The sequence below is a fragment of the Marmota flaviventris genome, chromosome 9 (genome assembly GCF_047511675.1).
Source record: "Marmota flaviventris isolate mMarFla1 chromosome 9, mMarFla1.hap1, whole genome shotgun sequence".
Taxonomy (NCBI): domain Eukaryota; kingdom Metazoa; phylum Chordata; class Mammalia; order Rodentia; family Sciuridae; genus Marmota; species Marmota flaviventris.
The window spans coordinates 129,820,860-130,109,217 of NC_092506.1; the positions used below are offsets into that span (position 1 = coordinate 129,820,860).

The 288,358-nt window shown below is 38.0% G+C and overlaps 1 long non-coding RNA gene and 3 pseudogenes across 1 annotated transcript; 2 read left to right on the plus strand and 2 right to left on the minus strand.

Moving 5' to 3' along the window:
* Nucleotides 1-4,829: 4,829 nt before the first annotated feature.
* LOC139707035 (transcription factor JunD-like) lies at nt 4,830-92,560 on the plus strand (annotated as a pseudogene).
* Nucleotides 92,561-106,537: 13,977 nt separating this feature from the next.
* On the minus strand, nt 106,538-125,879 carry LOC139707036 (ruvB-like 1; annotated as a pseudogene).
* Nucleotides 125,880-145,490: 19,611 nt separating this feature from the next.
* LOC139706922 (uncharacterized) lies at nt 145,491-148,440 on the plus strand. The gene is made up of 2 exons (XR_011708638.1): nt 145,491-147,362; nt 148,217-148,440. It is a non-coding gene; the product is annotated as an uncharacterized lncRNA (long non-coding RNA).
* A 127,509-nt stretch (nt 148,441-275,949) lies between these two features.
* On the minus strand, nt 275,950-287,488 carry LOC139707037 (ruvB-like 1; annotated as a pseudogene).
* Between the last annotated feature and the right edge of the window lie 870 nt (nt 287,489-288,358).

Consider the following 288,358-nt stretch of genomic DNA (forward strand, 5'->3'; position numbering starts at 1 on the left):
GTTAAACTAGGAAAAATAGCCTGAAATACCCTTAAATTAATTATAGTCAGTTTAGTATATATAAATCTCTTTTTTAATCTTTCTAACTTTTTACATCATTTGTTTAGATAACAATATTAACAAACCCTAAGTAAAACTTAGGAAAATACTTTTATCATTGAAATATGAATATAAAGACCTTGTTTTACCCAAAGATGATTTCTTTCTTTTTAGGATCCATGTGTGCTTTTTCTTTGTTGAAGCATCCTTTTCTTTTAGAAAAAAATTTTTTTTTGTTATACTTGGAACAATTTCTGAAAACCTTAGAATCTATAAACAAATTATTGTACTTTGATAAGAAATATCAATGAAAATATAGTTAAAATCCTTAGATATTTTGTAGACATAATTATAATTATTTATCATCTTATGAGTTTGAACAGTAACTTTGAGAATTAGAAACTACTTGAAGATTGTATTTTCACTTAAAAGCAAATTTATAGTAAACACATTTATCTCAAATATCTGTAACTGAAAAGGCAGAGTATCTGATAAATGTAAATACAAAACATAAATAATGGGTTTTCTGTTGAAGAAAAACAATTAGGCAAATATATATTAACTAATCAATTAGGCATGTGCTAATTATTTTATAGATTAACAAATATAGGTTATCTAAATATCTTAAAAATATATATATTAAGAATAAGAACATAACTTATAATTGTATTAATTTTATGTAACCACGTGGTCTTAAAATATTTGGATCCATTTTAATTTATTTTTAACTAGGAGTGCACTCTTCTATGTGACGTCACTTGATGTAACTGAAATAAAATCCTTGTTGAGTATACATATTTATTTTTTATACTTAGGAATGAGAATAAGGATTTTTTGGTCATCACAGGAACATTGCCGGCTTTGTTCCTGTGGGAGCAAATGCATCCTCATAACCTCCAAAATTAAAAGTAAAATATAAAGAAGAATGTTTGATCTCTCATCAATAGAACATTATTTAGTAACACAACTATAGAGAAAAGTTAGGTTATTTAACTCAGAACTAACTTAAATTTAGGGCTGCAACATAGAAAGCTGTGGAATTAAATTTTGTCTGAAAAAGATATCTTTCATTAGCATTTACAGGTAGGCATTCTTAAAAATACAGGCTCTGAACAGCTCCGGTAGAAATCTGAAACACAGTAGTACAGATTAGTGGCTGGAAGGCGGAACTAGAAGTCCTGTCTGAGTGACTGTGGAAGAACCAATCGGAAGCCCGCGAAAGTGTGGGAGGTGGGACCAGGAAGCCTGCTCTTCTGGCCAGGCACCCCATGGTTACCATGGTGATGCAAACAACATGGAGTCCGCTGCCCATTTTCGGGGCAAAAGTTCCCCAAGTTTTCCTAGCCAATTGCATTTTGATTGATTTTGTCTGCATTTTCCCCCGCCTGGCCAAGATCTTACTGCGGTAGCAGCTTGTTCTGTCTCTGCAACCTGCAGTTGCAGCTTGTGTACCTCCTGCACTTTTTTCTGTGGCACGTGGGTGCTCCAAATGTTTTTTAGCAGCAAATGCTAGCATTACCATCAGATCTTAAGTTAGTCTGTGTTTGGCATTTAGGTCAAGTAATTCAAGGATTAAAAGCACTGTTGGCCGCAGGGGCTAGGACCCCATAGCGAGCAGCAGCGGCTAAAGTCTCTTGTCCCCAGCGGCTGAGTTATAGCCATTCTGATTCATAGGACAATCATGTAGTAAAAAGGTCCATACATACTTTCTGAGTATTGACAAAAACAGTGGAAAATTGAAACTTATTTCTCTCCAGGTAAACATCACATTTTCTCTCCCTTTTTCTCACTCTCCTAGCACAAACTTCTAGAACATAAAGGCCAAAAAATCTCTCTCTTTTTTTTTTTTTAAGCTTTTTTTTTTTTTTAATTAATTAGGTTCTAGTAAGAAAAGGTGGGAACAGGCACCTTTTCTGGGCCAAAGGATTCATAATAATCTTTTAAACAGTCTCCTACTCTAAGCCATCTTTTACCATCGATGGTCCCTTCAAGGGGAAACCATGGACACAATTCTCCTATGTATGAAAAGAATAATTTTAAGTCCTTTTTCTTAACACGTGCCCCCCGTGTCTTGAGGGCCTCCTTGAGGCCTGACAAAAACAACTCATGTGACGAAACTGCTTGTCCCATGGTGGGTCACTCACCTTGCGTCGTCCTCACTCTCCTCCTGGATCTGTCTCTCGGTCGTGTCTGCCGAGGGGATCTCGTGCTCCCGCTTGGCCAAGTCTTCCCGGAGGACGGCGTTCCTTCTCAGTCAAAGGCTCGAGCCCCACGTTGGGCGCCAAATGTCCCGTCCGGCAGGACACATCAACGTGGGCAGCGAACCTAGATGGGGAGGAATGAAGGGACAAGAGACACGAAAGGTGACAGCAAGACAAAAGTTCTGATCAAGCTGCAAACTTTTATTGTTCACACAGGGGTATTTAAATGCTGGGGATGGGGAAGCTCTCTTATTGGTAGTTGCTGGATGTCTGCACAAGGTGAGATAACTGCAGGATGTTTCAGGAAGATAGGTTTCAGGAAGATAGGTGGCCGCAGGATGTCTCAGGTGAGATAAGTAGCTGCAGGATGCCTCCCAGGCAGGATGTATCCCAGGGGGCTGTCAGGCTAATCTTTGAAGGAGAATTTCCTTCTAGTCCCTGACACACTACCACTTGAGCCACATCCCCAGCCCTGTTTGCTTTAGTATGTACTCAGTTGCTGAAGCTGTCCTTGAATGTGAAATCTCCCTGCGTAAATCTCCTGAGTCACTGAAATTACAGAAACACATCACCATACCGGTTCTTTTCAGTTCATATAAAGGCAGAATTGGGATGTCAAACAGAAAGACAGCTGTTAAAATCATCCCATCTTAAATGGTGTCCTATTTCCTAATATTTAAACATTGGACTTGTTTTGATACATAATGAGGAAATATTATTTTAATCAGGAGTCTGTTGATTCTCATTTTATCTATACAATTTGTTACAGTTCAAAACTTGATTTAATTTGAAAATATAATTCTTCCTGTAAAATTTCTGTGCTTTCTCTTAGAACATTGGTTTCAATGCCTGTGCAAAATTATGATGAATTTACAGCTAGAGAGAAGTCTACATAATGAAATATTAATAGTATTAATTTTAATCATATTTTGTTTCATATTTCTAACTTAGTTAGCAATATGAAGAATTGAACTCATAACTCCTCTATCACTGAGTTATACTCCAAGATCGTTTTCTTCTTTGTTTTATGACAGGGCTTTTCTCAGTTGTCAAGGCTAATCTCAAACTTTTGATCCTCAAGCATCAGAATCCTGTATCACTGGTATTGAAGTGCATGACCATGTACATGGCTATTTGGTAACATTCTTAAAGTTGAGTATACAAACTCACCTAATGGTGCATTCCTGTAACTCTACTCCCAAGGATGAGGTACTTTTTTTTCTTTTTTTAAACTACTCCCAAGGATGAGGTACTTTTTTCTTTCTTTTTTTAAATTCATCCATGGTGACTAAGATGCAGATAATTGCTTTGAGAGAGCATACAACACAAGCCTTAAGTCATAGAATGAAGTATCTATTTCTAGTGAATGAAAAAAAAATATCAGATATATAATACTGAGTTGCATAATCACATTTTGTTTGTTAACAGCAGCAGAATGATGAGTCTGTAACAGATTTAGTTGCATATGTATTCTAGATGATTAAAATAATATTAGTATGGCTTCAGTACATATGCTTTCTGAAGTTGCAGCTACAAAGCAACTGACCAATGATCATTTGCATGAATGATAAGCTTGTCTGGGTACCATCTGGAGGTGGCTTTTAGTAGGTCTTGGTTGTTAAAATTTATTTCTACAGTAGTCTTATAATACTCTAGATGCTGAAAAACTTCTTAACCTTTAACATTGCTTGGCTTAAATTTATGCACTGCTCTTAGGAAGGAAACCCAAAAGCCTTTTTAATGACAGATGTACTATGGAAAATTGTCCCCACAAAGTTCAGATGCTGTGTAATATCAACTCCCTGAAATCAAAGAAAGGAAATGACTTACATTCTTGGAAAGTGAAGCCACTAGTAGCTTTCTCTGAAAAACTACACCCTGTGGCAACTTGGAGTATTTCATACAAAAACTACATTTAAATAGATGCTTATGAAACCAATAAACAAATATCACTGGGTCCTTGAGGATAAGGGAAGGAATCACACATGGAAAATACAGCAAGAAATGATTTTCCTCTACATTTAGAAGTGCTAGATCCCAGACTTGAAGTCAAAATCAACCTGAGAATTATAAGTTTGTCTTCCCTGCTGTGGGTAATGCTCAGCTCCTGAGGAAAATGCTGGCAAAACTGATTCCTTGCTAAAATAAAATAAACACAAAAACTAAAAAAGTAGAAGGGAGTCAATGACCTAATATTTCTTTAGGCACAAAGTACACAAAAATATGGTCCCAAAATTTTGCAAGCTTTCATTTCAACTTTAAAATATACTAGTTTTGATCATTTTCCATCTCTTCATCTTTTAGAAAATGCCCCTCTGTTAGACTCTGCCATCCCGGGACTGGAGGTGTTGTTTTCATTCTTTTGATCTCCCACAGGTGGCCCCAGGTGGCCCTACCTGACAGTGCCTGGCAACCAGCCCAGAGAGTAAACTGGGGGACTTCTTTGCTGTCGTCTGGCTAAGGTCTGCCAACTCCTTCCAAGACCCACATTCTGCAAGCCATGCCCCAACTCAAATGTCCCCTGAGATCCCTTTTGGACCAGGAGCTCCATACTGGTGTCGGTTTCCCCAATGAGGCACTTTCAGGGTCATGGAGCAGATGCTGAACTCTGGTCCTTTCCAAAATCTGGGCAGCCTGGTCTCCAGGGCACACAGCTGGCGGCACCCACAGCCTCAGGAAAGCGGGCTCCAACGCTGGTCCCTTCACAGTGATGGAGAGCGACAAGTAAGAGCCCTAGAACAGAGTGCCAGAGACACCACCAAGCCTTGGAACCTGCAGAGCCCAGCGATCCAGGGACGAGGCCTGGTGCATGGAGCCCAGAGCACAGCCTGCAGTCAATACAGGCCTCCTGCCATCTCCACAGAGGGGACTGGGAGCTCTAGCTTCCCCTGCTGCCAGGCTCTGCTGCCCTCGGGCCTGTCCCCCGTCCCAGAATGGGCGAACTCCGACTCTGGAGGCAACTTGCTCGCCTGGTGCCCACCCTAGACCCAAGTGAACTAAAAGAAGAAGAAAGACCAAGAGGGGGACACTGCCTTCGCAGGACTGGGGACCTCGAGAAACCCTCTATAAACCCGTCCAGTTCGACTGACAGGGGACCCAGCCGCCGCCGCCGCCTGGGGCACGGTTCACAGAGAGGCGCTGGGTTCCTTTTCTTCCCTCTAGAAATTCCTGAGCACCAGGAGTCAGACCCTCCTCAGCTGTGGACTTCCTCCTGCTGGCTCCCCATGCCTGCGTCTTCCTTGAGTCTCTCTTAATGATTATGTGACTTTTTGCACCACTTGGGGAGCAAGACAGAACACTTAGCCTCTTTTTTAAAAATAATTTTTAGTTGTGGATGAACACAATACATTTACTTATTTATCTAATATGATGCTGAGGATCGAAACCAGGACCTCACACATGCTAGGGAAGTGCTCTACCACTGAGCCAGGATCCCAGCCCCACTTAGCTTGTTTTGAAACAGATCAACTCTGTTTGCATAAAAACAAGCAGGCTGGGGTGAGCAGTCATGATGCTGTTATTTATTGATTTATTCACCTTGAAAAGCACAGAGTGTTCAGCAACTATTAAGAATGAACAACTGGATAGTGGCTTTGCAGGTTTTTTAGGAAGGCAGATGAGTGCCCAACGCCTGGGATCCATGTGACTTACCTGGAAACTGGGAAAGCACCAAGGTTGATCTTTCTTTGTGCAAGGCTGCCAATCATGAGGCCACTGCAGATATTTGTGACCAGTCAACTACTGAGCTGAGTGCCCAGGTAGGTTTGACACATTTCTGAGCTGACTCAATTCTTCTGAAATGATTCCTGTTTTCTGCCTCCAGCCAGAAAGTCATCTCAAAATATTGATTAATTTCATAAGGAGGAAAATAAGGTTTTAATGCTGCCATTCAGGTCCAAGTCTTCTCCAGGGCACCTGATAGGCTTGCTATGAGCCTCCATCAAAGTGGTCAGGAATTCACTGACAAATTTCAAAGGGGCTGAAATGTCATTACTGTTTGTATAATTTTGGATTGATTAACAATAGCATAAATGACACAAACATGACAAAAGTTGGAAGGTATGAAGCAAACCTCTCATTGGCAATCTTTTCTTTATTCAGTATTCAACAGTAGAGTCAAGCAGTGGTTTACCTAGCATGGCTTATTTGGGGGACAGAAAATGGCTTAAGTAAGGATCTGGGTTACATAAGCTTCTTTCACCAAATCAATTTTCTTTCAGAAGCTTACAACATTCTTATCATGGACACTCATGCCATCCACATCTCCAAATACAATATGTCAAATCTTTCTTTTCTGAAATCTAGATTCTATTTTTTAATGTTTCATAGTCCTGCCAGTAATTATATTTCCCACCTTGGTCTCCTTTTTCCTCTATTTGCTTTCTATTTAAAAATGAAATAAAATAAACAAAGAAAAATTTAAAAAATTATTCTGCATGTCTATATATCTCACATTTCTTTTTGTTTTGAAAACATAGCACTTGGTGGTACTTTACATTCTCTCTAGATCAGCCTGTTCTCTAATGAATAAACCTTGATTAAACTTCCAACATATTCAATGACAACCTATATTTTGTATGTAAAGGGGTGTTGAGATAAATTCTAGCTGTTGTTTCTTTGTTGAGAGCCACAGCCAGTCAGAATGATGCCTGGCACTTGCCAGAGGGAATGTTTGAAAGGTGACAGGGAATGTTTGAAAGGTTATGCCAGGGAACCATTAAGATGATGATTTGAGTTAAGCTATATCGAATTGCTATGATGCTGGATTGATTGCATTGTAAATTTGACCTTTACTGTCGGGCAATGGGGTGGCTCTTGCTGCCTTGGGCGCTCGCTACTTTGAAGTTCTTGCTCTACTTTGGAGTTCTCCTGGGGATTCCCGGAGAGTGCCCATTGATTGGGGAAGTGCCGGAGGAGGGATTTCCAGTGTGGGGGGTTGCTGGAAGGGCCATGTGAGTGGTGTTGGCCAAAAAGCACGTGTGCAGTGCTGGTGAGAGTTGAAATAAAGTGTTGCTGTTTGAACCTACAAGGCTTTGTGCCCAGACAGACTGTGGCATTTCTTCTTGATGTAAACTGTGAAGTGTATGAAAAATAAGTCCAAGCACATTACTCTAAATCTTTTGTCATTTAAAATGATAGACCTCAGCCAGAGCAAAGGAACATATATAAAAATACTTGCACCAGCCTGGTTTCAGACCCCCCCACACACTAATGGAGCAGCTGACCCCAAAACAATAGGCCCAGGAAATACCCTATTCACATTCTGGTTGTATGTTAATTACTCAGCTAGGATCAGTGCAGGGAAGTAGGCAAATATCAAAGGTGCCAGTTTAGCTCAAGACATTATCAGCATATTTTCTCAACTACTATTGCTGGGAGTATTGTATTGTGGGTGTAATAATGTAGAATAAAGTAAATCACCAATTCCCTGAGTGAGACCTTCCAGAGCCCTGGCCCAACTCTGCTGACCACAGTAATACCTCCACAACTACTAATTGCTCCTAAAAAATTTTGTTTGTGCACTGTTTCAACTTTAACAAATTTTGTTCGAGTTCTGAAGTTTAAAGTTTTAGATGCAAAGGTGACTGGGCATGTGCAAATATCTGTAAACTGCAAACAAATAAATTTGCATTCTTTTTTCTAGGATTTTTATGGACTATGGTTTCCAACAGTCATTCACAAAAGAGGTTAGAAAAAAAATCCCTGTTTATTCCCAAGGAATCTTTACACAACACTTTTACACTGGCTACTTCACATAAACTTGCCTCAGGGATTTAATTCATAAATCAAATGAATTTCCTGCAGCCTGTACAGTGCTGTTGTAATGGCTATTATAATAATGTAAAATTGTCATGAGTGGTGAAACATGCCTGGAATCCTAGAAGTTCAGGAAAATGAGACAGGAGAATTGCTGGGAGCCATTAGCCAAGTAGGTATGACAATTTCCTTGCCAGCGTACCCCATGTTGCTGACATGTTGCAGCGACATTGAATGTAGGTGACCTTGCTCAAGGACCAAGGCAGATTAGGGTGTTTCCGGTTTAAGATAATCCTGTTTAGGGCGTTCCCAGTTTAGGTTCCAGGTTTAAGGTTTAAGATTATTCCTCCTGGGAATAGGGCGTATCCTGCTGCCTGAGTTCCCCTTGAGTTCTCACGGGATTCAGACAATACATTTTGGAGATAGAAGCCCAGTGGAGGTGGATTTGGGCAGAGAACGTGGATTTCCCCAGAACGTGATTGTAGACGGCTGGTGTGAGTTCGGGAATAAAGAGTTGCTGTTTGAATCTACAAGCTGTGTGGTGGCTCGTGATTGTGTGCCCAGCCAGACTGTGGCAGAGAATTGGTAGTTTGAAGACAGCCTCATTCACTTAACAAGGCTCCAAGAAACTTAGTGAGAGCCTGTCTCAAAATATAACATAAAAAAGACAGTGGATGTGTATCAGTGGAAAGCACTCCCGGGTTCAATACTCAGCACCAAACCAAAAATTTAAAAAATAATAATAAATATAAGGATTCAGGGTACAAAAACATGTAAAAAATGTTGGCAACAGCATACATTTAATAAATATATTTTTGATAAAAGTGTTAAGGATCTTTAAAAGCCCAAAATAAAAATGCTACATAATACACTAGTAATAATTTGGGGTACTACTACAAGGTTGTACATGCCTGTACTCTCTGTGGCTTAGAAGGGTGAGACAGGAGGATCTCAAGTTAGAGACCAGACTCAAAAACTTGGCAAAGTCCTAAGCATATCAGTAAACCCTGTCTCAATAATAAATAAATAAATAAAAGTGGTGGAGACTGGGTATGTAGCACATTGGTAAAATGCCCATGGGTTAATCCCTGGGTTCAATCCTCAGTACCACAAATAAGCAAATAAATAAAATAAAAGAGAGAAAGAGATAGATTGAACTTGCATGTAATTTAAATTCAAAATAAATTTTAAAAATATGGGTATATATGTAATGCAATTGAAATCCTTTTGCTGAAGTTATTGCTGCACTTCTATTTTTATTGTATCTTCATTCACAGTATCTAATAAAAGGAAACAAATTAAGTGCCTTTTAGATAAAAGGTATTATCAGAAAATGCCTTCCAGCTGCAGATTATTCAACTAATGCCTTTAGAAACTACACACTTAAAATTAAAACTGGTCCCTAGAAGGCAAGACTCAGATACTGGTGTTTTTTAAGTACTCCAAGATATTTGGTATCTGTGGGCACCTTTTTTCAGACTGTTCTAAAACTCAGAACGAGGTACATATGGGAGGTCAGGATGAAACCACAATATACAGTAAATTCTTCAATGGGTAATCTTAACTCAGACACTCTAATAGAAGAAACAGTTTTGGAGATAAAACTAGATTCTCTGTTTCACTGATTTCTGGGTTATGGATTCAATCCAAACATATATTAGAAAAGACTTAAGGCTACTGGTTAAAATCTATTTATAATAGGTATTGAAAATATACCAAAGGCTGGGTGTGTTGGTGCAGGCCTGTAATCCCAGTTGCTGGAGAGGCTGAGGCAAAACGATCAAAATTCAAAACAGCCTTAGCAAAAGTGAGGTGCTAAATGTTTCAGTGAAACCTCATCTCTAAATGAAGTAAAAAATAACCCTGAGACTGAGTCTCAGTAGTCCAGTGTTCCTAAATTCAATCTCTAGTATTCACCATAAAAAAAAAATATATATATATATATACACCAGGGGGCTGGGGCTGGAGCTCAGTGGTAGTGATAGACCCAACCTGATCTTTTCTTAAAATTGGGCATCTCGCCACAAAACCATGAAAAGATCATTTCAGCTTTACTATAAATTACTGCAAATTCTGAACCTGCTTGAAATGCCTGCCCGTGCCTTGAACTCACCCATGCCTGGCTCTCTGACCAGATAGCAGCCCTCTCTGAAACTTAGTGACACCTCATAAATATTGGCCTTCCCTGGCCAGACAATGACCTTCTCTGAGGCTTTAATGGTCCTCATAAATTCTGATGTTGGGGCCAGCAAAAAAATGTAAACTACCATTAGTGTGATGCTTGTCAGAGTTCTGTTATCTGTAACCCCCCCTTTGTGTAACTTTCTGGGCAATAAAGCTGGGCTTCAGGAAAGCTGGAGTGCTGTCTTGTTCCCGCCGTTTTGGGAGGGAGAGGCAGCCCAGCCGGTCGAAATAATAAGCTTGCTTTAATTTGATTTTAATTGGAGTCGGTGGTCTTTTCTTGTGTCCTGGTCTAACAGTAGCTAACTTGTCTGGCACTTGGCTTAATTCTCAGCACTACATATAAGTAAATAAAATAAAGGTCTATCAACAAGTAAAAATAGTTTTTTTCATAGTGTACCTATTTGTTGACAGCCTGTGACCTAATTTGCTGTGCACTTTAGTTTTTGAGATGGAAGTTGGCCATGCATGGTGGTGCATGCCTGTAATCTCAGCTGCTTCAGAGGCTGAGATAGGAGGATCCTGAATTTGAAGTCAGTCTCAGCAATGGTGAGAAGCTAAGCAACTCAGTGAAACCCTTTCTCTAAGTAAAAATAAAAAAAAAAATAATAAATAAGGGTAGGGATGTGGCTCAGTGGTAGAGCGCCCATGACTTCAATCCCTGATTTTGCCTCCCAAAACATGGGACTGGGGATATAGCTCAGCTGGTAGAGTGCTTGCCTTCTAAGCATGAGGCCCTGGGTTTAATTTCCAGTACAACAAAAAACAAAAAAAAGGAAAGAAAGAGAGAGATTGATCTTTCATGTCGTTTGAATTAAAGTTAGTCCCACTTTTATTTTCCTGCCACACCAGAGAAAGGTGCTTACTGAAATGTTTGGAATGTTTCTATGGGTCAGGGCCATTTTAATTAAAAGGTCTTACATATGAAAACAAAATGAATTGAGGACCTTTATTGGGACGCATAAACTACACTACCTCATTTAGAAGAGATTCTTTTTAATGTCACCTAATTTTATTCTGCTTTATTCATATTTAAAAAGCTTGGATTGTTGGTAAAGATGGTGCCTGGAGGGGCTGGGAGTGTGGCTCAAGTGGTAGAGCACTCACCTGGCATGCATGCGGCCCAGGTTCCACCCTCAGCACCACCTACAAACAAGATGTTGTGTCCGCTGAAAACTAAAAATAAATAAATAAATAAATAAAAATAAAAGAATTCTTTCTCTCTCTCTCTCTCTCTCTCTCTCTCTCTCTCTCTCTCTCTCTCTCTCTCTCTCTTTCTCTCTCTTAAAAAAAAGATGGTGCCTGGAGCATTTCTCTTCCAGGAGCTCAGGTCCATGACACTGAATAGTGTGAACTTTTAATGGCACAATGGCACACCTCCATATCTCCAAAGTGGCGTGAACTCTCAGCCAATAAAGAAGTAAGAGCCCACTCCCCCCTGCTCCTCCTCATCCCAGTTGAGCTCATAAATATCAGCACCCTCTCCCTCTCCCTCTCCCCATCCCCCACCCCACTTTCCCCCCTTCCCTCTCTCTTCTTCCCCCTTCCCCCTTCTCTTCTGTGACAGGCCTCTCCAGTCCTGCTTGTTGAGTTTATGGAGCTTTTCTGCCATTCCTATGTAAGGGTAAAAGAAATTGAAGTTAAAGCATAAAAGTTAAAGGGTAAAAGACCGGGTGTTGTAAAGTTTCTAAGCTGCAAGGTCTGAGTTAAAATGTAAAGGATTAGGTATTGTTAGTTTTGTATGCTACCTGCAAAACCTGAAATTTCTGTAGCTGTTGAGACAATGCTTGGAACTGCCCAGTAAATATTTCCCCTGACTATTGGTTGTTTAATAAGGGCTCTGTGTGGTCGCACGTAGGCATTGCAGGGCCTGGACCAATCAGTTTAAATGTAACCCCCTCCTTAGGAAAGACCTATCACTCCAGCCTGACCTGTTCCCGCCAATGAATGAACCAATCATGTTTAGGAGTTGTTATTTAATTTTCCCGCGCCTCATGATGATTTGTTCTGATGTATACAAGGCCCTCCGCCCTCCCCAAAAAGTGTACTTAAGCAGTGCTCAGCCCCTGCTCGGGGCTCTGGGCTGCTTTCCCTTCTTGAGTGGGCACGGAACCCCAGCATGCTGGTTCAATAAATCCCCCCTTCTGCCAATTGCATGAGTGGTCACTTGGTGGTCTCTTTCTCCGACATTTCACGGGACCCTTACACCTACACAGATGATAAATCAAATCTTTTGAAAATGCTCTCTAGTTCTTGAAGAAAAATGAAATGAAATATGGGAAAATAGTCATTGATAATGTTGAAAGTGGAGTTTTGAGATGAAACAAAATTTCTCACTTTGCCAATTGCATCTAGGTGCTTGTCTCACAACTTTGAAGAATAAAATCTATTTATTTAAGCAAGTCGAAATAGAACTCCCACCATGTGGGTTGGGGAATGATACCAGATAAACTCATTTTTGTGTGCCATCTTAAAAGTTTACAGATGTTTTTCAGCAGACATGGAAAAAAATATTTAAAATAGGTTTTAGAAAAGGCATCCTGACCACCATATGGGTTCATTTTCATCTTTTCCATGACTCATCTTTCCTCTTGCAACTTCACCATGGGACAAAGGACTTTGTTGAAGGTATTCCCAAAAGTAGGCATTAAGGTTTTTTTACATTTGAAATAGGCCTTAATGGTGCTCATTAACATATCTCCCAGTTTGCCTCCAGCTGTGTTAGAATGAGGTTCATTATCCTGATTACACTGTAATTTTACTATCCCTTCTATTTTATACTAATTCACTATGAAAAAAGAACCCTAGATTTGAATATGTGAACAGAGAGCTAGAAAACTAGAGGTTTATTCTCAGACCTAGGAAGAGTTAAGCTTAAGTTCTGGAATTTATATTGTTGTTTTGAATTTGTGATACTGCTTCCCCTACATTAAAAAAGCTCTTGAGTCATGAGGAGCATTGAGTTAAAATCCAGCATCAGCAACTTAATGAGGCCCTAAGAAACTCAAAGGGACCCTGTCTCCATATAAAAATATTTTAAAAGGGCTGGGGATGTGATTCAGTGGCTGAACACCCCTGGGTTGAATTATTCCTGGTACCAAAAACAAAACAAAACACACACACACACACACACACACACACACACACACATTAAAAAAAAAAAAAAAAAAAAAAAAAAAAAAAAAACCTCCATAACAAGCTCTAAAAGTACAATCTCTCTTGTGCATGGAAACAACAAATGAAGTTTGGGTTCTCTTCAGATAATTATTCCAGTCTTCACCACACAATGTGGGAACATGCTGGACTCATGGCACATGGATGCCCACAAAGGGCTTTAGAGACAAGCTGAAAACACCATACAATTATGGAACAAAATGTCCAGGTTTTTAACTGCGGATCTAAGCTTCACTAGACTAGTAAGGGGGGGGGGGGGGGCGTGGAGGTTGATCTGCCACAGAGACCCACTGAGGAGTCCTGTGAAGATGGCCTCAGGCCTGAGCCTACACAACTCTATTTTAAAAATTCTAGTTTCAAACCTGCAGTCTCACCAGGCACACACACACAGAGCACTCCAGTATGGCCTCAAACAAGTTATTTCCCCTCAACCTGATAAATAGTGTGAAGCCCCTGGCAGGCTCTCCTAGCCTGATAAGAGAGAAAGGCATAAATATCAGGGTGGAGACCACCAGACAAGATGTTTCTGACCCCAGGGTAAATGATAATGATAAACCTGGTGTTAGCTGAAGAAGATTGCAAGGGGGGTCAAAAAGCCCAAAATTTTATGTAAATAATAGAGCTAATGAACAGGGATTCAGCCAGCCAAAACAAGGATGCACTTTAGCTGGAAACCCTGATGAGGACCTGACATCCCATTAGTTGTCTTCATTTTCTGATCCTCTGCATAATACTCACCACTCTCCAACTCTATGCCCTTGTCTGGACCCTGGTGAGAGTTGCAACTTCTCCCTATCATCCTCTCCTCAACCAGTCATCTGCTCCACACCAGGAAAGACTTGCCTTGGTTTTTGTCCTGATCACCCTGGTCTGAGTGACTGTGCATATGCTGGACATAAAGCCTAAGGCTTGAGACTTTTGAACTTAGCATGCAGAGGGAATGTCAGTAATTAGCCTGTCATTATTATGTGTGCTTTGCAGTGCTTAGAATTAATTTAAAATTGTTAGCTCTGAATGGATTATATCTATTGCAGTACCTAGCATTAAGAATTGTTGTTTTCTTGATTAAGAACCTATAGAGTGAAATTATGTTGAGTAATTGAATGAATAAAGCATTGAAATTATTTTTTAAGTCCATCAGTTCTGCTTAACAGGTAAAATGGGGTAAACTTGGATACCTGGGCTGGCCATGCCAGTTGTTCACTGGAGCCATTGGCTGCTGTTGTTTCATTTTATGCATCATCCGTTGACTGGACTTGAAGGCCTTTATCCTTCTTCTTCTCCCCAGACTCAATCATCACAATGGAAAAGGTTGATGGGTATTTTCAAAATACAGAGATCTTACTCTACTGGATATACTTTGGATTCCTATACTTCTTGATTATCTTGCAATTTCTCATTCTGGTAGTCTCTCCTACACTTGCATCAGTTTTTGCTCTCAGATCTATAGAAACCATTCATCCCATGACCACAGCAGCTGCACATGACTCATTTGACTACTTCTCCAAATCATCTATGCCATTGCTGCCACTTTTTTCTTTGGCCAGGGGCTGGAGCCTGGGCTTCTGCAATTCATTGATAGTTCAACTTCCAAGGTTCATGTTTGCACACAGTGCAGTCAGAATCCTTATTTCTGTTTACAAGGAACTAATCCCATTATGTCACAGCTTTCCACAGGAGTTCACTGTAATTGGACTGAGGCAACAAAGTGTTGTATGCTTCTTCGTGTCCATAGGTGCCACTACTCCCCTAAAAATCTCCATTAATCTATCAGGACTGAGATATCTCTCACCTGCAAATATCCTAAAGACTATGCGAGTTGCTGTGTGGGTGTTGAGACCCAGGATGTAAAATTTTGGTCTCTAGCAATTGAGAGATATGAGGAAGAGTTGGCAGTGTAGTCATGCTTATGCAGAGGTAACAATAGCTCCCAGGTAGCCCAGAGCATTCAGCCCTCAGAATCCTGCATCATTCCATAGGTCTTTTCATATATAGGCCAGAAAATGAAGGTGTGTGATCAATATTTTACATAGTGAACACATGCTCAGAAGAAAATGTTTATGACAATGAATGTATACACTTAATCAAGGTATTCATTACTTAAATAAATGATAATAATATTATTAATAATAATCATCATAATAATAACAGTAACCTGTTGGAAGCATCAACAACAGAGTAGCTCTAGCCATGTTTGGCCTTTCCAATGATCCACCCTTATAGGTTTCATCATCAAAAAATCTACACACCTGAAGTCTTCTGCAAAGATCTATTAGCAAGGAGGTAAGAGCTCTGCATCCACAGGCCTCAAAAAAATATGCTGTATTGTGATATGACTAGAACACAATCCCCCTGTCTAGGATTACTAAAAGCCATCTCCAGATGGTATCTAAACAAGCTCATCATTCTTGCAACTTCTCATTGATCAACTGCTGTGTGGCTGCATCTAAAGATATCATATGTATTGAAGTCATACTGGTATTATTATATGGCAGAAACCCATTCCTGTGCTGCTGATAACAAACCAAATGCTATGTGATTTTGCAACACAACTTTTTGTATTTGATATTTTTCTTTATTAACTAGAGTTATAGCCTACTTTAAAAGATTTAAGGTTTGGTTGTGTACTCTGTATCTTATTCACCAAGGTTACATAAAAATAAAGAAAATAACTCATCCTCATGAGTTTAAAATTTTATTTATCATACAGTCTTCTCTTTAGCTATAAGCACACCATAATTTTCCATAGGCTGTATGGTTTGAACCTAGTATCCTAATAATGCCAGAAGAAAAACCAGAAGTTCAAACATATTGAGTAACATTTTCAAATTAAATCAAGTTTAGGCAGTAAATAATTGTCTGGATAAGATGGAGATCAACAGACTGTTGACTATAATAGATAATGTTACCTTCAGTATACATTGAAATATGGGTTTCAATATTTAAACCTTAGGAATTAAGCCAGAATTAATAAAGGGGTGATTATAACAGCTGCTTCTCTTCTTATCATTTCAATTTTGCCTATTCATAAACCAGTAAACAAGAGCCAATATTGTAACGCATGTCTGTAATTTCAGTGACTCAAGAGGCTGAGGAAGAAGGATTTTAAGTTCAAGGCTAGACTCAGCAACTCAGTGGGGACTTAAGCATCTTAGTGAGAACTTGGCTTATCTTTAAAAACAGATGGGTTGGAGATGTGATTTGTGATAAAGTGTTCTGAGTCCAGTCCTTGGTACAAAAAAAAAAAAAAAAAAAAAAATCTGCTTTTTTGTGCCACTATCTAACTTCTAAGACAATAATGAAAGATTGATAATTCATGTAGTCTAGAGGATGTGAGTTGTGGCTTTGGGGTCACAGAGAATTGATCCTGAATTCCAGTAAAGTTGCTTAATATTCAGGAGACCTTTCAAATATTCTTTCACACTGAACAGCTATGTAAACCTCATCCATTACAAAAAGCAGAATGATACCGAGTGTCAACATATTAGCAATTCTTTAGCCCTATCTGTACACATAAAGTTGGCTATGTGTTTTTACTCCTCTTGTAGCCAAAGTGCAGAGTATATTTCCCAAATTTTGGATCTGAGCTCTTATTTTTTGTGTGTGACTTATGTAAATCTGTGACTATGAAAGTTTATTAGTCAGGAAACATTTTGAATACTTTGTTTTTATTTTCATAACACTGTCACCTCCATCAGAATGAGCCCACCTTAATTTATTTGATTCTGAGAAGAAGGGTGCTTTTTTTGGCAACCATATCTCCCTCTGAAGTTCAGTAACCTTACCAACTATCACCTAATGCAGTAAAAAGATCCCATATGAACCCAGCCTTAATTGATGATAAGCCCACACTTGAGACAATAATTTTTATATGGTTTCTTCTTATTCAGTGATAGGTATCTAATTCACTAAACATGGGCCGAATGCCAGGATTCAATCACATGTGGAACAGAAGTTATGTGAAAAACATTGTGCCTTATAGGTACTGGTTAAATTTTTATTAATTTAAATTTAAACTTGACAGTCTTTATTGAATTATATGAAAATATGTGTATACTTCTATGCCTTTAATGTTTGATGATATTCTCAGAGTACCCCATACTAAAGAAGAAAATTGAAATAACAACCCTGCATTAGGCTAAAGACAAAACTGCAAAATAATTTTTTTAAATGGTTAGACTCTAGTTTCTGGGTTACTGATGATCTGATTACCTAGAGTCTTCTCTCCAGTGATATCAACCTCTTTTGGTTAAAGTATGATATCTAAAATGAAAATGGATCTGTGCCCAGAATCCTGTGAGAAACAGTTTCCACTTTTGTACACTTCTAAATTGTAGATGGCTTCTCTCTCAAAGTGCAGAGTCTCTCCTGTTCTTTGGCCCTGAGAGAATGTTGTTTGATATGTTTATTCCATAACCTATGACACAGAACTGAGTTGTCCATTTTTTTTTCACCTTGCTGAGGTCAGGGCATTTATAGATCTCAAACATGCAATATAGCTGTGGTGACCATAGATATCCCTGAGAGGTCAAGAGTGAATTTTAGGATGAAGCTTTAAAAATACATGTAATTATTTGTCAATTTATATTTTCAAAAATAATAATATTTTGGATATAGTGGTTTAAGTTATTAAATTGATTTAAGCTGTCCTTAATTTTTATTATGAATACTAGAAATTTTTAAATTATACTAATGCATTATATTGTTTTTCCCTCTGGGAAAATATTAATGCCTTAGGACATTGCTTAGAAGTTTAAAATAAAATTTGCTTTCTCATAAGACCAGACAGCACAAAAGTTAAATGAAATTTTAAAGTAATTTTGATAAAATTTTTATTCATGAAAGTATATATTTTGGGTGTGTGGGAGATATTGCCTCTTGGTTTTATTTTCCCCATTGGGTTTGTCCCCACTGAAATTAAGTTTTCATCACATGAGAAGAACATCACATAATCTTTTACTGTTCCCCCTCTCACTAAGGTGTGGCTGTAGAGTTTAAGAGTGGTGAGGATAATACAAATGATGAGAAGTGATGAGATGTCATTCCAAGTCCTCATCAGCCTCCCCAGCTCAAGTGCATTTTTTATTGAGCTGGCTGAACATCTGTTCATTTGCTCTACTTTTTATACTAAATTTTGCAGCTTTTTTACCCTTTTTTTCAATCCTTGTTAGTTACCACCAGATTTTTCCATGACATCATTTACTCTGGGGCCAGAAACATCTGGTCTGGTGGTCTGCACCTTGGTCTTCTCACCCTTCCCTCTTATTAGGTGAGGACAACCTGCCAGAGGCCTCACTCTGTTTATCAAGGTGAAGGGAAGTGATTTGTTTATGTCTGAGGGCAATACTGCAGGGCTTCTTTAGGCATGCCTGGTGAGACTGCATGTTTCAAACTGAAGTTTTTAATATGGAGTTCTTTTAGGCCAGGCCTAAAGCCTTCCTCACAATAGTGTAGTTAATTTGTCCAAAATTAAGGTGGTTTTTTTTTTTTTTTTGTTGTTGTTGTTGTTTGTTTGTTTCTTTAATGTATTTGTCCCCAATTGAATTTTTTTCTTCTTTCTTCACATTTTTTGGACCAGGTATTTAACTCAGGGACACTGAGATACATCCCCAGTCCCTTTTTTTGTATTTATTTAGAGAGAGGGTCTCACTTAGTTGCTTAGTGCCTTGCTCTTTCTGATGGTAGCTTTGAACTCATGATACCCATGTATAATTCTTCTGTGCCACAGGGGTTATGGCCTGTGCCACCAAGTTTGCTTTCAACTGAGTTTTTAAATATGTAAAACAACTTTATTAAAGTGACATTTAGAAGCATTCCTAATATTCAAGCAAACTCCTTTGTCCTGGTGTGGCAGGAAATAAAAGTGGAACTGGACTTTAATTTAAATAACAAGAAAGTTCAATTGCAAGGGCTTAATTAGAACACAGATAATTAGAAGGTTACAGGCCATAGCACTGTTGTACTTTTTTAAAATAGTTTTTTCTTAGTTGTGGATGAACAAAATATTATTATTATTATTATTATTATTATTATTATTATTATTATTATTATTATTATTATGGGTCCAGTATCAAGCAGACTGCCTCATGCATACTAGCCAAGAATTCTACTACTGAGCAACAACCTTAAATCCTTACCTGGTATTTTTTTTAAATATTTATTTATATTTAATTTATTTATATGGGGCGCTGGGAATTAAGCTCAGGGCCTCATATATCCTAGGCAAGCACTGTACCACTGAGCCACACCTTCAGCTCTTTCCTGGTGCTTTTTAAATACCTGTTTTACAGAAATTTTAATTAGTAGCTTTAACCCTTTTCCAATATTTGTTTGGATTAAATCAATAACCTATAAATCGGTGAAGTAAAGTCTAGTTTTATCTCAAACTCGGATTTTACTTCCTGTTTTTTCTCCAGACCAGACACCTTATCACAGTGTCTGAATTAAGATTCCACCTTGAGGAATTTACTGTATGTCCACATTTCAAACTCCAAAATTTACCTATTCCTTAGTTTTGGAAAAGTCTTACAGAATTTGTCCAGAGGTAGCAAAATTTCTTGAATTTTTTTCAATTTTTTTCAGAAGAATCCATATCTGAGTCTTGCCTTTTAGGGAGCAGTTTGAATTATAAGTATGCAGACTTTAAGGCAAGTAGATGGATGATCTGCAGCTTGAAGAAACCTTTTCATCAATACCTTGCATCTAAAAGGCACTTCATTTGATTCCTTTTATTAGATACTGTGAATAAACCTACAATAAAAATGGAAGTGAAGTAATATCTTTAACAAAAGTGTTCCAATTTCTTTAGATATTTATCCAGAATTATAATTACTGGGTTATAGGGCATTTTTTAAACCAAGAATTGTTATTGTTATTTATTTGTACTTATTTAGGGACTTTACCACTGTGTTACATCCCTATTTTTTTAATAAGACAGGCTATCACTGAGTCACTTAAGCCATTGCCAAGTTTCTGAGGCTGTTTTTAAGTTCCCCCTGTTTCATCCTCTCAAGCCACTGAGAGTACAGACATTCACAATGATTCCCTGCTTCAAAAAATTATTATTAGTGGATTATATGGCATTTTTATTTTGAGCTCTTAAGAACCATGATAGGGGCTGGGAATGTGGCTCAAGCCGTAGTGCACTTGCCTGGTATTCGTGTGGCACTGGGTTTTATCCTCAGCACCACGTACAAATAAAGATGTTGTGTCTGCCAAAAACTAAACTCACTCTCTCTCTCTCTCTCTCTCTCTCTCTCTCTCTCTCTCTCTCTCTCTCTCTCTCTCTCTCCCCCCCTCACTTTCTTTTTAAGAAAAAAGAACCATGAAATTTTTTTCAAAAGTATCTTTATTAACTTTATATTGTAACCAAAATTTTTATCTATGCATATACACCTATACTCTGGAGTCCCTACTATCTTTCAGATATTTGTTTAGTTTGGTGTGGTTTGGTGCTAGGAATTGAACTCCGTGGGTGCTTACCACTGAGTTATGTTTCCAGTCCTTTTTTTTTTTTTTTTGAGACAGGTGATATATCACTAATCTCTCAATAAGTTGCTTATAGCCTTTCTATGTTGTTAAGGCTGTCTTTCATATCACAATCCTCCTGACTTGCCTCTCCAGCCTCTAGTATATTGGCCACCACACCTAGCTCTTTCAGATTATTATAATAACCTTTTCAACAACACTGCCCAGGCTACAGAAAATCTCTTTGACTGATGCATTTTATCCCTGAGGAAAGTTTATATGAAGTAGCCAATGTAGGACTATTCTGTAAAGATTTGTTGGAATAAACAGGGATCATTGTTTTTTAAGCTCCTTTCTGAACAGCTGTTTGGTATCATAGTTCATAAAAGTGCTGGGAAAAGAATGTAAATTCATTTGTTTGAAATCTACAGAGATTTACATAAGCTCAATCACCTTTTGTTCTAGAGTTTGGGACTTCAGGACATAGTAAGGTAAATAAAATATGTTAAAGTTGAGATATTCAGTACACACATCGACACACACATCCACACATACACACACAAAAAAAAAACTTTCTAGGAGCAATTGGTACTTCTTGCATTATTACTAGTGTATCAGGGACATAGTAACATAAACAAAATATGTTAAATGTGAAACATTCAATACACACATACACACACCCACAAAAAAAAACAAAAAAAAATTTTTCTAGGAGGAATTGGTAGTTCTGGCCTTATTACTAGTGTATCAGGGTTGGGGCAGGATTCAGGAAGTGCTAAAATCTCACTCAAGATAAGAGTAGTTTACTGGATTCCTCCCTATTTCACCTATAATACAAGCTAAAATGAACTTCATCTGTCAGCAACAGCAATTGGGAAAATATGCTGGCAGATGTTGTTTTGAGATAAATTGACAGCTTTGATATTTGGGTATTTTTGTGTCTTGGTCACAGCTGATGAAGCACTTGTGAAAAATTTTATGGCACCTACATATCACCATTTTTTTGTATCATTTCTTTCATATTTCCTTTTTTTTTTTTTTTTTTGTGGTGCTAGAGATTGAACCCAGGGCCTTGTGCATACAAAGCAAGCACTCTAAAAACTGAGCTACATCCTCAGCCCCTCTCTCACATTTCTGTTCACTAGAGGTGATGATGGTAATTGGGAATTTTGTCCCAAATATTGTACATTTCTTAAGACCGGACTAATATCCAGTGTATCTAAATCTCTCTACTCATTCATGATTTTACCAAAGAGATACTCACCATAGTTTTTTACGTAAATTTATCTATTGATGGAGGGAGAGTGTCTCATTTAATATTCTGCTTTATTTTCAACATCATTCGCTGTTAATATTTGCTTTTTATAGTGTTGCTAAGTTTGGAACTGACTATCTTGCACATTCTGCACACACACTCTAACAGTGAACTTTGCCTCTATGTCCCAATTCTAACTTTAGGTTGGATAGATTCATTCATTCACTTCTAATGTTATTTTTCATATGGTTGGTTTTACATATGCCTTTCTATTTCTTTTAACAATACTATTGATCTACATATGATTTCAGATTTGATTTATATTATAATATATTGGTCTGTATTATTGCAATATAGTTTCATAATATACATTAAATGTGTCTCATAACAATAACTATATTATTTGTTTTTTTATTAAAGGTTTTGGGGTATTTTACATACATTTTATTTCTAAGACAATTTTTTTGGTCCCTTCTTTTCTTTTATTTGGTACTTTGATATTAAACTCAGGGGAATTGAGCCACATCCCCAAACATATTTTGTATGACATTTAGACACGGTATCTCACTGAGTTACTTAGGGCCTCACTTTTTCTGATGCTGGCTTTGAGCTCACAATACACCTCTCAAGGTACTGGGATTACAATTGTGCACCAACAGGTCCAGCTCTCTTCTTGTATTTAAAGAAAAACATGCTAAAATTTTGATAGGAATATATTATATATTAAATTGAGTTAAAATAGTTGTCTTTATAATGATTAGTTTTATTTACACACCTGCTATTTTATGTGCTTTTGTAAATTTTTATTTAGTTTGTGATAAGTTCCACATATTTTCCTTGAAATCCATTATACATGTGATGTATTTAATAGATGTAACTTCAGTATAATACTTATGTGGTATTTTGTACTCTAAATAAACCAAAAATCTTTCTGGGCTCCAGAAACCATTTTTTTCTCAAACTTTATTATTTTTATTTTTCTTAATCACCTCATCTTTCCTCCTAGGCCTCAGATTTCTACTGTATTGACAAGTATAGCTCTAGTCTTATGCTATCACATACTTGTACGCTGTCATCGTACACACATACAATAATTTCTACAGGTCTAAGCTGCTTGGTGAGGAGTATTTCATATATATATATATATATATATATATATATATATATATATATATATATACAGTTTTCATGATGAAATAACAGCAATTTCTACTCCATCAATTGTCAATTTTATGTATTATGTTCTTTTCTTTATTCTGTTTTTATAGAATTACTTTTTCCAAATTATTGAGATTAATGAATTTTAAACAATTGAGTATAACAGTGCAGTCTGTAAATTTTCTTTTTTAACCTAAGACAAAATACATCCCAATTTTAATAGGCTTATTGTTATGTAAATGACATTTAAAACCTGCATATATAACACCCTTACCTGACCTTACTCTGGACTATTGATATCTGGGTGGAGGGGATCTCAAAGTAATCCATGAAAAAGCAGAACAGGGATGGATCAGGATGTGACATTGGTGGACAGAATATGTAGTAGTGAGTATTCATGAATAAGTATTGGTGGAATAGGTACAGGTAGAGAAAAAAGTGCTGTGAAGAAAAGAGGGAAAGAATGACCAGCTCAAGAGTTCAGATTTAAAAAGTCTAATGGTGGATCAATGGTAGTATGAGGGTAAAGGGTAGTTTCTTTGGAGGCAGAAATAAGGTAGAAGTGAAAGAAGAAGATAACTTTGGCACAGTCCCAAAGAGAAAGAGTTAAATGAACACTACCCTCTCTCTCTCTCTCTCTCTCTCTCTCTCTCTCTCTCTCTCTCACACACACACACACACACACACACTCTCTCTCTCTCTCTCTCTCTCTCTCTATATATATATATATATATATATATATATATATATATATATAATGCATACTTCTATAACATTAGATTAAAGTCAGCCAGCCTCAGCAACTTAGTGAGGCTCTAAGAAAATCAGGGAATCCCTTTTTCTTTGTAGAATATTTTATTAAAGGCTGAGAGTGTTTCTTAGTAAAAAAGCATATCTAATTTCAATGAGAGAGAGAGAGAGTGAGAGAGAGTGTGAGAGAGATCTTGCAAAAATTAAAAAAAGTAATCAGTGACACTGTTAGTGTCAAGGATGTAAATGATTTAAAAGTAATAGTGAGCTAGTTGGAAAACTCATCTAGATTATTAACTACTTCTTGGGAAGTTAGTCTACTCTCCAAAATATAAAAGTGAGAGAGAAATCCTTTATTAAAGTGTATATAAGAAAAAAGAGGAGTTTTGACACAGCTTTTAGTTGACCCAGACTGGGTCAACTTTAGCAGGTGATTAGGATTCGGCAAAGATGATAAATCCTTGAGTTTTTTGGAATATTGTGATTTTATCTAGTCTTCATAAATGAAGATTGAGGTCTAATATAAATCAGGCTTGGCAAAGGAAAAACATTTCAATGAATAGTAAATGTATGAGTAAACACATAAAACAATATTTAACCAAAAGTCAACATTCAGAATATTTATGCAATTATGTAATCACCAGTCATTGAAAAACAATGACAACTAAAGAAAAAGTGAATTAATAAAAAACAAACAAATAATGTAATTAATGAATTAATTAATGAATGCCTAATAAGTGCAAAGATGTGATGTGACTCGAATTGTCAAAGTCAGCTTGTAGCCATGAAAAAGTGTAAAGGTACATAGAAATGGTGTTTTACTACTTACTGAGACATACCCTATGAACTATAAATTCCACTCCTAGGTTGGAAGAGTTGAACACAGAACCCATTCACCTGGCTCTCTCACTTGGGAACTGTGCAAAAAATTACCTTTTTCTTTCCCTCAAATTTTATTGCTGCTTCCAAGAACACTACCCTCTATATTCACGCTATCACTGTAGAATTGTAGTATGTGAACCCCTCTACTGTTCAAGTTTTTCTTCTTTTTTTTCATTGCTCTTTTTCTCCCTACCCCCATATCATCCACCAATACTTATTTTGTATAGCAAAATCTACATACTCAGCAATCTCCAATCTTATCTTTCTATATCCATTTCCTACCTTGTGCATGGCCACTTTGAGATCCCCTCCATGAAAACATCAATAGTCCAAAGTGATCAGAATGGGGGTAAATATTGCAGAATATTAAAGGTCAGTTAAACAACAAGAAAGCTATAAAAGTGTGCTTCATTTAAAGGTGAAAATAAAAAGAAAATCTTTAGACTTCACTAGTTAAAATAAAAGATCAAAAATTTATGAGTCTCAATAATTTGAATTATACTTGTGAGTCATTTTTTGGGGGGAAGGGATATAAGAACATTGCTAAAGAATTTAAAGTTCAAACTGTTTTTTTTATGAGACAAAGAATAGAAAAATTAAAAATATATATATATTAAAGTAATTGTGATATCATTTTCATAAAAATATATATACATATTTATTCACAAATTGCTTTAACCTTATAAACAGTTATAAGTGTCAATACATTTCTCTCTGGGCTAGGTCCTATTATTAGAAGAAAACTTTGCCTTAAAAGAACCCCATACAGAGGCGTTTAATGTAATTAACAGGCTAATAATAATAATCATAATAATAATAATAATAAGAAGAAGAAGAAGAAGAAGAAGAAGAAGAAGAAGAAGAAGAAGAAGAAGAAGAAGTGAGGTGAAGAGCATTTCAGGTTGTGAAGCATACCTGTAATATAAGTTACTTGAAAAGACATCACAGGAGAAATTTATATTGTCTGAAGACATATATGTATATATTATTTATAAAAAGTGTTTATGAGTTCTGTAGTGAGGGTACACAAGTCCAATACACAGTCTTTTTTTTCTTGAATACTTTTTGTTGTAGATGGACACAGTATCATTAGTAGTTTGTTTCTTGGCTTTTTTTTTAATATTTATTTTTAGTTTTTGGCGGACACAACTTCTTTGTTTGTATGTGGTGCTGAGGATCGAACCTGGGCCGCCCGCATGCCAGGCGAGTGTGCTACCGCTTGAGCCACATCCCCCTCTTGGGTGGCTTTTTAATGCGGTGCTTCATATTCAACCCAGTACCTTATGCATGCTAGGGAAGTTCTCTACCACTGATCCATAACCCTAGTCCCCAAAGTCCTTTACTTAATCTTTTTTTTTTTTGCGGGGGGAGAGGGGAGTGTGTGCGTGTAGTGCAGGGATTGAATCCATGGCCTTATATCAGCAAAACAAGCACTCTACTGACTAAGCTAAATTCTCAGCCCTGATCTTTAGTTGGTTAACAATGACAATGGAGCAGCCTGTCATTTAGACTTTGATTCTGTGCCCACTTGGCTCAGGTTGGAGACAGTGCCTGAAGCCTTGACCAATCAGTCACGTAGGTGAGAACTGTCCAATCCGCTAGCAGCTAGTGATGAGGGGGAGGGCTTCCAAAATCTTCTGTTCCCTTGGTGTCTGGAACCGGCCATTTTTTCAATCTTTTTGTAGGCTTCTGTCCTGGATCCGGAGCCCAGGTGTCTGTTCTATGCAGAATCTGAAAACAAACCACAGGGAGAACACTGAGAACCTTGAGAGCCAGGAAATGGTAAGTGTGCCTTGTTATATTGAGACTGCTTAGGAAGGTGGCTTAAAGCTGACAGGATTGGCAATGGTGGAAACTGGCAGTCATGGCTAGGGACTCCTCCTGGTCTTTCCAGAGTCTTGTGGCCAGAGGGTCTCTGTGGTATCTTAGCCTTCACCTCCCTCTGACTAGTCTAGTGAGGCTTAGATCAGCAGTTGAAAACCTGGGCATTTTGTTCCATAATTGTATGGTGTTTTCAGCTTCTTTCTAAAACCCTTTGTGGGATTCCATGTGCCATGAGTCCAGCATGTCTCCAGATTGCATGGTGAAGACTGAGATAATTATCAAGAGAGAACTCCAAATCCATTTATTGTATTCATGCATGAGAGAAGCTGTTAATTTTAGGGCTTGTTACTCATGAGGGTTTGTTTGTTTGTTTGTTTATTATTATTATTGTGTGTGTGTTTTTTTTTTTTTTTTTGTACCAGAAATTCAACCCAGAGGTGTTCATCCACAGATTCACATTCCCACCCCTTTTTTAATATTTTTATTTAGAGACAGGGTCCCTTTCAATTTCTTAGGGCCTCACAAATTTGATGATGCTGGCTTTTAACTCATTCTCTTCATGAGTCCTGAGATTTTTAAATGTAGCAGAAGCAGTATCTCAAATCCAAAACAAAAATCTGAAATCCAGAACTTCAGTTTAGCTCTCTATAGGTCTCAGAATAAACCCCTAGTTTTCTAGCTCTCTGTTCACATATGCAAATCTAGGGTTCTCTTTTCACACAAAATAAGTATAAAATAGAATAGATAGTATAATGACCATGTAATGTGGATAATGGGCCTCACTCAAACACACCTGGTGGCTAACTGAAAGATGTTAATGAGCACCATTAAGGCCTATTTCAAATGTAAAAGGCCTTGAAGCCTTCAACAAAGTCCTTTGTCCCAGGGGTGATTCCTGATTGAATTTGAAGATAAAAGGATGGGTCACAGAAAGAATGAAAGTGAACCCATATGGCAGTCAGGATGCCTTTTCCAAAGCCTATTCTAAATGCATTATGCTCCATGTTCTGCCCAAAACTATCTGTAAACTTCTAAGATGGTACACAAAAATGAGTTTGTTTGTTTTTTTCCTGGTATCATTCCTCATACCACATGGTGGGCGTTCTATTTCTTCTTGCTTAAATAGATTTTTTTCTTCAAAATTTATGAGACAAGCACCCAGATTCAATTGGCAAACTGAGAAATTTTGGTTCATCTCAAAACTCAACTTTCAGCATTATTGATCATTATTTTCCCATGTTTATTTCAAAGGTATGCATCATTTATAATGTTTTTATTCAAGAACTGGAGGGCATTTTTAAAAGATTTTAAATTATCATTCTGAGATTTTCTCATGAGAAGAAAGCAGAATAAAATTAGGTGACAGTAAAAAGAATGAATCTCTCCTAAATTTGGTTTATGTGTCCCAATTAAGGATTTTTAAAAACTGTAATGGGTCATCAATTGAGGGTTTATGTATTTATTAATTTGTTTGTTTGTTTATTTATTTATGGTCAGACAATCTGGGGTTGTGGCTCAGTGATAAAGCACCCACCTAGCACGTGCAAGGTTCTGTGTTCGATCTCAGCACCACATAAAAATAAGTAAACAAAAAATAAATAAATAACCCACAGAAACATTCCAAACATTTCAGGAAACTCTTTTATTCTGGTGTGGCAGGAAAAAATAAAAGTGGGACTAACTTGAATTTAAATTACATGCAATTTCAATCTCTCTCTCTCTCTCTCTGTACTGGGGATTGACCCCAGGGCCTCATGCTTAGAAGGCAAGCACTCTACAAGCTGAGCTATTTACTCAGCCCAATTTTTGGGGGGTGGGAGCCCAGGGATTGAAATCAGGGGTACTCTATCACTGAGCCACATCCCTACCCCTATTTTGTATTTTATTTAGAGACAGGGTTTCACTGAGTTGCTTAGTGCCTCACCATTGATGAGACTGGTTTTGAATTCATGATCCTTATGTCTCAGTCTTGTAAACAGCTGATATTACAGGAATGCACCACCATGCCTGGCCAACTTCAATCTTTTTTTTTTTTTTTTTTTTTTTTTTTTGAGAGAGAGAGACAGGGGGGGAGAGAGAGAATTTTTTTTAATATTTATTTATTTTTTTTATTTTTCAGCAGACACAACATCTTTGTTTGTATGTGGTGCTGAGGATTGAACCCGGGCCGCACGCATGCCATGCAAGCACGCCACCACTTGAGCCACATCCCCAGCCCCAACCAACATCAATATTAAGGGCTAAAGTACACACAAATTAGATCAAAGTCCATGTCAATATCTTGATACTATATATATAAAGTTGTTGATAGACCTTCTATTTTATTTACTTATATGTGGAGCTGAGAATTGATTCCAGTGCCTCACATGTGCCAGACAAGTGAGCTCCACTAAGCCCCAGCCCCAGCCCTCTGGTACATTTTTTATGGGGGATATTGGAGATTGAACTCAGGAACACTTGACTACTAAGACAAATCCCCAGGATTTTTTTTTTTTTTTTTTTTTTTTTTTTTTTTTTTTTAGAGACAGGATCTCACTGAATTTCTTAGCACCTCGCTTCTGCTAAGGCTGGCTTTGAACTTTTGATAATTCTTCCTCAGCCTCTTCAGCAACTGGTATTACAGGCTTGCACCAACACACCCAGCCCCTGATACATTTATAATACCTGTTTTATGTAGATTTTTACCAGTAGCCTTAACTTTTTTTCTAATATATATTTGATTTGAATCCATAACCCAGAAATCAGTGAAACAGAATCTATTTTTTTATCTCCAACACTGCTTTTGGTTATGTCAGTGTTTGAGTTAAGATTCTCCATTAAATAATTTATTATGTCTTGTGTTCTCATTCTGACCTCCCATAGGACCTAGTTCTGAGTTTTAGAATATCTGAAACAAGGTTCCCAGAGATTCCAAATTTTTTGGAGTATTTATAAAACACCACTCTCTGAGTCTTGCCTTCTAGGGACCAGTTTGAATTTTAAGTGTGTAGCTTCTGAAGGGATGGACTAATTGGATGCTTTGTAGCGGGAAGACATTTTCTGATATACTTTCTATCTAAAAGATACTTTATTTGTTTTCTTTTTATTAGATACTGGGAATAAAGGTACAATAAAAATAGATGTGTGGCAATATATTTAGCAAAAGGATTCCTAATTTTTTACATATATACCCAGAGTTATTATTACTAGATTGTATGGCATTTTTTTTTTTACTGAAAATTATTTTTTATATATTTTTATTTATTTAAATACTGGAGATTAACTCCAGAGCACTTTACCAGTATGCTACATACCCAGTCTCCAACACTTTTATTTATTTATTTATTTTTGAGAGAGGGTTTTACTGATTTTCTTAGGACCTTGCCAAGTTCTTGAGTCTGGACTTTAACTTGAGAATGAATCCCTAGTTTTCTACCTCTTATTCTCTTAAGCCACTGGGATTACAGGCATGTATGATTTTGCACTGCTACCCCAAATTATTACTAGTGGATTATGTGGCATTTTTATTTTGGGCTTTTAAAGAACCTTAACACTTTTATACAAATATATTTATTAAATTTATATTGTCACCAATATTTTTACATATTTGTGTACCCTGGAATCCCTATTAATTATGAGATATTTGCTTGGTTTTGTATGGTTTGGTGCTGAGTATTGAACCCAGAGGTGCATACCACTGAGATACATCCACATTCTTTTTCATGTTATATTTTGAGACAGGCTCTCATTAAGTTGATTGTAGCCTTGTTATGTTACTGAGGCTGTCTTTGTACTAACAATTTTCCTGTGTCATTTTCCATAGATTCTAGAATTTCAGGCATATGCCACCATACATGACAATTTTAGATTTTTATAATAGCCATTCCAACAGCACTGCATACGCTGAATAAAATCTATTTGTTTAATGCATTAAATCCCTGAGGCAAGTTTATGTGAAGTAGCCCGTGTAGGAGTGTTGTGTAAAGATTAGCAAGGATTGTGGAATGTGATAGACATTTTTATCTAAAGTACATATATGGGGATGGGGATGTGGCTTATGTGGTAGTGCACTCACCTGGCATGCGTGCTGCCGGGGTTCGATCCTCAGCACCACATACAAACAAAAATGTTGTGTCCGATGAACACTAAAAAAGAAAAATATTAAATTTCTCTCTCTCTCTCTCTCTCTCTCTCTCTCTCTCTCTTTAAAAAAGATAAAGTACATATATGAAGACAGGAATTCATATGAACATAGTCTATATACAAACAGAGGTATGAAAAATTGTTCTATATGTGTAATAAGAATTGTGATGCATTCCACTATCTTGTATTTAAAAAATAAAACAAAAACTCTTTATATGTTTTTCTGAGAATCAAACTCAGTGCTTTGCACATTCTAGCAAAGTAGTCTACTTCTCAGACACAACTCTAGCCCATGTACCCAGCTTTTTATAATCTCTTTGTAGTAATCAGAAACAACTTTAAAAATTAAAATTGCATTTATATCACTTTTCCTAGTACAGTAATGTATTACTAACTAAAATTATTCTTAGTATTTTTTAAAAATCATCTAATGGATGATTGTTATTTTTTCCAGAGATTATTTTATCACTTCTTTAGGGTTTGGTGAAGGGTATTTTTTTTTCAGAATATAGATGTCTTCTATTATCAAATGGGTCCATGCTAACTGTTTTGAAAGTAGTGATTCTAAAAGTTCACACAATCTACACATTTCTAAGACTATAGGGGAAAGGGAAAGACAATATTCACAACCAAGAAACCATTTCCCATGGAAGCATAGTATCAGTGTCCAACCTGGAGTGTAATCCAGATCTTTCAGTGGTAAGGCTGTTTAAGAACCACAAGCATAGGTTTTTGAGATCCTCTAAAGTACACTGAATGGCTTTAAATCACTTGCTCTTCTTCAAAATAAAATTTCTGCTACCTACTTAAAAAATAAAGCACTATGAATGAGAAAGGTGAATGAGACTTAAGTTCTATGAAGGTACTGAGGTGGACCTTTAATTATAGTTTATAAATAGTCAAATAAGAATGGCCTTAGAGTTGTCTCATCTTTTGCAAGACATGATATGGAATCCTTAGATAAACTGACATGAAATAATGAAAATGCATTTCAGGGAAGTGATATCACAGAAATTTTCATGGTAGAATCTTGGAAATGTGGGAAAAATATATTCATATACATATGCATTTCTATAGAAAAAATAACTGATAAGTACATGAGTATGAGGGTAAATTCAGTGTGCCTCATGCATTGTAGGTTGAAGGTAATGATAAAGTAGTAACTGAGGAGATCCAGAACTCTATAATTGTGGGAGACATTAATAGCAATTTAGAAAAAGAAAGTATAGTCAAATCCCTTTAGATTTGCCTATGTCCTCTGTTCCTCTTATGAATTTGATTCTGTCAAATGAGATTATGTGGGTATGGCTCTCTCTGAATTTATGTTTTCTTTTGTTTTTAGGATTATGTCAGGTAGGTCATGTCTTAAACTCACTTTGGGGGCCCTTTTACCTCCTGTTTTGGACTGCAGAGCAGAGACTCACCTCACTCATTCTGTGCAATGAATTGACTTTTGTCAATCTTTGCAAACAATGGTTGGAAGAACAAGCATATTGGAGGGTCTTTCATATCCTATAATATGTTTGTCAGACCCTGTGGGTTAAAGAGTAGTTACTTGCTATATTAGAAACATCTTCCCTATGAGAAGGGCTTATCTATATATTTTTTTTTGTTTTGGAAGCCCCATAAAAACAGAAGAGAAGCATTTAGGGTTACAAACAAAGGAATGCCAGAAGCCATTAGATAGGAGAAAATGCAAAAAAAAAAAAAAAATAAATAATAATAATAATAAAATAAAATCTTCTCATAGAGCTTTTAGAGGTAAAAAGTTTATTTCTGTTTTGTGCAAGAAAACTAAAATTTCTCTTTGGCCTGACAATATTTTGATGTTTTAAACTTGCTTGCAATTTCTACCTTTGTTTTGAATTCACCTATGCCTGGCTATCCCTTACCAGATAACAACCCTCTCTAAAACCTTACTGGTGCCTCATAAATTCTGGCTTCCACTGACCAATAACAATTCTATCTAAATCTCAGTGGCAGCTCATAAATTCTAATGTCTGGAGCTGAATTTATTTTCTACCTTGAAATGTTAGCCATGTAGATCCTTAACCTGCTATTTGCCTTTGTACTATGATTGTCAAAATCTTGTTACCTGTACGTACCTTAGACACCCACATCCTTTGTAACTTTTTGTGCTGTAAAAACTTTTTCTGAAGATCAGGGGGATAATCTCTAGCATAGAATCTTGTAAGAGACAGTCCTAGCCAGCTTTTGTGCACACAATACTATCTTGATTTAATTTGATTTAAAATTTGAGTTGGTGTTCTTTTCTTTGTGTTTTGGTTTAACATTAACCCTTTTTTTTTAAACTTCACTGTAAATAAAACCAAAGAACACAACAAAACTCCTGTAAATGAGCCAGGTGCATACAAATAGTCATTCTTTACTGAAAGCACAGTATTCATTATAGAAATGATATAAGCTTAAAAATTAAAAGATATCTCAAATATCAAGGGAGTTTAGGATTTAGAAATTTTTTTCTTTCAGTATATAGGTAGTAAAATAGGACAAAAGAGAAAATGTGAAGCATAAATATATTAAGTGATATGTGAAAAAATCACCAAAATATTTATTACAAAAAATCATATCTACAGAAATGGTTCAAAAAATCAGTCTTTTTGTCAGGAATAAACATTTGGACAGGAATGGAAGTTTTGGTTCTCTTTTTAAGTAATTTTACTCCTAGTGAATAATCTTTACACTATTTCTGCATTTTACTGGTTGGAATTAATTATAATTCACATATCTGCATAAAGGGTACTGAATGCAGAAAAATATTATTGCTCATGTTTAAATCACCTGCATTATCTGATCTTTCCCTTTTTAAACCAAAAATCTGCATAAAACCATCTCTTTATAAATATCTCTATCTCTCTATATTAGCAGCAACTGAGTTATAAAATTTGCTATGATAACTTGTCTCTTCATATACTTAAAGACTATGAATTTGCTCCTTAGCACTTAGGTGTAATTATCTATAATGTTCTCTATTTATTTATGTCTCTATGCCAAGTTTTATACCAAGCTCTTAGTATGTGCTTTAATTACTCTGTGTAGCAATGTAGGATTTATGTCTTATTTGTGACACTTTGTTCCCAGAACTGTGTCTAAAGGGAAATATGTACAAAATGATTATCCAGGAAAAAAAAAATCTATCTAATATTATATTTTATTTTATATTTATTTATATGTTTATGTGCTGCGTCCGGCTAATGGAGCCGAGTCTGGCGAGGGACGGCGGGGTTAAAAAATACACAGGACACCAAGGTTCTTCATCCAGGAGGGAGCATGTGCGCGCTTTATTGCCAAATTTGTTCCCCTTATATATCTTTTTAACAGCTGCGGGAAATCACTCAAAAGTGAGGAGGGAAGAGTAATAACTGCGTCCTTGGGTTACGTCACTATCCCCTATCGGGAGGCTCCAACAGGTCAAGATGTTCCCCAGAGACACATATGTGCGAGGCAGATAAACAGGGAACCTTGTAAGCTGGCCACATTGACATGCATAACAAAGAACTGGGGGTTGAGTCCCCAGGGGCCAGGGCGGGCCTGCTACCAGCATTTATGTATACATATTTTTATTATTTAGAAACACACTTTGGTATGAAACTACTGTGATACTAATGTATTTTAGCTTGAATTGGTTGTGAGAAACACACTAAAAAGACATTTCTCTGTGTTGGTTGGTGATTTCTGCAACCTTAGGAACCTAGTGAATAATAGCAGAAATAAATAAGTAACTATCTAGTTTGAGGCAGAACCACCAAACTAGATGATGTTTTGCTTCTGCTTTTTAGATTGATTATTAGAAACATACCTTTAAATTTACATGGAACACTTTTGGAATTCTGTTCTGTTAGTTCTTCTAAAAAAATCAATGAAAGTGAAAAATAATGCAGGAAAGATAAATAATTAATTTCAAACAATTCATTTCTTAAAATAAATATTTTTTTTCAAATCACCAAAAATTCTGAAATGTTAGAAAAGTTAAAAGTTTTAGAAATATCCTAAGGCAATTTCTCTTTTGCTCAGAACAGTAGACTATGTCTCCAACTCATTCTTCTCTAGAATTGGACTGTGTGCAAATATGAAAAAAAAAAGTGTTAAGATGCCCTACATGTCTTATAAGTTTTAAAATCCTGACAGGAGCTCAAATCTGCCATTTTTCTACTTTACAAATTACAAAATCTTAAAATTGTATACTTAACAAACATTTGCAGAAGTGTAATTCAAAATGACCTAAAAAAATGAAAAAAATTATCGAAGGACTGACACACTGAACATGAGGGACTTATAATATTGAATCCCTTATATTAAATGTCTTTTTATCATTGTCAAAATTTTCCATGTTTATATTATCAATATATTAATCAAAATTGTTATGCATTTAATAACAAATATCTAATTTCCTATTTTATTCAGTCTTTTAAAAAATTAGTAGTAATTAATATTAATAATTTAATTCTCATACTTGTTAAAGTATGCAACATATATTTTAAAAGTTATAGCCATAGCAAGTAAAAAATCCAGCCTAATTTCCTTTTAAGATTTGGAGCCATCTCATCATAAAAGCATGAAAAGTTAATTTCTTCTTCATTATAAATTACTGTGATTTGTAAACTTGCTTGAAATCCCTACCAGTGCCTTGAACTCACCCATGTCTGGTTTTCCCTGATGAGATAACAACTCTCCCTGAAACTTTAGTGATGACTCATAAATTCTGGCTTTCCCTGACCAAATAACAACTCACTCTGAAACTTTAGTGGTGCATCATAAATTCTGATGTTGTGATCTAAATTTGCTCCCTAAGTGCTAAACCATTTAGACCATAATCCTACTAAGTGTCTTTGTATTATGCTTGTGAAAATCCTGTTGTTCGTGTAAGTTCTCAAGTCACCCCCCTTTTGTAACTTTTTGTGCTATAAACCTACAGTCCTAGAGAACTGGAGTGCTGAATTCTTTTCCCATGGGTTTCAGGAGAGATTGTTATGCTCAAATACGGGACCCCCAAAAGACCACCAGAGACCAAGATCAATGTAAGAACCAAAGAGGTTTTTATTGCAATCTAGGTCAGTCCTCCACACACACAGCAACTGGTGGCTTAGAGGACCTGAGCCCTGGGTTTTCAGCAGTTTTATAACACTTTGGGGAAGGCAGGTACCCCACATACATCATAACATCTCTTAGCAAATCATCACACACCTTGGGAAAATAATAAACAATTCTAAAACATGATTAGCACATTCACTGGTGGGAACAAGTTGGGTAAGCATGATTGGTTAGTACAAAATGGGGATTCATTTGAACAGATTGGCTTAGGCCATGAGGGGAGTATATTCTGCCCTATATGGTTTCCCAAAATGTTATCAACCACCATAAACTACTGGAAGTGTCATTTGGAATCACAGGAATTTTCCCTGTCTCATGCTGATTGGTGGCTGCTAGGGGGTTTCTATGGATCCTCACCTAGCCTGACTGAGTCAGGGACACCAGGCACAGCAGATCTTTCCTGTTATTTGTAGATAAACAACTGAGCAGTGTGGGTATGAGCCTAGGAGTGCTTGGGTGTGTCTTTCCAAGGATAAGAGTCATGCCCCCTTTTTGGACAGTCTTTGCTCTGAGGTAGAGGCTGGTTTCTCACCTTTACCTTTTTTTTTTTTTTTTTTTTTTTTTTTTTTTAGCTGTAGCTGGACACAATACCTTTATTTCACTTATTTATTTTTATGTAGTACTGAGGATCGAACCCAGGATCTTGCACATGGGAGGTGAGCACTCTGCTGCTCAGCCACAATCGCAGTCCCTTATGTGTTGTTTTTATTGGGCACTTTTTCTTTAGGGGCTTTCTTCCCAGTTAAAAGTTCAACCTTTCACCTAAAAAGAACAGAGATCAAAAAATAAATATATAAAATTTGATAATTATTGTCATTATTTCATATTAAATCCTGAATAATATACAAGCATATATAATCCATAAACTCAAATTACTTTATATGTAAGTTTAAATGAAAATGTTCTGTTGGTTGGGTTAGTTCCCACTTATGGGAAACAACCTTGCCTTAAAATAACAGCAGCCTGAGACTCTGGGGTACATTTCTCTGATTAAAAAAAAAAAAAAAAAAAAAAAAAAAAAAAAAAAAAAAAAAAAAACAGCACTCAAATACCTGAGATTCTAGCCTTTATTCATGCCTGGATTGGATAATATTCCCTGTGACTCAAAAAATCGTTCACTTCTCTCAGATTCAATGTTCATGATCTGAAGCCCTTTCCAATCAAGAGCATTTTGTGGGAATTGTCCAAAATTGTCCTGTGTCATCAGGGAGGGTGGGCTTTTCACTTCTTATCTCCTGAGTCCTCCATTTTTGCCATCTGTAGTCTCACACTTCAGAGTCACATGTTGTTCTGCTTTGCAGAAACTGAGGATCCCAAGTAGCCCTACTTCTGAGAATTGGCCTAGCAAGGGAGGCTGGTGGAGAAAGACTATTGGAACCATAAGACTGACTGTGTTGAAAACAGGAGCTAGCAGATTGGGACTCTGGGCAGTCTCTGGAGTCTGCAGGCTTAACTCCTCCACTGGGCCACTATTTCCTCGGTCCTACTGGCCAACCAGATGGGGAACATGTCAGTGGCAGAGACTCTTTGCTGCCTTCCTTATGCTCAAAGGGCATCCTCAGAATCTGCATAAAATACTATGTGGCAGGTGTGTTCCTGCAGCCCAGTGTCTTACCAGATGCTGGAGATTGACAGGTGGAATAATTATCAAAATTAAATCTCCAAGTTCCATTTTCCTACAGGAGAGGAGCTGTCATTTTGGGGTACCTAATTTCCTTTTGAGCTAGCTAATTTTCATTTTGACATTCTTTTATTTTTAATTTGTTCATTATTATTATTTTGTTAAAGTTAGGTGAACTCAGGGATAGTGTACTACTTAGCCATATCCTTGGTAGTGAAGCCAGATTTATAGATAGGTAGTTAGTGTAGTTAGGCAAATTGGGTCTAATATCCAGTAAAATCAATAATGAACACCATATTGAGAATGGAGTCCAGGATAACAGGAACTGAAAATGTCCCCAAGGCCCTGAGCCCATCCCTAGGAAATTTTAATGAAGCAGCTCACAGCTAACATGGAGATGCTAATCCAAAATCCCTTCCAGCCCAGATTACTCCTTCAGCCCACCTGTCCTCCACACTTTGGGTCTTCCCACCTACATTCCAACACTGCAAGATAAGAGAACAAAGGACAGGAATGTGACAGGAATGTGGGATAGTTGAAGGAAGACCTTAGCTATAAAAAAGCTAAAAAGACCTTAGTTTTAAAAAAATCCCTTTCATGGATTTTACCTCTTTGGGACCCTTTTTCTTCTGGGGAGAAGTCTTTTCTACTGTCCTTTAATAAAGCTTCTACTTTCCACTCTAAACGTGCCTTGGTGCACTTCTCTGGTGTTATACTTCAGCATTGGGGAAGCAAGGACTCTTCATCAGTAAACAGCACTAACAGGTTTAAATTTATTTTGAGAAAGGCCCTAGCTAAGTTGCTGAGACCATTTTTGTTATGGTTTGATTTGTCTAGAATTTGCTATTGCAATAAAGCATACTGTTTTTACATGCATATGTATTCATATGGGGATCTTATTTATATTGTGATTTTTTTATTATTGCAATATTATAATTTCACAATATATATGAATAGTAGGCCATGATAAGTTCTTTTTTTGCTCTTATAATTGAAAGTTTTTTGAATTATTGCTTTATAGAATACACATAAAAGTAGACTTCACTGTGATATATTCATATTTGTACATAGAAGTTTTGGTGAGGTATATTGTCGGTTAATTTGGGGGAAAATTATCACCTTTGTAATGGTGAGTTTTATTATTTACATGGGATGTATAATTCAGTCTTTTATGTGCTTTTTGTGACTTTTATTTTCTCATAAGTTCTACATATTTTGTTTCTAAAAATGTACACATGTGAAATACCACTTGCATAAGGCACCTATGTAAAATTTATACATAGTGTTTTATGCTCTTTTTTAAACTGGATATATTATGAAATGTTACTGGTCCCAGTGACCATTTTTCCTACAGATTATTATTTATCTCTTCCAAGATGTATATTGTATTGAGCCATGCCCTTGGGCTTCAAGTGTTTGGATGAGTACCATTGCATACTTACATGTTATCTGATCACATATGCTGTAATTTCAGTAAGTCTCTGTGATGGGGAGTATCATGTATATTTAATAGCAAAATAGTTTCCACAAATAGATACTAATTTAAACTCCTTTTGAGTTAATTATTATTAATTTATTTTAAATGTTCATCAATATTACTTAATTTTTCTCATGATGGGTTTTTATTTTTTGTTTCTTAAATTTCTAAAGATTTTGAATTTTTATAGTTAATAAACATATCTCATGTATAAATTTGAAGTTCAAACTTCTGTCTTTTATATATTTTTGGCTTAAAAGATGAGAAAAGGATCCAAAAATGCAGCTAGAGATTGATTTCAAATCAATAAAAACGTTTAAATTATTTTTTAAAATTGACTTTTTTTTTTTTTTACTCATCATTTATTATAGGTTTCTTGTATAATTGTAAGGGTAGATTATTTAAAGTGGATTCTAGGGCTTATCTTTGTTAATTACTACAGGAAAAATAAATAAGAAATTTCTCTACACTATGGCTGCAGGAAAATGAATAAATTTCTTTAAAACTATATGGTAATAAAATTGTTAAATGACATATTTACTAAACATCCACTCCTTAAAAAAATTTTCTGTAATATTTTGGCAGTGAATTATGAATTCTATTATCTGGACTTTGGAATTTAATATAAAATCATATGGAATAAATTTGGCCAATCCTATAAATATTCATACATAATTTGTTGTTTACCTAATGACATGTTGTGGAGATAGCAACTAATGAACATATTTATTTTTAGAAATAGTTACTTTTTTGCTTTTCAGTTTCTTAAAAGCCTTTTAGATTTATTTCCTTACTGAGCTGAGTCACTCAGGGCCACTGATGTTTTTTTTTTTTTTTTTATTTGTTTGTTTGTTTGTTTTTTTGTAATCTCGAGGCATTTACCCTTCTAAGAAATCTGTCTTGTGAGCTCTGTTTCTGAAGAGTTTCTTAATATGAAAGAAAAAAAATGTATTTATGTTGCCCCTGAAATATATTTTCAATGCACTCTCTTCAAAATGGAGAGAAAATAATATTTCCCCAGACTGACATCCCTGTGTCAGTAGTTGACAATACATTGATGGTTTTGAAGAAATTTCATACAGTTCTGTCTCTGGGTAGTTTTCTGTGGGCTGCTGAATTGCCATTTAGTATCCAGATACCCATGTTTTTTCATCTGTACTATGGGAATAATTTTAGAGGGCACAGATGACTAATGCTCTTCATGAGGCTATGAATACCTGTATGTTCTGTAGTGCACAGCTGACAAAGCCCCTGAAATACACTGTGCAGATTCTATTTGGTTAACCATTATCTGCCACTCACATAAATTTTCTTTCAAAAGCTTGTAATAACCTTTTCACTTTAGGCATCCATGTCATCCACATTCCGAAGTATAAAAGTTTGAATCTTTCTTTTCTGAATTCCAGGTTCCATTTCTCTCGTGGTTCAATGTGCGACAAATAATGATTTTTTTTTTCTTTCTCTTACACTGTGTTTCTAATAAAAATGTTCTCTGCTCTAAACCTATATTTCCCATGTCCAGCTATGTTTAGAAAATGACATAGATAATTGTATTTGATAATTTATAAGAATTGAGAGTAATTCTTGCTTGTGTTTCCCCTCCCTAGAAACTGAACCAGAAGTGTTCTTGGTACAGAAAAGGGAGGACCATAACTAATCATATATATAAAAAAATGTTGATTAATTGTATATTCTCTTCTAAAAACTCTCTGTTCAGATCCTTGGCCCATTTCTTGATTGGGTTATTATTATTATTGTTATTATTATTATTATTATTATTATTATTATCATCATCATCATCATCGTCATCATCATCATCATCATCATCACTATTAGTATTATTTGCTTAGTCTTTTGAGTTCTTTATGTAACCTAGAGATTAGTGCTCTATCTGATATGTGAGTGGTAAAATATTCCTCCTAAAATGTAGGCTTTGTCTTCACCTCACAGTTTGTTTCTTTTGCTGAGAATAAACTTTTTAGTTTGATTCTATCCCATTTATTGATTATTTGTTTTAATTCTTGTGCTATCAGTGTCTTATTGAAGAAATTGGGGCCTAATTCCCACATGATGAAGATTAGAGCCTGTATTTTATTCCATTAGACACAGAGTATCTGGGTTAATTCCTAGGTTCTTGATACACTTGGAGTTGAGTTTTGTGCATGGTGAGAGATGGTGGTTTGTTGAAGAGGCTATCTTTTCTCCAGTGCATGTTTTGACACCTTTGTCTAATATATAATAATTATAATTTTGTGGGTTAGTCTCTGTGACCTCTATTCTGTACCATTCGTCTGCAGTATTTTTTTTTTTCAAATGCAATGCTGTTTTTGTTACCATTGCTCTGTAGTATGGTTTCAGGTCTGGTATAGTGATGCCTCCTGCTTCACTCTTTCTGCTAAGGGTTACTTTAGCTATTATTGGTCTCTTAGTTTTCCAGATAAATTTCATTGTTGCTTTTTCTATATCTATGAGGAATGCCATTATGATTTTGATCAGAATTGCAGTAAATCTGTATAGTGCTTTGGTAGTACTGTCATTTTGATAATATTAATTGTGCCTATTGATGAGCAAAGTAGATCTTTCCATCTTTTAAGGTCTTTTTTGATTTTTTTCTTTAGGTTTCTTTAGTTTTTCTTGTATAGACCCTTCACCTCTTTCATTAAGTTGATTCCCAAGTATCTTTTATTTGAAGTTATTGTAAATGGGGTAGTTTTCTTCATTTCTTTCTCAGAAGATTTTTCACTGATATACAGAAATGCCTTTGATTTATGGATGTTGATTTTATATCCTGCTACTTTGCTAAATTTATTTACTAGATCTAGAAGTTTTCTGGTGGAGCTTTTTGAGTCTTCTAGGTATATAATTATATCTGGCATTTGCAGGTAAATGGATAGCATTGGAGAAGATAATGCTAAGTGATGTTAGCCAATTAAAAAAAAATTGCCAAATATAAGGAGGCTGACTCATAATGGGGTAGGGAGGGGGAGCATGAGAGAAATAGATGGATTCTCAATAAAGAAGAGGGGTGGGATGAAAAGAAAGGGGACACGGGATTTGCAAGAATGCTGGAAGGTGATAGAGACCATAATCAAAAGTACATGTACGAAGACACAAATTTGTATCACCATACTTTTATACAACCAGAGATTTGAAAAATTGTGTTCTATACAAGAAATAAGAATTGTAATGCTTCTGTTGTCATTTCTTTAAAAAAAATTGGTAGAAATATGAAAAAAATTGTTCATAAATTATATACACTAAATATGTTCATTATATATATATATATATATATATATATATATATATATATATATATATATATATATATATCTCCTCATATATGTTTATATATAGATCTAGGGAAATGCAAGTCTCTTTCCTGAATTTTTAAAAATCAATTAATTTATTAATTTTTTCTAACTTGATAATAGAGCAGAATACATTTCACTTCATAGTACACAAATGGAGCACAAACTTTTATTTCTCTTGTCATACAGAAAGTATAGTTACAAAACCCATGTAACTCTACTTTGTGTATAACAAGATTTTCATCTCATTCCGCCATCTATAACATCTCCCATCACCTCCCTCCCCTTTGTCTTATTCAAAGTTTCTTCATTTCTTCCATGCTACCTCCCACTTCCCTCCTTGTGGATCACCATCCACATAGCAGAGAAAACCTTAGGTCTTTTGTTTAGGAGGATTGGCTTACTTGCCTTAACATGATATTCTCCAACTCCATCCATTTACTTCCCAATTCCATAATTTTATTCTCTTTTAATGCTCAGTATTATTCCACTGTGTAAAAAGACATTATTTTCTTTATCCATTCATCTATTGAAGAACATATAGATTGGTTCTATAATTTACCTATTATGAATTGTTTTGCTATGAACATTGATGTGGATATGCGTCTGTATTATGTGGTTTTTAGCTCTTGTTGGTCTAAAATGAGGAGTTGGGTAGCTGGGTAAATTTTGATTTCTTTCCAAGTTTTCTAAGGAATCTCCTTATTCTTTTCCAGATTGGTGTCACAAATTTAGGGTCCTACCAACATTGTTACAGTGGGGCTTTTTCCTCACATCCTCACCAACATAATTCATCTTCATTTCAAGCTCACTTTCTTAAGGGGATTTCATCATAGAAAGAAAAAGAAAATGTTATAGACAGGCCATTGGGTCTAAGGCCATGTCATAAAAATAAAGAATATTCCATTAGTCAATTTAAATAATAGAATCAAATCTTTGGATCTGGGGGAAATATATATATATATATATATATATTTGATACAAACACACACACACACACACACACACACCATACACTTTCTAGTGAAATCTCCTTGTCCTGACTCAGGGCAGTTTCTCTCTAGTTTTTTTATATCTCAGGAGAAATATTGGTAAAAATATAAATGTATCATTCACGTGTAGAATAAAAAGAAGTGATCATGTCCTTCATCTTCCTGAGCTCATAACTCTAAAATATGGTTCTGTGAACTGAGATTTTCTGGAGTCTTGACATAGTTTTGAGGGTGCTGTTCCAAAAATACACATACTATATTAGTAATATTTTAAATACATAATGGTAATTTTCACATAGTGGAAATTATGGGTTATACTATAAAATTCAATTTTACTTTTTATATGAATTCTAAAGAAATAATTATCTTTCCACCTCATATAATTTTAATGTTCAATCTGTTTCCATACAAGAGAAGTTAACTGAAATTTTACAGGATTGTCACTGTATTATTTCCATCCATAAATAATATATTTACATATATAATCTACACATTCAAAAGGCCTCATATGCAAGTTTAAATGCAAATGCTTTTCTGGGTTGGCTGGATTTTACTTCTCCAAGGATACCTTGCCATAAATTTGATGCAGCCTGAGGATCTGGATTTCAATTCCCAGATCCTCAAAATAAAATAAATGAATAAATAAATAAGTGTACAGACAAGACCCTACAATTGTGACATCATTTATTTCTGGATTTGAGGTTATCTTCTGACTCTCAAAAAACTCACTAGGTTCAGATTGAGCATATGAAGACATACGTTGTGTCCAATCAGGACCCTTTATATAAGCATTGTCCAGTCTACACATATTTAGTAAAGAGAAGCAAGTTTTGACCATCTGGTGTCAAGTCTGCCAGAGTGGGTATCCACTTCTAGGCTTCCTCACTTATGTTCAGTGAACCTGATTTTTTTTCTCCTGTATAGGTACTTTGTGATTTATAGAGAGGACATGTGGTTCCTAAAAATAGAGTAAATGATGAGTGTGCAGTGAAATCCTGAGACTGGATGGTGAGTCTGGTTGAAACTGGCTGCACTGACTATGGTGGGAACTGGAATAGTTGGCTAGAATCCCTGGTGTAATCTTTGGTTTCTGCATTCCTGTGTCTTCTTCTGAGAAAGGTCAGCCATGAATTTCCACTGGCCAGTCAACTGGATCATATATTAACAGTAGACACTGGAAGTCCTATAGTATCCTATAGAATGTCTTCAGCCCCTACATTAAATTCTATGTGAGAACATTTGTGGCAATATTTCTGAATTTTCTCAGATTGTGTTGTGGATTCTGGAGTGAGGAGATCATCCCAATCACAACTCCATGTGTTTTTTCCTCCAGGAGCGGGGTGAGATACTCTATAGGTATCTCAGTTTTTCTTTCCTCCTGAATTCATTCTCCTTTTTTTTTGGAGATTGTGGTATTGTGGATTGAGCCACAGGTACTGTACCACTTTGCTACATACCTGGTACTTTTAATTTTTTTTTTTTTTTATCTTCAGACAGTTGCTGAGTGTGATTTTAAATTTATGCTCCAGTATTGTGAGTTGCATTTATATATAAAATTTTAGCTTTCTGTTCAATGACAACTTCCCCCTTTTCCAGTATTATCAGTTACATTTTTGCAGTATTATCAGTTATTTTACCCATATTACATTTCAAATGAACATGGTATTTTCAATTGTTATACCAAAAACTGGATGAGACTTTAAAGTATTTTTTTCTCTCTGGATGCAATGATACATGCATATTAATTACAGAGACTCAAGTGGTGAAGTCAGTAAGATTGCAATTTCCAGGTAAACATCAGGAACTTAGGTAGACTAATTAGACAATTGGAAAAACCTGTCTCAAAATTTTAAAACATTGCTGGGTATGTACCCCAGAATTAACATGCTGCTGTTTCAAATCCCCAGTACTGTAGAAAAAAATCAAAAGCAAAAATTTTTGTTGTTGTTGTTTATAAGCATTTTACATAATTGAAAAGTAAAGAAGAATCACTTGATCTTGGAAAAATCCCTGTGTTTCTATTCTTCCTTTGTGTCTCCAAAGGCAGACAACCTGTCAGAGTGTCTTTATGCTCATTTGTGAAATGTATGTGAGAGCATTCTCATTCCATACTCTGGTATTTTCCTGGAACTGTGTTTCAGAACTATGTAATATGAGGTTGCCACAGCTGGCACATCTAATGCCTCTCATAAGTCCAGACCAGTACTTGGGGCTTTTCTTGTTCAAGAGCAGTATAAATGTAGAGAGCTTAGTTTCTCAAAGAAATAACTTATAGAACTCTCAACTTCTATTTTTTTTTAAATGTCTTCACTAATTTTATAGTCTAGCACAGTGTTTCTTTCTTCCATATTCATATAATTGGAGTACTACTTACTTTTCCACTTTTTGAGAGTAGCCATTCTAACAGCTGTGCTCATGCAGAAGATCTTATAATTGGATGGTGAACTAAAATTCTGATGCAAGCTTTTTAGATTCCGGTGTGCCTTATGCTCACTGGAAAAAAATTGATAGGCACCTATTTTAGAAATAAAGAGGGATCTGTGATTGTAACAATTTTTCTTCACTAATATTCGAGATTTTAGCCCATTACAATGTTTGCACACCAATGTGAAAACACTTCTTTTTGTTCTAGGGAGATTTGCACCTGCACAGTTACCAGTGTTTTCAATGCTTTGAGGTTTCAGATGTAGTCCATTGAATGGAAAAAGTTAATATCGGGACAAATTACTTACAGAAAGAATTGGTTAGGTCTGGTGTTATTAGTAAAGTGAGCTGGGTGAGAGAGCTCAAGAAGTGCTAAACTGCCACTTTGGCTTTCAGTGGTGGTCTGTATTTCTCTGTTAATATTTTGGTACTGTCTAGATAAAAGTTCAACTGTCAGCAACAGCTATTTGCATTTTTAGAAAATGTTGGCAAATCCCTCTCAGGGATTAAGGGGTTCCCTTAAGATTTAACACCTCTTCCACTCTGGTCTAATGGAATAAAGCCCATGGATCTTGCATGGCCATAGAAAACCACTTATTTTTTTCCTTCCTGGAGTAAATACTCATGTACTCATGTATATCTTATTCCTTCCTCTGTGTGTACAGATAAATTAGCATTTAAACTACAGGGAATTTAGAGTTAAATAATATATTTCAAACCCAAATCAATCTTCCTTTATTTATATTAACACTGGATTTGGGCATTTGTTCCAGTAATTTTGCATATTGCTCAAATTAGGAAAATCATCAAGTACATTCTACTTATGTCTTTTTTTTAAAGAGAGAGAGAGAGAGTTTTTAATATTTATTTTTTAGTTTTTGGCAGACACAAAATCTTTGTTTGTATGTGGTGCTGAGGATCGAACCCGGGCTGCATGCATGCCAGGTTAGCACGCTACCGCTTGAGCCACATCCACAGCCCCTCTACTTATGTCTTGCTCGATATTTTTTTTTTCAGTTTTCCAATTTGTGTACCTCTAATTCCTTTACAGTTTTAGATGAACTCAAAACAGGAGTATATGTTTATTTGGTGTATCCATAAATGGAGGGAGCCTTATATTCTGCTTTTATTTATTTTTATTTTATTTTTTAAAATCATCTCGCTTTATATCTGCTGTTTGGTGGATGCTTGTGTATAATTCCAGTGTCACACACATTCTGCATACAAGTCGCTTTTGTAATCTATGCCTTTTATTCTAACATCTAACTTGAGGTTGGATTGTAGCATTCACTCACATTAAATATTTTATTGATATGTTTTGATTTATACACTTATAATAATTAACAGTAAAAAGATATTTGCATACATATGAATTGCCCTAAGTAGTTTTCTGTATTGTGAGTTCTTTATCTTAAAGTTACTACACTGTTGTAATATTATAACATGCATTAGTGTCAGGTAATGATCACTAGTACATTTGCTCATATATATGAGAGAGTTCTTGTCTAATTTTATATACATTCAACTTTCCAGGAAAATTTTAGAAGTTTTTGCTTTGATTTATTCTTTAACAAAAAGTAAAGAATGGTAAAATTATGACCAGTTTTTATTAAAGAGTACACTGAGAAAAGTGATCATTTGTATAATAGTTTTATCCTTTGTAAATATGTTGAATATTTGACTTTTATGTTCTTTTCTGTATTTTTATTTTCTCAAATACTGCATATTCTTTTGTAAACATACTTGCATATGAAATGCAACATTCGTGTGACATCAGCATAAAATATACATGGTATTTTATTGTATTTGTCAAACTAGATATAATACATCAACAAATATTCTAGCTCCTGGAATTTACATTTTACAAAATTTAATAATTATTTCTTTCTCTTTAGCCATGCCCCTTGGTTTCAACTCTGGAAGAATGTGGCTGTATTCTCATGTACAGTTGCTGTAATTTTAGTCTATGATTACTGTGTGGGTGTATCATATACATATGATTACAAAACAGTTTCTACAAATGGATAATAAAAGCTTTAATTATTATTTTCCTTTTTTTGTGAATGCATTTATTCCACATATTAATCAATACTATTTAATTCATCTATATGATGTGATTTTATTCAATGTTATCTAATTTCTAAAGATTTTGAGTTTTTATGATTATTGAACACTTAGATATATCCTTTTTAATGTGACTCTTCAAGAATTTTTTGTTTTTCTTTTGCAATCTGTTGTATTTGTTCTTCTTATAAGCATTTGATTATATGTGAGGAAATTAGGGTTTTTTTTTTATCCCTTGTCAATTTTGCAGCTTTGATGAATACATTTTTTGTATTAATATTTTGTAATTCATAAGTTTAAGTCTATTATATTATATAATTTTGAAAAAAAAAAACACTATTTTTTTTCTTTTGTGATATTAGGAATTCAACCAAAGTGTCTTAATGCTGAGCATATTCTCAGCTGTTTTAAATTTTATTTCCAGATGGGGTTTGCTCAATAACTTCAGTTGGCCTTAAATTTTGAACTTCATGCCTTAGACTCCAGAATAGTAGATATTTCAGGTGTGCACCACCATATGAACCCTATCTTTTGTCTATAAACTTTTGAGCTTTGTACTTTCTTATACATTTCAGTATTATTTATTAATAACTTATATTCTGCATTTAATGTGTCAAAATATGTTGTTATGATTTTTGAGTGAAGGGATAAAATAGCATTTTATTATCACACTCTTTTCCCAATATCCTAGCATGTTTTAAGAGTTTTGTTGTCGGTGTTTTCTGTAGTTCCACCATTTATATTATTATGAGGTTTACCCTGATTGATTTTACTTCATAACATCAATCATGTGGCATCATGGTATTTTGGTCAGCAGCAGACTTTATGTACAACCATGGATCTAGCAAATATCTTAGCCATGTACTAGTCTATACCATCTAGATTCTGTCATTGCACTCAGAGAATTGGAAAATTGCAGAAGACTCTTAGGATAAATTTTCCAGAGTGTATTTCCATAAAGTGAGAAATCATTATATATGCCTATATTTGCAATTACATACTGTATAATTGACATATTTTTTATTTTTTTAATTTTCAAATTTGCTAGTGCTTTTTTAATTGTATCTGCTATTTTTTAAAATTTGTATTGAAGATTGAACGCAGGGGTGCTTAACAATAAAGCCACATCCTCAGTCCTTTTTTTATATTTTATTTAGAGACAGAGAATTGCTGAGTTGCTAAGTGCCTCATTAAGTTGCTCAATACAACATATATAAGACAATATTATATATAATATTGTCTTAGAATTTATGATCCATTTTTCTTATCCTCCTTAGTCACTGGAACTACAGTTGTCCATCACTAGACTGGGCTCATTTGCTTTTTAAAAGCACCAACATTGATACTGGTAACTCTGTGTTATGTTTATCTTTGATAGCTCCTAATTTTTCTCTTTTGCTTAGACTTTGTTTACTTTTAGTTTTTAAATTTTACTTTTTAGGGCCTGGGGGTGTGGCTCAAGTGGTAGCTCACTTGCCTGGAATGCGTGTGGCCTGGGTTCGATCCTTAGCACCACATACAAACAAAGATGTTGTGTCCACTGCTAACTAAAAAATAAATATTAAAAAATAATAACTTTTTATTGGGATGGATGATTTGATAATAAATTCTAGCCATTTTATGGCTTATAATTTTTTGTGTATGTTTTATTTTCACCTCAGGTAAAAATGAATTCCAATTTTTCCAGCTGTATGGAGGTCTAAGTGAAACATAATAACCTGTATGAATATTGTTAAAGAAATGGAACCACAATTTTACCCAGTTTTTTGACTGCACTGTATATGCCCAAAGGACATAAAATCAGCGTACTACATTGACACAGCCACATTTATGTTTATCGCAGCACAATTCACAATAGCTAAGCTATAAAACCAACCATCCAATGATGAAATGGGTCTATTCAATGATGACAGGACAAAAGACTGTTGCTTATGTACACAATAAACTATGAATTGGTCATAAAGAAGAATGACTTTATGACATTTGCCAGGAATTGGATGAATCTGGAGATTTTATGTTAAGTAAAACAAACCATTTCTTTAAGACCAAAAGTTGAAAGTTATTGCTGATATGTGAAATCTAAAGCTCATAAAGTGGGGAAGGGTAAGAAAAAGAAGATCAGTAGATTGCACAATGGTAAACAAAAAAATAAATAAATGAATAAACAAATAAATAAAAGGAACAAGGATAAAAATATAAAAGATATATATCTGTAAGTGAATCCTACCATTGTAACCACCAACAAGTACAGGATTTTAATTAGGATAAGACATATCACATGCTTTCATAATATCATAAAAATCGATTTTACTGTCAGGTAGAACTAGAAAGAACAAATAAAAAAAAAACAAATTATTTGTTTTAAGAGCTATACGTATATTCTATTATAAATATCGTACAATATAAACATCGATCAAAGTTTGTGTGTATATATATATATATATATATATATATATATATATATATATAATCTTGTATGTTAATAGATGTTAATATTATAGAAAGGATAATTCAAACAGGATTGTTGTTGCTATTTTTTATATTAATAACACACATAAAAAACATAAAATGTTTGAACTTAAATAAACTGTTAAATATTTCCATTAAGTGGTCTGTCTACCTTGTTGCATTTCAAAATTTCTCTTATACCATTGATGTTGGAGTTACTAGAGATCTCACTACACATTCAGAATAGTTAGCTCTATTAGAGAAATAACAAATAAGATTCTACACATTAGTAAATCTCTGATTAGTGGTTGTACAATTAAAATTTGAGGGTTCCCGTTCTTAATTACCATGATTTTCTCATCTGAAAAATATGTATAATTTAGAACAAGACATAAAAATGAAAAAAAATATATATTTTTGTGATAATGCCTGAGTTTTATATTGTGTTTCATAAATGTGGTGTATGTATACTTTTTTGAACTTCAATCACTTTTTCTGCAGAAGTACACTACCAACATGATAGTCTACTAACTCTCATTTCAACTTTAATTACATTACAAACTGTGCAAATGTTCATGTGGTCAATGTGTTATTTATTTACCTATTCTTATTTTAGGAACTGTTAACATTTATGGATATAGCCATTGATTTTACTGAAGAGGAGTGGGAATGCCTTCAGCCTGCTCAGAAAAATTTATATAGAGATGTAATGCTAGAGAATTATAGAAACTTTGCCTTCCTGGGTAAGTTTAATTTCCCTTTAAAATTATTAACTACTAATTATTATTTAATTTACTTCTGTTGCAGAGTATCTTATGGGAACTTTTCTATAAGAATGAGTTTCAGATTTGTGTTTCAAAGAAAAAGGGCATAAGGGCATTTTTAGTACAGATATTCTTCACTTTAGATAAGTAGTACCTAGTATAATTTAGTGATGTAAACTATTGTAGACTACACATAGCAGGGGACGCAGTTGAGTCATTCAAATGTCAAGGAGAAAACCAAACTAAAAAAATGTTGAAAGAGTAGTTATCCAGCAGAAGAAATTTTCAGAAGCTTAGGTTTATTTATTTTGATTTTAATCATTGAACACATACTGCCCTATATTTATCACATTTTCAAATTCCTTGTTGTTCTCTGTTTTCTTCTTTAGTGATGTCCCAGTTTATTCAAATTAGCCATCAAAACTTACCTTTTGTTTTGAGGGCCAGCATGATCTGTTTCAAATCTTCTTGTAAGGATACTTTTAGAGAAGCAAAGAGAAGAGAGAGACACACACAGTGAAAAAGAAAAAAGAAAAAAAAATAACTGGCCACCCCTCTTAACAGCTGCACATATAATACTCCAAAATTACATACCTTCTGATACCAAGAATACATTCTAACCCAGTTTTTCTTTAAGCCCAAGTGCTAGCTAACCAATATTAGGAACAGTTAATACAAATATAGAGCCCCTTCTCCCTAAGGACATTACCACAGAAACTAGATAGTGCACCTGTAGAGTTGTCTTAATAGCTTCAGGGAGAAACTGTTGGGCATTATAATTTTGGGACTCAGGGTGCCAGTTACAATCACTCCAACACTTTCCTGTCTATTCCAAGGTCAGAATACATAATACCTCCCCTCTTTTTAAAGGCCTTTTGAAGAAATAATATTACTTATCTCCGTAATGCTGGTGGGGGCAAAAAATAGGGCAGACATAGACAACAGCAAGTTCCAACATCAGTAAACATCCACCTATGAATATTTTTGACCCAGATGAAATTGAGTAAACATGAAGTTAAGCAATCCAACAAATCCAAAAGCCATCATCTTGTTCAACCTTATTAATGATATCTTTAAGGTTATCTAAGTCTTTTGAAATAAAATTACTATTATAACTTAAATTGAAGGAACACATGTTATTAAACTTCTGATATCCTTTATGATGTAACAATAACAGAAAATCAATTGCAGCATGATTGTCAAGTATGGCTTGACAATGTTGTTTTTGTTCTTCATTAAGCATATTTACATCCATGGAGGCATGACTAATACTGTTTATGATAGCATAGGCGAGTTTCACAGAAGTTTTATAAGCCCCTAGAGCTAGTCCAGGTAAACCCACTAAGGAGAATGTCGACCTATTAAATTCTTCCTTAGAGAGAAGCTTCAATGAATCATCACTTTTTTTTATCAAGAGGAATAGATCTTATATGTATAAATTGCACAGGATGGTGACCTATTAAATACTATGTGGATGGTAAGGACACATTATTCTGCTAAGACAACAATGAGACATTTTTGCAAGTATATAACAATTTTATGCAAGTGAGTCAAGATATTGTAATGGGTTCTAGAAGTTCAGGATCTGACAGTACTGATTTTCCCAGAGCTGGTGTACAGAAACAGAGCAAAATTGTTATTAAGACCAAAGCATTTACACAGTTTTGTGTGAGTTTATCAATCAAAGCAGTAACAAAGTTATCTAGAGTACATTCTAACCCCATTTTAGCCAACACCTGTTTTGCTGAGGCTGTTAATGGTTTTATATCCCCCGCCCAGTAACTAGAATTAACTAGAATTCATGTATCTTGGGGTCCTATGATTTTAATGATTTTCCTCTTTTGAGAAGAATGATTATTCTCTTGTTTGGATGAACTCTTATCTTCCAGGGTTAAATGAAACTTAGAAATCAGCTTGTGAAGTCCCTGATGTACATTTATAATTGCTATTTTTCATGCATGAAGGTAGAGTCCAAACAGGACATGTTGGCATAAGAGTAGCAGTTTATGTTTTTCCCCACATGATCAAAGGCATAGGATCTTGTCATGTTGGTCAGATGGAACCTCATATATTACATAATTTTTTTAGTAATGGCTGTTTGAGAATAAAATGTCTATTCAATGCAGATGACCAATTTTGTGTATTAACTTTATGTTGTATATTGAGCACATTACCTGTAAATAAAACAATACTTAATGCATATAAATATAAGAGAGGCTAGATCTTTGTTTGTTTCTGTTTTAAAAGGAACATATTAGGATACAATTTGCTCACTCAACAAAAGCTCGTCCAAAAGAATTATGAGAAATTTCATGATTTAAAACTATATCTCATTGATTAAAATTGTGCAAAAGGATGAGATGAAAAGGCAAGAGCATTATCCATCTCTAAACAAATAGGGCCTCTAGGAGCAGATCATGTTTGGTTTCTTTCCATGCTCTCTGCTGAAACTGACTTGACATTTTCTTTTTTTAGATTCGATTCTGTTAGTATTTTTTTTCTTTTGTTTTGTGTTTTCAAATAATGCATTAGTAATCATAAATATTTGGAAGTGAATGAATCATTATAATTTTATTTTGTGATTTTAAAATATTTTTTATATATTTTTTTAAAGTTTTATTAGTGATTTAATTTCTGGATCATTGTTTTTTTATTGTGGTATGCTTGGATTCTTTTCACACTTCCTATATATATATAGGAAATGTGAAAATATATATGGAGTCTTTGACTATAATATTAACCCTACACAAAACACAGTATATATACATATATAACACTTCTCTTTATATATCCTATAGATTTTTAATTTTTACAGTATTTTACAAGTTGCTTAGACTTTTCTTAAACTTGGTACTGCTTGATAAGCCTCTCCCATATTGGTAGAATTTCAGATTTGCACACTAGTAATGCCCCTCTCATTTTTTCTTAAATAATTATTCACATAAACATTGTGCTCATTGATGTTAATATTTTTCAATTTCACTCCCTAAACTTTTTTTAAATAGTTATTTAGTGTTCTTTGAGTAATTCATAACTGTCACTCTCCTTATGTTAAATTCTTAATGTTTTTTTTTTCTTTTTTTGTCACTTGGATTTAGCCATGCTTATCTTTGTTTATATTTGATGTACTATTTTTTATTTGTTCATTAAAGGAGCCATCAGTAGATTATATAGTCCATTTTTGGGAAAAAAGTATAAAAACTTTTAAATAAATAAAAATAGGCAAGAACAGTGCTGCATCCTTGTAATATTTGCTAATTGGGAGGCCATGAAAAAGTACTTCATTTGAGAGAAGTCACAGAAATTTAGAAATGACATGGCTCTAACAATATTAAAAAAGACATGTGTTGTAGTTTGTGATATAGAATTTTTGGGGTAATCTCAAGCATTACACATGAAACATTAAAAGTTGGATGACCTAAAGATCCAGAATTGCCAGTACTAAATATGTATCCATGAACAATTAAATCAGAAAATTGAAGAGATACCTCTGCTTTTGTGTTTAGTGCAAACATTTTTCTCAGTATTAAAGCTAGGGTCTAAATGTGTGTGCCCATCAATGTCGAATATGTAAAAATATGTACATATATACTATTATTATTTAGTTATAAAATATTTTGTCCCTTAAAGTGTTATAAGAAATATATGCAGGACTTTGAATTAAGTGAAAGGTCGCAGGCAGATATTAAGTTGTAGGAGCATTTGATTCACATGTGGAACTCAGAAATTAAGTGAGCAAAATTTTGCTCACCAGGTACTGTGTTTTGTGTAGGGTTGATATTATAGTGAAAGTCTCCATATTTTTATTTATTGAGCATAATAGGGTCAAGAGTTTTATTTTACCACATAGTGAGTGTATTATGTTCATCATAAATACTAGTAGAAGGAATGTAAGAACAAAATTGATAATTATATGAAATAATGATTGTGTTAATTCATTCTATTTAGTCATTTTACCTTGTATATATAGTATAAAATACCATGATATATTTATAGATAAACAAAGTTGTATTTGTCAATAAAGGAAATTCTCATATCACATGAATGTAAAAATATGAAAATCAATTTAATATACTTCACTGTCATGTGTTGAATTCATCCAAGTATTATGGCCATAGGCTATGCTAGGTTTTTATAGTCTTTTAAAAAATGTTTTTATGATAAATTTTATAGACATATATGTGTATATTTCCTAGTAAATTTTTTGTTCATATTTCTTTTTAAGAGTCCATTGCCTCTTTACACTTGTTGAATATTTATGGTATTATCACTCAAAATCTACTAGTTATTTTCATGTTTTTAAGTCATGGTAGATAAAAAACATTTTTGGACATTCTTTTAAAAAGCCAGAAATGTTTGTATATGTTTTACATTTCTCTTGTTCTACTGACAGTGAAGGTAGCTGGTAAATATTTCCTAAATACACAATACTATCTTATGAAGGAAAAAAAAGGCTGTTAATGATACTTTTCTACACTTTATTGTATTACTCTTCTTTATGATGTACTCCTCTTGGATACTTTAGTCTCTACAAGAATTTTGGTAATATTCTCAATGTAATTTTGTCTGTACATTTTTATTCAACTAATATATATTTGGGATTTATGGTGACTTTGGACTTACTAATATGCTACACTCCTGATGTACTTATTTTACCTTAATTTCATGTTATGTATGCAAAATATATTTATCCCAATCTAATATGTATTGTTTTTATTTTTGTTTATTTCAGCCATGACTCCTAATCATACCCAAGTATATTCACCAGAAAAGGGCCTAAAACATATATTTCATGAAGTGATAAGTGCAAAATATAGAAGTTATGATCTTGAATATTTACCAAAAAAGAAAATAGGGAAAACTCTAAGTGAGAGTGAACACCAGAAATCATATAAAAAATCAGGCCTTGTTCTCCACCAGAAAATTTATACTGGAGAGAAGCCCTACAAATATAAAGAATGTGGCAAAGCTTTTAGTAAAAAAAAAGGTCTTATTTACCACAGAGGAAACCACAATGGAGAAAAGCCCTACAAATGTAAAGTATGTGCCAAAGCTTTTGGTCAAAAATCACACCTTATTTGCCACAGGAGAATTCACACTGGAGAGAAGCCCCACGAATGTACAGAATGTGGCAAAGCTTTCCATCAGAAATCAGACCTTATTTGCCACAGGAGAACTCACACTGGAGAGAAGCCCTACAAATGTAAAGAATGTGGCAAAGCTTTTTGTCAAAAATCACACCTTATTCGCCACAGGAGAACTCACACTGGAGAGAAGCCCTACAAATGTAAAGATTGTGGCAAAGCTTTTGGTCAAAAATCAGACCTTATTTGCCACAGGAGAACTCACACTGGAGAGAAGCCCTACAAATGTAAAGAATGTGGCAAAGCTTTTGGTCGAAAATCACACCTTATTCGCCACAGAAGAACTCATACTGGAGAGAAGCCCTACAAATGTAAAGATTGTGGCAAAGCTTTTGTTGAAAAATCAGAACTTATTTACCACAGCAGATATCACACTGGAGAGAAGCCCTACAAATGTAAAGACTGTGGCAAAGCTTTTGTTCGAAAATCAAGCATTATTTGCCACAGGAGAACTCACACTGGAGAGAAGCCCTACAAATGTAAAGACTGTGGCAAAGCTTTTTGTCAAATATCAAGCCTTATTTGCCACAGGAGAATTCACACTGGAGAGAAGCCCTACAAATGTAAAGACTGTGGCAAAGCTTTCGGTCGAAAATCAGACCTTATTTGCCACAGCAGAACTCACACTGGAGAGAAGCCCTACAAATGTAAAGATTGTGGCAAAGCTTTTGGTCAAAAATCAGACCTTATTTGCCACAGAAGAATTCACACTGGAGAGAAGCCCTACAAATGTAAAGATTGTGGCAAAGCTTTTGGTCAAAAATCAGTCCTAATTTACCATAGCAGATCTCACACTGGAGAGAAGCCCTACAAATGTAAAGACTGTAGCAAAGCTTTTGGTCAAAAATCAGACCTTATTTGCCACAGCAGGACTCACACTGGAGAGAAGCCCTACAAATGTAAAGATTGTGGCAAAACTTTTGGTCAAAAATCACACCTTATTTGCCACAGCAGAACTCACACTGGAGAGAAGCCCTACAAATGTACAGAATGTGGCAAAGCTTTTGGTCAAAAATCAAGCCTTATTCGCCACAGCAAAACTCACACTGGAGAGAAGCCCTACAGATGTAAAGAATGTGGAAAAGCTTTTGGTCAAAAAATAGACCTTATTTATCACAGCAGAACTCACTGGAGAGAAGTCCTACAAATGTAAAGAATGTGGGGCTGGGGTTGTTGTTCAGTTGTAGAGTGCTAGCCTCGCATATGTGAGATCCTGACTTTGGTCCTCAGCACCACACTAAAATAAATAAGTGAAATAACGGTATTGTGTCCAAATAAAACTAAAAAATAAACATAAAAAATAGAGTAAACCTTATTAACAACAGAATTTATACAGAAAAGAACCTCTACAAATTGAAAAAAAAATGCAGCAAATCTTTTAATAAGAAATCAATCATTTTCACCACTAGGCTACTTATACTGGAAAGAAGACATATAAATGTATAGAATGTAGAAACATTTTAAATTATATATCATATATTACTAGACATCAGATCAAACACATTGGAGAGAAACTATAAAAATGAGACCATTGTACCATTACTCTAAGAAAGAGACAACATTTAATCCTCACCACAATAACCATAGCATAGAGAATGTTTTGAAATGTGAAAATTGACAATGTGACAATGCCTCCAAAATTTATTCACCAATACTCAGAACCTGTGGATACATACTGGTTAGAAAAAATACAAATGGAAAAAAACATATAGCTACATGTTTCTTAAACACTGCTTATTTTTGGAAAATTCATTGTGCCCAGAAACCCTAAAAAGTTAAATAATATATCCAAAATGTATTTAAATTTTAAATTCATTGAACATCTGAAAACTTATACTAGTAGTGAACATTGAACAGATTTTGTCCAAAATATATGCCTTATATAACAGTATAACATTTATAATAAATGTGAGAGTATAGTAAAGTTATTATCTATATATTACACCTTGATGTATATGAGGATCAGTAAAATACAGAACTCATTTAAGTTTAGAAAACAAGTAGTTGTCTTTAGCTTTTGCTTAAATTTATTAAGCATTATCAAGTTATTTTGTAGAAATAACAGTCATAAATATCATACCTGCATAGTGAAGAAACATCATCTTTGAAAGAATATAGTTGTTTTTATAAATCAAAAATTACTATTTTCACTTTTCAATACTGAGCAAAGAATTATATTAAATCTATTTTTGATGTTTAACACTGAAGTGTAATATTTTAAACTTTAATTTTTTGTTGTATTTCAGTTTATGTTTAGGTATTTTTATACACTGAGCCACATTCTTAAGCCCTCTCTCCAGTTTTTCAAATTTTGAGACTGTATTGCTAAGTTGCTTGAAACCACACTAAGTTGCTGAGGCTGAATTTAAACTTCTGAAACTACTCAGCTTCCCAATTTGCTTGGATTACAAGCATGGACCATCATGCCAGGTTTACAGTGCATCTTTTTTACCTATATTTACCTTATGTATGCAATATGTCTTTATAACTGAATATTTGTTTATATGTTAACACTCATGTATTGCATCCTGTTGTTAAATGACAGATATAATAGTGTTCCACTTGACTAAATGTTCTATGTAACAGTAAAACATACTGTTGAGTAAATAATACTCTAGCATCTGTTAATACTTTTACACATTTTAAATAAACTTAATGTGGAATACAATTTGCATAAGTCAGATCATTATTTTTTTTTCTGTTTGTATTTATGGTGAAATTAAGAGTTATAAGAAGGACATAGATATAGGAAAATTAGCCCCAGATTTCCATATCTTGAATTATAAATTTTCAAATTTTAACTTTTTAAAATTTTAACATTTCCTAGTGATTTTAATAGACTGAATTTCCACAAACTTAAAGGTAGCTCTTACAGGAGAGAAGAGCTTTATCTTTCTTGTGTGCATAATGGTCTTCTAGACTTCATCCTCATTGGAGACTTTTCATTTTTCTGTGAATGAGGTCAATGATCAGTGTTTTGATGTACATTAGTAAATTCTGACATCCTTGTTATTCTATAGGTAGTGTTATTTCAGGGCAGGAATTAGAGAAATGGATGTGGAGTCAAGGTTGAGTGAGTCCTTATACTTATGACAAAATAATCAATGAGCTATGTTTTGTAGTCTCATTTTCTGAGGACCAAGTAGTAAGAGGTAAACTGAGAAGGTTGTATGTAAAGATTACGTTTCTTATCATAAAATGTTGACTTTTCAGCTACAATAGGGTAAAAGCTTCTTATACACAGAATCCATACAAAAATCATATTGAATATCATTCACAATTTTATAAACATTACATATAATTCATGAAGAACAGAGTTTACAGCAACATATGCTTAAGAACAAGGTCTGAAGAAATTGTACACTCTCCAATATAGACATATTCATACCAATTTAATTATACATAAAACTACACTAAATGAGAAGAAAAATCAATTATATCAACACACAATGATATAGAAATAAAAACTTGTAAATACTTAAGCAAGAGACCAATAGTGGATGAAGTGTGTTTTCCAATGCTAGGGAAAAATGGACATATAATCAGTTAAAGGTAATTGAAGAAAGATAAGTTACCCACTTGGAGCTACAACATCATTTGAAAGAAAAAGTGTCATAAAGTAAGCAAAGATTATTCACTTCCATTTGTATGCTTTGTAATATTTTCCAAAATATTCTGCTTATTTTATTGCAGTCAAATTGGGAAACAATCCAGAAAGTTAAAAAAGACAAGTATTGCTCTTCTGGTTTTAAAAGCAAGAAAAGGAATAGAGTGAGATTTATTGAGCTAGAAAAATTTACTAGTTAGAGTTAAAAAAAAAAAAAAAAGAACTGAGATTACCAGAGTCTAAGTATAATGTATTTCAGCCATCCCTGGCTGCACAGGGCATTTTTGCTTAACAAAGAATTTGTTAACGTAAGTATGCTTAAAAAACATTGCTGTTTTTAGTCAGTCTTTTTCATTAATAACAATGATGTACCTTTCAACAGTTTCCAGCCACAAAAATACACAATTTCAGAAATCTTCTGGTTCATCCTCCATATATTCTGCCACAATATTCACCAGACAAGATAATATAAACCTTTTGTCAGCCCCATCAAGGCATTCACTTCTGCTAATTTTAAGGCCAAACATATAATGCATAGAAAAGTATGATAAATGGAACAACATAATTTTACTTAGTAAAATTCATGAAAAATATATCCTAACTCCTTTGTCTTGGGATTACATTAGAAAAAAATATGAGGTAATTATACTGTGTATTATGACCTTAGGCTATGAGCCTTAAAATTACCTTAAAATACAAAAAATATATATTAATGTTTATTTTTAAATATAGTTTTTATATTTCAAATATTCAAATTCCACAGCAATCAATGATACAAAAACATGAGGAAAAACAACTGCAGTTTGATATCTCATGACATTTCAATACCTGCTGTAGATTGCCTGTGGCTTCCACTTTTAATTTAAAAAAAATAATGATTTTTCCATACAATTTTTGTGAAGTGGAGGTCAAAATCTCCTGCATTGTTTTCCTGAGCAAGCCATCATACTTGAAACAACTGAAACCCAAATCAAAATATGTTTACTCTACATTCTAATTATATCAGTTCTTAACTCATCTAGCATAAAACAAATCCACTTTCTTCTGGTTGAATATCTTGAGCTCAAAGATATGTTACCTGGGAACTAAAAAAAAAGTATGACCTAAATGAAGAGATCTTTTTTGCATAAGGCAAATTGCACTTTTTGTATTTGATTTTTCTGCCTGTGAAGATCTACATTTATTTTTCTACAATGGTATTATGATTGATGGTGACTTGTGTGATTACAGGAGGCTTAAAATGTGTGTTTGAGTCCTTTCCCTGGTAAAAAATAGTATAATTTTTACTCTAATAGGAGACTCAAAATGGTGCTAGAAAAACCTATTTTTTAATCTGCCTCTTAATTCATGGTTTTCTAATGGTTTTGATCTAGTCAGTTCAGACCATTTCTGATTAATGGGTGTCATCAAGATGTAAATTCCCTCTATAATCATTAGCAATGAGACAATTCTTCCCATTAAAAATAAAAACATTCTGAGTCTTTGCTATATTCTAAGGAACCACGCTTGCTTTTGCTTTACTAAACAAAGTAAATTCCACATATTTGAGTCCCAAAGTAAATGGTAATACATTAACCTAAGCACCATGAGGAATATAAGAAACACAAGATATCACCTTTGAAATATAAAAACAAATAAGAATCAGAAATGCTAAGCCATTACCATCTAAACTATAGCAGAGCTTTTAACATGTAAACTCAGATGTTCTACTCACTCTCATAGTAAGATGCCTTAGACTCAAAGATATTTAATCACTCACTAAAACTCACTCAGTGAATGCATAACAGTTTTTATTCTAAAGATTTTACAGAATTTTTTGGTAATACATTGCAAAGTCTCACCTGTCTTCAGAAATAAGAAACAGAGGTTGTTTTAGTCTGTTTTATAATGTTATAGAAAAATACCAGAAACAGTCCAAAGTATAAAAAGAGATATGAATGCATAAAAATATTTTCTGAGAGGTTGGCAGTGTGGCTCAGTGGTAGAGTGATCACCGGTCACATGCAAGAATCTGAGTTCAATTCTCAGCACCACATAAAAATGAATAATTAAATGAAATAAAGGTATTATGTCCAACTGCAACTTATAAATAAATAAAAATATTTTTTGAGTACATAGTTCTGAAGATTTAAGTGCACTGTACCAGAATCTTCTCAGCTCCTGTGACAGATCCTTCACCTGCATTACACATGAGGTATCATTATGGTGAGGGCTCATTTAAGAGGTAGAGAGAACATAATGAGACAGGAAGTCAGAGAAATTCAGAAAAAAGGCTTTCTCTTTGTAACAACTGGCTTTAATAAGAACTATGTTGTGCCCCATGAAAGTTACATTAGCCCTTTCCAAGAGCATCTCCCACAATGATCTAACCACAATTTACTAGATCTCACTACTTAAACATTCCACTATTTTCCAACTCTCTCCCTTTGAAACTAAGTTCCAAACACATGAGCATTTGGGGGACATACTCAAATCATAATGAAAGTAATACGAGAGAGACAATGGTAAAAATGAGACATAGAATGTGATTTCTTAGTAGTTATAAAGATTCTAGGTACTGCAATAAAATGCTTTAGAGTATAGAAATTATTTTAGGTTGATATTTTATTTTAAAGACAATAGGGAATTTAATTAAATTACTTTTTGAAGAATGAATGAATTTGAATGTGACAAGACTAATGGGCTAGGTATATTAAAATAAGGGAAAAGTCTGTGCAAAAACTCAATGAATGTTTAGTAAACCATGCCTAGGTATAAAAAGAGAATGCTGGGCTTTCTGATTATGCTATATCAAGCCAAAAGTTTACTGGCTAAAATCTGGTGGCCCTCAAACCAGAGCAAATATTCCTATAAAAGATGCAGTGGACATCAGTCTCAAGAGCTTCCTACTTAAAATATCTGCTTCCAAAGACTGCATAATTCATAGAAATTCTCAGGAGTATTATATTTCTTTCAATTTCAATTTTTAGCTTTCTATATAGTTACCGCACCATCTCATGGCCAGATCAATATTTTCTTGAACTTCTTCATATATTAATATATACACTATCTCAGATATGTTTCTTTCTAGAATGTTAGGGATCCCTCCTAGTGAATTCTGAGATGTGTGAGAGGTTGAACAAGCATAGAAATTTGCTTATAAAAATAAGCCATGTTGTAGGTGGGAAGTAAAAGGAGAAAAGATGCAAAAGTCCTCATCTGAATTTGTATGTGCTGATACTACACAAGGTTATTCCAATGATGTCTGGTTTGGGTTAAGGAAGCAACTTTTCTTATACATTATGACACAAAGTTCATCAAATATGGTTGTTACAGACTTTTTGAGAACATCTAAATTTTTATTAGTAATTTCTACATTGAAAAACGACTGTTACCTTTAAACAAATCTATCCATTGCAATAAATCTGAAATAGTTCTTTAATATTGCAAAACAGAAAATTGATGGCATTATTCACTGAATGCCAATATTTTCCAGTAACACCTCACACCACAATATGTGTACCTTATATAGTTTAACACCTATAGGGATTCTTAACACAATGGATAGATAATTAAAGTAAAGAGTTAAATGAGGGCTGGGGATGTGGCTCAAGCAGTAGCGCGCTCGCCTGGCATGCGTGCGGCCTGGGTTCGATCCTCAGCACCACATACAAACAAAGATGTTGTGTCAGCCGAGAACTAAAAAAAATACATAAATAAATACTAAAGTTTCTCTCTCTTAAAAAAAAAGTTAAATGAGACTCAGAAACAACTAATTATAGTAAAAATTATTATTACCTTATTTCAAATACCAGTGCACCCTTTTGCATTTTTTTCCCAAAAGTTAATTTTTTTAACCTTTGGTATGATATTGCACTTTATTTAAATACCATGATAAACAGTACTGTTTTTTTTTTTTCATATGTACTCTCTGATGCATCACAAATATATTTGCATACCCCAAGACCTTAGAAGATTTCTATACACATTATTCACTAGAGAAACAGTAGTTACTTCTGAAATCTATACTGCTCTTTTCAAATGAGGTCTTGCAGTTTTTTAAAAAAAATATCTGAAATAATTATAATGAACTTATTTCAAATTAGCATATAGTAAGTGACTGATAAATATTTGTGAAAAGGATGAAGAAATAATAAGAGCATTTATAATATCTGTACAATATGGTATGTGGTATTTCATGATTTTAGCTACAAATTATTGAATGTTATAACAATCTTACTATGTGAGTAAGATGTGGGTATGATGAACCAATAATAAATAAAAATTGCATGCTGCATTGTTAGTAATTCTCCAAATATTTTTTTTTTCAAAAACAGACACTCTGATGTGTGTTTTTTGTCAACTATTATATTATGAATGAATGAAGCTCAGTAAATGAATAATTGGAGCTACATACTTGCTTAGGGTGACTATCATTCATTGTTAAAAAAACCTTTAGCTATATAAAATTTTAATAATGTATGTACCATTGTGATATAATGGAATTTTGATAAAATTTACATTAAAAATGCTAAAGTCTTTCATTGAGTTTTATATCAGTTTATGAATTCAACTTACTATATGTGATTTCCTCAATTCAAAGTGTCTTATATTTTAAGAAACTGTATGGGCAATGCAAATTAAAGTTAACATTCTAATATCAAGAGCAGAAGCACCATAGGAAAGATAAAAACAAAGAATTGGGAGATTCCACCATTATAGATGTAATTTTCTCAACATCTTTTCAATGTACCTAACCCACTATTGATACCAAAATTAATGAGCAAACTCTTCTCATGCTGATTGTGTATGATGCTATTATATAAAATGAAAACAAGAAAATGTGTCAGAGATACATTTTACAACATTAGTTGAAAATACAATTGATTGATCAGTATCTCACTGACCCCAGCAAATACCTTCTCAGTGTGCAAGATAAATGGGTAAAAATTTTAAAAATCAAGTAAAATTTATGTTAAAGAATAGCAACTATTTTTTCATAAGGACAATGCTAATGTCTTTTGAAACAACATGACAATAAACTGTGCCCTACCACATAAAGGAAAGCAACAATTCTGGTAAACTTCTTCATTTTATTCTTTGAATATGCCAAGTATTCTTTGGCAAACTTCCACATATATTGTTTTAATTTCACAGGTGTAAATTATATCTGGTTTCCTCTAAATTGCTACTTATTTAATATAAATTTGTTGATAAATTATCTCTGCATGTGATGATAGTGAGATATAGTGAGGAATGGAAGTCATTTAAAGCTCTATGAATTGCAATTCCAGAATGCTGGGAGGAAACTGTACATAATCATGAGAAACATATTGAGTACTATGAATTTTTTCCAGATATTTATTTCCCTTAGTATCCACTTTTCACATAAACTTGTGCTTTTAAATGAAGCTGACTATTAAATATCATAGAAAAGGACATCAAAGTAACCAGAAGAAGAAATTTAAAAGAGAAACAGTCAAATCATAAACATCTGGTTGAAACAAGAACTGGCAAACTGTTGGATCTTAGCTTTTGACTTTACTAAATTTTCTCCTATCATTTTTTTTTTATTATGACTATGAGGAAGGTACTTCTATTAAAACCATGACCAGAAAAATTTATAGCAATTTGTTTTTCTAAAACATGGATAAAATTGACGTGCTAACTCAGGATAGAATCTAATGAGTAAATCTTGTTATGGTAAGAAAAAAAATGTATAACTACTCAACATGAATATTGGCCTTTTCAAGAAAAGAATATTAGGGTGAAAACCAATTTGGTAAGATAGTATTGAATATTTTATATCAAAGAAAAGGCAGAAATATTTAAAATAATTTTGATTATTAGATGCATGTAAAAGAAAGTAGTGTCCAAGCATGATGTGGTGGTACGTTCCTGTAATCCCAAATATCATAGAGGCTGAGGCAGAAGGATCACAACTTCAAGGCAGCCTTGGTAACTAAGTGAGACCAGGTCTCAAAATAAAATATCAAAGAATTTTGTATATATATGAGTGATAAAGCACCCCGAGTTAAATCCCCAGTGCCATATAAAACAGTAGTTTTCAAAATTTACACCCAAATCAGCAGCCTACACTCTATCTGCAAGTATGTAATGTTTTAAAAGGAAACTAAATTTAGCCATACCTACTACTAGTTGTCTGATTATATTGATCATAATCTTGAAATATATACATAGAAGACCCTTCACAATGTTTTATGTGTTCCCATTATTTTTTCTAATTGCAATGAGAAAGGGAGGAAAACCAATTTAACTTATGGGGCCACTTCTTTTTCTTCAGGCCTAATTAATCAAATATTAAAATGATTTAGCATTTAATTGATTATCATTTATGATATGTGTTCTGTGATTTCTTGCTTAATCTACATTGGAAACTTTATTATTTCGGAGTATCAGCATCTGTACAGGCCACCACACCCCACTCTATTTTTTAATAGTTACAAGTCCCTGTGTTCATGCTTCCTCAGTTAGTTATTCTCTTTTAAAAATAATTATGTGTTGAATTCTTTGTCTACAGAAAACTTATGAAGGTTAAAAACCCTTAAGCATTTTCACAAGTTTGACTTTAAGATAGTTTTCATCACAAAGCACACACCAGAAGTAAGAATGATTTTTTTTTCTCTAATTTATTAGCCTTTCTGACATCCAATATCAGGACATGAATGCTGCACATGGAGGGATGTTCTTACCATCAAGAACAATCAATACTACTTTCTTCAATCCCATTAAATTTTACAAAAAGTGCACATTTTACTGTATTTCATATACAGAACTTGGCTTTCCATTATTTGTGTTTAGTGCGTTTTAACTTTCTTTTTTCATCACTTTGTTTTTCCTGTATTTTCTAATATTCAGTTTTTTTGTGGTGAGAAAAAATAGATCACTAAAATCTTCTAACTTTTGCTACATTCAATCACTTGACTATTCACTAGCTAATATTTCTATTAAATGATCATTTTAAAGGTAGGACTGAGGTATGCTAACAAAACTGTTTTCAAGGTCTACTACAGAATCAGCATAACTTTCTTGAGCTCTGCAGTTAAAACCACTGTTTCTGTCCAAAAACTCTGCTCCCTTTTTTAAAAATTTTTCTTCTATATTGAGTAACTCTCTTTGAAATGAAGCATGTAAAATAGCTTTTTAGGTTTTTATTATTTATGAAAATCTATTTTTATTTATCATTGATGGACAATCTGCTTCATTTTGAATACTATTTTTCCTTTAAATCTTGAGGTTATTCTGTATTTATCATCTATAATCCATCATTAAGGATAAATAATTGGGTTTTATTCTTGCTTTCTTGAAGCTGACCATGGTTTTTCATTCCAGGATATTTTCTTTGTTTTAAGCACAGCTACTTGAGAAAATATGGAGATATATTTAGCATATTTAAATTTTATTTTCTTGATTATAGCATTAAATAAAAATAAAATATTTCCAGACCTAATTTTCTTTTCAGTATATACATGTAGGAAAATGGATAAAATATGGAAAACAATATATCTGTTTTTCAGACACCAAAAACAGGCATAGCAGGTGAGTGAAACCATAAGCAATAAGTGCAGAGTGGTTAGGCGAACTATAACTTTCTTTTAAAAATGGTTCTTAATAAGTGCATTTTGATAAAATGCTGTTAAAACTTATGGGTAAAAGAGAAGTAAAAATAATCAAAGTATACCACTGTAAGAAATACTTGAGGTCTGGCACCTGAGAGCAGACTGTGGGGGAAACTTCATGTTGCGATAGGAAAGAATCCCCCACATTCTCTTCACCCTCTCACCCACTTAACCTCACCAGAAACCACCAAGACGCCCAGAATAAAAGGTCTCAAGTTTAATAGTCACACTCTTTCCAACTACAAAAGGCAGTTACAATTCAACTGAACAAAGAAGCTAATGTGCAAAGTTAAGGGGATCTGAGACATCATATAAAAAGTTAGGTTAAAAATAATTGTTTTTTTTTTTTTTATTTTGTGTGTGTGTGTGTGTGTGTGTGTGTGTGTGTGTGTGTTTTGTTTTGTTCCAAGGGTGTGGCTATTCCTTGGTCACCTGAACTCAGCAAAGAAACTGTTATTTTGATGAAGTGTTAGTGGGTGACCCACATTAAAAAAAATGTTAAAAAATTTTTAAAAAGCCTAATTACCAAAAAAAAAAAAAAAAATGTTGTTACTTTCTCCCTCTACATTTTGCTTTTTAAAGTATCTATTAAAAATATTCCTTTTTTCGTTTTAGGTGGACACAATATCTTTATTTTTTTTTTTTTAATTTTTACATGGTGCTGAGAATGGAACTCAGTGCTTCACGCATGCTAGGCAAGCACGATACTACTTGAGCCATATCCCCAGCCCTAAAGAATCTTTTCTAAGTTTTGATTTTTATTTTTAATCCTGAAAAGTAGACAGTAAAACAACTTCTGAAAGAATTTACAACCAACTGCATGAGGGTCTGGGAAGCTGAGAGGCTGAAGCAGGCCTGGGAGGAGCAGACCGGAAGTCTGACTAAGGAGCAGACTTCCCTTAGTCACTGGAGGTCAAATATAACTAAAAAGAGACAAAAATCAATAAGTGTTTGTAAACCAGGAAATGACACAGATTATCAACTTAGTATCAGTTATAAAAAGTTCATATAATCAAGAAAATAGAGAAATCATGAACAGGATTAGAAAAATAATAGGTGTAATTTTTATTTTTAGAAGCTTATTGGTGATACATAAAAAATAAAGATGAATTTTATGTTTTGATTTTAAATGGAAGGCAGAGAGATATGGAAGTCATATAGTACTTCACAAACTTTACTTTGGTTACAAAAGTATAATCAATTGATAAATTCTACATATTTTACTCTCTATCTTCCTTGGCATTTCACCTGAGGTCACAGAGTGACCAATAACTAAGCAAATAATTAACCAAGAAGATAATCTCTGAAGTTACACTCTTTTTCAGAAAACCCCAATCAACTTCAGAGCAAAGGTGTGATACAATACCTATTCATTTCCTTCTTTGGGAAAAGGTCCCTTTTGTGAATCAGATAGAAGAGGAAATTGGCCAACCTCTATTAAAATATTACTAGAAATAAATATGAGTTATCTTCATTTAGAAGTAAAGTGAAATAAAATAACACCATTGTACAGTATCTTTCAGGATTACCCTTGAAAAATAAAAAAAATGAAAAAAACTCTTTCTAAAGAGCAGAATACTTGGCAGCACACTTCATCCTTAATTTCACGTGGAAAAAGAAGTTACCTCAGGTAAGAAGGTACATAACAAGGTACATAAAATAATAGGAAGAAATCAAGACTTGGTCAATGGTTTAGAAGAAACTTATGAAGACTATAAAATTTGGGGGGTACAGTAATAAGGATGGATCTCTGAGAGAGACAATGCAGTGTAAATATCATAAGATTTCATGCTATCACATACCAAAGCACATACATCATGGACATTGTACAAGACAAACAAGTTGACAACTTGACTTGGACAGTTGTTTTTATCCAGCCTCTGATGCTGCACAGGATGCATGAGGACTGAGTACCATAGTGGTTTCCAGTCACCGTATTTTATCTATCAAATTCTTCTTCCAAATATCTAGCCAGCCAGGAGGAGAGGTCTATCTCTAGGTTCTTGTTACAGCATCATTCTTTTCATCATTCTCTCATAATAAATTAAAAAGTGGACATCTTTTAATGCAGAAATAATTTTAACCAGAAAAACCCAAACTTTTTTTTTTTTTTAATTTTGCTTTTACAGACAATAAATGCTAAGCAAGTAACACTACACTTAACAAAAATAATGATATTACTATTGGTCTATGACCATGGGATCCACTGTATTATCATCTAAAAAAGAAACAAAAAGCTGCTGGCCTGGTAGAATTCTGGAACAGGTGATGGTGTTGCTAACACTTCTTAAATTTCACATCATTATATCAGTTTGTGCTACCAAGAGACACACTATATAGATCCAGGAACCAGAGTGTCAAATTTTAAGAGTCTTAACTCACCATCACTCCTACTAATGCTCTTGGCAATTATATTTTCTTACGCCATGCCTCTGCATCCTCCACTTTTAGAAATCCTAATCATTTAAGAGGACACTTTTCCAACAGGATGTCTAACAAAATTCCAACTAAAATTTAAACTGCACTTGAGGACTCTAAATTCTATGTACTAAGAAAACAGAAAGCAAGAGGAGAAATTACAACCCTAGCTAGGTGAATTCACTCTCCTCACCAGAAGGACATTGATTCCATGTTGCAATGCTAAGCAAGTACCACTAATAAAGTGCCAATACATCATGCCTAAAATTGAATCAGACCACACTTAACAAAGATAAAAATATTACTATTGGTCTATGACCGTGGTATCCACTGTATCCAAATATAAAAGTCTATTGTACATTTGAAGATAAAAATCAGATGATTCAATTTGAAAACAGATGATCCAATTCTCTACTTTTTAGTATTCACTTTCCATACAGAAATTGTAAAAGTATCAGTGCAGGAGTTGTATCTTGAGAAAATTATAGTAAGGAGCCTCAAATGATTTGGGGATGAGTATAGAGACCAAAGGAAGTATGTTTAGTGGATCTAAAATGAACAGCAGAAGAGACACAAGATGACTATTAATTTGACATTCAGTCTACACAGCTGTCAAAACTGTAGTTAGTTGCACTGTTTTCCATTCTTATAAGTTTTCTTCAGGAATAGAGTCTCACCAGTACCATAAACTAAGTAAAGAACTTAGACTGAAAAATGAGATTTTTGTGGTGTCACTATAGGGAACTATGCTTTATGGCACCATTAGGACTGAAGGATTCATTTCCCAAATAATTGCTGAAAGTGGTCTTTTCAAAATATTTTCATTAGTAGAAGATCATTTTTCTGGCTATTACCATTTAAGGCTTCCTAAATTCAAGATTGTTTGAGACTCATGTAAATCACACTCCATGTCTCAAGTAGGAAATATATAAGAGGGCAATACAGATCCATAATTTCACTTTGAGTAAGCAGAAGCCTCCTTTGAGATTAGACTGCAAACCCAGATTCTGTGTGCCCAAATATGCTTTCTTCCCTTTATTTCCATTGTGATGATCTGAAGCACACTAATTTATGGACTTCCAAGATGCCTAGTCATGGTCTTAATCCACCTCCTGGGAAGTCCTAATTAAAACTCAAATGCATACTTCATCTACTTCTGTTTTCCAGAAGTTCTTGGAAGTCTTTTGTCACTGGAGATTACCTCCACTTTTCATTGTGGATGTTTATCTCATTTTATGCTTCTCTTTTACTGTTACTTTAATTTATTGTCAGTAAAATAGACTTGTATATATTTTTTTAAAGAGAGAGGAGAGAGAGAGAGAGAGAGAGAGAGAGAGAGAGAGAGAGAGAGAATTTTTAATATTTATTTTTTAGTTATTGGCGGACATAACATCTTTGTATGTGGTGCTGAGGATCGAACCCGGGCCACACACATGCCAGGCCAGCGCGCTATCGCTTGAGCCACATCCCCAGCCCCAGACTTGTATATTTGAAGATCCAGATCTCTAAATAAAACGGTTAGCTTAGTTTATGGGCTTATAATACACAATCAAAAATGTTCAATACATTTTAATATGAATTTAGATCCATGATTAAAATTGGAGGAAATAAAATAGGCTTCATTAGGATGTAATTCTGCACTACAAAATTTCATTGTTTTTAACAAAGGATAAGAATTTTGGAAGATAACATGACAACAAGAAAAAGAATCACTATTTTTTATATATAGTTGTGTTTGAAAGAGAATAATTATGTCACCATAAATTGATGATATAATATAAAACAAAAAGCTTTATAACCAAGTTCTGTTTATTTTTGACAAAACATATTTGAAGCAAAAATACCAAATCCATGAATCTCCTCAAAATAATATACAGTGAATAGCATTTCTACACAAATCATGTAATTTTTATGATATTATGTAAATTTTCTAGACATAGATGTAGAAGTTAAATACACTAATATTATTTCTCAAGGCACATTTATTCTGAAGCACAGTTCCATAAATCTGCAAATACAATTAAATTTTACTTATTATGCACAGATCAGTACCTCAAAAATGACCAAATACCTGGATATATTTTCTTTGACAGCTTTCTATTTCCTAGACAATAATGTCAGCTTTAATATAATATATCTCCTACCTTTTCAGTGACACAGAATTTTTAAATTTTAAGTAAACTTCTCCTATAGGCTCAAAATTCACCATATAACTATGGTACTAATGCATTAGTGATGGATGTTACAAGAAAATTTCTTAGTTCTTTTAAGAGAATTTTTTGAAATGAAACACTATATCAACACATGATCCTTCAAACAAATAATTATGATAATGCATACACAGCAATAAATTTGGAGTAAAGAAGGTATATATATATATATATATATATATATATATATATATATATATATATATATATATATATATTAGCTACAGGACTTTGAAATCACATGCTTTGTACCTAAAAGACAGTTATTTTGCTTTGTAATTGTAGCATTATTATATATGTGTGAGGAGTTTTAGGTCTATGTTTTTGTTTTGTGATCTCATGTGCTTCATTTATTCAGATGTATTAATGTAATATATGCTTATATGAGTTATATGCCTCTTTCTAATTATAGAATATATATTTTAGAAACTCTTGGTAATCATACAGTTCTAAATTAGAGAGCAATTACCATGCAAGCTAGAAAATGCAAAGTGGCTTAAAGAACTCCTCATCCCAGAGTCCAGCCTTAGAGTTTTCCCATTGTTGATGATCAATAAATTTATATTTTTCTTAAAGTTAAGATCTGTTTAATCTTAAAGTAAAGAAATAGGAAGCCAGAGAGGTGCTTCTTCACAGATATCAAGCTGTCATTACTGGGAAACCCAAGAAAGAAGTCCTAGAGGGCAGTCTGTCCCTCTGATTGAGGTAGTTATGTAAAATTCAAGTCCTGCTTTTCTTCCTCCTCTAAACTTGGAAATTATATTCCTGTGTATTTTTAATCCAGGAATGGGAAATTACTAGTACATTCATTGATTTTCAAAAATATTCAGTGTGCTTCCAAACCCTTTTATCATGATCCTCTCATTTGTCATTTCCTAACTTAAAGAGTACAGGGTGTGGAAATTTTTAATCTTTTGAGTTAAATTGGATCCAAAGACTTTATGATAAATATAAGTAGTTTATGGCATTGTGATATTGCCCTCTATGAAATGAAGTTTTTAACATAGAATATCATTTCCTTCTAAAATTTAAAAAACTTATAATTACTCAAATTATAGAATTCATATCAATAGTAGTTCTATTTTATTTTATAATATTACAAAAGCAAGTTTATAAATAAAAAATGCTAAATTACAGATGGGTATATGGCTCAGTGTTGGAGCACTTGCCTAGCATATGTGAGGCCTTGAGTTTTATCCTCAGCACCACATAAAAATAAAATAAAGGTTTATAAAATATCAAGGTAAAAAATCATGTCTTCTTTTATAATATTTATACAAATAAGTAATTTTTAAAATCTCTAGATGACATTCCATATTTAAGTTGTATCACTAGAACTCATTAAAGTTAGAACAAATGGAAAACTAAAATTAATCATTTTTCCCTATTAAAAAATGACTCATTTCAGAGGATATAAATTAAAGAAGCAAACGTTGTTAGAACACAATATCCTCAGTGAACCATACAGAACACAGTTTTCTGGATTGAGTAAAACCTATCCTATTACTAGGGATAGATGTGGATTCACCCAACACACATTTTTCTCACTTCAGTTATCAAGTCCCTCTAATATCCTCCAGGTGCCATTCCAATATTATTACCAAATTATGTCTGAATTATATAATGGCAACTGTGTTCCCACTATACATACCTTTGTTATAGATTCAGAATTACCATATATTATCAAAATAGTTCTTGATATAATCTCATGTTGAGGTTTTCTGGGGTAGTATGTTACTTTGATTACATTTTTCTCTTCTTGATTAAGCAGTAGGAACATATTGAAAACTCTACAATTTTCAGTGAATTGAAATGGAAGGATTGCACAAAAGTAAAGAATTGCAACCATCTGAAAAAATGAATCTCAATGTAGTAGGTGTGCACACCAATGTATTTTTTTAGTGCTGTCTTTTGACCATTTACTACCCGACCTAATGCCTTTAATATATCATCTAAGATGACACAGAGAAGCATGTCCTCTAAGGTGATATTTTTATTTGTATTTATAAGTTTTTATTGAGTTAAAGTGTTACCTTGATGCTAAATCTGATCATCTTGTATGACATATACGGAGTCATATTACATATATTCTAGAGGTATTGTGTATGAAAGAAGAACACATATGGATGTGTTTCTGAAATAAAAAGTCCTCAGTAGAAATGCTGGCCATTGTTTTAATTATGCAGTTCCTCATATATGTGATTTAATAGATGTAAATCTTTTATTTTAATAATGGCTACATATGTTTTTGCTTCAAATTGTTTTCATAAAGTTAAAATATTCTAGCAATAGGTGTAGAAATCTCGTTGGCAGTATTTTAGGCCTGTCTTTGAATCCCCAATGTAGCTATCCACCTTGCATATATGTTATTATCATGACTAGAAAAAATATCTTAAGTGACCAAATTCCAGCTATTGAATATCAGTAGAAATATTTTATTATTGTCTTCTCCTCAGTCATCTGGAATAAAGGTGGTATTTCAAGTCACAGTTTAGATAGACTCAAAGTCATTCCATTGTAAGGTTTTTAATTAAAGATCAAGAATTTGACCCAAGCGTAAAAGATAAACTTCCATAAAATCCCAATATTCATCTGCTTGAAGGAAGCAGAATGTGTTTCTTCAGTAAAGAAACCATACATAAAATTGATACAGAAAATTTGATGTTAATCTGATGGAATATTTTCTATAAAAGGCATGTTGTGTTTTAAGTCAAGTGTCTGAAATAGTAGGTATGTGTTTTAAATTGTTTCAAGCCACATATTTAAAAACACCAGTCATCAGGGCTAAGATTGTGGCTCAGTGGTATAGTGTTTGCCTAGCAAATGTGAGAAACTGTTCAATCCTCAACACCACATAAAAAATAAAATAAAGTGTAAACAAGGTTTGAAAAAAAAATAGCAGTTATCAGAAAACCATGTGGATGAGGCTACATTGTTCCATGACTCTTTAGACCTTTTAGATATAAAAAACATAACAATAAGAGAAACCAAAATAGTGAAACATTTATGAACATAGGATACCATTTTAAAATCTGAGGTAATGTAGATATTTGGTTAAGACATCAAAGTGTTGATTTCTGTTTATTTTAATTTTTAACTGGAATCTACTATTTATACTTGGATATGAGACCCAGTATTGTAACTCAGCATGTGTATATAGTGTGTCATTATCAGATCAGGGTAATTTTCTTCTGATTAAAATTATTCTTTGTTTAAAACCTGCAAATTTCTTGCTATTTTGTTTTGTTTAAGAAGTTATTGTAGAACATAATCACCTTATTGTGCTTTAAAACCTAAGACTTACTTTCTGGTCTTAACTTTTTTTGACACTTCTTACACAAAATCAGTCTCTTTCTCATTCTTATCATAAATCTGGTTAGCATTTCTGTTTTCAGTTTCTGTGTAATCAACTTTTCAGCTTCAACACATAAATGTCACATGCAGTATTTGTGGGAAAATAAATGTCTTTACTAGGAAAAATAAAATATTATCCTCAATAAATAATTTGGGAAATTGGCATAATTCTCTGCATTCACTCATTCAGTGTTTTGAACTTGTCTCTAATAATAAATTTGGAAAAAGAATAAAAATATATAAATCAAATATCCATATGTTTTCAAGATTTTATGGGTCACATTTGGTCAATGAGAGTAAGTTTTGTGACATTTATTTTTATAAAAATGGCATATGCTAATTCTTATAAATTTATTTATAATAAGTGTATATATTATATGTAAGTTTTTGTATTGTGAATTTAAATAGATCTATATTTCCATGGAATAAATAACTTTAAAATTTGTATTAGAGCTGGCTCAGTAGCACAGGCATGTCATTCCAGTGAATGTGGAGGCTGAGGCAGGAGTATTGAGAGTTCAAAGCCAGCCTCATTAACTTGGTGAGGTCCTGAGAAACAATTTAATCCTGTATCATAATAATAATAAAAAAAAAAAACCAAGAAAGAAAAGAGGACCCAGACTCAGTGGCACACACCTGTAATCCCAGTGACACAGAAGGCAGAGGCAGAAGGATTATGAGTTCATAGTCAGCCTCAAAAATGGTGATGAACTAAGGAAATTAGTGAGACTCTAAATAAAATACAAAATGAGGCTGGTGATGTTGCTCAGTGGTGGATTATCCAAGAGTTCAATCTCAGAAGGGTCAAATAAAATAAATAAATAAATAAAAAGTGCTGGGGATGAGTGGGTCTGTGGTTCCGTGGTAATACAATTGAATTGCATGGCATGTGTGAGGCACTGGGTTTGATTCTCAGAACCACATATAAATAAACAAAATAAAAATCTATCAACAAAGAAAAAAATATTTTAAAAAACTGGAGGTGTATCTCAGTGGGTAATCACCCAAATGCACTCACCCTGTACCCCTTCTCCACCTGGGATGCCCATCCTGACACATGTGAAAGAACAATATCTCAGCCTGACCACCTATCCAGCAGTTTTCCTTTAACAGCCCATGAGGACATATTCCTCACTTGATGCCCATCCTTTCATGCCACTGTGTGACTATGCACTGGGCCTACACTAAGCCACCCGAGCACAACTGTTTGTTAAGGTCCAGGTGAAGGTATCCCTAATTCATTCCACTGGGACGTTATATTTTATAAAATGGGTTTCTAATAGTTCAAAATGACAGGTTTTGGGACTGAAAGTACAGTTCAGTAGTAAAACGAGTGTTTCCCATGTGCCTGGCTCTGGGTTCCTCTGCCACACGACCAGCGTGAGCTTCATGAAAGAAGATTCAGTGCATAAGAAATTGCTAGAGTTTTAAATTAAAGAGACAGACTCTCATACCTTTAATGTAGCTCTGAGATGGCTTCTCCTAGCTCCAGCCTCCAGCCACCTAATCTGTTGGTGAGGTTTACAGAAGAGACTAGGGAGAGAGGGAGAGCATGCCAGGGAGTGAGCTTTTATTGGGCAACAAAAAAATTCAAGGGAAAATCCCAGCCAATGAAGGATAAGGGGGTCAGCATCTCAAGGTCAGCGCTGGCAATTGGGTCTTCAGGTCAGTGGCCAGGCACACCTCTGCATGGACAAGCCCTCGGACATGGGAAAGGGTGGGGAAGGCTTTTTAACACAGGCTGTGTTTAAGCGCCTCTCACCCAGCCAGGGAGGTAACTCAAATCACATGTAAGAGGATCCAACTCCAGCATGTAAAAAAAAAAGCCAGGCAGGCCTGGTGGCACATGCCTATAATCCCAGTGACTATAGAGGCTGAGGCAGGAGGCCCAAAAGTCTAATGTCAGCTTCAGCAATGTAGTGAGGCCCTAAAAATCTTAGAGAGACACTATCTATAAACTATAAAAAGGGTTGGGGATGGTTGTTCAGTGCTTAAGAAATCCTAGATTCAGTTCCCACAACAAAAAACAGAACCAAACTCAAACTAAAAATGAAAAACAAACTGTATTCCCCAATATTATTTGCAGGTAGGGGTCTCTATGATTCTGTGCTGGCCAATGAGATATCAGTGGAAGCCACTGGGCCTCTTAGATCTTTGTTTTTTTTCCTTCTTCCCTTTCCCCTGATTGCTGTATTGAATGGATTGCAGAATGAAAAACAGAAAGGGTTCTGAAGCATGATGGCATAGCTGGATAGCCATAGCAGCCCAGACTGCCAACCACTGGGCTTTTTGATTTTCAAGTAATAGGAAATCTTTTTCAGTATTTGATGGGTACATTTTTCTAGCAGTGGAAAGACTGATGCATTGATTTTTCTCCTTGCTCTACTTTCTGTTCATTGTCCTCAGGTTCAGGAACAATGCAGGTCAAAAGAACCAGCCATCTTTGTCACCAATTCTTTTTCAGGTCTCTGGGGATGGAGTGGAAGTACAACACAAAACCTCTACAGTACCTAATCTGAGCCCTTGGGACAGAGTTAGTCCTGAGTCATCTCCAGGATCCCTCATCTGTCCCAGAATGTTCACAGAGAGTGAGTATATTTCCTCTTGTTGCCAACACTCAAGTCCAAAATCCCAGGACTCCCATGGCTCTCCTGAGAACTGTTCCACAACAGACTAACACTGGTCCCAATCTCAATTCCTGCACTGATGGGACATTGGGAAAGTGATTTTAAGCAAGCCATAGTGTTCCCAATTTTGAAGTGGGTCGTCTCCAAAAAAGACTTGAATCTAAATGAACACAGAAGGAAGAAGCCTGGGTCCAAGGACTGAAGATGAACCCTGCCTCCAGAGAAACCTAGGATTTTAAAAGATTTCCAATTAAAGTGAGGTGGCAGGTAAAGTATAGACCTTGACATAAAACAATAGGCTGAGAGCAAAATGTCAGATGTGGGCAAAGACGTATGTGTGAGAGACTGATGTTTCACAGCCTCCACAACAGGTAAAAATGAATGATAAAATTGTAATATGTAACATAAGGAAAAGGAACCACATTTTTTCCTTTTTTATTTCTTTTCTTTTTTTGTACAAGTGTTTGAAACTAGGGAAACATAACCACTGAGCCTCATCCTCAGATTTTTTAATGATATTTTTTAGCTTTTGAGACACATTGTTAATCACAATATTGGGGTATTCTTATATCAAACAAGCATTTTTATCACAAAATAAATATGTCATGTTAGCAGCTACTTCTCTTTTACTGATTTTGTTTTTTTCTTTCCATAAATTCAAGTGAAAATGCTGTTTTTTTCATATTTAATAACTTTTTATAATTTTAACCATTATTTTTTTTGTTTTTATGTGGTGTTGGTATAACCCAGCACCTCGTGTGCACTAGGCAAGCACTCTCCCACTGAGCCACAAACCCAGCCCACATTTAACCTCATTTTAATCAAATTATTTTCTTTCTTTCTACCCATCCTTGTTTTTTTTAATTCACCCTCCAATCTATGTGACTAAAAAGTCCTGGGAAATGATACTGCCTAATGTTAATTCTGGTGTTTGGGGCACTGGGTTTTGGCAAGATTTCCACCCCTTGCCCAGTTTTGCAGTATTCTGCTGTATATTTTGAATTCTTTATAGAAGCCTTTAGCATTTTTGTGGAACAATGAAATAAGTTTCCCAAAGTATGGCACTATTTTTGAAAGGTTTGGAGATATTGAATGACATGATGAGAAAAGCACCTGGCATAGTGCGGTTGTGTGATTCTGAGAGGACACAAATTTCTTTGTGAGATCACAAATGGTGTTCTTACCTAGAATGTCCTTTCCTTTGCTCTTTAGCATACTTCAATTTATCCTTTAATACCTAGTTGAATGTGAAGAATTTGTACTCCCAGCCAATACCTATACCCAGCCTACTGGACCCCTTCTCTTTGTTGTTTTGCAGCAACAAAGCAACAGCAGGAAGGCTTTCAGTGTGCTCATATAGCAATGGGGTTCAGTGAGAACTATAAATGGGTTTTGGCCACTGAAATCACCTGGCAAAACCCAGCTCCTGGTTTTATTAAACTTTGCTATCAGGGCTGGGGATGTGGCTCAAGTGGTAGCGCGCTCGCCTGGCATGCGTGCGGCCCGGGTTCAATCCTCAGCACCACATTCAAACAAAGATGTTGTGTCCGCCAAGAACTAAAAAATAAATATTAAAAAAATTCTCTCTCTCTCTCTCTCTCTCTCTCTCTCTCTCTCTCTCTCTCTCTCCCTCTCCCACTCTCTCTTTAAAAAAAAAAAACTTTGCTATCAGATTCCTTGACCTCCCCAGTGTCATTGTTTTTTTAAATAAATCACCTAGTTCAGTTTCTGCAGCTTGAAGCCCAAGTCCCCAACTGCTTCCCTGTCTCTACAGCATTGTGTCAGGTTGTCAGAATAAACCATAGTTATACAGAAGTCATTATAAAGAGGCTTTCTCTTCTGAGACTGAACCTTGAGAAAGATGGCCATGACCAGATACCTATGCTTCCTCATTCTGAGATGCCCCAGGCTGGCTGGAGAAGAGATCACAGATGACTCTTGTTTGCCAAATAGCTGTGCCCATCCTGTGCTGAAAGGGGAGAGAAGGTGCTGAAGGCCACAGAGCTTAAAAAAAAAGCAGAAGGCCATGTCTTTGAAAACATGCTTTTTAAATCTGGCTGGGCTATTTCACAAATAGGACAGGGACATTGCTAGTTGCTGTACAGTGCCTCTTCTGCATCCACAATACAAAGACAGTGCTGAAAACATGCTCACATTTATGCAAAAAAGTATTATCATCAGTTGGAATTCTGTAAATGGAGATACTCTGTGGTTAGCAGAGTGGTTCAAGGTGAACCATTGAAGATGTGGGGTTCAAATGTGACCAGAGCCCAAAGGTAATTGTCCCTTAGACTCAGTGGTGTCACAACCATGGATATCTCAGCAAGATCTCTTTCATTCATTTCAGATGGAGTTTTCAAGGAGCAGTGGAGAGGCCAGGTGACAGTGAGGCTGGTGTAGGAGTGAACTTGATGGAAAACCATGGCTAATGAAGAAGAGCAGAGCCATTTTGTATGCTAGTGGATGGTGGTGGAATTGGGCCAAGCCAGACTGCAAAGGTTCCAGGGCTAGAGGGAAAAACCTGCAATCCCAGAGTGTTAAATATGTCATCGGAGGATGAGTCATGTGGACAGAATGCAGAGGATCAAATTGGTGGAGTGGGTGTGGCTCTCAGAACAATGCAGGTAAGAGGCCAGATGCTGGGTGGCGCCTAATGAAAAAAGTGGAGAGGACCTTGTGGGCAGAGCTGGTGAGGCAGAGTCAGGCTGAGTGAATGGAGCCCAACTCCTAAGAACAATGGGCGGGGAGAAGACAGGGGAAGCACGTGGGAGGCAGCACCCCACCCAGGACCCCTTAGGTGAACACAGCCTAGGAACCAGGAGGCACAGTAATGCAGGAGCAGAGGGCATGGTGGGTGCATCCACAGGAGGCAAATGGAGTCAGGAGAAGCATCCATCCGGTAATTCTGTCAGGATTCACTGTGGACCCAGAGGGGAAGCAGGGTCTTTGGCCTCTGAGATAGTAATGTGACCTCAATGTCTGCTCCATTGGGGGCCTCAGTTTCCCGTCTTACCCACTAAGGCAATGGAGGGAGGCTGAAGATGCCATGGCACAGCCTTTCTTTCTTCCTCCCACTCATTGGATGCTGTGCACTTTCTATATTTTCAGGTTGGTTGGGTCCCATGGGGTTTCTTGAAGGGGTCCTTGGGATATCACCTGAGACACTTTGTTTTTGGGGAACAATAATTTTTTTCCTGTGTGTTCACAGAGACTTCCCTTGGTGCCTGCTGTTTACATATTGAGACCCTGAAGTCCAGAGAGGGTAAGCCTGTGATGCAGCCATCACTTGCTGGAGTCTGATCTGGATTGCACAGTCCCCTTCACTTACTCACTCACAGGCAGGGGTTTCATAGCACCTGGGCAATAAAAAAAGCATTGATGTGGGAAGAGGCCTTGGCTCTTTCCAGGTGCTACTTTGGGACACTCCCTAAGTCTGTAAAGTGGGACACAAAGTGACATCTGACTCTCAGGCTGGTGTAAGGCCAAGTTCCAGCTTCATGATTCTCTAAAAGGCAATTTGCAATGGATGGGGCAGGGGACCTATTTTGACAGTATTATCATTTAGTATTTTTTTAAAACATTCATTTTTTAGTTGTAGGTAGACACAATACATTTATTTTATTTTTATGTTATGGTGAGGCTTGAACCCAATACCTCATGCATAATAGAAGAACACTCTACCTCTAGGCAAAACCATAGCCTTCATTAATTTTATATGTGGAAACATAACTCCTTGCATAAAAAAAAAAAAAAAAAAAAAAAAAAAAAAACTATAGTACCAGGCTCTGTCCTAGGCAGAGAGGACACAGACATGAACAAAACAGCAAGGAATCTCTGCTCTTATTTTCGTGGGGGCTACCATTGCCCTGGACTGACCCAAGAATTCAGGCACTAAAGAGACATGAAGTACTGACCCCCTTTAGGCATCTGATCTAATGTTACCATCCATGGCAATGTTTTACCTTCTCAATTATTCTAAAACACACCCTTCTCCATATCATTTAGCTGCCCCAATCCTTTCCTAGCTGTGAGATAAAGGTCTCCTTAAAGATCCCTTCCTTGCTTGCTTCTCCAGTTGCATCTCCTCACCCCTCTTTTAGGTTTCAAGAATCCCTGTCTCATCCCTACTTGTACTTACTGTTCTGCTTAATGTGGGTACTTTCCCATTGTTAGAAGTGCTAAGTCCTAATTAGACACTAGATGGTATCAGAACTGTACTTTTGACATTTTTTCTATCTTCCACCAGAGTATCTGCCTCCTTATTGGCTGGCTTGGTTAAGAAATACTTTAGAAAACTCTTCAGTACTTACTTTACAAGCAGCTTTTTATTTTTTATGTACAAATCTTCATTAATTGTATGTATGAAATTAATCATCCAGCTATGAAAGGGAGTATTACACTAACTACCCAGTGTATATGTGTGTGTGTGTGTGTGTGTGTGTGTGTGTGTGTGTGTGTGTGTGAGATATGACACACACACACACATATATTTTTTTCAAAATTTATTCAGAAGTGGGATAAGGATTTCAATTCAATCATGGCCTCTTTCTACACCTGTTGTGCCTGGAATGTTTCAGGAGTCCTTACTAATATTGCAGGTATTTCTTTCTATTTTCTATGCTATGATTATTAAAAGACATTAAATAGAATAAATATATCTCAGAGATGCCAAGTGTTATCTCACTTGTAGTTGTTCATTGGGCATCTGTAGGCCTAAGTGAATATTCACAGCTTTTTGGCAAAAGCATTCCTGTATGGAGCAGAAAAACCACATGAGGCAGGAAAAAGTGTGTTAGTCTTGAAGAAGGCTTTTGTGTTGATGTTTGTGATTTCTTCTTGATATCCACATAAGGTGAGAGGAGAGAACTGGGAAGAAAATGAATATTTGGAAGGCAGGGGAATGTGAAAAATACTGCAATGAGACTGAGCATGACTCAGGTTTGGGTGAAGATATATAAGTACAAGGAGCATTTCTCTGAGCTGGGAACACACTTATATTTAGCCACGGAGAAGGAAATAATATGAAGCAGACAGAGTGTGGGCATTCAGTTAAGGAGATAGAAAACCAGGAAAATGTAATGACATGAATTTCTGGAAGAGGTGATTTTAAAAAGAAAGGCAGAACCTCTTGTTCTAAAAAACACTAAAAAGTGAGCCACAGGGTGACAAAGGAGGGACCTTGAGTTTTGGTGCCATAGGGGCTTCTGATAATCTCAGTGGAACCTCTGTCCTCAGGTGGTGGGAATTGAAGCCAAATTGAAGATTTATGGAAAAAATAAGGTCAGCATAGTGAAGGCAATAGCTGGAGGTCATTTTTCTGGTTGTTTACAACGAGATAAAGGGAGACTCAACCAGGTGTTTACATTTATGTTCTCAGAGATGTGGGGAGAGTTCATTCCTGCAAATGTTTGTTTGTGACTGCAGAAGTCTTTTTTCTATTACCATGTTTATCACCTACACCTTAGAGTTGATTTTTTAGAAGTAATATGGAAGCCCAATAGTAATTTCTGGAGAGTAGGAAGGGTGCTGGGGCAGGGCAATCAATGAAAGTAGAAGATAGATAATTAGATATGATCACTGTGTACCATGCATTTGGAAATATTATGCTCAACTCCATTAACATGTGCAGTAAATATTTGTTAATTAAAAACAAATTAAAACTAATTATTCTATTTGATCACTGAAAGGTAGGCACTCAACACTGAGGAAGAGAGTATCCTTATGGTTTGTTTCCTGCTTGTGAAAATGGTCATTGTTAGTCACCTATAAAGATAACGGATTAAATAATTTTGGAAGAAATCGTATGATTTCTTTGATTTGAAGTGCCTTGTTGTCACAGCATGATGAGGTTATCTGATGGACACTGAAATATTTGAAGTGCTACAGTCCATCCACTGTCAAGGTAGTTTGTGCCAAGTTCATCCTTTGGGACTGTAATATTTTCCTTATTCTTTCACTATTTGTTGCAATCAAGTCACTGAATCTGCCCACCCATAAAATGACAAAGATACTAAGCTCCACATGCAGGATGGGATGCTATTCTCCTGTATTGTTTTGAACTCTTGTATATGAAAGATTTTTTTCCCATCATTTTTATCAATGTAGTCAATATTTCTCAGTAAATATACATTTATTTGTTGCTTTCACTTATAATTTAATATTAAAGTTTTTTTTATTTTATTGCTCATATTTTCCAGCTTTCACTCTTTCAGGATTTTTACTTTAGTTCTTATGTCATTTATCAGGAATTCACATGTGTGAAACCTTGAGAGACTCTCCTCCTACTCTTAATTCTCTTCCTCCTTCATATGTTAAGGCTCATTTTTTTAAAAAAATTATCTTTCATGATGCTAGAATCACCACTTTCTCCAGGGAAATATACACCTTTTTACTGGTATTTTTAGGGCAACTTGTGTAATTTGTCAGGACCAATGCAAAATGAAAACTTAGACTCCCTGTCTAAAAGCAGGTGACCTCTACCATTGACATCATGCCACAGAAATCTATTTCTTTCTTCTGTGATCTCTTCATATGTCATTGTACAATTTGTCTTTTAATTGTCCTTCTTACTACAGAATTTTAAATTATTAGCAAGACTTCTAACATTCATCTTTTTGTATGCCATATCAATTCTAAATGCAAACTTATGAGAAATTCACATTGGAGAGCTTACACATCCATGTTGTGTTCATTAATACCAAAGCAGTGAATATGTTACACAGAACCAGTGCAATTGCATTTATTACACCTTGATAACTGTGAACAATTTCTCCAGCTGGTTTGTTAATGAGTTTGAAAGAGCTGGGAGAAAAGTGACTGTGGATTACCCTGCTTTCCCTATCCCTTCACATCCTCAGCTGGAAAGTTGGGTTAACACAGTGAAATACCTTGAGTGACAAAGCTGTCTTCTTTCTATATTTGAATCTAATTCTGGTTCGACATTAATGTGTGTCCTACCTGGGTTTCATCATGCTCCCTTTTTTATATACTTGTGGATAGGACATGGTCACTTTGTACCCAACTCTCTCTTAGCTCCCATATTTCTGTGGCGCACTGGAATTTGTGATAATGGGAATGAAAACTCAATGTTTATGAGGTGTCCAAAAGCACTATACCTGCAGGTTACATTTATGTGCTGTGTTTATACCTGTGGTCCATTGCCTTCTTGGAATTTACTTTTGAAAAATAAGTAGTAAGATAAAATCAATAAAAATTATGATAGCAACAGCGAATATTCAATTAAGAACAGGTCCACTTTGAGCAGGAATCCTGACTGTGTAGGAAGAGCATCATGGGGCTAGTCCTCCTTTCCCTGCCTTCTGGCTTCGACACTCTCTTCATCATCTTTCCCTCCCTCAGTCCCTTGTATCCTCCCTTCCTCCCTTGCACAATAGTAAGAACACTAAGTAGGATATATGTACTCTGAAAACATGTAAGTGAACATTATACTATTGTAAAGTGTAACTACAGAATTATGCTGCAAATATCTAGAAGTTGTTTATCTTATGCAATTAAAATTTTATATCCATCGAAGAGCAGTACCACATTTTACCCTAACCACATTTCTTTGCAAACAGCATGCTACTCTCTGTTTATATTTATCTATTGCAACTAGAGATTGAACCCACAACACTTAATTACTGAGTCACTTCCCCAGAGTTTTATTTATTTATTTATTTTAATTTAGAGTCTGGGTCTCACTCAGTTGCTTAGGGCCTGGCTAACGTGATGAGGCTGGTTTTTAACTTGTGTTCCTCCCACGTCAGCTTCTCAAATCACTGATATTCAAGGTATGTCCCACTGTACCCAGCTCACTTAATGGTTTTTCATAGGGATATTTTGTGTTTCAGATTTTATACTCTTCTCAGGTGATGTGTCAGTCATTTCTCTCATTCCAACAGTTGAATCTCTTCGCTGTTCATGCTTTACTGTGTTGTGCAGAAGCTTTTGGTTTAATGGAATTATACTTCTCTGTTCATGGTTCTCTTCCCTGTCCTTTTATTGTCATAGCCAAAGGACCATTACCTAGAGCAATCTTGTAACGTGTTTCTTCTGTGTTTTCTTTGTATATTTTGCTCACAAACTTATGCTCTTCTTTCTTTTTTTCTATTTTAGATTAAAAAATAGCAACTTCATCTGCTTGTGTTATATAGCATGATATTTTAATACATATAACACTGTGTAGTGATCATATTTGTCACCTTAGTAGGATGGGAAGAGATTGGTAAATGGGACCCCAGTACTCTCTTCCAGGAATTATACAGGTTCACCTCTCACTGTTACATTTTCTCCTCTTTGAGTTGATGTTTGATATGATGTAACATAACTTTTTGTTTTCTTTCTCCCCTGTGCAGATATTGAGTGTCCTCAGCACCATCTGTTAAAGAGACTAACTATCCTTTATTCATTCTGTATTATTGGCTCCATTCTCAAAGATGATTGTGCAGTGAATGTCTGGGCTTATCCTTGTTCTCTTTTCTGTGCATTGGTCTATATGTTGCTTTCTATTTCAGTAAAACAGTGTTTTAATTCTTGTATTTTGTAATTTATTTGATTCTATCTTTTTGGCATTTGTTAAAATTAGCTATACATAACAGTATAATGCATTGACACAGCATACATAAATGGAGTATAACTTCACATTTTTCTTTTTGTACATGATGCAGAATTGCACCAGTCATGTAATTGTATAAGCATACAGGGTAATAATATCTGATCCATTTCATGATCCTTCAAAACCGCATACCTCTTTCCCTCCCTTACTAACCTCTGTATAAATCAAAGTGTATTTATTCTTCCCTAGTGCCTTCCATTGTGAATTAGCATCTGCACATCAGATAAAATATTAAGCCTTTGAAATTTTGCTATTGGTTTATTTAGCTTAGCATGGTATTCTCAAGTTACATATTCCAGCAAGTGGCATAATTTTATTATTTCTAGGGTTGAGTAATATTCCATACACACACACACACACACACACACACACACACACACACAAATACACAAACATACAGCCACACACAGATATATATATATATATATATATATATATATATATATATAATATTTATATTATATATAAATGTTATATTATTTATATTATATATAAATGTTATATTATTTATATTATATATAAATGTTTTATTATTTATATTATATATAAATGTTTTATATATATATCATTTTATTTATTCATTCATATGTTGAAGGATACCTAGGTTGGTTCCGTAGCTTAGCTATTGTGAATTGACCTATTGTACATTGATGTGGCACAAGCAATGTATGAGTGTACCTTTGCCTCCCACATTCTCATGAACAATATTATTGCTTGTATTCTTGATAATTGCCATTATGACTGCAGTGAAATAAAATATTGAAATAGCTTTGATTTGCATCTTTCTAATTGCTAAAGATGATGGTCTTTTTTATGTATTTGTTGATCAATTGTATTTCTTCTTCTGTGAAGTGTCTTTTCAGTTCCTTCATCCATTTGTTGATGGGTTATGTCTCTTTTTTTGTCAATAAGTTTGTTGAGTTCTTTATATGTCTTGGAGATTTCTGCTCTATTTGATGTGTTTGTGCTAAGGATTTATTCTCCCATTCTGTAGGCTCTCTCTTCATATTATAGATTGATTCCTTTGCAGAGAATAAGCTTCTTAGTTTGAATCCATCCCATTTATTGATTCCTAATTTTACTGTTTGTGTTTTAGGAGTCTTGTTCAAGAAGTCAGGTCCTAAGCTAACAGGATGAAGATGTGGACATTTTTTTTTTTTGTTAGGCTCTCCATTCTCATGTCTAAATCTTTTATCTACTTTGAGTTGATTTTTGAGCACAGTGAGATATAGAAGTTTAATTTCATCTTTCTACATATGGATTTCCAGTTTTCCCAGCACCAATTGTTGAAGAGGCTTTCTTTTCTCCAATTTATGCTTTTTTTTCACCTTTGTCTAGTATGGATTGGTCTATATGTCTTTTAGGACTTTTTTTTTCTTTTTTTACTATGTCTCTGTAGTATAGTTTAAGGTCTAGTATTGTGATGCCTACTGATTCACTCCTTTTGTTGAGAATTGCTTTGGCTATTGTGGCTCTCCTATTTTTTCAAATGAATTTCATGATTGATTTTTATAGTTTTATGAAGAATGTCATTGGGAGATTAAAAGGAATTGCATTGAATCTCTATAACTATTTTGTTAGTATCACCATTTTGACTATGATCATTCTGCCTATCCAAGAGTATGTAACATCTTTACATTTTCTCAGATCTTCAATTTCTATCTTTAGTGTTCTGTGGTATTCATTGTAGAGGTATTTTACCTCTTTTTTAGTTTGATTCCCACGTATTTTATTTTATTCTTTCTTTTTCTTTTTGAGGCCATTGTTAATGGGGTGGTTTTCCTAATTTGTTTTTACATTGGATTCATTGCTTCATTGCCGCAGTCCGGCTCCAGCAAAATGGGGGGGGGGGGGGGTGACGAAAAACTTGTGTACATTGATACAGCAGGAATGGGAGCTTTTTACTGTAGGACAGGAGCTGTATTTATACATTCCACACAGCTTATCTTAATTAGCATAAACTAGATACAGCAGTCAACCAATAAGGAATCTCCACACTTAATGTCTCGCTTTTGTTACTTCACAAACCACTCCCTCTGGCATTTTGCCAGGCGCCATCCAGACTTGTTTACAGACTCTAACATTTCTCTGGCAAAATGTCAGGCGCCATCCTGACTTGTTTACAGACTCTAACATTTCCCCCTTTTGTTTAATTTAAATAATGACCGTAGTGTTTTTTACACAAACACCATAAATAACCTGCTATAAACAGAAAGGGAGGATACAAAATGCCACAATACCAAGCCACTTGATGGCTCCATGCAAGAAGCCTTTGGAAAAATTATACCAGCAATGACACAACTTGTAAAGATACAATTTGTTGTAGATTACAGTTTGTTGTCTCAGTCCAGGTAAAGCAGTGTCTCAATAGATTAACTCACAGTCCAGGTAAATCACAGTCCAGGTAAGTTCTGCAGGCAGCTAGCTTAAATCACAGTCCAGGTAAGTTCTGCAGGCAACTAGCTTGATCCGAAGTCTCGTCCGTCCATTTCTCAGCCGAAGTTTCGTCTGGTTTTCAGCAACACTGGAAATTCTTCCACCCTCGTTTTCACCGGCACTGGGATGAAGGCAGGAACTCCAGCAATGATGCTAAAGAAAATCTTGTAGCATTCCACTAAGAAAACAACCTTCTGAATAATTTAGTACATTATCTCAAGGTTTTTTACATTTGAAATAAGCCTTAATAGTACTCATTACTCATCAGCCTCCAGGTGTGGGAGAACCATTGTAGTTACTGGCCTTGGAAATGATCAAACTTCAGGGACGCCGGTAGCATCTTCTGCCAGCTGTAGTGTCCCAGGCAGCCCCAGATGGCCCTGGGGAGAGTCCCAGTCTCAAACTGCTTCCAGGTCAGGTTTGGATTTGGGTTCTCGCAGTGGCGTTTAGTAGTAGCCTTTTGCTGCAACTTTTTTCCTGATAATCCTTCCTCCTCTGAACTTTCTTCTTTCTGACTTGAGTTCCATCAACATGCCCTAACTGCTCTTGGTTCCACTGCGGTGCCTTCTTCCCTTAGTAATTTACTTAACACCACTTCCATATTTTCATCACAAAGACAATACAATACACTGAGACAAAACAAGACAAAAACATACTGTATCAATCTTCTCCATTTTCTCCAAATGGCCATTTTTCCTCTTGCCCTATCTGCCTAGGGACGAGCAGATTTGCTCCCGTTTTTTCCTCGTCACTTACCCCCGAGTGTCCCGGGGCTCCCCTTAACGGGCCACCATCTGCCACAGTCTGGCTGCAGCAAACTGGGGGGGGGGGGACGAACTTGTGTACGTTGATACAGCAGGAATGGGAGCCATTTATTGTAGGACAGGAGCAGTATTTATACATTCCACGCAGCTTATCTTAATTAGCATAAACTAGATACAGCAGTCAACCAATAAGGAATCTCCACACTTAATGGCTCACTTTTTTTTTAAAGAGAGAGTGAGAGAGAGAGAGAGAGGGAGAGAGAGAGAGAGAATTTTAATATTTATTTTTTAGTATTTGGCGGACACAACATCTTTGTTTGTATGTGGTGTTGAGGATCGAACCCGGGCCGCACGCATGCCAGGCGAGCACGCTACCGCTTGAGCCCTATTTTGTTACTTCACAAACCACTTCCTCTGGCATTTTGCCAGGCGCCATCCAGACTTGTTTACAGACTCAAACACTTCATTATAAAAATTCATTTGGTTTCTGAGTGTTTATTTCATGTTATACTATTTTACTAAATTTATTAGTCAAGAAAGTTTTCAGGTGAAATTTTTTGGATTTTCTAAATATAGAAGCATGTCATTAGCAAATAGTGATAGTTTGATTTCCTGTTTTTCTATTCATTATCTTTAATTCTTTCTTCTAATTGTTTTGGATAGAGCTTCAAGGATGATGTTGAATAAAATGGCAAAAAAAGGCATCTTTTTGCTTTATTTCAATTTTAGAGGGAATGCTTTAATTTTTTCTCCCTTAATAATAATGTTTCTGAGGAGCCCCCACAGAAGGGCCAGGCACAGAGCCCACTGGCAGGGTGGGCCCAGGACTGACTGGGCAGGGGAGGGGGTGGGAGACCCCAGGACAAAGGCCCTGGCCACCCTCCCCCAGCGGAGCCAGCCTTCTGTGCAGCAGAGGGTGGAAACACTTTTCTATGGTGATGAGGCACTGAGAAGCCTGGGCAATAGCGTCAGTGGCAGTGGCAGCAACTTTGTGTCCCTGGCCCACTTGTCCCTGAAGCGCCAAGATGGGCAGCAGGCAGCGTGGTGAAGAATGATGCCCTGAACCTGAGCCTGAGGGAACAGGTGCCAGCAGAGCCAACTCTGCCCCTCCATCTGCAAACTGCACACACAACAGGTGCCCCCTGACAGCCTGCTCTCCAGCCCTACCTGAGGCTGCTCAAGCTCCCCTCTCCTGAGCTCCAGTGCCTCATCATCCAGACCAATGGGCTGGTTACCACTACACCGAGGAGCACACAGTTCCTCTACCCCAAGATGTTGGCCAACGAGAAGCAGGAGTTCACCGAGGAGTTTGTCAAGGCCCTGGAGGATTTGGAAAAGCAGCACCAGCTTGGCGAGTGTGCAGCCCCACTGCTGCTGCTGCTGCTGCTGCTGCAGCCTCTGCAAGAGGACCCTCTGTCAGGCATCAGGCGCCATACCCTCACCCCCCAGCTGACATCGGTCTTCAGGAACCTGAGCAGCTACAGGGGTGGGGCCGGGGGTGCTGCAAATGTCCCCTTCACCTCCAATTCCGTTCCCTTCTCCCCGTCACTGCCGCCCTCCACCCGCCCCCCCACGCACTGGGGCTGCCATGCCTAGCTGTGCTCAAGGATGAGCCACAGAAGGTGCCCGACTTGCCAAGCTTCAGCGAGAGCCTGTGGATATCGCTCATCGACATGGACACATAGTAACACATCCAGGCTGAGCGCAATCGGCTGCTCAACCGCATTGCAGCCTCCAAGTGCCCCAAGGGCAAACTGGAGCATCTCTCCCTGGAGGAGAAAGTGAAGAGGTCAAGAGCCAGAACAGGACCTGGAGTCCACCAGGAGCCTGCTGACTGAGCAGGTGGCGCAGCTCAAGCAGAATGTCCTCAGCCATGTCAACAGTGGCTGCCAGCTGCTGCCCCAGCATCAGGTGCCCTTGTACAGAGCCCAAGCACTGGGTGCATGCGCGGCCCCCCTCCTTGAGGGGCGGGCTCACAAGGGGAGGGAGATGGCGTGAGCGCCCTGGACTTGGGAGGGTGCAACCCTGGCGACCACCTCCCCGAGGGTGCCAAGGACTCGGAGAGGGCCCGGTCCCCAGGCATCCCCATGGGTGCCCTGGGCTTGACAAGCTGGACCCCCTGCTCCTTTAGGGGGGGTGGAGTCCATGACCTCCACCCACCCCCCTCCCCGCCTCTTTTCCCTGCGCTGCTGCCAGGTGTTGCACAAACCCGCAGGTTGCCCCTTCCTACACACCACTGCGGAAGGGGTCTCTATGGGGCACAGCCTCCAGGCTGCCTTTTCTTTTTCTGTTTTGCTTTTGGGAAAGAGAAGAACAGAGTGTTAGATTCTGCACCATTTATGTTTCTATTCGTGAACAAATGGTTGTGTGTCCCTGTGTGTTTCCTTGTGTTTTTTTTTTTTTTTAAAGAAATGGGAAAAAGAAAAAAAAAATATTAAGCCTTTTCCTTGCTCTCACTACCCACTTTTGTCCTTCCAACACCCCTCCTCCCTGCCCTTTTTGTTCTTTGTTTTTGCTTTGCTAGGAGTCCACATTCCTGTTTGTAAACCTTTGTTCCCTGTTTTCTGTTTTCAGTAAAGTCTCCTTACTCCAAAAAGAAGAAGAAGGAAGAGGAGGAGGAGAAGGAAGAGGAGGAGGAGGAGGAGGAGGAGGAGGAGGAGGAGGAGGAGGAGGAGGAGGAGAATATTGTCCATGTGTTTACCATAGATAGCTTTTATAGTATTAAGACATATTTCTATTATACATAGTTTTCTAGTATTTTGACTATGTATTTAGTCAAATGTTTTTTTTCTGCATTTATTGAGATAATTTTTTTTATTCTTATCTTTACATCTATTTAATTAAAAATATGTTTATTGATTTCTATGTATTGAACCAACCCTGCATCTCTGGGACAAAGCCCACTGATCATGTTGTACTATCTTTTTAATATGATTTTGTATGCTGTTTGCCATAATTTTATTGAGAATTATGACATCTCTGTTCATCAGGAATACTGGTCTGAAATGTTCTTTCCTTGATGTGTCTTTGTCTGGTTTTTGCATCAGGTTGATATCAGTTTCATAGAATGAGGTTAGAAGGTCTTTAATATTTTCTATTTCATAAAATAATTTTAGACAAATTGGTGTTCATTCTTTTTTCAACTTCTTGTAGAACTGGGCTGAGAATTCCTCTGATCCTGGGTTTTTCTTAGTTGTTAGGCTTGTGATAATCCCTGGCTTGTGAGAATTAATGTAATATACTCAAGACTTTATACTTTAGAGGAGAAATGCCTACTCTAACATTAGCCTGCTTTAGCAAATGTTAGTCCTCAAATAACAATATTGTTGAACATTTTTTGTTTTCCCCAGAAGAAGACTGACATCTCCAAGACTCCTTTCTTTAAACATGTATGTGAAAATGTGTATGTGTGTGTGTGTGTGTGTGTGTGTGTGTGTATCCAATGTTTTGTGATCACTTGGTAAAACTGCATTAAATAACACAGCCATCACATCAATTTGGGTACTTTACTCAAGCATTTTAGCCCACATCTTAAATTTTTGATCCACACAACAGTTTTAGCTATAATTTCTATCAGAGTCTCTACATGGAAATATGAAATAATGAGATAAAATATTTTAACACTCTAACTCTCCAATATTATAAAATTTATTTCTAATTGAATTTAATGTTATTCATACTTCACATAATTCTCCTGAAATAAATATAAACACTTTGAAATAAACAAAACACAAGTATATCATTCAAGGGAAGTGACAAAGACTGCATGAGAGCAGGATGAAGATTATAAAATATTTCTGAATTAAAATCTAAGTTCCATGAAAAGTTGAATCAATATTTTTATGTTTGTGTATTGAGATAATTACTACACTAAGACATTTAGGTGTTTGTAGAGTAGGAGGATATAAGATACTATTGCAGTGTTAAGAAATAGGGAAATAAGAGGAGCTCTATCATGAACATCATGTTGAATTTTGCTGAAAACCCAAATGTGAAGCCTAGGGATGTTTTGTAGAAAGCAACAAAGTTAAGCAAATAGATCATCAGTTTTCTTGCTTCTGAGTACAGTCTAGAAGGTAATAGTTTACACACATATTTGTAACAAATTCAATAAAATGCTTCATTTCAAGGGAAACTAATAAACCAGGCTGTGGATGAAGGAACTATCAAGTTCAACTTGTTCAACTGTCTTTAACACATCTATAACCGAGAAGAAAAAATGACTATTTTCCATGAATAAACTCAGTAATAACAAAAAGTTTTCTCAGATAAATGGCTACACTTTGAAAAATATTGCAATATTCATTAACTCTGGTTCTGCTTACAGAATAGTCTCAGAGTTCCTGAAAGACTCATGGGGACAAAGAAATATATATCAAGGTCTTATAGTCTTCTTCAAAAAAAATTCATTTTTTTCCAAGATTTAGCCATCCTGACATCAATGTGTGGATTCAGATATTTGGGGCAACGCTGTACTCTGTTGATCCGGTTACCTTTTTCTTTTAAAATTACAAAAATTTCTGTAGAAAATGTTTACTTTACCCAAACACCCAAAGTGTCATTCTTTGAAAGAATTTAAATTGTCTTTGAAGAGCATTTTTTCTTGAAAGTTTTCAATGAACAAAATCATCCTTTGATATTTGGGTGAAAAATCAGTGAAAATTCCTTTGAAAGTTTGAATACTTCTCAGAAAAAGATAAAATACCTTTCTCTAAATTATTATAAACTGCTCTTATTACAGAAAAGTCAGTAATGTAATAGAAAATAATTTGGTATTTATTGATGTTGTCTTTTTTTTTTTTTTTTTTTTGGTTGTTTGTTTTTGGTTGTGTTCCTCACAAAACAATGTAAGACCTCTCATTAGACCCTGGACGTGTATGGCTTGTTGTATAAGAAAATAAATTAAACAAACAATCAAACAACAAAAAAAACTAATGTTTTATGTGAGTGTGTATACTTTTAAAATATATTTTTCAGGTTTTTCAACTAAAACCAATTCAGAGTAATGACACCTAATATAAATGGATATGCCTCCCATAGAGCTTTATTTTCCAAATGACTAGTTTGTGAGAAGTAAATATGAAGAGTGAACTGAGACATCTTCTCTTAGAAAGAAATCAAGGAATGAATGGAGAGTGAGAGATAAGATGGAAATAACCAATAAAATGAGGAAGGAAGAAAATAGAGAAGAGAGAAAGAAAAAAAGACATTTGACTTTTAATTTTTTTTTCATTTGGGAATGAAGACAGGTTAAACAACTTCTTCCTGAGGGAGCCAGTTTTCCTTCCAATTACTCCCTTTCCATTATAGTCCATCTTCTCATTCTCTCACACTCATCATGTTGAATATATAGCAGATATACATTGTGATTATGAACTAATCTGTGCTTGAAGATAATTTCTTCAGCCACTGTACAGTCCAGCTTAGCCATGGGCAGGTAGTTTAAGAACTGTGAAAAAAAAGAACTGTGGTTGCCAATCATGCAGGATTTTCTTTTTCCCATTCTAGGAACCAAAATGAGAACCTCTTTTCTGTTAACCTTAGCTGAGAATGTAAGCGAAGGTCCTGACTGGCCCTGATTATGTCCAACTCTACTAAATATTGTTGTGAGCATAATGGAACTTGATCTGGACAGAAATGACTCAAAGTCCCTGTTATCTGTTTGGTGTAGGTTAGTGTTAGTAACTACCAAAGCTCAGAAATGCAAGATCTACCCGAAAAGGGTTAATTTATTAAAAAATGAAGAAAGAATATGGAGCTCTCAGTATTACCAAATGCCTACTATTTATCAGATCAATTGGACTGTGTTTCTCAGTAATATCACCCACAATTTATCTGGCCTTTAATGTGTATCAGCACACCTCTTTACTTGGACTATCTTTATTTATTTCAACCACAGATTTGTTGAGTAAGAAAAAGAAAGTACTCTCATTTTATAGGTAGCATATTGGAAGTGAGGTAGACTTAAAAAATCTCAGATAATTTTCACATGAATATGAGTGTAGTAAAATAAGTTTAGAATATCTTTTCCTTAGTATTCGAAGAATTACTACCTATGTAGCAGAGTGATGAATAACCATTTTTTATTGATGTAAAAGCATCTTTTGAATGTAAGGTACTAGTTTATTCACTAAGGACTTATGTTCACTGTTCTCTAAAAAGATAATGAAAATTGTAAAAATAGAAAAAAAAAGAAAGAAAAATAAGGTTGTTGGAAATTATTTATTCTTAGTACAAGTTTTATTATTGAGGACCAGTCCTAGGGCTGTGCATGTTTGAGGCAAGGAAAATCAGCAAACCTTCTCTGATTGTTTTAATCAACATACTTTATTTTAAGAAGAGTTTTAGATTTACAGGAAAATGAAGCACATAGTAAGTACCTTGATATGATACGCCTTCCCTTATTTAGAGTTTTCACTACTTTTTTCTTTGTATATGACTGAGAAATATTTGATATAAGCAAAAAATCAAAATATTTTGCCAATAGTTTTGGTATTAAGTAATTATTAATGGCAATGAATAGTTTAATTATTTATTAAAACACTAATTTTACAGTTTTTAAAGCATTGACAAAGAATAATGTCAATTTTCTTCATGATGGTGTCTTACAGAGTATATTCACCACACCAGAAGTCCCTGTTCTTCACCTCTTTAGCATCTTGTACTCTCCCTGATTTCTTGGCAATGTTTAACATTTTTAATGTTTTGACTTTTACATAATGTCACAAATATGGCATTTCAGACAATATATTCTTTCTGGCAAATATAAATTTATGATGCCTACATTATTTTTATGTTTGATAGTAAATTTCATTTTTTTTAAGTTTTGAATGACCCTCCAGTGTATGGATGTATCACAGTGTTTACATTAATAACAGGTAAATAGCTACTAAAGTCTCTCTTAGCTGCTTCCTGTTTTTGGCAATCATGAATGAAGAAGCTGTGGACATTTGTATGTGGGTTTTTTGTGGACTTAGTTTTTAATTCCATTGAAATAACACTGAGAAATACAATTAGTGAACCATATTAAGTGCATATTGTAATTTTAAGAAGCTACCAAACTGTCTTCCACAGTGGCTGTCCAATTTTGTGATCCCAACAGCAGTGTACGAGAGTTCTTCTTGTTCCACATCTTTGCCAGCTCTTGATATTGTGAGGTTTGAAATTTTGTAAATTTTTATAGGTTGTTTAATTTGTAATTTATTAATGACATATAATATTCAGTAATTTTTTCTATGCTTTCCAAATATATAGTTTGTTTTCTGAGGAATATATTTATTTCTTTCATTCAAATGTAAAACCATTGTATTAGGGTAATACCAAAATACAATAAAATATACATATATAATTCATATTTTGTCATGTTTGGACATACCTATTTACCAATATAACAGTGACCACAATCAAGTTCTTTACATTGAGAGTTTATGCATATGTTTCTTGGTGCCCTGTTGTAATTTCTACCTCTTGTTTTAATTTCTCCTCCTCCTACAGTGGGGGGGGGGTGGCAAACCAAACCAAACCAAAACAAACAAACAAACAACAAAAAAACATGGACTTGTATTGTGATACATGATACAGTAAATTGTAAATCACACAAATTAATTGTGAGAGCCTTAGTCTGCATAGATGGTGACCTTGGGACAATCAGTCATCCCTCAAACTTAGTGTACTCATCTGTAAGATTAGAAGTCTTCCAATCAGGACTCAAGATAATGGAAAGATAAGGACAAAGTAAAAAATGAATGTCTGACACAGAGAAAGCTATTGAATTCTGTTATCCAGTGTTACCATCCAAGCTTTAGTCTCGTGATGCAGAGTACATGTGGGTGACTACAACTCCATAGTTTCTTTCTTTTTATTATATTTTATTTGTTATTTTTAAATATTAATAATGATAGGAAATATTTTGGAATATTATGCATACAGTGAGTATAACTCATTGTAGTCAGAATTCTATATTTGTGATTCTACATCATGCAGTTACTCTGGTCATCTGTTCAAATACAAAGATAAGAAAGTTATGTCCAAACACATAGTTCATTTCTGTAACCTCTGGCTATAATTGTATAGACTTCAGTGTTTTCACAATTTTTTTTTCTTATTGGTGTTATTGAGGTTTAATTCTCATAAGAGTGCCCATCAAAAAATTAATTAAGTATTGACATTTACAATTTTGTGGTAAAATTACCACAATTACCTTGTTTTAAACATTTTAATAACTGATTTAATTAATTTAATCTGTTAAACAACCACTTAAATGCCTTCCAAGTCCCTGGCAACAAACTCTCTCCTTCCTAACTCTATGATTTTCTAATTTTGGATATTTAATATAAATGTAATTATCTCTCACCCGTACAATAAATAACTGATTCCTACATGGATGGATTAAGAAAGAATCTGCTAATGTGCCCCTTTGGATGACATCCTAGGAAGAGACCTTTGTGGTAACCACATGGAGCTATGCACTTGAAGGAACTAACAGTCCATTTTGGGTTCAATGTGCCTTGGTCTCTGGCCAATCCAGATGGACATGTGCTTGGTCAAGTAGCAAATAGGGTGTCATATTGCAGAGGTTACTGTACAGTCTGGTAACTCCTTCCATGTTAGTCACAGACTTACTAAATGACCCAGCAATCCTACTCTAAGTGTACACCCAAGAGAAACAAAGGTATATGAGTATTCACAGCAGCATTATTCAAATAGCCAAAAAGTACAAGTGATTCAGTCAACTAACAATACAGATTAATAAATATGGCATTTCCATCTAATGGAATGTTGTTCTGCAATAGAAAGAAATGGAATACTGATGACATGCTATTATATGAATAAACCTTGAAAATATTAGGCCAACTCAAAGAAGCCAGTCATAAAAAAGACAGGGTCTCACTTAAGGCTCTGATTTTATCCTTGATGAAGGAAGAGCCACTAGGTACTTTGTCCCAAGTGCAGACAGCCACACACCTCTCCAGGCACAGTTAGAGAAAGGTTCACTGAAAAGTTCTAAGGTGAAGCCAGGTTTCTCAGCATGCTTTGCATGGTTCCTCCCCCAAGTTCCCTGATGTCACAATTCCTTTCAACACCTATTCTTCCAGTAGATCCTCCAGACAGAAGGCAGCATCTTCCAGGATAGTTCTTGTCATGCCATGTCATTGCCCTGCCCAAACTTCTCCATTCCTGCCTTTCTCTGGACCTCACCAGAGAGCCACTTTCAAGGTTGCTCAGGGCGGAGCTCAATGCTCTAAGGCAGCAGGCCCTACAGCCTCTAGGAGGTGCTCTTCTTAGAGTCATGGGCTAATGGAAGAGAGGGGACTCAGGAAAAAGTGCATCATGTAATTTATATCACAGAATTTTCCTATGGGTAAGTAAAGTATATACATATTTTGAATAGAGGTTTACATGTCCCAAATGAAGGTGTCATTTCTTATTTTCAGAAATCTGTCACTTTAAAAACTCTAATAGAAGGCCACATTTGTCATATTTATGACCTTCATTCAGTTGTATGTTGAAAACAAAAGTTGTATGTTTTCCTCTGACCCAATATTAATATCGCTAATGGCATAATGACTTATTCAACCAAAATTTCAGGCAAGGATTTATGAACAGCCTGCCATCACCAACTAAACCCTCCCAAATGAATCCTCAAATGAACACCTCACCAGGATGGATATCCCAGCATGTGGCACCATCTAATATATGTATTGAAGTTGAGTCACCTGCCATCCTCACTGACAACTCACCTCTCTGTTCTTTTAGACTCACTGCTCCTTCACTGGAACCCCTCAGTTGTTTGTTTTCCATTTTAAACACTGTATTGTGGTTAAAATAGACATGACATAAAGTTTTCCATGTTAAGCATTTTTTAAAAATATTTTTTTAGTTGTAGATGCACATAATAACTTTATTTCTCTATATGTAGTGCTGAGGATTGAACCCAGGACCTTGCATGTTCTAGGTGAGTGCTCTATCACTGAGTCACAACCTCAGCCCTCAAATTTTTTTTAAACGTAATTATTTTCCTCAATATAAATACTCTCAGGTCCATAGCATATTTGAGAAATATTGCTATCCCTGAATATATGAATTTAATTCATTTCAGCAAAATTCTACCATATACATTTCCTCTATTTTAGAAGAGTAGATGGTGGCCAAGTGCTAGGAAATACTTCTTCAGGCCTTTGGTAAAACCACTATAGAATCAAGGAATCCCTGTAATGAATAGAGTATTTGAAAATAATTCAGGCCTAATTGTTATTGGTTATCTATTTTGGGCTTGTATTTATTTTATAATGTAGATATCCTCATTATATTTTTAGATTATTATTAGTGGTTATTAGAACATAATCATGGGCTGGGGTTGTGGCTCAGTGGCAGAGCTCCTGCCTTGCATGTGTGAGGCACTGGGTTTGATTCTGTATCCTACATATAAATAAACGAGTAAAGCAAAGGTCAATCAACAACTTTAAAAAGTCATAAATAAAACGCTTAATCATATACCTATTAGTTTCATTCACTTGTACTATATTTATCCACAATAGTCATGTAAAAAAAAAGACTATTTCTTTAATTATGACAGCGTGAATATCAGGAGGAGGATTCCTCTTTAGTTGTGGAAATTTTGATTTTTACAATAACAGCCCAATTATTTAGGTAAAGTACATGTAAACATGTACTGTATATATTACTTTTTTTTTTATTTAATACTTCCTTATTTTTCTATAAATTGCCGAATTTTAATATTGTTTTATTTTATTTTACTGTCATTTTTTAGAGCTTTAAACAATATTGGAACCTGATTCACTAAATGCTGTCATATTTAAAAGGGCCCTTCAGGTTTTTATTCTGAAGCTATAATTTTTTATAGGACTGTATCATGGTATTTAGGCATCAGTACTGTTTTCAACATGAAATTATATTATTTTCGGTTTCTTGATGTAAAACATGAACTATACTAGCAACTATTCTCCTACAGTAGTTAGGGCAGAAGTAGTTCTTGATTAATATCAGTGGGGAATAGTCAGCCCATTTTATAGAAACTTTGGATGTAGACTGCCATCCACTTATTTAGAGCGAGTAATGTTTTATGCTGGAAAGTAAAAATTATTTATAGGATTGACTTAACAACCAATGTTACTTTTGAGAGAAAAGTGATTAGATTTATTGAACTTATAGAGTTTCTTTTTCAAGGCCCAACTTTTTCCTCATTTAAATTAATTGTGGGCTCAAGTATCATTGAAAGTCTTCACTGGCCATCAGTTGTGATAAAGCTACTGTTTATATTTAAGAAGAAAGTTATATTACTGTATTTATTTTAGACTTAAATATATAATCTTCACAAAAAACTGAAGAACATATTTATACTTGAATAAAAGCTTTAACCACTAATTCTTAATTAGGGTATTTTTTATAAATGTTCTTTCTTGGTCTCTATCAGGGAAGCATTGTTCAAAGTGTCACCTCTGGACTGGTGCAGTTTTGGAAATTATTACTTATTTGAAATGATATAGAAATTGAACATAAGAACTTCAAACATGTTATAGTAGTTTAGCAGAGTCATTTTATGCTTATTGAATCTAACAATAACAAAATTTTGAGTTATGTCTTTGTTTCTTTATTTCAGTGTCCTAATAATTTATTTGCATTTTACAAAACTCTCCCTGGGAACAAAACAAAGACTAGAACACTCCCCATATCAGCATCATGTGTATGAAATAAAGAAGATGTAAGAAAAAACAGGGACAGAGTGAACTTAAATTATGGTTTTCAACTCCTATAAGTTTTCTGAGAATTGTAATTTTTTTCTGTATCCAAAATCTCCTATTTCCATGACATGTTTAATTGTGTTTCCTGGCTTACTCTTAATATGCTCTAGTTATAACTTTTTTTAATGGAAAAAGTAGCAGATTTTTATTATCATTATCAATGCCAAACAAGACTTTAAATCAATTAAAATCTTTCATTAAGCATAAAATTACTTTCACATTTGCTACAATCACAGTAAATAGGTTTCTTTGTATAAAGGGACAGTCTTTGGAATTTAAAATATCCCCAACTGAAAGATTACATATTTAAAACTCTGTTGCTCATATAATAGTGGATTACTCAAATTAAATGTTATACTCTCTTAAATAAGATAAAATGGAAATAATTCACTCATAAGATTTATAAACCATCTTTATTTATAAAATACTATCCTCAGAATTATAATCTCATCAAGCTTCAATTGGAGCAAAATTATAATCACTTAAATAAAAGCACTTACATAAACTAAAAATGAGAACTATATTACTTTTGAAGGCAGATAAAAAATTATTGTCAAGTTTCCTGTTGTACTTCTGAATGTTCAGTAGCAGAATCTTTTGAAGGTGGAATCCACCCTGAAGGGAACTCACTTCTACTTTCAGAATGCAGGGGAGAGAGGAAATCCAGCTCTGGGGGGAGATAATGAAGAAAACATCATGGTCCCATTGAGAATGGAGGGGGTGGTGGCCTTGGTTGGAAAATATTCTTGAGATGCTCCATACATGTTTTCTGGAGGAGGTGGAAGAAAAAAAGGTCCTCTTCTCATGAACTTACTCCTTGGATCCATTGGAAACAACAGATGTTTGATATGAGGGAAAGGTAAGAAAGCAAAGCCAGAGTCAGTTGCTTGGATTTCAGCAGGGAGAGATGAATCAGTTTCATTGGAATCACCAAGATCAACTTGGTATCCTTTCTACTGGCTTTCATTTCTGAAGATGAGGCCCATCCAATTAATCCAAGGGCAGCATATTGGAACTTCTGACTTCTGCTTATCAAGATGGTCTACTACCATAATTAGAATAACATCCATCTTGCCTTTGTAGAGGAAGATGTGGCTGGTGGCAGGATCATTATCCTATGGGCCTGTTCCCATGGAGGTGCCAGAGGCCCAGCACCAGAAGGTGCTCTCTGAAGATCACTTCACAAATCACAGCTTGATTCTCTTTTTGAACTGCTGATAAGATGGTCCAGAGGATTCTATGGGCCCCTTGGCCTCTTTCTCCTCCCAATGGCACCAAAGGTGAGAGTATGAGTGGACCCTTCTTTTCTGAATGAGAAGGTCTTATTTCACATGAATTTTGACTCAATGGTGAGGAACTATTTGGGGAATTCTGCTGGCAAAGACTGAATATGAAACATCAAGCACAGAAGGATATTTTTCCACAAGTTTAAATTTGAAATCCATTTCAGTTTATTTTTGTCTATTGAGAGCATTTTGTTTCCTTAAATCATTGAGGTATCTTTCAGCATTCTGAGCTGCCAACACATTATCATGTGCTTTTTTTTCATAGTAAATAAAGTGTGCCTGATAAGAACAAATGGTTCTCTCAAATTCTTCAAGATCTTTGGCTTGCTTTCTATAGGTCTCCAGTGGTTTAATTATATGGCTTATCTTTTCCTCCACTTTGGAATGTTTCTCCTCTTGCTCTACCTGGTAATTTTCTTCTCTTATTAATTTCCTTTGGAGTTTCATTACATTTTCTTGATATAGTTCCATCATGACTTTAAGTTTATGCTAAAGATTCTGATTTTTGACTTTCAAATTCTGTATTTTCTGCTTGCAAAGTGTGCTGTATGTATACACATGGATGTATAACCAATGTGATCCTGCAATCTGTACACGTGGAAAAATGACAATTTATACCCTATCTGAATCAAATGTATGATATGTCAAGATCATTGTAATGTCTTGAACAACTAATAAAAAATAAATAAAAATTTTAAAAAAGAGAATATAAAAAAGATGCTTGTTCTGGCTTAAGATTGTTAATGTTCTATAAGGTCTTCCTTTGTTTTACCTACTTCAGATAATAAAGTAAAAATTTTATTTCTTTCTCTAAGCTTTTAAAAGAGGCATTTAACTTAGCAACATAAACCAGTTTTTAAAGCTCCTTTTGGCTGATCTTCTAAGTGAGCACCAATTTCTGATTCACTTTCCATTTCCAATTCCAAGTTACCACCATCTGTTAGAACTTCTCCAAGCAGAGGAACCCAATCTTTCATCTGCAGCAAGTGTTCATTCAGAGACTTAATGTGATTTTCTTTATTTTTTAAAACTTGTTCTGCATGTACTTTAGAGTGTTCATGTGCCATTTATTAAGGCAATTCAGTTTTTCTTTTCATACTTCAACTTCTTATAAAAGCTAATTTTGACTTTCCTGAAGTTGGGGATTTTTATTCAAAGAATTTTTTATTGCTACCGTAACTCCTTTATTTATTTGACATATTCTCAATGTTGTTTTACTTTCAGGTATTTGTGATTTGAGGAATTTTGATTTATCTACTAGAAACTTAATTTTTTTATATATCCCACTATCAATTCATCCTGTTGAGAATGTTTAGTTTTCTCTTCTTGTAGCTCTTTTTCTAGAAAGAATATTTCATCCTCAGGTTTAGATACAGATCTATCCAGGTTTTTATATATTGCCACCAATTTTTCTGCTTTTATTGACTCTTTCTCCAAAATGGCATCCTTTAAAGATGACTTTAAGCCATATCCACAATATATAAAGAGCTCTTAAAATTCAATAATAAAAGATAACATAATAAAAAAAGGCCAAGGATACAAACAGATATTTCTACAAAGATATACAAATAGCCAATAAAACACAAAAAATGCAGTCTCACTGGCCCTTGGCAAATGCAAATCAAGTGAGAGGCCACCACACACCCACCGGGACATCTACAGTGGACAGTAACAGATGTCAAGTGGCATATGGAAAAACCAAGACCCTCAGACATTCCTGGTAGGAGTATGGCAATAAAGCCATCTTACTGGCAGTTCCTTGGAAGGTCAGAGGTGCTGTGTGACACAGCAGCTCTACCTCTCCACACAGATCCAAAAGAAAGAAACTGCACTCCCTGCACATCTGCGGCAGCATCACTCCTACAGCCAAACCTCCCAACGGGCTGGGACTGATGAGTGCACATATCCATGAGCTGGTGAAGGCCCCATGCAGTGGGCGCTCCTCAGCCACGGGGGATTCAAGGGCCTGGAGGACAAGGGTGAATCCTGTCAGTCACACCCCACACAGCCACAGATGGCTAAGGGACAGAAAGCAGCCTCCCACTGCCTGAGGTCAGGGTGATGGATGGGACACAGCAGCAGAGGGGCTGTGGATGGCTGACAGGGATGGGGGTTGCAGTGTTCTAAAACCGACTATGGTGGCAGCCTTGCGATTTTGTGGACACACTAAGCACTGCTTGAGTTTTCCAGGGTGTAGGAGCTGCATCTCATAGAGGGCTGTTCAAAGCCCCACCTGGGACTAGGCCACAGGCTCCCACTGGGACCAGGCCACACCACTGCCTATGGCCTGGCGCCTATGGCCTGGAGCTAGCCTGGCACGGGAGGCACTGGGCTCCCTCCTTAGCCCCACACAGAAGAAAACGAGGAGGCCAAGTCCGCCATCCAGACTCACCACCTAAGACTTTTAAAAAAGACTGGATGCTGCAGAGGCCCACGCCTGTCATCTCAGCAGCTTGGGAGGCTGAGGCAGGAGGATCGTACCTGGAGGCCAGCCTCAGCAAAAGAAAGATGCTAAGTAAGCAGCTCAGTGAGTCTCTGTCTCTAAATGCATTGGGTGGGGGGTGGGCCTTGAAGCCAGGTGCTGCTGGGGTGGACACTTGCTGGCTCTAGCCTGGGCAGGTCCCTGAGTCAGGACAGCCCCACGGGCTCTCAGCAAGTCAAGACTTCCCACTGCCCCCGAGGTCCCCCGTGCGAAGCCAGGAGAAAAAGCCCTCTGCCAACACTATACCTTCTTCCCCTGTCCCTCATGAGTTCCGGGGTCAGACATGGGTCTGTGAGGCAGGGAGAGGGAAGGTCCCCTTGGGAGCAGCCTGTGGGCAGCAGGTCAGAAGTCGCCGACAGTGTGCTCATGTCCCAGATACTCTTCAGCCCCCGCCCCAACCCCATCTTGCCCAGAGCCCTGGGTCCTGGCCCAGTCCAGCATTGGTCACAGCCCAGCCTGCCTCTGGGCTGCATGCTCCCTGGACACCAGGTCACAGCCCATGCTCCTGGGCTTGGGGGGCAGGGCCATGTCCCTCAGTGCTACTCAACCACGTCCCCGGGACTAGGCACCAGAGTCCTGTTCTGGAGACCATGGGGCTCCATCCTCACAGGCAGGTTCTCGGGCCAGAGCCACCTTCCCGTGGAGCTTTCTCTGGGGCTCAGGGTGGACAGAGCAGCACTCTCTGTAGACACCTGCTGGCCAGGCCAGGGACCCTGGGGAGGGCTGTGAGCAGGGCTCCCCAGCAGGGGGTGCCATGTATCCACGTGGAGCCCTTGGCCAGCCAGGCAGGACCCAGATAGGGGAACCAGTGGGGGGACCCATTGATAGGGACCCAGTGAGGAGATCCAGTATGGGGAACCAGCGAGGGGACTCCTACAGTATCAGGTGGTGGCTGAAGGGCCCCTGGCCCCCAATGCTACTCAGGGTGCCCTGAGCTCCCCCAGCAGCTGGCCAGACTGACACCAGCTGCCCCCAAGCTGCAGGAGGTACTTTTGCCCTCATCTTGTTCAGTCACGTCAGGGGACTTGGGGGGACCACACAATGCTGCCCATGAACCTGGGTCATTCGCTCAGATCCCAAGGGCAAGGGAGCACCCAGTGGCAGGGACCTGTGGGTGGCCTGGTGCTGTGGTCCCCTAGCTCCTGAGATGGGGCTTCTCCATTGAGAGCAACTGAATTTCCCACTGTCTGTCACTCAGCAGCCAGTCTGGGCAAATGGGGGGGTCACTTCTGGCTCTAGCCGTCCTGAGACACTTGGACCACAGGGTTCTTTTCTAATTCCTGCCCCAGCATGCATTCTCAGGGACTCGTCCCCATAGCCCTCGGCTGCTGGGGTGGAAGAGGCCCTCCTGCCACCTGTGCTGAGAAGGCCCAGGCCCAGCTCCTGTTGAACCAGGAAGACAGAAAACCCTGAGGGCGCCACCTGACCACTGCAGCCAATGGGCCTGAGGGAAGGCGGGAGACCTCCAGCCCAGGGACCCAGGGAGGAATGTCCCCCAGCTGTGGTGCAGATAGCAGGGCCACTGTGCTAAAGATGTGTCCGAGCAATTCTGCACCAGACCCCCTGTCCCCACAGCCTGGAGCAGCTATACTCAAAGGCAGGCTGAGGCCAGGCAGGGGCCAGGCGCCCCACTGTGTCTTCAGGAAGGTCTTACTGTCCTTACTGGTTTTGTTCCTGGAGAGACCTGCGTTCTCCTCAGTGTTTAGAGCAGCTCAACTCACAGTAGCCAAGCTACAGAACCAGACTAGGTGCCCCTCAGCAGATGGACAGATAAAGAAACTGTGGTCCCTATGCACAGTGGAATATTACTCAGCCATAAAGAAGAATGAAATGATGGCATTTGAAGGTCAATGGGTGGAGCTGGAGAGGACTGTGCTGCTTAAGTAAGCCAATTCCAAAAGCCAAAGGCTGAGTGTCCTCTCTGACATGCAGATGCTGACTCACAATAGGGGAGAAGAGAATAGAATTTCATTGGATGAGACAAAGGGAAGGGAGGGGAGGGACTGGGGGATGCAGGAAAATAAACGGACGTCACTTTCCCATGTTCACATAGGAACACAACCAGGGACACCCCACAGCAGGGCCAGTCACAGGAATGAAAATCACACCCCGTGTAGGTGACATGGCAGGATGCATACTGCTGTCATGGGGAGCTAAGAAGAACCAATTCAGAGACAAATGTGTGTTCCCACCTATGCCAAGGGACAAGGTGCAATGTCATTCAGTGTCCTCATTGAAGATGAAATGGGCTCTGCTGGCCTCTGGGAGCCAGTGTGAGGAAATTGACACTCAGGTCACCAGAGCGGCCCCACCTCCTCAGGCCTTTGCTCCTCACAGGAATGTCGAGCCTCAGAGGCCCGTGGAGACCCTGCCCATCAGGGACACGGCAGCTGCGGCCTTCAGTCCCCCTGCTGTCTCCTCCTAGGGGCAACATGCACTCCCTTCGTCCCATCCTGACTTGTGACATCATGGGAGGGGACAGACCCGGGCAGCAGGGACAGCTGGCAGCACCTACCTGATAACACAGTGGCCTCGATTGGAGGCAAAAATCACGATGGGGGCGATGGAAGATTCCAGAGCTCGGTGCAGGGAGGTGAAGTCCTTGATGTCCAGCATGTGCACCTCGTCCACAAACAGCACGCTGGGGACCCTCTGAGCCACGCCCTGGTCAATGTACTTGTTCACCACCTTGTTGACCTCGCCTTGGACAGGGTCCCAGCCAGTGGGGAAATGTCACCTGCTCTCTTCTCCACACCTAAATTCAATCAAGACCCAACCCTGCAGCCTGGTTCTCCTACTGGCTCTCTGACCCCAGGCTGGGTACTGGACCCATTCCAGGTTTGGTGTCATCATTTGAAAACAAGAATCGTGCCAGCTGTGGTGGCACACACCTATAACCCCAGCAGCCTGGGAGTTTGAGGCAGGAGGATCACAAATTGGAGACCAGCCTCAGCAACTTAGTAAGGCCCTGAGCAACTCAGTTGAGACCCTGTCTCTGAATAAAATACAGAATAGGGCTGGGGACAGGGCTCAGGGTCAAGAGCCTGTGAGTTGAATCCCTGTACCCTCATCTAAAAAAAATAAAACAGGCATGATCGCCCCCAAATGCCACAAAACGCCTTTTGTGGAGCTGTGTGGGGCATAATGACCAGGAGCTGCCCCATCAAGCCCTGACCCTGATGCCAAGACACCTCATTTGGGAGCTCCAGGGAGATGTGTTTTCAAATGTGAATTCCCCTCTGCTGCACTCAGTCAAGGAGCTCTTTTGGGGGCCGTGCATGACAATGCTTAGGTTAATGAGCTTTCCATCAAGTGCAGTTAGAATCCTCTCCCCAGGAAACCTGAGCAAGGAGGGTGAGAGCAGGCCCAGCCTCGGCCCCAGAAGCATCAGCCCTTACAGAACAGCAGACCCACCTCAGGTCTCAGCCCTCACCTTCCAAACCAGCGTCCCCTGTCATCAGGATGGAGCTGTTCCCAAAGAACCGGGATCTGAGGCCTGTCCTCTCCCAGAGCCATGATGTGGGGCTGTCAAAACCGAGTTCAGTGACAGATCTGCTCTTGGCCACTCATGGAGGAAGCTTAGGCTGCTGCGAGGCCTCAAGGCAACACTGGATTCATGTTGAACTTACGTTTTCAGGGAGTAAAGTGGTAATGGGCCCAAGACGGACATAAAATTGGGGAAGAGCCGGGCGCAGTGGTACACACCTGTCATCCCAGGAGCCGGGGAGGCTGAGGCAGGAGGATCATAAGTTGGAGGCGAGCCTCAGCAACCTAGCAAGGGCCTAAGAAACTCAGCCAGGCCCTGTCTCCAAATAAAAAATAAAAATGCTGGGACGGGACTCAGTGGTCGAGAACCCTGAGTTCAATCACTGGCATCAAAAAATAAAAAAAAAAAAAAAAAAATAAGTCCACAAAGGAGCAAGGGAGACCCACTGCCTGGTGTCAAAGTCAGCACCTTTCTGGGGCCTCAAAGGAAGCAGATGCTGACCTCAGCGGGTCCAGAGCACACAGTTTGGCCACAGCTTCCTACGGGAGTGAAGACTCAGAGCCGTGCAGTGGGGGGGGGGGGGTGGGCTCTCAGAGCCGGGAGCACGTCAGAGGCAGGGCCTCAACTCGGCTCTGGGCTCAAGCTTCACCATGCATCTTCCCTGTGATCTCTGTCTTCTTTGGCTTCATCAACTGGCCCATCATGGACAGGATGTCTAGTCTCCCCTGTAGGAGAGAGGACTTTCTAAGGCAGCTACCAAAGCCCATCCTCCTGCCTCCTGAGGGTCCCTGATGTCACTCAACTTGGAAGCCTGAGGTGGACAGGCCCAGCACAGCTCCCCTGGGAACGATGAGGGGCTCCTGAACTCAGAGGGATCCCCTCGAGGTTTCCCCTGACCTGCAAGAATCAAGCTGAGTCATGTGTGGTGGCATGTGTCTTTAAAAATCCTGGCGATTTGGGAGGCTGAGACAGAAGGACCACAAGTTGGAGGCCAGCCTCAGAAACTTAGTGAGGTCCTGAGCAACTCAGGAAGACCCTGTCTCTAAATAAAATATAAAAAGGGCTGTAGATGGGGCTCCATGTGTAAGCACCCTGAGGTTTAAGCTTCAGTACAAAAAAAAAAAAAAAAAAACCCTCCGGCCAGGTAGGAAGAAACTCCAATCCCAAGAGTCTCTGGCCTCTCCTGGGCAAAGTTCTGTGGGACAAAAAGAAAAACCAGATTCCCGGCAGAAAGCCCATTCCTGGTGGGGAGGAGGAGACCCCCTTTAGGATGAAGAGCAAACCTGACTCTCTGTCCAGCGGGGCCCAGAGTAGCGCCAGCTGGGAGCTGGAGGACTCGGGGCTTGAGCTCTGCAGAGGCTGGGGCCTCTGTGAGGCTGTCTGAAGCCCTGTGAAGGCTCCCGCCAGGAACCCCCAGCCCAAGGTGGAGAGCAGCTCCCAGCAGGCTGGCAGGCGGCCAGGGGCAGACCATGCCCAGAGATCAGCTGTGACAGCATCTGGACATTGGGACAGGGGACGAAGCTCATGTCGTGCTCATTGCTGAGCATCCCAGAAGGCCTCCAGGAGGACAGCATGGCCCTGAACACTGGTTCCCAGGGCCTTGGGAATGTGCTGGACCACAAGGCCTGTCCCTGGTGCCTGGTGATGGCCACGTCCAGGTCATGCAAAGTCCCATTCTAGATGACCTCCTTCTTCTTGTCCACGTCGCCCTTGGGCAGGGCATGTCCTCCTAGGCCTCCAGGGTGAACTCCGTAGCCAAGGAGTCGCACCTGCCTGCCTCTGCCAGCAGACCATGGGGCACCGGGACCACAGAGAGCTCAGTGACAGAAAGGTCTCCGCTGCCCACTGAGGGCCCCCAATGTCACCCTCCACCTGTGCCCCATGGCCTGGTGCAACACTGGGCTCCCAGACCCGCCCGGGCAACACCTGAAACTTTCTGGAAGATTTTCTCCCCTTTCTTTTCACTCCTGATAAAAGAGCATTCAGGGGACTCACTGGAGCCTAGAGCCCGGGCTATTCTAGGTGGTGATTTATGGGTGACACGAGGCCTTAGGCTCATCCATGAACCAGGGAGGTGCAGCCACCATGGGACGCAGCAGCAGATAGAGGAGGAGCCACCTGGTGCAGTCCCCTGGCTCAGGACTCAGGGAGGGACACCAGGGAGATAAAGGAAAATGGAAGACAATGCCTGGTGCAGCGGGAAGGGATGAAGGCTGTCTGGTCCCTGCCCCCCACAGGGTTTGGGTCTTGAGCACTCTGCCTGCTGAAGTCACCAGGAGAGGAAGACAGAGAAAAGCCAAGGTGACTTAGGTAAAGGGACAGCTGCTGAACTTCCCCCACCCACCTCCGCTGAGCAATGTGACTCCCTGGTCACCCAGGTCTCCCTCTGCAGACCATCAGGCATGGCGCGGTCCCCCGGGAGCATATCTTCACAGCCCTGCTGTTGGCCTCCATGTAGATGACGTCCCTGGCCTCAACTCGCTTCTTCTGCAGACTTTCAAAAATGCTGGGGTTCAGCTAATACCAAACCAAACCAGACATAAGGGGACTCAGACAACCATGATGCAAATTCCAGTTCCTTCTGACCCCGAGGGAAGAAACTTTTCTGTAAGAGACCTGAGGGGCCAGGCACAGGGGTGCACACCTGTCATCCCAGGGACTCGGGAGGCTGAGGCAGGAGGATCGCCAAGTTGGAGGCCCGCCTCAGCAACTTAGCAAGGGGAGACTCTCTCTGAAGACAATACAAAGCAAAATAAAAAGGGCAGGCTTCTGGCTCCCTGCTTAAGCACTACTGATTCAGTTCACAGGACTAAACATAAGAGAGAGACAGACAGACAGACAGACACCTGAGTTGCCAGCCACCCCAGGAGTGGATGGGTATGAAGGTTTGTGGCAGGGCACAAGAGCCTAGACTGGGGGCTTAGCACACCAGGAGGTGAACCTGAGGGTGACCATGTCTGCCTGTAGGAGACAAGAGAACATCACCATTACTCTTCCTTGCCTTGCCTTCAGGGGTTGCAAAGTGGTAGGAGCATTCTCACAGGGACCCGGCTGCTCTTAGAGGGTACATGTGTCGATGGCCACGCCCAACAGCATCCCCCAGGATCACCACTGCAGCTCCAGTCCTTGGGTTAGGGACACCAGAGCTTCCTGCTTAGCCACCTGAGGCTGCATTTGATGTGGCCCGTGATTCCAGCTCTCTGGGCCTTGGTCTCCTCCTCTATGTGACAGCACCCAGAAGCACCCGCAGAGGAGTCCAGCTCAGAAGAGAAATATAAGTTGGAATCCCCCCAAACTGTCTGGGTCAGGAGGCTGAGGAAGGAGGATCACCAAGGTGGAGGCCAGTGTAGACCACATAGCTAGTCCCTGGGGCTGGGGCACAGCTCAGTGGCAGAGCACTGGTTCACTATGGCCACAACTCTCGGTTTGAATCCCAGGACCAGAAGAAAGCAAATTCTAGCGTCTTCCATACTTGGGCTGTACACACACATCTTGGGGTGATGGTGCTAAACGGGGCCTTGCTCTTCCCTAGGGGTGTGCACTGGGCAAGGACAGCAGCCTCTACAGGACCCAGATGGCAGACAGGTCCTGAGGCTGAGCTTCCAGAGCAGCTGCTACAGATGGCCACCCTGTGGAAACACACCTGAACTCTGTCCCAGACAGAGTCTATAGTCAAAGGGGGGCAGCAGGGGACACAACACGGACTAACACCCAGTGTAGGGCTCCCTCGGCAGGAGGGGGCCCCCAAAAGGCCAATCCAGAAACAAAGTCAGTATGTGGTGGCCAAAGGCCAAGGGGGAAGGACAGCAGGTGGCCATTCATGGGAATTAGGTCCCTTGGAAGGTCATGACAATGTTCTAGAATTAAGATGGGGAGAGTAAACTACGTCATGCCTCAAAATCCTGTGGGCAACACACACTTAAAATGGGTGGATCATGTTCACAACTGCACCCCAACAGAGCTGCCAGGAGCTTAGCAGAGACCAGCCTCTCTGGCCTCCTTTGGGCATTTTGCAAACAGGACCAGGGGTGGGGAGTACCCAGGCCAAGATTCATAAGCCTCCTTCAAACTCAGACACTTCACAACTCCACACAATGCACCTGAGGTCGTTCTGTCCCAATATCTCATCCATGTGGGAAAACTGCCCAGAAGAACTTGGGTTTGGGGGAGGCTGGGGGTACCAGGGATTGGACTCAGGGGCCCTCCACCACCAAGCCCCATCCCCAGCCCTGTTTGGCATTTTAGAGTCAGGGTCTCACTGAGTTGCTTAGGGCTTCACTTTGGCTGAGGCTGGCTATGAACTCGCGATCCTCCTGCCTCAGCCTCCCAAGCTGCTGGGATCAGAGACAATTTTCCTCTTCTTCCATTAGGCTCTTTTCTTCAAGAAGCTGGACAAAGCAGACCAATGGATGGCTCAAATTTTCACTGTGTTCCTGTGTCCTCTCTCCTACAGGGAAGAGGACAATTTTTCTCTTTTCCTCTCAGGCACTTTTATATGGTTGATTTTCCAGATGAACTGGCTCAAGGTGTCATTCCTGAGAAGAGGCCACCTTCTCAGAACCTCATTAATCCAGGGTGGACAGGATGTGGGGAGGGATTAAAGAGAGAGAGAGAGAGAGAGAGAGAGAGAGAGAGAGAGAGAGAGAGAGAGAGAGGTTTGCAGAGCCAAGCTCCTGAGATGAAGGCCCCATTAGGAAACAGAAAAATAGCCCTTGGAAGAAGTGATATTTTCATGATCTCCATAAAGCAGTGACCGAGAAACCACCTCAGAGAATCAAAGAACCATCAAATTATAAAAGGGGGAAAGATGGAAAGATTCTATGGTGGATGGAGAGTGGTCTAGAGAAGAGAATCTGAGTCTCAGAGAGCTCAGAGGACTCTCAGGGGTCACCCAGTACCAGAGGACTCACAGTCACCCTGCCCCTCAGCCAGCACTGGATGCAGGATGACTGCAGAGCCCCTTTCTGAGCCTGAGGCCTTGATCTGGAAAACAGGGGAAATGAGATTTATGGCACCTGCGCACATGGACACACAGCTGTGAGGAACCACAGGTAAAATACCTCCTGAAGCCCGCAGCAGGGGACCTGGTTATGCAGCAGGGGACAGGTACAGAGCTAGTGTGGGTCAATCATAACAACAGTGGATGAGTAAAAACATTATGAAAAAGAAAGAAAAAAGAAAACAAAATTATGTCCACTTTGACTTTATGGGGAGGTGAGGGGGCAGTATTAGGAATTGAAACCAGGGGTGACTTACACCTGAGCCCCATCCCCATCCCCATTTTTTATTTAGACACAGGCTCTTCCTGAGCTGCTCAGGACCCTGACTAAGTTGATGAGGCTGGCCTCAACCTTGTGATCCTACTGCCTCAGCATCCTGAGCGGCTGGGATGACAGGAGTGCTCCACTGTGCCTGGCTGGCCAATGGTCATCATGCGGGGGATGAGATGGCAGAAGCAATTTGTTGACTTAACCACACAACTCCCAGGAGCAATGAGAAAAGAAAGAACTACTTGGACCTATGTCCAAGCCCTCTACAATGTGTCCCTTTATACTACACGGTGTTATCCTGAGTGTCCCATATGGCATCAACAGTGCAGAGACCAAGGAAAGAGGGACACAGAGGTCACACCACCTGCCTGGTGCCGCAGTGCCGAGGGCAGGGCTCAGGATGAACTCCCCTTGAGCTTTTTGGTGCCCTTGGCTGTCTTGAGCCCTATGATCACATGGCTGATGGTCTTGCTGTAGCCACCCATGGGGTTCTCGGTCTCACATGGCATGAGCTCGGTCACCCCCCCCATGGACCTCCTTGGCCTCTTTTATCCACAGCCCTGGGACGGATGGCCGATGGGGACACAGTGAGAAGCAGGACCATCCTTCTCTTCACATCCATCCCCTCCCCACCAACAACCTTCTTACCTCAACCTGCCACAGCACAAGAACTGACAAGTCACCTTACAGTACAACACGGAGCCACCATCATGGGTGGAGAGCAACACTACAGGGAGCGGTGGCCCACACCTGTCATCCCAGCTCGGGAGGCTGAGGCAGGAGGATGGTGAGCTGGAGGCCAGCTTCAGCAACCCAGTGAGTCCCTGATCAACTCAGTGAAACCCTGTCTCCAAATAAATTCAAAACAGGGCTGGGAGGTGGCTCTGTGGTTAGGTGCCCCGGGTTCAATCCCTGGTTCCCCTCCTCAAAAAAAAAAAAAAAAAAAAAAAAAGAAGAAGAAGAGATGAGGCTCGCTGCTCTCCTCACAAATGGGAAGGCCACAGAGGACTTCTTCTGGCAGGTGGCCATCGGGCTCTCTGTGAGCTGATATAGAAGTGTCCCAAAGGCAGAGACACATGGCCACAGGATCCGACATTCAGGCCACTTCCCACTGTTCAAGGGGGGGGGGGGCATTATCTTATCACACCATCCCTTGCCTTCTCTTCTCCAGAAACTTAACCAGGACAAGGACACTCAAGACAGGAAGCTAAAGGCCAGCTATCCTCTGCCTGTGATCCACCTGAGAGCCTCTAAATGGGCCTTTTGGAAAACACCCAAAAGAGAAGCCACATTCTGTGTTTGATGAACCAAATTCCCAGCTCCTGAACCCCAAGACAAACTTCCCAAACAAAGCCCAGAGCAGCTACACACACCTCGAGTCCCCGCAGCTCTGAAGGCTGAGGCTGGAGGATCATGGGTTAGAGGCCAGCCTCCACAACACTGAGGCCCTGAGCAACTCAGAGAGACTCTGTCTCTAAATAAAATGCAAAATAGGGCTGTGGATGGGGCTCAGGGGTTGAGGGCCCCTAGGTTCAATCCCTGGTACAAAAAAAAAAAAAATTCCCAGACAACATGAAGGTATCAGAAGTCTCTGTCAAGCTTGGAAAATTCTGGGCTTTTAAGCCTACTTTGATATTTTTTATAGAACCTTTTCTATTCAGCAAAGAGGAAATTCCTCCAAATGGAATGCCTGCCCATACTCACTGTCATGGGACAGTGATATGAAATTTTTCCAGGAGGGGAAGAAAGGCATCCCCGTCTCTCAGCCATTCATATTTGTCCAGAAGTTTCTCGGTGGTGACAAGTAGACAGAGGAAGGCCCAATGGACCATGGGCCCAGTTGGTGGCCAGGAGAGGGGCTGAAGGCACTGTCTCTGGCCATGACAGCACAAAGGACACGGGTTTCATCTGCTGGCTCCGGTTTCTAAGTCCCTGACAGGGACCTTTATCATGTCAAGGGAGTGGCACAGAGGGGACAGATGACCCTCTCTCCCTCCCTCTGCAGCTTCACAGGAAGTCAAAGGTGCAGGGACAGAAGGCTCCTGTCTTAGGGGAGGCCACAGCTTGCCCTTTCATTGTGTGGCAAAATCTAGAAGTTTCTCCTCACCTCCTGCCATCAAAAGCCCCTGCTGTGTCTCCCACCCCCCACCCCAGGAGTGACTCCCATCAAATGTGCCTGGTGACCTCTACTTGTTCAAATTTTAAAGCATTTCAGTTCCTGCTGAGCCATTGAAACACAAGCAACTGTGTGAAGACCAGTTTTATCAGGTTTTTGTCTCACAAAAATGGGTTTTTTAACAAAAATTTTAAGTTGTAGATGGACACAATTCCTTTATTTTTTTTTATTTTTTATTTTTATGTGGTGCTGAGGATGGAATCCAGGGCCCCACACATGCTAAGTGGGTCTCTACCGCTGAGCCCCTGCCCCAGCCCAGAAAAATGGTGTTTTTAAAATTTAAGTTCTTAAAAATATTAATATTCAGGTATTTGAAAGGTTGTGATATCTTACTGGTCACATTTTTGGGGGGTTCTTTTTGGTACCAGGAATGGAATTAAGGGGCCCTCAACCCCTGACCCCCAGCCCCAGCCCCTTTTATATTTTATTTAAAGTCAAGGTCTCACTGAGTTGCTCAGGGTCTGGCTAAGTTGCTGAGGCTAGCCTCCAACTTACTATCCTCCTGCCTCAGCCTCCTGAGCTGTTGCAATATGGTTCACATGTTTAATTAATGAGTTAAATAAAATCACTGGCACATGTTTAATTAAGGAAAAGTAAGCCTGGCACCGCAGCACACATCTGTAGCCATAGTTACTCAGCATACTGAGGCAAGAGGATGGTTTGAACCTAGGAGTTTCAGGACTGCCTGGGAAACATAGTGAGACCCTGAAAAATAGGAAATGAAAAGGGAAAAGAGAAGGAGAAATGAGGAAAAAACAATAGAGAGAAAAATTTTAAATGTAAAACCCAGGTGTGGTTGTGCACATGCATAATCCCAGCACCTCAGGATGCTGAGGAAGGAGGATCGAGATTTGGAGGCCAGCCTTGGCAACTCAGAAAGACCTTGTCTCTACATAAAATATAAAAAGGGCTGGGGACGAAACTCAGGGTTGAAGTGACCCTGGGTTCAATCCATGGTAGCAAAAAATAAAAATAAAAAGCCTAAGTTCAATGTGACACAAAGCTTAGCTTCTGAACACAGTTCAGAATTAGAACTCTTCAGTTCAGCATTAGTGTCACAGAGGGGCTGGGGGTGGCTCAGTGGCCATGGTCCCGAGAGAGAGAGAGAGAGACCCATAGTTTAGTGCTTACATTGACCTGCTTGGGAAGATCAAGAGGCAGAGCCAGTCCCTCAGAGAGGCACCGCAGGAAGACACATTGCCAGCCACCAGAAAATCAGATGGCTGTGGGGGGTGAAACAGGGTCCCATGATATCTCCCCACTTCCAAATGCTGCACCCTCCCACTGCATTTTCTTTCCTTCAGCATTAAATCAAAAGCTCCCCAAGTAGACTTCTTAGTCTATTTATTTATTTATTATTTATTTCGGTACCAGGGATGGAACCCAGGGGCCCTCAACCACTGAGCCCTGTCCCCAGCCCTTTTTATATTTTAGTTAGAGACAGAGTCTCACTGAGTTGCTCAGGGCATCACTAAGTTGCTGAGGCTGGCCTCCAACTTGTGATCCTCCTACCTCAGCCTCCCAAGCTTCTGGGATGGCTGGCTGCTCTTGCCTGTCTTGTCAACAGCACCAAAAGAACACAAGCATTCCAATCAACACATCACAGAAGAATTTTTAAGATGAAACATTTCAAAGCACTGGAAAACCAACAGCCATCTGTCACTCCAACGTGACACTCACCGAGAGCCCTGCAAAAGTTCTCCATCAGTACCTCTGTCTTCTTGATCTCCATAGAGTAAACTTTGCTCCCCACCATGGTGCAGAAAGGCACCTTTCTCCCAAGCTCCTGAGCAATCGCCAGGGCCAGGGCTGTCTACAGAGGCAAGAAAGGAAAGATTTTTATTTTATAGTCTTGAAAACATAATTCAAAGCCATCTATAAAAAATTTATTCAAGAGGCTGAACATGGTGTCACGTACTTTTTATCCCTAAGACTCAGGAGGCTGAGGCAGGAGGATGGGAAGATGGAGGCCATTCTCAGCCACTTAGCAAGGCCCTGAGCTACTCAGTGAGATGTGTCTCTAAATAAAATATAAAAGGGTTGGGGATGGGGCTCAGTGGTTAAGCACCCCTGGGTTCAATCCCTGGGTTCAAAAAAAAGAAAAAAACAACAACACAAACAAATCAGGAAGGATTTATCACATGACCTTCATTTTATGTTAAAAGGCCAGGAAATAGTGGATAATATGTGAGGCCAAATCTGGAAGCAGTGTGTTGGTCTGCAAGCTCCCCTGGACCGTGCCCTGTGGTCAACTATAAATTGACACTCAGTAACCTAACTTAGGTTGGCAGATGCTAAAGAGAACCAGGTGGAACAGACATCTTGTCAAATACCAAGTTATGGAAAGCAAATGCTCTCAAGTGGGCCCAGGACTGGGAAATGCCATGGCCTCTGAGTGCCACTTCATCCTCCCTCATTTCTGAAACAAGAATGAGGTCAGACCCCAGGTGTGCAGGCCACGCAGAGCCTCCTGAGTTGCTGAGGGCGTCACTAAGTTTCTGAGGCTGGCCTCCAACATTTGATCCTCCTGCCTCAGACTCCGAACATGCTGGGACAAGGCCAACTTGAGCTGCTGCTTCAAAGATGGCCCAGGGAAGGCTCCTCTTAGATTTTCTTTTCAATGCCAACCTGGGGGATGATCACCGATCACTGTGGGGCAAAATCCATTAGCCCATGGGGCAGAGGCTGGTTCTAGTTCTGATATCCCCCCTGTTTTCCAATGTGGTCTTGAGCACACAATAGTGCTAATGCTGGATGGCCTCATCTGATGAACTAAAATACAGTTTAGATTACAAGGAGCCAATGAGCTGCCCACAGGATGGTTTGGTTGGGACCATGTAGTCTTAAAAGTGCCTTTAAACTTGCATTTTTTGTGGGGGGATTGAACCCAGGGGCCTTCAGCCTATGAGCCCCATCCTCAGCCCTATTGGGTATTTTATTTAGAGACATGATCTCCCTGAGTTACTGGGGGCCTCGCTTTTGCTGAGGCTGGCCTCAAACTTGCTATCCTCCTGCCTCAGCCTCCCGAGCCAGCTACTGGGATTGAAGGCATGTGCCACTGTGCCCAGCTCTTGCCATTTTTTGAACCTTAGGAACTTTCATGTAGAAATCCAGCTATTTGGCTTCTTTTGAGAAACCAGGTCTGGACCCAGTGGCCCTCTTTTAGTGACAGGGCACCACATTTTTGGGCTTAGCCAGTCCCTTTGCTTGCCTTGCATCCCAAATGCTTAGGCACCTGAGTGGGCAAGCCCAAAGCATGTGTTCTAATAGCACATGGAAAATGTCTAGAATAGAACACAGAGGGATGTGATTCCAACACCACAAGGCCCAGGGGAGGCCACAGGCTGCTCTGCCCACCTGTTTTATTTTGCTGGTTCTGGGAATGGAACCCAGAGCCTTGTATGTGCCAGGCAGCTGCTCCACCACTGAGCCCCAGGCCCAGCATTTTCATTTAAAGACAGGGTCTCACTGAGCCTCTGAGGCTGGACTCCACCTTGAGATCCTCCTGCTTCAGCCTCCCAAGTTTCTGGGTTTACAGGTGTGAGCCATAGTGCCTGGTTTTCATGTCCACCTTCTACCCAAAATGTCTCTTCCCTGTTCTTTCACAGCCCCCAACTCCCCATTCTCAGTTTCCAGTGTCAAAATAGTGACCATGTCCCACTGAACAGCGTCCCTGCCTCCCTCCACGTAATACTGAAGGGGTGATCATTACCCTTCCATTCAAATAGGATCAATACTTGGTTAATAATGGTTCCATGTCTGTCCATCTTTCTCCAATTAAAAGCTCATGGAAGGGGCTGGGCTGGGGCTCAGTGGTGGAGCACTCACCTAGCATGTGCACAGCCCTGGGTTTCATCCTCAGTGCCACATAATAGTAAATAAACAAAACAAAGGTATTGTGTCCAACTACAACTAAAAAATATGATATTATTAAAAAAAAAACTCATGGAAGAAAAGCCACATACACCTACCCTTTCCTATGGAGCTCTATAAATCTCACTGGTCTTTGCATAGGGTGTCATCTTGAAAGTCTAACTTGTATTTTTTTTAATATTTTAATATTATCAGGCCTCCCAGCTAATCAATCAATACCCACCAAGATGCAACCCAGACTTTTATGGTGTTTACTTTTGAACAGGGTTGCATTATTTATATTTATTTTTTTTTCTTCAAAACAAGTTTAATTTTGTTCCAGCCCTAAATTAGGGGAAGAACTTATTTCTTAAAAAAAGTGCTCAAAAATCAGGCCATTATAAAGTTAAGCACCCCTCCCCTTAGCAAAAAATATTGAACTGATATAGGTGACTGAACTGATATAACTGATTTAGGTGTAGATGGACACAACACAATGCCTTTATCTTTATATGGTTCTGAGGATCGAACCGGGTACCACCCGTGCTAGGTGAGTGCTCTACCACTGAGCCACAATCCCAGCCCATTAACTTGTATTTTATGGATTAAGAAACTGAGAGCTGGGTGTGGGGGTACACGTCTGTCATCCCAGCAGCTTGGGATGCTGAGCTGGGAGGATGGCTAGTTGGAGGCCAGCCTCAGCAACTTAGCAAGGCCCTTAGCAACTCAGCAAGACACTGTCTCTAAATAAAATACAAAAATGGCTGAGGACGGGGCTCAGGGGTTAAGCACCCTTGGGTTTGATCCCTGGTAGCCAAAAAAAAAAAAAAAAAAAAAAAGGATTTCTCAGTCTTTCCTCTGTTTTTGGGGGACAGCCTTGTAGTGCAATTTGCTTAGCAGCATCATTGGCCTCTAACACTAGATGCCACGAGTCCCCCCACCACGTTTTGAAAACCACAAGAGATGATTCTCCAGATACTGGCAAATATCTCCTGGGGGGCAAAACCGGTCCAGGTTGAAAATCACTGCAGAGCTAATCTCACCTAGCTGGACTTCCAGAAAGAGCACACAGAGAACAGGAACAGCCCACAGCTCAGGGGTTCAGAGCTGGCAACTGTCCACACCAACGACACCAAACATTGAGACTCAGAAAGCCCTGTGGCCATCAAGAAAGGGAAATCAGGGGAGGGCGCCCTATCCAAAAGTACGTCCAAAACATCCAGAAAGAAAGGTTTCAACCCTGGAAATCAGACTTCTTAAGAGCAACACTGGAAGATAAAAAGTACCAAATAACACTGAGAGAAACAGCACTGAAGGAAACAGCTATCATGCTGGTGCTGTGGCGCAGGCCTGTCATCCTGGTGGCTTGGGAGGCTGAGGCAGGAGGATCACGAGTTGGAGGCCAGACTCAGCAAAAGCGAAGCCCTAAGCAACTAAGTGAGACATTGTCTCTAAATAAAATGCAAAAAGGGCTGAGGATGGGGCTCAGGAGTCGAGAGCTCCTGGGTTCAATTCTTGGGGTTCAATTCTTGGTAAGCCTCCCCCCCCAAAAAAAATGGAAGACGACTTGGACATGCTAATGTTCCTGTAAGTGCACACTGTATAGCATTCCAGCCTCAAAAAACTTCCCCCAGACTCAAGACTTCTTCATCCACCATCAGACACCACACAACACACCCTGGCAACTCCATATGTACAACTTCAAAATTAGAATTCAAGCTTTTATTTCACAGCTGATTGTGTTTCTGCTTCTGAAAGGTCAGGAGCCTGCCCCAGGTCTCCCAACTGAACAATCAATACACACCAAGACACAGCCCAGAACTTTAGGGTGTTTATTTTTGAACAGGGTCACATTAAGTCACTTAGAGCCTAGTGAAACTGCTGAGGCTGGCCTCCAACATGTGATCCTCCTCTCTTAGCCTCCAGAGTCACTGAGATGACAGGCAGGGGCCACCACCCCTTGTAAGAGCCCACTTCTTTACATACAAGAGTGCAGGCTCCTACTCTCCTGTGCCAAGAGGCCCTTCCAGAGAACAAGCCATGCCCAGACCAGGAGCTCTGGGAAGCCTAAGGATCTGGCCAATCCCCTTGCAGATCGCAAAAAGCTCCACCATGTGTCCTCTTTTGTCCCCTGGAAAGCCCAAATTGGGGGGAATTATCAAACCCTCTGCCCAATTCCAGCATTTATAATCAGTCAGCAGTTTGAAGCTCAGACTCAACTGAGCCATTTTGTGCCATCAGGAGACTTCCTGTTTCTCTGCCCAGAAAACACTAGAAGCCCCTTGAAGATCAAAATTGTGTTTCTGTTATTTGTCAATCATGCACGTAGCCAAAATAGTGGTGGGCAAATTTCACATTCAAAAAAATACTGGCTGACTCATTTTCCCCATCCAAAAATGTGCCACAGAAGATTTTTTAATATTTTTTTAAATTGTGCATGGACATAATATCTTTGCTTCAATTTTTTAATATTTATATTTTAGTTGTAGTTGGACACAATACTTTTATTTCACTTATTTATTTTTATGTGGTGCTGAGGATCGAACCCAGGGTCCTGCACATGCGAGGCGAGCACTCTACCACTGAGCCACAGCCACAGCCCGTCACAAATTTTTACGAGTCCCTGGACCAACAGAAATGGATTTTCAGCTGGGCGCGGTGGTGCATGTCTATAATCCTACCACTCAGGAGGCTGAGGCAGGAGGATCACGAGGTGGAGGCCAGCCTCAGCAACATAGCAATACCCTCAGCAACTTTAGCAAGACCCTGGCTCTAAATAAAATACAAACATGGGAAGTGATTCAGTGTTGATTGCCCCCAAGTTCAATCACTGGTTAAAAAAAAAAAAGAAGAAGAGAAAAGAAAAGGAAAAGAGATGCATTTCTCAAGCAAAGGAGACTTGAAAGAGTTCAAGCACCATCCCAGAGACAAGACCCCTCTCAGGACTTTCCCCTCCCTCTGACCAGGATGATTTTCATTCTAGAAGTATGAGTTGAGATCAGATTCCTTTCTTAAACACACATGTGACCCACGTCGCTAAACAAAGACTAGTTAAGATGCATATTCCAACTGGCTTCAACGTGAGAATCGTCCTCTTGGGCAGCAGAAATCAATGAGAACACAAGCACCTTTCCAGTTCCCAGGGGTTAGGGTCACAGCAAGGCTCTTCCTGCCATTTTCCTGCTTTCGATTAATTCTTCTATGATGTCACATGCCTGCAGCACAGAGGGGAGAAATGGTCACTATTACTGTGTTTCAGTGGGGAAAAAATGCAGTCCCTGGTCCAAACAATTCACAGACTCGTCCAACCAACCCTGAGAGCCAGCACCCTCCAGGCACAGCTCTGGGTGCCCAGACAGTGGAGGTGAGAGAGAAAAGTCTGCTGGGCACAGTGGCCCACACCTGTGATCCCAGGGACTTGGGAGGCTGAGGCAGGAGGATCTCAGTTCAAAACCAGCCTCAGACAAAGTGAGGCCCTGAGCAACTCAGAGAGACCCTGTCTCTAAATAAAATGCAAAATAGGGCTGGGGAGGGGCTCAGGGGTTTAGGGCTCCCCCCGCCCTCCAAAAAAGACATAGACAAGAAACCAGAGGCTTTTCTTTGGCCCTTTCTGTTACTTGGAGGCTCCAAGGCCACAGTCACAAGCTCATATAAATTGCAGGTTTCTGTAGCTGCTCAGCCTCCAGGGAGACCATGGGCCATGACTCTAGGGTCCAGCAGCTTAGAGGTGGTGGAGTGCAAACCTCCAGCTGTCATTACTAAACTCGGTGGCCTATAGATAGGCCATTTTTTTCTGCTAATAATAATAATAATAATAATAATAAATAATAATAAAAAATACCATAACTGCAGGGACTTGGTACAGTTGCCACTTAACAAAAGTAGAACTTACTGGTAAAAGGATGGTTAGGGTTAGGGCACGATGGTGCAGGCCTGTCATCCCAGGGCACCTGGAGGCTGAGGCAGGAGGACTGTAAGGTGGAGGCCAGCGTCAGCAGCTCAGCCAGATCCTGTCTCGGAATAAACACAAAAGGGGCCACAGTGTGGTTCTGTGGGCAGCGCCCCCGGGGTCAACGCCGGGCACCAAAGTGACACTGAGTCGGGGCGAATGCCGGGAAGGTCCCCACGCCCCCCAGCCCCGCCCGCCATCCCTCTCATGCATTCTCCTGGCCCAGGAGCCCCGAGGCCGCCTGCTTGACCAGGGCACTCTCGCTGAGGCCCAGCCCCTTCCCGTGGCTGTGCGAGGCGATGCGCGGCATCTTCGTGGTGCTCTCCACCTCCTCGATCTTCAAAGTGCCAGCCAGAGCCCAACCAGTGCAGGAGCCACTACCCTGCACCCGCCCAGGGGTTACCAAGGGCCATTACAAGGGCAGCTGGCAAGAGCCCGCCTCTGTCGGTGCCCCATTGGAGGATATTGGAACACCGCCACTCTCCATTGGCTCAGGCATGTGCTCATCGCAGCTGCCGGTAGAGCTCCGCCCACACACTTCCCGCTGTGTCTCTGGGTTGACTTCCCTGGCAACAGGTTCTTCCAGCTAGCTCTGAGGGTGTGATTGCAGGAGGGAGCCAAGAGTTTTGCTGCCTGGCTGAGGAGCTGAGCCCAGGGGGTGGGTGGCCCCGAGGAGCGTTATTCTGGGTGTTTATTTGGTACCAAGGATTAAAACCAGGGGCTCTAAGTCACTGAGCCCCAGCTCCAGCCCATTTTGTATTTTATTTAGAGACAGGGTCTCATTAAGAATCTTAGAGACTTGCTAAGTTGCTGAGGCTGGCCTCCAACTAGCGATCCTCCTGCCTGAGCCTCCAAAGCCGCTGGTATTAGAGGTGTGCGCCACCATGCCTGGCACCTACTCAGAATCTTAATAAATGAGTGAGAATTTATCAGAAGCAAATGGCATTGCACCATTTTGCAGATGAATAAAATGCATCCAGAGAAATACAGAACTTCCAGGGATAAGTGAGTTCACAGGAGGGTGAAGACACGCCCGAGATCCAGCCCAGCTGTGGGGGCTCCTGACTCCCATGTGATTTCTTTGTCCTCTCTAGTCTGACTTTAAAATCTAATTATTTTATTCTAATTATTGACATCATTATTGAGTCAATGTTTGCCTCTATCCCTATACTGCTTTACATTATGAAGGTGGAGAACACATATTTACCATTTTAATTTTAATTTTGGAACGTGGTACACAGTCTACAAACAAGCTTCTAGATAAGACTTCTGATGAATTCAAAGAAAGTTCTAGAAGATATCCCCCTGCACACGCACACACACGGTTGAATCCATGCTCTTTAGTTTTATACTATGGATTGAACCCAGAGGCACTTCACCACTGAGCCCCATCCCCACTCTTTTTTTATGTTTTATTTACAGTCAAGGTCTCACTGAGTTTCTTAGGGACTCACTAAGTTGCTGAGGCTGGCCTCCAGCTTGCAATCCTCCTGCCTCAGCCTCCCAAGTCACCGGGATGACAGGAATATGCCATTGTGCCTGGCTTCAATTATATTTTGTATCCACTAATAGGTACTAAAATGCCAGATCAATGCAATGAAACATGCACCAATAATCCTATGGAGAACTACCTTCCAGAACCGTGCACTGGACAAACCATCTATCCCGTCTCTCAGCTTCTCACTCCCATCAAGTTTCACCTTAAGTCCTTCCACCTCTCTTCTCTCCAGCCCAAGACTGAGGCCCTCAGTCACTTGGTTCCCAACTCTTTTGCTCCCTGCCTGCCTTGACCTCTGTCCCATCTTATCTTTGAACCCCCAAGCCTGGGATCAAGCCTGCCTTTCCTTCTGTACTGCTGCTCAGGAGGAGAAAGTCACCCAGGGTTCCCCAGGAGCCCTTGTGTCATCATAGCCTCCAACCTCAGCTGAACACTCACAGCTGTGCAAGTGATGATCTAATATTGTATTAGTTAGAATGTTAGTATAACTGCATTAATGGAGAGATTCAAAACAATGGTGGGTAAAGCAAAATAGAAGTTATTTTTCTCAGTTGGGCATATTGCCGCATGCTTGTAATCACAGGGCTCAGGAGGCTGAGGCAGGAGAATGTCCAGTTGGAGGCCAGCCTCAGTAACATAGTGAAACCTAGTCTCAAAATAAAACATTAAAAGGGCTGGAGATGGAGGTCAGTAGTTAAGCACCCCTGGGTTCAAGCTCCAGTACAAAAAAAAAAAAAAAAGTATGGCTATCTGCAAGGGATTTCCAAGAAAGAAAAGCAAAGCCCGGGACCCAATGGCTTGACTCGATTTTGAATTCTATGATATATTTAACGAATGAACACCAGCCAGGCAAGGTGGTGCACTCCTGTCATCCCAGCAGCTGGGGAGGCTGAGGCAAGAGGATTACAAATTAGAGGCCAGCCTCAGCAAAAGCGAGGGCCTAAGCAACTCAGTGAGGCCCTGTCTCTCAGTAAAATATAAAAAAGTGCTGGGGATGGGGCTTCGTGGATAAGTGCCCCTGGGTTCAAATCCTGGTGCCAAAACAAAGAATGAAACCAAATGCATCTCAAACTCTTATCAAATAAATAAATAAATAAAGAGGAAGAAATGTTTTCTAATATGTTCCCATGAAGCCAGCATCATCCTGGTAACAGCATCTGGTAAAGATTCTACAAGCAGAAAAAAAAAAAAAAAAAAAAAAAAGAAAAACAAGGTCAATATCCCCATGAACATAGACACAAAATTTTTCACAAAAATCTGGTATTAGTAAACCAAATTCAGTGGCAGTTTTTCTCATTGATTGCGGTCCTAGGGAGGGAACCCAGGGATGCTCTACCATTGTGCTGTATCCCTCGCTCTCTTTGGTGTTTTTATTTTGAGTCACTGTCTTACTAAGGTGTGGAGGCTGGCCTCCAACTTGATTGCCATCCTCCTGCCTCAGCCCTTGAGCCACCTGGATGACAGATGATCACCACTGTGCCCTGCTTGAATGAGATTCTGCCACTGCATCAGACTTCCTGCACCTCTGATTCAGTGTGACATTAGCAGATCTGTTCAGTTCTGGGGGTGACAGGGAGCTCAGCTGGAGGCCTGAAAGTCTGCTCTGAGGTTGGTGTACAACCCACTGAGGAGCACACAGGGTTAATGGCAATTGCTGGCAAGGTAGGTCCCCTCTGAGAAAAGAGAAATTTCCATTTCACTCCTGAAAGCATCTTTAAAGCCCAAATTTCAATCAAAGGGGAAAGTATAATAACTTCCTCTGGGCAAATTTATAATGAATCCAGGATTAATTGCCCTTAATAAAGTTGAATTCAGGACTGGCTGTTTGTAAAGAAGTCTGAACCACCTCAGTTTCAAAATGGCATTGAAAACACAGAAATAAGCCAGCATCCTATGACCACGAAGAACAAATTCCAAAATCATACAGTTCTGCAGGCAGTTTTCCAGCAGTCATGTCCCCAGGGATGGTGCCCAGCTTGTGGGACTGAAGGGGACATGGGGAGTGTGCTGTGGAGGAAGATGCCTATATAGGCTAGTGCTCTGTGGGTGAATCCCACTCAAGTTGGGGTCATGGTACATTTACACGTGTCCATGCATCCTCAGAGATGGGTATGGTGGCACATTCTCTCATCCCAAGAGCTTGGGAGGCTGAGGCAGGAGGTTCAAAAGCTGGAGGCCAGCCCCAGTAACTTAATGAGGCCCTGAGCAACTCAGCAAGACCCTGTCTCTAAACAAAATATAAAACATGGCTGGGAATGGGGCTTAGGGGTGAAGCATCCCTAGGTTAAGTCCCCAGTACACACACAAAAAGAAAAAAAAAAACAGGAAAGAAGACCAGCAGCCCTCAGAACGTGGGTGGCCTCAGGAGGGCTGACCTGTGGGCTAGCCTTTATGCTCAGTCCCGAGGCTGGCTTTGAACTCAGGCATGTGGCTGGTGTGGAGGGACATGGAGCTGATGAGGGTCTTGGGCACATCTGGGCCACAGATGGCTGTAGAGATATTCTTACTCACCTGCTCTCTCCAAATGACAAGAAGATAGAGAAATGTTGACAGAGGGCTCCAACTTCAAGTCAACCCTTCAACAAGCTGGGAACCATAAATGGTGAGCCTTAGTTTCTAAATCTGTGAACTACAGCCAAGGACAGGAGCCACACTGCCTACTGAGAGGTCTGTGGAGAGAATTACAGACTAGAAAATATGGAAATACTCATGAAGCTTTAAGAAACTGTTCAAAGTTGGTGACAGGTAGAGATTCAAAAATGTCTGTCAGGTATTTCTACAGATGATACTTGAGATGTGTGGGTGCTGTGAGTGAAAGAGGATAATATGTTTTTACATCTGAGTCAGAGAAGCCTGTTCAGTTTTGCTGCCCACCATAATCTGTTGAGATAGGTGCAGAGTCTCACACTCATTACTCATGAAAACAAAACAAGGTTTCTGAGCATGGAAGGGGCTTATCCAAATTCCCACAGCTCCTCTGTGATGGAAATGAGGGCACATTGCACTCTGCCATTTGGGGTCTTGTAGGATTTGGTACAAAATCCTCTCTAAAGAGTCAGATTGACAAAACTGGGTGGGGAGCAGACTGGGTGTGATGTCACATGCCAGGAGCCTTGGATTCAAGTTGATTATTGCCAGTTTCTGAGACTTGAGTGTCTCTTTTTCCCTTTCCTGTTTTCCTGAGGAGTATTTGTGTCTTCAGATCAACATTCTGTGCTCTCCTCTTTCTCTGATATTTGGCCACCCCTGTCCTTGAGGCAGGAATTTTCTCCAGGAAGAAGCCAGGTGGTTATATGATGCAAAAGATAAAATCTAGCTTTCAGGCCAAACAGATGTAGTTGGATTCCCAGCTTCACCTTTTCTTAATCTGGGACATTGCACAAGCCATGGTTTCTGAGCCTCAGTTTCCTCATATTAACTGACTCCTCTGTGTCTCTGAGATGCTTTCAAAATTTAATGAAACACAAATGAAAGAGCCCAGCCTGGGGCCCAGGACTGAGCCAATGCTCAAAGAGATGGGGCACCTTTTTCATTCCCCCTCCACGGAAAAAGTTCCATGGGAATATAAGATCAGTGTGTCCCAGGGAGCAGGCAGGCAACACCTTACTAGCTCTGGCCACCAGGGACCTGAGAAAAAAGCAAAGATTCAGTGAGACGAGTCCAGAGAAGGTGGTGTGGAAAAGTTCAGAAACATGTGGCTAATAATTCCCTGGGAGAAGAAGGAAAAGTTGCTTCTATAAAAAAATCTATGTCAAGAAAAAAAATCGAGGGAATCTTAGGGACAAACACTATTCTGTACAGAGTTGATAGGGCCTTGAAGATTATCTTATCCAGCTCCTTTGACCCATGTGGAAATTGAGGCACAAAAAAGGAGGTTACTATTGGGGTCACAGAAGGCATTCATGGAAGACTTCCAACTTCCTCTAGTGTTCTGAAAAACCAGCCTCTACCTCAGAGCAAAGCCTGTCCAAGGAAGAGACATGACCTTTGTCCTTGGAAAGACCCACAGAGCACTCCTAGGCACATTCCCACCCTGCTGAGTTGTTTATCTACAAATAACAGGCGAGATCTGCTGTGACAGGTGTCCCTGACTCAGTCAGGCTAGGTGGGGTTCCATAGCAGCCCCCTAGCAGCCACCAATCAGCATGAGACAGGGAAATACCTGGGATGCCAGTGGTTTATGGTGGTTGATAACAAGTTGGGAAACCATGTAGTTCAGCACATATACCCCTCTTGGCTTAAACCAATCAGATCAAATGAATACCCCTTTTGTACTGACCAATCACCCCTACCCAACTTGTTCCCTCCAGTGAATGTGCTAATCATGTTTTAGAGTTGTTATTTGATTTTCCTGCGGTGTGTGATGATTTGCTAAAAGAGGCTATGATGTATGTGAAGTCCCTGCCCTCTCCAAAAAATGTATAAAAATGCTGCAAACCCTGGGCTCAGGGCCTCTCAGCATCACCAGTTGCTGTGTGTGCACAAGGAGGACCGAGCTAGCTCACAATAAACACCTCTTTGCTGCTTACATCGATCTTGGGTCTCTGGTGGTCTTTGGGGGTCCTGAATTCAAGCATAACAGTTCATGAAACCTCCCATGCAGCCTGTTTGGGACTGAAAGAGGGCCTACCTGTGTCATGGAAAGGGAGATAGAACTGTAAGGGTCCCGAGAAACATCAGAGAAAGAGACCACCAAGTGACCACTCATGCAATTGGCAGAAGGGGGATTTATTGAACCAGCATGCTGGGGCTCCGTGCCCACTCAAGAAGGGAAAGCAGCCCAGAGCCCCGAGCAGGGGCTGAGTACTGCTTAAGTACACTTTTTGGGGAAGGGCGGAGGGCTTTGTATACATCAGAACAAATCATCATTAGGCGCGGGAAAATTGAATAACAACTCCTAAACATGATTGGTTCATTCATTGGCGGGAACAGGTCAGGCTGGAGTGATAGGTCATTCCTAAGGAGGGGGTTACATTTAAACTGATTGGTCCAGGCCCTGCAATGCCTATGTGCGACCACACAGAGCCCTTATTAAACAATCCAAATAGTCAGGGGAAATATTTACTGGGCGGTTCTAAGCATTGTCTTAACAGCTACAGAAATTTCGGGTTTTGCAGGTAGCATAGAAACCTAACAATACCTCCTTTACATTTTAACTCAGACCTTGCAGCTTAGAAACTTTTACAACACCAGGTCTTTTACCCTTTAACTTTTATGCTTTAACTTCAATTTCTTTTACCCTTACAGAACCTGTTCCTATCTTTTGGTGGTCAGAAGAGAAACAGGAAAGAAGGTGGGTCCATTGGCAGCATCCAAAGCCTGTACCCCAACATTTCTGTCCAAGGCCTGGTGGCCTTGCAATGAATCTGATCTGCCAGTTGAAGCTGGCTGGACAGCCCTACCTGTCTAGAATTCTTCCTAGCCCATCCTGCCATGAAATAAGAAATTCTGCACTCAAAGAGGGGGCTGGGGCAGGCAGGATGTCCTTGGAGGTCCTTAACAGCTCTGGAAGTCTTCACACAGGGTCTCTGGAAAAATGAGAGGTGATGTTCCTGCAGAAGAACCCTTAGAAACTTCTGTGTGATGGTGACGCATACCATTTCTTCTTCCATAATCATCCATGCTATAGCCCTGGCTCAGGTCAGACAGCCTGCCATGCATGCACTTTATTTTAAAATACCTCTTGCTTTATCTATATCTGTATCTATGTATCAATCTCTCTCTATATCTATCTACCTACCTATCTACCTATCTATCTATATATCTATATATCCATACATCTATATATCTATACATCATATCTATCTATATCTATATATCTGTATATCTATATATCATCTATCTATCCCTGTGAATTCCTGAACTCCCAGTCAGAAGAAAGCACTCAATTCTGTCTTTGAGTATGCTGATGGTGATGTGATTTCTCAGACAGAACCCTCTGAGCTCTGCAGCAGAAACAAGCCCCCTCCTGATGTAATTTAAAAGAATAGCCTCCTAATTTTCTCATCTCTTTGCTGGATACACCTTATCCAAGGACAGGATAAGCCAATGTTTGGTTAAATAGTTCAGAGGTTAATTCTCAACAGATGTGAGAACTTTTTTCTTACATTCCTCCACTCTTAGAGGGAATCTGGTCAGCTCTTCTTGCTGGATTCACAAGGCTACCTTTGGCCCACATGTTCCCCACTCTTCAGGCCTTCACACCTACATTCAATCACTGAAAGATAACAGAACAAAGGACAGGAACCCTGACAGAAATGCAGGAAAGCTAAAAGAAAACCTTAGCTATAAAAAGGAGAAGAAGACCCTTCCACGGATACCACCTCTTGGGTCTCCTTCTTCCTCTGAGACGTCTTTTCTGCTGTCCTTTAATAAACTTCTACTTTCCACTCTGACCTTGTCTCAGCGTGCTTCTCTGGTGTTATACTTCAACATTGGGGAACCAAGGACTCGTCACTGGTAAACAACAACAACACTGGTGTCCGAAGAATTGAGGATTTCTGTCCTTTTTTGTATTCTAGGCTTCCTTTGTTCTCATGCCTTTTCTTCTTATTTTTCTCTTTTCTGAATCCTTGACTAGGCCCAGAAATAGGCCAAGAAATTCTTGGTGGGGTGGCCCAAAGGTGGAACACAGGTGGGCTGAAGGAGGAAGAGCAATACAGAGAGCGAAAGACAAATGAACCACCTTAAAGCTTCCTGTAAAGAGGGGGAATTCTTGGGACAGATTACCTTGGTTACAGGTGGAGGGGTGAGGTTCTTCACAGGGGTCAAAGAAGCACTCTGAGAGAGTTAAAATTCTTCCCTTATTGGACAGTCTCCAAATGGTTGGAATCATTCAAAATCGGTCTTCTTGATTTTGCCTGACTCAAGTTATCTATCTGTACTGACTGCCTGTCTAATTCTGGCTTCATGAAAACATTTGCTTTTCAATTTTCAGTATTTTCCCTATAATTTAACATTGCAAAAAACAAAGAAAAAGGAACCATTAAATCATCAAGGAAAACAATTAATGGAATGCACTTGGGCCCCTTCCCTTCAGTCTCTGGACACTCCCTCAGCATTCCTGCTTTTTTTTTCTGCCAGGGTCACAGGAAGCACCTGGGGTAACTGTGTTAAGATGATGAGAGTCACGGCCTCAAGAAAGAGTGCTTTTGTAAAGTGATCCCAAATAAATAGTGAAGGAGAGAGCAGAGTTCAAAACTAGGATCTCCTAAGCCCTCAGGCACAGAATAGGCTCAGTATTCATTTCTAGTTTTTTTTTTTTTTTTTTTTTTTTTTTTAATCTTCATACAGATTTCCAGATTTGTATTAATTTGCAGATCCACTGAAAGACCCAAGCAACCTCATTCTACTTGGGACCTCATTTTGCTCTGAAACTTAACCTTTGACCTACTATAGTCCTAAAGTCAGGAAAATACCACAGAAAAGCTCTGTGGAAACAGTTCTAAAAAAGCCGCAGATGGTGATCGCTGAAGACAGGCCAAGATATTGTAATATCTGAAATTCCAGATGCTCCCATCTAGGTGTGGTGGCCAATATCTAAACTAGAAGCCCTGCAGCTGGGCTCCTGCCCCCCTTGCCACACCCTCATGGTTTAAACCAATCATTTTACTTGCATCAAACCCTTGAACTAAGAATCCTTTCCATATTCTTAATCCGCTAATCCTGTTTTAGAATTGTTGTTGGATTTTCCGCGGTGTGTGGTGATTTGCTAAGAGATGCTGTGATGGATGTGGGGTGCCTGCCTTCCCCAAAGAGTGTATAAACTGCTGCAGGCCCTGGGCTGGGGCCTCTCAGCGCCCCCAGTTGCTGTGCATGGAGGACTGAGCTAGCTCGCAATAAACACCTCTTTGCTGCTCACCTTGATCTGGGTCTCTGCGGGTCTTTTGGGGGCCGCAAATTAAACATGACAGCACCTGGGTTTTAATCCTTCCAGGTCACGATGGTTGGTGGAGAGGATTCCAGGAAGGGCATATGGATAAAAGGTCCTGATCCTGGGCTAGGGCTCAGTGACCCAGACCAGTCCGCTATCCCTGGGGTGAGGGCGGCGGAGTGCAGAGAGGAGGAAAATCTCGCTAGTACTGGCGGTGGTGGGGCCAACACGTGAGCTGCAGGCAGCAGCAGTGTTCGGTGGGGGCTGAGGAGGTTAAGGGGGGGTATTTGAGGAGGTTGAGAGCGGCAGAGACCAAGGCTGCAAGGGGAGTGGGTCGGGTGGGTGGCCCGCATCTTCGGAGGTAGCCCAACAGGCCCGAGGCTACAGCAGCACTGCCCAGCGCTGCCCAGTCCCTGCCATTTGGGGACCCAGCACAGGGCAAGGCGCCAGGTGCCGTGGGCCAGTCCCCCTGGCCATTCAATCCTTGCACTCGGGTGCAACCCTGGGGCCCGCCTCAGTTTCCCAGGGTGGCGGGGTTGGCACTGCTGGCCATGGCACTACCACTTTGCTGTGTACCAGGCACTTAACTTGTGCGTTTCCATGCTCAGGGTGCACAGAGAGGTGCAGCGCCCTGCCCAAAGTCACACTGCTGGGATGTGGTGGGATGAGCTTCCAATACCCATGCAGGCCTGCGCCCTTCCTGGCCTCTGGTCCTTCTCCCAGCGGTGCTCACAACTGGTTCCCTCAGGTCCTGGTGGGGCTGCTGAGGGTGTTCTGGGACTTGCTCTGAAATTGGATGCAGCAGAGTGTGTGAGTTCCTTGGGACAGGCTTTTTCCATGCCTTTGTCCAATTACTGGAAGGTATTCCTGTTAGGTGCCCTCTGAATCTGGCTGCAACCAAATAAAACTGTTTCCCCATCTTCAGTGCTATCTTAGGTGCCTTGCCTTGTCCATCACTACAAAAGTATACTTCTATACACTTAAACATTGTTTATGTTTTCATGAAACGGTAAACAGATGAGATTAATTGTGTACTTCAAATAACAAAATATCACTTATTAAAATGGAATAATTTGCCTAAGTTCAGAAATTTACAAGGATTGTTTTAAAGTGTGAATAAAGAAGAAGTTAACAGATGAGAAAGAGAAATTAGAAGGTTCTAAGTATGGATTTAGTAGAAGGAAAATTTGTTTTGGGATAAGAGAGTGTATGTGATTAAGTAAATCAGAGGGTTTAAACAAGTGATAAAGAAGGTCTGTTTATGTTGGCTATATAGGATTCAGTAAGTCATAAAGAAGGTCTGTGTAAGTTGATTATATATGTAAGTTTTTTGAGCAAGTAATCTTGAAGTAATTAAGCATTATACAACTGTGGTTAAACCACAACTGTTATTTTGCAATACTGTAGTATGTTATTTCTTTAAGAGCTAAACTTGATTAATATAAAATCAACTATAGTAATTGTGGTAGTATTACTCTTTTTTGTATATCAAATGTGTTCATGTTTTCCAGGTATATAAGTCTTTAAATTAGAAGCTCGACAACAACAACAACAACAACAAAAAACTTATATCAAGCTGGTGTTCTCCAAACTAAAGTTGCATGGTAATTTTAGACTTATAAGAATAACATATTGGAGATTTATTTATATCATTTAATTTTCTATAACTGGACCTGTTATCAATAATATAAATATGAAGTCCTATACACTGGGTAGAATTCAAATGTAACATCATATTTTGTTAGCTAGTATTCATGTAACATCAAACAAAAATATATGTAAACTTTATAAAATTATATTTAAGAAACAAAGATCAACTTCAATACTAGAACACTTTACCTAAGATTTATAAAGAGCCTTGCCTTCCCTGAGATAATGTTCTGCCTACCATCTTACTATATATCAGAATGACTCCAAAGTAGCCCTGACTTCAGCTAAAAGCCAGTACTCTTAATTTAAGGTGAAACTGACTTTTCTGGATCTTTAAGATCAAGAATTAAAGTTAAATTAAAAAGGCCAAGAAAACCAATATTTGACTCTTGCCCTCTGAGTCAGTCTGAATCTAGGGAACAGGGAACTTCTCTAAAGAGCTTTGCAACTCTGGACCACATAACCTCCTGATCAGGGAGATTAATGAGACCACTGGAGAATGAAAACCCAATCAGTGAACTTGCCGTGAATAGGAGGGTAATTTGAGACAGGAGATGCCCCTGATTCTTCCAAGGAAAGCCACATGGTCAAGCAAGATCTGGACCCATCATTGTGCAGATAGTACTAGCAGAACTAAGAGGCTGCTTTCAAGTTCTCCCACAAGTGATCCCTATGGGAACTCAGCTGACTCTTAATGATAGAAACAAAGTCAATTTTGACCAGCTTCATCTTAAACACCTACCAAAAACAGTTAAGATAAAACACAGTAATTCCTGGGAGTAATGAAGGACAGGAACAGCTAGAAAAGAGGAGACAGCAACTAGGCCAACAGAACTCCAGGGGTGGTGTTCAGTCAAGTGTGGCCTTGGCTCCTCCACCTCACAGGACCCCTATTAGTCCTCTTTATGTTTCTCCTAATAGAACTCTGTATGTTAAATTGCCTACAGAAGTTCCTGCAAGATCAGATACACAAATTCACCAACCAGCCGGGCAATCAACTACTTCTTTAAGACTACCAGCCCCTGATGCCCAAGACAGAGACCTATGACTCATGACCAACTCTTCTAGTGAAAAACCAGCCTATACCTCAGAGCAAAGCCTGTCCAAGTAAGGGACATGACCATTGTCCTTGGAAAGACCCACAGAGCACTCCTAAGCACATTCCCAACCTGCTAAGTGGTTTATCTACAAATAACAGGAGAGATCTGCTGCACCAGGTGTCCCTGACTCAGGCTAGGTGGAAACCCATAGTAACCCCCTAGCAGCCACCAATCAGCATGAGACAGGGAAATACCTGGGATGCCAGATGACCCTCCCAGTAATTACATGTTGGGAAACCATGTAATTCGCATGAAAAACCGTCTTGGCTTAAACCAATCAGTTCAAATGAATATTTGTAACCAATCACTTCTACCCAACTTGTTCCCACCAGTGAATGTGCTAATCATGTTTTAAAGTTGTTATTTGATTTTCCTGTGGTGTCTGATAATTTGCTAAGAGATGCTATGATGTATGTGGGGGGTCTCTGCCTTCTCCAAAGAATGTATAAAACTGCTGCAAATCCTGGGCTCTGGGCCTCTCAGCATCACCAGTTGCTGTGTGTGCGCAGAGGACCGAGCTAGCTCATAATAAATGCCTCTTTACTGCTTACATTGATCTTGGGTCTCTGGTGGTCTTTTTGGGGGTCCCGAATTCAAGCATAACACTAGCTCTAGAGACTCTTTCCCACCTAACACCCTTCATAACCTCTTTTCCAGATATTACAACCTCTCTTTCACTTCCTAGAAATGAGATCTGCTCTCTGGCAGGTCCACTCTACTTGGTCTGTCTGCTCTACAGCATCCCCACCATGAAGCATCAAACCTAAACTCCCCACACATCAGATGAGGAGCCACCAGTCAGATGAACACTGGCAGATCAACTTCACTCACATGCCTAGGCACAAAGAGCTTCACTACCTACTTACTTTGGTTGATACATTCTCAGGTTGGATAGAAGATTTCCCTACATCCAGGGAAACTGCTGACACTGTCACCTCAATCCTCATCAAGCAGACCATTCCCATGTTAAGAATTCCCACCTCCTCCCAGTTAGACAAAGGTCCAGCCCCCACTTCTCAGGAAACAAGCAGACCAGTGCCTTCCTGCAACATTCATTACCTCAGTCCCAGCACAACCACAAACTGAATTGGACCCTCTTCAACTCAGTCTTACTTCAGGAACTACATTCTCAGTTGTTGCAACCTTGCTGGATGGGACCCCATACAGTCATATTTACTACCCCAATGGTGACCAAGCTTTTAGACATTCTCCCTGGTACCATGTCTCCCACCTGAAAAAGGCACCTGTTCCAAATATCCAGTCCTGGACTTCCACCACGCCCACTAAACTCAAAATTTCTCACCAATCCTGTTCTTCTTTTACTAATCATTAAATTTCTTTCAAGTTTCTATCCCAACCACAGATGGTGCTTTAACATCCAAGTGACATGGCATGAGGATTACACCACCCACTCTCAGTTTATGGGTCAATTGCCCTTCCACTGGCTGAAATTGGGCTGTCACCCTTAACATTACTGGATTCAACCAAGCTACCTCTGATACTTCCTAGAGTCCCTACGACAGGACCAAAGGCTGATACCAAGGATCTCCTCTGCCCAGGACTGATTTGAAGCCATCGATCACTTGTGGTTTCAAGGAAATTTTATGGGCTTTACCCCTGCCAAAATAACTGTTTATAGCCACTGGGTGTTATTTCTGGCTGCTTGGTATTCCCAGACCTGTCCCTGAACATTCCTCCACTTTCTCCCCTAGGTCCTACGCTGCCCACCATTAAGCAGGATGTAGCCAGAGGATTTTATGATTTCCCCATGTCACTTAGAAAAACAAATGGGAGGAATGTTAGGTTCAGGACAGGCTGAACCCAGTTGTATGTAGGGCAGGCTGAACAGATGTTAGCTGCAGGATAACACATGCCCCCCCTCCCCCCGTTCTTTATCACCTGTTTACATCAAGTCTGAACACTCGACCCCCACCCATCTGGTGCAACAGAAACCCACATCTGACCCCTGCACCATCTGCCTGAAGGCAGAAGAGGATACCCTTAGCAACTACTGTGTAATCCAATCATTGTCCACCAACAAGGCAGCTTGCAGACCCAGAGACCCCATTAGAATTTGGCTTTAAAAACTCCCTCCTGCTGGTGCCTCCATATCTTGTTCTCTCTTTCTCAATCTCTTTCTTCACTCTCTCTTTCTCTCTCCTCCTCTTTTGCACTGCTGCAATAAAGATCTCTTGGTCACTCCGAGTGTTGTGGTCACTTTCCTTTCACTTCTACCCCTAAACTATCATTTGGCCCTGTGTGAGAGAGCAGAGGTGGGCTTAGAGTGATCTTTGTACTCCAGAGGTGGTGTCACTCACCCAAGGAAAGTGAAATACTGGAGCCCAAGCCTTGCCTCAGGCAAAGGAACGTTTAGATAACCCTTGAAGCATGGGATTTCAGTCTGGAACAGTTGGTTGTCAACCCCAGAACCAAGGTTCCTCTCCTTGGTATTGAATGTTTATCAAGCCCACTTTGCTACTGAGCAGTGAGGTTTGTACACAACAGAACCTGCCTACACACATAAGTGAAAGTCAGTGTGATACATTCACATACATGTAGAAGAGAAATAAAGGGAGGACAATATATGACATGCATTGCAGTCTCACTTATAACCAGAAACTTCAGCTGTAGTGAAAGACAGCATGCATTCGAGTGCTTGCACCTGCTGCTAGTGAAGACGTTTGAGTTGGTTAAAAAAAGAAAGAAAGAAAAAGTACTAGGATCTAGTTCAAACAAGAAAATCCAAGAGGGAGATGAAGATGGAAACTAGTGTTGGGACACTTAGTGTTGGGACAACCTTATTTAAACTAATAAAAAATAGAGGCTAGATTGAACTAGGGATGACACGCCAAGGTCAATTACAGGCTGCCTCAGTCTACCCACAGGTTGTACTATGACCCTTCCATGGATCCCTTCAGTTGCCACTAATAACAAGTAAAATATTAGCAAGATTGTAATTTTTAGATTCATTGGGGTGATATTTATGTGCCATCTCATACTGTTAGCATATATACTAGTCTATGTTTACTCACTATAATTTTAAATTTATGTTGAGTTAATGTGTAGTGTGAAAAAATGAGCACTAATTTTCATAAAGTTTCCTTATTCTCCTGAAGCTCCCCTTACTACTTTGTGTTACATAATTAGAGGCAAGGGGTAGAGTTTCCTATAAAAACTTTTAAATATTGTGTCTTAAAATAATTGTCATTTAAAGTGGGCTTGATTAAACCATTTTAAGATCAAAATTCTTGTGACCAGATGAATCTTGATAATACAGATCCATCCCACCCAAGAATTGTGTGAAGCCTAGATCCTGGCACCCAAACACTAAATTGGTGTCCCTCAATATATTTGATAACTAAAAATTTTCCTTAAGGACTGTTCTGCCTCTTTGAGAATACTATTGAGAACATATCCATTACCTACTTTATTTTAACAAGAAAGTGATGACAAACAACTTCTTTCTGGGAAAATTATTTTTTCTGATGTGTCTGACATATAAAAAAGGCTATGATCTTGTTTAGTGACACCTTTGTCAATTATTCTAGAATCTTGGAAGGCAAGGTTATGTTTGTCTGTGTTTAATGGGAATTCACATTAGAAATGTTGACATCTAAACACTAATATCATTTTAGCAGTTTGATGTGAGAACAGAGTTGGGAAGTGACAGCCGTGTGTATGATAGTAGTTCTGAGTTGAGTAGAATATACATTCATGTCATCACTTTGGCGGGGTGGGTTACTTACTAGGGGTTGAACCCAGAGCCACTGTACCACTGAGTTCCAGCCCTTTCTCCCCTTCTTGAAATGGCAGTCTCAAACTTGGGATCTTCCTGCTTCAGCCTCCCAAATTCTTGGGATTAACAAGAAAGCAGCACCATGCCCAGCTGTAATCACTTTTAAAATAACCCTTTCTACTTACTGGTGTTCATATTAGCAAATTTGAAAAATGCAGATAGATGTACATACACCAGATCTCATGGTATGACTCATTACAAATTATCTTTTCATTTGAAGCACTGCTAGTTATGATAGAGAAAATTAAAATAGCATTTAGCTCAAGCTAGCTACAATGTAACAAAAATTTCTTCAACTTGTTTAACTTTAAAAAGGATGTTTATTTTGACTTTTTAAAAATCTTGTAAAGTGTTTGTTGCTTATTAGTATTGAAAGGTGCTGTGGAAACATGTAAGTAAAGACTTCTCGGAAGAGAATATATTTTCAATTGTGTAGAGATGTATTGAATCTCTTTGACCTGAGAAGCCAGACAAATTGAAAATAATTACTTTTTTTTTATTTTAAGCAAGAAAAATTTCCCAGAGTAAAAGAGGTCAGTACTGTTAAAAATACTGTTAAAAATCATTACTTTTTTTCATATTCACATATTCCTATGTAAACTAAATAAATAACGAGTTACAAAGATATTGAAAATGTTCCAGTTTCTAAGCATGGAGGAAATGTCATCAAATGGACAAAACATGCATGCCTTTTTGGAGTTTTACATTTGAGAGACATAAGAGTTAATTGGAAGAAAAACAAATAATTTACCATACAATTCTGTGGTTTATAATTAAGGCATTTCATTGATTTTTAAGATGCACATCTGAGATGGATGGAATCTTAAAATTGGCATGTTGTAACCACATGGAAATTTTTCTTCTGAGTTGAACATAGAATAAGAATGTTCTAAGTGTCTTAAAGGTGGTGGCATCTCAGAGAGAATGAAATAGGAAATATATAAAAATGTCAGCACATTGGTTAATTTTTAGCATCCAAAACTATTCAAAGGTGACTTGTAAAAAAAAGTTACAGATTTCTATATCCTTCTTTTTTTTTTTTTGGAGGGGGGTGAGTACCAGGGATTGAAATCAGGAGCACTCAGCCACAGAGCCACATCCCCAGCCCTATTTTATATTTTATTTAGAGACAGGGTCTCACTGAGTTGCTTAGTGCCTCACCATCCCTGAGGCTGGCTTTGAATTTGAGAGAGTCTTGTCTCAGCCTCCAGAGCTGCTTGCTGAGATTACAGGCATGTGCCACCACATTTCACTTCTAAATCTTTCTGTCTAAACTAGAATCTTTTTTTTTTTTTTTTTTTTGCAAAGGTCAAGAATGTTTTATTGTGGCTTGGGTGGGGAGGGGAGCGCTGCAATTGTTGCGAGCCCAGAGGTGGCAAGAGGGAGGGGGCCAGGCCTGGAGGCTGAATCCAGCTAGCCAACCAGGGCCCTGCCCATTGGCTGCCGGGTGGGGCGGTAACCATGGCAACGGCCATTGCTAAGCCAATCAGGGCATCACCCGGGCTGTTTCAAAAATCTCCCTGCAGCGCTTGGGGGAGGGGAGGCCAGAGCTGCACATGGGGGAGGTGAGGTCAGAGCGGCGCTTGGGGGAGGGGAGGGGAGGTCGTGGCCCAGCAGGGAAGGTCCCCCTCCACGTTGTCGCGTGTGGGGCCTGGGCGCTCACTTGCAGCCCTTGGGCACCTTGGGGACACTGGGCTTGTCTGCCTTCTTCAACTTCTTGCTCCCAGCCGCTGCCTTCTTGTCCTTGCTGCTGCTGCTGCTGCTGCCCTTGTCCTCTGTGGCAGCGGCCTTCCGGGGTGCGTGCTTGTTGGCTGTGGCACCCTTGGTGGGTCAGGAGTGCTGCCTGCTTCTTTTGTGCACCGTTAGCTGGCCGTCAGCTTTTGGCAATTGAGCCTGAAGGAGCCGGTGGCGCCTGTGCCCTTGACCTGCAGTAGCAAGTCACTCTGCACCAGCGTGCACCAAGTACTTGAGGTAGGTGCGGCTGTTCTGCTGGTTGAACCCCTCCACCTTCCTGGCCTCTGCATAGATGCCCACCAGCGACAAGCTTCTGCTTGCTCAGCCTGCGCACGTCTCCACCACTAGCTGGCTGACCGGCTGGTTCTTCTTGCCGCTGCTTTTATGCTTGGGGCCACCACGGCCCTTGTCGCTGCCCCCCCCCCACCTCGCCGCCCTCCCCATGGCCCCCTTGGCGCCCAGGAGCTGCAGGGCCTTCTCCAGCTCCACCAACATGGTGGCCAGCGGGTTGGTGGCAGGCAGTGCCAGGAAGAGGAAAGTGGGGGGGGGGGGCGCTCAAGGCGCGGGTCCTGGGGCTGGGTGGCAGGGCTGGGGACAGATGGACGAGCTCCATCGGGGAGCCGGGGTGGTTGTCTGGGGCAGCTCTGGGGCTCAGGGAGGGCTCAAGCTCGGTCCGAATCTCGCGGCTGCTGTGGCGTCGCTGCTCCAAAGCTGCCCGCCTTCTGGATGTGTGTGATGCGCTCTGCTAAGCTACAATGTTTTATTCAGAAGATTCCTGTGAAAGACCCCAGCCCAATAACTTTAGGCCCAGTAATAAATCACCAGGGCTTGCTTCCGCACCTGCACAGACGTCAGATGTATTTTTCAGAAAATCAGTTAAGTGTAACCGATTAAGAAAGGACAGGATGGTTGGGAAAGGAACCGGCACGGTTGGGCAAACGGGATCATACAATGAAAAACCATACAATGAATAACAAATGGTTTTTATATGGTTTTTCCAGGAACCTATAGTGAAAAACAAGTTTACCCTTTAAGTGACCTATATGCTGGATTCAAAAGAGCCAATGAGATACCTGTTACTGTGCTAGGAAGGAAACTGACCACTGTACCCTATAAAAGATCTGTACCCCAAAGCCCGGTGTGCCAGTTCACCGAAGCTCCGGCTGAGGTTTCGCTGGGCACCCGCAGGCGCCTGTGTATCAATAAATCACCTCTTGCGTTTGCAGCCAGTGCCTCGTGCGTCTTTCTTGGACAGGGAATCGGTGGGTCTTTCATTTGGCGAGCCAGCCAGGAGAACTCCTGTAACCCCGTCCGGATCCCTGCCTGAGGAACACCCGATAACCACTGGGAGGTAAGCTGGCCAGTTCGTGTCATTTTGTGTCTCTGTCTGTCTGGTTGTTATCTTGTTATCTGTTCATGCGCAGCGTCTGTACGATTATGCGTAATCGCTCTGTATTCTGGGCAGCTTGAGAAGGAGTTGACGAACTCGGACTTCTCCCCTGCCACCCTGGGAGACGTCCCAGGGGCTCAGGGAGGCCCATCTTGGGGGGCCTCCAATGTTCTGTAGAGTACACTGTACTCGTGGGTGACGGAGGTGACGGTATCCCTCCTCTCCCTAATCCGTCAGGTACGTTCGGTTTGTGCTCGAGCCACGCAGCGTTCTCTGTGTCCAGTCTGATATTTGTGTCTGTCTTCTTGCCTTTGCACTTTCTCACTCCATCTAAGACTAACATGGGACAATCTATAACAACTTTAACATCTCGCTTTGACTTTTCTCAAAGCCCTGTCCTCATTATTAAATTAGTGTTAATTGGCTTTAGAGATGGGAACCAAATTTTTAGTCACAAATTTTAACACTCTCAAGGGGACTTTTAAGGAGTCCCCACTCTGCTCTCTTGGGGAAGCCTAGCACTCGAAACAACTGCAAGCAGAGGATGGACTTTTTGGGAGCTGGCTACTAAAAAGTTAGAAAAAAAAAATGCCTAATGCCTAAGGTCAAACCAAACTGGAGGAACTGATCCTATGGGTGAAAGATGGGATTAAGGGACTCCCAGCAGCTGCCAGAGCCATTTAGCTCTGGGGAGTTCCCTGGGTCCTTATCTACATCTTAAGGATTACGCTACCTCTGTTTACTTAAAAAGAAGGGACACTGAATGCAGTAAAGCCAGTCACACTGGGACCCTTGATTTTACACCTATAGTTGCCCCTACGTGAAAACATCTGGTCCACTCATGGGAAAGTCTATGGTGCCATTGATGGGAGTCATAATTAAATGAAAGTTCAAAACCTGGAGAGATATTTTCTTATCTGGTTGTCTGATTGTTTCTTAGGGATAATCTAGGTTAAATGTGTGTCTAAAAAAAATAATAATAATAATTTTTATTGTAACAATCTGGTATCTGAATGGGTTTCTAAAGCATTGCACTATCTTGCAGTTAAAAGTTGGGTTTAAGCAATTGTTTAATTTGATTTCAGATAGTTCATGCTAGAAAACTTAAATACTTGGGATAAAAAAAAAAAAAAAATTAAAGAGTTTCAATTTTGAACTGGGTAGCCTGAAAAGAAATTAAAACGTTGGTCTGGCTCATAAAAATGACATTAAATAATTAAATAGTAATAGTCTTAAAAATTTTCAAAGCTTAATTTCAGATATATATGGTAATGTGTGGACAAATTTAATGTAACTCAATGCTACTTTAAAAACTTCAAAACAAGCAAAGTGGCTTAGAGGTACTAAAGAAATTTCTTCTGATGGTAGAGATCCTATTTCCAGTTTTATGTGAACAAGTTTTTCTAGTGTAAAAAGATATAAAATTTTAAATTTTGGAAATTGCTTCTTAAATTTGTGTCATAATTTTCAACATCTAAACCTGGAAATATAACTTAAGGTTAAAACGCCTTAGGCCTAAAGTGTCTGCTCAAAATAGCAGTTTTTTTTCCCTGCTCCTTCCAGACCTTGGTCAGGGCTTAAGCTGATATGCAAACAGAAGCAGCTTGGAGCTCAGGCCCAAGGAAAAAAAAAAAAAAAAAAAAGAAGATAAAAGTGTCTTTTTACCTGAACTCAAACTAGACCAAACCAAGAAGTAAATTGTATGGTATTTACTAACTACTGGCCAGTCATCTTTTTTTTTTTTAGGACTCTTGTTTTTTCTTAGATTCTGTATTTTTTTTTGAGCTCGTGATTCTGATCCTGCAGACCTAGGTTAATGTTTTTCTGATCAGTGAAGTTTTTTTAAAACAAAAAAACATTGCAATGGAGATTTCATCTGCAAAAAGCTACGAGGCCTTTATTATTGTTATGTGTGCACACTCTTGTTATGTGTTGTATGTCGGTATGTCTGTATGTGTGTATGTCCATATATCCTACAGTGATATAACAATTGACAGATGAGGAGCGCTCATAAAAAAAAAAAATTAAAAATTAAAAACAGATCCAAATATCTTTAATTCACGTGATTCAAACGGTTCAATTTAGATTGGGTAAACAGATAAAAGTAAAGATGTCCTCAAAATTAAGCTTATAAGTTTCTCTAGGTGTTCAAAAAGGCCCTAATAAAATGTTAACTCTGCTTAAATTTAAAAGTTTACAAGTATTGTTTCAAAATGTGAACAAAAGGAGGTTTATGTAATTATGGTGTTATTAATGTGTTCATATCTTCCAGGTATACAAGTCTGTAAGGTAGAAGCTTCAAAAGAACATTATATCAAGCTGGTGTTCTAAAGTTGTATGGTAATTTTAGGCTTAAAAAAAAAAAACATGTTGGAGATTCAATTATATCATTTGTGTTCTAAACTGAACTTGTTATCAATAAGATATGTACGGTTCCATGTTACTTTCTACTCTGAGGGTCTGAGAGCCTAATCTGTGTAAAGGTTTTATTGCAAAACACAAAAGTACATTACAACTTTTCTATAAGAGGTTAAAAGCTTTCAGCCTTTAATTCATGTTTTAGGTGTGATATTAAACTTGAACAACAATTTATGTAAACTTTGTAAAATGATCAGCTTCAGAACTATAGTACTTGAGATTTATAAAGAGCCCTGCCTTACTTGAGATAAGGCTCTGTCCCATCTCACTACATGTGAAAGTGGCTATGAAAGAAGTAAGCCAGATTTCAGTACAGTTAAAGTTGTGTCCAAAAGTAGGTTTTTGCCAAGATTACTAGGATCTCAAACAGGGAATTATGATGTATAACCCTGCCAGAATTCAAGGTAGCTATTATATAAGCTAAATATGTTTTTACCCTAGTTAGTTTTGTTTTGTAGTTTGCTTATAGATGGTTTAAGGATTGCCTGTTAATGTTTTAAAGAGGTATTGCTTTAAGAACACAACCTGGGTCAACATAAGATAAGGAGTTATCACCTACAGGATAGAGAGATAAACATTAAAGCCCAGTGCTCTTAATATAAGGCTGTTAACTTATTTGCTGGATGTTTAAGATCAAGTTTTTAAAATTAGTTAAATTAAAAGGGCCAAGAAAACCAATATTTGGCTCTTGCCCTCTGAGTCAGTCTGAATCAGGGAATAGGGGACTTCTCCAAAGGGCTCTGCAACTCTAGGCCACATAACCTCCTGAGCAGGGAGATTAATGAGACCAGTGGAGGACAGAAAGCCAATCGGTGCATTTGCTGTAAAGAGGAGGGTCATTAGAAAAGGGAGACATCCCTGATGCTTCTGAGGGACGCCATATGGTCAAGCAAGGCCTGGACCCATCCTAGCGCAAATGGCACTAGCAGAACTGAAAAGCTGCTATGAAGTTCCCGAGGACTCCCAGGATAACTCAGCTGACTGTAAACAATAGGTAGAAACAAAAGTCAGTTTGACTTGCTTCATCTTAAACACTTAGCAAAGACAGTCAAAGCCAAAGCACAGCTGTTCCTGGACATCTTAAATGATAATAATAGTTAAATGTAACTTCCATAAATAAGTAAACTGGAGGCTACAAAAGAGATTCTTAGACAGAAATGCCTGATAACTGTCAAAGGGACTGCTAGAATAGTTTTAGTCTAAGGCCTTTATTTCTAGCCAACGCAGGTAGGCTTGATGTTTGCTAATATGGTTATCCAGCCCTAAGTAGCAAAATTAAAATTTTCTCTATTAGACACAGAGGTTATACTAATAAAAGGATTTTGCAGGATCAGATGGCATTAAATTATTAAACTATATCTTAAAGAAAAAGACATCTGTAACTCTACATGTTAGTTGTTGTGTTGACATCCCTGACATTTCTGACAATGTGACAAATATCCTTAAAGATTTACCTGCTCAGATGGAAGCCATGTTATCAGCAACTTTTTCGTGGAAATAATATCCTAGCTCCTAGTTCCTGGTACTGCCTGATAGAAAACATTGTTAATCTTTGTCTTGGCCATTATACTCATCGGCATATTTCTGTGCTGTGGCATTTATTACTGCATCAATATGGTTCCAGTACTAATAAGTTCTTGTTTCTCTTATAGACCACCCATCACTCAAATGGCCCTCCAGCCTATTACTTCTCAATTAGACTTTCATCATGGACCACTCGATAGACCCAATATTTTTAAGGGGGACTCCAAACTGCTTGCCCCACGCCGTCCCTTTTCAGCCTGAAGAAGCCAGAAAGATTCTCTTCGTCCCCCTTCCTCACAGCAGTAAGGAGTTCCCAAATTTAAAAAATAAATAAATAAATAAAGCCAGATTTAAAGTTAGGTAGTCAGTGTAGTTAGATAAATCGGGGGTCTAACATCAAGTGACCAAGTCTATCACTGCCTTAGAGAAATCTCTCTCTTCCCTCTCAGAAGTCGTGCTACAAAATAGGAGGAGATTAGATCTGTAATTCCTTAGAAAAGATGGTCTCTATGTGGTTTTAAAGGAACAATGTTGTTTTTATGCTGACCATACGGGGGTGGTCCGGGAAACTATGAAAAAAGTCACTGAAAGGTTGGCAAAAAGGCAAAAAAAAAAAAAAAAAAAAAAATTTGAAGCACAACAAGGATGGTTTGAACGTTGGTTTAACAAATCCCCATGGTTAACTACTTTGCTATCCACCATAGCGGGACCTTTAGTTATTCTGCTAATAATCCTAACGTTTGGACCCTGCATACTCAATAGATTGGTGCAATTCATGAGAGAGAGACTTTCTATAATCCAAACTATGGTTCTAACTCAACAGTACCAGTTGCTTAAACAACAAACAGGGTCACACACAAGCTTAATCCAAGAACCTGAGCAAGCAGAACAATGGATATAAGATTCTATCCATGATAAAGAAAAAGGGGGGAATGAAAGACCCCAGCCCAATAACTTTAGGCCCAGTAATAAATCACCAGGGCTTGCTTCCGCACCTGCACAGACGTCAGATGTATTTTTCAGAAAATCAGTTAAGTGTAACCGATTAAGAAAGGACAGGATGGTTGGGAAAGGAACCGGCACGGTTGGGCAAACGGGATCATACAATGAAAAACCATACAATGAATAACAAATGGTTTTTATATGGTTTTTCCAGGAACCTATAGTGAAAAACAAGTTTACCCTTTAAGTGACCTATATGCTGGATTCAAAAGAGCCAATGAGATACCTGTTACTGTGCTAGGAGGGAAACTGACCACTGTACCCTATAAAAGATCTGTACCCCAAAGCCCGGTGTGCCAGTTCACCGAAGCTCCGGCTGAGGTTTCGCTGGGCACCCGCAGGCGCCTGTGTATCAATAAATCACCTCTTGCGTTTGCAGCCAGTGCCTCGTGCGTCTTTCTTGGACAGGGAATCGGTGGGTCTTTCACCTGTACAGATCTTTCTCCTTGTGTAAAACAAATGGAAGACCAGTGTTCATCAACATGAGGACAATTTTTTGAAAAGGGTTTGAGGGAAACAAACTTCTTGGTGCTTTTCCATGAAAGCACATGGTGGGCAGTTAATGCATTTGAGGTTAAGTTGTTCACACAACACAGGCAGAATTTATGGAATATGGATTATTTTTGTTTCTTAGCCCAATTTCTGAAAGTTTGTAGGTCCACTTATAAGTTTTTTCAAGTGAGACATCCTTAAGTTGAATTTCAATGATTCATAGTTGTTATTGTTTTTATAAGAATGTATTTGAAAACATTTATTTTCTGTGTACAGTTTATGTAGGAAACTAGCTCCATGATATCTCTTGGCTAGGAAGCCTGTATAAGGACTTTTTCCATCTGATACTGAGGACAGGTTTCATGGGAAACTCAACCATATGAAGGTTACATACCTTTTTCCCCCAGGAGGACTTCAGCTTTGCTTATCCAAGTGTGGTCCTATGTCCTGGAGCTTGTTTGAAATGCAGACTGGTGGCGTATCTGAACCTGTGGGAAGAACCAGACAAGATATGTGACTCTCAGACTTCAGGGTATTACCAGGATTGCTGGACTAGTACAAAGTTTCTGATTCAGTAGTCTGGGTGGGAGCCTGAGAATTTTAATTTTAACAAGTTATCACATGCTGCTGATGTTGCTGGTACAGGGACCATACTTGGAGAACCATTATATTAGAGTGTCCTCATTGTACATTTTTCTCCCCTTTCCAAATTTCTTACTCATTTAAATAGCTTTTTAAAAACAGATTTTCATATTCTTTAACTTGATTGAAGGGGGAAAAAGCATTTTTTTTTGTAATGACCACACCAAGATTGCTTTTCAGCATCTAATTTCAGAGCAAAAAATCTCTTTAAACCTTAGTTTTAAATCTTATCTATGGGTGTCTCTTTCTCTTCTTTCTGTAATATTCTTTTTAATGTTTAAAAATTCTTTTAATGTAGATAACATGTTCTTATGGTTCAAAAGTTAAAATGACACAGGCATGCTTCGGAAAATGTGATTTCCAACTGCTTTGCCCCCCCCTTCACCCCTCTTTTTTAGATAACTACCTTTAATTTATTTCCCATAGATGTCAATTGTTTCCTTTTATAGTAGGAGAAATGCCAGTGTACTATATTCTTTTTATATAAAATGTGGTATACTATTTAAGTAATTCTATCCTATTGTTTTTTCTTTATATGCTCTTTAGATTTTTTCCTATTAGTATTTATTTAGAATGAATATAATATTTGTTTATAGAAAACACTTAAAAAAACCAGCTGTGTTTAAACAGTGTCTATTAAGTGCCTTGTTTACTTATCCAGCCCCCCCCCCCCCCCCCGTAGTGTTTGGGTTGTTTCTAGGTTTATCACAGACCATACTATGGTGAACCAGCTTGTATACATATCATTTTATACATGTGCAAGTACATCTGTGGGATACATTCCTAGAAGTGGGATCACCGTGCCAGTGGGCATTGCATTTATAATTTAGTTAAATGCTTCCTTTCTTAGGTGTTGCACCATTTTAAACTCCCACAAGTACAGTTGCTCCTCATTATTCATAGAGGATTGATTTGAGGACCCCTTTGTGGATGCTGAAATACAAGGATGCTTAAGTCTTTTATATAAAAAGCATAGTATTTGCATATAACCTATGCACTTTCTCCACATACTTTTAAATCATCTTTAGATTTCTTAGAAGACTAATACAATATAAATGCCATATAAATAGTTGTTACACTGTATTGTTTAGGGACTAGTGACAACAAAAAAGTTGGTATGTGTTCAGTATGACAATATTTTTAAAAAATATTTTCACCTATGATTGTTGAATTCAGTCTGAATACCACAGATACGAGAGGGCAGATCTCAGTGTATGAGAGAGTTCCTATTTTTTCTGGGGCCTTTCCAATGTACTGTGTACAACCCTTGAATTTGTTAACAGTTTGATAGATGAGAATTATCAATATAGAGTAATTTAATGTGGATTTCTATCATTTTTAATAAGGCTCTGCATATTATGCTTAAAAACGAATTGTATTTTTTTTCTTGTGAACTCTCTGTTAATTTTTTTTTTTTTCACATTTCTGTTTTGGGTTGCTTTTTTCCCATTATCAATTTCTAGAAATTTGTAAATTGGAGAGATTAGCCCTGTGTGATATCAATTCTAGTTTTCCCCAGATTTTCACTTATTTTTATTTACCTTCACATATTTTGATATACAAAAGTCTTACATTTTTTTAAAATTTTACAGTTTATATTAATCATTATGGTATCTTGATATTTTTAAAAAATATTTCTTTATTTCTATGTGGTGCTGAGGATCAAACCCAATGCCTCACAAGTGCTAGGCAAGCACTCTACCACTGAGCTAAAGCCCCAGCCCAGGTATCTGGAGTTTAAGTCACTGAAAGGCCTCCAAGATTTTTAGAATTTGCCCATGGTTTCTTTTAGTACTTTTATGGTATCACATTTACATTTAAATGTTCAAATTAGGATTTATTCTGGTGTTCAGAATGATGCATAGGTTCAACTTTATCTTTTTCTGTGTGCCTGTTATTTTCACCTGTTGCTTTTAGAGCCCTTCTTTGAATCTCTTATGGTGTTGTTAAATTTTGGAGGTATTGGGGTGTCTCTGGGGTTTGTATTCTATTAGTCTTTTTCTTCATATACCAGGATCACATTATTGATTTTATAAAAGTTTTAATATCTTTTAAAACTAGTTTCCCCTTTTTGCTTTTCATATTCCTGGGAATTCTTGCTTGCTTATTTTCCCATGTACTTTTGAACTGTTTTCTCTAGTTCCAGGAAAACAAAAATCTAAAGGAAATAAACATCAGATTAAATGTATACATTTAAAATCTATTTAACTTCTCCAAACTTTTTTTTCAGGTTCTTAATAAAGGTGCTATGAAAGAATGTAAGACAGGAAAATAATTAAATATTTTTACTGTGGTAAGTGTTTTATGATTTTACATTTTAAAAATTATTTTTTTATTATTATTATTATTATTATTATTATTATTATTATTATTATTATTATTATTATTTTAGTCTGCTTCCTTAATGTGTAAAAGGGATATTGTTTTAGGAGTGTTTGAGTTCATACAACCTCTGGGTAGTAAGGTGAATGCCAATAATGTGGGCTGTTTGAATAATGATGTTTGTCTTTCCCTATCTCTATGACTCTAATATTTTAATTTCTATTATTTTGTCATTTTAAAATGTGGTTCTGAGAAGGAGATTCTGTATTACATTTACTTGCAACATTCAATGAATTCTTTCCTCTTAAATAGGAAGATGAAAAGATTTGAAGTAATTTTGGTGATATAGAGGCACTTCTTTCTCTTAAAAGTTTGTTGTGATTTTTTATTATAATAATTAGAAAAATTTTTACCCATATAAAACAACATAATGACAAAAGTAAACCCTCAACTCCTGCACAAAGAAATGGCCACAATTAACTCACTTTTGGAAACTTATTGATGGATATGAAAGTGTATATAAGATTTTAAATACACAGCAGTCTCTCTCTATATATGAAGCTATGTGGTCATTTTTATAGTGTTCTATATATATCTCTATTTGTGAGTTGAACCTGATGTGCATAATCATGGGTGATCATTTTACTGGCTGCCTAGTTTTTTTTTTTTTTTTTTTAATTATTTTTTAGTTGTCAATAGATCTTTATATATGCAGTGTTGAGAATCAAACCCTGTTCTTCACACATGCCAGGCAAGTGCTCTACCATTGAGCTACAACCCAGCCCTGCCTGCCTAGTTTTCTATTATTTAGAGGCATCATACTTTATCTAGCTACTCCTTTCATAGCCATTTAGATTGTTACTTGTTTTTCTTTCTTGTTAATAGTGGTATATTGATTATGGTATACTTATTCACTTATCTTCATAGAGGTATAACTGCCAGGTCAAAGATTATATACATTTTTTAAATATTGATAAATATAGCTAAGCTGTTATCTGTAAAAACTGTCCCCTTCAATGCCCATGAGAATCCTATTTTCAAAACCCTTGCTCACACCAAGTTTTGTTAATCTTTTTAATCTTTGCTAATTCAATAGGGAAAAAAGTACATTTTTGAGATAACATGTGTTTTATTGGTACTGGGGATCAAACCCAGGGGTACTTCACTAGTAAATTAGATCCCCAGCACATTTTATTTTATTTATTTATTTATTTATTTTTTTTTGAGACAGGGCCTCGCTAAGTTGCTGAGGCTATCCTTGAACTTGTGATCCTCCTGCCTCAGTCTCCTGATTTTCTGGGATTATAGGTGTGTTTCACTGTAAACTATTAAGGAAACCTTGTGTTATTCAAAGATTTCTTTCATTCAACATTTTTATTAACAAAAGAATTCTCTTCCTTAAGAACATACTAGTGATTCTTACATGTCAGATATTCTTAGGCATTTAATGTGATGAAAATATTTAAATATATTGAGTATTTTTTAGGTCTTTTGCCTTGATTTTAACTCATTGTTAATATTTGAAAACTTGAGGATTGGGGATGTGGCTCAAGTGGTAGTACACTAGCCTGGACTGTATGAGGCACTGGGTTCAATCCTCAGCACCACATAAAAATAAAATAAAAGGATTGTGTCCAGCGTGAAAAAAAAAAAACAAACAAACAAACAAAAAAAAACAAACAAACAAAAAAACTAAAAAGCAAATATTAAAAGCATTATTTGAAAACTTGATCAACCAGCTATAATTGTTTTGAACACAGAATGTCTTCTTCTGCAAAGAGTAGTACTTTTGTGTTTTATTCACCTGAAGGAAAGCCTAAAGTAACTTTTAAAATAAATTTCTTAACAATTTCCAAACATGGATACCAATGGCTGAATAGCATAAAGAATATTATTTCTGTAATATGGTGATAATATAGTTTTTATGAGTTATGTAAACTATATGATTGTCCAATCATGTCTAAAACTATGTGTATCTCTTCTGTCCAAAGATTTTATCACTTCCTGATGAAATATGATTTTTAATTTTATGTTTGCTTTAGATTTTATTTCAATCAAATAAGAGTAACATATAAAGATGGCCTCACATGAAGCAGATTCACAACTTTATCATTGACCGACTGTTTATTCTTTGAACTGTCTTCTATATATAAAGTACATCTAGATTGCCTTTCCTGAGAGTGCTTTTCTTTTCACTTCAGTTAACATTGTTTACTGAATAACCCAAGGCTGGGACAATATGGACCAACTGGCGATTTATTCACCAGTTTTCATTCAGCACTGAATACCTACCTAAATGCTAGGCATCCACAGACATCAAAATCATTATTTACTTCTTTGTTTAATTTTTTGGTACTGGGAATTGAATCTAGAGGCACTTTACCACTGAAACACATCCCCAGCCCTTTTGTTTATTTTTTAAAAATTTTTAGACAGGATCTTGCTAAGTTGCTTAGGGCCTCACTAAGTTCCTAAGACTGGCCTTGAATGTAGGATCCTTCTGCCTCAGCCTCAACCTCCCAAAGGTTGATGCATATTATCATTATTATTTAAAGATGCAAAAGAGAATAGTATACATTTTAATTTAGAGCAGACTAACATGGTTTCTTTTAAATTTCGATGTGCATAACTGTATGGCACTTGCTGCCATAACATTCAATGGTTACTTTATTTCAAATTTTGATGTGGACTATATTTTATTTAATTTTTATAATCACATGTGTCCTGTATTTTAAATCTTTTTTTAAAGGGCAGAGTAAGTATTTAAACTGAGTATGCTGCTGGTTCCTGTTTAAGATCTGTTTATGTTTCTCAGTATAGACATGGCAATATTTTATAAAATATGTTGTTTAAAAATAATGATAAAGTAAATGCCCCCCAAAATAAAGTAAATATAATTGTATGGTTCACATTTTTTAAAATAAAAGCAGAAAATTAGATTGCCAGACTTTGAGTAGAATTAATAAATTTTTGTCTGAGTCTTGCCTGTGAAGCTTTTCTGACTCCTAAACCAGTTTTTCACAGCCAAAGTAAATAGAAATGGAACAATTAAAGATTTAATAGATTTAAGAAGTATTTTAGTCTCTATTTTATTTACTTTATTCTAATATTTCAATTAGAGTACAGGATTCTAAAGAATACATGTAACTTGTTTTAATTATTATTTTTGCAGAAGTCATTTGCATGTGAAATTTTTAAAATCAATTAAATAATACTCTATCCAGTTTTATTTGCACTTTATTTTGCCTAACAATTGTTTCATTTTTAATATTTATTTTTTAGTTGTATGATTTATATGTGGTGCTGAGTATTTAACCCAGGGCCCTGATGTGCGAGGCAAGCACTCCACTGCTTAGCCATAACCTCAGCCCCTAGCAAATATTTCTGAATACATAGTCTGAAATTAAATCAAGGCAGACTTGAAATTACTGAGTCTTCATTATTGGGCCAAATTAATGAGGTTTTCCTTCTGGTATCTTATTGTGGCTAATGATGTAATCTTATTTGTTTTCTAAAATATTGAAGTTTTAGGTTTTTGAAACTTTTCTGTGAAAGTACAGGGATTTGTTTATACAGTGCCTTTCATTTTACTTATGAGTTAATTTCTTTAATTTTGTGCCCTAAAACCTACTAAAAATATTCCTGGAAAGTGAGGGATTAAACAGAATTTGTAATAAAAATGAAGACCTTTTTCTTTATTTCTCCTGTTAGCTGCATTTGTTAAAATTTTTATACTACATTTAAATAAATATTAAGACTTTATTACAGGGCTGGGATTATGGGTCAGTGTAGAGCACCTGCCTGGCATGTGTGAGGCACTGGTTTTGATCATCACCACCACAATAAATAAATAAACAAACAAACAAACAAACAGAGAGACAAATAAATAAATAAAGCAATTATGTCCATCAACAACTACCCCCCCAAAGACTTTATTACATATTAAATGGGTGGGATTTTCTGTATTTGAAACAGTTTCTTTCTATATTAGGCATAAAGTTTAATTTAGACTGGCAGAGTAAGTGATCATTTGTTTGGAAAGAGGGGTAGACAATCTTTGGTTAGTTTCATTCTGTAACCTTCCAGCTAATTGTTGAATTGCATGCTTTTTTTGTTCTTTGCTCTGTCTACTTTGGATTTGGTTTTATGGTTGGTTGAAATAGAGATTTATTGGTAGGAACATAGATTATTTTCCCATTTTAACAGATTGTGTGTTTTTCTGACAGCTTATTCTGTCACAGGCAGAGTGATTCAACCAGACCCTTGTGCAGAGGTGTTAGTATATGATTTGGGCAGCCATTTTCAAAAATAACAGCTTTATTGATATATAATTCACATTACCATCAAGGTCACTCATTAAAAGTGCAATTCACTGAGTTTTAGTATATTCACACAGTTGTGTGCCTATCCAGCTATCTAATATGGAAAGACATTTGCCATACCCAAAGAAGACCCATGCCCTTTAGCAGTCAGTCTCCACTCAATCTTGCTCCATGTAGGCATGAATCTTCTTTCTCTCTTTGTGGATTTACTTGTTCTGGACATGATATATAAATGTAATCATTCAATATATGGCCCTTTGTATTTGTTTTTTTTTTTATCCTGTTTTTTAGGTAGCACATATTAGAACTTCATTCCTTTTATTGCTACATAGTGTTCTGTTATATAGATACACTGTAGTTTGTTTATCCATTTATCAGTTGATGGATATTTGGGTGACATTCACTTTGTGGTTCTTATGATCATGCTGCTGTGAATATTTGTGTTTTTGAGTTGACTTCTGTTTTCTTTTGGGTAGATACTTAGGATTGAAATTTATGGGCCATAAGTAACTCTGCCAGACTGTTTTATAAGGTGACTCAACCACTTTATATTCCCATCAGCAATGTTTGAAGATTTCATTTCTCCATATCTTTGCCAACATTGTGACATGGTGTTTTTCCATATTAGTCATCCTAATGGGTATGAAGTGGCATTGCATTGTGGTTTTTATTTGCATTTCCCTGATAAATAATGATATTCAATAACTTTGTGTACTTGTTAGCCATTGTTTATCTTTGTTAGGCAAATTCCTGTTCAGATTCTTTACCCATTTTAAAAACTGAGCTGTCCTTTTCTTGTTTAGTTTTAATAGTTCTTCTGTATTCTGGATATACACAAATGTTCACTTATCAGATATATGAAGTATATATTTTTTTCTTATTCTATAGTCTTTTCATTCTTATAAGGCCAATAGGTTTTTTGTTCAAGTCCAATTTACCAGTTTTTTGACTGCTTATGCAGTTTTCTCTGAAATTTTTCCATAAGTTAAAAAAAAAAAAAAAAAAAAAACAGATCTTATTTCTCAACATCTTCCATTAATTTTTCTTCCTACACAAACAATGATTATTTAGTTAACTACACAATGGGTTACAGATATTAAAAATATTTTTTGTTTTCAAATATTTTCATCACATTTAATGAAAGAAACCCAAGTTTTCTAACTTGATATCCAGTGCACTTTTAAAAAATCTGCTTAGCTCAGAATGCACACATTATTCTGTAAATATTTACAGGTGTCTAATGTATTCTGAGGACTTGACTGGGCTTGGAGATCCAGGGATGCTTGGAACATGGTCCTGTCCTTAAGGAACCAGAGGTCATGTGCCACACTACAGATTTCTACAGAGGGTAGTGGCACCAGTGGAGAAAGAGGGGCACTGTCTGGGTGAGAAAGCCTCTCAGGGAGTCGGTGCTGGTGCTCTGTCTGCAGAGATTCATTGGTGATCAGAATCTTTTCTTATAGCCTATGATTCTTCCTTTTAGACATTTGCTGCTGCTGTGTGTTATGTACATTGGCACCAGTTATTTGTAACAGCAATATTTAGGGATATTGATGTAATGAATTGTAGACATCAATGTGATGACTTTGATACCTAGAAGCAAGCCAGAAGAAAGCCACATTTCTTTGATTTCTTCAGGTTTTCAAGAATGGGAACTTCCTACTTACTAATTAATTCAGTGTGGTGTGTGTGTGTGTGTATCTGAGCTCCGACCAAACCCAAGCAATTTTGGGTAGTCAGAGCTAAAATGTGAGTCAAGGAGGAACAGCTGTTTGACTGGAGGGAAGATTGTATATAGATATTTGGGTGAGACCTGTTAAGGAATTTATATCTTTCTTTAATAATGGAAAGCCATTGATGAGTTTGGTTGTGTGTGGGGAACATTGTCCCTCCTGTTATCTGTTCCACAGAAGCTGTTTGTGTGGACTAGAGACAGGAGACTTGTGGGGCTGTGGGACTAGTCCACATGAGAGCCAATGAGGACCTGAGCTAGGGCACTGCTGATAGATGTGGACACACAGATTGGAAATGTTTAGAAGGTGCAAGTCAGAATTCTTGGCTGCAATCAACCATCATAAGTTAAAAGGAGGATTATTGAAGAAAGAAGACTTCTGAAGAAAGTTTCAAAGGAATGAAATTCCACAGAAGCCAGCATTATTTTAGGCCCTTAGGGGCTAAGGGACAGAGCAGGGGCCATACTCAGGCCCTCACACAAGAGGGAGAAAAGAGGGTCTCCTTCCACCTGTGCTTTTTAAAATCCCAAGAGCACTCTTTTTTTAATTTATATATTTTTTTTTAGTTGTTGATGAACTTTATTTTGTTTATATTTATGTGGTACTGAGAATCAAACCTGGTGCCTCACACATGCTAGGCCATTGCTTACCACTGAGCCACAACCCCAGCCCCCAAGAGCACTCTTAGCCTTGGGTTTTGTGACCCTGCTCAGGCAGAAGTTTTGCTGGGAGCTCTGCACCCTCATCACTAGCATTCCCAAAAGCGGGGAAGGATTGTGGAGCAGAGCCATCTATTCCTCTTTGGTTATTCAAGTTGGCTTGGGCAGATGTTAAGATCTGAAGGGGAAGGTTAGGAATGCCTCAGAAGTTTGTGGCCTGGGTAGACCATGATGACAGCATTTCTGTGCAAGAACAAGGTTCACAAGTGAGTAGACTAGAATGCAGGAAGTAAACAGAGTTCACTTTTAGACCAGCTTAGTTTGGGATGTGCCTGTCAAGATGTTATGTTTCTGTGACAATTCACTTGACTTCATTCACTAATAGAAGCCTCTCTAGGGTTTGGTTAATTTTTTTGCTATGACTTTCCAGAGACTAGCATGGATTTTCAGAGGTACCTTTATTAGCTCTTAGATAAAGTAATTAAAATTTATTTTATACAGTGCAGCTTATTCTGTTTTTATGTTTTCTTTTCTTTTTTTTTTTTTTTTTTTTTTTTGTACCACGAATTGAGCTCAGGGTGCTCAATCACTGAGCCACATCCCCAACTATTTTTTTTCTTTTTTCTTGAGACAGAGTTCTGTTAAGTTGCTTAAAGCCTCACTAAATTGCTAAGGCTGGGTTTGAACTTGCAATCCTCCTACTTCATGTTTACAAGCCACTGGGATTATAGGTGTGTGTCACCAAGCTGGCTGAGCAATCTTTCTTAATGGACAAAGAACAGTAGATGCTGTTTACCTGTTCTTGCTCCTATGTTAGTGAAGTCTGAATTGAAATTTCTTTCTGCATCTCAAAGAGTACAATATACTGTACAGCAACTCTAAAAGGGTGGAAGTTATATGGTTTCTGAGAACTTCTTTTCTGGATGTAAATCCATGAAACATCAGTGTGTGTAGCAGTTAAATAGGAATTTTGGTCAGAGAACAGTGGAAGGCTGGCCTGGAACTACACTGTTACTCCAACAGCATCATTCAAACACTAGCATTTTGGGCTGGGGATGTAGCTTGCTTCACATGTGTGAGGCCTTGGGTTTGATACTCAGTTCCACAGACAACTCATTGTTCTGTTTTCATTAATGAAATACAAAGTCATTTTTGGAGGAATGAAGGATAAATTACTCATTTATATATCTTATGTGTTATAACATGACACAAATCATTTGCTTATGTGATAAACACTGCTACAAATAAGATCAGAATTGTTTTGAATATTTAAAGTCACTTTATACATGGTCAGTATTGAAAATAGCATTGCAGGTAAGGCCATTTCATAGATGTCATTTTACTTAAGAGATCTTGATCTTTCCTAGCTTTGCAAGATATGACAATGAAGGCTAGCTGAATGCTAATACTTGGAAGATAAATTGTTGCCCACACCAGCTCTGCCACTATGTTGTTTCTCCTCCATGCCAAGGCATATGGTCAGATTAAGGTGAATTCGAGAAAAATAAATTTGCTGAGATTAAATGGGAGGTACTCATGGTGGGATGAATCCATATTCTCTGGCAGGTGTGGTCCTATTTGGGGCCCTCTTGATAAAATATTCAAGATATACTCTGTGCTGTTAGTAATGGGAAGTAGCTCAGTGACCTTGGACAAGTATATTAAGGTCAGTGACACTCTACCTGTCTATAATATTCTCCATTATAGCATTGTTGTGATGATGAGCAGAGCTGCTGCATATCAACTGGTAAGCACAGTGCCAAGAACATTTCAAATTACAAGTAGATCTTACTCCACACAACAGTGTTTTCTTCAAAGTAAAATGCAAAAGGAGGGCAGTAACTGACATCAGAGGTATCAGAAGTAACCACAAATTGGCTCTTAGCTTCAATGGAACTCAAGCTGTAGCAGGTGTAATTTCACAATTTTAATTAAAATCAGTATCAGAGGTGAGATGTAAATTTTCATAATTTTAACTATAAGCACTTAAATTTCTGTGCTTTTTTCACAAATTTACCTAAATCAAGCCATTTTCATTTGTAAAACTCCAAAAATCAATAAATAGAAGATGAAATAACTGAATACTATGGTTGGTTTCATCTTTTGTTTAGTGGACACTGCTTATCAGTGAAGATGAGAATACTTGGATATTGTGCTTGCAGAGCTCATGGTCTAGGTTCCATGGTTACTGAACACTCAGGATTAGTAGTGTTTAATGTAGATATGAATTTGGGTATGATGTGTTTGGAACACGGGCAGAGTAATCATGCCAGTCAAAATTCACTAAAAGCTTATGGTTTAGCAAAATTGTACCTTTTAGAACACAAAACATGACATTTCTGAAGAACCTGAAAAAATTAGAAGAAGAGTAACTTTCTAAGGGAATTCGAAGCACATGCCATCCAGTTATCACTGACAAGTGATTTTTATATATTTTTGTGTACATGGCATGAGTTTGTTGGGTTCTTTAAAAAAATATATTCACTAGTTCTAATCAGTTATACATGAGAGTAGTTATACATTGTACACAAATGTAGCAGGTGTTGGGTTCTTTTAGAGAAACAACCTTAAAGGGTAGTATCATTGCAAGGGAAAAAGATAGTGGATGGTTTTCAAAGGGACATCCTTACTAAGCTGTAAAATGTCTTGAATATTGTGGCAGAGCTATAGATGGTTATATTTATGATGAATAATTAAGGTTGTATCTTCTATAAGATATAGTAATTTCTATTCTTGGTCCAGTTAGCTGAGTTCAGTAATGAAGAATATGCTGTTAGAGTGTTATATTTAATACCCACTATTAGAATATTTACTTAAAATTTCCAGTTTGTTATTGGTATCTTAAAAAAATCATTTGGGGTCAGTCTTCACATCCTTTTATATTTCTAAGCCAGAATGACCTCTTAGAGCTGGTAGACTCAATACTTGCTGTGTGTGGAATAATTTTTAATCTTTTTTCTGAGTTCACTTAAGATATGAGATATACTTGTCATTTTGGAATTCTAAACTGTTAGGATACAGTTCTCCAGTCTTGTTATCGTTGAAATTTAATATTTTAACCTTTAATTAGAAGAGTCACTGTTCTATGCTGTGGTATGTTTCCATTGCTATTTTTTCATCATGTGATTTAAGTGTTGCTAAACTTTACAAGTTATTCCAAAAGAAGACATGGAATAACTTTGTAATTTGGTGCTGTCTATTCTGCATGAAATCCAGCACTTTCAACAGTGCTATGTGCAGTAAATATTTATTTGAATTAGAGATTTGCTTTAGGGCAGCTTGCAAAAGTAATATTTTCAGTATTCAGTGACTGAGCCTTCAGTACTGATAGTTTAGCTAAACATTCAGACTTCATTTGAAGCCAGTAAACAGACAACTGTGCAATCCAGGGAGACCAATTTCTTCACTTTTATATCCACTAGTAATTTTCTTTTACAGTCATGTTTACATAGAGTAAAGGTCAAAGGAAAAGGTGTATTTGGAGCAGTTACATGAGTAAGTTTGCTACAGTGAAAGATTTTCTGTATGCTGATGAGTAACAAGAGGCAGGAATCCATTAGGCAGCTCTTTGATCAGTCATATTTCTTAGAATGCTGCTGCTCTTTTTTTTTTTTTTTTTTTTTGCATTCAAAGCAAGCTGTGGTTAGGTGCTGAGCAACTTGTTGAGGCAGCTTGTCTTCCCGGCCTCCTCATGATGCACCTGTGGTACTCACTATGCATCCTGCTGACTGACAAGGCATTCTGCCAGCCCCAGCCTCATGTGCTCCTGGTGGTTGCAGGCTCTGCAGGTGACTGGGAATGTGAGAAAGGATGGCCATGCCTGATGCAGGCACTCTATGCTTGTGGACTGCCTTTGTTTCACTAGGCTGCACTTTCAGAGCACAGGTTCAAGGATGAAATTGTTGAGGATTTTAAGATGGTGAGCACAGCACAGCAGAACAACTGGAGGCCCTTCTGGGCATGGGACCTTTGGTACTCGTGAGGCTGGCACTGTCTGCCCAGAGTCAGAAGAAGGAATGCTGTTGGTATTTCATGAAAATATGGCCTTGGACAAAGTTCTCTTGGACTGGAGGAAGGCTCTGTTTGGGAACTCAGTGGTCAAAGACCTGCTGAGAGGATCACAAGCCCAGTGCTCTTGCCTGAATTTACCTGGAAAAGATGAAGGAGGCATCTTTGAGGTTCCATGTATTGTGGATAAGAAGTGTGACTATCAATCTGGATTTGGTCCTTAAACAGTGCTACGTGTGGGAGGAGGGGCCTGACCTCTTGGACTCATGTCTCCATTTCTTTCTGGAGAGAACAAATCTGACTTCACAGCTGCTGCTGAGATCAGGCAGTGGTGGTTGGGAACTGGTGCTTTGTGGTCCTGTGCTTAGGTCGTTAAGCAGTCCAGTTAAGTCCACTCACCACCGGTGGTATCCTGGCTGACCACATGCTTGAGACCCAGGGCCTCAATGCTGAGGAGCCTTGGACCAACTCCATGTGGCAAAACTGCACTCAACTTCACATGAGGATCTGTGTCTCACTGGCACACCTAGGCAGTCATATCCAGCTTTGAACATCTGAACACACAAGGTAATTTTCATGGAAAACCTGCCCTGCCAGTGTCAAGTGCATCATCCTGGCTGATGGATCCTCTTCTCATTTTAAGTTTGAGGAGATTGAGGCATGGACACTAAAACAAAATGCAGAGGCCGTGTGAAAAGACAGCTGTGATTTGAGCCATGAATGCTATGGAGCCCACTCTCTTTCTCCTGTGTTACCCTGTTGCCATGTCCCTCCTTGGTTTTGGGAAAGCCTACTTATTGCAGAGTGTATAAGAGGGTGGAGTGCCATATGGCAGTCTCACAAAGCATTTCATATGATGTCTCTTTCTGCAGAATTGGGTGGTGGGGGGCAAAGCCACCTTCCTAATAACCAGGGAAAGGATGCACTTCATGCTCACTTGGCAGGGGCCTCTGCCCACTGGAGGCCAAAGAGAAATGGAGGACAGAAACTTAAAAGACAAAGTGATCTTTTCCAAACCACGACCCATTCAGGGGATTCTCCAGGCAGCACCTTTGAGGAGCACCTCTGTTTTGTACAGTGAGGCTAATTCTGTGTTTGGTCCACAGACATCTGATGTCCCATTATTCTTTATCCTGACCATCACTTTGACTCACTACTGGGCATCTCCTCCAAGACAGCTACCTGTGGGGCAATAACTCATCTCCATGAGAAAATATGAGACACCAAAAAGACCAAAGCAAAAACTAGTTAAGAAACTACAAATAATATGTAAAATCGATGGCCCTTGTTAGCTTTAACAAACTGATGGATTTCTTTCCCCATGAAACAATGAAAGTTAATGTGGATTACCTAGTAAGTTTTGAAATAGAGATGACAGTCATTATTCCAGGATATCAGGTTAAAAACATTCTTAGGAAACATGCAACCTTGTTAATTATGTTTTTCTTCAAACTGGAGTGTATTACAGAATGAAGTTTACTGCCTGACACTAAATTTGTTACTGCTCTACTCTTCACAATCTCACATTTGTATTTTACCCATAATGTGCATTTATCTTCCTCAGGCTGATTGATTTTCGAGTGAGAAAGATACTTGCCTCAGTGGAAACAGTAGGTCACTCTCAGGCTTTATCATGATGTGCTCACCAGGCCCTCATGTGCTCACACATGAACTTCACACCCATCTTTCCTGGATGTACAAAACCACATCATCACTAGATTCTTAGCCATGAAAAGTTCTTGTGCCACCTTTGCTTATGAACTTGATGGAAGGGGCTGACTTTATGAATTGTTGTCTCTCAGAGTTTCTGGTGATGCTGATGATGGCAATGATGATGATGACAATAAATGTGATGGTGATGATGGTGATGATAATGATGGTGGTGATGATAGTAGTGGTGGTGGTGGTGATTATGGTGGTGGTGATGATGATGACGGCAGTGGCAATAATGATGACAATGATTATGATGGTGAAAACAGCAATGGTTATGCCAATGATAGTGACATAATGTTGATGGGAATGATGTCATGAAGAGGATGATGACCATGTGACAATGATGAATGTTAGCAGCTGACATGAATTAGATTATTTTATCTTTCCCATTGGGCAGAGTCCAGCCTAGATTCTGTTGCCCTCAGACTTGGTCATGTGATCTGTTTCACCAGTGAAAGAGAGTGGACAGTGGATTCTTTGGGAGGCATGATGAGATTCCACTTACACATTACGGTTTCTGTTGGAAACATGGCCTCACATCTCAGCTCCTCAGAAACAGGTTTAGGTGGAGAAAGGGACTGTGAAATTGGGTGGTGTGTGCTGAGTTCCTGTGGCAGATGTTGATTCAGGATTTGTCTGAGCAAACATTTATTGAGCATCTCTGTTCTAGGCATTGGGGATAGAATGTAATTGGAGCTTATAATTTTGAGAGGGGAGAGAGAAAAAAAAATATAGGGTAGATCAGGAAAGGTAAAGGCAACGGGCACAATGTGGGGGGCACAGAGATTGTCTGTTGGAGACAGGGATGAGAGGGGGAACTTCCAGACTGTTGAAAAGCTCATGTCCAAGCAAAATCCAGAGGGAGTGAGTGGGTAGTCCATATGATAAGTGGGGACGGGAAAGTTCTAGAGAGAGAAGTGGAATGACAAGGGCCCTGGGGATAACATAGAAAGCTAACCAAGGGGGGCAGTCCTGGATGAGGAGGCCAGGAACTCCAGGCAGGGGCCCCATGGGATTACCAGGTCCAGAGACCCTGCCACCCTGGACAGCACTTATCCATATTCAAGAGTCCAAGAAGATGATCAAAATGTCAATCCACAGGGAGCCCTTAAAATTCAGCTAATCCCACTCCACTGTGCATACATAAGTTGCCCCTAGTACCCCAGATTGCTATGTCCTATTCTGTGGGTGCAGCCCCGTGTGTCCCTGCTGGGCACCTTCTCTCCCTTGAGGCTCTAACTCACATGTCCCAAATGTCCCTGTGGTGTGTCATGTCTTATCATCCAAGGACCCTGGAATCTTGCAAAATAACTGCCAGCATTCAAGCAGGCCTTTGTCACCCTGCTTAGCAGATCTCTTCCTTGTTCTGATTTTCAATTTTTCCTGTTCTTGAGTGGCATCAGATAACTCCGTGGTTGCTCCATGTGTTTGCTCCTAAATTACATCTTCACTAAAGACAGAATACCATTAGTTCAAAAGCTCATGAATGCCAAATCCAAACTTATTTACCCCTAATTATTTTAAAAATATAGATGAAAGTAGAAAAATTCTCACCATTCACATCCCACCTGCTTTGGGCACCTAGCATCTAATGTCCAATTAAAAGAGGGTGTGGTTAAGAGACCCCAAGGTGATACCACCCTTCAGATTTTTATAACCCCTGCCATACTTCTAGCTATATTACCTGGGCAAATAATTTCCAGAGACACTTTCTCTGACTCTCTTTTTCCCCATGAGTTCACTTGAAATTCTCAACTTTTGGATGATGGCTCTTTGTCATAATTCCCTGGACAGTTTCATGCTGTGAAGGGTATTATTTTTTTCTTTTTCTTTTCTTTTCTCTTCTTTCTTTCTTTCTTAACTAGGAATTGAACTCAAGGGCATGCTTAACCTTTAAGCCACATCCCCAGGTTTTTTTTTTACTTGTTTGTTTGTTTTTTTTTTAACATGGTCCCTCTAGGTTGCTTACAACTTTAAGTTGCTGAGTCTTGTTTCAAATATGTGATTCTCCTGCCTCATTCACCAAAGCTGCTACAATTACAGGCTTGAACCACCATACACAGTGAAACATAGATTTTTTTTTCCAATGAGACCCTCTCCCATAATTGTATTTTTATGCCTTATAAGCATCCAAAACCCCCAAATTTCTTACAATAGTCAATTTCAACTCCATCACACCAGAAGCAATCACTATTTTTATATTTTCTCAACTGATTATAGTCTGCGTTAGAATTTTATATAAAACACAAGAGTTTATGTATTTTTATTTAAATAAACTTTAGTTATCTTGTTTTATTATTAATTCATAATACATCTAACAGTAAGGCATTGAAGGACTTTACTAAATGCTATTCAATGCATAGGTAAATTGGCCAGAGTGTATTTAATTTTCTATTTGTAGACTCCAAACTACAAATATTATGTATTATGAATAAAATGTTACTAAATGCTACTTTTGTGATGTGTGTCTTCACTTCTCTTGGGTAAAACTTCAGAGTGGAGGTTTGGGGACTCACATTTGGTGTCTATGTTCAATTTCAGAAACAAAAATGGAAAATACAAGTTTGTTTTTCAAAATGTTGGGTCCATTATATATACTCAGAAATATCACAGAGGATTTCCAGTTCCTCTGCAATCTTGCCCACATGAGGGGCTATTAGCCTTTTGTATTTTAACCACTCTAATAAATATGTAGCAATATGTCATTCAGATTTTAATTTACATTTATCTTAAGACTGGTTTCTTTTTTGTTCTTACTGATATTTTGTACATCTTCTTTTAAGAACCATTTTCTAATCTTTTGCACACCTCTAGGAAATGGGTTATGCCTCTTTATCATTGAGTTTTAAAAATGTTTTTATATATCATTTACCAGAACTTTGCAAAATATTTGTTTTGTAACATATTGTCTGTAGGTGAGTAAAACAAAGTATGACTGTGAGCTATATATTTCCAGTTCAAAATTCAAATTGTATCTTACTTTTTTGATAATTTTATTGTTTTACCATACAAAACTTCACTTATTTTAGGAAAACAAAAGCAATCACATGAACAAGCAGCTGTAGTCTTATAGAGGTCTGCCTTAAACATTTCACAAGTGCTTCATGCCAAACTCTGCTGGAATATCTAATTGAATCTCGACATTGACCATTTGAAGAAATCAAATTTAACATAATTTCCCTATCAAAGTAAATGTAAGCCTTAATGTTAAAACTAGATAGAAAATATACAACAAATGTTGGTAACATGAACTGTGCTAAAGAACTTTTAAAGAGAAAAAAAAAACAATTTTATATTTACTATTGTATTGGAAATTGTTTTCAATTATTAATCTTTTCACCTGGTGTGGTCACCATTGGTATGAATATTTCAATGACATAATATAAAAAAAATATTTAAAAGGCCTGGGATTTTAAACCAATCTTTTGACTCTGAACAGTATTAATCATGAACGCAGCCTAATTCCAGTATAAGATTGGGAGACATCTTGTCAAAAAGCTATAAAAAGTTTATTTTTATTTTCTGTAAGAAAACTAAAATTTCTCTTTGGCCTGACAATATTTTGATGTTTTAAACTTGTTTGGAATTTCTACCTGTGCTTTGAATTCACCTATGCCTGGCTATCCCTGACTGGATAACAACCCTCTCTAAAACCTTACTGGTGCCTCATAAATCCTGGCTCCCACTGACCAAATAACAACTCTCTCAAAATCTCAGTGTCAGCTCATAAATTCTAATGTCTGGAGTTGAATTTATTCCCTACCTTGAAATGTTGAGACATGTAGATCCTTAACCTGCTATCTGCCTTTGTTTTATGCTTGTCAAAATCTTGTTATCTGTATAGTACCAGAGACACCGACCTTCTTTGTAACATTTTGTGCTGTAAAAACTTTTTCCTGAAGATCAGGGGGTGATCTCTAGCATGGAGTTTTGTAAGAGAGAGTTCTGTCCAGGTTTTGTGTACACAATACAATCTTGATTTAATTTGATTTCAAATCGGAGTTGGTAGTCTTTTCTTTGTGTTCTGTTTCAACATTAACCTTTTTTTTAACTTCACTGTAAATAAAACCAAAGAACAAAACAAAACTCCTGTAAATGAACCAGGTGCATAATAATAGCCATTCTTTACTGAAAGCACCATATTGATTATAGAAATGATATAAGCTTAAAAATTAAAAGATAGCTCAAATATCAAGGAAGTTTAGAAGTTAGAATTTTTTTTTTCTTTCAGAATATAGGTGGTAAAATAGGTAGATGGAACATGTGCTGGGAGAAATCAAAAGTCTTTGCAGAGGAGGCAGCAGAGATTTGAGTCTTTCTCAGGTCTATGTTTTGCACAGAAGAGAAAATGTGAAGCATAACTATATCAAGTAATGTGCAAAAAATCACAAAAATATTTATTATAAAAAATCATATCTACAGAAATGGTTCAAAAGAAGCAGTTTTTTGTCAGGAATAAACATTTGGACATGAATGGAAGTTTTGGTACTATTTTTAAGTAGTTTTACTCATAGAGAGTAATCTTTATACCTTTTCTCCATTTTACTGGTTGGAATTAATTACAATTTATATATCTGCTAAAAAAGGTACTGAACACAGAAAAATATTAGTTGCTCATGTTTAAATCACCTACATTATTTGATCCTTCCCTTTTTAAACCAAAAATATGCATAAAACCATCTCTTAATAAATATCTCTATCTCTGTATATTAGCAGCAACTCAGTCATAAAATATACTATGATAACTTGTCTCTTCATGTACTTATAGATTATGAATTTGCTGCTTAGCATTTAGATATAATTTTCTATGGTGTTCTCTACTTATTTATGTCTCTATGCCAACTTTTATACCAAGCTCTTAGTATGTGCCTTAATTACTCTGTGTAGCAATGTAGCATCCATGTCTTATTTGTGATACTTTGTTCCCAGAACTGTGTCTAAAGGGAAATATGTACAAGAAGATTATCCAGGCAAAAAATATACCAAAGCATGGTTTACTAAACATTCATTGAGTTTTTGCACAGACTTTTCCCTTATTTTAATATAACTAGCCCATTAGTCTTGTCACATTCAAATTCATTCATTCTTCAAAAAGTAATTTAATTAAATTTCCTATTGTCTTTAAAATAAAAAAAATCAACCTAAAATAATTTCTATACTGTAAAGCATTTTATTGTAGTATCTAGAATCTTTATAACTACTAAGAAATGGCATTCTATGTCTTATTTTTACCATTGTCTCTCTCATATTACATTCATTGTAATTTGAGTATGTCCCCCAAAAGCTCATGTGTTTGGAACTTAGTTTAAAAGGGAGAGAGTTGGAAAACAGTGGAATGTTTAAGAAGTGAGATCTAGTAAATTGTGGTTAGATCATTGGGGGAGATGTTCTTGGAGAGGGTTAATGTAACTTTCATGGGGCATAACATAGTTCTTATTAAAGCTGGTTGTTATAAAAGAGAAAGTCTTTTTTTCTGAATTTCTCTGACTTCCTGTCTCATTATGTTCTAGCTCTCAAATGAGCCCTCACCATAATGCCACCTCATGTGTAATGCAGGTGAAGGAGCTGTCACAGGAGCTGAGAAGATTCTAATACAGTACACTTAAATCTTCAGAACTATGTACTCAAAACTATATTTTTATTTATTTATAATTGTAGTTGGACAAAATACCTTTATTTTATTTATTTGTTCATTTTTATGTGGTGCTGAGAATTGAACCCAGCTTCTTTCATGTGACAGGTGAGCACTCTACCCTTGAGCCACAACCCCAGCCTCTCAGAAAATATTTTTATGCATTTATATCTCTTTTTATACATTGACCTGCTTCTGGTATTTTTCTATAACATTATAAAACAGACTAAAAAAACCTCTATGTCTTATTTCTAAAGAAGACAGGTGAGACTTTGCAATGTATTATCAAAAAATTCGGTAAAAGCTTTAGAATAAAAACTGTTATTCATCCACTGAGTGACCTTTAGTGAGTGATTAAATATCTTTGTGTCTAAGGCATCTTACTATGAGAGTTAGTAGAAGATCTAAGATTACATTTTAAAAGCTCTGGTATAGTTTAGATGGTAATGGCTTAGCATTTCTGATTCTTATTTGTTTTTATATTTCAAAGGTGATATCTTGTATTTCTTATATTCCTCATGGTGCTTAGGTTAATGTATTGCCATTTACTTTGGGACGCAAATATGTGGAATTTGTTTTGTTTAGTAAAGCAAAAGCAAGAGTGGTACCTTAGAATATAGCAAAGACTATTTGAGAATGTTTTTATTTTTAATTGGAAGAATTGTCTCATTGCTAATGACTATAGAGGGAATTTACATCTTGATGACACCCATTATTCAGAAATAGTCTGAACTGACTAGATCAAAACCATTAGAAAACCATGAATAAAGGGGCAGATTAAAAAAATAGGTTTGTCCAGCACCATTTTGAGTCTCCTACTAGAGTACAAATTATAGTATTTTTTTTCTTACCAGTGAAAGGACTCAAACACATGTAGCTGCATTTTACGCCTCCTGTAATCACACAAGTCACCATCAATTATAATACCATTGTAGGAAGAGAAATGTAGATCTTCACAGGCAGAAAAATCAAATACAAAAAGTGCAATTTGCTTTATGCAAAAAAAGACGTCATTGATGCCATACTTCTTTTAGCTCCCAGGTTCCATATATTTGAGCTCAAGATATTCAACCAGAAGAAAGTGGATTTGTTTTATGCTAGATGAGTTAAGAACTGATATAATTAGAATGTAGAGTAAACATATTTTGATTTGGGGTTCAGTTGTTTCAAGTATGATGGCTTGCCCAGGAAAACAATGCAGGAAATTTTGTCCTCCACTTCACCCAAATTGTATGGAAAGATTATTATTTATTTAAATTAAAAGTGGAAGCCACAGGCAATCTACAGCAGGTATTGAAATTTCATGATGAGACATCAAACTGCAGTTGTTTTTCTCATGTTTTTGTATCATTGATTGCTGTGGATTTTGAATATTTGAAATATAAAAACTATATTTAAAAATAAACATTAATATTCTTTTGTATTTTAAGGTAATTTTAATAAGGCTCATAGCCTAAGGTCATAATACCCAGTATAATTACCTCATATTTTTCTAATGTAATCCCACGACAAAGGAGTGGGATATATTTTTCATGAAAAAAAAATATTTTTACTAAGTAAAATTATGTTGTTCCATGTATCATACTTTTCTATGCAGTATATGTTTGGCTTTAAAATTAATAGAAGTAAATGCCTTGATGGGACTGCCAAAAGGTTTATATTATCTTCTCCTGGTGAATACTGTGGCAGAATATATAGAGGATGAAACAGAAAATTTCTGAAATTGTGTATTTTTGTGGCTGGAAACTGTTGAAAGGTACATCATTGTTATTAATGAAAAAGACTGACTGAAAACAGCAATGTTCTTTAAGCGTACATATGTGAACAAATTCTTTGTTAAGCAAAAATGCCCTGTGCAGCCAGGGATGGCTGAAATACATTATACTTAGACTCTGGTAATCTCAGTTCTTTTTTTTTTAACTCTAACTAGTAAATTTTTCTAGCTCAATAAATTTCTTTTCTTGCTTTTAAAACCAGAGGAGAAATATTTGTCTTTTTTAACTTTCTGGATTGTTTCCCAATTTTACTGCAATAAAATATGCAGAAAACTTTTAGAAAATATTACAAAGCATACAAATGGAAGTGAATTATCTTTGCTTACTTTGTGACTCTTTTTCATTCAAATGCTGTTGTAGCTCAAAGTAGGTAACTTATCATTCTTCAATTACCTTTAACTGATTATATGTCCATTTTTTCCCTCGCATTTGGAAACCACACTTCATCCACTATTGGTCTCTTGCTTAAGTCTTTACAAGTTTTTATTTATATATTGTTGTGTGTTCATCCAATTGATTTTACTTCTCATTTAATGTAGTTTCATGTATAATTAAATTGGTATATATATATATGTCTATATTGGAGAGTGCACAATGTCCCCAGATCTTGTTTTTAGGCATATGTTGCTGTAAACTCAGTTCTTCATGAATTATATGTAATGTTAATAAAATTGTGAATGATATTCAATATGATTTTTGTATGGATTCTGTGTATAATAAGCTTTTACACTATTGTACTTGAAAAGCCAACATTTTATGATAAGAAACTTAATCTTTACATACAACCTTCTCAGTTTACCTCTTACTACTTGGTCCTCAGAAAATGAGACTATAAAACATAGCTCATTGATTATTTTGTCATCAGTATAAGGCCTCACTCAACCTTGACTCCACATCCATTTCTCTAATTCCTGCCTTGAAATAACACTACCTATAGAATAACAAGGATGTCAGAATTTACTAATGTACATGAAAACACTGATCATTGACCTCATTCCATGAAAAATGAAATGTCTCCAATGAGGATGAAGTCTAGAAGGCCATTATGCACACAAGAAAGATAAAGCTCTTCTTTCATGTAAGAGCTACCTTTAAGTTTGTGGAAATTCAGTCTATTAAAATCACTAGGAAATGTTAAAATGTTAAAAAGTTAAAATTTTAAAATTTATAAATCAAGATATGAAAATCTGGGGCTTATTTTCCTATATCTACATCCTTCTTATAACTCTTAATTTCACCATAAATACAAACAGAAAAAAGATAATGATCTAACTTATGCAAATTGTATTCCACATTGTTTGATTAAAATGTGTAAAAGTATTAACAGATGCTAGAGTATTATTCACTCAACAGTATGTTTTACTGTTACATAGAACATTTAGTCAAGTGGAACACTATGATGTCTGTCATTTAACAACAGGATGCAATGCATGAGTGTTAACACATAAACAAATATTCAGTTTTAAAGACATATTGCATACATAAGTTAAATATAGGTTAAAAAATGCACTGTAAACCTGGCATGATGGTCCATGCTTGTAATCCAAGCAAATTGGGAAGCTGAGTATTTTCAGAAATTTAAATTCAGCCTCAGCAACTTAGTGTGGTTTCAAGCAACTTAGCAAGACAGTCTCAAAATTTGAAAAAGTGGAGAGAGGGCTTAGGAATGTGGCTCAGTGTATAAAAATACCTAAACTTAAACTGAAATACAAAAAAAAAAAAAAAATTAAAGTTTAAAATATTACACTTGAGTGTTAAACATCAAAAATAGATTTCATATAATTCTTTTCTGAGTATTCAAAAGTGAAAATAGTAATTTTGATTTAGAAAAACAATTATATTCTTTCAAAGATGAGGTTTCTTCACTATGCATATGACATTTATGACTGATATTTCTACAAAATAACTTGATAATGCTTAATAAATTTAAAGACAACTACTTGTTTTCTAAACTTAAATGAGTTCTGTATTTTACTGATCCTCATATACATCAAGGTGTAATATATAGTTAATAAATGTGAGAGTATAGTAAAGTTATTATGTTTCATTGTTATATAAGGCATACATTTTGTATAAAATCTGTTCAGTGTTCACTACTAGTATGAGTTTTCAGATGTTCAATGAATTTAAAATTTAAATACATTTTGGAAATATTATTTATCTTTTTAAGAGTTTCTGGGCACAATGAATTCTCCAAAAATAAGCAGTGTTAAAGAAACATGTAGCTACATTTTTTTCCATTTGTATTTTCTCTAACCAGTATATATCCACAGGTGCTGAGTATTGCTGAATAAATTTTAGAGGCATTGTCACATTGTCAATTTTCACATTACAAAATTGTCTCTATGCTATGGTTATTGTGGTGAGGATTAAATGTTGTCCCTTTCTTAGAGTAATGGTACAATGGTCTCATTTGTAGAGCTTCTCTCCAGTGTGTTTTCTCTGATGTCTAGTAATATATGATATATAATTTAAAATGTTTCTACATTGTCTACATTTAGATGTATCCTTTCCAGAATAAGTAGCCTAATGGTGAAAAGAATTGATTTCTTTTAAAAGCTTTGCTGCATTGTTTCAATTTGTAGGGGTTCTTTTCTGTATAAATTCTGTTGTTAATAAGGTTTAGTCTTTCGTTTTTTTAAGTGTTTATTTTTAAGTTGTAGTTGGACACAATACCTTTATTTCACTTATTTATTTTTATGTGGTGCTGAGGATCGAACCCAGGATCTCAAACATGCAAGGCTAGCACTCTACCATGGAACCACAAACCCAGCCCCAAGGTATAGTCTTTCTTTAAAAGTATTATTTCTTTATTCACATTTCATATTCACCAGGATGTCTTCTGCTGTGGTGAATAAAGTTTTATTTTTTATTAAATGCTTTTCCACATTATTCACTTTTGTATGGCTATTCTCCAGTGTGAGTTCTGTTGTGGTGAATAAGGCCTGTTTTATTGCTAAAAGCTTTGCCACATTCCTTATATTTGTAAGGATTCTCTCCAGTGTAAATTCTCCTATGGCACATAAGGTGTAATATTTGAGTAAAAACTTTGTCACATACTTTGCATTTGTGAGGCTTCTCCCAAGTGTGAGTTCTGTTGTGGAAAATAAGGTGTGATTTTTGACTGAACGCTTTCCCACATTCTTTACATTTGTAAGGCTTCTCTCTAGTGTGAGTTCTACTGTTGCAAATAAGGCCTGGTTTTTGAGTAAAAGCTTTGCCACATTCTTTACATTTGTAGGGCTTCTCTCCAGTGAGTTCTGCTGTGGTGAAGAAGGCTTATTTTTTGACCAAAAGCTTTGCAACATTCTTTACATTTGTAGGGCATCTCGCCACTGTGATTTCTGCTGTGGCAAATAAGGTTTGATGTGTCACCAAAAGCCTTGCCACATTCTGTACATTTGTAGGGCTTCTCTCCAATGTGAGTTCTTCTGTGGCAAATTAGGAGTGATTTTTGACCAAAAGCTTTGCCACAATCTTTACATTTGTAGAGCTTATCTCCAGTGTGAGTTCTGCCAGGGCAAATAAGGTGTGATTTGTGACCAAAATCTTTGCAACATTCTGTACATTTGTAGGGCTTCTCTCCAGTGTGAGTTTTTCTGTGGCAAATAAGGTTTGATTTTTCACCAAAAGCTTTGCCACATTCTTTACATTTGTAGGGCTTCTATCCAGTGTGAGTTCTGATGTGGCGAATAAGGTGTGATTTTTGACCAAAAGCTTTTCCACATTCTTTACATTTGTAGGGCTTCTCTCCAGTGTGAGTTCTTCTGTGGCAAATAAGGTCTGATTTTTGACCAAAAGCTTTGCCACAATCTTTACATTTGTAGGGCTTCTCACCAGTGTGAGTTCTCCTGTGGTAAATAAGGTTTGATTTTCGACAATAAGCTTTGCCACATTCTTTACATTTGTAGGGCTTCTCTCCAGTGTGAGTTCTGATGTGGCGAATAAGGTCTGATTTTTGACCAAAAGCTTTGCCACAATCTTTACATTTGTAGGGTTTCTCTCCAGTGTGAGTTCTGATGTGGCGAATAAGGTTTGATTTATCACCAAAAGCTTTGCCACATTCTTTGCATTTGTAGGGCTTCTCTCCAGTGTGAGTTCTCCTGTGGCAAATAAGGTTTGATTTTTTACCAAAAGCTTTGCCACAATCTTTACATTTGTAGAGCTTCTCTCTAGTGTGAGTTCTGCTGTGGCAAATTAGGAGTGACTCTAGACTGAAAGCTTTGCCACATTCTTTACATTTGTAAGGCTTCTCTCCCATGTGGGTTCTGATGTGGCAAGTAAGGTCTGATTTTAGACCATAAGCTTTGCCACAATCTTTACATTTGTAGGGCTTCTCTCCAGTGTGAGTTTGGCTGTGGTAAATAAGGTTTGATTTTTGACAAAAAGCTTTGCCACAATCTTTACATTTGTAGGGCTTCTCTCCATTGTGCATTCCTGTGTGGTAAATAAGACATTTTTTTTTACTAAAAGCTTTGCAACATTCTTTATATCCGTAGGGCTTCTCTCCAGTATAAATTCTCTGGTGATGAACAAGGCCTGATTTTTTATATGATTTCTGGTGTTCACTCTCACTTGTGGTTTTCCATATTTTCTTTTGTGGTAAATAGTCAAGATCACAACTTTCATATTTTGCACTTATCACTTCATGTAATATATGTTTTAGGCCCTTTTCTGGTGAATATTCTTGGATATGATTAGGAGTCATGGCTGAAATAAACAAAAATTTAAAAAAAATAATACCTATTAGACTGGGATAAATATATTTTGCATACATGACATGAAATTAAGGTAAAATAAGTACATCAGCAGTATAGCAGATTAGTAAGTCCAAAGTCACCATAAATCCAAAAAATATATTAGTTCAATAAAAATGTACAGAAAAAATTACCTTGAGAATATTATTCAAATTCTTGTAGAGACCACAGTATCCAAGAGGAGTACATCATTAAGAAGAGTAATATAATAAAGTGTAGAAAAGAATCTTTAACACCCTTTTGTCCTTCATAAGATAGTATTGGGTATTTAGGAAATATCTACCAGCTACCTTCACTGTCAGTAGAATAAGAGAAATGTAAAACATATACAAACATTTCTGGGTTTTTCAAAGTGTGTCCAAAAATGATTTTTGTCTACCATGACATAGAGACATGAAAATAACTAGTAGATTTTGAGTGATAATACCATAAATATGCAACAAGTGTAAAGAGGCAATGGACTCTTAAAAAGAAATATGAGCAAAAAATTTACTAAGAAATATACACATATGTCTATAAATTTTTTTGTAAAAACATTTTAAAAGACTATAAAAACCTTGCATAGCCTGTGGCCATAATATTTGGATAAATTCAACACATGACAATCAAGTATAATAAATTGATTTTTATATTTTTACATTCGTGTGATATGAGAATTTCCTTTATTGACAAATACAACTTTGTTTATTTATAAATATATCATGATAATTTATACTATATATACAAGGTAAAATGACTAAATAGAATGAATTAACAATCATTATTTCATATAATTATCAATTTTGTTCTTACAACGTATTGTATTCCTTCTACTAGTATTTATGAAGAAAATAATACACTCACTATGTGGTAAAATAAAACTCTTGACCCTATTATGCTCAATAAGATAAAAATATGGAGACTTTTACTATAATATCAACGCTACACAAAACACAGTGCCTGGTGACAAAATTTTGCTCACTAAATTTCTGACTTCCACGTGTGAATCAAATGCTCCTACAACTTAATATCTGCATGCCAACTTTCACTTAATTAAAAGTCCTGCATATATTTCTTATAACACTTTAAGAGACAAAATATTTTATAATTAAATAATAATAGTATATAAGTACATATTTTTAAACATTTGACATTGATGGGCACACACATTGAGTCCCTAGCTTTAGTACTGAGAAAAATGTTGGCACTAAACACAAAAGCAGAGGTATCTCTTCGATTTTCTGATTTAATAGTTCATGGATACATATTTAGTACTGGCAATTCTGGATCTTTACATCATCCAACTTTTAATGTTTCATGTGTAATGCTTGAGATTACCCCAAAAATTCTATATCACAAACTATAACACAAGTCTTTTTAAAATTGTTTGAGCCATGCTGTTTCTAAATATCTGTGATTTCTCTCAAACAAGACGTACTTTTCCATGACCTCCTAATTAGTAAATATTATAAGGATGCAGCACTGTTCTTGCCTATTTTTATTTATTTAAATGTTTTTATACTTTTTTTCCTGACAATGGAGTATATAATCTACTGATGGCTCTTTTAATGAACAAATAAAAAATAGTACAGCAAATATAAACAAAGAGAAGCATGGCTAAATCCAAGTGACAAAAATAAAACATTAAGAATTTAACATTAGGATACTGACAGTTTTGAATTACTCAAAGAACACTAAATAACTATTTAAAAAAACTTTATAGAATGAAATTGAAAAATATTAACATCAATGGGCACAATGTTTAAGTGAATATTTTTTTAAGAAAAAATGAGAGGAGCATTCCTAGTGTGCAAATCCAAAATTCAACAAATATGGTAGAGGCTTATCAAGCAGTACCAAGTTTAATACAAGTCTAAGCAACTTGTAAAATACTGTAAAAATTAAAAATCTATAGGATATATAAATAGAAGTGGGAGATTATATATATATATATATATATATATATATATATATATATATATATATATATATATATATATATATATATATAAAGTGTGAAAAGAATCCAAGCATGCCACAATAAAAAAACAATGATCCAGAAATTAAATCACTAATCAAAATAAAAAAAAATATTCAAAAATTACAAAGTAGAAGTATAATGATTTATTCACTTCAAAATATTTATGATTACTAATGCATTATTGCAAAACACAAAACAAAAGAAAAAAATTAATAACAGAATTGAATCTACAATAGGAAACGTGAAGTAAGTTCCATCAGAGAGCATGGAAAGAAACCAAACATGATCTGCTCCTAGAGTCCCTATGTGTTTAAATATTGATAATGATCCAGCCTTTACATCTCATCCTTTTGCACAATTTTTAATCAGTGAGATATAGTTTTAAATCATGAAATTTCTCATAATTTTTTGGATGAGCTTTTGTTGAGTGCACAAATTGTATCCTAATGCTTGCCTTTTAAAACAGAAACAAACAAAGATCTAGCCTCTATTATATTAATATGCATTAAATATTGTTTTATTTACAGTTAATGTACTCAATATACAACATAAAGTTAATACTCAAAATTGGTCATCTGCATTGAATAGACATTTTATTCTCAAACAGCCATTACCAATAAAATTATGTAATATATGAGGTTCCACCTGACCAGCATGAGAAGCTCCTATGGCTTTGCTCACTTGGGGAAAAGCATAGACTGCTACACTTATGCTACCATGTCCTGTTTGGAATCTAGCTTCATGCTTGAAAAATAGCAATTACAAATGTACATCGGTTACTTCACAAGCTGATTTCTAAGTTTCATTTAACCCTGGAAGATAAGAGTTCATCCTCAAAAGAAGAGAAACATTAAAAGAGGACCCCGAGTTACTTAAATTCTAGTTACTTGTTGAGATATAAAACCATTAACAGCCTCAGCTCAACAGGTGTTGGCTAAAATGGGGTTAGAATGTACTCTAGATAACTTTGTTACTTCTTTGATTGCTAAACTCACACAAAACTCTGTAAATGCTTTGGTCTTAACAACAATTTTGCTCTGTTTTTGTACACCAGCTCTGGGAAATTCAGTACTGCCAGATCCTGGACTTCAAGAACCCATTACAATATCTTGACTCACTTGCATAAAATTGTTATACACCTGGAAAAATATCTCATGGTATTCATTGTTGTCTTAGCAGAATAATGTGTCTTTACCATCCACATAGTATTTAATAGGTCAAAATCCTGTGCAATTTATTCATAAAAGATCTATTCCTCTTGATAAAAACTGTGATGATTCAGTGAAGCTTCTCTCTAAGGCAGAATTTAACATTTTGACATTCTCCTTGCTGTGTTTACCTGGACTAGCTCTATGGGCTTATAAAACTACTATGAAACTCGCCTATGCTATCATAAACAGTACTAGTCATGCCTCCATGGATGTAAATAGGCTTAATGAAGAACAAAAACAACATTGTCAAGCTATACTTGACAATTATGCTGCAATTGATTGTCTGTTATTGTTACATCATAAAGGATATCAGAAGTTTAATACCACGTGTTCCTTCAATTTAAGTTATAATAGTAATTTTATTTCAAAAAACTTAGATTACCTTAAAGATATCATTAATAGGGTTCAACAAGATGATGAATTTTGGACTTGTTGAACTGGTTAACTTCATGTTTACTCAATTTCATCTGGGTCAAAAATATTCATAGGTGGATGTTTACTGATGTTGGAACTTGCTGTTGTCTATGCATGTCCTATTTTTTTGCCCCCACCAGCATTAAGGAGATAAGCAATATTATTTATTCAAAAGGCCTTAAAAAATAGGGGAAGTATTAGGTATTCTGATCTTGGAATAGACAGGAAAGTGTGGGGGTAATTGTAACTGACACCCTGAGTCCCACAATTGTAATGCCCAGCAGTTTCTCCCTGAAGATATTAAGACAACTCTACAGGTGCACTATCTAGTTTCTGTGGTAATGTCCTTAGGGAGAAGGGGCTCTATATTTGTATTAATTGTACCTAATCTTGGTTAGCTAGCACATGGGGTTAAAGAAACACTGGGTTAGAATGTAGTCATGGTATCAGAAGCTGTGTAATTCTGGGGGATTATATGTGCAGCTGTTAAGAGGGGTGGCCAGTTTTTTTTTTCTTTTTTCCTTTTCACTGTGTGTGTGTGTTTCTCTCTTCTGTTTGCTCCTTTAAAGGTTTCCTCACAAGAAGATTTGAAACAGATCATGCTGGCCCTTACAACAAAAGGTAAGTTTTGATGGTTAATCTGAATAAACTGGGACATCACTAAAGAAGAAAACAGAAAACACCAAGGAATTTGAAAATGTGATAAATATAGGGCAGTATGTGTTCAATGATTACAATCAAAATAAATAAACCTAAGCTTCTGAAAATTTCTTCTGCTGGGTGACTACTCTTTCAACATTTATTAGTTTGGTTTTCTTCTTGACATTTGAATGACTCAACGGTGTCCGCTGCTATGTGTAGTCTACAATAGTTTACATTACTAAATTATACTAGGTACTACTTATCTAAAGTAAAGGATGTGCAACACACAAAGAAAGAGACAGACTAAAGAGTAAAATTATATATATATATATATATATATATATATATATATATATATATATATATATATATATATATATATATGAGAGAGAGAGAGAGAGAGAAATATCTGTACTAAAAATGCCCTTTTTTTGAAACACAAATCTGAAACTCATTTTTATAGAGAATTTCCCAGAAGATACTCTGCAACCGAAGTAAATTAAATAATAATTAGTAATTCATAATTTTAAAGGGAAGTTAAACTTACCCAGGAAAGCCAAGTTTCTATAGTTCTCTAGCATCACATCTCTATATAAATTTTTCTGAGCAGGCTGAAGGCATTCCCACTCCTCTTCAGTAAAATCAATGGCTATATCCATAAATGTTAACAGTTCCTAAAATAAGAATAGGTAAATAAATAACACATTGACCACAGGAATATTTGCACAGTCTGTAATGTAAATACAGTTGAAATTAGAGTTAGTAGACTATCATGTAGGTAGTGTTTTGGAACACAATTATACTATTATCTACTTCTGCAGAAAAAGGGATTTAAGTTCAAAAAAGTATACATACTCCACATTTATGAAACACATTATAAAACTCAGGCATTATCACAAAAATATATATTTTGTAATTTTTTATTTCTTGATCTAAATTATACATATTTTTCAGATGAGAAAATCATGGTAATTAAGAAAGGGAATTTTCAAATTTTAATTGTACAACCACTAATCAGAAATTTACTAATGTTTAGAACCTTATATGTTATTTCTCTGATAGAGCTGGCTATTCTGACTGTGTAGTGAGATCTCTAGTAAGAGAAATTTTGAAATGCAACAAGGTAGGCAGAGCACTTAATGGAAATATTTAATAGTGTATTTAAGTTCAAACATTTTATAGTTTTTATGTATGTTATTAATATAAAAAATAGCAACAACAATCCTGTTTGAATTTTCCTTTTTATAATTTTAACATTTTTTAACATACAAAATTATATATATACACACACACACACACACACACACACATATACACACAAACTTTGATCGTTGTGTATATTGTATGATATTTATAATAGAATATACATATAGCTCTTCAAACAATATAATTTTTTTATTGGTTCTTTCTAGTTCTACCTGACAGTAAATTGATTTTTATGGTATTATGCAAGCATGGGATATATCTTATCCTAATTAAAATCCTGTTCTTGTTGGTGGCTACAATGGTAGGATTCACTTACAGATTATATATATATATATCCTTGTCCCTCTTATTTATTTATTTACTTATTTACTTATTTATTTTTGTTTACCATTGTGCAATCTACTGATCTTCTTTTCTTACCCTTCCCCACTTAATAAGATTTAGATTTCACATATCAGCAATAACTTTCAATATTTTGTTTTAAAGAAATGGTTTGTTTTACTTAGCATATAATCTCCAGATTCATCCATTTCCTGGCAAATGTCATAAAGTCATTCTTCTTTATGGCCGATACAGATTCATAGTTTATTGTGTACATAAGCAACATTTTTTATCCTGTCATCATTGAATGGACCCATTCATCATTGAATGGTTGGTTTTATAGTTTAGCTATTGTGAATTCTGCTGCTATTAATATTAATGTGGCTGTGTCAATGTAGTATGCTTATTTTATGTCCTTTGGGCATATACAGTGCAGTCAAAAAACTGGGTAAAATTGTGGTTCCATTTCTTTAACAATATCCATACAGGTTATTATGTTTCACTTAGACCTCTATACAGCTAGAAAAATTGGAATTCATCTATACCTGAGGTGAAAAAAAACATACACAAAATTTATTAAGCCATAAAATGACTAGAATTTATTATCAAATCATACATCCCAATAAAAAGTAAAATTCAAAAACTAGAAGAAAAGAAAGTCTTAAGCAAAAGAGAAAAATTAGAAGCTATTAAAGATAAACATAACACAGAGTTACCAGTATCAATGTTGGTGCTTTTAAAAAGCAAATGAGCCCAGTCTAGTTATGGACAACTTTAGTTCCAGCGACTGAGGAGGATAAGAAAAAAAGATCATAAATTCTAAGACAATATTATACATAATTTTGTCATATATATTGTATTGAGCAACTTAGTGAGGCACTTAGCAACTCAGTAATACTCTGTCTCTAAATAAAATATAAAAAAAGGACTGAGGATGTGGCTTTATTGTTAAGCACCCCTGGGTTCAATCTTCAGTACAAATTTTTTAAAAAGCAGATACAATTAAAAAAGCACTAGCAAATTTGAAAATTCAATGAATAAAAATTATATCAATTATACAGTATATAATTGCAAATATAGGCATATATAATGATTTCTCACTTTATGGAAATACACTCTGGAAAATTTATCCTAAGAATCTTCTGCAATTTTCCAATACTCTGAGTGCAATGACAGAATCTAGATGGTATAGACTAGTACATGGCTAAGATATTTGCTAGATCCATGGTTGTACATAAAGTCTACTGCTGACCAAAATACCATGATGCCAAATGATTGATGTTATGAAGTAAAATCAATCAGGGTAAACCTCATAATAAAATAAATGGTGGAACTACAGAAAACACCAACAACAAAACTCTTAAAACATGCCAGGATATTGGGAAAAGAGTGTGATAATAAAATGCTATTTTATCCCTTCACTCATAAAACATAATAACATATTTTGACACATTAAATGCTGAATATAAGTTATTAATAAATAATACTGAAATATATAAGAAAGTACAAAGCTCAAAAGTTTACATACAAAAGGTACGGTTCATATGGTGGTGCACACCTGATATATCTACTATTTTGGAGTCTAAGGCATAAAGTTCAAAATTTAAGGCCAACTGAAGAAATTGAGCAAACCCCATCTGGAAATAAAATTTAAAACAGAGCTGAGAATATGCTCAGCATTAAGACACTTTGGTTGAATCCCTAATATCACAAAAGAAAAAAAAAATAGTTTTGTTTTTTTTCAAAATTATACAATATAATAGACTTAAACCTATGAATTACAAAATATTAATACAAAAAATCTATTCATCAAATGATTACATTAAAAGCTGCAAAATAAACCCTAATTTCTTCACATATAATAAAACACTTATAAGAAGAAGAAATACAACAGAATGCATAAGAAAAACAAAAAATTCTTGAAGTGTCACTTTAAAAAGGATATATCTAACTTTTCAATAATCGTAAAAACTCAAAATCTTTAGAAATTAGGTAACATTGAATAAAATCACATCATATAGATGAATTAAATAGTATTGATGAATATGTGGAATAAATGCATTCACAAAAAGGGAAAATAATAATTTAAGCTTTTATTATCCATTTGTAGAAACTGTTTTGTAATCATATGTATATGATACACCCACAGAGTAAACAGAGACTAAAATTACAGCAACTGTTCATGAGAATACATCCACATTCTTCCAGAGTTGAAACCAAGGGGCATGGCTAAAGAGGAAGAAATAATTATTAAATTTTGTAAAATGCAAATTCTAGGAGCTAGAATTTTTGTTGATATATTATATCCAGTTTGACAAATACTATAAAATACCATGTACGTTTTATGCTAATGTCACATGAATGTTGCATTTCATATGCAAGTATGTTTACGAAAGGAATATGCAGTATTTGAGAAAATAAAAATACAGAAAAGAACATAAAAGACTCAAATATTCAACATATTTACAAAGGATAGAACTATAATAAAAATGATCATTTTTCCCAAGGTACCCTTTAATAATTACTGGTAATAATTTTACCATTCTTTGCTTTTTGTGAAAGAAGAAATCAAAGCAAAAACTTCTAAAATTTTCCTGGAAAGATGAATGTATATAAAATCAGACAAGTACTCTCTCACTTGTAAGAACAAATGTACTAGTGATTATTACCTGACACTAATGCATGTTATAATATTACAACAGTGTAGTAATTTTAAGATAAAAAAATCACAATACAGAAAACTACATAGGGCAGTTCAGATGTATGCAAATATCTTTTTATTGTTAATAATTATAAGTATATAAATAAAAACATATCAATAAAATATTTAATGTTAATGAATGCTACAATCCAACCTCAAGGTAGATGTTAGAATAAAAGGCATAGATTACAAAAGCGACTTGTGTGCAGAATGTGTGTGACACTGGAATTATACACAAGCATCCACCAAAGAGCAGATATAAAGAGAGATAATTTTAAAAAATAAAATAAAAATAAATAAAAGCAGAATATAAGCCTACCTCCATTTATGGATACACCAAATAAATATATACTCCTGTTTTGAGTCCTTCTAATTTCTGTAAAGGAATTAGAGGCACACAAATTGGAAAACTAAAAAAAAAAAAAAAAAATATATCGACCAAGAGGAGATAAGTAGAATGCACTTGAAGATTTTTCTGATTTGAGAAATATGCAAAATTACTGGAACAAAATGCCCAAATCCAGTGTTAATATAAATAAAGGAAGATTGATTTGCATTTGAAATATATTATTTAACTCTAAATTGCCTGTAGTTTAAATGCTAATTTATCTGTACACACAAAGGAAGGAATAAGATATACATGAGTATTTACTCCAGGGGGGAAAAATAAGTGGTTTTCTATGGCCATGCAAGATCTATGGGCTTTATTCCATGAGGCCAGAGTGGAAGAGATGCTAAATCTTAAGGTAATCCCTTAATTCCTTAGAGGGGATTTGCCAACATTCTCTAAAAATGCAAATAGCTGTTGCTGACAGTTGAATTTTTATCTAGACAGTACCAAAAAATTAACAGGGAAATACCGATCACCACTGAAAGCCAAAGTGGCAGTTTAGCACTTCCTGATCTCTCTCACCCAGCTCACTTTACTAATAACACCAGACCTAACCAATTCTTTCTGTAAGTAATTTGTCCCGATATTAACTTTTTCCATTCAATGGACTACATCTGAAACCTCAAACATTGAAAGCACTGGTAAGTAACTGTGCAGGTGCAAATCTACCTAGATCAAAAAGGAGTGTTCTCACATTGGTGTGAAAACATTGTAATGGGCTAAAATCTCAAAATATTAGTGAAGAAAAAAGTGGTTACAATCATAGATCCCTCTTTATTTCTAAAATAGGTGCACATCAATTTTTTTTTTTTCCAGTGAGCATAAGGCACCCTGGAATCTTAAAAGCTTGCATCAGAATTTTAGTGCACCATCCAACTATAAGATCTTCTGTATGAGCACAGCTGTTAAAATGGCTACTCTCAAAAAGTGGAATAGTAAGTAGTACTTCAATTATATGAATATGGAAGGAAGAAACACTGTGCTAGACTATGAAATTAGTGAAGACATTTTAAAAAATTGGAAGTTGAGAGTTCTCTCAGTTATATATTTGAGAAACTAAGCTCTCTACATTTATATTGCTCTTGAACAAGAAATGCCCCAAGTACTGGTCTGGACTTATGAGAGGCATTAGAGGTGCCAGCTGAGGGATCCTCATATTACATAGTTCTGAAACACAGTTCCAGGAGAATACCAGAGAAGTGAATGAGAATGCTCTCATATACATTCCACAAAAGGAAATCTGAGCATAAAGACACTCTGACAGGTTGTCTGCCTTTGGAGACACAAAGGAAGAATAGAAACACATGAGTTTTCCAATATCAAGTGATTCTTCTTTACTTTTCAATCATGTAAAATGCTCATAAACAACAACAAAAAATTGCTTTTGATATTTTTCTATGGTACTGGGGATTTGAAACAGCAGCATGTTAATTCTGGGCTACATACCCAGGCATGTTTTCAAATTTTGAGACAGGTTTTTCTAATTGTCTAATTAGTCTACCTAAGTTCCTGATGTTTACCTGGAAATTGCAATCTTACTGACTTAGCCACTTGAGTCTCTGGAATTAATATGCATGTATCATTGCACCCAGAGAGAAAAAAAAAAATACTTTAAAATCTCATCGAGTTTTTGGTATAACAATTGAAAATACAATGTTCATTTGAAATATAATATGGGTAAAGTAACTGATAATACTGCAAAAAAGTAACTGATAATACTGGGAAAGGGGGAAGTTGTCATTGAACAGGAAGCTAAAATTTTATGCATAAATACAACTCAAAATACTGGAGCATAAATTTAAAATCACACTCAGCAACTGTTTGAAGATGAAAAAAAAATTAAAAGTACCAGGTATGTAGCTAAGTGGTACAGTACCTGTGACTCAATCCACAATACCACAATCTCCAAAAAAAAAGGAGAATGAATTCAGGAAGAAAGAAAACTGAAATACCAATAAAGTATCTCACCCCACTCCTAGAGGAAAAAATACATGGAGTTGTGATTGGGATGTTGTCCTCACTCCAGAATCCACAACACAATCTGAGAAGATTCGGAAATATTGCCACAAATGTTCTCACATAGAATTTAAGGTAGGGGCTGAAAATATTCTATAGGATACTATAGGACTTCCAGTGTCTACTGTTAATATATGGTCCAGTTGACTGGCCAGTGGAAATTCATGGCTGACCTTACACAGGACTGCAGAAACTAAAGATTACACCAGGGATTCTAGCCAACCATAGCCAGTTCCCATAGCCAGTTAGTGCAGCCAGTTTCAACCAGACTCACCATCCAGTCTCAGGATTTCACTGCACACTCATCATTTACTCTATTTTTTAGGAACCACATGTCCTCTCTATAAATCACAAAGTACGTATACAGGAGAAAAAAATCAGGTTCAGTGAACATAAGTGAGGAAGCCTAGAAATGGATACCCACTCTGGCAGACTTCACACCAGATGGTCACAACTTGCTTCTCTTTACTGAATATGTGTAGATTGGACAATGCTTATATAAGGGGTCCTGATTAGACACAACTTATGTCTTCATATGCTCAATCTGAGCCTAGTGAGTTTTTTTGAGAGTCAGGAGATAACCTCAAATCCAGAAATAAATGATGTCCAATTGTAGGGTCTTGTCTGTACATTTATTTATTTATTTATTTTTCTTTTGAGGCTCTGGGAATTGAAATCCAGATCCTCAGGCTGCAGCTAAATTAAGGCAAGGTATCCTTGGAAAAGTAAAATCCAGCCAACCCAGAAGAGCATTTGCATTCAAACTTGCATATGAGGCCTTTTGAATTTGAAGATTATATATGTAAATATATTATTTATTGATGGAAATAATACAGTGAAAATCTTGTAAAATTTCAGTTAACTTCTCTTGTATGGAAACAGAGTGAACATTAAAATTATATGAGGTGGAAAGATAATTATTTTTAGAATTCATATAAAAATAGTAAAAATTGAATTTTATAGTATAACCCATAATTTCCACTATGTGAAAATTACCATTGTGTATTTAAAATATTACTAATAAAGTATATGTATTTTTGGAACAGCACCCTCAAAACTATGTCAAGACTCCATAAAATCTCAGTTCACAGAACCATATTTGAGAGTTATGCTTGTCCTGAGTTCAGGAAGATGAAGGACATGATCACTTCTTTTATGCTACAGGTGAAAGATGCATTTATATATATATATATTTTTTTTTTACCAATATTTCTTTTGACATATAAAAAACTAGAGAGAAACTGCCCTGAGTGAGGGCAAGGAGATTTAACCAGAAGGTGTATGGTGTGTGTGTGTGTGTGTGTGTGTGTGTGTGTGTGTGTGTGTGTATAATAATAATAATAATAAATATATATATATATATATATATATATATATATATATATATATATATATATACATATATATACATATTTTTTTTTTCCCAGATCCAAAGTTTTGAGTATATTATTTAAATTGATTAATGATATATTCCTTATTTTATGTCATGGCCTTAGACCCAGTGGCCTGTCTATAACATTTTCTTTTTCTTCCTAGGATGAAAGCCCCTTAAGAAAGTGGGCTTGAAATGAAGATGAATTGTGTTGCTATCATAATGTCATACACCTGTAATCCCAAGTAGGGGATTTGAAATTTTGCTTCTTTAAGAATAGTACTAAAGCACAAGAAATAGAAAAAAAGAATCACTAGATGAGATGAATTCAAACTGAAAAGATTCTTCTCTGCAAAGGAAACACTCAGTGAGGCAAAAAGTGATATGAGAGAATAGGAGCAAATTTTTACCACATGCACATCAAATAGAAACCTAATTTCCAGGATATATAAAGAAGTTAAAAAACTTAATAACAAAAAACAAATTTCCAAATCCTTAAATGAAATGGGCTAAGGAACTGAAGAGACACACTTATTAGAATATAAACAATCAATCAATCAATAAAAAAAATGTTCAACATCTCTAGTAATTAAAGAATTGCAAATCAAAACTACTCCAAAATGTAATCTTATTCCATTCAGAATTGGAATTATTAAAAATACAAGCAAAAATATATGTTGGTGAGGATATGAGGAAAAAGGCCCACTGTTACACTGTTGGTAGGACTCTAAATTGGTGACACCAATCTGGAAAAGAATAAGGAGATTCCTTAGAAAACTTGGAAAGAAACCAAAATTTACCCAGCTATCCCACTCCTCAGACCAACAACAAGCTTAAAACAAGAGCTAAAAACAGCATAATACAGAGGCAATGTTCACATCAATGTTCATAGCAAAACAATTCACAATAGGTAAACTATAGAACCAGTCTATATGCTCTTCCCTAGATGAATGGATAAAAAAATATGGTCTATTTACACAGTGGAATATTACTGAGCATTAAAAGAGAATAAAATTATGGAATTGGGAAGTAAATGCATGGAGTTAGAGAATATCATGTTAAGGCAAGTAATCCAATCCTCCTAAACCAAAGACAATAATGTTTTCTCTGCTAAGTGGATGGTGATCCACAATGAGGGAAGTGGAAGGTAGCATGGAAGAAATGAAGAAACTTTGAATAAGACAAAGGGGAGGGAGGTGATGGGAGATGTTATAGAGGTAGGTAAGATGGTGGAATGAGATGAAAATCTTGTTGTACACAAAGTAGAGTTACATGGGTTTTGTAACTATACTTTCTGAACAACAAGAGAAATAAAATCTTGTGTTCCATGTGTGTTCTACGAAGTGAAATGCATTCTGCTCTATTAGCAAGTTAGAACAAATTAATAAATTAATTGATTTTTAAAAATTCAGGAAAGAGACTTACCTTTCCCTAGATTTATATATAAACATATATGCATATATATCATATTTAATGTATATAATTTATGAACACTTTTTTTCATATTTCTATCGATATTTTTAAAGAAATGACAACAGAAGCATTACAATTCTTATTTCATGTATAGAACACAATTTTTCATATCTCTCGTTGTATATAAAGTATGGTGATACAAATTTGTGTATTTGTGCATGTACTTTTGATGATGGTCTCTATCACATTCCACCATTCTTGCTAATCCCCTGCCCCCTTTGTTTTCCTCCCACCCCTCTTCTTTATTGAGAATCCATCTATTTCTCTCATGATCCCCCTCCCTACCCCATTATGAGTCAGCCTCCTTATATTTGGCATTTTTTTTTTTTTTTTTGGAATTGGATAACATCACTTAGCATTATCTTCTCCAATGCTATCCATTTACCTTCAAATGGCAGATATGATTATATACCTAGAAGACTCAAAAAACTCCACCAGAAAACTTCTAGAACTAGTAAATAAATTTAGCAAAGTAGCAAGATACAAAATCAACATCCATAAATCAAAGGCATTTCTGTATATCAGTGAAAACTCTTCTGAGAAAGAAATGAAGAAAACTACCACATTTACAATAACTTCAAAAAAAAGATATTTGGGAATCAACTTAATGAAAGACATGAAGGGTCTATACAAGGAAAACTACAGAAACCTAAAGAACAGAATCAAAAAACACCTTAGAAGATGGAAAGATCTACTGTGCTCATCAATAGGCACAATTAATATTATCAAAATAAAAATGCTCCCAAAACACTATAAAGATTTACTGCAATTCTGATCAAAATCCTGATGGCATTCCTCATAGAAATAGAAAAAGCAACCATGAAATTTATGTGGAAAAATAAGAGACCAAGAATAGCTAAAGTAATCCTTAGCAGAAAGAGTGAAGCAGGTGGCATCACTATACCAGACCTTAAACCATACTACAGAACAATGGTAACAAAAACAGCATTGCATTTGAAAAAAAAAAAAAAAACAGACTGCAGGCGAATGGTACACAATAGAGGTCACAGAGACTAACTTACAAAATTATAATTATTATATATTAGACAAAGGTGTCAAAACATGCACTGGAGAAAAGATAGCCTCTTCAACAAACCACTATCTCTCACCATGCACAAAAATCAACTCCAGGTGTATCAAGATCTTGGAATTAAACCAGATACTCTGTGTCCAATGGAATAAAATACAGGCTCTAATCTTCATCATGTGGGATTAGGCCCCAATTTCTTTAATAAGACACTGAAAGCACAAGAATTAAAACAAATAATAAATAAATGGGATAGAATCAAACTAAAAAGTTTATTCTCAGCAAAAGAAACAATCTGTGAGGTGAAGACAGAGCCTACATTTTAGGAGGAATATTTTACCCCGCACATATCAGATAGAGCACCGATCTCTAGGGTACATAAAGAACTCAAAAAAAAAAAAAAAAAAAAAAACTAAACAAATAATAATAATAGTGATGTTTATGATGATGATGATGATGATGATTATGATGATGATGATGATAATAATAATAATAATAACCCAATCAAGAAATGGGCCAAAGATCTGAACAGAGAGTTCTTAGAAGAGAATATACAATCAAGTAACATTTTTTTAATATATATGATTGGTTATGGTCCTCCCTTTTCAGTACCAAGAACACTTCTGGTTCAGTTTCTAAGGAGGGGAAACACGAGCAAGAATTATTCTCAACTCTCCTTTATAAATTATCAAATAAATTATCTATGTCATTTTCTAAACATAGCTGGACATGGGAAATATAGGTTTGGAGCAGAGAACATTTTTATTAGAAACACAGTGCAAAAGAAAGAAAAAAAAATATAGTTATTTGTACTACATTGAACCACAAGAGAAATGGAACGTGGAATTCAGAAAAGAAAGATTCAAACTTTTATATTTGGGAATGTGGATGACATGGATGCCTAAAGTGAAAAGGTTATTACAAGCTTTTGAAAGAAAATTCATGTGAGTGGCAGATAATGGTTAACCAAATAGAATCTTCACAGTGTATTCCAGGGGCTTTGTCAGCTGTGCACTACAGAACATACAGGTATTCATAGCCTCATGAAGAGCATTATTCATCTGTGCCCTCTAAAATTATTCCCATAGTACATATGAAAAAACATGGGTATCTGGATATTAAATGGCAATTCAGCAGCCCACAGAAAACTACCCAGAGACAGAACTGTATGAAATTTCTTCAAAGACCATCAATGCATTGTTACCTCCTGACACAGGGATGGCAGTCTGGGGAAATATTATTTTCTCTCCATTTTGAAGAGAGTGCATTGAGAATACATTTCAGGGGCAACATAAAGACTTTTTTTTCTTTCATGTTAAGAAACTCTTCAGAAACCGAGCTCACAAGACAGATTTCTTAGGAGGGTAAATGCCTGGAGATTACAAAATAAAACAACAACAACAACAACAAAAAAAAAAAAAAAAAAAAAAAAAAAAAAAAAAAAAAAAAAAAAAAAAAAAAAACACATCAGTGGCCCTGAGTGACTCAGGAAGGAAATAAATCTAAAAGGCTTATTAGAAACTGAAAATCAAAAAAGTAACTATTTCTAAAAATAAATATGTTCATTAGTTGCTATCTCCACAACATGTCATTAAGTAAACAACAAATTATATATGAATATTTCTAGGATTGGACAAATTTTATTCCACATGATTTTATATTAAATCCCAAAATCCAGATAATAGAATTCATGATTCACTGTCAAAAATATTACAGAAAAAAATTTTTTTAAGGAGTGGATGTTTAGTAAGTATGTCATTTAACAATTTTATTACCGTATGATTTTAAAGAAATTTATTCATTTTCCTGCAGCCATAGTGTAGAGAAATTTCTTATTTATTTTTCCTGTAGTAATTAACAAACATAAGCCCTAGAATCCACTTTAAATAACCTACCCTTGCAATCATATAAGAAACCTAAAATAAATGATGAGTAAAGAAAAAAGTCAATTTTAAAAAATAATTTAAACCTTTTTTTTTTTTTTTTTCCAAATCAATCTCTAGCTGCATTTTTGGATCCTTTTCTCATCTTTTAAGCCAAAAATATATAAAAGACAAAAGTCTGAACTTCAAATTTATACATGAGATATGTTTATTAACTATAAAAATTCAAAATATTTAGAAATTTAAGAAATATAAAATAAAAACCCATCATGGGAAAAATTAAGTAATATTGGTGAACATTTAAAACAAATTAATAATCATTAACTCAAAATGAGTTTAAATTAGTATCTATCTGTGGAAATTATTTTGCTATTGAATATACATGATACGCCCCATCACAGAGACTTACTGAAATTAGAGCATATGTGATCATGATAACATGTAAGTATGCAATGGTATTCACCCAAACACTTGAAGCCCAGGGGCATGGCTCAATACAGTATACATCTTGGAAGAGATAAAAAATAATCTGTAGGAAAAATGGTCACTGGGGCCAGTCACATTTCATAATATATCCAGTTAAAAAAGAGCATAAAACACTATGTATAAATTTTATATAGGTGCTTTATGCAAGTGGTATTTCACATATGTACATTTTTAGAAACAAAATATGTAGAACTTATGAGAAAATAAAAGTCACAAGAAGCACATAAAAGACTGAATTATACATCCCATGTAAATAATAAAACTCATCATTACAAAGGTTATCATTTCCCCCAAATTTACCAACAATATATCTCACCAAAACTGCTATGCACAAATATGAATATATCACAGTGAAGTCTACTTTTATGTGTATTCTATAAAGCAATAATTTAAAAAACTATAAATAAATATACGATAGAAGAAACTTGGAGAATAGGTAAAGGGGAACTACTGGATACTGAAGGGGAGCAAATTATATTTCATGTTTTATGGTTATGTCAAAATAAACCTGACTATTAAATACAACAATAATGTAATAAAGAACAACCAACAATAAAAAAATTAAAAAATGTAATAATAAAAAAAATCATCAAGCTTTACTTTAAATGAAGTAAGAAACCAAAGCACAAATTTTTAAAATTCATCTACAAAGTTATATGTAACTTTAGCCAAAAATCTTTTCAATTATAAGAGCAAAAAAAGAACTTATCATGGCCTACTATTCATATATATTGTGAAAATATAATATTACAATAATAAAGAATCATAATATAAATAAGATTCCCATATGAATACATATGTATGTAAAAACACTACGGTTTATTGCAATAGCAAATTGTAGATAAATCAAACCATAATAAAAATAATCTCAGCAACTTAGCTAGGACCTTTATAAAAATAAATTTAAACCTGTTAGGGCTGTTTACTGTTGAAGAGTCCTTTCTTCCCCAATGCTGAAGTATAACATCAGAGAAGTGTGCCAAGGCAAGTTTAGAGTGGAAAGTAGAAGCTTTATTAAAGGACAGTAGAAAGGACTTCTCCCCAGAAGAAAAAGGGGACCCAAGATGTAGAATCCATGAAAACGATTTTTTTTTTAAACTAAGTTCTTTTTAGCTTTCTTATAGCTAAGGTCTTCCTTCAGCTATCCTGCATTCCTGTCACATTGCTGTCCTTTGTTCTGTTTTCTTGCAGTGTTGGAATGTAGGTGGGAAGGCCCAAAGTGTGGAGGATAGGTGGGCTGAAGGAGTAATCTGGGCAGGAAAGGCTTTTGGATTAGAATCTCCATGTTTGTGGTGAGCTGCTTCATTAAAATTTTCTTGGGATGGGCTCAGGGCCTTGGGGACATTTTCAGTTCCCCCTATCCTGGACTCCATCCTCAATATGGTGTTCATTCTTGATTTTACTGGATATTAGACCCAATTTACCTAAGTACACTAACAACCTATCTGTAAACCTGGCTCCACTACCAAGGATATGGCTATGTAGTACAGTATCCCTGAGTTCACCTAACTTTAACAAAACAATAATAATGAAGAAAGTAAAAATAAAAGAATGTCAAAATGAAAATTAGCTAGCTAAAAAGGAATTTAGGTACCCAAAAATGACAGCTCCTCTCCTGCAGGAAAATGGACCTTGGAGATTTGATTTTGATAATTATTCCACCTGTCAATCTCCAGCATCTGGTAAGACACTGGGCTGCAGGAACACTCCTGCCACATAGTATTTTAGCAGATTCTGAGGATGCCCTTTGAGCATAAGGAAGACAGTAAAGAGTCTCTGCCACTGATATGTTCCCCACCTGGTTGGCCAGCAAGACTGAGCACATAGTGGCCAAGTGGAGGAGTAAAGCCTGCAGACTCCAGAGACTGCCCAGAGTCCCAGTGTGCTAGCTCCTGTTTTCAACACAGCCAGTCTTGTGGTTCCAATAGTCTTCCTCCCCCAGCCTCTCTTGCTAGGCCAATGCACACTCGCCATTTCCTGGTTCTCAGGAGTGGGGCTACTTGGGATCCTCAGTTCCTGCACAGCAGAACCTGTGACTCTGAAGTGTGAGACTACAGATGGCAAAAATGGAGGACTCAGGAGATAAGAAGTGAAAGCCCACCCTCCTCCTCCCTGATGACACATGATTGGACAGTTCCCACAAAATGCTTTTGATTGGAAGGGGCTTCAGATCATGAACATTGAATCTGAGAGAAGTGAGCCCTTTTTTGAGTGACAGGGAATATTATCCAATCCAGGCATGAATAAGGACTAGAATCTCAGGTCGTTGAGTGCTGTTTTTTTTTTTTTTTTTTTTTTTTTTTAAACTGAGAAATGTACCCCAGAGTCTCAGGCTGCTATTATTTTGAGGCAAGGTTGTTTTCCCATTAGTGGGAACTAACCCAACCAACAGAACATTTTCATTTAAACTGACATATAAAATCATTTGAGTTTATGGGTTATATATGCTTGTATATTATTAAGGAATTAATATAAAATAATGACAATAATTATCGAATTTTATTTATTTATTTTTGGATCTCTGTTCTTTTTAGGTTACAGATTGAACTTTGAACTGGGAAGAAAACCCCTAAAGTAAAAATGCCCAACAAAAACAACACATGGGGCTGGGATTGTGTCTCAGCAATAGAGTGCTCACTTCACATGTGCAAGACCCTGGGTTCAATCCTCAGTACCACATAAAAATAAATAAGTGAAATAAAGGTATTTTGTCCAGCTACATCTAAATATATATATATATATATATATATATATATATATATATATATATATATATATAAATAAATAAAACATAAGGTACAAGGTGAGAAACCAGCCTCTACCTCAGAGCAAAGACTGTCCAAGGAAGGGGGCATGACTCTTGTCCTTGGAAAGACACACAGAGCACTCCTAGGCTCATACCCAACCTGCTGGGTTGTTTATCTACAAATAACAGGAGAGATCTGCTGTGCCTGGTGTCCCAGACTCAGTCAGGCTGTCTAAGTAAGCCAATCTGTTCAAATGAATTCCCATCTTGTACTAACCAATCATGCTTACCCAACTTGTTCCCACCAGTGAATGTGCTAATCATGTTTTAGAGTTGTTTATGATTTTCCCAAGGTGTGTGATGATTTTCTAAGAGATGCTATGATGTACTGTGGAGTTCCTGCCTTCCCCAAAGTGTTATAAAACTGCCGCAAACCCCAGGCTCAGGGCCTCTAAGCCACCAGTTTCTGTGTGCGTGGAGGACTGAGCTAGCTTGGAATAAACACCTCTTTGGTGCTTACATCGATATTGGTCTCTAGTGGTCTTTTGGTGGTCCCGCATTTGAGCATAACAGTCTCTCCTGAAACCCATGGAAAAAGAATTCAGCACTCCAGTTCTCTAGGACTGTAGTTTTATAGCACAAAAAGTTACAAAAGGGGGGTGACTTGAGAACTTACATGAATAACAGGATTTTCACAAGCATAATACAAAGACACGTAGTAGGTTAATGCTCTAAATGGTTTAGCACTTAGGGAGTAAATTTAGATCAAAACATCAGAATTTATGATCCACCACTAAAGTTTCAGAGTGAGTTTTTATTTGGTCAGTGAAAGCCAGAATTTATGAGTCATCACTAAAGTTTCAGGGAGGATTGTTATCTCATCAGGGAAAACCAGACATGGGTGAGTTCAAGGCACTGGTAGGCATTTCAAGCAAATCACAGTAATTATAAATTAACTTTTCATGCCTTTGTGATGAGATGGCTCCCAATCTTAAAAGGAAATTAGGCTGGATTTTTCACTTGCTATAGCCATAGCTTTTAAAGTATATGTTTCATACTTTCACAAGTATGAGAATTAAATTATTAATATTAATTACTACTAATTTTTTAAAAGACTGAATAAAATAGGAAATTAGATATTTGTTATTAAATGCATAAAAATTTTGATTAATATATTGATAATATAAACATGGAAAATTTTGACAATGATAAAAAAAACATTTAATATAAGGGATTCAATATCATAAGTCCCTCATGTTCAGTGGGTCAGTCCTTCAATGATATTTTTCATTTTTTTAGGTCATTTTGAATTACACTTCTGCAAATGATTGTTAAGTACACAAATTTAAGATTTTGTATTTTGTAAAGTAGAAAAATGGCAGATTTGAACTCCTTTCAGGATTTTAAAACTTATAAGCCATTTGGGGCTTCTTACTACTTTTTTTTTTTTTCATATTTGCGCACAGTCCAATTCTAGAGAAGAATGAGTTGGAGATATAGTCTACTGTTCTGAGCAAAAGAGAAATTGCATTAGGATATTTCTAAAGCTTTTAACTTTTCTAACTTTTCAGAATTTTTGGTGATTTGAAAAAAGAAATTTTATTTTAAGAAATGAATTGTTTGAAATTAATTTTTTATCTTTCCTGCATTATTTTTCAGTTTCATTGATGTTTTTAGAAGAACTAACAGAACAGAATTCCAAAAGAGTTCCATGTAAATTTAAAGGTATGTTTCTGATAATCAAAATAGAAAGCAGAAGCAAAACATCATCTGGTTTGGTGGTTTTGCATCAAACTAAAGAGTTACTTATTTATTTCTGCTATTATTCACTAGGTTCCTGAGGTTGCAGAAATCACCAACCAACACACATAAAAGTCTTGTTAGTTTGATTCTCACAACCAATTCAAGCTAAAATACACTAGTATCACTGTAGTTTCAGACCAAAGGGTGTTTCTAAATAATTAAAATATGTATACATAAATATATAAATAAATATAAAATAAAATATAATATTAGATAGATTTTTTTCCTGAATAATCATTTTTACAATATCCCTTTAGACACAGTTCTGGGAACAAAGTGTCACAAATAGGACATAAATCCTACATTGCTACACAGAGTAATTAAGGCACATACTAAGAGCTTGGTATAAAACTTGGCAGAGTGACATAAATAACTAGAGAACATCATAGAGACTTATACCTAAGTGCTAAGTAGCAAATTCATAGTCTTGAAGTACATTAAGAGACAAGTTATCATAGCAATTTTTATAACTCAGTTGCTGCTAATATACAGAGATAGAGATATTTATTAAGAGATGGTTTTATGCAGATTTTTGGTTTAAAAAGGGAAAGATCAAATAATGGAGGTGATTTAAACATGAGCAATAATATTTTTCTGCATTCAGTACCTTTTTTGCAGATATATGAATTATAATTAATTCCAACCAGAAACATGAAGAAATAGTGTAAAGATTATTCACTAGGAGTAAAACTACTTAAAAAGAGAACCAAAATTTCCATTCCTGTCCAAATGTTTATTCCTGACAAAAAGACTGCTTCTTTTGAACCATTTCTGTAGATATGATTTTTTTGTAATAAATATTTTGGTGATTTTTTTGCATATTACTTAATATATTTATGCTTCACATTTTCTCTTTTGTCCTATTTTACTACCTATATTATGAAAGAAAAAAATTTCTAACTCCTAAACTCACTTGATATTTGAGATATCTTTTAATTAATTTTTAAGTTTATATCATTTCTATAATGAATACTGTGCTTTCAGTAAAGAATGACTATTTTTATGCACCTGGCTCATTTACAGGAGTTTTGTTTTGTTCTTTGGTTTTATTTACAGTGACATTTAAAAAAAGGTTAATGTTAAACCAAAACACAAAAGACCACCAACTCAAATTTTAAATCAAATTAAATCAAGATTGTATTGTGTACACAAAAGCTGGCCAGGACTGTCTCTTACAAGATCCCATGCTAGAGATCATCCCCCTGATCATCAGGAAAACGTTTCTACAGCACAAAAAGTTACAAAGGAGGTGGGTGTCTAAGGTACTTACAGCTAACAAGATTTTGACAATCATAATACAAAGGCAAATAGCAGGTTAAGGATCTACGTGGCTAACATTTCAAGGTGGAAAATAAATTCAGCTCCAGACATTAGAATTTATAAGTTGCCACTGAGATTTAGAGAGAATTGTTATTTGGTCAGCAGGAGCCAGAATTTATGAGGCACCAGTAAGGTTTTAGAGAGGGTTGTTATCTGGTAAGGGATAGCCAGGCATAGGTGAATTCAAAACACAGGTAGAAATTACAAGCAAGTTTAAAACATCAAAATATTGTCAGACCAAAGAGAAATTTTAGTTATTTTACACAAAACAGAAATAAACTTTTTACCTCTAAAAGCTCTAAGAGAAGATTTTATTTTTTTGTATTTTCTCATATCTAATGGCTTCAGGCATTCCTTTGTTTGAAACCATAAATGCTTCTCTTCTATGTTTATGGGGCTTCCAAAACAAAAAAAAAAATATAGATAAGCCCTTCTCATAGGGAAGATGTTTCTTAAATAGCAAGTAACTACCCTTTAACTCACAGGATATGACAACTATATTATAGGATATGAAAGACCCCTCCAATATGCTTGTTCTTCCAACCATTGTTTGCAAAGATTGACAAAAGTCAATTCATTGCACAGAATGAGTGAAGTGAGTCTCTGCTCTGCAGTCCAGAACAGGAAGTAAAAGAGCCCCCAAAGTGAGTTTAAGACAGGGCTTTACATGACATAGTTGACATAATCCTAAAAACAAAACAAAACAAAACATAAATTCAGAGAGAACCATACCCACATAATCTCATTTGACAGAATCAAATTCATAAGAGGAACAGAGGACATAGGCAAATCTAAAGGGATTTGACTATATATTCTTTTTCTAAATTGCTATTAATGTCTCCCAGGATTATAGAGTTCTGGATCTCCTCAGTTACTACTTTATCATTACCTTCAACCTACAATGCATGAGGCACACTGAATTTACCCTCATACTCATGTACTTATCACTTATTTTTTTCTATAGAAAAGCATATATATATTAATATATTTTTCCCACATTTCCAAGATTCTACCCTGAAAATTTCTGTGATATCACTTCCCTGAAATGCATTTTCATTATTTCATGTCAGTTCATCTAAGTATTCTATATCATGTGTTGGAAAAGTTGAGACAACTCAAAGGCACTTCTTATTTGACTATTTATAAACTATAATTAAACGTCAACCTCAGTACCTCCAAAGAACTTAAGTCTCATTCACCTTTCTCATTCATAGTGCTTTATTTTTTAAGTAGGTAGCAGAAATTTTATTTTGAAGAAGAGTAAGTGATTTAAAGCCAGTCAGTGTACTTTAGAGGATCCCAAAAACCTATGGTTGTGGTTCTTAAACAACCTTACCACTGAAAGATCTAGATTACACTCCAGGTTGGACACTGATACTGTGCTTCCATGGGAAATGGTTTCTTGGTTGTGAATATTGTCCTTCCCTTTCCCCTATACTCTTGGAAATGTGTGCATTGTGTGAAGTTTTAGAATCACTATTTTCAACACAGTTAGCATGGACCCATTTGATAATAGAAGGAATCTATATTCTGAAAAAAAAGACCCTTCACCAAGGCCTAAAGAAGTGATAAAATAATCCCTGGAAAAAATAACAGTCATCCATTAGATTATTTTTTTTAAATACAAAGAATAATTTTAGTTAGTAATACATTACTGTACTAGGAAAAGTGATATAAATGCAATTTTAATTTTAAAGTTGTTTCTGATTACTACAGAGAGAGTATAAAAAGCTGGGTACATGGGATGGAGTTGTGTCTCAGTTGTAGACTACTTTGCTAGAATGTGCAAAGCACTGAGTTGGATTCTCAGCAATACATATAAAGATTTTTTTGTTGTTTTATTTTTTAAATACATGACAATGGAATGCATCGCAATTCTTATTACACATATAGAACAATTTTTCATACCTCTGTTTGTATATAAATTATGTTTACATCAATTCCTGTCTTCATATATGTACTTTATTTTTTTAGAGAGAGAGACAGAGAGAGAGAGAGAGAGAGAGAGAGAGAGAGAGAGAGAGAATTTTAGTATTTTTATTTTTTAGTGTTCTGCGGACACAACATTTTTGTTTGTATGTGGTGCTGAGGATAGAACCCTGGCTGCACGCATGCCAGGCAAGTGCACTACCACTTGAGCCACATCCCCAGCCCCATATATGTACTTTAGATAATAATGTCTATCACATTCCACAATCCTTGCTAATCTTTACACAATACTCCTACACTGGCGACTTCACATAAACTTGCCTCAGGGATTCAATGCATTAATCAAATAGATTTTATTCAGCCTATGCAGTGCTGTTGGAATGGCTATTATAAAAATCTAAAATTGTCATGTGTAGTGGCATATGCCTGAAATTCTAGAAGCTATGGGAAATGACACAGAATTGTTAGTAGAAAGACAGCCTCAGTAACATAACAAGGCTACAATCAACTTAATGAGAGCCTGTCTCAAAATATAACATAAAAAAGAATGTGGATGTGTCTCAGTGGTATGCAACTCTGAGTTCAATACCCAGCACCAAACCATACAAAACCAAGCAAATATCTCATAATTAATAGGGATTCAAGGGTACAAAAATATGTAAAATTTTGGTGACAATATAAATTTAATAAATATATTTTTTATAAAAGTGTTAAGGTTCTTTAAAAGCCCCAAATAAAAATGCCACATAATCCACTAGTAATAATTTGGGGTAGTAGTGCAAAATCGTGCATGCCTGTACTCCCAGTGGCTTAGGAGAATAAGAGGTAGAAAACTAGGGCTTTATTCTCAAGTTAAAGACCAGCTTGAAGAACTTGGCAAGGTCCTAAGAAACTCAGTAAAACCCCCTCTCAAAAATAAATAAATAAATAAAAGTGTTGGAGACTGGGTATGTAGCACACTGGTAAATTGCCCTGGGGTTAATCTCCAGTATTTAAATAAATAAAAAAATAATAATAATAATTGTCGGTAAAAAAATGCCATACAATCCAGTCATAATAACTTTGGGTATATATGTAAAAAATTTGGAATCCTTTTGCTAAATATATTGCCACACATCTATTTATTATTGTACCTTTATTCACAGTATCTAATAAAAGGAAACAAATAAAGTACCTTTTAGATAGAAAGTATATCAGAAAATGCCTTCCAGTTGCAAAGCATCCAATTAGTCCATCCCTTCAGAAGCTACACACTTAAAATTCAAACTGGTCCCTAGAAGACAAGACTCAGAGAGTGGTGTTTTCTAAATACTCCAAAAAATTTGGAATCTCTGGGAACCATGTTTCAGATATTCTAAAACTCAGAACTAGGTCATATGGGAAGTCAGAATGAGAACACAACACATAGTAAATTCTTTAATGGGGAATCTTAACTCAGACACTGACATAACCAAAAGCAGAGTTGCAGATAAAAAAATAGATTCTGTTTCACTGATTTCTGGGTTATGGATTCAAATCAAATATATATTAGAAAAAAAGTTAAGGCTACTGGTTAAAATCTACATAAAACAGGTATTAAAAATGTACCAGGTGCTGGGTGTGTTAGTGCAAGCCTGTAATCCGAGTTGCTGAAGAGGCTGAGGAAGAATTATCAAAATTTCAAAGCCAGCCTTAGCAGAAACGAGGTGCTAAGAAACACAGTGAGATCCTGTCTCTAAATAAAGTAAAAAAAAAAAAAAAATCCTGGGGATTTGTCTTAGTAGTCAAGTGTTCGTGAGTTCAATCTCCAATATCCCCCATGAAAAATGTACCAGGGGGCTGGGGCTGGGGCTCAGTGGAAATCACTTCTCTGGCACATGTGAGGCACTGGAATATAAGGTCTATCAACAACATTATATATATATATATATATATATATATATATATATATATATATATATATATATATCTCCAAGATATTGACATGGACTTTGATCTAAACTGAGTGTAATTTAGCCCTTAAGATTGAAGTTGTTTGGGGCTGGGGATGTGGCTCAAGCGGTGGTGGGCTCTCCTGGCATGCGTGCAGCCCGGGTTCGATCCTCAGCACCACATACAAACAAAGATGATGTGTCCGCCCAAAACTGAAAAATAAATATTAAATTAAAAAAAAATCTCTCTCTCCCTCTCTCTCTCTCTCACACACACTCTCTCTTTAAAAAAAAAAAGATTGAAGTTGGCTAGGCATGGTGGTGCATGCCTGTAATATCAGCTGTTTACAAGACTGAGACATAAGGATCATGAATTCAAAACCAGTCTCATCAATGGTGAGGCACTAAGCAACTCAGTGAAACCCTGTCTCTAAGTAAAATACAAAATAAGGGTATGGATGTGGCTCAGTGGTAGAGTGCCCCTGACTTCAATCCCCAGTCTCCCCCACAAAAAAAGGGGGCTGAGTAAATAGCTCAGCTTGTAGAGTGCTTGCCTTCTAAGCATGAGGCCCTGGGGTCAATCCCCAGTACAGAGAGAAAGAGAGAGAGAGAGAGAGAGAGAGAGAGAGAGAGAGAGAGAGAGAGAGAGAGAGATTGAAATTGCATGTAATTTAAATTCAAGTTAGTCCCACTTTTATTTTTTCCTGCCACACCAGAATTAAAGAGTTTCCTGAAATATTTGGAATGTTTGTGTGGGTTATTTATTTATTTATTTTTTATTTACTTATTTTTATGTGGTGCTGAGAATCGAACCCAAGACCTTGCACGTGCTAGGTGAGTGCTCTACCACTGAGCCACAACCCCAGATTGCCTGACCATAAATAAATAAACAAACAAATTAATAAATAAATAAACCCTCAATTGATGACCCACTACAGTTTTTAAAAATCCTTAATTGGGACACATAAACCTCATTTAGGAGAGATTCATTATTTTTAATGTCACCTACTTTTATTCTGCTTTCTTCTCACATGAAAATCTCAGAATGATAAATTAAAATCTTTTAGGGCTGGGGATATGGCTCAAGCGGTAGTGCACTCACCTGGCATGCGTGTGGCCCAGGTTCAATCCTCAGCACCACATACAAACAATGATGTTGTGTCCACCAAAAACTGAAAAATAAATATTAAAATTCTCTCTCTTCTCTTCTCTTCTCCTCTTCTTCTCTCTCTCTCTCTCTCTCTCTCTCTCTCTCTCTCTTTAAAAAAATTAAAATCTTTTAAAAATGCCCTCCAGTTCTTGAAGAAAAACATTATAAATGATGCATACATTTGAAATAAAACATGGGAAAATGATTAATAATGCTGAAAGTGGAGTTTTGACATTAACCAAAATTTCTCAGTTTGCAAATTGAATAAGGGTGTTTGTCTCATAAATTTTTAAGAAAAAGAAATCTATTTAAGCAAGAAGAAATAGAACGCCCACCAGGTAGTATGAGGAATGATACCAGAAAAAAAAAAAACTCATTATTGTGTGCCATCTTAGAAGTTTACTAATGGTTTTGGGCAGAACAGGAAGCATAATGCATTTAGAATAGGCTTTGGAAAAGGCATCCTGACTACTATATGGGTTCACTTTCATTCTTTCTATGACCCATCTTTTTTTCTTCAAATTCAATCAGGAATCACCCCTGGGACAAAGGACTTTGTTGAAGGTGTTCCCACAAGTGGGCTTCAAGGTCTTTTACATTTGAAATAGGCCTTAATGGTGCTCATTAACATCTTTAGGTTAGCCACCAGGTGTGTTTGAGTGAGGCCCATTATCTACATTACATGGTCATTATACTATCTATTCTATTTTATACTTATTTTGTGTGAACAGAGAACCCTAGTTTTGGATATGTGAACAGAGAGCTAGAAAACTAGGGGTTTATTCTAAGACCTATGGAGAGCTAAACTGAAGTTTTGGATTTCAGATTTTTGTTTTGGATTTGAGATACTGCTTCTGCTACATTTAAAAATCTCAGGACTCATGAAGAGAATGAGGTAAAAGCCAGCATCATCAAACTTGTGAGGCCCTAAGAAATTCAAAGGGACCCTGTCTCTAAATAAAAATATTTAAAAAGGGGTGGGAATGTGAATCTGTTGATGAACACCTCTGGTTTGAATTTATGGTACCAAAAAGAAAACAACATACACTCAAAAATAATAATAATAATAATAATAATAAACAAACAAACAAAGAAGCAAACAAACCCTCATGAGTAACAAGCCCTAAAATTAACAGCCTCTCTCATGCATGAATACAATAAATGGATTTGTAGTTCTGTCCTGGTAATTATCTCAGTCTTCACTATGAAATCTGGAGACATGCTGGACTCATGGCACATGGAAGCCCACAAAGGGCTTTAGAAAGAAGCTGAAAACACCATACAATTATGGAATAAGATGCCCAGGTTTTCAACTGCTGATCTAAGCCTCACTAGACTAGTCAGAGGGAGGTGAAGGCTAAACTACCACAGAGAGACCCTCTGGCCACAAGACTCTGGAGAGGACCAGGAGGAGTCGCTATCCAGGACTGCCAGTTTCCACCATTGTCACTCCTGTCAGTTTTAAGCCCTCTTCCTACACAGTCTCAAGATAACAAGGCACACTTACTGTTTCCTGGCTCTCAGTGTTCTCAGCGTTCTCCCTGTGGTTTGTTTTCAGATTCTGCATAGCACAGACACCTGGGCTCCGGATACAGAACAGAAGCCTACAAAAAGATTTTTAAAATGGCAGGTTCCAGACACCAAGGGAACAGAAGATTGTGGAAGCCCTCCCCCTCATCACTGGCTGCATGAGGATTGGACAGTTCTCACCTAAGTGACTGATTGGTCAAGGCTTCAGGCACTGCCTCCAATCTGAGCCAAGTGGGCACAGAATCAATGTCTGAATGACAGGCTGCTCTACTGTCATTGTTAACCGACTACAGATCAGGGCTGAGAATATAGCTTAGTCAGTAGAGTGCTTGTTTTGCTTATATAAGGCCATGGATTCAATCCCCTGCACTACACACATACACTCCCACCAAAAAAATACATTAAGCAACGGACTTTGGCGACTAGGTTTATGGATCAGTTGTAGAGAACATCCCTAGCATGCATGAGGTACTTGGTTGAACACGAAGCACCGTATTAAAAAGCCACCCAAGAGGGGGATGAGGCTCAAGCTGTAGCACACTCGCCTGGCATGCGGGCGGTCCAGGTTCGATCCTCAGCACCACATACAAACAAAGAAGTTGTGTCCGCCAAAAACTAAAACTAAATATTAAAAAAAGCCAACAAAGAAACTACTAATGATACTGTGTCCATCTACAACAAAAAAAAATTCAAGAAAAAAAAAATTTGTATTGGACTTGTGCACCCTCACTACAGAACTCATAAACACTTTTTATAAATAATATATACATATATGTCTTCAGAAAATGTATAAAATTCTCCTGTGATGTCTTTTCAAGTAACTTATATTACAGGTATGCTTCACAACCTGAAATCCTCCCCACCTCACTTATTATTATTATTATTATTATTATTATTATTATTATTATTATTATTATTATTTAAGGCCTGTTAATTGCATTAAATGCCTCTGTATGGGGTTATTTTAAGGCAAAGTTTTCTTCCAATAATAGGACCTCGCCCAGCGAGAAATGTATTGACACTTATAACTGTTTATAAGGTTAAAGCAATTTGTGAATAAACATGTATATATATTTTTATGAAAATGATATCACAATTACTTTAATATATTTTTTTTAATTTTTCTATTCTTTGTCTCATAAAAAAAAAAACAGTTTGAACTTTAAACTCTTGAGCAATGTTCTTATATCCCTTCCCCCAAAAACGTGACTCACAAGTATAATTCAAATTACTGAGACTCATAAATTTTTGATCCTTTATTTTAACTAGTGAAGTCTACAGATTTTCTTTTTATTTTCAGCTTTAAATGAAGCCCACTTTTTATAGCTTTCTTGTTGTGTAACTGACATTTAATATTCTGCAATTTTTACCCCCATTCTGATCACTTTGGACTATTGATGTTTTCATGGAGGGGATCTCAAAGTGGTCATGCACAAGGTAGGAAATGGATATAGTAAGATATAAGACTGGTGATTGCTGAGTATGTAGATTTTGCCTATCAAAATAAGTATTGGTGGATGATATGGGGGTAGGGAGAAAAAGAGCAATAAAAAAAGAAGAAAAACTTGAACAATAGAGGGGTTCACATGCTACAAGTCTACAATGGTAGCATGAATATAGAGGGTAGTGTTCTTGGAAGCAGCAATAAAATTTGAGGGAAAGAAAAACGTAATTTTTTGCACAGTTCCCAAGTGAGAGAGCCAGGTGAATGGATTCTGTGTTCAACTCTTCCCACCTAGGAGTGGAATTTATAGTTCATAGGGTATGTCTCAGTAAGTAGTAAAACAGCATTTCTATGTACCTTTACACTTTTTCATGGCTACAAGCTGACTTTGACAATTCCAGTCACATTACATCTTTGCACTTGTTAGCTATTCATTCATTAATTCATTCATTGCATTATTTATTTGTTTTTTATTAATTCACTTTTTCTTAAGTTGTCATTGTTTTTACATTACTGGTCATTACATAATTGCATAAATATTCTGAAGGTTGACTTTTGGTTAAATATTGTTTTATGTGTTTATTCATACATTTACTTTTCATTGAAATGTTTTTCCTTTACCAAGCCTGATTTATATTAGACCTCAATCTTCATTTATGAAGACTAGATAAAATGGGGTGAACGTGGGAGTTCATAACCCACTTGAATCAAAGTGTGGAATATGATATGTCAAGAAATTTGTAATATTTTGAACAACCCACAATAAAAAATTTAAAAAAAAAAAGTCAAAAAAAAAAAAAAAAGACTAGATAAAATCACATTATTCCAAATAACTCAAGGATTTATCATCTTTGCAGAACCCTAATCACCTGCTAAAGTTGACCCAGTCTGGGTCATCTAAAAGCTGTGTCAAAACTCCTCTTTTTTCTTATATACACTTTAATAAAGAATTTCTCTCTAACTTTTATATTTTGGAGAGTAGACTAACTTCCCAAGCAGTAGTTAATAACCTAGATGAGTTTTCCAACTAGCTCACTATTACGTTTAAATTATTTAATCCTTGACACTAACTGCTGAGACCCATAGCAAAGTAAGAATGACTCATGGCAATTTCCTTGTCAGCTTACCCCATGTTGCTTAGACAGAGGACTCTCCATTGTGGAAATGGGCTTGCCTTGGACCCAGGTCATTTGCAGTGACATTGCATGTATGTTTGAGTAAGGTGACCCTGCTCAAGGACAAGGATGGATCCGGGTTTAGGGAGAATCCTGCTGGATTAGGGTGGGTCCAGGTTTAGGGTGCATCCTGCTGGGAATAGGGAGTATCCTGCTGCCTCAGGCGCCTGCTCCTTGGGTTTAGGGCAGTTCCAGGTTTAAGGAGGACCCTGCTGGGACTAGGGCGTATCCTGCTGCCTCAGGCCCCACCCACTCCTTGAGTTCCCTTTGAGTTCTCGCGGGATTCAGAGAATATTTTGGGATGCAGAGCCCAGTGGAAATGCTTTTTCCCCAGAACCTGCGTGTAGAGTGCTGGTGACAGTTCAGGAATAAAGAATTGCTGTTTGAATCTACAAGGCTGTGAGTGGCTCGTGATTTTGTGCCCAGGCAGACTGCGGAAACTAACAGTGTCACTGATTATTTTTTTTAATTTTTACAAGATCTCTCTCTCTCTCTCTCTCTCTCTCTCTCTCTCTCTCTCTCTCTCTCATATGACAAATTGAAATCAGATATGCTTTTTTACTAAGAAACACTCTCAGCCTTTAATAAAATATTCTATAAAGAAAAAGGGTTTCACTGATTTTCATAGAGCCTCACTAAATTGCTGAGGCTGGCTGACTTTAATGTTATAGAAGTTATATATATATATATATATATATATATATATATATATATATATATATAGAGAGAGAGAGAGAGAGAGAGAGGGTAGTGTTCATTTGACTCTTTCTCTTTGGGACTGTGCCAGAGTTACCTTTTTCTTTCACTTCTACCTTATTTCTGCCTCCAAAGAAACTACCCTTTACCCTCATACTACCATTGATCCACCATTAGACTTTTTAAATCTGAACTCTTGAGTTGGTCATTCTTTCTCTCTTTCCTTCACAGCACTTTTTTCTCTACCCGTACCTATTCCACCAATACATTTTCATGAATACTCACTACTACATACTCAGTATCCATCAAGGTCACATCTTGATCCATCCCTGTTCTGCCTTTTCCATGGATCACTTTGAGATCCCCTCCACCCAGATATCAATAGTCCAGAGTAAGGTTAGGTAAGGGTGTTATATATACAGGTTTTTAAAAGTCATTTACATAACAATAAGCCTATTAAAATTGGGATGTATTTTCTCTTAGGTTAAAAAAGAAAATCTACAGACTGCACTGTTATACTGAATTGTTTAAAATTTATTAATCTCAATAATTTGGAAAAACAAATTCTATAAAAAGGAGAATAAAGGAAAGAACATAATACATAAAATTGACAAATTTGAGGACACACCAAGTGTACATATCAAAGAGTGTCATATATCAGTGTTTTCAAAAGACAAATTAATTTGAAATAAATGTAGTTAATGTGAGATGTAGTAATCATTTTTAATTATATATAATGGTAGTAAACATGTATATGTACAAAATGCATCTCATATAATTATGAGTATACATTGCAAAAAATGAACTCTACGGTATTTATTTAATTTTTCTGACAACACTATAAATACCTACATCTAGGTATATGCATTACCAAATGTTCAGGATACATTTTGTACTTCATAAAGTACAAAGAACATAATGCCATCATTTATCTTTAATTTTTAAATATTTTTTTAATTATATATGATAACAGAATGCATTACAATTCTTATTACACATATACAGCACAATTTTTCATTTCTCTGGTTTTATACAAATTATATTTACATGAATTCACTTCTTCATACATATACTTTATATAACAATATACATCATATTCCACCATCATTTTTAACCCCATGATCCCTCCCCTCACCTCCCAACCCCCAAAAGGTCATTTTGATACACAATGATATATGCTATAAAGTTATAGAAAAGAGTATATACCTTATAATAATTTGAAGAGATAAAGTTTTGTAACTAATACATAGCATAATAATAATAATAATAATAATAATAATAATAATAATAAACTTGCCAATTAGACATTAATAAATTATACACCTAGCACTATTGACATCTTTTCAAAAAAAAATTGACATCTTTCCAAAAAAAAGGGGGAGTTATTTGTGGGGGAAAATGGTATTCTATGCTTTCTTTTTTTTTTTTTTTTTAATATTTATTTATTTTAGTTGTCGGCGGACACAACATCTTTGTTTGTATGTGGTGCTGAGGATCGAACCCGGGCCGCACGCATGCCAGGCGAGCACGCTACCACTTGAGCCACATCCCCAGCCCCCTATGCTTTCTTAATATCAAGAATAAATTATTTTCAGAAGTAATATATATTTCAATATAAAAATAAAATAGAACCAGGTTCCATGGCACACACCTCTAATCCCAATGGATTGTGAGGCTAAGGCAAGACAATCCTGAGTTTTAAGCCAGCCTCAGAATCATAGCAAGGCCCTAAGCAACTATGTGTGACCCAGTCTCTGTGTGCCCCTGATTTAAATTTCCAGTAAGAAACAACAACAACAAAAAGAATACAATGTATTGATGAGGACACAGAACAAATTATCATGAACTAAAGATGGAGTAGAAATTGCTGTTATTTCATCATAAAAACTGTATATATATATATATATATATATATATATATATATATATATATATATATTTCTCACCAAGCAGCTTAGACCTGTAGAAATTATAGTATGTGTGTACAACAACAGTGTACAAGTATGTGATAGCATAAGACTAGAGCTATACTTGTCAATACAGTAGAAATGTGTGGCCTAGGAGGAAAGAGGAGGTGATTCAGAAAAATAAAAATAATAAAGTTTGAGAAAAAATGGTTCTGGAGCCCAGAAAGATTTTTGGTTTAATTAGAGTACAAAATACCACATAAGTATTATACTGAAGTTACATCTGTTAAATACATCACATGTATAATGGATTTCAAGGAAAATATGTAGAACTTATCACAAACAAAATAAAAATGTACAAAAGCACATAAAATAGCATGTGTGCAAATAAAACTAATCATTACAAAGACAACTATTTTAACTCAATTTAATATATAATATTTTCCTATCAAAATTTTAGCATGTTTTTCTTTAAATACAAGGAGAGAGCTGGACCTGTTGGTGCACAATTGTAATCCCAGTACCTTGGGAGGTGTATTGTGAGCTCAAAGCCAGCATCAGCAAAAGTGAGGCCCTAAACAATTCAGTGAGATATCGTGTCTAAATGTCATACAAAATATGTTTGGGGCTGTGGCTGAATTCCCCTGAGTTTAATTCCAAGTACCAAATAAAAGAAAAGAAAGAAGGGACCAGAAAATTATCTTAGAAATAAAATATATGTAAAATACCCCAAAACCTTTAATAAAAAAATAATAATATAGTTATTGTTATGAGACACATTTAATGTATATTATGAAACTATATTGCAATAATAAAGACCAATATATCATAATATAAAAAAAATCTGAAACCATATGTATACCAATAGTATTGTTAAGAGCAATAGAAATTCATATGTAAAACCGACCATATGAAAAATAAAATTAGACGTGAATGAATGAATCTATCCAACCTAAAGTTAGAATTGGGACATAGAGGCAAAGTTCACTGTTAGAGTGTGTGTGCAGAATGTGCAAGATAGTCAGTTCCAAACTTAGCAACACTATAAAAAGTAAATATTAACAGGGAATGATGTTGAAAATAAAGCAGAATATTAAATGAGACAATCTCCCTCCATCTATAGATAACTTTAAGGAAAAAAAAAAAAAAACTACTGTGAGTATCTCTTTGGCAAAATCATGAATGAGTAGAGAGATTTAGATACACTGGATATTAGTCCAGTCTTAAGTAATGTACCACATTTGGGACAAAATTCCCAATTACCATCATCACCTCTAGTGAACAGAAATGTGAGAGGTGCTGAGGATGTTGCTCAGTTTTTAGAGTGCTTGCCTTGTGAGAGGTGCTGAGGATGTTGCTCAGTTTTTAGAGTGCTTGCCTTGTATGCACAAGGCCCTGGCTTCAATCTCTAGCACCACAAAAAAAAAAAAAAAAAAAAAAAAAAAAGAAGGAAATATGAAAGAAATGATACAAAAAATGGTGATATCTAGGAGCCATAAAATTTTTCACAAGTGTTTCATCAGCTGTGACCAAGACACAAAATACCCAAATATCAAAGCTGTCAATTTATGTCAAAAAAAATCTGCCAGCATATTTTCCCAATTACTGTTGCTGACAGATGAAGTTCACTCTAGCTTGTATTATAGGTGAAATAGGGAGGAATCCAGTAAACTACTCGAAGCCTGAGTGAGATTTTAGCACTTCCTGAATCCTGCCCAACCCTGATACACTAGTAATAAGGCCAGAACTACCAATTCCTCCTAGAAAAAGTTTTTTTTTTTTTTTTTTTTTTTTTTTTTTTTTTTTTTTTTTTTTTTTTTGTGGGTGTGTGTATGTGTGTATTGAATGTTTCACATTTAACATATTTTGTTTATGTTACTATGTCCTGGATACACTAGTAATAATGCCAGAACAACCAATTTCTCCTAGAAAGTTTTTTTTTTGTGTGTGTGTGTGGATGTGTGTGTCAATGTGTGTACTGAATATATCAACTTTAACATATTTTATTTACCTTAATATGTCCTGAAGTCCCAAACTCTAGAAAAAAAGGTGATTGAGCTAATATAAATCTCTGTAGATTTCAAACAAATGAATTTACATCCTTTCCCCAGCACTTTTATGAACTATGATACCAAACAGTTGTTCAGAAAGGAGCTTAAAAAACAATGATCCCTGTTTATTCCAACAAATCTTTACAGAATAGTCCCACATTGGCTACTTCATATGAACTTTCCTCAGGGATAAAATGCATCAGTCAAAGAGATTTTCTGTAGCCTGGGCAGTGTTGTTGAAAAGGTTATTATAATAATCTAAATGAGCTAGGTGTGGTGGCAAATATACTAGAGGCTGGAGAGGCAAGTCAGGAGGATTGTGATTTGAAAGACAGCCTTAACAACATAGAAAGGCTATAAGCAACTTATTGAGATATTAGTGATATATCACCTGTCTCAAAAAAAAAAAAAAAAAAAAAAAAGGACTGGAGACATAACTCAGTGGTAAGCACCCACGGAGTTCAATTCCTAGCACCAAACCACACGAAACAAAACAAATATCTGAAAGATAGTAGGGACTCCAGAGTATAGGTGTATATGCATAGATAAAAATTTTGGTTACAATATAAAGTTAATAAAGATACTTTTGAAAAAAAAATTCATGGTTCTTTTTTTAAAGAGAGAGAGAGAGAGAGAGAGAGAGAGAGAGAGAGAGAGAGAGAGAATTTTAATATTTATTTATTCATTTTAGTTTTCGGCAGACACAACATCTTTATTTGTACGTGGTGCTGAGGATAAAACCCAGTGCCACACGAATGCCAGGCAAGTGCACTACCGCTAGCGCCACATTCCCAGCCCCTATAATTGTTCTTAAGAGCTCAAAATAAAAATGCCATATAATCCACTAATAATATTTTTTTTTTTGAAGCAGGGTATCATTGTGAATGTCTGTACTCTCATTGGCTTGGGAGGATGAAACAGGAGGAACATAAATGCAAGACCAGCCTCAGAAACTTGGCAATGGCTTAAGTGACTCAGTGATATCCTGTCTTATTAAAAAAAAATAGGGATGTAACACAGTGGTAAAGTGCCTAAATAAGTAAAAATAAATAACAATAACAATTCTTGGTTTAAAAAATGTCCTATAACCCAGTAATTATAATTCTGGATAAATATCTAAAGAAATTGGAACACTTTTGTTAAAGATATTACTTCACTTCCATTTTTATTGTAGGTTTATTCACAGTATCTAATAAAAGGAATCAAGTGAAGTGCCTTTTAGATGCAAGGTATTGATGAAAAGGTTTCTTCCAGCTGCAGATCATCCATCTACTTGCCTTAAAGGCTGCATACTTATAATTCAAACTGCTCCCAAAAAGGCAAGACTCAGATATGGATTCTTCTGAGTACTCCAAGAAATTTTGGTACCTCCGGAAAAATTCTGTAAGACTTTTCCAAAATTAAGGAATACGTAAATTTTGGAGTTTGGATGTGGACAACATACAGTAAATTCTTCAAGGGAGAATCTTAATTCAGACACTGTGATAAGGTGTCTGGTCTGGGGAAGAAAGAGGAATTAAAATCAGAGTTTGAGATAAAACTAGACTTTGCTTCACTGATTTCTAGGTTATTGATTTAATCCAAACAGATATTGGAAAAGGGTTAAAGCTACTAATTAAAATTTATGTAAAACAGGTATTTAAAAAGTACCAGGAAAGAGCTGAAGGTGTGGCTCAGTGGTACAGTGCTTGCCTAGCATATATGAGGCCGTGAGCTTAATTCTCAGCGCCCCATATAAAAAAATTAAATATAAATAAATATTTAAAAAAATACCAGGTAAGGATTTAGGGTTGTTGCTCAGTAGTAGAGTACTTGGATAGTATGCATGAGGCAGTCTGTTTGATACTAGACCCACATTAATAATAATAATAATAATAATAATAATAATAATAATAATAATAATAATAATAAATATATTTTGTTCATCCACAACTAAGAAAAAAATTATTTTAAACAAGTACAACAGTGCTATGGCCTGTAACCTTCTAATTATCTGTGTTCTAATTAAGCCCTTGCAATTCAACTTTCTTGTTATTTAAATTAAAGTCCAGTTCCACTTTTATTTCCTGCCATACCAGGTCTAAGGAGTTTGCTTGAATATTAGGAATGCTTCTAAATGTCACTTTAATAAAGTCGTTTTACATATTTAAAAACTCAGTTGAAAGCAAACTTGGTGGCACAGGCCATAACCCCTGTGGCACAGAAGAATTATACATGGGTATCATGAGTTCAAAGCTACCATCAGCAAAAACAAGGCACTAAGCAACTAACTGAGACCCTCTCTCTAAATAAATACCAAAAAAGGACTGGGGATGTATCTCAGTGCCCCTGAGCTAAATACCTGGTACAAAAAAAAAAAAAGAAAAATGAAAAAAAAAATTCACTTGAGGACAAATACATTAAACAAACAAACAACAACAAAAAAAAAACACCTTAATTTTGGACAAATTAACTACACTATTGTGAGGATGGCCTTAGACCTGGGCTAAAAAAAACCCCATTTTAAAAACTTCAGTTTGAAACATGCAGTCCCACCAGGCATGCCTAAAGAAGCCCTGAAGTATTGCCTTCAGACATAAACAAATCACTTCCCCTCACCATAAACAGAGTGAGTCCTCTGTCAGGTTGTCCTCACCTAATAAGAGGGAAGGGTGGGAAGACCAAGGTGCAGACCACCAGACCAGATGTTTCTGGCCCTAGAGTAAATGATGTCATGGCAAAATCTGGTGGTAACTAACAAGGATTGAAAAAAGGGTAAAAAAGCTGCAAAATTTAGTACAAAGAGTACAGCAAATGAACAGATATTCAGCCAGCTCAATAAAAAATGCACTTGAGCTGGGGAGGCTGATGAGGACTTGGAATGACATCTCATCACTTCTCATCATTTGTATTATCCTCACCACTCTTAAACTCTACAGCCACACCATAGTGAGAGGCGGAAAGGTAAAAGACTATATGATGTTCTTCTCATGTGATGAAAACTTAATTTCAGTGGGGAGAAACCCAATGGGGAAAATAAAACCAAGAGAAATATCTCCCACACACCCAAAATATATACTTTTATGAATAAAAATTTTATCAAAATTACTTTAAAATTTCATTTAACTTTTGTGATATCTGGTCTTATGAGAAAGCAAATTTTATTTTAAACTTCTAAGCAATGTCCTAAGGCATTAATATTTTCCCAGAGGGAAAAACAATATAATGCATTAGTATAATTTAAAAATTTCTAGTATTCATAATAAAAATTAAGAAGGACAGCTTAAATCAATTTAATAACTTAAACCACTATATCCAAAATATTATTATTTTTGAAAATATAAATTGACTAATAAATAAATGTATTTTTCAAGCTTCATCCTAAAATTCACTCTTGACGTCTCAGGGATATCTATGTTCACCACAGCTATATTATATGTTTGAGATTCATAAATACCCTGACCTCAGCAAGGTGAAAAAAATGGACAACTCAGTTCTGTGTCATAGGTTATGGAATAAACATACCAAACAACATTCTCTCAGGGCCAAAGAACAGGAGAGACTTTGCACTTTGAGAGAGAAGCCATCTACACCTCAGAAGTGTACAAAAGTGGAAACTGTTTCTCAAAGGATTCTGGGCACAGGTCCATTTTCATTTTAGATAGCATACTTTAACAAAAAGAGGTTGATATACCTGGAGAGAAGACTCTAGGTAATCAGATCATCAGTAACCCAGAAACTAGAGTCTAAACATTTAAAAAAAATTATTTTGCAGTTTTGTCTTCAGCCTAATGCAGGGTTGTTATTTCAATTTTCTTCTTTAGGATGGGGTACTCTGAGAATATCATCAAACATTAAAGGAATAGAAGTCTATACATATTTCCATATAATTCAATAAAGCCTGTCAAGAGATTAAAGTTTAAATTTAAATTAATAAAAATTTAACCAGTACCTATAAGGCACATTATGTTTTTCACATAACTTCTGTTCCACATGTGATTGAATCCTGGCATTCAGCCCATGTTTAGAGAATTAGATATCTATCACTGAATAAGAAGAAACCATATAAATATTATTGTCTCAAGTGTGGGCTTATCATCAATTAAGCCTGGGTTTATATGGGATCTTTTTACTGCATTAAGTGATAGTTGGTAAGGTTACTGAACTTCAGAGGGAGATATGGTTGCCAAAAAAAGCACCCTTCTTCTCAGAATCAAATAAATTAAGGTGGGCTCATTCTCATGGAGGTGACAGTGTTATGAAAGTAAAAACAAAGTATTCAAAGTGTTTCCTGACTAATACACTTTCATAGTCACAGATTTACATAAGTCACACACAAAAAATAAGAGCTCAGATCCAAAATTTGGGAAATATACTCTGCACTTTGGCTACAACAGGAGTAAAAACACATTGTCAACTTTATATGTACAGATAGGGCTAAAGAATTGCTAATATGTTGACACTCGGTATTATTCTGCTTTTTGTAATGGATGAAGTTTACATAGCTGTTCAGTGTGAAAGAATATTTGAAAGGTCTCCTGAATATTAAGCAACTTTACTGGAATTCAGGATCAATTATCTGTGACCCCAAAGCCACAACTCACATCCTCTAGACTACATGAATTATCAGTCTTTCATTATTGTCTTAGAAGTTAGATAGTGGCACAATAAAGCAGAATATTTTTTTGTACCAAGGACTGGACTCAGAACACTTTATCATAAATCACATCTCCAGCCCATTTGTTTTTAAAGACAAGCCAAGTTCTTACTAAGATGCTTAAGGCCCCACTGAGTTGCTGAGTCTAGCCTTGAACTTAAAATCCTTCTTCCTCAGCCTCTTAAGTCACTGAAATTGCAGACATACATTACAATATTGGCTCTTGTTTCCTGGTTTATGAATAGGCAAAATTGAAATGATAAGCAGAGAAGCAGCTGTTATAATCACCCCTTTATTAATTCTGGCTTAATTCCTAAGGTTTAAATATTGAAACCCATATTTCAATGTATACTGAAGGTAACATTATCTATTATAGTCAACAACAGTCTGTTGATCTCCATCTTATCCAGACAATTTTTTACTGCCTAAACTTGATTTAATTTGAAAATGTTACTCAATATGTTTTAACTTCTGGTTTTTCTTCTGGCATTATTAGGATACTAGGTTCAAACCATACAGCTGATGGAAAATTATGGTGTGGTTATAGCTAAAGAGAAGACTATATGATAAAATTTTAAACTCATGAAGATGAGGTATTTTCTTTATTTTTATGTAACCTTGGTGAATAAGATACAGAGTACACAGCCAAACCTTAAATCATACAAAGCAGGCTCTAACTCTAGTTAATAAAGAAAAATATCAAATACAAAAAGTTGTGTTGCAAAATCACATAGCAGTTGGTTTGTTATCAGCAGCACAGGAATGGGTTTCTGCCATATAATAATATCAGTATGACTTCAACACATATGATATCTTTAGATGCAGCCACACAGCAGTTGATCAATGATAAGTTGCAAGAATGATGAGCTTGTTTAGATACCATCTGGAGATGGGTTTTAGTAATCCTAGACAGGGGGATTGTGTTCTAGTCATATCACAATACAGCATATTTTTTGAAGCCTGTGGATGCAGAGCTCTTACCTCCTTGCTAATAGATCTTTGCAGAAGACTTCAGGTGTGTAGATTTTTTGATGATGAAACCTATAAGGGTAGATCATTGGAAAGGCCACACATGGCTATAGCTACTCTGTTGTTGATGCTTCCAACAGATTACTGTTATTATTATGATGATTATTATTATTAATATTATTATCATTTATTTAAGTAATGAATACCTTGATTAAGTGTATACATTCATTGTCATAAACATTTTCTTCTGAGCATGTGTTCACTATGTAAAATATTGAACACACACCTTCATTTTCTGGCCTATATATGAAAAGACCTACGGAATGATGCAGGATTCTGAGGGCTGGATGCTCTGGGCTACCTGGGAGCTATTGTTACCTCTGCATAAGCATGACTACACTGCCAACTCTTCCTCACATCTCTCAATTGCTAGAGACCAAAATTTTACATCCTGGGTCTCAACACCCACACAGCAACTTGCATAGTCTTTAGGATATTTGCAGGTGAGAGATATCTCAGTCCTGATAGATTAATGGAGATTTTTAGGTGAGTAGTGGCACCTATGGACACGAAGAAGCATACAACACTTTGTTGCCTCAGTCCAATTACACTGAACTCCTGTGGAGAGCTGTGACATAATGGGATTAGTTCCTTGTAAACAGAAATAAGGATTCTGACTGCACTGTGTGCAGACATGAACCTTGGAAGTTGAACTATCAATGAATTGCTGAAGCCCAGGCTCCAGCCCCTGGCCAAAGAAAAAAGTGGCAGCAGTGGCATAGATGATTTGGAGAAGTAGTCAAATGAGTCATGTGCAGCTGCTGTGGTCATGGGATGAATGGTTTTTATAGATTTGAGAGCAAAAACTGATGCAAGTGTATGAGAGACTACCAGAATGAGAAATTGCAAGATAATCAAGAAGTATAGGAATCAAAGTATATCCAGTAGAGTAAGATCTCTGTATTTTGAAAATACCCATCAACCTTCTCCATTGTGATGATTGAGTCTGGGGAGAAGAAGAAGGATAAAGGCCTTCAAGTCCAGTCAATGGATGATGCATAAAATGAAACAATAGCAGACAATGGCTCCAGTGAACAACTGGCATGGCCAGCCCAGGTATCCAAGTTTACCACATTTTACCTGTTAAGCAGAACTGGTGGACTTAAAAAATAATTTACCCAGGTGGCAAGAGAGCAAGATTATTATTTTTTGTCTGTAAGAATTAGAGATAAACAGCATTCTGTGTTGTACCTTAAGAATGGAGAGGTTAGCATTGCTCCTTACAGTAGAAGTTGTAAAATGCTCAATGCTATGAGGCATTGAAGGACAAAAAAAGACCAAGTATGTTAGTACGTGGCCAGGCTTCTAGAGGCCTGTATTTTTAGCAAGTAACCAAGGTCATAAACACTCATATTCAATCTATGTACTCAAGGTCAAAAATATTTGTTTGTGAGCATGCTCTTACATCAGTAAAATGTTGTTGATACGCCTTCTTTGTCTGACCTGCATAAAAAAAAAAAAAAAAAAAAAAGTTCTATTTAATAATTTGGGGGGCTGAGGAATAGAAGATAGAGTTTGGCTATGGGCTATTGCTGCCTTCAAAGGTAGGATGCCTACCATCCCAATAGTTCCTCACATCTTCATTCAACTGCTTGATCCCCAAACCTTGCTTTTTTGATATAAGCCCCTGCACAACAGCCACAGATGTGAAATCATTTTTAATTTGAGACTATCACAAATCCTCTGCTTTATGCAAGGAGTATTGTGTTGTTTTGTAGACATACTCCCAGATAAAATTCATATAGTGGAGATTTAGTATATTATTTATTTTAGATTACACATATGGCCTTAATGTTGTCTCACCCTCACTTTTTTAATGTAGTGTTTCATATTCTCCATTTACAAAACTTTTGTGATACAGATACAGTCTACAGTCCTTTTGTTGCAGTTTCCATAGCATCCTGCATTTTCATCATGATTGAAATGAAATATGCCTGTTTTCAAATTTCTCCTGATAAGAAATTTAAAAAAAATATTGCTTGTTCTTGATTTTTCAATTCAATTTTCAGCAATTTCCCAAGTTTATTTTAAATCCTTGCTATAAGCTTAGACGTTTTTCTCAAACATATTATCCCCATTGAATAAAACGTTCATCAGATGTAAAAATTTTGTTTTTCTTTTTTTTATTCTTTCTTTTCTTTTTTTAAGGGGAGAGGAATGAATACTTAACCCAGGGTAGTTCTCCTAAACCCCTATATCACCAGGCTTTTAAAATTGTATTTTATTTTATTTTTAGTTTTCACACAAAATCTTGCTTAGTTTCTTAGGGCCCTCTCATATTATTTGGGCTGAATTTGAAATTGTGATTCTTCTGCTTAAGTCTCCCAAATTATTAAGATTGCTGACATGAGCCACATATGTGTGTAACCCCCCTCCCCTTTTTGAATACATGTCACTACTTAAAAATAATGATGAATCATGGCTTCTGAAGGAGGTAAGTTTTGCCTTTGTGTTAGGCATATTTGATCTTGATATGTACTTAAAAATTGTGGGCACACAACAAAGCATCTTTGTAAGATCCTGTTTCAAAATAAAAAAAGAAAAAAAATTGAGGATATAGCTCAGGAATATTAATTCTCTCAGTTTAACCAATAGCACTACACACATATAAACACACGCACTCACACACACACACACACACACACACACACACACACACAGTACTTGTGGGATTTTGAAAATATTTTTTGACACTGAACAGCTGTATAAACCTCATCTATTACAAAAGGCAGAATTAGTGACATAATATCATGGGTCCTTTAGCCTTATCTGTGTACAGAAATGTGGTAATGCGATTTTACTCCTACTCTTGCCAAATGCAGAATGCATTCTACAAACTTTGGGTCAGGGCTCTTCTTTTTTTATGGCTTTTATAAAGTTGTGGCTTTGAAAGAGTACTAGTCAGGTACCTAGTCAGGAAATATTTTTTAATGTTTTTGCTTTTGCTTTTAGAACACTGTCTCCTCAATGAGAACAAGCTCACCTTAATTTATTAGATTCTGAGATATCATGTGAAGAAGATTCAGGGTGCTTTTTTTTGGCAGCCAGATCACCCTCTGAAGTTCGGTAATCTTAACAGCTAAAATATGCAGCAAAAATATTGCAGATGAATGCAGTTCAATCCAAATGTGAACTAGTAAGTTTTAGAGTGACTTCTTATACAGTTATAGACAACAATATACCCAGTGGAGGGAAAATGTCAGGTTTTAATCATATGTGGTACAGTGAATATCTGGAAAACAGCAGATATCTTATAAGAAGTATTTTAATTTCTTTTATTTAAGTTCATATTCCCAGCCCTGATCCTTAGTCTTTTAACAATGAAAATGGACCAGCTTGCCTTTTGGACTTGATTTTGGGCCCACTCGGCTTAGGTTGGAGTCAGTGCCTGAAGACTTGTCCAATAGTCTCTTGGGTGCCATTCTTTAAATCATTTTGTAGGTTTTCTGTCATGTATCATGAGCCCAAATTTCTGTGCTAAGAAGAAGCTGAAAACAAATCACAGGGAGAACTCTGAAAACCCTGAAAGCAAGAAAATGGTAAGTGTGCCTTATTATCTTGAGACTGGATAAGTAGGTTGTTTGAAGCTGGCAAGAGTGGCAATGGTGGAAAATGAAAATTGTGGCTAGGGACTTGTTGTGAGGGGGAAACAATTGTGATATATGCAGTACAGGAGAGAAATAAAGAATTTCCATGCACTTCTGCCCCTGTCAATGCTTTATTCATTCAATTACTCAACATAATTTCACTCTATAGGTTCTTAATCAAGAAAACAACAATTCTTAATGCTAGGTACTGCAATAGACATAATCCATTCAGAGCTAACAATTATAAATTAATTCTAAGCACTGCAAAGCACACGTAATAATGACAGGCTAATTACAGACATTCCCTCTGCATGCTAAGTTCAAAAGTCTCAAGCCTTAGGCTTTATGTCCAGCATATGCACACTCACTCAGACCAGGGTGATCAGGACAAAAACCAAGGCAGGGCTTTCCTGGTGTGGAGCAGATGACTGGTTGAGGAGAAGATGATAGGGAGAAGTTGCAGCTCTAACCATGGTCCAGACAAGGGCATAGAGTTGGAGAGTGGTGAGTATTATGCAGAGGATCAGGAAATGAAGACAACTAATGGGATGTCAGGTCCTCATCAGGCTCTCCATCTCAAGTGCATCCTTGTTTTGGCTGGCTGAATTCATTAGCTCTATTTTTTACATAAAATTTTGGGCTTTTTGACCCCCCTTGCAATCTTCTTCAGCTAACACCAGGTTTATCATTATCATTTACCCTGGGGTCAGAAACATCTTGTCTGGTGGTCTCCACCCTGATATTTTTACCTTTCTCTCTTATCAGGCTAGAAGAGCCTGCCAGGGGCTTCATGCTATTTATCAGGTTGAGGGGAAATAACTTGTTTGAGGTCATTCTGGAGTGCTCTGTGTGTGTGTGCCTGGTGAGACTGCAGGTTTGAAACTAGAATTTTTTAAAATAGAGTTGTGTAGGCTTGGGCTGGGGATGTGGCTCAAGCGGTAGCCCGGTCGCCTGGCATGCATGTGGCCTGGGTTCAATCCTCAGCACCACATACAAACAAAGATGTTATGTCCGCCAAATACTTAAAAAAAAAAAAAAAACATACTAAAATTCTCTCTCTTTCTACCTCTATCTCTCTCACTCTCTCTTTAAAAAAAAGTGTTGTGTAGGCTCAGGACTGAGGCCATCTTCACAGAACTCCTCAGAGGGTCTCTGTGGCAGATCAACCTCCATACCCCACCCTTACTAGTCTAGTGAATCTTAGATCAGCAGTTAAAAACCTGGGCATTTTGTTCCATAATTGTATGGTGTTTTCAGCTTGTCTCTAAAGCCCTTTGTGGGCATCCATGTGCCATGAGTCCAGCTTGTTCCCACATTGTGTGGTGAAGACTGGAATAATTATCTGAAGAGAACCCCAACTTCATTTGTTGTTTCCATGCACTAGAGAGATTGTACTTTTAGAGCTTCTTATGGAGGTTTTTTTTTTTTTTTTTTTTTTTTTTTTTTTTTTTTTTTTTTTAATGTAGGGGAAGCAGTATCAGAAATTCAGAACAACAATATAAATTCCAGAACTTCAGCTTAGCTCTTCCTAGGTCTGAGAATAAACCTCTAGTTTTCTAGCTCTCTGTTTACATATTCAAATCTAGGGTTCTTTTTTCATAGTGAATTAGTATAAAATAGAAGGGATAGTAAAATTACAGTGTAATCAGGATAATGAGCCTCATTCTAACACAGCTGGAGGCTAACTGGAAGATATGTTAATGAGCACCATTAAGGCCTATTTCAAATGTAAAAAAACCTTAATGCCCACTTTTGGGAACACCTTCAACAAAGTCCTTTGTCCTGTGGTGAAGTTGCAAGAGGAAAGATGGGTCATGGAAAAGATGAAAATGAACCCATATGGTAGTCAGTCTGCCTTTTCTAAAACCTATTTTAAATAGATTTTTCCATGTCTGCTGAAAAACATCTGTAAACTTTTAAGATGGCACACAAAAACGAGTTTATCTGGTATCATTCCCCATCCCACATGGTAGGAGTTCTATTTCGACTTGCTTAAATAAATAGACTTTATTCTTCAAAATTTGTGAGACAAGCACCCAGATGCAATTGGCAAAGTGAGAAATTTTGTTTCATCTCAAAACTCCACTTTCAACATTATCAATGACTATTTTCCCATATTTCATTTCATTTTTCTTCAAGAACTAGAGAGCATTTTTAAAAGATTTGATTTATCATTGTAAGGGTAAAAGAAATTGAAGTTAAAGCGTAAAAGTTAAAGAGTAAAAGATCGGGTGTTGTAAAAGTTTCTAAGCTGCAAGTTCTGAGTTAGCTGTTAAGACAATGCTTAGAACCACCCAGTAAACATTTCCCCTGATTGGTTGTTTAATAACTGAAGGGGTCTGTGTGGTTGCACGCAGGCATTGCAGGGCCTGGACCAATCAGTTTAAATGTAACCCCCTCCTTAGGAATGACCTATCACTACAGCCTGACCTTTTCCCGCCAATGAATGAACCAATCATGTTTAGGAGTTGTTGTTCAATTTTCCCGTGCCTCATGATGATTTGTTCTGATGTATACAAAGCCCTCTGCCCTCCCCAAAAAGTGTACTTAAGCAATCCTCAGCCCCTGCTCGGGGCTCTGGGCTGCTTTCCCTTCTTGAGTGGGCACGGAGCCCCAGCATGCTGGTTCAATAAACCCCCCCTTCTGCCAATTGCATGAGTGGTCACTTGGTGGTCTCTTTCTCAGACGTTTCGCGGGACCCTTACATTTGGTGCGTTGGCCGGGAAAAGCACATCGCAGGACAAGGAGACCTCCAATGGACTCCTTTAGGGGGTAAGTAAGGCGCCTCTTCCTCTTCTTCTTCCTCCTTTTCTTCTCCTCCTTGTTCTCCTTCTTGTTTTTCCTTTGCGATCGCTTAGAGCTTTTTGGTTTTTGGCTCGATGGAGAGCGTAAGTTCTCAGAGCTTTTTGGTTCAGGTTTGGTCTTTGGCTTGGATTGGTTTGGTTGGGTTGGCAGCGTGGCCGTCAGTGGAGAGTGTAAATTCTCCCTGGCAGTGGTGACAGACGTGTCCTAATCCACAGGCCACTCCTCTTAGGGACGCCTTAGAGGATTCGGGGGGGGGGTGGCAAAAGTGCCCCCAGTTGGTAGAGGGACAAGAGTGCCCTCGTTTGTACTCTGCTGCCAACCCGTTTGGTTTCGCCGGCAATTCTTTCTCTCAGATTGGATTCACAGTCTGTCTTTAATCTTTGCCTCTAAACTTGTGATAACCGTTTACTGTTTGTCCTTGTCTCTGTGTCACGTTTGTATTGTCCCTGTCTCTGCCTGAGTAACTCCCAGTATGGGACAAAGCCATTCCACGCCTCTGTCCCTGAAGCCTTTCTTGGTCCCTACCTCCACTCCGACCCCTTCCCCCAAGATCCTATCACTCAATCCTTCTGCTTCTCCCCCTTTTCCCTCCATTCTCCTTGAGTCACAAGATTGTAGATCTTGGGGTTGTGAACGGGAGCTGCATGATGATCTTTGTGTGTCATTTTGTCTGTGTCTCTGTTAAGTGTGATGGCATTGTTTTACTTTGGACCGATGCAGAGTCCCAAATTCCAAACGGCCTTAGATGTGTGGAAGTAACTTTAGCTAAATTTTAACCTAATGCTTCTCCTGTGAGGGACCAAAAGTCAATAGAACTGCCAGCTTTTCTGTTCTCACCTTTACACCTCTCTTAGCTGTGTTTTAAAGAACTTTGATAAACTTTACCCCCCTTTGTTAAGCGAGATTAGGGAAGCAGTGTTTTCTTTTCTTCCCGTAGTTGGCTTGAGCACACCCACTGCAGAGGGAAATGCCTGGGGTCTAAAAACTTTGATATCTCGCTTAAACTTTTCTCAAACTTGAAACAACTGCAAGCAGAAGATGAACTTTTTGGGAAGCTGACTACTGAAAAGTTAGAAGATGTGAGAAATGCCTAGTGCCTGGGGTCAGACCAAGCCAGAGGAACTAATCCTATAAGTAAAAGGTGGAACTAAGGGGCTCCCAGCAGCTGCCAAAGCCATTTTGCTTTGGTTAGTCTCCTCCTTCCTTACCTGCACTTTAGGGATTACCCCACCTCTGTTTGCTTAACTAAAACGTTGGTCTGGCTTATTGAAATGACATTAATTAGCAACAGTCTTGGAAATTTTTAAGGCTTGATTTTGGATGTACATGATAAAACTTAATACTACTTTAGAAACTTCAGAACAAAGGAAGCAGCTTAATGATCCTGAGGGAATTTCCTCTGATGGTGGCCTTTATATTATTTTCAGTTTTGCGTGAGCAAGTGTTTCTAATGCAAAAAGATATAAAGATATAAAATTTTGAAAATTACATCTTAAACCTCGAAATTATGACTTATAGCTAAAATGCCTTAGGCATGAGGTTTCTGCTCAGAATTCCAGTTTTCCCAGTTCCTTCCAGACCTCAGCCAGGACTTAAGCTGATATGCAAATAGAAGAAGCCTGGGGCTCAACAGAGGGCAGATTTCAGGCCCAAGGAAAAAAAAAGTGTCTTTTTACCTGAACTCAAACTAGACCCCAACCCTAAAGTAAATTATATGGTATTTATTAATTACTGGCCAGTCATCTTTTTTAGGACTCTTGCTTTTTCTTAGATTCTGCATTTTTTTTTTTTTTGGAGTTCATGATTTTAATCCCACAGACGGGTTAATGTTTTCTGATCAGTTCTATTTCTGATCAACTGTGGAGATTTCAATGGAGATTTCACCTGAAAAAGCTACAAGGGTGTTACACTTGTGTTATGTGTTGTATGTCGGTATGTCTATATGTGTGTATGTCCATATATCCTGCAGTGATATGACAATTGACAGATGAGGAGCGCTCATAAAAAATGGATCCAAATATCTTTGATTCACGTGATTCAAATGGTTCAATTTAAATTGGGTAAACAGATAAAATGATGGTGTCTATAAAATAATCTGCTTAAATTCAGAAATTTACAGATATTGTTTTAAAGTGTAAACAGAAGGATGTTAACAGATAAAAAAAAACTAGAAAGTTTTAGGTATGGATTTAATAGAGGGAAAATGTGTTTCTGGATAAGAGAGTCAATGTGATTAAGTAATTAAGGTTTAAGTAAGTGATAAAAAAGGTTTGTTTAAGTTGGTTATGTGTGTAAGTTTTTTGAGCAAATAATCTTAAAGAAATTAAAGATTATACAACTATGGTCAAACAACAGCTGTTATTTTTCAATATTGTAATGTTGTTACTTTAAAAGCTAACCTCGGTTAATATAAAAACATCAATGTAATTATGGTGCTATTAATGTGTTCATATCTTCCAGGTATACAAGTCTATAAGGTAGAAGCTTCAAAAGAACATTGTATCAAGCTGGTGTTCTAAAGTTGTATGGTAATTTTAGGCTTTAAAAAAAAACATGTTGGAGATTTATTCATATCATTTGTGTTCTACAACTGGACTTGTTATCAATAAGATATGTACGGTTCCATGTTACTTTCTACTCTAAGATACAATTTATGTATTTTTAAGTTAATGAGAGCCTAATCTGTGTGAAGGTTTTATTGTAAAACACCAAAGTACTTTGCTACTTTTCTACAAAAGGTTAAAAGCTTTCAGCCTTTAATTCATGTTTTAGGTGTGATATTATGTTGTGTTAGCTAATGTTCATGTAAACTTGAACAACAATTTATGTAAACTTTGTAAAATGATCAGCTTCAGAACTATAGTACTTGAGAATTATAAAGAGCCCTGCCTTACTTGAGATAAGGCTCTATCCCATCTCACTACATGTGAAAGTGGCTATGAAAGAAGTAAGCCAGATTTCAGTACAGTTAAAGTTGTGTCCAAAAGTAGGTTTTTGCCAAGATTACTAGGATCTCAAACAGGGAATTATGATGTATAACTCTGCCAGAATTCAAGGTAGCTATTATATAAGCTAAATATGTTTTTACCCTAGTTAGTTTTGTTTTGTAGTTTGCTTATAGATGGTTTAAGGATTGCCTGTTAATGTTTTAAAGAGGTATTGCTTTAAGAACACAACCTGGGTCAACATAAGATAAGGAGTTATCACCTACAGGATAGAGAGATAGACATTAAAGCCCAGTGCTCTTAATATAAGGCTGTTAACTTATTTGCTGGATGTTTAAGATCAAGTTTTTAAAATTAGTTAAATTAAAAGGGCCAAGAAAACCAATATTCGGCTCTTGCCCTCTGAGTCAGTCTGAATCAGGGAATAGGGGACTTCTCCAAAGGGCTCAGCAACTCTAGGCCACATAACCTCCTGAGCAGGGAGATTAATGAGACCAGTGGAGGACAGAGAGCCAATTGGTGCATTTGCTGTAAAGAGGAGGGTCATTAGAAAGGGGAGACATCCCTGATGCTTCCGAGGGAAGCCACATGGTCAAGCAAGACCTGGACCCATCCTAAGGTAAATGGCACTAGCAGAACTGAGAAACTGCTATGAAGTTCCCCGAGGACTCCCAGGGAAACTCAGCTGACTGTTGACAATAGATAAGAACAAAAGTCAGTTTGACTTGCTTCATCTTAAACACTTAGCAAAGATAGTTAAAGCCAAAGCACAGCTGTTCCTAGACATTTTAAATTAAATAATAATTAAATGTATCTTCCAAAAATAAGTAAACTGGAGGCTACAAAAGAGATTCTCAGACAGGAATGTCTGATAACTATTAAAAGGAACTACCAGAGTAGTTTTCAGTTTAAGGCCCACAGATATTCCTAACCTACACAGGTAGGCTTGGTGTTTGCTAGTATGGTTATCCAGCCCTAAGTAGCAAAATTAAAGGTTTCTCTATTAGACATAGGTCATACTAGTAAAAAGGACATCTGTAAACCTAAATGTTAGTTGTTGTGTTTACATCCCTGACATTTCTGGCAAGGTGACAAATATCCTTAAAGATTTACATGCTTAGATAGAAGCCATGTCCTCAGCAACTTTGTCGTGGAAACAATATCTTAGCTTCTGGTTCTTGGTACTTCCTGGTGGAAAACATTGTTAGTCTCTGTCTTGGCCATTATACTCATTGGCATATTCCTGTGCTGTGACATTTATTGCTGCATCAATATGGTTCCAGTAAATTAATAAATTCTTGTTTCTCTTATAGACCACCTATCACTCGAATGGCCCTCCAGCCTAATACTTCTCAATTGAACTTTTATCATGGACCACTCGATAGACCCGATATTTTTAAAGGGGGACTCCAAACTGCTTGCCCCACACCGTCCCTTTTCAGCCTGAAGAAGCCAGAAAGATTCTCTTCGCCCCCCCTTCCTTACAGCAGTAAGGAGTTCCCAAATTAGAGGGGGGAATAAAGCCAGATTTTAAGTTAGGTAGTCAGTGTAGTTAGATAAATCGGGGTCTAATACTGAGTGGAATCTAAAATGGAGGCCATGCTGAAAATGATTCCAGGGAACGCAAAACAACTCATGAAATGTGAAACCCTTCAATAATCATGATGCATTACTTTTAAGATTAAAAGTAGACAGAAAAAAGGAGTGGGGAATGTAAGGGTAAAAGAAATTGAAGTTAAAGCGTAAAAGATCGGGTGTTGTAAAAGTTTCTATGCTGCAAGGTCTGAGTTAGCTGTTAAGACAATGCTTAGAACCACCCAGTAAACATTTCCCCTGATTGGTTGTTTAATAACTGAAGGGGTCTGTGTGGTTGCACGCAGGCATTGCAGGGCCTGGACCAATCAGTTTAAATGTAACCCCCTCCTTAGGAATGACCTATCACTACAGCCTGACCTGTTCCCGCCAATGAATGAACCAATCATGTTTAGGAGTTGTTGTTCAATTTTCCCGTGCCTCATGATGATTTGTTCTGATGTATACAAAGCCCTCCGCCCTCCCCAAAAAGTGTACTTAAGCAATCCTCAGCCCCTGCTCAGGGCTCTGGGCTGCTTTCCCTTCTTTAGTGGGCACGGAGCCCCAGCATGCTGGTTCAATAAACCCCCCCTTCTGCCAATTGCATGAGTGGTCACTTGGTGGTCTCTTTCTCCGACGTTTCGCGGGACCCTTACAATCATCTTTGTAGGAATGGTGGAAACACTCCATAAACTCAACAAGCAGGACTGTAGAGGCCTGTCACAGAAGAGAAGGGGGAAGGGGGAAGAAGAGAGAGGGAAGGGGGAAGAGAGGGGGAGGGAGATGGGGAGAGGGAGAGGGAGAGGGTGTTGATATTTATGAGCTCAATGGGGATGAGGAGGAGCAGTGGGGAGTGGGCTCTTACTTCTTTATTGGCTGAGAGTTCACGCCACTTTGGGGATTTGGAGGTGTGCCATTGTGCCATTAAAAGTTCACGCTATTCAGTGTCATGGACCTGAGCTCCTGGAAGAGAAATGCTCCAGGCACCATCTTTTTTTTTTAAGAGAGAGAGAGAGAGAGAGAGAGAGAGAGAGAGAGAGAGAGAGAGAGAGAGAGAGAGAGAGAGAGAGAGAGAGAGAGAGAAAGAATTCTTTTATTTTTTATTTTAGTTTTCAGTGGACACAACATCTTGTTTGTAGGTGGTGCTGAGGGTGGAACCTGGGCCGCACACATGCCAGGTGAGTGCTCTACCACTTGAGCCACATTTCCAGCCCCTTCAGGCACCATCTTTACCAACAATCCGAGCTTTTTACATATGAATAAAGCAGAATAAAATTAGTTGACATTAAAAAGTATTAATCTCTTCTAAATGAGGTAGTGTAATTTATGTGTCCCAACAAAGGTCCTCAATTCATTTTGTTTTCATATGTAAATCCTTTTTATTAAAATAGCCCTGACACATAGAAACATTCCAAACATTTCAGTATACACCTTTCTCTGGTGTGGCAGGAAAATAAAAGTGGGACTAACTTGAATTCAAACGACATGAAAGATCAATCTCTCTCTTTCCTTTTTTTGTTTTTGTTTTTGTGGTACTGGGAATTAAACTCAGGGCCTCATGCTTAGAAGGCAAGCACTCTACCAGCTGAGATATATCCCCAGTCCCATATTTTGGGAGGCAAAACCAGGGATTGAAGTCATGGGCGCTCTACCACTGAGCCACATCCCTCCCTTATTTTTTATTTTTACTTAGAGAAAGGTTTTCACTGAGTTGCTTAGCTTCTCACCATTGCTGAGACTGACTTCAAATTCAGGATCCTCCTATCTCAGGCATGCACCACCATGCATGGTCAACTTCCATCTCAAAAACTAAAGTACACAGCAAGTTAGGTCACAGGCTGTCAACAAATAGGTACACTATGTAAAAAACTATTTTTTAGTTGTTGATAGACCTTTATTTTATTTACTTATATGTAGTGCTGAGAATTAAGCCAAGTGTCAGACAAGTTAGCTACTGTTAGACCAGGACACAAGAAAAGACCACCGACTCCAATTAACATCAAATTAAAGCAAGCTTATTATTTCGACCGGCTGGGCTGCCTCTCCCTCCCAAAACGGCGGGAACAAGACAGCACTCCAGCTTTAGTGAAGCCCAGCTTTATAGCCCAGAAAGTTACACAAAGGGGGGTTACAGATAACAGAACTCTGACAAGCATCACACTAATGGTAGTTTACATTTTTTTGCTGGCCCCAACATCAGAATTTATGAGGACCATTAAAGCCTCAGAGAGGGTCGTTGTCTGGCCAGGGAAGGCCAATATTTATGAGGTGTCACTAAGTTTCAGAGAGGGCTGCTATCTGGTCAGAAAGCCAGGCATGGGTGAGTTCAAGGCATGGGCAGTCATTTCAAGTAGGTTCAGAATTTGCAGTAATTTATAGTAAAGCTGAAATGATCTTTTCATGGTTTTGTGGCGAGATGCCCAATTTTAAGAAAAGATCAGGTTGGGTCTATCACTACCACTAAGCTCCAGCCCCAGCCCCCTGGTGTATATATATATATATATATATATATATGGTGGATACTAGAGATTGAATTTAGGAACACTGGACTACTGAGACTCAGTCTCAGGGTTATTTTTTACTTCATTTAGAGATGAGGTTTCACTGAGTCATTTAGCACCTCACTTTTGCTAAGGCTGTTTTGAAACTTGATCCTTTTGCCTCATCCTCTCCAGCAACTGGGATTACAGGCCTGCACCAACACACCCAGCCTTTGATATATTTTCAATACCTATTATAAATAGATTTTAACCAGTAACCTTAAGTCTTTTCTAATATATGTTTGGATTCAACCCATAACCCAGAAATCAGTGAAACAGAGAATCTAGTTTTATCTCCAAAACTGTTTCATCTATTAGAGTGTCTGAGTTAAGATTACCCGTTGAAGAATTTACTGTATATTGTGGTTTCATCCTGACCTCCCATATGTACCTCATTCTGAGTTTTAGAACAGTCTGAAAAAAGGTGCCCACAGATACCAAATATCTCGGAGTACTTAAAAAACACCAGTATCTGAGTCTTGCCTTCTAGGGACCAGTTTTAATTTTAAGTGTGTAGTTTCTAAAGGCATTAGTTGAATAATCTGCAGCTGGAAGGCATTTTCTGATAATACCTTTTATCTAAAAGGCACTTAATTTGTTTCCTTTTATTAGATACTGTGAATGAAGATACAAAAAAAATAGAAGTGCAGCAATATCTTCAGCAAAAGGATTTCAATTGTTTTACATATATACCCATTTTTTTAATTTATTTTGAATTTAAATTACATGCAAGTTCAATCTATCTCTTTCTCTCTTTTATTTTATTTATTTGCTTCTTTGTGGTACTGAGGATTGAACCCAGGGATTAACCCATGGGCATTTTACCAATGTGCTACACACCCAGTCTCCACCACTTTTATTTATTTATTTATTACTGAGACAGGGTTTACTGATATGCTTAGGACTTTGCCAAGTTTTTGAGTCTGGTCTCTAACTTGAGATCCTCCTCTCTCACCCTTCTAAGCCACAGAGAGTACAGGCATGTACAACCTTGTGGTAGTACCCCAAATTATTATGTAGCATTTTTATTTTGGGCTTTTAAAGAACCTTAACACTTTTTTCAAAAATATATTTATTAATTTATGCTGTTGCCAACATTTTTTACATGTTTTTGTACCCTGAATCCTTATGTTTATTATTATTATTATTATTATTTAATTTTTGGTTTGGTGCTGAGTATTGAACCCAGGGGTGCTTTCCACTGATACACATCCACTGTCTTTTTAATGTTATATTTTGAGACAGGCTCTCACTAAGTTTCTTGGAGCCTTGTTAAGTGAATGAGGCTGTCTTCAAACTACCTATTCTCCTGCCTCATTTTCCTGAACTTCTAGGATTCCAGGCATGTTTCACCACTCATGACAATTTTACATTATTATAATAGCCATTACAACAGCACTGTACAGGCTGCAGGAAATTCATTTGATTCATGAATTAAATTGCTGAGGCAAGTTTATGTGAATTAGCCAGTGTAAAAGTGTTGTGTAAAGATTCCTTGGGAATAAACAGGGATTTTTTTTCTAACCTCTTTTGTGAATGACTGTTGGAAACCATAGTCCATAAAAGTCCTAGAAAAAAGAATGTATATTTATTTGTTTGCAGTTTACAGATATTTGCACATGCCCAGTCGCCTTTGCATCTAAAACTTTAAACTTCAGAACATGGTAACTCGAACAAAATTTGTTAAAGTTGAGACACTGCACAAACAAAAATTTTTAGGAGCAATTGGTAGTTGTGGAGTTATTACTGTGGTCAGCAGAGTTGGGCCAGGGCTCTGGAAGGTCTCACTCAGGGTATTGGTGATTTACTTTATTCTACATTATTACACCCACAATACAATACTCCCAGCAATAGTAATTGAGAAAATATGCTGATAATGTCTTGAGCTAAACTGGCACCTTTGATATTTGCCTACTTCCCTGCACTGATCCCAGCTGAGTAATTAACATGCAACCAGAATGTGAATAGGGTATTTCCTGGGCCTATTGTTTTGGGGTCAGCTGCTCCATTAGTGTGTGTGGGGGGGTCTGAAACCAGGCTGGTGCAAGTATTTTTGTATATGTTCCTTTGCTCTGGCTGAGGTCTATCATTTTAAATGACAAAAGATTTAGAGTAATGTGCTTGGACTTATTTTTCATACACTTCACAGTTTACATCAAGAAGAAATGCTGCAGTCTGTCTGGGCACGAAGCCTTGTAGGTTCAAACAGCAGCACTTTATTTCAACTCTCACCAGCACCGCACGCGTGCTTTTTCGCCAACACCACTCACATGGCCCTTCCAGCAACCCCCCACACTGGAAATCCCTCCTCCAGCACTTCCCCAATCAATGGGCACTCTCTGGGAATCCCCAGGAGAACTCCAAAGTAGAGCAAGAACTTCAAAGTAGCGGGCACCCAAGGCAGCAAGAGCCACCCCATTGCCTGACAGTAAAGGTCAAATATACAATGCAATCAATCCAGCATCATAGCAATTGGATATAGCTTAACTCAAATCATCATCTCAATGGTTCCCTGGCATAACCTTTCAAACATTCCCTCTGGCAAATGCCAGGCGTCATTCTGACTGGCTGTGGCTCTCAACAAAGAAACAACAGCTAGAATTTATCTCAACACCCCTTTACATACAAAATATAGGTTGTCATTGAATATGTTGGAAGTTTAATCAAGGTTTATTAATTAGAGAACAGGCTGATCTAGAGAGAATGTAAAGTACCACCAAGTCCTATGTTTTCAAAACAAAAAGAAATGTGAGATATATAGGCATGCAGAATATTTTTTTAAATTTTTTCTTTGTTTATTTTATTTCATTTTTTAATAGAAAGCAAATAGAGGAAAAAGGAGACCAAGGTGGGAAATATAATTACTGGCAAGACTATGAAACATTAAAAAATAGAATCTAGATTTCAGAAAAGAAAGATTTGACATATTGTATTTGGAGATGTGGATGGCATGAGTGTCCATGATAAGAATGTTGTAAGCTTCTGAAAGAAAATTGATATGGTGAAAGAAGCTTATGTAACCCAGATCCTTACTTAAGCCATTTTCTGCCCCCCAAATAAGCCATGCTAGGTAAACCACTGCTTGACTCTACTGCTGAATACTGAATAAAGAAAAGATTGCCAATGAGAGGTTTGCTTCATACCTTCCACCTTTGTCATGTTTGTGTCATTTATGCTATTGTTAATCAATCCAAAATTATACAAACAGTAATGACATTTCAGCCCCTTTGAAATTTGTCAGTGAATTCCTGACCACTTTGATGGAGGCTCATAGCAGGCCTATCAGGTGCCCTGGAGAAGACTTGGACCTGAATGGCAGCATTAGAACCTTATTTTCCTCCTTCTGAAATTAATCAATATTTTGAGATGACTTTCTGGCTGGAGGCAGAAAACAGGAATCATTTCAGAAGAATTGAGTCAGCTCAGAAATGTGTCAAACCTAGCTGGGCACTCAGCTCAGTAGTTCACTGGTTACAAATATCTGCAGTGGCCTCATGATTGGCAGCCTTGCACAAAGAAAGATCAACCTTGGTGCTTTCCCAGTTTCCAGGTAAGTCACATGGATCCCAGGCATTGGGCACTCATCTGCCTTCCTAATAAACCTGCAAAGCCACTTTCCAGTTGTTCATTCTTAATAGTTGCTGAACACTCTGTGCTTTTCAAGGCGAATAAATAAATAAATAACAGCATCATGACTGCTCACCTGTTGGCAGCAGGTCCACCCTGGCCCCTGGAGCCCAACCTCCACTAGTTTGTTCTGCATGCCAGTGTGGCCAGCTCACAAGGCCATGGAGAACTTGCAGTTTTTCTGTTCCTGCTTATCCGTCTGAGACATGTGTCCCACGGGAATGCCTTGACCTTTTCTGGTCTGATGGACTTCTTGTTAAGGGAGGTTTCGGTACCTGACAATAACAGATGTTGAAACTAAATTTCTCCCCCCTCCCTTCTGCTTTTGGGTAGTTTTCCACTTCTGCTGCTTGGGGTATAAAAGAAAGTGTGTTAGCAATAAAGTGTGTGACTCCTGGATGAAGAACCTTGGTGTCCTGTGTGTCTTTTAACCTCGCCATCCCTCACTGGACTCGGCTCCCTTGGCCGGACGCGGCAATTGGAGGTTCCACCGAGATCTGGAAAGCAGGGGTAAGCGGACGGGGCTCACCTTCTAAGAAAGAAGGGGGAGGATTGGTTTAAAGAGACAGGGTACGTACCATGGGTAACTCAACAGTGAAGGTTCATCTGGCCAATGAACTGAAAGAGCTGTTAAATACACAAGGAACAGGAATAAAAACTAAGACTGCAACCGAATTCGTTGAAATTATTGCCCAGGCTTGTCTTTGGTTTCTGACAGGGGGATTTCTTAATAATAGTGACTGGGACCTGGTGAGACATGACCTTCAGAAATTATTGAGGGACCGGGGCTCGGACAGTGTCCCGGTTGCCACCTTTTCCTTATGGAGGTTGGTAAAGGATACTTTATTAACAGATAAAGTAAAGATCAAGTATCAACTTGCTGAATGTGAACAGGCCCTTAATCAGGTGCAGGAAGAGCAAATGGCAGAATCCTTAAAGGATGAGGGTCCTCTTGAGGACTTGGGCTCGGGGGTTAGGAATTGTCTCCAGATTTCTAAGCCCGAAAAGGATCCTGAGGACCTCAGTTCTCTCTCTGAGGAAGAGGAGGGATTAGAAAGGGAGATAGAAGAACTAGAACATCGCCTTAAAAGGGCAAATGTGAGGGTGCCTAGGGCCCCCTCAATTGCCGCACCTCCTCCCTATAATCCTGATTGGAATGAGGACGCCCCTACTAGATGGGCGGGGGTCCACTGGGGTTCTAGAGCGGCTCAGGTTTTTCCAATGATTGAAAACGTCGATGCTGATGGACAGCCGGCCAGAGCCCATGTCCCCCTAGACTTCAAGGACATAAAATAGCTTAAGGAGGCGGTCATTAATTATGGACCTCATGCCCCTTTCACATTGACCCTCTTCGAGTCTTTCTCAGCCAGTCAACTGATACCCAATGATTGGCAGCAACTTTGCAGGGCTGTGTTATCTGGAGGGGATTTCTTATTGTGGAAAAGTGAATATCATGAAAGGTGCCACGAGCTGGCTCGGATTAACCTGAATGCGGGCCATCAACGGCGAAATGCCGAAATGTTGACAGGAACTGGGCAGTATGCCACCATAAGCCAACAAATTAGTTACGACCCAGGTGTTTACGCTCAAATGGCCTCAACTGCGGTCCATGCCTGGAAAGCCCTGCCCATTTCTAAGACTGAAGCAAAAATTTCCAAGATCTCTCAAGGGCCCTCTGAACCTTATTCGGACTTTATAGCCTGCCTAATGCAGGCGGCTAGAAAAATATTCCCTAATCTGGAACAGGCTGTGCCACTTATTAGACATCTGGCATATGAAAACGCCAACACTTACTGCCAAAATGCTATTCAGTCCTCCCGGGCCAAAAGTATAGATGACATGATTCGAGCATGCAAAGATGTAGATGGGTCTCATATTACTGGTCAGGTTTTGGCTGCTGCCCTTAAGACTGGAATGCAAAAATCTGATAACAGTGGAACCCACTCTAAGGGGTGTTTTAAATGTGGAAAAGAGGGACATATAAGGAGAAACTGCCCGGAAAGGAGCGAGGGTGCTGGCAGAGAAATGCCTGGACTTTGTCCTCGATGTCATAAAGGAAATCATTGGAGTAGTGAGTGCAGGTCAAAATTTGACATCCAGGGTAACCCAATACCTTCGGGAAACGGGAGCAGGGACCTGCCCCGGGCCCCGGAAGACGACGTGTACGGGGCAGTGCAGGAACAAAACAGTGCCCTGGGGAGTGGGCGTCTCCGCCGCCTCCCCCTGACCAACCCCTTTCTATCTGGGAACTCCTCAGGGGAACACCAGGAAGCGCAGGACTGGACCTCAGTTCCACCTCCCGAGCAGTATTAACTCCCCAAATGGGACCCCAGACGCTGCCTACTGGGGTTTTTGGACCCCTGCCAGAGGGGACGGTGGGACCAGTGTTGGGACGAGGTAGCACACCTCAGTGGGGCTTGAAGATTCTTACGGGGGTTGTTGATGCTGATTATCAGGGAGAGATAAAAATAGTAGTAGAAGATACCCAAGGAATTGTTATTCTTCCCCCCGGGGAGCGTATAGGTCAATTGCTGCTGCTACCCTTAGCTTCCATTCCTGGGCACACCCTCCGTGGGACCCAGGGCGATGGCAGCTTTGGCTCCACTGGAACTCCCCAGGCCTTTTGGGTAGCTCATTTGGATTCGCGTCCCAACCTGACCATTGAGATACAGGACAAGGCTTTCAAGGGAATACTAGATACGGGGGCGGATGTCTCTGTCATTTCTGAAAAACAATGGCCACCTGCCTGGCCCCTCCAGATTCCCTCGGCCATATTACAGGGGATAGGACAAATCCGACCAAAAAGAAGTGCCTCCTTTTTAAAATGGAGAGATGGCGAAGGACATAGTGGCCATTTCCAGCCTTATGTAGTGACTGGACTCCCCACGAACCTTTGGGGGAGGGACTTGCTTCATCAAATGGGGGCTATTCTCACTACCCAGACTTTGAAAGGAAATAATGACTTTGTTAATGATACAATGCTAGACATGGGATGGATCCCCGGAAGGGGACTAGGAAAGAGACATGAGGGCAGAATATCACCCGTGGATCCAGCGGAACAGGTTACCCATCGGGGAAGAGACCGGAGAGGACTGGGAAATTTATCCTAGGGGCCCCTGAAGTGCAGCCGCCTCCACTGTCCATTACTTGGTTATCAGATGACCCTGTGTGGGTAGAACAGTGGCCCCTAACTAAGGACAAATTACAGGCCGCTTCCCTATTAGTTCAAGACCAGCTTAAGTTAGGACACGTGGTGCCCTCTACCTCCCCTTGGAATACCCCTATTTTTGTTATACAAAAGGGGTCTGGGAAGTGGAGGCTTCTTCAGGACCTATGGGCTCTTAATAAAACTATGCAACCCATGGGACCCTTACAGCCAGGGCTACCCTTTCCTACTGCGATCCCAAAGGATTGGCACCTTATTGTCATAGATTTAAAAGATTGTTTCTTCTCTATCCCCTTAGACCCAAGAGACCGAAAGCGTTTCACTTTTTCCTTGCCTTCAACAAACTTTAGGGAACCTTACCAACTGAATGGACCGTCCTACCTCAAGGGATGACTAATAGTCCTACAATGTGCCAATATTTTGTAGCTGAGGTCTTACGACCCTTTCGACAGCAGTTCCCACAGCTCTACCTCATTCATTATATGGATGACATCTTACTGGCAGGGCCCAAGAAAGAAAGGCTTCTTCAATCTTATGAAGTCTTCCAATCCCTTCTAAAAGGGGCAGGGCTGGTCATAGCGCCCGAAAAGGTCCAATTTCAACACCCTTACAATTATTTGGGATACATCATTAATAACAGGAATCTTTCCCCAGAGACCCCAGTTCCAGATAAATCAGCTCAAAACTTTACATCAGTGGCAGACATTCCTTGGAGAAATACAGTGGCTGTGCCCGTCCTTTCATATTCCAACTGGAGAGCTCAAACCCCTGTATGACCTCTTGCGAGGAGATCCTTCTCCTACGTCATGTAGAGTACCTACACCAGAAGCCTTACGAGCACTGAGGCTAATAGAAGAGGCTCTACAGGACATGCAGATTACGCAGATAGATTATTCTCTGCCCTTGTCATTTATAGTTCTACCTTCTAAAATTACTCTCACGGGAGTGTTCTGGCAAATGGGTCCCATTTATTGGGTCCACTTGCCGGCTTCTAACCCCCAGGTACTGACTCCCTTTTATGAGCTAGTTATTAACTTAATTTGGGAGGCTAAATATTTGGGTGATGCATTGTTTGGAAAAACCTTTGACATACTTATTCAACCTTACACTCAAGATATGATACACAAGTTACAACAAGAACATGACCTTTGGTGTCTTTTCCTGTGCAGCTTCAAGGGTCAGATTGATAATCACTTCCCAACATAGACTTTTGGAGAGCTTTAAAAGGTGTCCCATTATCTTCCCAAAGATTATGAAATGGGAACCTATTCCAAAGGCCCAAACTGTATATACAGATGGGGCCAAAAATGGATTTGCCGTCATTTTTGATGGATCTCAAATTCTCCGACAACCTGTGTCAGGTCAGTCGGCCCAAAAGGCGGAAGTTGAAGCTTTAATCATAGTTCGCAAAGTCTATAGTTCTATTCCTCTTAATGTATATACTGACAGCTTGTATGTAGCCAATCTGGCTCTAGTCATAGAAACAGCATCATATATTGGAAAGCAATCAACCATCACAGAACAACTACAGGTAGTTCAGCTTCTCATTTGGGCTAGACGAGATCCTTTATACATCGGCCACATCCGAAGCCATTCAGGGCTCCCTGGACCTTTGTCAGAGGGCAACGCAAAAGCAGACGCTGCTGCTCATGCTGTCGGCCTTTCCTGTGTGACGACCGAATATGATAAGGCCTTACAATTCCATAATAAATTTCATTTAAATGCACAGTCTTTACGCTTCCACACAGGATGTTCAGGAGACCAAGCTTTACAGATTGTCTCATTATGTCCATCCTGTGCACCATTTATTCATTCTCCTTCCCTTGGGGTTAATCCAAGAGGACTACAACCTAATGATGTCTGGCAAACTGATGTTACACACTTCCCTAGCTTTGGTAAGCTCTCCTTTATACATGTTTCCACTGACACATATTCTGGCTTCATTTTTGCCACCTTACATACTGGAGAGAAGGCTAAGGTCGTTATCAGTCATCTTCTAAAAGCCTTTTCCTCCATGGGCACCCCACGATGCCTCAAAACCGATAATGGTCCCGCATATGTAAGCCAGGTGGTTCAACGGTTTTGCACCCAATGGGAAATTAATCATAAGACTGGAATCCCCTATAATTCACAGGGACAGGCTATCGTGGAACGAGCCCATCAACATTTAAAAACTTATTTACAAAAAACAAAAGAGGGGGAGATATACCGGAATTGTCAGGGACCACAAGCACTTCTAAGCATAACCCTATTTACTTTAAATTTTTTACTCACTGACACTGGAGGGCGCAGGGCTGCACAATGCCACTTTTCCCCTCCCACTGTACAAGATGCTCAAATAAGGTGGAAAGATTTATCCACCGGAAAGTGGCAACCCCCGGCTCCACTCTTAGCTAGAGTGAGGGGAGCTGTATGTGTTTTCCCCCAGGAACTGAGAAGCCCATTTGGATCCCAGAGCACTGCACCAGACCGGTGAATGAAAATTCAAGACAAAATGAAGTTCCCAAAATGGCTGATCCTGCCGCTGTTGTTCTCACCCCTTCAAGTGAGTGCCGAGACACACCTCATGAGCTGGACCCTGCTTGTGGCATTCCTTCTGGACAGGTTTGCTGAAGGAGGGCTTGACTCCCCACCTGGGAATATTCATGAATATCTTTTTGGAGCCCCTTGTGAGTGTAAGGGAGGGCCCTGGCACTTGGCCCCCTCTGGTTATATCCAGAGCATTGATTGTGGGACTAAAGTAGCCTATATGGCGGCTGAACTCAATCAAAACATCGGAGGATTTAAGCAACCAAAATGGGTATGTGTTAATAAGCCCGGACTTGTTGTCCCTAATCCGACCGAGACTCTTGGAAGCTGTTCTGCCACTTGTCGTTACACCCCGGCGATGCACATCTCCTGTTATACATCGGCCTCAATTTGTGTTAATAATCAAGGAAAACAGTATTTTGAGGCCATCCTAACTAACCCCTGTGGAGAAGGGGGGACCACTTATAATTTTATTCCTTTTCTTGGTGACCGGGAAGGGGAAGGCATCACGACTCGGTTAACGGAGGCGGGATGTGAGGGCGTCATGGGTAAACCTTCCTGCTGGCCCATGCAGGCCCCCATCGGAGTCTCTGACGGAGGGGGACCGACTGATGCTATCAAACACCTTCAGGTGATTAAGCTTTTAAAGCCAGAGATCCCTAAGCCTACATACCACCCCTTGATATTGCCCAAATCCCAGTTTCCTGATTTAGATGCCAATACATTAGATATCCTAGAAACTACCTTTTCTTTACTTAACAGTTCCAATCCTACCCTTGCTGGTGATTGCTGGCTCTGCATGACGGCAGGTGCAGTCATGCCATTGGTGGTCCCAATTAATTATGCCATTGGTGATGACAACACATGTCAATCTGGGCTACCCTTTAAGGTGCAGCCTTTAGGTGGTTTTATGTCATGCCTTCTGGGCATGATGCAGAATAATACCTATGATGTTGATGTTGGAGTCTCTTCCTTTGGGAACTGCTCATTAGTAAAGAATTACTCCTCACCTACTCCGCCCATTTGTCCCCCTAATGGTACAGTTTTTATGTGTCGTGGAAATTTAGCTTTTCCCAGGCTCCCAGCAAATTGGACTGGTGGTTGCGTTCTGGCATTACTACTTCCTGATACCATGATTATCTCAGGAGATGAACCCCTACCCATTCCTAGCCTAGACACCTTAGTTAGAAGACACAAGAGAGCTGTGCAGGCCTTACTACTCCTTGTTGGCCTTGGAATAACCGCTGCTGTGGGTACAGGCACGGCGGAATTGGGTACGGCTATACATTCTTACCGCTGCCTATCTCAACAGCTTATAGATGATGTGCAAACCCTATCGGGAACCGTTAAAGACTTACAAGACCAGATAAACTCCCTAGCAGAAGTAGTTCTTCAGAACAGGTGGGGTTTAGACTTGCTTACTGCCAATCAAGGGGGAATTTGTTTAGCCCTTGGGGAGAGGTGCTGTTTTTATGCTAACAAATCTGGCATAGTTCGCACAAAAATTAAACAACTCCAAGAAGACCTAGAAAAAAGGAGGAGGGAATTATTTGAGAACCCTCTCTGGACTGGACTTAATGGATTTTTGCCTTATCTTCTTCCCTTATTGGGGCCATTGTTAGGCCTCCTTCTAGTAGTGGCAATAGGACCCTGCATTGTAAATAAGATAGTACAATTCATTAAGGATCAAATTAATATCTTAGCCTCTAAGCCGATACAGGTTCACTGTCAACGCTTGAAGATGGATGATCGCCCCTCTGAGATATACTTCAGACTTATCCGAAGATGAGTGTCCTCCTTAAAAGAAGAAATCCTGCCATATCTTTTCTCTATGCATACCTCTCCCTCTTGCCTTCCTGTACTAGGATCTTTGCTGTCTAATCTCTTGGTCCAATCACATCTGCCATTCGGCGGTGATGGTCGTGGGTCCCGTAGGTGGAGACGGTTAAGCGTTCACCACAATAATGTCTTGATAGGTCATAACACCTTGAGCTGATCTTGTAGTACCCAGTGACGGGCAACTTTCACGCTTGCTGTGCGACCTAAGCCAGGGAATCGGGGCCTTCCCAGAGACGGGTAAGCATCGCAAGGGCTGTGAATGACCTAAGACCGGGGCTACTTGACTCCCACTGGCATGCAAAAAACAAAAGAGGGGGACTTGTTGGCAGCAGGTCCACCCTGGGCCCTGGAGCCCAACCTCCACTAGTTTGTTCTGCATGCCAGTGTGGCCAGCTCACAAGGCCATGGCGAACTTGCGGTTTTTCTGTTCCTGCTTGTCCGTCTGAGACATATGTGTCCCACGGGAATGCCTTGACATTTTCTGGTCTGATGGATTTCTTGTTAAGGGAGGTTTCGGTACCTGACAATAACAGATGTTGAAACTAAATTTCTCCCCCCTCCCTCCTGCTTTTGGGTAGTTTTCCACTTCTGCTGCTTGGGGTATAAAAGAAAGTGTGTTAGCAATAAAGTGTGTGACTCCTGGATGAAGAACCTTGGTGTCCTGTGTGTCTTTTAACCTCGCCATCCCTCGCTGGACTCGGCTCCCTTGGCCGGACGCGGCACTCACCCCAGTCTGCTTGTTTTTATGCAAACAGAGTTGATCTGTTTCAAAACGAGCTAAGTGGGGCTGGGATCCTGACTCAGTGGTAGAGCACTTACCTAGCATGTGTGAGGTCCTGGTTTCGATCCTCAGCATCACATTAAATAAATAAGTAAATGTATTGTGTTCATCCACAACTAAAAATTATTTTTTAAAAAGAGGCTAAGTGTTCTGTTTTGCTCCCCAAGTGGTGCAAAAAGTCACATAATCATTAAGAGAGACTCAAGAAAGGTGCGGGCAGGGGGCGCCAGCAGGAAGAAGTCCACAGCTGAGGAGGGTCTGACTCCTGGAGCTCAGGTATTTCTAGAGGTAAGAAAAGGAACCCAGCGCCTCCCTGGGAACCGCGCCCCAGCGGCGGGCGGCTGGGTTCCCTGTCAGCCAAACTGGATGGGTTTCCAAAGGGTTTCTCGAGGTCCCCAGTCCTGGGAAGGCAGTGTTCCCCTCTCGGTCTTTCTTCTTCTTTTAGTTCCCTCGGGTCTAGGGTGGGCACCAGGTGAGCAAGTTGCCTCTGGAGTCGGAGTTCGCCCATGCTGGGGCTGGAGGTCAGGCCCGAGGGCAGCAGAGCCTGGAGCAGGAGAGGCTGGAGCTCCCAGTCCCCTCTGTGGAGAGGGCAGGAGGCCTGTATTGGCTGTGGGCTGTGCTCCGGGCTCCATGCACCGGGCCTCGTCCCCGGATCGCTGGGCTCTGCAGGTTCCAGGGCTTGATGGTGTCTCTGGCACTCTGTTCTAGGGCTCTTACTTGTCACTCTCCGTCACTGTGAAGGGAGCAGTGTTGGAGCCCGCTTTCCTAAGGCTGTGGGTGCTACCTGCTGTGTGCCCTTGAGGCCAGGCTGCCTGGCTTCTGGAAAGGACCAGAGCGCAGTGTCTGCTCCAAGACCCTGAAAGTGCCTCATTGGGGAAACCGACACCAGTATGGAGCTCCTGGTCCTGAAGGGATCTCAGGGGACATGTGAGTTAGGGTGTGGCCTGCAGAATGTGGGTCTTGGGAGGAGTGGCAGACCTTATGCCAGGTGACAGCAAAGAAGCCCCCCAGTTTACTCTCTGGGCTGGCTGCCGGCACTGTCATGTAGGGTCACCTGGGGCCAGAGGTGGGAGATCAAAAGGATGAAAACAACACCTCCAGTCCCAGAATGGCAGAGCCTAATAGAGGGACATTTTCTAAAAGATGAAGAGATGGAAAATGGTCAAAACTAGTATATTTTAAAGTTGAAATGAAAGCTTGCAAAATTTTGGGACTGTATTTTTGTGTAACTTGTGCCTAAATAAATATTAGGTCATTGACTGTCTTCTACATTTTTTTAGTTTTTGCTTTTATTTTATTTTAGCAAAGAATAGGTTTTGCCAGCATTTTCCTCAGGAGCTGAGCATTACCCACAGCAGGGAAGACAAACTTACAATTCTTACATTGATTTTGACTTCAAGTCTGGGATCTAGCACTTCTAAATGTAGAGGAAAATCATTTCTTGCTGTATTTTCCATGTGTGATTCCTTCCCTTATCCTCAAGGACCCAGTGATATTTGTTTATTGGTTTATTGGTTTCATAAGCATCTATTTAAATGTAGTTTTTGTATGAAATACTCCCAGTTGCCACAGCGTGTAGTTTTTCAGAGAAAGCTGCTAGTGGCTTCACTTTCCAAGAATGTAAGTCATTTCCTTTCTTTGATTTCAGGGAGTTGATATTACACAGCATCTGAACTTTGTGGGGACAATTTTCCATAGTACATCTGTCATTAAAAAGGCTTTTGGGTTTCCTTCCTAAGAGTAGTGCATAAATTTAAGCCAAGCAATGTTAAAGGATAAGAAGTTTTTCAGCATCTAGGGTATTATAAGACTACTATAGAAATAAATTTTAACAACCAAGACCTACTAAAACCACCTCCACATGGTACCCAGACAAGCTTATCATTCATGCAAATGATCATTGGTCAGTTGCTTTGTAGGTGCAACTTCAGAAAGCATATGTACTGAAGCCATACTAATATTATTTTAATCATCTAGAATACATATGCAACTAAATCTGTTACATACTCATCATTGTGCTGCTGTAAACAAACAAAATGTCATGTGCTTATGCAACACAATATTATATATCTGATATTTTTTTTCATTCACTAGAAATAGATCCTTCAGTCTATGACTTAAGGCTAGTGTTGTATGCTCTCTCAAAGCAATTATCTGCATCTTAGTCACCATGGATGAATTTTAAAAAAGAAAAAAAAATGTACCTCATCCTTGGGAGTAACTATAGTTATAGGAATGTACCATTAGGTGAGTTTGTATACTCAACTTTAAGAATGTTACAAAATAGCCATGTACACGGTCATGCACTTCAATACCAGTGATACAGGTTTCTGATGCTTGAGGATCAAAAGTTTGAGATTAGCCTTGACAACTGAGAAAAACCCTGTCATAAAACAAAGAAGAAAAAGATCTGGGAGTATAACTCAGTGATAGAGGAGTTATGAGTTCAATTCTTCATGTTGCTAACTAAGTTAGAAATATGAAACAAAAAATATGATTAAAATTAATACTATTAATATTTTATTATATAGACTTCTCTCTAGCTGTAAATTCATCATAATTTTGCACAGGCATTGAAACCAGTGTTCTAACAGAAAGCACAGAAATTTTACAGGATGAATTATATTTTCAAATTAAATCAAGTTTTGAACTGTAACAAATTGTATAGATAAAATGAGAATCAACAGTCTCCTGATTAAAATAATATTTCCTCATTATGTGTCAAAACAAGTCCAATGTTTAAATATTAGGAAATAAGACACCATTTAAGATGGGGTGATTTTAACAGCTCTCTTTCTGTTTGACATCCCAATTCTGCCTTTGTATGAACTGAAAAGGACCGGTATGGTGATGTGTTTCTGTAATTTCAGTGACTCAGAAGATTTAGGCAGGGAGATTTCACATTCAAGGACAGCTTCAGCAACTGAATAAATACTAAAGCAAGCAAACAAACAAAACGACGACTGTGTTGGTCAAGGTGCACACAACCATAATCCCAGAAGGATGGGAAAATGAGGCAAGAAGATGGTAAATTCAAAGTCACCCTCAGCCAAAGTGAGACCCTAGACAACTCAGTGAGACTCTGTCTCTAAGTATAATACAAAATAGGGCTGGGGATGTGGCCCAGGGTTAAGTGCCCCTGGCTTCAATCCCTGGTACAAAAAATAAAATAAAATAAAATGGGGCTGGAGGTGTGACTTTGTGTTTAAATGTCCCTGGGTAAGATCTCTGGTACAAAAGAAACAAAAATTCTGCTCTTTTGAATAAGTGTCACTATCTAACATCCAAGAGAATATGAAAATATTGATAACTCATGCAACCTAGAGGAGGGGAGTTTTGGCTTTGAGATAAGGTAAAGTTGAAACTGAATTCAAGTAAAGTTACTTAGAAAATATTCTTGTGAGACTTAGCAAATATTCTTTCACACTGAACACCTATGTGAACCTCATCTATTATAAAAGGTACAATAATCATAAATGCCAACATGTAACAATTCTTCAGCTTCATTTATATACAGAAAGTAGATGATATGTTTTTACTCCTACTCTAGAAAAATGGAGAATGTGTTTCCAAAACTTTGAACATGGTCTGTTATTATTTTTTATGAATTATGTAATGGTGTTTGCTATGAGAGTATTAGTCAGGTATCTGGTCAAGAAACATTTGAATGTTTTTGTTTTTGCTTTCAGAACACTGGTACCTCCATGAGAACAAGCCCACAATACTTTTTTTTTTTTTTTTAATTTTATTTTTTTTTTCAGTTTTCGGCAGACACAACATTGTTGTTTGTATGTGGTGCTGAGGATTGAACCCGGGCCGCACGCATGCCAGGTGAGCACGCTACCGCTTGATCCACATCCCCAGCCCCCCACAATATTTTTTAATCATGAGTTATTTTGGGAAAAACATCAGGGTGTTTTATTGGCAGCCAGATTACACTCTAAAGTTCAGTGTATTTACCAAACATCAGCTAATTATATGCAGCAAAGATTCCAGGTGAACTGAGCCTAAATTGACGACCATCCCAAATATGAGCTAATAAGTTTTAGAATGAGTTAATTAGTGACAGATAATTAGTTAATTTATTCACTATAGGCTGGATGCCAGGATTCAATCACATGATGTGCAGAGGTTGTATGAAAAACAGCAGTCATCTTATAGACAGTGATTTATTTTTTCTTCATTAAAATTTTGTTGACTCTCTTAATAAACTGTATTGAACTATAGAAAAAATATTTATAGACATATATGCCTTTAATTGTGAAAATATTCTCCCACTACCTTATAAATTTGGTATGAATATTAGCACAATTATAAAAGCCAAATATTTCAATCCTGCCTCTAGGGTCAAGGTAAAATTGCAAATAAGTTTCCCTTTAATGCATTTATATTGTAGAGTCTGGGCTACTGAAAAATCTGAAGACCTGGCACCATCCACCTCCTGTGACACCAATTCTTTATGTTTACCATGTGGGATCTGAAATGGGAATGAATCTGTTCTTAGAATCTAGTGAGAAATAATGCCCACATTTGTACAGTTCTGGGTTAGAGCTGCCAGCTGTCTCAATGTGCACTGTCTCTCCTGTTCTTTGGCCCTGTTGAGAATATGTCCAGGAAGTGTATTCCATCACCTAGGACATAAAAAATGAGTGGTTCAGGCCTTTCATCTTGCTGATGTGAATGAATCCATAGCTCTCAATGTGAAATTTGGATACAGTAAACTGAGATATGCCTGAGACTTCAGGTAAATAGTGAATATTAAGATGGTTTTCCAAAAGTGCATGTATGTATTAATAAATTCATAGTGTCAAGCCATGATAATATATTGAATATAGAGTTTTTAGTTACAATTTGTTTAAGCTCTTATTTTCTTCTCCTTCTCCTCCTTTTCCTGCTCCTCTTCCTCCTCCTCCTTCTTTTTCATTTAAGGACACAGTCTTACTGAGTTTCTTAGTGCCTTACTTTTTGCTGAAGGTAACATTGAACTCAGAGTTCTCCTGCAAACACATCCTGAGCCACTTGGATTACAGGTGTATGTCACTGTGGCTGACTTTTGTTTTTCATTTTTAATTTGAATAGAAAAAACTTTAAAATTATACTTGTGAGTCTCTTTTTAGGGGTGAGAGATATGGGGACCATGATGCCTAAGGAAATTGCTAATGAGTTTAAACCTCAAGCTGTTTTTCATAAGATCAGTGAACAGAAAAGTTAAATAAAATTTTAAACTAACTGTGATATCATTTCCATCAATAAAAATATATACATATTTATTCACAAATTGCTTTAACCTTATATACAGTGATAAATGTCAATGCACTTCTGTCTGGGTTAGGTCCTACTATTGGAAGGAAATTCTCCCTCAAAGTAAATCAACCCAAGGCACTTAATGCAATTCACAGCCACTCAAAATAATAATAATAAGAAGAAGGGTAGGGGGATTGTAGAATTGTGATGCACACCTGTAATATAAGTTTCTTGAAAAAGCATCAAAGGAAAAATTTATACTCTCTCTCTCTCTCTCTCTCTCTCTCTCTCTCTCTCTATATATATATATATATATATATATATATATATATATATATATATATATATATATGTTTATGGGTACACAAGTAGTGAGGGTACACAAGTCTAAGACAGTCCTTTTTTTCTTGAATTTTTATTTGTTGCTGTAGATGGATATAATATCATTATTAGTTTGTTTCTTTGTTGTTTTTTTAATGTGCTGCTGAGTGTTCAACCAGTACCTCACACATAATAGAAAAGCACTCTACCAGAAGATTCTGACCCCTTTTTTCTTTGATATTGAGGGCCTGCTATCCTCTCATATTTTTAATTGCTGGACTCAGCAGTTTTAGGTGTGCTTCTTTTCACATTTTGACACCATTGTCAGCAGATCCAAGATCTTAAATTAGATAGTCCTTAATACAAAGTTTCACATTTTGACTTCTTAGTTAAAGATTAAAGATTAGTTTCCAAGTATAGGTAGATGCAAAGTATTATTGAATTAAATAGTTTTTATTTGAGTTTCTTTACAAAGGTCTTTTTTTTTTTCTTTTCTTAGGTCACTATGTTCTCAGGATAGAGTATTAACAGGAGATGCTTTCAGTTCATGGGAAATATATTTTTTTTAAATAACAAAAAAGAATTCTTTGAGGGCTGGGGATGTGTCTCAAGCGGTAGCAGGCTCGCCTGGCATGCGTGCGGCCCGGGTTCGATCCTCAGCACCACATACAAACAAAGATGTTGTGTCTGCCGAGAACTAAAATACTAATATATATATATATATATATATATATATATATATATATATATATATATATATATATATGAATTCTTTGAATGAATAGTAATGATTTTAATGGAGGAAAAAATGATTTGTTGAGACACATAAGGAAAATTGACAATATTAAAATCATGTTTAGGATAGACTAGAAAAAAAATCATAATTAATAAAAGAATAAGTGCAAATCATCCAGAAAGATTTTTAAAAATTTGAAAATGCCTTTCCCCCATAAGCCTGCAGAACCATCATTGGATGATGATAGTAGCATAAAATGTTTTAGGTTCTAAGGTGGAGACTAAAGAAAAAGAAAAATGTTGATGGCTTCAGAAGTTCTTTTTCTCCTTATGAGTTTTTTAAAAATTTTTTTATTACTTTTAATTTGGTGGAGAGATACTGAAAAACTTCCATGGCCCAGGGAGAATTGCCCCACCTCTCCACCTCCTATGCCCTCCACCCATATTTCTTTTTTTTTTCTCAGTCCACCTTTGCCCCCTCCTCCGCCCTGTCCTTTCCCCAGTGACAGGACTTGGCAGCGGTCACTGCTGGGGAGGAGGAGGGAGGGATGGCCTTGCTCCTGAGCCTCCTCCTCTGCTCCAGAGCTCTGGGCAAATGCTGAGATGAGGAGGAGGAGGGGGAGGGGTGGAGCAGGAAGAGGAGGAAGAGGAGGAGGGGAGGGGGGGAGGAGTGAAGCAGGAGGAGTTGCTAACTGGAGGAGTTACAGCACGGGAACTTGGCTGCAGCCTCAGGTACAGCTTCAGCGGCAAAGGTCAGAGCCCTGGGCAGCCAGCACTTGAAGGAGGATGACAGTAGCCAGTCACCGCGCCTTCCCCCAGGGGCTGCGAGGGCGGGTGGGAGGTAGGCGGGGGCTCTGGGTCCCCACCCCCTGCTGTGAGTGCCCGCGCGGATCCTGGAGGAGCCGACCGCCCCCAAGAGGGCTGTTTCTGGGTGTGGGCACCGCTGTCTGAGTGTGCGGAAAAGGGGAGTTGCATCCCGGAGGCGCCATGGAGCTGGGGAGTTGGGGTTTGGGGTGGGGAGGGCGGGAAGCGGCGGGGGCGAGGCGGAATCGCGGGAGAGAAAGGAGGCCTCCAGCGCCTTGGGAGAACTCGGGAGACGAGTCCCGGACCCCGGTGCAGGCCAGAGGTGAGCGCCCAAGCGTGGGGGGGGGGGGGCACAGGCATGGACCCCACTGGAGAAGCGAGCGCCTGCCGCCCAGACTGGTGCGGTGTTGGAGACAGCCTAGGCTCCAGCTCTCCCCAGGGCAGCCAGGGGAGGCAGGACTCGGGAAGTGCTGGGGGTGTGTGAAGGTGAAGCGGAGTGTCAGAGGCGGCTACCGGCTGAGACTCTAGGAGGAGAAGGAGGAGGAGGGGAGCCCCGTCCCGCAGACAGCCGCCCTTGTCAGCGCCAGGGGTGCTGCACAACAGGAGCTGCAGCAGGCGGGCCGGCTGAGGCTCCCGCAGAGCAGGCCAGGCTGCGGTTGGGAGCCTGGCCAGCAGCGGTGGGGGCGGGAGCCAGGGGCGGGGATCGGGGGCGGGGCCTCAGAGGCACCAAGGTCGCTCCCCCGTGACTTAACTTTCTGGGTAGACATGTGTGCCAGAGGTGCGCTGGGGCCAGACGGGGCAGGAGGAGTCCACCCATATTTCAGCTCAAGGAGTTCTTGATGTCTAAAAATTTTGCTTTATGAAAAGAACCAACTACTCTCAACTTATCTTTTATTCATTGTAATTAAATTATTCCTTTGTACATGGAATAAAAAAAGAAATTATTAAATTTATTTGAAGACATCCGAATAACATTTGGTTATGCAGTCTGCCTATTTTAATATGACTTGCAAAATCGAAAACTGCAGAGGAATTCTAAGTCAATAGAAAAATCTCTAAACTTTTTTAAGGACATTCATCTCAAAATGTGGTTTTAAACTTAGGCACTTCTCCATCTGACACAGGAAGAGAAAGATAAGAAACCAAATAAAATACTAGCAAAGTCTGACAAAACTCTCTTTCCAAAATTAGACTTATTAATCTTCACATGAGAGACCCCATTTTCTACAGAGGGCTTATTTTTTAATATACAGGACCCCCTCTCCTCCCCACTAAACTCAGAAAATTACACTGGTTTCTTGGGGCTTCTGCCCAAGTTTCTTCCTTATGTACCACTGACATTTCTGCAAACCTCCTCTAAATATTGTGAGAGATAGAAGTGGCTTTTTATTTGGAAAAGTAGTTGTGATTTAGGATTATCAGTGAAACCCCTTGGGGCTTTATTGAATCATGTCAACAGCTGTCAGTAATAATATGTACTTTGCTGGCCACAACATAATGTATTGATACGTATAAAACAATGTTACAAACTGGAAAAAATATGTTTTTTTTAATAATTTATATGCAGTCTTATGAATAATACAAAGCTCTTTGTGAGCATTATGGTGCTGTAGATAATAAATTTACCCTGTTCTCCGGCCTGCCAAGAGAGTTGTAAAGCAGAATATATTGGTTCACCTTTGTGAAAATAAACAATTTTAGTATGTCAGTACGTTCTAGCTAACATTTACTTCTGAGGTCTTAAAGAATAGTGTGCTCTAAATGGTTCTGGGAGTGTTTATACTGGCTCTGACTCTCCTGGGTAATGTTTCAGTGAGTGATATGATCAGATAACAAGTGGCACTATTTCTCAAGTATTGATATTGTGATATCTCCTGTAGTTTTATTGCCTGGAGTAGCTGATTTTTTCTTAACTGGATCTGTACTTGTTTGTATGTATTTTTAATATGATTTTTAAAAGTGGTTTATAGACTTGTGTACATTTTCTAAGTGATATCACCCTTCTTTCTCAGTTATTTTTGCATGGATCAGGAATCAATAAGTCCTTACTGTTCTTGTTTTATCTTCTTGACAAAATACAGACACCCTTATAGGAAATGTTTCTCTTGAAACTGAAATAGCGATCAATTCATCACCTCTTCATGTGTTCCAAATGGTAACAAGACATCTGCATTGGTAGCAAATCATAATTGATTATATAAATTTAATTTAGAGTAACATGTTTACATAAACTTTGTGAGAATAGCCAAGCTTTCTGTGTTTATTAATTTCTCCTACAATAACAGTAAGGGTGGTGATTTTTGCATAGGAAGAAAAACTCTGATAGTCAATCAATCTTTTGGCTGATAACATACAACTGAAATTTTAACATGTTGTAATTTCCTCACAGGATAACAAAGAAGAAATAAATTTATAAGCAGCACTTTATAGAAGGTAATAGCTTTTCTACAAGGGGTGAAACATTTCATTTTGTTCTTATTTTCTTAAAACTGCATAGACTAATTCTGAGAAAGTACTGAAGCACTTTCTTTATTTATATACATTTTTGGATGTTGATGGGTCTTTATTTTGTTTATTTTGTTTATATGCAGTGCTTAGATGAAACCCTGTGCCTCAAACATGCTAAGCAAGTGTTCTACCATTGAGTCACAATCCCAGCTCCAGGCACAAACACAGGTCTTTCAGCTCTTTCTTGATGTGTAGAATTTTTCACCCATGCCTCTGCTGTCTTGATCTAAGTATCCATACATTTACTTCACACTGATACAGTGATTTGATGCACATACACAATACCATTTACTGCAACAAAACAGCATGGTTTATAACTTAAATCCATTTTAAGCATTCAAGCTAATTAGAGTCATAAAGCTATAAGAATAGGGCCTTTTAATCCACTGGTATATTAACCTATATAAGATGGGTGGGCGTTATATACAAAAAATCCTGAGGTAGTCCTGAAGAATATTTTGATTGAAACAGGTGAAAAAAAAATGGTTGAGGCCCACTGCTCTTTTGTGTTTCACTAGTATTAATGCAGAGACCATTAGGAGCAGCACACTAGCTGAGCTGAATAAAGATGGCCAATTTAAAAGAAAATCAGAATTTCTATAATACAGGACCTTTTAGATCACATCAGGTTGACTCCTTTGGAAAGCAACTGTGTAAGCCATGCAGCTCACAAGACATGGCATGGATCATCCACATTCCGCATGGCTTGTGAGGCCTCTGTTTGGCAGCAGAAGACCCTCAACACTGGCTCCCACAAAAGAGGATCCTGCAGTCCAATATTGGGATTAGAAAATTGTAGTAAACTATGGTGAAAGCAATTTTGAAGACAGATGCCTTCTGTTTGTTTCCAGAAAAAAGACAGTAAGGAAAATATGAGTGAAACAGTCCTTTTCCATGAACTCCTATTTGTTTTGCTTTATGAGCATACCCTATAGAAGAAAATAGAATTCTGACTGTGAGGGGAAATCTGGACCTTCAGTGATTGTTATAGAAGAATAGGAAATGTTGACACCAAGGGTATGCTATCAAATACTTAGCATAGGACTGCCTACTTCTTTGAGAGAGGCTTTGTGGTAAATAGAAAATGCTGGTAAAATCTTTTCTTTTGGTTTCATGAAGCCTAGAGTTTTATTTGATGTTTGAGATCCATTGTGCTTTGAAATATAATCTTCTTAGCATCCCTGCCATAGGTTTATATGAAAGGTGATTTAGCGTACTGTGGTGGGCTAACCTCCATTGCTTCTTTCCATGGGAAATATTTTGTACTAAAAAAAATAAATACTCTTTAATAGGGAATTTTATTCATCATTGAGTGGAGGCTTTCTTAAAATGCTTTTATTCAAACACACCTTTTTTTAGAGAGAGAGAGAGAGAGAGAGAGAGATTAAATATTTATTTTTTTTTTAGTTTTTGGCGGACACAACATCTTTATTTGTACGTGGTGCTGAGGATCGAACCCAGCGCCATGCGCATGCCAGGCGAGCATGCTACTGCTTGAGCCACATCCCCAGCCCCCTCAAACACACCTTTTATTTAAAATATAGAAATGACTGGCTTACAAAGCCAGTTATGTAAAAAAAAATTCAGACACTTTAAAATAAAGTAAACAGATCACTCATATTAAATTTTCTACAAAAATATTTCAGTTACCATTATATTTAGAAAAATATAAAAGAATCAAATTATTTTACATACATAGAAAAGTTAACCTTAGATAAAACATATATACATTTATACATAGTGTTCTAGAGTGCACATGCACATACATATTCTAAAATATATATATAAGATTTCAACGACTTGGAGAAAAATTCCAGGAAGTATCTAGTATTGATATTATTTAATAAACTTTCATGAATAAGTAATTACAAAATCGTGTCTAAACTTGTGAGTAATAGTTTCATATGTTATCTATATCCCAAGAAAATAAGTTTTCAGAGATTTATCAGAGGATAAATAATCTGTCATTCCTCACAGTCTTATCATGCATTCACTACTTTTCTTATTTTTAGCATGGATTCTCTAGTACATTAAGACTTCTTTCTTCATTTGTATATTTAGTTTTCCACTTCTACCTATTTTGTTTTACTTTCTTAATCACTCTTTGTATTCTGTCTTTCTGTATCTCACTCAAAGAATAGATTTAAATGAGACAATATATTATTTTTTAATAAATGAATATATTTTAGTTGCTTCAAAAGTATTTGCTTTTTTTCATAATATGTTACACTTATTCTTGAGTATTACAAACTCCACAATGGAATATATAAAACATTTCAACATATATAAACATGCTTTTTTATTTTTGTATTTAAATATTTTATTTCCTCTGAATTTGCTCACAATCTTTTATAACATAATTTTTAGATTTTATTCTAATTTGTTATAAAATACAGTAGAATGCATTGTAATTCATATTACCCAAATAGAGTACAATTTTTCATATCTCTTGTACACAACAGAGTCACACCATTCATGTCTTCATACATGTACTTAGGATAATGACATCCATCTCATTCCATCACTTTCCTATCCCCATGCTCCCTTTCTTCCCCTTCCTCCCCACTGCCTTATCTATAGTTTTTTTCTATTCCTCCCATGATTCTCCCTCCTTTCCATTACATATCAGCAATTTTATGTGAGAGAAAACATTCAGCATTTGGTTTGGGGGGATTGGCTTACTCCACTTAGCATAATATTCTTCAGCTCCATCCATTTACTTGCATATGCCATGATTTCATTCTCTTTAATGATGAGCATTATCCTATTTTGTATAAAAAGAACATTTTATTTATCAATTCATATACTGAAGGGCATCACAGCATACTACAAAAATGCAGCTACAACAATGTTTATAATAGCACAATTTAAAAAATGATTTTAACTATCAGATTATAAATGCTTTTTCTAAAAATCTAATATAAAGGTATAAAAACGCTACATGGTTTCTATTGAACATTGTGGATGTTGAAGGTGTTGAATATTTTCTTATATATTTATCATCAGAAATACTATTATTTCTACTAATAAAATGTTTCTAAAATGAAAATATTAAATGGAGAAGCCAATAAAGTAATAGCCTTGCCTCATAATGTATTAGGTGTAAGAATTTGTGAATATTATAGTATTTTTTAGGTGTAAAACCTTAGCTAGATTTCATTTGAATCTTAGCTTTTCTCACTTAGTAACTTTATAAACTATGATATATCACTTAACTCTGGGATTCTCAGTTTGCTTATCTGTCAATCATTAATAATTGCTCTCAGATTTTTCTGGAAAATTTGAACATGCCCAACATTGTTTTCTTTTTCTTTTTTAAAAATATTTATTTATTTATTTTTGAGAGAGAGAGAGAGAGAGAGAGAGAGAGAGAGAGAGAGAATTTTAATTTTATTTTATTTTTTTTTTATTTTTTTTTTTTTGTCTTTGGTGGACACAACATCTTTGTTTGTATGTGGTGCTGAGGATCAAACCCAGGCTGCACACACTCCAGGAGAGCGCTCTACCTCTTGAGCCACATCCCCAGCCCTGTTTTCTTTACTTATATGTTATAAAAGAATTTTTCAGAGTTCTATAAAGTAAAGTAGCCCTGAAAAAAAGCAAGTGCTCTATACAATGTAGACATGCAGTGGTCATAACTTTTGAGATCAGAACTACATGAAGCTTGGTTTGTATACTCCATCAATTCAAATTTTGTAAACAAGGGACAAGACAATGTTTTTATACCATGAAGAAGACCTCATAGCAGGACAGGTACACACTACAGTCACTTATCTCCATGAAGTCCCAATATCACATCCACTTATCACATCCACCACATTTGCAAAAAGACATCTCATTACATCAAAACTGGTATATGAGATGTAACCTCACTAAAAGTCTCACCAAGCACAAAAATATTTGGACACCATACATGGGAGGGAGGAAGCCAGGACCAGATCAAACAGAAACTGCTTGCATTAAGACCTGTAACCACCTTGGTGATGTAGCTGAACACAAAGAAAAATCAAAGCATGAGTATTGGGGTTTAGAGATAAGTGTGCAAAAGGCTTAATTGTTCTAAGGCAAGGAAGCAATGTAAACCATAATTGTAACTATGCAGTTATAAATCACAATTTTTTAAAAAAGGACAGAAAAACAGGCAGAAGTACCGAATTAAAGAACAGGATAGAGTTTTTAACTCATAATAGAAGACTTGACAATCCTTACCAAAGGGGTGAATATGTCCAGAAATTTTCCTTTATGAAGGTAATTTGTGGAAGGAGTGAGTTTTACGTTTCTGAAGAAAATTTTGGCAGAAAGTATAGGATAAGAGAAGGAATAGCAAAAGCACAAAAGTCACAGAAGGAAACTAGAGTCTAGTAAGATGTTCAGTTATAGGTTTGGGGATATAACTCAGTTGCTAGAGTGCTGGCCTCACATTCACAAGGCCCTGGGTTTAATCCCCAGTACCACCAAAAAAAAGTTCAGTTACAAATTTTTATTGTGTTTATCATGATGTCATTTAGAATTATTATTAGTATTATTATTTAAATCAGGAATTGAACCCACAGGTGCTTAACTACTGACCCAAACCCCAGCTCTTTCTTTTCTTTTTTCTTTCTTTCTTTTCTTTTTTTTGAGACTTAATCTTGCAGAATTTCTGAGACTGGCTTTGAGCTTGCAATTCTCATGCCTTAGTCTCTAGAGCCAACCAAGATTACAGGCATTCGCCACCATGTCCAGCTTGGAATTTTTTTAAGTTATTTTATTTTTATATATCAGGACTTCATCTGACAATGATTGTATTTTCTTTTGCTAATGTTTTGAATAGAATCTGTACCTTATACCACAAATAACCTAAAAACTCACTCTTTATGTAAATATGATATCATCTTGGCGTGAGTGGAATGACTCTACAGTTCTTGAAGTGACTCCCCAAGTATTGTCAAGCATAATGTCAAATCTTTGATATCGTTCCATAAGAAATTTGGAAAAGAATGTGGCACATTAAATGTATATTCTAAAAAATTAAAAAGCCTTGAAAAATATGTTCCAGATGCTTGTGCTTTAATCCATTAGGAGTAATGTTTTAGACTGTATAGTTGAGAAAATAAATGTTGTTTAGAACCCCACATCTCAGTGATTTATTTAATCAATGTTTATTTCCCACTCTAAAAGGTCTAAAGTGAACAAAATCTAATGGTCAGGCAGGTCTACTGGGTGGCTTACATCTGAGATAGTTTTCAGAACTCTGGAGTTCCTGCATTTCATGGGTTTTATGAATCATTTTTCCTCTACAATTTGTTAGTATCACAAGAGTAGGTGTTTCCATCAAAAATATCCACCTTAGTCTCCCAGACTTTAGAAATCTTCACTTTGTGATGGTGTGCTGTGGGAGAGGCATTAGCTTTCAGAATCAATTTCAGCCTTCAGCACACTTGTTTGTGCTACTTGCCATCTTGAAGTATTTTTCCAGCATAAAGTATGCTTAGACAGTTATTTTGTGTATGGAGAAAAACTTGAATTTTTATTTAACTTGCCTCTTGGCTGACTCATGTCTCTTAACCAGTAATGAATTTCTATTAATAATTTTACATGAATAATAAATGAAAAGGCATATTTAATAGGATAAAATTATAAGTAATAATAGAATGAGCCATTATGACTTCATTAAGATTGCCAAATGAGAAAGAAAATTAATGTATTTTAAATATTTGTAATTTAAAATTATTGTACTTAAAATATAGCAAATACGGTAATTTTAAAACTGTTTCTTTATCTTAATATATATGATTGAAACTTTATAACTTAAAGATTATTTTTTCAAACCTGAACTCAATGAATCACACCTCACCAGGTGCAAAACTCAAAAATGAAGGCAGAGAATTTGTATATTAAGAACAAGATTAAAAAATTAAAAAAAAAAAATAGATGGCTATTATAAAACCTGGAAGATAATGTTGAAAAGATTCTTCAGAATGAAAACAGAAGATTGGACAAGGAGAATAAATTTTCCTAACATGATTCTAAAATGAGAGAAATGAGATATGGAAAAGGGGAGATAGAACATGAAAAAATAAAATTCTCTACTGCTGAGTGGGAATGTGAATCTTCAAAGAGTTTTAAGTCTTTCCACAAAGTAAAAAGTGATCATGAATAAAGGTGCCAAACCCACAGTTGTCCCTGAGTTACCACCAGTCTCCCTGTCTAAAGACACAGGAGAAGTTCTTTCAAGTTTTTTGAGATAAGGTTTAAAACTAAACATCCAAGCCACTCAACCTTTCTTTAAACTAGGAGCTAAACATAAAGACCATGGTGTCTACACAGACTTTATATCCTGTGATATGACTGTGTCTGTGTTTTAAATAATTTCATCCGTTGCTTTATGAATTTTTAAAAATGACTATATTCTGTAATGGAGTCCTTTGTAAATTACCTGATAAATGTTGAATAAGAAAAAGTTATCTACCATATCTAGAATATGGTGAAAGGCATTAAAATTAATTAATCTAGAGAACTAGAAGTAAAAGTGTCCCAGAAATGAATGTAAATTTGCTAGTTTACATTTAACTTCTGGATTCTTACCATGTACCCATAAAAATATAAGATTTGAAGAAAAATATGTTTTAAGACAGTATGTACTAGTCCTTTGTCTTGGCTAAGGGAAGTCAGACCTCTTAAGACCAACTCCATTCCTCTTTGATATAGCCCTAAATGCTGTGTGGTCCTGCACTGGCTTTGGCCTTGTTTTTCAGTTCTTACTGTCCTGTAGCACTTTTTGTTCTGACATTATTTAAATAGTGCTCTCATTCTGGATGGTTCTACACATTCTGTATTATGAGCAACATGCACAGGGTAATCATTAATTATTGAAGAAATACTAAGAAAAATTACTTCTAAAAATAGATAAAGAGAGCTAATTATTTTCTTTAACCATTTTAAGACCTAAATATAATTACTCAAAAACTTGTTCTTAATTTTTTTTTTTTTTTGATGTCACAGTGGAAAGACGTGAGAGAGACACATGGACAGACACAGGGGATGTATAAAATTTTCTGAGGTTAAACCTTGTTGTGCACACCTATTTCTCAAGTATTTGCTTAGAATTCTGACTTTTTTTCTCTAATATATTAAATCATTAAGATTTGGTAAATTAGAATGCTTATTAGTTTTGACTTTACATCAAAATTGATTCTGATATTTTCTTGCCAAGAATTTATTTATTTCATGATCCTCAGATTTTGGGGGCTTACTTAATATTCTTATCATCTCTCTCTTCTGCTTGCATTACTTAGAGACAGAATTGCTGTACTCTTTCATATGTATTTCTTAAGAGTGAAAACTTCAGAGTATTTGTTCGGGTATCAAAACTATTTTAAATTAATCTCATGGTAAAACAACTCTAAATACTCCTTTCTATGTTTTTACATTTTCAAATTGAGGTTTTCTTCAGAGCATATTTTACTGAATATTTGTGTTTTACAATAACAGACTCAGAAATTTCAGTCACTAAAAGCCATTTATTTACTGATATATGTACAATTTGGATTTTTAATTTTGTGCAGCTACAATAATATTTGATAATAATATTTATGATGCTTTCATGAACAAAAGTATATTACAAAAATAGATGTATTTCACTATACCTTAATAAAAATGGACATGTACATTTATCATTATTTAAATGTTTATTTTCACCTGGACTTGGGAGGGTGCAACCCTGGCGACCACCTCCCCGAGGGTGCCAAGGACTCGGAGAGGGCCCGGTCCCCAGGCATCCCCATGGGTGCCCTGGGCTTGACAAGCTGGACCCCCTGCTCCTTTAGGGGGGGTGGAGTCCATGACCTCCACCCACCCCCCTCCCCGCCTCTTTTCCCTGCGCTGCTGCCAGGTGTTGCACAAACCCGCAGGTTGCCCCTTCCTACACACCACTGCGGAAGGGGTCTCTATGGGGCACAGCCTCCAGGCTGCCTTTTCTTTTTCTGTTTTGCTTTTGGGAAAGAGAAGAACAGAGTGTTAGATTCTGCACCATTTATGTTTCTATTCGTGAACAAATGGTTGTGTGTCCCTGTGTGTTTCCTTGTGTTTTTTTTTTTTTTAAAGAAATGGGAAAAAGAAAAAAAAAATATTAAGCCTTTTCCTTGCTCTCACTACCCACTTTTGTCCTTCCAACACCCCTCCTCCCTGCCCTTTTTGTTCTTTGTTTTTGCTTTGCTAGGAGTCCACATTCCTGTTTGTAAACCTTTGTTCCCTGTTTTCTGTTTTCAGTAAAGTCTCCTTACTCCAAAAAGAAGAAGAAGGAAGAGGAGGAGGAGAAGGAAGAGGAGGAGGAGGAGGAGGAGGAGGAGGAGGAGGAGGAGGAGGAGGAGGAGGAGGAGAATATTGTCCATGTGTTTACCATAGATAGCTTTTATAGTATTAAGACATATTTCTATTATACATAGTTTTCTAGTATTTTGACTATGTATTTAGTCAAATGTTTTTTTTCTGCATTTATTGAGATAATTTTTTTTATTCTTATCTTTACATCTATTTAATTAAAAATATGTTTATTGATTTCTATGTATTGAACCAACCCTGCATCTCTGGGACAAAGCCCACTGATCATGTTGTACTATCTTTTTAATATGATTTTGTATGCTGTTTGCCATAATTTTATTGAGAATTATGACATCTCTGTTCATCAGGAATACTGGTCTGAAATGTTCTTTCCTTGATGTGTCTTTGTCTGGTTTTTGCATCAGGTTGATATCAGTTTCATAGAATGAGGTTAGAAGGTCTTTAATATTTTCTATTTCATAAAATAATTTTAGACAAATTGGTGTTCATTCTTTTTTCAACTTCTTGTAGAACTGGGCTGAGAATTCCTCTGATCCTGGGTTTTTCTTAGTTGTTAGGCTTGTGATAATCCCTGGCTTGTGAGAATTAATGTAATATACTCAAGACTTTATACTTTAGAGGAGAAATGCCTACTCTAACATTAGCCTGCTTTAGCAAATGTTAGTCCTCAAATAACAATATTGTTGAACATTTTTTGTTTTCCCCAGAAGAAGACTGACATCTCCAAGACTCCTTTCTTTAAACATGTATGTGAAAATGTGTATGTGTGTGTATGTGTGTGTGTGTGTGTGTATCCAATGTTTTGTGATCACTTGGTAAAACTGCATTAAATAACACAGCCATCACATCAATTTGGGTACTTTACTCAAGCATTTTAGCCCACATCTTAAATTTTTGATCCACACAACAGTTTTAGCTATAATTTCTATCAGAGTCTCTACATGGAAATATGAAATAATGAGATAAAATATTTTAACACTCTAACTCTCCAATATTATAAAATTTATTTCTAATTGAATTTAATGTTATTCATACTTCACATAATTCTCCTGAAATAAATATAAACACTTTGAAATAAACAAAACACAAGTATATCATTCAAGGGAAGTGACAAAGACTGCATGAGAGCAGGATGAAGATTATAAAATATTTCTGAATTAAAATCTAAGTTCCATGAAAAGTTGAATCAATATTTTTATGTTTGTGTATTGAGATAATTACTACACTAAGACATTTAGGTGTTTGTAGAGTAGGAGGATATAAGATACTATTGCAGTGTTAAGAAATAGGGAAATAAGAGGAGCTCTATCATGAACATCATGTTGAATTTTGCTGAAAACCCAAATGTGAAGCCTAGGGATGTTTTGTAGAAAGCAACAAAGTTAAGCAAATAGATCATCAGTTTTCTTGCTTCTGAGTACAGTCTAGAAGGTAATAGTTTACACACATATTTGTAACAAATTCAATAAAATGCTTCATTTCAAGGGAAACTAATAAACCAGGCTGTGGATGAAGGAACTATCAAGTTCAACTTGTTCAACTGTCTTTAACACATCTATAACCGAGAAGAAAAAATGACTATTTTCCATGAATAAACTCAGTAATAACAAAAAGTTTTCTCAGATAAATGGCTACACTTTGAAAAATATTGCAATATTCATTAACTCTGGTTCTGCTTACAGAATAGTCTCAGAGTTCCTGAAAGACTCATGGGGACAAAGAAATATATATCAAGGTCTTATAGTCTTCTTCAAAAAAAATTCATTTTTTTCCAAGATTTAGCCATCCTGACATCAATGTGTGGATTCAGATATTTGGGGCAACGCTGTACTCTGTTGATCCGGTTACCTTTTTCTTTTAAAATTACAAAAATTTCTGTAGAAAATGTTTACTTTACCCAAACACCCAAAGTGTCATTCTTTGAAAGAATTTAAATTGTCTTTGAAGAGCATTTTTTCTTGAAAGTTTTCAATGAACAAAATCATCCTTTGATATTTGGGTGAAAAATCAGTGAAAATTCCTTTGAAAGTTTGAATACTTCTCAGAAAAAGATAAAATACCTTTCTCTAAATTATTATAAACTGCTCTTATTACAGAAAAGTCAGTAATGTAATAGAAAATAATTTGGTATTTATTGATGTTGTCTTTTTTTTTTTTTTTTTTTTGGTTGTTTGTTTTTGGTTGTGTTCCTCACAAAACAATGTAAGACCTCTCATTAGACCCTGGACGTGTATGGCTTGTTGTATAAGAAAATAAATTAAACAAACAATCAAACAACAAAAAAAACTAATGTTTTATGTGAGTGTGTATACTTTTAAAATATATTTTTCAGGTTTTTCAACTAAAACCAATTCAGAGTAATGACACCTAATATAAATGGATATGCCTCCCATAGAGCTTTATTTTCCAAATGACTAGTTTGTGAGAAGTAAATATGAAGAGTGAACTGAGACATCTTCTCTTAGAAAGAAATCAAGGAATGAATGGAGAGTGAGAGATAAGATGGAAATAACCAATAAAATGAGGAAGGAAGAAAATAGAGAAGAGAGAAAGAAAAAAAGACATTTGACTTTTAATTTTTTTTTCATTTGGGAATGAAGACAGGTTAAACAACTTCTTCCTGAGGGAGCCAGTTTTCCTTCCAATTACTCCCTTTCCATTATAGTCCATCTTCTCATTCTCTCACACTCATCATGTTGAATATATAGCAGATATACATTGTGATTATGAACTAATCTGTGCTTGAAGATAATTTCTTCAGCCACTGTACAGTCCAGCTTAGCCATGGGCAGGTAGTTTAAGAACTGTGAAAAAAAAGAACTGTGGTTGCCAATCATGCAGGATTTTCTTTTTCCCATTCTAGGAACCAAAATGAGAACCTCTTTTCTGTTAACCTTAGCTGAGAATGTAAGCGAAGGTCCTGACTGGCCCTGATTATGTCCAACTCTACTAAATATTGTTGTGAGCATAATGGAACTTGATCTGGACAGAAATGACTCAAAGTCCCTGTTATCTGTTTGGTGTAGGTTAGTGTTAGTAACTACCAAAGCTCAGAAATGCAAGATCTACCCGAAAAGGGTTAATTTATTAAAAAATGAAGAAAGAATATGGAGCTCTCAGTATTACCAAATGCCTACTATTTATCAGATCAATTGGACTGTGTTTCTCAGTAATATCACCCACAATTTATCTGGCCTTTAATGTGTATCAGCACACCTCTTTACTTGGACTATCTTTATTTATTTCAACCACAGATTTGTTGAGTAAGAAAAAGAAAGTACTCTCATTTTATAGGTAGCATATTGGAAGTGAGGTAGACTTAAAAAATCTCAGATAATTTTCACATGAATATGAGTGTAGTAAAATAAGTTTAGAATATCTTTTCCTTAGTATTCGAAGAATTACTACCTATGTAGCAGAGTGATGAATAACCATTTTTTATTGATGTAAAAGCATCTTTTGAATGTAAGGTACTAGTTTATTCACTAAGGACTTATGTTCACTGTTCTCTAAAAAGATAATGAAAATTGTAAAAATAGAAAAAAAAGAAAGAAAAATAAGGTTGTTGGAAATTATTTATTCTTAGTACAAGTTTTATTATTGAGGACCAGTCCTAGGGCTGTGCATGTTTGAGGCAAGGAAAATCAGCAAACCTTCTCTGATTGTTTTAATCAACATACTTTATTTTAAGAAGAGTTTTAGATTTACAGGAAAATGAAGCACATAGTAAGTACCTTGATATGATACGCCTTCCCTTATTTAGAGTTTTCACTACTTTTTTCTTTGTATATGACTGAGAAATATTTGATATAAGCAAAAAATCAAAATATTTTGCCAATAGTTTTGGTATTAAGTAATTATTAATGGCAATGAATAGTTTAATTATTTATTAAAACACTAATTTTACAGTTTTTAAAGCATTGACAAAGAATAATGTCAATTTTCTTCATGATGGTGTCTTACAGAGTATATTCACCACACCAGAAGTCCCTGTTCTTCACCTCTTTAGCATCTTGTACTCTCCCTGATTTCTTGGCAATGTTTAACATTTTTAATGTTTTGACTTTTACATAATGTCACAAATATGGCATTTCAGACAATATATTCTTTCTGGCAAATATAAATTTATGATGCCTACATTATTTTTATGTTTGATAGTAAATTTCATTTTTTTTAAGTTTTGAATGACCCTCCAGTGTATGGATGTATCACAGTGTTTACATTAATAACAGGTAAATAGCTACTAAAGTCTCTCTTAGCTGCTTCCTGTTTTTGGCAATCATGAATGAAGAAGCTGTGGACATTTGTATGTGGGTTTTTTGTGGACTTAGTTTTTAATTCCATTGAAATAACACTGAGAAATACAATTAGTGAACCATATTAAGTGCATATTGTAATTTTAAGAAGCTACCAAACTGTCTTCCACAGTGGCTGTCCAATTTTGTGATCCCAACAGCAGTGTACGAGAGTTCTTCTTGTTCCACATCTTTGCCAGCTCTTGATATTGTGAGGTTTGAAATTTTGTAAATTTTTATAGGTTGTTTAATTTGTAATTTATTAATGACATATAATATTCAGTAATTTTTTCTATGCTTTCCAAATATATAGTTTGTTTTCTGAGGAATATATTTATTTCTTTCATTCAAATGTAAAACCATTGTATTAGGGTAATACCAAAATACAATAAAATATACATATATAATTCATATTTTGTCATGTTTGGACATACCTATTTACCAATATAACAGTGACCACAATCAAGTTCTTTACATTGAGAGTTTATGCATATGTTTCTTGGTGCCCTGTTGTAATTTCTACCTCTTGTTTTAATTTCTCCTCCTCCTACAGTGGGGGGGGGGTGGCAAACCAAACCAAACCAAAACAAACAAACAAACAACAAAAAAACATGGACTTGTATTGTGATACATGATACAGTAAATTGTAAATCACACAAATTAATTGTGAGAGCCTTAGTCTGCATAGATGGTGACCTTGGGACAATCAGTCATCCCTCAAACTTAGTGTACTCATCTGTAAGATTAGAAGTCTTCCAATCAGGACTCAAGATAATGGAAAGATAAGGACAAAGTAAAAAATGAATGTCTGACACAGAGAAAGCTATTGAATTCTGTTATCCAGTGTTACCATCCAAGCTTTAGTCTCGTGATGCAGAGTACATGTGGGTGACTACAACTCCATAGTTTCTTTCTTTTTATTATATTTTATTTGTTATTTTTAAATATTAATAATGATAGGAAATATTTTGGAATATTATGCATACAGTGAGTATAACTCATTGTAGTCAGAATTCTATATTTGTGATTCTACATCATGCAGTTACTCTGGTCATCTGTTCAAATACAAAGATAAGAAAGTTATGTCCAAACACATAGTTCATTTCTGTAACCTCTGGCTATAATTGTATAGACTTCAGTGTTTTCACAATTTTTTTTTCTTATTGGTGTTATTGAGGTTTAATTCTCATAAGAGTGCCCATCAAAAAATTAATTAAGTATTGACATTTACAATTTTGTGGTAAAATTACCACAATTACCTTGTTTTAAACATTTTAATAACTGATTTAATTAATTTAATCTGTTAAACAACCACTTAAATGCCTTCCAAGTCCCTGGCAACAAACTCTCTCCTTCCTAACTCTATGATTTTCTAATTTTGGATATTTAATATAAATGTAATTATCTCTCACCCGTACAATAAATAACTGATTCCTACATGGATGGATTAAGAAAGAATCTGCTAATGTGCCCCTTTGGATGACATCCTAGGAAGAGACCTTTGTGGTAACCACATGGAGCTATGCACTTGAAGGAACTAACAGTCCATTTTGGGTTCAATGTGCCTTGGTCTCTGGCCAATCCAGATGGACATGTGCTTGGTCAAGTAGCAAATAGGGTGTCATATTGCAGAGGTTACTGTACAGTCTGGTAACTCCTTCCATGTTAGTCACAGACTTACTAAATGACCCAGCAATCCTACTCTAAGTGTACACCCAAGAGAAACAAAGGTATATGAGTATTCACAGCAGCATTATTCAAATAGCCAAAAAGTACAAGTGATTCAGTCAACTAACAATACAGATTAATAAATATGGCATTTCCATCTAATGGAATGTTGTTCTGCAATAGAAAGAAATGGAATACTGATGACATGCTATTATATGAATAAACCTTGAAAATATTAGGCCAACTCAAAGAAGCCAGTCATAAAAAAGACAGGGTCTCACTTAAGGCTCTGATTTTATCCTTGATGAAGGAAGAGCCACTAGGTACTTTGTCCCAAGTGCAGACAGCCACACACCTCTCCAGGCACAGTTAGAGAAAGGTTCACTGAAAAGTTCTAAGGTGAAGCCAGGTTTCTCAGCATGCTTTGCATGGTTCCTCCCCCAAGTTCCCTGATGTCACAATTCCTTTCAACACCTATTCTTCCAGTAGATCCTCCAGACAGAAGGCAGCATCTTCCAGGATAGTTCTTGTCATGCCATGTCATTGCCCTGCCCAAACTTCTCCATTCCTGCCTTTCTCTGGACCTCACCAGAGAGCCACTTTCAAGGTTGCTCAGGGCGGAGCTCAATGCTCTAAGGCAGCAGGCCCTACAGCCTCTAGGAGGTGCTCTTCTTAGAGTCATGGGCTAATGGAAGAGAGGGGACTCAGGAAAAAGTGCATCATGTAATTTATATCACAGAATTTTCCTATGGGTAAGTAAAGTATATACATATTTTGAATAGAGGTTTACATGTCCCAAATGAAGGTGTCATTTCTTATTTTCAGAAATCTGTCACTTTAAAAACTCTAATAGAAGGCCACATTTGTCATATTTATGACCTTCATTCAGTTGTATGTTGAAAACAAAAGTTGTATGTTTTCCTCTGACCCAATATTAATATCGCTAATGGCATAATGACTTATTCAACCAAAATTTCAGGCAAGGATTTATGAACAGCCTGCCATCACCAACTAAACCCTCCCAAATGAATCCTCAAATGAACACCTCACCAGGATGGATATCCCAGCATGTGGCACCATCTAATATATGTATTGAAGTTGAGTCACCTGCCATCCTCACTGACAACTCACCTCTCTGTTCTTTTAGACTCACTGCTCCTTCACTGGAACCCCTCAGTTGTTTGTTTTCCATTTTAAACACTGTATTGTGGTTAAAATAGACATGACATAAAGTTTTCCATGTTAAGCATTTTTTAAAAATATTTTTTTAGTTGTAGATGCACATAATAACTTTATTTCTCTATATGTAGTGCTGAGGATTGAACCCAGGACCTTGCATGTTCTAGGTGAGTGCTCTATCACTGAGTCACAACCTCAGCCCTCAAATTTTTTTTAAACGTAATTATTTTCCTCAATATAAATACTCTCAGGTCCATAGCATATTTGAGAAATATTGCTATCCCTGAATATATGAATTTAATTCATTTCAGCAAAATTCTACCATATACATTTCCTCTATTTTAGAAGAGTAGATGGTGGCCAAGTGCTAGGAAATACTTCTTCAGGCCTTTGGTAAAACCACTATAGAATCAAGGAATCCCTGTAATGAATAGAGTATTTGAAAATAATTCAGGCCTAATTGTTATTGGTTATCTATTTTGGGCTTGTATTTATTTTATAATGTAGATATCCTCATTATATTTTTAGATTATTATTAGTGGTTATTAGAACATAATCATGGGCTGGGGTTGTGGCTCAGTGGCAGAGCTCCTGCCTTGCATGTGTGAGGCACTGGGTTTGATTCTGTATCCTACATATAAATAAACGAGTAAAGCAAAGGTCAATCAACAACTTTAAAAAGTCATAAATAAAACGCTTAATCATATACCTATTAGTTTCATTCACTTGTACTATATTTATCCACAATAGTCATGTAAAAAAAAAGACTATTTCTTTAATTATGACAGCGTGAATATCAGGAGGAGGATTCCTCTTTAGTTGTGGAAATTTTGATTTTTACAATAACAGCCCAATTATTTAGGTAAAGTACATGTAAACATGTACTGTATATATTACTTTTTTTTTTATTTAATACTTCCTTATTTTTCTATAAATTGCCGAATTTTAATATTGTTTTATTTTATTTTACTGTCATTTTTTAGAGCTTTAAACAATATTGGAACCTGATTCACTAAATGCTGTCATATTTAAAAGGGCCCTTCAGGTTTTTATTCTGAAGCTATAATTTTTTATAGGACTGTATCATGGTATTTAGGCATCAGTACTGTTTTCAACATGAAATTATATTATTTTCGGTTTCTTGATGTAAAACATGAACTATACTAGCAACTATTCTCCTACAGTAGTTAGGGCAGAAGTAGTTCTTGATTAATATCAGTGGGGAATAGTCAGCCCATTTTATAGAAACTTTGGATGTAGACTGCCATCCACTTATTTAGAGCGAGTAATGTTTTATGCTGGAAAGTAAAAATTATTTATAGGATTGACTTAACAACCAATGTTACTTTTGAGAGAAAAGTGATTAGATTTATTGAACTTATAGAGTTTCTTTTTCAAGGCCCAACTTTTTCCTCATTTAAATTAATTGTGGGCTCAAGTATCATTGAAAGTCTTCACTGGCCATCAGTTGTGATAAAGCTACTGTTTATATTTAAGAAGAAAGTTATATTACTGTATTTATTTTAGACTTAAATATATAATCTTCACAAAAAACTGAAGAACATATTTATACTTGAATAAAAGCTTTAACCACTAATTCTTAATTAGGGTATTTTTTATAAATGTTCTTTCTTGGTCTCTATCAGGGAAGCATTGTTCAAAGTGTCACCTCTGGACTGGTGCAGTTTTGGAAATTATTACTTATTTGAAATGATATAGAAATTGAACATAAGAACTTCAAACATGTTATAGTAGTTTAGCAGAGTCATTTTATGCTTATTGAATCTAACAATAACAAAATTTTGAGTTATGTCTTTGTTTCTTTATTTCAGTGTCCTAATAATTTATTTGCATTTTACAAAACTCTCCCTGGGAACAAAACAAAGACTAGAACACTCCCCATATCAGCATCATGTGTATGAAATAAAGAAGATGTAAGAAAAAACAGGGACAGAGTGAACTTAAATTATGGTTTTCAACTCCTATAAGTTTTCTGAGAATTGTAATTTTTTTCTGTATCCAAAATCTCCTATTTCCATGACATGTTTAATTGTGTTTCCTGGCTTACTCTTAATATGCTCTAGTTATAACTTTTTTTAATGGAAAAAGTAGCAGATTTTTATTATCATTATCAATGCCAAACAAGACTTTAAATCAATTAAAATCTTTCATTAAGCATAAAATTACTTTCACATTTGCTACAATCACAGTAAATAGGTTTCTTTGTATAAAGGGACAGTCTTTGGAATTTAAAATATCCCCAACTGAAAGATTACATATTTAAAACTCTGTTGCTCATATAATAGTGGATTACTCAAATTAAATGTTATACTCTCTTAAATAAGATAAAATGGAAATAATTCACTCATAAGATTTATAAACCATCTTTATTTATAAAATACTATCCTCAGAATTATAATCTCATCAAGCTTCAATTGGAGCAAAATTATAATCACTTAAATAAAAGCACTTACATAAACTAAAAATGAGAACTATATTACTTTTGAAGGCAGATAAAAAATTATTGTCAAGTTTCCTGTTGTACTTCTGAATGTTCAGTAGCAGAATCTTTTGAAGGTGGAATCCACCCTGAAGGGAACTCACTTCTACTTTCAGAATGCAGGGGAGAGAGGAAATCCAGCTCTGGGGGGAGATAATGAAGAAAACATCATGGTCCCATTGAGAATGGAGGGGGTGGTGGCCTTGGTTGGAAAATATTCTTGAGATGCTCCATACATGTTTTCTGGAGGAGGTGGAAGAAAAAAAGGTCCTCTTCTCATGAACTTACTCCTTGGATCCATTGGAAACAACAGATGTTTGATATGAGGGAAAGGTAAGAAAGCAAAGCCAGAGTCAGTTGCTTGGATTTCAGCAGGGAGAGATGAATCAGTTTCATTGGAATCACCAAGATCAACTTGGTATCCTTTCTACTGGCTTTCATTTCTGAAGATGAGGCCCATCCAATTAATCCAAGGGCAGCATATTGGAACTTCTGACTTCTGCTTATCAAGATGGTCTACTACCATAATTAGAATAACATCCATCTTGCCTTTGTAGAGGAAGATGTGGCTGGTGGCAGGATCATTATCCTATGGGCCTGTTCCCATGGAGGTGCCAGAGGCCCAGCACCAGAAGGTGCTCTCTGAAGATCACTTCACAAATCACAGCTTGATTCTCTTTTTGAACTGCTGATAAGATGGTCCAGAGGATTCTATGGGCCCCTTGGCCTCTTTCTCCTCCCAATGGCACCAAAGGTGAGAGTATGAGTGGACCCTTCTTTTCTGAATGAGAAGGTCTTATTTCACATGAATTTTGACTCAATGGTGAGGAACTATTTGGGGAATTCTGCTGGCAAAGACTGAATATGAAACATCAAGCACAGAAGGATATTTTTCCACAAGTTTAAATTTGAAATCCATTTCAGTTTATTTTTGTCTATTGAGAGCATTTTGTTTCCTTAAATCATTGAGGTATCTTTCAGCATTCTGAGCTGCCAACACATTATCATGTGCTTTTTTTTCATAGTAAATAAAGTGTGCCTGATAAGAACAAATGGTTCTCTCAAATTCTTCAAGATCTTTGGCTTGCTTTCTATAGGTCTCCAGTGGTTTAATTATATGGCTTATCTTTTCCTCCACTTTGGAATGTTTCTCCTCTTGCTCTACCTGGTAATTTTCTTCTCTTATTAATTTCCTTTGGAGTTTCATTACATTTTCTTGATATAGTTCCATCATGACTTTAAGTTTATGCTAAAGATTCTGATTTTTGACTTTCAAATTCTGTATTTTCTGCTTGCAAAGTGTGCTGTATGTATACACATGGATGTATAACCAATGTGATCCTGCAATCTGTACACGTGGAAAAATGACAATTTATACCCTATCTGAATCAAATGTATGATATGTCAAGATCATTGTAATGTCTTGAACAACTAATAAAAAATAAATAAAAATTTTAAAAAAGAGAATATAAAAAAGATGCTTGTTCTGGCTTAAGATTGTTAATGTTCTATAAGGTCTTCCTTTGTTTTACCTACTTCAGATAATAAAGTAAAAATTTTATTTCTTTCTCTAAGCTTTTAAAAGAGGCATTTAACTTAGCAACATAAACCAGTTTTTAAAGCTCCTTTTGGCTGATCTTCTAAGTGAGCACCAATTTCTGATTCACTTTCCATTTCCAATTCCAAGTTACCACCATCTGTTAGAACTTCTCCAAGCAGAGGAACCCAATCTTTCATCTGCAGCAAGTGTTCATTCAGAGACTTAATGTGATTTTCTTTATTTTTTAAAACTTGTTCTGCATGTACTTTAGAGTGTTCATGTGCCATTTATTAAGGCAATTCAGTTTTTCTTTTCATACTTCAACTTCTTATAAAAGCTAATTTTGACTTTCCTGAAGTTGGGGATTTTTATTCAAAGAATTTTTTATTGCTACCGTAACTCCTTTATTTATTTGACATATTCTCAATGTTGTTTTACTTTCAGGTATTTGTGATTTGAGGAATTTTGATTTATCTACTAGAAACTTAATTTTTTTATATATCCCACTATCAATTCATCCTGTTGAGAATGTTTAGTTTTCTCTTCTTGTAGCTCTTTTTCTAGAAAGAATATTTCATCCTCAGGTTTAGATACAGATCTATCCAGGTTTTTATATATTGCCACCAATTTTTCTGCTTTTATTGACTCTTTCTCCAAAATGGCATCCTTTAAAGATGACTTTAAGCCATATCCACAATATATAAAGAGCTCTTAAAATTCAATAATAAAAGATAACATAATAAAAAAAGGCCAAGGATACAAACAGATATTTCTACAAAGATATACAAATAGCCAATAAAACACAAAAAATGCAGTCTCACTGGCCCTTGGCAAATGCAAATCAAGTGAGAGGCCACCACACACCCACCGGGACATCTACAGTGGACAGTAACAGATGTCAAGTGGCATATGGAAAAACCAAGACCCTCAGACATTCCTGGTAGGAGTATGGCAATAAAGCCATCTTACTGGCAGTTCCTTGGAAGGTCAGAGGTGCTGTGTGACACAGCAGCTCTACCTCTCCACACAGATCCAAAAGAAAGAAACTGCACTCCCTGCACATCTGCGGCAGCATCACTCCTACAGCCAAACCTCCCAACGGGCTGGGACTGATGAGTGCACATATCCATGAGCTGGTGAAGGCCCCATGCAGTGGGCGCTCCTCAGCCACGGGGGATTCAAGGGCCTGGAGGACAAGGGTGAATCCTGTCAGTCACACCCCACACAGCCACAGATGGCTAAGGGACAGAAAGCAGCCTCCCACTGCCTGAGGTCAGGGTGATGGATGGGACACAGCAGCAGAGGGGCTGTGGATGGCTGACAGGGATGGGGGTTGCAGTGTTCTAAAACCGACTATGGTGGCAGCCTTGCGATTTTGTGGACACACTAAGCACTGCTTGAGTTTTCCAGGGTGTAGGAGCTGCATCTCATAGAGGGCTGTTCAAAGCCCCACCTGGGACTAGGCCACAGGCTCCCACTGGGACCAGGCCACACCACTGCCTATGGCCTGGCGCCTATGGCCTGGAGCTAGCCTGGCACGGGAGGCACTGGGCTCCCTCCTTAGCCCCACACAGAAGAAAACGAGGAGGCCAAGTCCGCCATCCAGACTCACCACCTAAGACTTTTAAAAAAGACTGGATGCTGCAGAGGCCCACGCCTGTCATCTCAGCAGCTTGGGAGGCTGAGGCAGGAGGATCGTACCTGGAGGCCAGCCTCAGCAAAAGAAAGATGCTAAGTAAGCAGCTCAGTGAGTCTCTGTCTCTAAATGCATTGGGTGGGGGGTGGGCCTTGAAGCCAGGTGCTGCTGGGGTGGACACTTGCTGGCTCTAGCCTGGGCAGGTCCCTGAGTCAGGACAGCCCCACGGGCTCTCAGCAAGTCAAGACTTCCCACTGCCCCCGAGGTCCCCCGTGCGAAGCCAGGAGAAAAAGCCCTCTGCCAACACTATACCTTCTTCCCCTGTCCCTCATGAGTTCCGGGGTCAGACATGGGTCTGTGAGGCAGGGAGAGGGAAGGTCCCCTTGGGAGCAGCCTGTGGGCAGCAGGTCAGAAGTCGCCGACAGTGTGCTCATGTCCCAGATACTCTTCAGCCCCCGCCCCAACCCCATCTTGCCCAGAGCCCTGGGTCCTGGCCCAGTCCAGCATTGGTCACAGCCCAGCCTGCCTCTGGGCTGCATGCTCCCTGGACACCAGGTCACAGCCCATGCTCCTGGGCTTGGGGGGCAGGGCCATGTCCCTCAGTGCTACTCAACCACGTCCCCGGGACTAGGCACCAGAGTCCTGTTCTGGAGACCATGGGGCTCCATCCTCACAGGCAGGTTCTCGGGCCAGAGCCACCTTCCCGTGGAGCTTTCTCTGGGGCTCAGGGTGGACAGAGCAGCACTCTCTGTAGACACCTGCTGGCCAGGCCAGGGACCCTGGGGAGGGCTGTGAGCAGGGCTCCCCAGCAGGGGGTGCCATGTATCCACGTGGAGCCCTTGGCCAGCCAGGCAGGACCCAGATAGGGGAACCAGTGGGGGGACCCATTGATAGGGACCCAGTGAGGAGATCCAGTATGGGGAACCAGCGAGGGGACTCCTACAGTATCAGGTGGTGGCTGAAGGGCCCCTGGCCCCCAATGCTACTCAGGGTGCCCTGAGCTCCCCCAGCAGCTGGCCAGACTGACACCAGCTGCCCCCAAGCTGCAGGAGGTACTTTTGCCCTCATCTTGTTCAGTCACGTCAGGGGACTTGGGGGGACCACACAATGCTGCCCATGAACCTGGGTCATTCGCTCAGATCCCAAGGGCAAGGGAGCACCCAGTGGCAGGGACCTGTGGGTGGCCTGGTGCTGTGGTCCCCTAGCTCCTGAGATGGGGCTTCTCCATTGAGAGCAACTGAATTTCCCACTGTCTGTCACTCAGCAGCCAGTCTGGGCAAATGGGGGGGTCACTTCTGGCTCTAGCCGTCCTGAGACACTTGGACCACAGGGTTCTTTTCTAATTCCTGCCCCAGCATGCATTCTCAGGGACTCGTCCCCATAGCCCTCGGCTGCTGGGGTGGAAGAGGCCCTCCTGCCACCTGTGCTGAGAAGGCCCAGGCCCAGCTCCTGTTGAACCAGGAAGACAGAAAACCCTGAGGGCGCCACCTGACCACTGCAGCCAATGGGCCTGAGGGAAGGCGGGAGACCTCCAGCCCAGGGACCCAGGGAGGAATGTCCCCCAGCTGTGGTGCAGATAGCAGGGCCACTGTGCTAAAGATGTGTCCGAGCAATTCTGCACCAGACCCCCTGTCCCCACAGCCTGGAGCAGCTATACTCAAAGGCAGGCTGAGGCCAGGCAGGGGCCAGGCGCCCCACTGTGTCTTCAGGAAGGTCTTACTGTCCTTACTGGTTTTGTTCCTGGAGAGACCTGCGTTCTCCTCAGTGTTTAGAGCAGCTCAACTCACAGTAGCCAAGCTACAGAACCAGACTAGGTGCCCCTCAGCAGATGGACAGATAAAGAAACTGTGGTCCCTATGCACAGTGGAATATTACTCAGCCATAAAGAAGAATGAAATGATGGCATTTGAAGGTCAATGGGTGGAGCTGGAGAGGACTGTGCTGCTTAAGTAAGCCAATTCCAAAAGCCAAAGGCTGAGTGTCCTCTCTGACATGCAGATGCTGACTCACAATAGGGGAGAAGAGAATAGAATTTCATTGGATGAGACAAAGGGAAGGGAGGGGAGGGACTGGGGGATGCAGGAAAATAAATGGACGTCACTTTCCCATGTTCACATAGGAACACAACCAGGGACACCCCACAGCAGGGCCAGTCACAGGAATGAAAATCACACCCCGTGTAGGTGACATGGCAGGATGCATACTGCTGTCATGGGGAGCTAAGAAGAACCAATTCAGAGACAAATGTGTGTTCCCACCTATGCCAAGGGACAAGGTGCAATGTCATTCAGTGTCCTCATTGAAGATGAAATGGGCTCTGCTGGCCTCTGGGAGCCAGTGTGAGGAAATTGACACTCAGGTCACCAGAGCGGCCCCACCTCCTCAGGCCTTTGCTCCTCACAGGAATGTCGAGCCTCAGAGGCCCGTGGAGACCCTGCCCATCAGGGACACGGCAGCTGCGGCCTTCAGTCCCCCTGCTGTCTCCTCCTAGGGGCAACATGCACTCCCTTCGTCCCATCCTGACTTGTGACATCATGGGAGGGGACAGACCCGGGCAGCAGGGACAGCTGGCAGCACCTACCTGATAACACAGTGGCCTCGATTGGAGGCAAAAATCACGATGGGGGCGATGGAAGATTCCAGAGCTCGGTGCAGGGAGGTGAAGTCCTTGATGTCCAGCATGTGCACCTCATCCACAAACAGCACGCTGGGGACCCTCTGAGCCACGCCCTGGTCAATGTACTTGTTCACCACCTTGTTGACCTCGCCTTGGACAGGGTCCCAGCCAGTGGGGAAATGTCACCTGCTCTCTTCTCCACACCTAAATTCAATCAAGACCCAACCCTGCAGCCTGGTTCTCCTACTGGCTCTCTGACCCCAGGCTGGGTACTGGACCCATTCCAGGTTTGGTGTCATCATTTGAAAACAAGAATCGTGCCAGCTGTGGTGGCACACACCTATAACCCCAGCAGCCTGGGAGTTTGAGGCAGGAGGATCACAAATTGGAGACCAGCCTCAGCAACTTAGTAAGGCCCTGAGCAACTCAGTTGAGACCCTGTCTCTGAATAAAATACAGAATAGGGCTGGGGACAGGGCTCAGGGTCAAGAGCCTGTGAGTTGAATCCCTGTACCCTCATCTAAAAAAAATAAAACAGGCATGATCGCCCCCAAATGCCACAAAACGCCTTTTGTGGAGCTGTGTGGGGCATAATGACCAGGAGCTGCCCCATCAAGCCCTGACCCTGATGCCAAGACACCTCATTTGGGAGCTCCAGGGAGATGTGTTTTCAAATGTGAATTCCCCTCTTCTGCACTCAGTCAAGGAGCTCTTTTGGGGGCCGTGCATGACAATGCTTAGGTTAATGAGCTTTCCATCAAGTGCAGTTAGAATCCTCTCCCCAGGAAACCTGAGCAAGGAGGGTGAGAGCAGGCCCAGCCTCGGCCCCAGAAGCATCAGCCCTTACAGAACAGCAGACCCACCTCAGGTCTCAGCCCTCACCTTCCAAACCAGCGTCCCCTGTCATCAGGATGGAGCTGTTCCCAAAGAACCGGGATCTGAGGCCTGTCCTCTCCCAGAGCCATGATGTGGGGCTGTCAAAACCGAGTTCAGTGACAGATCTGCTCTTGGCCACTCATGGAGGAAGCTTAGGCTGCTGCGAGGCCTCAAGGCAACACTGGATTCATGTTGAACTTACGTTTTCAGGGAGTAAAGTGGTAATGGGCCCAAGACGGACATAAAATTGGGGAAGAGCCGGGCGCAGTGGTACACACCTGTCATCCCAGGAGCCGGGGAGGCTGAGGCAGGAGGATCATAAGTTGGAGGCGAGCCTCAGCAACCTAGCAAGGGCCTAAGAAACTCAGCCAGGCCCTGTCTCCAAATAAAAAATAAAAATGCTGGGACGGGACTCAGTGGTCGAGAACCCTGAGTTCAATCACTGGCATCAAAAAATAAAAAATTAAAAAAAAAAAATAAGTCCACAAAGGAGCAAGGGAGACCCACTGCCTGGTGTCAAAGTCGGCACCTTTCTGGGGCCTCAAAGGAAGCAGATGCTGACCTCAGCGGGTCCAGAGCACACAGTTTGGCCACAGCTTCCTACGGGAGTGAAGACTCAGAGCCGTGCAGTGGGGGGGGGGGGGGGGCTCTCAGAGCCGGGAGCACGTCAGAGGCAGGGCCTCAACTCGGCTCTGGGCTCAAGCTTCACCATGCATCTTCCCTGTGATCTCTGTCTTCTTTGGCTTCATCAACTGGCCCATCATGGACAGGATGTCTAGTCTCCCCTGTAGGAGAGAGGACTTTCTAAGGCAGCTACCAAAGCCCATCCTCCTGCCTCCTGAGGGTCCCTGATGTCACTCAACTTGGAAGCCTGAGGTGGACAGGCCCAGCACAGCTCCCCTGGGAACGATGAGGGGCTCCTGAACTCAGAGGGATCCCCTCGAGGTTTCCCCTGACCTGCAAGAATCAAGCTGAGTCATGTGTGGTGGCATGTGTCTTTAAAAATCCTGGCGATTTGGGAGGCTGAGACAGAAGGACCACAAGTTGGAGGCCAGCCTCAGAAACTTAGTGAGGTCCTGAGCAACTCAGGAAGACCCTGTCTCTAAATAAAATATAAAAAGGGCTGTAGATGGGGCTCCATGTGTAAGCACCCTGAGGTTTAAGCTTCAGTACAAAAAAAAAAAAAAAAAACCCTCCGGCCAGGTAGGAAGAAACTCCAATCCCAAGAGTCTCTGGCCTCTCCTGGGCAAAGTTCTGTGGGACAAAAAGAAAAACCAGATTCCCGGCAGAAAGCCCATTCCTGGTGGGGAGGAGGAGACCCCCTTTAGGATGAAGAGCAAACCTGACTCTCTGTCCAGCGGGGCCCAGAGTAGCGCCAGCTGGGAGCTGGAGGACTCGGGGCTTGAGCTCTGCAGAGGCTGGGGCCTCTGTGAGGCTGTCTGAAGCCCTGTGAAGGCTCCCGCCAGGAACCCCCAGCCCAAGGTGGAGAGCAGCTCCCAGCAGGCTGGCAGGCGGCCAGGGGCAGACCATGCCCAGAGATCAGCTGTGACAGCATCTGGACATTGGGACAGGGGACGAAGCTCATGTCGTGCTCATTGCTGAGCATCCCAGAAGGCCTCCAGGAGGACAGCATGGCCCTGAACACTGGTTCCCAGGGCCTTGGGAATGTGCTGGACCACAAGGCCTGTCCCTGGTGCCTGGTGATGGCCACGTCCAGGTCATGCAAAGTCCCATTCTAGATGACCTCCTTCTTCTTGTCCACGTCGCCCTTGGGCAGGGCATGTCCTCCTAGGCCTCCAGGGTGAACTCCGTAGCCAAGGAGTCGCACCTGCCTGCCTCTGCCAGCAGACCATGGGGCACCGGGACCACAGAGAGCTCAGTGACAGAAAGGTCTCCGCTGCCCACTGAGGGCCCCCAATGTCACCCTCCACCTGTGCCCCATGGCCTGGTGCAACACTGGGCTCCCAGACCCGCCCGGGCAACACCTGAAACTTTCTGGAAGATTTTCTCCCCTTTCTTTTCACTCCTGATAAAAGAGCATTCAGGGGACTCACTGGAGCCTAGAGCCCGGGCTATTCTAGGTGGTGATTTATGGGTGACACGAGGCCTTAGGCTCATCCATGAACCAGGGAGGTGCAGCCACCATGGGACGCAGCAGCAGATAGAGGAGGAGCCACCTGGTGCAGTCCCCTGGCTCAGGACTCAGGGAGGGACACCAGGGAGATAAAGGAAAATGGAAGACAATGCCTGGTGCAGCGGGAAGGGATGAAGGCTGTCTGGTCCCTGCCCCCCACAGGGTTTGGGTCTTGAGCACTCTGCCTGCTGAAGTCACCAGGAGAGGAAGACAGAGAAAAGCCAAGGTGACTTAGGTAAAGGGACAGCTGCTGAACTTCCCCCACCCACCTCCGCTGAGCAATGTGACTCCCTGGTCACCCAGGTCTCCCTCTGCAGACCATCAGGCATGGCGCGGTCCCCCGGGAGCATATCTTCACAGCCCTGCTGTTGGCCTCCATGTAGATGACGTCCCTGGCCTCAACTCGCTTCTTCTGCAGACTTTCAAAAATGCTGGGGTTCAGCTAATACCAAACCAAACCAGACATAAGGGGACTCAGACAACCATGATGCAAATTCCAGTTCCTTCTGACCCCGAGGGAAGAAACTTTTCTGTAAGAGACCTGAGGGGCCAGGCACAGGGGTGCACACCTGTCATCCCAGGGACTCGGGAGGCTGAGGCAGGAGGATCGCCAAGTTGGAGGCCCGCCTCAGCAACTTAGCAAGGGGAGACTCTCTCTGAAGACAATACAAAGCAAAATAAAAAGGGCAGGCTTCTGGCTCCCTGCTTAAGCACTACTGATTCAGTTCACAGGACTAAACATAAGAGAGAGACAGACAGACAGACAGACACCTGAGTTGCCAGCCACCCCAGGAGTGGATGGGTATGAAGGTTTGTGGCAGGGCACAAGAGCCTAGACTGGGGGCTTAGCACACCAGGAGGTGAACCTGAGGGTGACCATGTCTGCCTGTAGGAGACAAGAGAACATCACCATTACTCTTCCTTGCCTTGCCTTCAGGGGTTGCAAAGTGGTAGGAGCATTCTCACAGGGACCCGGCTGCTCTTAGAGGGTACATGTGTCGATGGCCACGCCCAACAGCATCCCCCAGGATCACCACTGCAGCTCCAGTCCTTGGGTTAGGGACACCAGAGCTTCCTGCTTAGCCACCTGAGGCTGCATTTGATGTGGCCCGTGATTCCAGCTCTCTGGGCCTTGGTCTCCTCCTCTATGTGACAGCACCCAGAAGCACCCGCAGAGGAGTCCAGCTCAGAAGAGAAATATAAGTTGGAATCCCCCCAAACTGTCTGGGTCAGGAGGCTGAGGAAGGAGGATCACCAAGGTGGAGGCCAGTGTAGACCACATAGCTAGTCCCTGGGGCTGGGGCACAGCTCAGTGGCAGAGCACTGGTTCACTATGGCCACAACTCTCGGTTTGAATCCCAGGACCAGAAGAAAGCAAATTCTAGCGTCTTCCATACTTGGGCTGTACACACACATCTTGGGGTGATGGTGCTAAACGGGGCCTTGCTCTTCCCTAGGGGTGTGCACTGGGCAAGGACAGCAGCCTCTACAGGACCCAGATGGCAGACAGGTCCTGAGGCTGAGCTTCCAGAGCAGCTGCTACAGATGGCCACCCTGTGGAAACACACCTGAACTCTGTCCCAGACAGAGTCTATAGTCAAAGGGGGGCAGCAGGGGACACAACACGGACTAACACCCAGTGTAGGGCTCCCTCGGCAGGAGGGGGCCCCCAAAAGGCCAATCCAGAAACAAAGTCAGTATGTGGTGGCCAAAGGCCAAGGGGGAAGGACAGCAGGTGGCCATTCATGGGAATTAGGTCCCTTGGAAGGTCATGACAATGTTCTAGAATTAAGATGGGGAGAGTAAACTACGTCATGCCTCAAAATCCTGTGGGCAACACACACTTAAAATGGGTGGATCATGTTCACAACTGCACCCCAACAGAGCTGCCAGGAGCTTAGCAGAGACCAGCCTCTCTGGCCTCCTTTGGGCATTTTGCAAACAGGACCAGGGGTGGGGAGTACCCAGGCCAAGATTCATAAGCCTCCTTCAAACTCAGACACTTCACAACTCCACACAACGCACCTGAGGTCGTTCTGTCCCAATATCTCATCCATGTGGGAAAACTGCCCAGAAGAACTTGGGTTTGGGGGAGGCTGGGGGTACCAGGGATTGGACTCAGGGGCCCTCCACCACCAAGCCCCATCCCCAGCCCTGTTTGGCATTTTAGAGTCAGGGTCTCACTGAGTTGCTTAGGGCTTCACTTTGGCTGAGGCTGGCTATGAACTCGCGATCCTCCTGCCTCAGCCTCCCAAGCTGCTGGGATCAGAGACAATTTTCCTCTTCTTCCATTAGGCTCTTTTCTTCAAGAAGCTGGACAAAGCAGACCAATGGATGGCTCAAATTTTCACTGTGTTCCTGTGTCCTCTCTCCTACAGGGAAGAGGACAATTTTTCTCTTTTCCTCTCAGGCACTTTTATATGGTTGATTTTCCAGATGAACTGGCTCAAGGTGTCATTCCTGAGAAGAGGCCACCTTCTCAGAACCTCATTAATCCAGGGTGGACAGGATGTGGGGAGGGATTAAAGAGAGAGAGAGAGAGAGAGAGAGAGAGAGAGAGAGAGAGAGAGAGAGGTTTGCAGAGCCAAGCTCCTGAGATGAAGGCCCCATTAGGAAACAGAAAAATAGCCCTTGGAAGAAGTGATATTTTCATGATCTCCATAAAGCAGTGACCGAGAAACCACCTCAGAGAATCAAAGAACCATCAAATTATAAAAGGGGGAAAGATGGAAAGATTCTATGGTGGATGGAGAGTGGTCTAGAGAAGAGAATCTGAGTCTCAGAGAGCTCAGAGGACTCTCAGGGGTCACCCAGTACCAGAGGACTCACAGTCACCCTGCCCCTCAGCCAGCACTGGATGCAGGATGACTGCAGAGCCCCTTTCTGAGCCTGAGGCCTTGATCTGGAAAACAGGGGAAATGAGATTTATGGCACCTGCGCACATGGACACACAGCTGTGAGGAACCACAGGTAAAATACCTCCTGAAGCCCGCAGCAGGGGACCTGGTTATGCAGCAGGGGACAGGTACAGAGCTAGTGTGGGTCAATCATAACAACAGTGGATGAGTAAAAACATTATGAAAAAGAAAGAAAAAAGAAAACAAAATTATGTCCACTTTGACTTTATGGGGAGGTGAGGGGGCAGTATTAGGAATTGAAACCAGGGGTGACTTACACCTGAGCCCCATCCCCATCCCCATTTTTTATTTAGACACAGGCTCTTCCTGAGCTGCTCAGGACCCTGACTAAGTTGATGAGGCTGGCCTCAACCTTGTGATCCTACTGCCTCAGCATCCTGAGCGGCTGGGATGACAGGAGTGCTCCACTGTGCCTGGCTGGCCAATGGTCATCATGCGGGGGATGAGATGGCAGAAGCAATTTGTTGACTTAACCACACAACTCCCAGGAGCAATGAGAAAAGAAAGAACTACTTGGACCTATGTCCAAGCCCTCTACAATGTGTCCCTTTATACTACACGGTGTTATCCTGAGTGTCCCATATGGCATCAACAGTGCAGAGACCAAGGAAAGAGGGACACAGAGGTCACACCACCTGCCTGGTGCCGCAGTGCCGAGGGCAGGGCTCAGGATGAACTCCCCTTGAGCTTTTTGGTGCCCTTGGCTGTCTTGAGCCCTATGATCACATGGCTGATGGTCTTGCTGTAGCCACCCATGGGGTTCTCGGTCTCACATGGCATGAGCTCGGTCACCCCCCCCATGGACCTCCTTGGCCTCTTTTATCCACAGCCCTGGGACGGATGGCCGATGGGGACACAGTGAGAAGCAGGACCATCCTTCTCTTCACATCCATCCCCTCCCCACCAACAACCTTCTTACCTCAACCTGCCACAGCACAAGAACTGACAAGTCACCTTACAGTACAACACGGAGCCACCATCATGGGTGGAGAGCAACACTACAGGGAGCGGTGGCCCACACCTGTCATCCCAGCTCGGGAGGCTGAGGCAGGAGGATGGTGAGCTGGAGGCCAGCTTCAGCAACCCAGTGAGTCCCTGATCAACTCAGTGAAACCCTGTCTCCAAATAAATTCAAAACAGGGCTGGGAGGTGGCTCTGTGGTTAGGTGCCCCGGGTTCAATCCCTGGTTCCCCTCCTCAAAAAAAAAAAAAAAAAAAAGAAGAAGAAGAGATGAGGCTCGCTGCTCTCCTCACAAATGGGAAGGCCACAGAGGACTTCTTCTGGCAGGTGGCCATCGGGCTCTCTGTGAGCTGATATAGAAGTGTCCCAAAGGCAGAGACACATGGCCACAGGATCCGACATTCAGGCCACTTCCCACTGTTCAAGGGGGGGGGGGCATTATCTTATCACACCATCCCTTGCCTTCTCTTCTCCAGAAACTTAACCAGGACAAGGACACTCAAGACAGGAAGCTAAAGGCCAGCTATCCTCTGCCTGTGATCCACCTGAGAGCCTCTAAATGGGCCTTTTGGAAAACACCCAAAAGAGAAGCCACATTCTGTGTTTGATGAACCAAATTCCCAGCTCCTGAACCCCAAGACAAACTTCCCAAACAAAGCCCAGAGCAGCTACACACACCTCGAGTCCCCGCAGCTCTGAAGGCTGAGGCTGGAGGATCATGGGTTAGAGGCCAGCCTCCACAACACTGAGGCCCTGAGCAACTCAGAGAGACTCTGTCTCTAAATAAAATGCAAAATAGGGCTGTGGATGGGGCTCAGGGGTTGAGGGCCCCTAGGTTCAATCCCTGGTACAAAAAAAAAAAAAATTCCCAGACAACATGAAGGTATCAGAAGTCTCTGTCAAGCTTGGAAAATTCTGGGCTTTTAAGCCTACTTTGATATTTTTTATAGAACCTTTTCTATTCAGCAAAGAGGAAATTCCTCCAAATGGAATGCCTGCCCATACTCACTGTCATGGGACAGTGATATGAAATTTTTCCAGGAGGGGAAGAAAGGCATCCCCGTCTCTCAGCCATTCATATTTGTCCAGAAGTTTCTCGGTGGTGACAAGTAGACAGAGGAAGGCCCAATGGACCATGGGCCCAGTTGGTGGCCAGGAGAGGGGCTGAAGGCACTGTCTCTGGCCATGACAGCACAAAGGACACGGGTTTCATCTGCTGGCTCCGGTTTCTAAGTCCCTGACAGGGACCTTTATCATGTCAAGGGAGTGGCACAGAGGGGACAGATGACCCTCTCTCCCTCCCTCTGCAGCTTCACAGGAAGTCAAAGGTGCAGGGACAGAAGGCTCCTGTCTTAGGGGAGGCCACAGCTTGCCCTTTCATTGTGTGGCAAAATCTAGAAGTTTCTCCTCACCTCCTGCCATCAAAAGCCCCTGCTGTGTCTCCCACCCCCCACCCCAGGAGTGACTCCCATCAAATGTGCCTGGTGACCTCTACTTGTTCAAATTTTAAAGCATTTCAGTTCCTGCTGAGCCATTGAAACACAAGCAACTGTGTGAAGACCAGTTTTATCAGGTTTTTGTCTCACAAAAATGGGTTTTTTAACAAAAATTTTAAGTTGTAGATGGACACAATTCCTTTATTTTTTTTTATTTTTTATTTTTATGTGGTGCTGAGGATGGAATCCAGGGCCCCACACATGCTAAGTGGGTCTCTACCGCTGAGCCCCTGCCCCAGCCCAGAAAAATGGTGTTTTTAAAATTTAAGTTCTTAAAAATATTAATATTCAGGTATTTGAAAGGTTGTGATATCTTACTGGTCACATTTTTGGGGGGTTCTTTTTGGTACCAGGAATGGAATTAAGGGGCCCTCAACCCCTGACCCCCAGCCCCAGCCCCTTTTATATTTTATTTAAAGTCAAGGTCTCACTGAGTTGCTCAGGGTCTGGCTAAGTTGCTGAGGCTAGCCTCCAACTTACTATCCTCCTGCCTCAGCCTCCTGAGCTGTTGCAATATGGTTCACATGTTTAATTAATGAGTTAAATAAAATCACTGGCACATGTTTAATTAAGGAAAAGTAAGCCTGGCACCGCAGCACACATCTGTAGCCATAGTTACTCAGCATACTGAGGCAAGAGGATGGTTTGAACCTAGGAGTTTCAGGACTGCCTGGGAAACATAGTGAGACCCTGAAAAATAGGAAATGAAAAGGGAAAAGAGAAGGAGAAATGAGGAAAAAACAATAGAGAGAAAAATTTTAAATGTAAAACCCAGGTGTGGTTGTGCACATGCATAATCCCAGCACCTCAGGATGCTGAGGAAGGAGGATCGAGATTTGGAGGCCAGCCTTGGCAACTCAGAAAGACCTTGTCTCTACATAAAATATAAAAAGGGCTGGGGACGAAACTCAGGGTTGAAGTGACCCTGGGTTCAATCCATGGTAGCAAAAAATAAAAATAAAAAGCCTAAGTTCAATGTGACACAAAGCTTAGCTTCTGAACACAGTTCAGAATTAGAACTCTTCAGTTCAGCATTAGTGTCACAGAGGGGCTGGGGGTGGCTCAGTGGCCATGGTCCCGAGAGAGAGAGAGAGAGACCCATAGTTTAGTGCTTACATTGACCTGCTTGGGAAGATCAAGAGGCAGAGCCAGTCCCTCAGAGAGGCACCGCAGGAAGACACATTGCCAGCCACCAGAAAATCAGATGGCTGTGGGGGGTGAAACAGGGTCCCATGATATCTCCCCACTTCCAAATGCTGCACCCTCCCACTGCATTTTCTTTCCTTCAGCATTAAATCAAAAGCTCCCCAAGTAGACTTCTTAGTCTATTTATTTATTTATTATTTATTTCGGTACCAGGGATGGAACCCAGGGGCCCTCAACCACTGAGCCCTGTCCCCAGCCCTTTTTATATTTTAGTTAGAGACAGAGTCTCACTGAGTTGCTCAGGGCATCACTAAGTTGCTGAGGCTGGCCTCCAACTTGTGATCCTCCTACCTCAGCCTCCCAAGCTTCTGGGATGGCTGGCTGCTCTTGCCTGTCTTGTCAACAGCACCAAAAGAACACAAGCATTCCAATCAACACATCACAGAAGAATTTTTAAGATGAAACATTTCAAAGCACTGGAAAACCAACAGCCATCTGTCACTCCAACGTGACACTCACCGAGAGCCCTGCAAAAGTTCTCCATCAGTACCTCTGTCTTCTTGATCTCCATAGAGTAAACTTTGCTCCCCACCATGGTGCAGAAAGGCACCTTTCTCCCAAGCTCCTGAGCAATCGCCAGGGCCAGGGCTGTCTACAGAGGCAAGAAAGGAAAGATTTTTATTTTATAGTCTTGAAAACATAATTCAAAGCCATCTATAAAAAATTTATTCAAGAGGCTGAACATGGTGTCACGTACTTTTTATCCCTAAGACTCAGGAGGCTGAGGCAGGAGGATGGGAAGATGGAGGCCATTCTCAGCCACTTAGCAAGGCCCTGAGCTACTCAGTGAGATGTGTCTCTAAATAAAATATAAAAGGGTTGGGGATGGGGCTCAGTGGTTAAGCACCCCTGGGTTCAATCCCTGGGTTCAAAAAAAAGAAAAAAACAACAACACAAACAAATCAGGAAGGATTTATCACATGACCTTCATTTTATGTTAAAAGGCCAGGAAATAGTGGATAATATGTGAGGCCAAATCTGGAAGCAGTGTGTTGGTCTGCAAGCTCCCCTGGACCGTGCCCTGTGGTCAACTATAAATTGACACTCAGTAACCTAACTTAGGTTGGCAGATGCTAAAGAGAACCAGGTGGAACAGACATCTTGTCAAATACCAAGTTATGGAAAGCAAATGCTCTCAAGTGGGCCCAGGACTGGGAAATGCCATGGCCTCTGAGTGCCACTTCATCCTCCCTCATTTCTGAAACAAGAATGAGGTCAGACCCCAGGTGTGCAGGCCACGCAGAGCCTCCTGAGTTGCTGAGGGCGTCACTAAGTTTCTGAGGCTGGCCTCCAACATTTGATCCTCCTGCCTCAGACTCCGAACATGCTGGGACAAGGCCAACTTGAGCTGCTGCTTCAAAGATGGCCCAGGGAAGGCTCCTCTTAGATTTTCTTTTCAATGCCAACCTGGGGGATGATCACCGATCACTGTGGGGCAAAATCCATTAGCCCATGGGGCAGA